Source organism: Anopheles coluzzii, chromosome X (genome assembly GCF_943734685.1).
Source record: "Anopheles coluzzii chromosome X, AcolN3, whole genome shotgun sequence".
In the NCBI taxonomy this organism is placed as follows: domain Eukaryota; kingdom Metazoa; phylum Arthropoda; class Insecta; order Diptera; family Culicidae; genus Anopheles; species Anopheles coluzzii.
In genome coordinates, this window is record NC_064669.1 from 13,674,285 (window position 1) to 13,952,882 (window position 278,598).

General features: G+C 46.5%; 28 protein-coding genes across 57 annotated transcripts in view; 13 read left to right on the forward strand and 15 right to left on the reverse strand.

The window, feature by feature from the left end:
• The first annotated feature begins 317 nt into the window (after positions 1-317).
• Positions 318-20,976, forward strand: LOC120958527 (mitogen-activated protein kinase kinase kinase 15). Of its 6 annotated transcripts, none has more exons than XM_040381400.2 (8): positions 319-548; positions 3,865-4,705; positions 11,929-14,602; positions 14,687-14,869; positions 17,225-17,359; positions 17,517-17,622; positions 17,705-19,077; positions 19,790-20,976. In XM_040381400.2, exons 2-8 carry the CDS (start codon positions 4,693-4,695, stop codon positions 19,938-19,940), a joined length of 4,635 nt encoding a protein of 1,544 aa, XP_040237334.2. In that variant the 5' UTR covers positions 319-548; positions 3,865-4,692; the 3' UTR covers positions 19,941-20,976. The 6 variants fall into 6 exon arrangements, with proteins under 6 accessions (XP_040237367.2, XP_040237334.2, XP_040237341.2 ...); XM_040381407.2 differs by lacking the exon at positions 319-548 and adding an exon at positions 575-803; XM_049607574.1 differs by lacking the exon at positions 319-548 and adding an exon at positions 575-748.
• Positions 20,703-54,466, reverse strand: LOC120958568 (muscle-specific protein 20-like). Of its 4 annotated transcripts, none has more exons than XM_040381473.2 (5): positions 54,338-54,466; positions 53,673-53,944; positions 29,538-29,749; positions 21,795-21,915; positions 20,703-21,691 (listed from the first exon to the last, which is right to left on the reverse strand). In XM_040381473.2, the coding sequence occupies exons 2-5, from the start codon at positions 53,694-53,696 to the stop codon at positions 21,500-21,502; spliced, it is 549 nt and encodes a 182-aa protein (XP_040237407.1). In that variant the 5' UTR covers positions 53,697-53,944; positions 54,338-54,466; the 3' UTR covers positions 20,703-21,499. The 4 variants fall into 4 exon arrangements, with proteins under 4 accessions (XP_040237407.1, XP_040237399.1, XP_040237416.1 ...); XM_040381465.2 differs by having other exon boundaries at positions 54,335-54,466; XM_040381482.2 differs by having other exon boundaries at positions 54,321-54,466.
• Positions 36,554-39,450, forward strand: LOC120958592 (myophilin). The gene is made up of 3 exons (XM_040381501.2): positions 36,554-36,829; positions 38,048-38,368; positions 38,442-39,450. Exons 1-3 carry the CDS (start codon positions 36,824-36,826, stop codon positions 38,622-38,624), a joined length of 510 nt encoding a protein of 169 aa, XP_040237435.1. The 5' UTR covers positions 36,554-36,823; the 3' UTR covers positions 38,625-39,450.
• Positions 43,558-46,283, forward strand: LOC120958557 (protein takeout-like). Of its 2 annotated transcripts, none has more exons than XM_040381452.2 (6): positions 43,558-43,780; positions 43,869-44,117; positions 44,218-44,310; positions 45,385-45,535; positions 45,614-45,747; positions 45,830-46,283. In XM_040381452.2, exons 2-6 carry the CDS (start codon positions 44,000-44,002, stop codon positions 46,150-46,152), a joined length of 819 nt encoding a protein of 272 aa, XP_040237386.1. In that variant the 5' UTR covers positions 43,558-43,780; positions 43,869-43,999; the 3' UTR covers positions 46,153-46,283. The 2 variants fall into 2 exon arrangements, with proteins under 2 accessions (XP_040237386.1, XP_040237380.1); XM_040381446.2 differs by having other exon boundaries at positions 43,560-43,780; positions 43,904-44,117.
• A 3,530-nt stretch (positions 54,467-57,996) lies between the features above and the next one.
• Positions 57,997-60,732, forward strand: LOC120958726 (mitotic spindle assembly checkpoint protein MAD2A). Its single transcript, XM_040381709.2, has 3 exons — positions 57,997-58,218; positions 58,311-58,457; positions 58,554-60,732. The coding sequence occupies exons 1-3, from the start codon at positions 58,152-58,154 to the stop codon at positions 58,970-58,972; spliced, it is 633 nt and encodes a 210-aa protein (XP_040237643.1). The 5' UTR covers positions 57,997-58,151; the 3' UTR covers positions 58,973-60,732.
• A 99-nt stretch (positions 60,733-60,831) lies between these two features.
• LOC120958716 (acyl-CoA-binding domain-containing protein 6) lies at positions 60,832-61,611 on the reverse strand. The gene has a single exon (XM_040381696.2). The coding sequence runs from the start codon at positions 61,609-61,611 to the stop codon at positions 60,850-60,852; it is 762 nt and encodes a 253-aa protein (XP_040237630.1). The 3' UTR covers positions 60,832-60,849.
• Positions 61,612-61,705: 94 nt separating this feature from the next.
• On the reverse strand, positions 61,706-62,242 carry LOC120958739 (SRA stem-loop-interacting RNA-binding protein, mitochondrial-like). Of its 2 annotated transcripts, none has more exons than XM_040381734.2 (2): positions 62,097-62,242; positions 61,706-62,003 (listed from the first exon to the last, which is right to left on the reverse strand). In XM_040381734.2, the coding sequence occupies exon 2, from the start codon at positions 61,984-61,986 to the stop codon at positions 61,723-61,725; it is 264 nt and encodes an 87-aa protein (XP_040237668.1). In that variant the 5' UTR covers positions 61,987-62,003; positions 62,097-62,242; the 3' UTR covers positions 61,706-61,722. The 2 variants fall into 2 exon arrangements, with proteins under 2 accessions (XP_040237668.1, XP_040237678.1); XM_040381744.2 differs by having other exon boundaries at positions 62,101-62,241.
• A 2,488-nt stretch (positions 62,243-64,730) lies between these two features.
• On the forward strand, positions 64,731-73,846 carry LOC120958689 (PHD finger protein 14). Its single transcript, XM_040381654.2, has 6 exons — positions 64,731-64,852; positions 64,985-68,284; positions 69,121-69,249; positions 72,723-72,958; positions 73,038-73,146; positions 73,227-73,846. Exons 2-6 carry the CDS (start codon positions 65,147-65,149, stop codon positions 73,239-73,241), a joined length of 3,627 nt encoding a protein of 1,208 aa, XP_040237588.2. The 5' UTR covers positions 64,731-64,852; positions 64,985-65,146; the 3' UTR covers positions 73,242-73,846.
• Positions 73,847-74,905: 1,059 nt separating this feature from the next.
• LOC120958733 (leupaxin) lies at positions 74,906-78,052 on the forward strand. Its single transcript, XM_040381721.2, has 4 exons — positions 74,906-75,088; positions 76,112-76,327; positions 76,916-77,149; positions 77,494-78,052. The coding sequence occupies exons 1-4, from the start codon at positions 75,086-75,088 to the stop codon at positions 77,575-77,577; spliced, it is 537 nt and encodes a 178-aa protein (XP_040237655.1). The 5' UTR covers positions 74,906-75,085; the 3' UTR covers positions 77,578-78,052.
• Positions 77,991-86,794, reverse strand: LOC120958697 (carboxypeptidase M). Of its 2 annotated transcripts, none has more exons than XM_040381665.2 (5): positions 86,300-86,793; positions 81,010-81,840; positions 80,819-80,848; positions 80,095-80,660; positions 77,991-78,618 (listed from the first exon to the last, which is right to left on the reverse strand). In XM_040381665.2, the coding sequence occupies exons 2-5, from the start codon at positions 81,791-81,793 to the stop codon at positions 78,454-78,456; spliced, it is 1,545 nt and encodes a 514-aa protein (XP_040237599.1). In that variant the 5' UTR covers positions 81,794-81,840; positions 86,300-86,793; the 3' UTR covers positions 77,991-78,453. The 2 variants fall into 2 exon arrangements, with proteins under 2 accessions (XP_040237599.1, XP_040237608.2); XM_040381674.2 differs by lacking the exon at positions 77,991-78,618 and adding an exon at positions 78,769-79,468 and having other exon boundaries at positions 86,300-86,794.
• Positions 86,795-90,531: 3,737 nt separating this feature from the next.
• Positions 90,532-93,768, forward strand: LOC120958707 (GDP-fucose protein O-fucosyltransferase 2). The gene is made up of 2 exons (XM_040381687.2): positions 90,532-91,410; positions 91,504-93,768. Exons 1-2 carry the CDS (start codon positions 91,368-91,370, stop codon positions 92,847-92,849), a joined length of 1,389 nt encoding a protein of 462 aa, XP_040237621.2. The 5' UTR covers positions 90,532-91,367; the 3' UTR covers positions 92,850-93,768.
• On the reverse strand, positions 92,974-95,866 carry LOC120956838 (protein spindle-F). The gene is made up of 2 exons (XM_040378613.2): positions 94,760-95,866; positions 92,974-94,673 (listed from the first exon to the last, which is right to left on the reverse strand). Exons 1-2 carry the CDS (start codon positions 95,505-95,507, stop codon positions 94,303-94,305), a joined length of 1,119 nt encoding a protein of 372 aa, XP_040234547.2. The 5' UTR covers positions 95,508-95,866; the 3' UTR covers positions 92,974-94,302.
• A 1,364-nt stretch (positions 95,867-97,230) lies between these two features.
• LOC120954299 (39S ribosomal protein L32, mitochondrial) lies at positions 97,231-98,295 on the forward strand. Its single transcript, XM_040374635.2, has 3 exons — positions 97,231-97,460; positions 97,538-97,789; positions 97,883-98,295. Exons 1-3 carry the CDS (start codon positions 97,379-97,381, stop codon positions 98,149-98,151), a joined length of 603 nt encoding a protein of 200 aa, XP_040230569.1. The 5' UTR covers positions 97,231-97,378; the 3' UTR covers positions 98,152-98,295.
• Positions 98,296-98,391: 96 nt separating this feature from the next.
• On the forward strand, positions 98,392-100,587 carry LOC120954253 (alpha-ketoglutarate-dependent dioxygenase alkB homolog 7, mitochondrial). Of its 4 annotated transcripts, none has more exons than XM_040374631.2 (4): positions 98,392-98,524; positions 98,600-99,094; positions 100,046-100,221; positions 100,283-100,587. In XM_040374631.2, exons 2-4 carry the CDS (start codon positions 98,612-98,614, stop codon positions 100,398-100,400), a joined length of 777 nt encoding a protein of 258 aa, XP_040230565.2. In that variant the 5' UTR covers positions 98,392-98,524; positions 98,600-98,611; the 3' UTR covers positions 100,401-100,587. The 4 variants fall into 4 exon arrangements, with proteins under 4 accessions (XP_040230565.2, XP_040230567.2, XP_040230568.2 ...); XM_040374633.2 differs by having other exon boundaries at positions 98,397-98,531; positions 98,605-99,094; XM_040374634.2 differs by having other exon boundaries at positions 98,397-98,524; positions 98,605-99,094.
• Positions 100,588-101,227: 640 nt separating this feature from the next.
• On the reverse strand, positions 101,228-104,056 carry LOC120956731 (glutathione S-transferase theta-1). Its single transcript, XM_040378445.2, has 3 exons — positions 103,862-104,056; positions 103,344-103,766; positions 101,228-103,266 (listed from the first exon to the last, which is right to left on the reverse strand). The coding sequence occupies exons 1-3, from the start codon at positions 103,977-103,979 to the stop codon at positions 103,118-103,120; spliced, it is 690 nt and encodes a 229-aa protein (XP_040234379.2). The 5' UTR covers positions 103,980-104,056; the 3' UTR covers positions 101,228-103,117.
• Positions 104,057-104,395: 339 nt separating this feature from the next.
• Positions 104,396-107,572, reverse strand: LOC120957411 (uncharacterized). Its single transcript, XM_040379617.2, has 4 exons — positions 107,105-107,572; positions 106,807-107,034; positions 106,525-106,720; positions 104,396-106,440 (listed from the first exon to the last, which is right to left on the reverse strand). Exons 1-4 carry the CDS (start codon positions 107,320-107,322, stop codon positions 105,391-105,393), a joined length of 1,692 nt encoding a protein of 563 aa, XP_040235551.2. The 5' UTR covers positions 107,323-107,572; the 3' UTR covers positions 104,396-105,390.
• A 2,987-nt stretch (positions 107,573-110,559) lies between these two features.
• On the forward strand, positions 110,560-118,324 carry LOC120950615 (activin receptor type-2A). The gene is made up of 7 exons (XM_040368801.2): positions 110,560-111,681; positions 111,780-111,956; positions 114,859-115,172; positions 115,252-115,437; positions 115,513-115,852; positions 115,939-116,237; positions 116,341-118,324. The coding sequence occupies exons 1-7, from the start codon at positions 111,645-111,647 to the stop codon at positions 116,521-116,523; spliced, it is 1,536 nt and encodes a 511-aa protein (XP_040224735.1). The 5' UTR covers positions 110,560-111,644; the 3' UTR covers positions 116,524-118,324.
• Positions 118,325-122,197: 3,873 nt separating this feature from the next.
• LOC120960026 (mucin-19) lies at positions 122,198-133,379 on the reverse strand. Of its 5 annotated transcripts, none has more exons than XM_040383909.2 (6): positions 132,880-133,379; positions 131,570-132,239; positions 130,603-131,208; positions 126,664-126,772; positions 126,429-126,575; positions 122,198-126,341 (listed from the first exon to the last, which is right to left on the reverse strand). In XM_040383909.2, the coding sequence occupies exons 2-6, from the start codon at positions 131,667-131,669 to the stop codon at positions 125,315-125,317; spliced, it is 1,989 nt and encodes a 662-aa protein (XP_040239843.2). In that variant the 5' UTR covers positions 131,670-132,239; positions 132,880-133,379; the 3' UTR covers positions 122,198-125,314. The 5 variants fall into 5 exon arrangements, with proteins under 5 accessions (XP_040239843.2, XP_040239871.2, XP_040239853.2 ...); XM_040383937.2 differs by lacking the exon at positions 132,880-133,379 and adding an exon at positions 132,706-132,854; XM_040383919.2 differs by lacking the exon at positions 132,880-133,379 and adding an exon at positions 132,648-132,854.
• Positions 133,380-139,855: 6,476 nt separating this feature from the next.
• Positions 139,856-145,854, reverse strand: LOC120960044 (membrane-associated progesterone receptor component 1-like). Its single transcript, XM_040383952.2, has 4 exons — positions 145,537-145,854; positions 144,050-144,500; positions 140,307-140,459; positions 139,856-140,195 (listed from the first exon to the last, which is right to left on the reverse strand). Exons 2-4 carry the CDS (start codon positions 144,378-144,380, stop codon positions 139,936-139,938), a joined length of 744 nt encoding a protein of 247 aa, XP_040239886.2. The 5' UTR covers positions 144,381-144,500; positions 145,537-145,854; the 3' UTR covers positions 139,856-139,935.
• Positions 145,855-151,746: 5,892 nt separating this feature from the next.
• LOC120961142 (septin-2) lies at positions 151,747-164,103 on the forward strand. Of its 5 annotated transcripts, none has more exons than XM_040384838.2 (6): positions 151,747-152,349; positions 158,874-159,620; positions 161,071-161,506; positions 161,576-161,892; positions 161,980-162,215; positions 162,296-164,103. In XM_040384838.2, the coding sequence occupies exons 2-6, from the start codon at positions 159,614-159,616 to the stop codon at positions 162,377-162,379; spliced, it is 1,080 nt and encodes a 359-aa protein (XP_040240772.1). In that variant the 5' UTR covers positions 151,747-152,349; positions 158,874-159,613; the 3' UTR covers positions 162,380-164,103. The 5 variants fall into 5 exon arrangements, with proteins under 5 accessions (XP_040240772.1, XP_040240759.1, XP_040240783.1 ...); XM_040384825.2 differs by having other exon boundaries at positions 151,747-152,319; XM_040384849.2 differs by lacking the exon at positions 151,747-152,349 and adding an exon at positions 152,357-152,647.
• A 2,423-nt stretch (positions 164,104-166,526) lies between these two features.
• LOC120961169 (transmembrane protein 41 homolog) lies at positions 166,527-173,823 on the reverse strand. Of its 3 annotated transcripts, none has more exons than XM_040384863.2 (4): positions 173,303-173,823; positions 168,948-169,513; positions 168,741-168,869; positions 166,527-168,552 (listed from the first exon to the last, which is right to left on the reverse strand). In XM_040384863.2, exons 2-4 carry the CDS (start codon positions 169,235-169,237, stop codon positions 168,045-168,047), a joined length of 927 nt encoding a protein of 308 aa, XP_040240797.1. In that variant the 5' UTR covers positions 169,238-169,513; positions 173,303-173,823; the 3' UTR covers positions 166,527-168,044. The 3 variants fall into 3 exon arrangements, with proteins under 3 accessions (XP_040240797.1, XP_040240791.1, XP_049466836.1); XM_040384857.2 differs by having other exon boundaries at positions 173,298-173,823; XM_049610879.1 differs by lacking the exon at positions 173,303-173,823 and adding an exon at positions 169,743-170,108.
• Positions 173,824-177,946: 4,123 nt separating this feature from the next.
• On the reverse strand, positions 177,947-180,937 carry LOC120954749 (protein VAC14 homolog). 2 transcript variants are annotated; one of them, XM_040374942.2, is made up of 6 exons: positions 180,685-180,937; positions 179,149-180,610; positions 178,948-179,066; positions 178,805-178,884; positions 178,551-178,716; positions 177,947-178,458 (listed from the first exon to the last, which is right to left on the reverse strand). In XM_040374942.2, the coding sequence occupies exons 1-6, from the start codon at positions 180,780-180,782 to the stop codon at positions 178,335-178,337; spliced, it is 2,049 nt and encodes a 682-aa protein (XP_040230876.1). In that variant the 5' UTR covers positions 180,783-180,937; the 3' UTR covers positions 177,947-178,334. The 2 variants fall into 2 exon arrangements, with proteins under 2 accessions (XP_040230876.1, XP_040230866.1); XM_040374932.2 differs by having other exon boundaries at positions 177,947-178,461; positions 180,685-180,936.
• A 783-nt stretch (positions 180,938-181,720) lies between these two features.
• Positions 181,721-183,278, reverse strand: LOC120957057 (vacuolar-sorting protein SNF8). Its single transcript, XM_040378998.2, has 3 exons — positions 182,837-183,278; positions 182,486-182,762; positions 181,721-182,403 (listed from the first exon to the last, which is right to left on the reverse strand). Exons 1-3 carry the CDS (start codon positions 183,174-183,176, stop codon positions 182,268-182,270), a joined length of 753 nt encoding a protein of 250 aa, XP_040234932.1. The 5' UTR covers positions 183,177-183,278; the 3' UTR covers positions 181,721-182,267.
• A 14,131-nt stretch (positions 183,279-197,409) lies between these two features.
• Positions 197,410-217,573, forward strand: LOC120957115 (protein single-minded-like). The gene is made up of 7 exons (XM_040379136.2): positions 197,410-198,504; positions 204,378-204,572; positions 208,062-208,888; positions 208,963-209,168; positions 209,638-209,744; positions 209,894-210,041; positions 210,129-217,573. The coding sequence occupies exons 2-7, from the start codon at positions 204,398-204,400 to the stop codon at positions 212,149-212,151; spliced, it is 3,486 nt and encodes a 1,161-aa protein (XP_040235070.2). The 5' UTR covers positions 197,410-198,504; positions 204,378-204,397; the 3' UTR covers positions 212,152-217,573.
• On the reverse strand, positions 216,891-238,342 carry LOC120960960 (PH and SEC7 domain-containing protein). 2 transcript variants are annotated; one of them, XM_040384465.2, is made up of 15 exons: positions 235,986-238,342; positions 235,714-235,780; positions 235,320-235,373; positions 234,945-235,183; positions 232,690-232,756; positions 232,541-232,594; positions 231,977-232,470; positions 230,258-231,412; positions 226,680-227,791; positions 226,399-226,592; positions 221,987-222,179; positions 221,593-221,849; positions 221,091-221,494; positions 220,166-220,303; positions 216,891-220,086 (listed from the first exon to the last, which is right to left on the reverse strand). In XM_040384465.2, exons 1-15 carry the CDS (start codon positions 236,121-236,123, stop codon positions 219,691-219,693), a joined length of 4,962 nt encoding a protein of 1,653 aa, XP_040240399.2. In that variant the 5' UTR covers positions 236,124-238,342; the 3' UTR covers positions 216,891-219,690. The 2 variants fall into 2 exon arrangements, with proteins under 2 accessions (XP_040240399.2, XP_040240409.2); XM_040384475.2 differs by having other exon boundaries at positions 221,091-221,464; positions 235,986-238,337.
• A 2,209-nt stretch (positions 238,343-240,551) lies between these two features.
• On the reverse strand, positions 240,552-264,775 carry LOC120961111 (myosin heavy chain 95F). 3 transcript variants are annotated; one of them, XM_040384821.2, is made up of 14 exons: positions 263,895-264,774; positions 253,730-253,834; positions 252,146-252,405; positions 251,937-252,066; positions 250,858-251,847; positions 250,603-250,767; positions 248,677-248,900; positions 247,934-248,573; positions 247,291-247,753; positions 246,579-246,669; positions 246,289-246,428; positions 244,417-244,464; positions 242,918-243,156; positions 240,552-242,823 (listed from the first exon to the last, which is right to left on the reverse strand). In XM_040384821.2, the coding sequence occupies exons 3-14, from the start codon at positions 252,401-252,403 to the stop codon at positions 242,432-242,434; spliced, it is 3,780 nt and encodes a 1,259-aa protein (XP_040240755.1). In that variant the 5' UTR covers positions 252,404-252,405; positions 253,730-253,834; positions 263,895-264,774; the 3' UTR covers positions 240,552-242,431. The 3 variants fall into 3 exon arrangements, with proteins under 3 accessions (XP_040240755.1, XP_040240814.1, XP_040240874.1); XM_040384880.2 differs by lacking the exon at positions 253,730-253,834 and having other exon boundaries at positions 263,895-264,775; XM_040384940.2 differs by lacking the exon at positions 244,417-244,464 and having other exon boundaries at positions 263,895-264,773.
• Positions 264,776-267,745: 2,970 nt separating this feature from the next.
• LOC120956175 (uncharacterized) lies at positions 267,746-271,445 on the forward strand. 2 transcript variants are annotated; one of them, XM_049610881.1, is made up of 3 exons: positions 267,746-267,874; positions 267,959-270,325; positions 270,436-271,445. In XM_049610881.1, exons 2-3 carry the CDS (start codon positions 270,307-270,309, stop codon positions 271,200-271,202), a joined length of 786 nt encoding a protein of 261 aa, XP_049466838.1. In that variant the 5' UTR covers positions 267,746-267,874; positions 267,959-270,306; the 3' UTR covers positions 271,203-271,445. The 2 variants fall into 2 exon arrangements, with proteins under 2 accessions (XP_049466838.1, XP_049466837.1); XM_049610880.1 differs by having other exon boundaries at positions 267,959-271,445.
• Positions 271,446-274,662: 3,217 nt separating this feature from the next.
• The window catches only part of LOC120948311 (transmembrane protein 181), a 7,033-nt gene continuing 3,097 nt past the window's right edge, over positions 274,663-278,598 (reverse strand). Inside the window, exons 1-5 of the mRNA XM_040364508.2 lie at positions 277,931-278,598; positions 276,505-276,782; positions 276,297-276,399; positions 275,996-276,220; positions 274,663-275,922 (exon numbers count right to left, since the gene is read on the reverse strand). The exon at positions 277,931-278,598 is cut by the window's right edge and continues 3,097 nt beyond it. Coding sequence (XP_040220442.1) covers positions 275,783-275,922; positions 275,996-276,220; positions 276,297-276,399; positions 276,505-276,782; positions 277,931-278,598 — 1,414 coding nt within the window. The 3' untranslated portion in view covers positions 274,663-275,782. The remainder of the gene's footprint in view (positions 275,923-275,995; positions 276,221-276,296; positions 276,400-276,504; positions 276,783-277,930) is intronic.

A 278,598-nucleotide genomic window follows, 5' to 3' on the forward strand; every position in this document is an offset into this window, starting at 1 on the left:
TCACGTGGGTCTAGAAACAGACATCCCCCTTTTAGGTGGTAAACATTCCAACCCACACAGTGTGCAAGCAAGAGACAGTTGCCGTATGCCACAATCGAGCGAGAAAGAGACGGAACCTTGGCACACGCGAAGCAAAATAGTGAAATACCTTCCCACCGCAGCCAGTGGACGGCACATTCAACCCTGCCGGAAGGTGTCTGGCATTTTAGTTTTCAATTAAAAAGGCACACATATTGCGTAAATGTGGGCGAAAAATTGCGGGTAAAATAGAAAAAAATATTGCAACGCAAAAAAAATTTAACCCACAACAGCACGTTACTCCACACTCCCCCGGTGCAAGGTTGTTGAGCCCTGCCCACCGAGCCGAGCTAATCTCGCACGCGGAACTAGAAAAAGAGGAAGCGGGAAAAGACGATGCGGCCTCTCGCGGTGTGTGTTGTGTCGCGCGCGCGTACCCTAAAGTTGTGTGTTTTAAATTGCGTTTAATACGAACTTCTACGCCGTTTGGTTTTGCGGGCACCAACCAAACCCGAGTGGACAATTGATTGGTAAGCTTGTGTTATTTTTTGTTGGTGTGTGCTGCATTTACCCGCCCACTCCACAAGTGTGTGTTTGCGTGTGTGTTTGTGTGTGGGGTTGCGCGTGTTTCGATTATGAAGTGAGGGAAGATCACGTCCAAGTAAGGTGCAGCGCGCTGGGACGGGCGACGCGCCGATTCTCTCCCACGACCAGATCTCGAGATCAATCTGTGTGTGCTGATCATTAGTTTTACACAAATCCAGCTCATGTGTGTGCCCTTGTTGGTATGTGTGTGTTTGTTTGGATGAGACTTTCAGTGTGTGTGTGGGGGGTTGTTGTGTGAAAATCTCTAGCAAAGTAATTAAAATCTAGTGCTGTGCTCCCTCACAAATCGCTCCCTCCGTTTCGAGGGAAGGGGGTCGTCATCTCAATTTCCGCTCCGCTCGCCACACACCGGAGACACGCTGTGAAACGGGCGACCTTGGGGCGCTACTTTACGTCACCGTAGCGGACGGCCACACACTGCAATCAAAATGAAGCAAATCGCCCTTCTTGAACTGCCCGTTCCCATCGTAACCGTTCGGTTCCGCCGCGCGTCATCGTCTGCCCTTCCCTAGCCTCACAGGGACACAGCAAACCCACCCAAACCCCCCCCCCCCCCCCCGAACGGGAGGTAGGGGTTGGCGATTTCATTCTTCCCCCTTTTGGTGCATCACGATCCGTGCGAAAGGGACGGCGAGCGCGCTAGAGATGATCCGTGTGACATAATGCAATGTTTTTGCGCCCCTTTCCTTAACCTTTTGCGGTGAAGCGTCTACCAGGCAGGGGCTGCCCAACTGTTTTACACGTGGAAATGAAAAAAAAATGTCTTGCAGCTGTTTCCAGTGTTTGTAAAGCGTGTATTATTTTTTTTTTTTGTTAATCTCTGCACACACAAATAAACCTTGCTAGGTGCCTGCGAATGTTTGTGTGTGTATGTGTGTATGTCAGTGCATGTTTGTAATTGCGCGCCATTCGTACCGTTTCGAGCCTGCCTCGTGGAGCACGAAACGAAATTTAAAAGTAAAAAAGCACACACATAAACATAGAAACAACAACACAAAAAGCGAAACAACTGCCCGCGTAGAGCTGACACACTAAACGCACGAGCGCGACAATGTGACGCCGTCTTTTTTTCATTCTGTTGTTGCTGCTGCTACGGTGGAACCACTAAAGGTCTCTGTGGTCTGCCTCACCCACGCCTGACGCCCCTCCCTCTCCCTCCCTCTCTGCCAGCCTGTTGGAAACGCGAATGCAACAAGTTCATCATATCCTGGCCGTTCGACTTGGACAAGCTCTGCCCCAGCTTGAAGTGTTTCTATATATTTTTTTCTTCTTATTTTTTATTTTTGGGTGGATGACGGAGAATATTAGCCTAAACAAACGTTTGCAATGGGATGGAAAGGGAACTCCATGCGAGACGTTTCTGAGCTTCAATGTTTTGGAATTGGAGCTCTAAACAAGGTTCGAAGTGTTTATGTCATGCCACATAAATTCTTTAGGTCGTATTGCTCTTTTTTTTGTTGTTGGGGTGTTTTGAGCTCCAATATCGTGAACGTGGTTGAGGACCATATTTTCCAAATGGGAAGATTAGACTTAACAAGGTTTTAGCTTTATTCGTCTCATGTACAATTCCTTTAGTCTCACTCCACTGAATGCATTCCAGAACTCCAATGTCTCGAATAGGGCATACGTTCTTCAACTATTTGGTGCGTGGTGATCAAATTTCGTTGCTTCCGTTTCTATTTCTCTTGTTTGTGCCTTCCCTCAAACTACTAGAATCCAATTGGATCGGTATTTGATGGTTCAAGCGAACTCCAAACGACGTTTGATGATCATTCCAATGGTTTTACATTTATTTATTTTTAAAAGTATCGAGCCTCCTTCGCCTACATACTCTACTACAGCTAAGCTCTTGTATTTTGTCTAACTCAGCAACCCGTATTAGTTTACAAGCTCTAATGACAGTATTAAACGTTTTAACACTTGGACCTTGAATTCTTGGACTTAAATAATAACGGCTCTCTAGGACAAAAAAAACAGTCACCAAAAGTTGACGGGATGTTAAGGGCTTAATAGGGACGTAAAAAATAACATTATTCATTTGTCAATTTTCATTCGTTTGTTTTGGCTTCAAGTTTTCAAGTTTTGGCTACAGTCTTTCCCCGAGAATAATGCGTTCCAGGAACATTGGCGTAACTCGGGATTTTCGCGCAAGTCGAATATTACGGTTTTCAGCCAAAATATGAATGATAAAAGGTTTGATAATATGAAGTGTCACTCCAATTCGTGTAACTCGAGTGTCGCTGCATGCGGCAAGAAAAACAATTTCTCAATTTTCTAGCCTGTTAAGGTATTATTATGACATTTTATTACTTCTTCTATAAAGATATATAAAAATTATATATCTTTATATTAATATCGGCAGATTCGCAGGTGCTGTCATTGACGTCAAATCCCATGCTAAAACCTTGCGGCAAAATCGCACGCAGCGAAGTTCTGATCGTTCCCTAACTCGGTGAAAGACTGCACTTCCTGGCGCTCCCGGGGAGGGGAATTCCAGGGGTATCCTTTGGAATTTGTTGAACTCATCTACAGTATCTTTCCGTAATCGCTCCTCTTGGATGCACTTTAGGACCTCAATTCCACCAAATCATCGGAGCACAACGTATATGCACCCAACCAACCAGTTGAATCCGGTCTGCTGGCAAGCATTGTTGCAAGATTATTCAATTTTATAAGTTACTTGGCTACGGGTTGAACATAGTTAGCACACCCCCTCCCACCCCCCCCCCCTCGCCCTGCATTCCCTTTTTTGTTTCATTCCTGTTTTTTTTTCTTCCTGCTGCTCAGTGACGTTAACCTCAAGAGCTTGTTCTACGATTTGCATTCCTCTCCGCCCCACCTCAACCTCCTTCTTCCTCTCTCTCTCTCTCTCTCGGACTATCACACAATAAAATACAAACTTGAGATGCCTAGGTTATTTTTGTTTATACCACAGCGTGCATGCGCCCTCTACCACACCGCGCTACCCTGGATCGAGGACGGTCGAACCGAGCAGGGCAGACCGGGCACAAAGTGTCCGTATACGTGTCGTTGCCGTTAGAGCACTCCCACACACACACACATACACAAACAAACGGGGTAGCGCGCGCACGCAACTGAAGGAACATATGCGCATGTACTTGGGGCGCTAGATTTGTTGCTTCGATTTTGCTCTCGCGCCTCTACGTGTTGCTTCTTACAGTGCTTTTCTTTTTACGTTTTGCTCTTTTTTTCTCTTTCTTTCCATCTGCCTGCCCGCAGGATGGGATTCTGCGACGTTGATCGGTACGCACACACGTACACCCACGACGACGACGACGACGACGACGGTTTCGCCTGTGTGCGGCGGTCGGGTTTCTGCTCTCCCGCCCGCACTAGACGCAGTTACGCAGCGACAGTCGGTGGTGGTGGCAGTAGTATTAGTAGTAGTAATAGCAGTAGAGCACGGCTAGCGGCTCCCTAATCTCATCGCTCGCCATCATCAACGCGGGCACACAAACCGGGCCCAGTACTACCATAGCCAGTGCGTGCGCGTGTCACGACCGACGACCACTGGCACCAGTCAGATCCACTGCAGCTACTCTTCCATCAAATCACGCAACTCACCCGGGTCCCGCTATCAGCTACGCTATCAAACACGCGTCGTGCCTGACGCCTGATCCCGGGGAAGGGCGCTCCAGAAATTACCGACTCCCACCAAGCACCCACCCGACCCGCACGTTCTCTACGATGGCGTCGAGGAATATTAGCGGCACCGTCGGCAGGACTGATCGTGCCCGCTGCATCGTCTAGTGCACGTGCAAGTGTATGTGTATGTGTGTGTGTGAAGGTGTGTGATGTTAGGGCAATTTTGCCTAGGCAGCTCTCTGACTCTCTAGCGCAGCATCTCAACCGCGCTCCCCCGGTGGGGGGAACACCACCCCAAAACACAGAACAGTACCACCTCCCCCCCCCCCCACTCCTCAACAACGCGCAATCCAACCTCGTTTTGGTCCGGAAGAGGAGCATTATCAATTAGCAACTAGTAAGAAACGAAGGAAAAGCAACAGAAAACCTGACGACGCTCTCAACACGCGCTGCCCGATCGACATGGAAGAAACAGGTGAGTGTTGCTTGGGTACGGTTTGTGATGTTTTTTTTTTTGGAGGGGGGGGGGAGAGCTTTGTTTTAGTTGGAATGCGTCGGAAGGGTTGGCTAATGTTTCGAGGTCCGATGGGCTTATCGAACTCACTACTGTCTTGAATTTGAGATGGTTTAGCTAAGCACATTTATTGCGTTGCTGGACTCTGAAGTGGCGATCGGTAGGCCTACGTCATCCCCGCACTCGAGCGCAAGCCGACCAAGCATGTTTAGGCACACTCGTAGCATGGAAAATTCGAAAATCCTAGAACAAGCACGTGCTGCTGTTTAATAGCATTTGTGTAATGTGATGTGCTTTTTTTTTGTCTGATATTATTACAACACCAGCTTAAACTTAGCAAGCGAGAGTTTAAGAGATGCATACGATTCTTGGTATATGGAAGAATTGATTTCATTCGCAGGCTATTTTTTTCTATTACAACAATGCAAATTCAATTTACATAATTCTACCTATCGTCTGTTTAGCCGTAATTCTGTTTATTGAATTGTTTTCAACTAATTTAATGTGATTGATGAAAAACCTCATACGTTTAGTGTCATTTTTCTGTGTATGCCTTTTAGTTCTGGTCTGATGAGTTCTTTCAATGAGGGACGGTTTACATCGTAGTTTCACAGCCTTGTTTTAAATTTACTGTGCTTATTACATACCCATCGGGAAGCCTTTTACGATCGCATAATCGTTAAAAATGCTTGAAAACTCAATAAAAGATCGCTGTGAAACTTTCCCCCTACGGTCGGAAAGAAAACGAAACTAAAATGTATGGAATAGGGAATAGCCGTGATGCACAACCTGCTATTCGGAACGCGCTTTCAATCGGAAACGTTTCCGACCAGCTCAAGGCTAGCGTAAAGTCACATCGAATGCAATTACAGGGCAATCCCTCATAACGAGTTTATTCCGTTCCAGTGACTATTCCGTATGAGAAAAACTGCGTTATGCGGGAGGCTCTTTCCCCTATAGTTTGCATGAAAAGAAACATATCTAGTTCTAGTCTAGCTGATAGAAAGTGCCTCACAAAATTATACGACACCTTTCCACCTGGCAATAGTATTATTTTAAACAATTACTTATGATCGAAGCTCTTATTGGTCAGAGCAATAAACATAATTATAGAAATATTCAATTCAACAGATCGATGAGAGGTATTTGTTGAGCCTTTAGATTGGACTTGGGCATTAAGATTCGGTTCATTTCCATGAATGTGAACTTACTTCGTGCATTTAGATGAACTGAACGGGAAAGGCAATTCGTTCATTCATTAAAATTGATGCACCACGACAATTATTTGGCAGATCAGGACCTTTTGAATTTCGACGAGCAGAACGTTCTTTTATGAACAACTAAGTACATTATGATTTATAAATAACCGATATACGTCTATTAGATGAACGCGTGTCGTTCTTTAGAATGAATTGAATTACGATTGGGACTCGGACGGTTTTGGTTATTGAGGCACACCTCTAATTTAGATCTGCTCGTTATGCGAAAAACTCGTATTAAGGGATACTCGTTATGAGTGGTATTCTCATTTCTATCGAATTTCTTGTGTGCATAGGTAAATTTATGTGTACAGAACTTCATAAAACACTATTTCGATGAACTCAAAAAAGCAAAAGATCAAATCCGAAAAAAATAAATATGGGGTAAAAGTAGAGGAAAAGCATTATAAGCATAGAACTGGACAACAGAGCTCCCAAAGAGCATTAATATCGTTCACATGGGACGAGCGGGCGATGTAGGCCCATATTGTGTCAGCAAGATGGAGCGTGGATGCGTCCTCCATTAAGACCGGAATAACAGATTGGCAGACAAAGGCACGAGACTGTGAGTGGTCGTCGGGTACTCCGCAGAGCAGGCCAAGACCGCAAAGCGGTTGTAGCGCCCAATAAATAAGCAAGTGGAAATACAATTGCTGTTTTAATAATTAAAGAGGTTTTGTACCTCTTGGGTCTCTGTCGCCTCTGTTAAGTTGTTTAGGTAACTTAAAACGTTCTACCACAGGTGCGTCAGACTATAATGGTTCGTCAAATCTGGCCTGTGGTGAGTTGTGCGGTAACTCGGCCCTTTTTATCAAGTGGTGTCAGACTATTCTAAAATAGTCGAATCTACAACATGATTATCTTAATTGATTATTATTATTAGGTTGTATACATGTTTTTTTTAAAAGGTTATTAGTTTTTTAAATTCTTTTTGGTTCTTGGATAGAATTTCATCAATATTAATGTTCAGATTACAGGATTCCCTTAACTTTTTGTATCCGTTGCACTCTGTTAGTATATGTCGGACTGAGATGTGTGTTCCTCAGTATTTGCAGAGTGCTGGGGATTCTTTTGAAATCCTGTGACTGTGAGTTAGTTTGCTTAGACCAATTCGCAGTCTTGATATTACTTGCTGATATTTATTGTTATGAAGATCTGGCCATGACTTGATGATTAATTTGATGGAACGTAATTTGTTAGATAATTCTTGTTGCCATGTTTTTTGCCAAGATTGTTCAATATCGTTTTTGCATTTTTTTTTCTTGTATCCTGTCTGGATATTATATCTATATTTTTTATCGTTTGTGCTTCTAGCATCGTTTGAAAGTTTATCAGCTTGTTCGTTTCCTGAGATTCCTATACGGCTTGGAATCCAGCATAATTCGTCATTGGACCTATTGCAGATTTCTTTTCTATTGAAATAATGTGTGGATCTTTTGTACGTCCATGTTCCAACGCTGCCAGAACGCTTGCACTACCAGTAGAGATTATGTTTGAATTCTATTCAGTACAGTCCTCTTCGGCTGCTATGCGTATTGCAATGGCTTCTGGTGAGAAAATGGAGGTGTGATCAGGAAGTTTTACAGCGCATTTTGTGTTTTTCTAGTATATCCAACAACCAGCATACTTGGAATCAATCGAGCCGTCAGTGAATATTTGGTTATAATTGGAGTAGTTTTGATTAATATGGTCTATTGCGAGTTGATATGCTTGTGTAGGGATTGCTCTCGAGTGTTTTTGAATGGTCCAGCCTATTTTTGGAGAGTTTTGGGTCCATGGAGGTGGAAATAAAAGATTCATGCCACTACTATTCTTCTTTTTGGCTTAATGACCTACGAGGTCATACCAGCCTATAAGGCTTCCGAGACGCGGTCATGTCCGTTGTGTACGGAATAGGGGTTTTGAAGTATTTCTTCGTTTCGTGGCTTTTGCGGTGTTACGATCGTAAACGTTTCCGATCGGAACGTTATAAGCACTTATGTTCAAGTGTTAAATTTATTACATGCATACAGCGCAAACTATGTGAAAACTGATTTATAATTACAGTCGGTGAAGCTAAATTTTTGCTCTAACTCACCTCTCTAACTTGTCTCCAAGGCACCAATTTTTGACAGTGCGCATCTTTTTTTTTGTCTGTCTCTAAGGCATCAATTTTTGACTGCAAGTCAAAAGAATTTATTGAACGTCTTTAGTTTTTCCTCTTGAGTTCTTCCTATGCCTTGAGAATTTATTGAATGTTATTAGTTTTTCCACTAACAAAAACAATGAAATTAGCAATACGCCCTTTTTGTACGGCCGTTCCTCCTGAATAAAAAAAAAAACAAACAAACAAAATATTATCAAATCGATAATCGGCACGGTTTTTGTTGTGTTGGCATAAATCTGCTAAAATACCTTGTATATTTATCATGATTCCTACGAGTGTCAAGCATTGTTCACTTACTTACAGACAAAAATAAGTGCGTTGAGTGAAAAACTGTTGCGCACTGTTAAAAGTTGATGCCTTAAGCCCGCGTTGAAAGCCCCAGTGAAAATGAACGTGAAATTTTGAGTTTTTCTGCTATATTTTAATCAATTTTTACCAGCATATGGCTTATTGTACACCAAAAGAAAGGATATTCAATTCCCCAACTATCTAGACTTTACAAAAATTTTAGTTAATAAATTAAATGCATTTCCCAGCAAGGCCCCAGTGATTCCCAGCATTGTTCACGGTGAAAAAAATAGTGGTTAGCGGGGAATTACAAGGACATTTATCCATAGGAAATAGTAATAGTATGTTTGTTCATAGTAAACCATATATTCCAGTAAATCATAACATTAATTTTGTTACTAATGCAATAACCACAGCAAATTGTACCGAATCTGACAATTATGCAATCGAAGATGACAATTGTGACAATTAAATTGGACAGAGTAGCTTCGAGGTGTATTAAAAAGATCCATAGGTGGTATTCTTAATCCACCTTGGATACCTTACACCATCTGACGTGTTATCAAGTGGTAGACAGTGGAGTCTAAAAAGACGATTGTTTTAAACAAGCGGAAAGTTGTTTATTGGACCTGCAAACTCTGTAACACGGACCTATCTGTTACAAGATATTAAGATTTAAAGTCAGTAATCCCTGGTTTCACCATGCGATAGATCTTGAAGAAGATGGCAGAATACAGAACACGACACGTACCATCTCTTCATTCACTTCAAAGCCGCATATGATAGCATAGCCAGGGTAAAACTCAACGACGCTATGAGCTCTTTTGGAATCCCGGTCAAATTGATAAGGCTATTTAGAATGACTATGACTTTCCAGGCGAAGGTGGATGGAAAACTCTCAGGGCTCAGGGTGGAGACTACGGGAACCATCTTTAATAGGTCAACCCAGATCCTGGCATATGCCGATGAAATTGACATCATTGGTCTGTGGCTCTCCTATGTAGCAGAAGCCTACCAAGGGATCGAGCAGGCGGCAGAGAGCCTCGGATTGTAGATAAACAAGACAAAGACCAAACTGAGGGTGGCAACATCAGCGGACCTACCAATAAATAATCAGAACCTACGTAGGCGTGACGTACAGACAGGAACTTTTAAAGATGTCCCAGAATTCACATGCTGGCTGCCAAGCGGTCATTCTACAGCCTGAGAAATGAGTTCACCTCAAAGAACCTGTCGCGACGGACGAAGCTGGGACTATATAGTACCTATATAGTACCGGTACTCACATACACCTCTGAGACACGGGCACTGTCCAAATCTGACGAAACTCTCTTTGTTGCGTTCGAGAGGAAGATGCTCAGAAAGATACTTGGCCCCGTATGTGTGGAAGGACAATGGAGGAGCCGTTATAACGACGAGTTATATGAGATGTACTGCGACCTGACTGTGGTGCTTCGTATCAAGCTCCCCAGGCTCCGGTGGGCTGGCCATGTTGTACGCATGGAAACGGACGACCCAGCCCTTTAAGTCTTTTAAGACCGTCAACAAGAACAGAGGAGGAGTGGTAGACCCAAATTGAGATTGGCAAGATGGCGTGGAGGCGTCAAATTCAGCAATCCCTGACTATCAGCATATTGATATTGAGGCATTGGCACTCAAGATGTTAATAATTGTTTGGGGAAGTTAGAACATTCATCATTACCTTACGGATTTATTTTGCTATCTGCTTTTCTCGTGATGAAATGTGTAAGATATGTTTTTTTCTTTGTTGTAATTAAAGCTACGGGAATTATTTGGGGACTGATGGAATATTCGGTACATTGTTTGTTTTGGGCAAAATGTTGGATGTCCCGCCTTGATCTGTAATCTTGCAAGGCCATGTAATGTTGTTCTTTGATGAATATTTGGTTTGATTATGAAGGGGAACTTTAAGTCCAGCCCTTTAGCTCCCATGAATTCATCTAACAGAGAAATGATACAGTTTGGTGGCTTTGCGCCTTCACTTTTGCTGCCAACTCCCGGTGTCAATGACATGGCTACAGCAAACACGACGTCCCCTGCACTCTAGAGGGTCAAGTGCATCCATTTCGAAATCGGCCTAATTAAATCGTAACCTCCCCAACACCGGAGATCATATGACCGTACCGGTAGTCCGTGCGGCACCTCCAACCTCGATTTAATTGCCTGTCAGTAATTAGACTAAATTAGAGGTGTCTCAGTAGTAGCCGTTCGGCAAGCAAGACGACCACAACAAGCGCAACGACAAACAAACATCACTCAAACACACGGCAAAGGGACATTATCATGGGGAGCTTTGATACATTACGAAGCACCTGTTTGTTCGGTTTATATCTAATGCTAATTACTTTCCACACACACGCACATACACTCCCCGGCTAGGCGTTCCGGAACTATCGCGGTGCATTTTCTCCCGATAAGATGTCCACTTTTGATTATGTATCTCGTGCTAAATGGGCAAGATAACGAGCCGGCCCGGGCTTGTAGACTGAGCCAAGCGCACTCACGAGAAGCGCCACAGTGTTCTGCGGGCCGTTTGTGCGATAGAAAGGTTCGTTTCTTGGAGCGTGATTCTCGTGAACCTCTGTGGTTTTTTTTCGGGTAAGCTCTTTGCAAAATAAAAACATCCGGTTTTGCCTGTGTCGGCAGGTGTCAGAAGGCACACCTCTCCCCGGGCCATTATCCTTCGATCTAACCTCCGCCAAGGCCCACCAGACCTGGGCCTGCGCTGATCTCTCCGCAGTGTGCACTGTACCGTCGCGTGGCCATAATGAGCCCCCTCTCGGCGCACATCGCTTATCGGCAACAGCATAAGAACAAGTCTTGATTGGGTGTTGGTCAGTGGGTCGATCTGTGCGCCATTGCATTGAGAGGCTTGAGGGTGTTTGATCGTTTGAAAGAAAATTGCACCCACAGGCGGTGGCGCATTCTAGCCGTGGCTTGCGCAACCGTTTACTGCCCTTGCGGATGGCCGCGTGCGAGTGTGTGTTGGTGTGTGTCATTTGTTGGCAGTTAGACAGGAAGCGAAGTTGCAAGATAAAGGGAGCCGTCTTTGCACCTTTTTGCTGCGGTCAGTGGCTACGTTATCTACTTCCTTGCTCCCACACACACAAATACGTAGACACGGACACACCATTACCTTGAGACGGAGACAACGGTTTCTTCATCCTGCCGCTGCTCAGCATTGATACGGCTGTCTCACTTGCGCGCCCAGTAAAGTGGTAATAATTGCGAATTACCTCGCCCCACCAGACACACCAGACAACGCACGGAGATCAGTGGTTCGATGTTTCTTCGCCACGGGACACTCAGACGCTCACAGACTCTCTCCCTGCAAACAGTTTGAAGTACAGCTTGGAAGCATTAGTGCTGAATGTCCGTAGAAGACCGAAACCGACGAGTACAATATTCAGATGTCCACTTTTACTAACGCTCTTCTCTCTCTCTCTCTCTCGCTCTTTCCTCCCACACAGAAACTCATGCAGTGGCAGCGGGCGTCAAGCACAGCGGCAGCATGTCCAACCTGAGCGACATATCGGGCAACACGGCGGTACCGGCCGGTGCGCATGCCGGGCCCGGCCGCCCCCGCATGGACATTGCGGCCGTGATTGACTGCGAGAAGAGCGCGTGCCTGAGCCACCGGAAGGCGGCCCTCGAGGAGGTGCAGCAGGCGTGCGCCGCGGTCGGTGCGAACCTGCAGCTGCTGCCGTTCGATGTGCTCGACTACCACAACGAGAACAACAACAAGCTCGAGTACTTCTACAACGCGGACGTGGTCGTGGTCGACCTGAGCGTCCAGACGCAGCAGAGCACGCTGTGCTACCTGCTCGGCGTGCGCGAAAGCTTCAAGATGAAGGAAAACATCGTCATCTACAACGACACGCAGACGGAGGCGACGCTGCGCATGAAGATCTCGTGCGGCAACTATCAGTTCCTCTCGTACCGGCTGCACGAGAATGGCGGCGCGATCGTCACCAGCCCGCTCAAGCTGGAGGAGACGGCAGGGACGGCGGCCGCCGCGTCCCAGCTCGCCCAGCAGCCGACGACGCTGGCGGTGGCCCTGCGCCGCCTCTTCCAGGACGTCGAGATCCAGTCGAAGACGCACCTGCGCGAAAAGTTCCTCGCCGATCTGCGCAGCCTGCGCGACCAGCACGCGGGCAACGTGGAGGAGCTGCAGCGCATGCTGCGCAACCTGCGCAAGCGGCTGGACGATCCGCAGGTCCTGTCCAAAGACATCCTGCAGACGTACATGCTCGCGCTGCGCGACGTGCAGGATTACGACGCGATGGTGCAGCTGGTGGACGATCTGCAAACGATACCGAACAAGCAGAGCTACATCAACACCGGCCACATGCACTACCTGTACGCGTTTGCGCTGAACCGGCGCAACCACGAGGGTGACCGGGAGCGGGCGCTGCGCACCTGCACCAAGGCGCTGGAGAAGAAGGAGAACCACTTCCCGGACATGCTGTGCCTGTACGGGCGCATCTACAAGGACATCTTCGTCGAGTCGAACCACACCGACCGGGAGAGCCTGAAAAACGCGATCATCTGGTACCGGAAGTCGTTCGAGGTGCAGCCGAACGAGTTCGCCGGCATCAATCTCGCCACGCTGCTCGTGATCGACGGGAAGGACTTTACCGACAGCGAGCTGCAGCACATCGGCATGAAGCTGAACAATCTGATCGGGAAGAAGGGTTCGCTCGCGCAGATCAAGGACTACTGGAACGTGGCGACGTACTTCGAGATCTCGGTGCTGGCGGAGAACTACGCGAAAGCGATCCAGGCGGCGGAGTGCATGTTCAAGCTGCGGCCGCCGAAATGGTACCTGAAGTCGACCATCGGCAACATCACGCTGATCGATCGGGCCCGTAAGCGCACGGAGGAGCCGGCGGGCATCAGCATCGAGCAGCAGATCTTCCAGTTCTGGATGGAGTTTTTCCTCGAGGCGACGGCGCGCGAACCGTCCAGCATGGTGCGCTTCCCGATACTGATCCTCGAGCCGCAGAAGATCTACATGCCGAGCTACGTGTCGATCCACATGGACGCGGAGCAGAAGTCGATCGACATCAGCAACGTTTGCCAGCAGCACGCGAAGGGCACCTGCCTGAAGCTGCACGATTTCAACTTTCTCGCGAGCCAAATCAAATCGGTCAGCCTGTACAAGCGGGACGAGCGGTGCGCCTACCTGTACGTGCACCACAACTCGGACGACTTCCAGATGTTCTTCCCGTCGGTCCAGTGCCGGCAGACGTTCTACGACCTGATCCTGCAGATGACCGCCGACCAGGGCTCGGGCTTTATCGATCTGTCCGCGGCCGAGACGACGGCGGACGAGCTGAAGTACGAGTACGACCTGGACGACGAGGGCCAGCGCATCCTGCTCGGCAAGGGCACGTACGGCGCGGTGTACGCGGCCCGCGACCTCACCACGCAGGTCAAGATTGCGGTGAAGGAGGTGTACGAGCGCAACACGCACGACGTCCAGCCGCTGCACGAGGAGATCAAGCTGCACTCGCAGCTGCGCCACCGGAACATCGTCCAGTACTGGGGCTCCAAGTCGGAGAACCAGTACTTCAAAATTTTCATGGAACAGGTGCCGGGCGGCTCGCTGTCCGCCCTGCTCAGCTCCAAGTGGGGCCCGCTCAAGGACAGCGAGACGACGATCGCGTTCTACTCGCGCCAGATACTGGAGGGGCTCAAGTACCTGCACGACCAGAAGATCGTGCACCGCGACATCAAGGGCGGCAACGTGCTGGTCAACACGTACAGCGGCGTGGTGAAGATATCCGACTTCGGCACGTCCAAGCGGCTGGCCGGCATCAACCCGGCGACGGAAACGTTCACCGGCACGCTCCAGTACATGGCGCCGGAGGTGATCGACCAGGGCGTGCGGGGGTACGGCCCGGCCGCCGACATCTGGTCGTTCGGGTGCACCGTGGTCGAGATGGCCACCGGCAAGCCGCCGTTTGTCGAGCTCGGCTGCCCGCAGGCGGCCATGTTTAAGGTCGGCTTCTACAAGACGCACCCGACCATCCCGGAGGAGCTGTCCAGCATGGCGAAAAACTTCATCCTGCGCTGCTTCGAGGTGAACGTGGACAAGCGGGCGACCGCCACCGAGCTACTGGAGGATCCGTTCCTCTGCGAGTGAGTGACCAGTGGCATAGAGGGGGGGTTTTCTATTATTATTATTATTTGAAATAACGTCACTGATGTGCTTTTCCCCAACAGGAAACACAAAAAGATGCGCCCCTCGTTCAGCAGCAGCAGCACGATCAGCGGACTGCCCCATCCGGGCGCTAGCGAGTTCTCCCGCAGCGTCAGCATGCCCGCCGACCGGCACAACTCGAAAACGCTCACCACGCAGGAAAGCTCGGCCAGCTGCAACACACCCACCTTCAGCTCCGAAACCGAGTAAGTGACGCAGACATTCGATTTTTTTTCTCTCTCTCTTTACCATCCCAGCAAGCTTGCTCCCCTTTTGCTTGTAGTAGTGTAGCGCTCCTTGCTTTCGTCTTTCTTTCTAAATTAGTTGTTTCATCTTGTTTTTTTCTGTTGTATCACTTTGCTTTCTGTTATTTACTATTCCATATTCTCTAGTTTTCCCATCGCTTTAAATTATTTGATTACTCTTTACTATGCCATTTCCCCCTTGCTTGGTTCATTTAGAAATGGGACACTTTGGCAATTTGTGGCGAATAAGAACATGAATTAGGATTTGTATAAGAAGGAATGCCTTAAGAAACGAATTTTGCCATTTATTAGGTCTCATGATGGTCCAATCATGTTTTGGCCTGATCTAGCAAGCTGCTATTACAGCAAAGACGTGCTGCAATGGAACAACGATACAGGGATTTCCAGGGGTTCTCATAGTTGTGAGACACTTTCTCGATTCTTTCTTATAGGAAGTGAACTTGATGTGTTGGGAATTGGACTCTATGGCACCCTCTTTGGACAGGCTTCTTGGAATTTGCTATTGGATTTGTCCAAAAAGGATGCTATAGAGTCTAATTCCTGTTACATTAACCTCATTTCACTTCAGAAAGAGTCAATAAAGTGTCCCACTGCTATGAGAACTCCTGGAAAACCCTGTAATGGTGTGAAATTCATATCAGAAAACCTGAATGAATCCACCCACAGATTGCCCACAGTTTCGCCAAACAGAGCGATATTGGGAAATAATGAAACAATTATTAGATAAAAAGGGAGCAGTAACTAAGGACGTCATACAAATGTAGAATTGGAGGAATTTACTGGCCAGATCTGTGACTGAAGCAGCAGTGCGCCGGTTGATAGGCGGTATCAATATAAAAGTTAGGGATTTTTTTTTAAAAAGGCAAGGAATATGTTTCATATATATATTTTTTTTAAATTTATTGCAACAAAAGCTATCATCAGTGCTGCTAAATGTCACGAGCAGCACGAGATATTCAAAAACGAAAGCAATGAACATATCCGTGGTAGCTTGATGCTCATTGCTGATACTCAATGAAAGTGCGTCATGACATGGCCAAACATTGTTTCAGCTACCAACACTTGGAACGAACGCTTGGACTGGAACGAAGCTCAAATCAGTTGACGTACACAACTAAGATGATCAGGGGTAAGACTCAAACAGTCAGAGGACCAATCACATGCTTAGTGACATTTTGTTTAGCACCCAACTCTTGATTACTCACTTGGTCACGACATTTTGTGTCGGTGATAATCACGGCATTCTTGGAATATACTTGGCGTGTGGTTCCAAGCAGTAAAATAAGCACCAGAGCGTGAAACCATGCTCATTTTGTTTCTTGGAACCACTCGCTTGCACCGCATATCTCCCATGACTATCGGGATGTTCACCGACTGGACATGCCGCGACAAAGTGCAGCTCATGACGCTGACATTTTTTTTTCAGCCGGAATTTGTCATGACACAGTAAAAAAAAAGTCATGACATAGTGACTGACCAAGCGTTGGTCGCTAAAATGTCACGAAGCATTCATTAATCACACCAATCGTGTTGATTATCACCTCTGTTTATCACAATTGAGTACGTGAAACTGACATGGGTGTTTTTTTTTCAGGTTTTTTATGACAGTGACAGTGACATTTTGCAACACTGCCTATGATTCATCCGAACCAACATTTTTCAGTTGGATCAATGCAAAGTGACCCATTTCTAAATGATATAAGCCTCAACTCACACCCGTTTGTGTGTTTGTATTTTACCTTTTTGTTCGTCCTTAATAATCTGTGCTTTTCTTGTTTTTTTTCTTTCTCTTTTTTTTTCTTTCATTCTCACGCGGCCTGTACACGTGTTTTTTTGTCTTCTTCTTCTTCGTGCTGTACTCTTATCAAATAATGTTTATTTACAAATTATACATTTACCACGCGATACTACTTTCGTGTTGATGTTGTTCCATGTTTAATTGGTTTAATTTTTGCTCATGCACACAACAACTACACATACAACAACAATTTCATTGTTTTCTTTGTTTTGCCTAAACATCGTTCCCTTTTCGTACAAATATTTACCGTTTCATGTATGTGTGTTTTTCCGCGTGTTTGGTATTTGCCTTTTGCTATTATTTTTCTCCCACCTTTTTGTATTTGTCGCTTGCTCAAAATTCATCCTACGGGGTTTAAAAAAACGCGTTCAATATCGAACATGGCCTTCCGCCTGGTCGCATAACAAAAAAAAATAAACAAATTTGTCGATAACGTGTTTCGAAAACGTGTTCTCGCGCGTGTTATCGGGCTCTCCCATGCGGGTGCACTTTGTCAGAGCGTCATCGATACCGCCGCTGAACGCTACGATCGGCGTCCAGACGGCAAGCCGGTCGGTGACCGAGCGGAAAAACAAACATTCGTTCCAGCTGACGCCGATCAAGATGCCCAAGCACGGCATCAGCAGCATCGGGTAAGTCGAGGAGGAGGGGGAGGGGGGCGGGAGTGGCGAGATCCCGGACCGCACGCGGACAAAGTTGGACTGACTCGTGGACATTTATTCGGTAGCTGTGTGGGTACGTCGTGGGCACTCATAAGCTAATCGTGTCGTTCGCCGTTTGCATTTGCAGAAATCTCGCGGAAACGCCCTCACTGGAGATGGATTCCGCCGAACAGACGTCGACCGTGTTTCAGCTCAATCGGCGCAGCTCCTCCGGAGGTTTGCTGTCACCGGAGGTGAGAGGCATTTTCCTCCTTTAGTTTGCTTTTTTTGTGATTTTTTTTTAAAAAATATATATATTAATTCCTAATTCACTAGATTGATATTACGACGTCGACCGCGAGCAAGCTGCCGCTGGCGGGCGACGCGAACGAGAGCGACGGCTTCTACCTGCTGAAGAAGGACTCGCAGCGGCGCCAAACGCTCGACAAGGTGCTGTGCCACGACGTCACCAAGATCTGCGAGCTGTGGCTGACCAAGATCGAGCCGGACGCGAACCAGGAGCTAGCGATCACGCGCGACCACCTCGTGATGCTGCTGAACGGGCTGCGCAAGTACATTGCGGAGCAACGCACCGACACGCTCGAGCAGGCGATCGCGCAGCTGAAGGAGCAGCCGAACTTCAACGACATCGCGATCGTGCAGCTGCATCTCGCGCTGTACGCGTTCCAGAACACGGTCATCACGGTGCTGCGCTCGCACAACATCAAGCCGCACTGGATGTTCGCGCTGGAGAATCTGGTGAAGAGTGCGGTGCACGCGGGCATCACCATCCTGTCGCCGAAGCTCGGCGCCAACCTGGCCGGCAACGCGCCGAACGACGACGAGTACGACGAGGAAAGCAACGAGCTGGGCGGACAGGCGGGCCCAGCGCCGCCGGCCGCCCGTGCGCCGCTGGTGAACGGGCGGTTTGCGCCAGCAGCGGCACGGGACGAGCGGGACGGCTCGGCGTACGACTGCGAGTACGATATGTACGATCTCATGGCGGAGGGCGGGGGCGCCGGCGACGAGGACCCAATGGACGAGCTGGACGATCCGCTCACCGGCACGTCCAGCGGGCACGGTACGCTGCGGGGCATGAAGCCGCGGGCCCGCAGCCACGGCACGGACGTCGGGCCGGGCACGCCGCTGCAGAAGAAAACGCGCTGGAAAACGTGGCGCGAACAGGTCGAGGCACTGAGGGCGGAAAATCAAAGACTGAAGGAGTACCTGCTGGAATCTCAACAATCCTACCACGGTGCGTTCCGCGCGGTGCTGCAGAGCGGGGCGTTCGCCCGCTGCCTTACCGACCAGCTGGTCGCACTGATGGAGCGCTGCCTGCACGAGCACGGCACCGGCCCCGAGCTTGGCGATGGGGAGGAGACGTTCGGGGATGGTGCTGCTGCTGCTGGTGGTGGTGGTAGGGTACGGCGTACGGTGCAACCCTGGAACCGGATGCCACCGGTCGGGCAGACGGCGACGGATCGACCGACACAGTGCGCATCGGACCGGGTCGTTGCAACGGAGGATGGCCAGCACGTGGAGGAGGCAGATGAGGACGAGGAGATGGGCGATCTGCGGCTGGCAGAGTGGCTGCAGGCGCAGGGCATCAAGCGCCCGGAGTGCCAGCGGCGGATACTGCGCGAGGGCTTCCTGTGCGACGACTTCCTCTACGATCTGGAGCGGGACGATCTGCGCCGGTTGGGACTGAAGTAAGTAACGGCAGGCTTAATCGATTTGTTTAGTCAACTGGAAAACAAAAATAGATTAAACTGAGCCTGAGTTCTCAGAGTTGTGGGACACCTCCTTGACTCTTTCTTATGGGACTCTATGCCACCCTTTTTGTACAGGCTCGCTGAAAATTCGTATTGGATTTGTCCAACAAGGATGCTATAGAGTCCAATTCCCAATAACATTAAGTTCATTTCTTGCAAGAAAGAGTCAATAAAGTGTCCCACAGCTATGAGAACTCCTGAAAAACTCTGTAAATGAACGTAAAATTTAACCGCTAATCAATCCGTGGTTTTAAAATTATGCGATTTTTGAGCCCTTTGACACTTAGTATTAAGTAATCGCTTGTGTTTTAGGAATGCATTAGGTTATATTGTAGAATTCTGTTCCGCCCAAGTTTGTTACCATGTCTCGAAATTGTTGAGCCTACTGGTATTGAACATTCACTAGCTTCACATTGACGATGGAGTTGAGATTACATTTAGTTCTGTTGTATGACTCGGGAGTCCTCATCATATGAGAAATAGTCAATTTCGAGGAGCAGAATATAAATTAGGAACATATTCCAAGCAGGCAGTTCGTTGCTTGTCGTGTCGATAGTGCCTTTAAACTTGTTTGAACGTGTGATATAATCCATAATATGTATGTCTTCCCATTTGCTAATGCAAGTCTTTGCTCGCCTTCCCATTGCAGGATCGGGGAAGAGCTACGAATCTGGAACGCGCTCAAGCGTCACCGCCGACTGCATCCACCAAAGCGACCGTCCGCCGACTGCGATTCGGTCCACAACATCAACAACAACTGCTTGAATGACCATCATACCGCCGGCCTCGATACGCGATAGACAAACGCGCGCACCGAATTTGCCTTTTGCACACACCCACACACACCTCCCTCCAACCGACGTGTGTGCAGCTCCGGCAGGAGCAAACTCAAGTGTCAAGTGTCCTTGAAAGTCGATCCACTCGGTCGCAGAGCAGGAGAGACCACTCCTCTTTACACCATGCAAACAACCTGTGATGCAAAACACGCTGCTCGAAACAATCACGCGATCGAACGCTGCTCCTAGCCAGCAGCAACAGCAGCAGCAGACGAATCCGTCGTGCCGAGTCGCAGCCATATCGATTTGGAAGCCATCGAAAGCCAACCGAAGCTTACAAAACAATCATAACACATTTATTAGAGAATAATCAGTCACAGCAAAGCAACCACTCAGTGGCGGTCCGTTTCGGGGGCCAATAAAATGCGCGCACAAAGAAGAAGAAGACGAAAACACACACACACAACTAACTCCCCTAGAAGCATTAATGCCAATAGCGCGCGGGGTTTTAGGGACATTGCGCATAAGGAATATCCGCCTGGTGTGTGTATTTGTATGTGTGTTGCAAAACACATTTTTCCCCTCCCCACAATGTTCTTTTCCCGCTTGGTGTGATAGTTCCGCACACGTGCGTATGTTGATTAAAGTAAAAAAAAAAAAAACACAAAGAAGAAATTGCTGATATTGTAAGTAACATTGATTCGATAAATAAAGGCACGAAAAAAAATCTGAAAATCGTTGTGTGATATAAGCGCATTCGGGGCAAGGAAAAAAGTCGTCACGTGCTTCTTTTTTTGAAAGGCAATATATTGTACTTTATTGTTTTGGTCAGAAAAAAAAATTAACAAGAAACAACATCGATAAAGCAAAAACCCCCATTTTGTCCAGATTTGTTTGAAAGTAGTCGAGAGTAAAGCATGTGGGGGAGTAGTAATACTTGTTCTGGCGTAAGATCAAAATAGATTAGATTTTTTTTTTCTAAAACTCACACACGCACATTACTTAGTTAGTGGTGTTAGTATAGTGTATAAATTGTGCCATGTTGGCGGTGTGTTCTTGATTTTTTGGAAATGTTCTACGCGCCGAAAGAAACCTACCCAAAATTTGTTTTGAACTTTGTCCCTGGTCCTCTCCATACACCTTTTTTGTGTTTTCTCTTATGCATTAATACTTGCGACATCCGCGGGGGTATTATTTATGTTATCGTGATCTTATAAAATGCCCAGAGCAAGAGCCAAACGCTTCTCTTTTCAATAAATAAGTTAATAATTTAAGTTGATGTTGTGTGATGCGATTGCTTGCTTACTCCCCATTGACGGACAAAAACAAAAACAAAGAAAAACGTACCGAAGGCTTGAGGGACAAATAGCATATTTGTAAATACAATACAGTTTTAGAATTTTAGTGTGCAGCATGAGCCGTGATAAAAGAAAAAAATGTCACGCCTTTCAGCAAGCGACGAACTGCTCGCGGCGGAAAAGTTAGCTATCCGGGGCAACTCCTCTTTTCATTGTTTGTTTGTTTGTTTGTTGCTATGTTTTTCCTCCCCCGTCTGCTCCGTCTGCTGCACCTTCGTCGTGGCCCTACTTGCCGAGCAGGATCTTCCTGGTGGCGCCAAAGTTGAGCCCGGCCTGGGTAGCGCCCTTGTTCGATCCGGCCTGCAGCCCGATCAGGCCCTCGCCGGCCCGCAGCTGCTCCTCGGTGAACTCGCGCCGATTCTCCTCGGCCGGCCGGGGTCCCAGGTAGGGGCCGCGGAACTCCGGATGCTTGTAGCACTGGCGATGGAACGAAAAGAAGAAGAAGAAGAAGAAGAAGAAGAAGAAGAAAAAAAGCAGAGCGTCATTCTAGTGTCTATACTAAGCGACGGTTAACACTTACCGCTCGGCCTACGGCAAAGATGGTCGTCGTGACGAGGGCAACGTTTTTGCGATCCCACAGATCGGTCGTCTGGAAGAGGTCGACGTCGGCCACACCGTACTTGATGCACGCCTTCTGGAACCTGCGAAGCAGCAGTAGACAGTTTTAGGGACATGATTGTTTTGTTGATGGGCTTAAATTAGTATGTCTACTGGTACATTTTTGCAAAGACCTTGAAATGTGTTTGCAATAGACAGCTAAGCCTGTCCGGAAGTGCAGGCGCAAGATGATTGGATTTAATGAAAGATTCATAAAAAGAAATGATCGAAGCAATTCAGTTCAAACACATTAATTTTGCACCTGCACAAACGTTCCGTAAATTGCGCCTTCAATAATAGTATACCATGAATCAACGGACACAATGTGACACCTCCATCAGTCGATCTTCAACCGTGATGGCCAAAAAAGTGAAGCCCGTTCCGGCATCTACAGCATCCTGGAGCTATTAGACAACAATCAGAGCATCGAAAGAAAACCTGATTCGGAATGACCGATGACCCTGAGCGACTTCAGGCTCCACAGTAAGCTGAAAATGAAGACCTACTGACAAGTACCTGTTGCAATATGAACAAACATATCAGGGAGCAGAAATCGCGTCCACTGGCTACGCAGTGTCAGGCAATGTCCGACATCCCCCAGTTGCGTCCTATGGCATTTTTTTTCTGGACCAACATGATGCAAAACCTATACTCGAACAATTTTGTCGCGAAAGTGAAAAGGAATTGCTAAAAATGTAAGTCAGATGTTCAAAACATGCCTGCACGTATGTCTTCATCCGACATGAATTTCGAATAACTGATGACAGGCAGCTCGTAAGGTCCTAGGTTTATTTTTGGACGTAAGTTTAAATAATTACCTTTAAAAGGATGGTAATGGAAATAAATTATCGCGCATAGTTTTTATTTTCTTCTACAGGCAAATGAAAAAAGTCATTTGTTTAATACAAACATTAATCCCCCTTAATGTATGCTATGTAACTTTTTGCAGAATTAGTTTGATGACGATAATTAAATCATTCGATTACAACCTAAAGTGAAAAAAACGAAAGCAAATACAAAATATTGATTCCATCAATGCCCCTCCCCCTCCTAGATCCGACCAAGACTTCACTAGCGCCACCTAAACGATGTAAAATCGATGTAAATCGTACCGCAAACGCAGCAAAAACCCGTTTTGTTTGCCTTTTTTGTTGCACACAGCAACCCCGGGAGGATCTCGCGCACGTTCTCGCCACAATCATCGGTGAGAGCAATCGATAAGCAATGGAACGGGAGCGCATGCACGCTTGTCGGGGGCTGCACATCTCTCAGCGCAAGGATTGGCGGCGATAACGGGGCGATCTCGGACACCGGTACACCCCTTGGGGAAGGGGGAGGGGTTGACATAAACACGGTACACACACATAAGGGAACCTGGGGCAAAATGGTTAGGTGGGGCGAAATGGTCACCTGCATTATTGGCAAATGAACACGTATACAATAACTTCTAATGATTGAAAAACATCAAATACAATTTTTAAATCTCACCATCAACCTAAGATCAACCCGAGAGCAACCATCAACCTGACCTTTCATAACCTAAGATTCCAAAATAAGTGCATAAAATAGCAAATGAACAAAACACTTAAATACTAAACTTAAATATCTACAGTTACAATTCTGCCAAGATGCAAGAGCTTAAACCAAGCCTAAAGTCCAATGTTGTGGTCCATTTTGCCCCTTTGTATTGGTTTGTTTTGACATTTCGTGTAAGATCATTCTGCCCCAAGGACTGTGTAGGAACGAAGTCAAGTGATATAGAACGATTGGACAAGTAGCCAAAAGTTCGTTACAGGCAGTTTTACATCTAAGAGCCCTTTCGATTCAAATTTGAATTTTGATAAAAATGATAAATCGGTCTGATAAATCACAGGAAAATTGTAAATTTGTTTTTGAATGTTTCACCAAATGTATTAATGTCTCTTTTAATAATAACGGTTTAAGAATTTGAGGAGTTTCCCAAGGCTTTCTGCTGTCAAATGGCATCCAAGATGACCAAACCGATTTTGGATAATATTTGACCTCGTTCCTACACTGTCCTTGATTTTGGCCTATAGCAAGACCATTTTACCCCGCACAATACACTTTCCCGACGTATGACGTTGACTTTTAATATTCATATTAAACAAATTGGGCCGGTCTGGTGGTACAGTCATCAACTCGTACGACGTAACAACATGCCCGTCATGGGTTCAAGTCCCGAATAGACCGCGCCCCCATACGTAGGACTGACTATCCTGCTATGGTAACAATAAGTCACTGAAAGCCAAGCTCACTTCACTAGTGGGTACTGGCAGGCCTTGACCGACAGCGGTTGTTGTGCCAAAGAAGAAGAAGAAGAAGAAGATTAAACAAATATATTTGTATTCTACGTATATATTTCTGATTGTTTTTCATGAATAAAACGTTGACATATCAATTGCCGTCAAAATAGCAGTGTAAAGTGGTTATCCAATAAGAACCCTTAACTGGTCAAGAAATCCTTAACTGGTCCATTTTGCCCCGCTTTCCCTACACACAAACACACGCACACCGAACAGCATCTTCTTGGTAGCGCGTGCGAGCAAACTCCAGAAAAGCGCATGCTTCATCGAAGAAATACTAACAACTAATTATTCGTAATAATTAACGAACAAATTAGGAACAAAAAACATGAAATCATGGACACATTAAATATGGGAAAGATGGCTTTTTTGCCATAAGCAATTTGCTATGTTTATGGGACAACAATAACTAAAGAAATCTCGTAAGGGAAGGCGGGGAAAAATGGACATGTTAAGCAGTTTAATGAATATGCATTCCAATTTTCTAGGAAACACAATTTGCTTACATGTATCTATGCATCTACGATTTGTATAAAGATAAATATTACCACATGGTCTTACGAACCGGAACCTGAACATGTTGAAAAACACCACGTGATACGCCAAAACACTAGGGAAATATGGACCAAAGCAACGACGCTTAGGCAATGGTCAAACTTGTGTGCACGCATCTTGAAATGTTTTCTCTTTCTATCTTTCGGTTGGCTGTTGAGGAAAGCCCTTCAAGTTAAAAAAAATATATTTCTAAAATCAAAACACCTTTTACACGTTTCAATCGACGAAAATGGAACTTATGAAGCTGTGTCCGTTAGATATATTGTGAGGGCAAATACAACACCATAACCTCATCCAATCGCCACTTGTCAAAAGAGGCCCATTTTGTCCCATATAGCGCGTGGCCACGGGGCTGAAAAAATGTTGAAAAATTTTTCAACTTTGTCAAAATTGCTTGTCAACTGCAAAAAAGAGCTTTTCTCGTGGCCGCACCAAAAACATACACAAGAACGACAAAAAGCTCCAACATCTGAATATCATCGATATTTTGTTTAAGAAGCACTAACTAGGTACATAAATCAATTAGAATCATGCATTTTAGCATTATTATCATAACAATGGGTCACAACTGCGCCAAATAGCTGTTTGTTTACGCTTTTTCACGAACGTCAAATTTTGTCAACTTTTGTCAACTTTTTTTCCTGGCTGCTCCAGGTCACAAAATTTTGACAAAAGCTCAAAAAAGTGACAAAAGCTCACATTTTGAAAAATTTGTCAGCATTTTGTCACTCCCGTGGCCTTTCGCTTATACGAAGCATTTTTTTGTTTTGTTGTTATAACAAAAATACACATTGAAATGTTCTGCTTTACTGAGACAAATTGTTTAAAATTGCATATCTTAAAAAAAACGAAAAATGCAAAAAAAAACGGGATAAACACTTACATGATGTTCTTAAAACACTCAAACGAGTTTATTTTGAGTTATGGAATCTTTCCTGTGAAAAGGGTGCTTGAATAAAGGGTACCCATTTTGCCCCGCTTTCCCGCTTTCTTTCCAGTTGCCCAAACGCGCAGTGGCGCTGCCTCGAATGCGACTAGCGCGAACAGCGGCCACCGCTCGCGCAGCATGCGCTCCTGGTACGGATGCTACTCAGCGCGACCTGTTTCAATTTCAACACCGAGGGGCGCACTTTCAAAAATAGTCGCATTTGACGTTGCGAACGGGCGAGCACCGCAAACTGGCAGGGTCCGGCCGGCTGCAGGAAGCGATTTCACTAAACCGAGCGTGTCTTTAAGTGCACGACTTTCCGCAACCCCAGTGCGCACTCGTGCAAAGGCGGTGTGAAAAGCTCACATTTGTAGCAAGTCGTGTAGGAAAACTGCAACCGGTTGGCATCGGTGGTGTTGTTACCGTCGCCTAACCAGAACGACGATGCTGCCGGACAGAGAGTGCTCGAGCGCGAACGCGCAAAGCGGCCGGGTAGAGCAGTCGCACTGCCGGCGTGCCTGCGCGCCCGGTACAAGTGGTACCTTATTCGGCTGAATTGTTGCAATCCGGACCCGGGTCGAGCGTCGAAACGGTTCCTGCACTGCCGGCCGGTACGCTTCCGGGTCGCATGCGGCCCGGGTGAAAATGGTACTCGTTTCGACCGGATTTCTCGAAACGCTCGCGCTGGTTGTTCCCGTGCGCTAAAGGGCCCGCACACCCCGGCACACACGGAGAGCACACAACTCGCGTGTGTGCTGCTGCCGAACCGGCCCGGGATCACCTCGCACTGCAGCAGCAGCCAGGAAAGTGTGTATTGTGGGCAACACCCGTCCACGTCGAGCGCTTTTTGGCGCACTGCCGACGCGCGTAGCAAGTTGTAGTTTTACCACGGTTTTTGCCAGGGCCGCAGCAGCGCCAGCAGTCAGCAACGGTTGGTCTAAACACACGCGCGCCCGGTTCGTCCAACGCAGACCGACGGTTCGCGCCCACGGCCAAACAACGACGCTGCTGTGTTTGTACCAAAAACCGGTTCTGTTGCGACACGTTTGAACAAGTTGTAGCACGCAATCGCTGAATTCTACCAAGAGCGCATGGGCGGCAGCGGGCTGCCCCAATGGGGGCGGAGCTACGGTGAAGCAAAGGCGACGGCAAACTGCTGGTACCAGGCGCACAGCGTACAGTGCGTGACAAAAAAAAACGGCGGCGGAAATGTACGAATATTTAAAAACTATAACTAAACTAAACACTATGGATGTGGAACTTTTTGGTGCGAGAAATTGTTCAAAATTCAATGCAACTCAATAAGATTTTGCGAGAAGAGATTTTTACCATTCTTGAGCCTAATTGTATAAAATTTAAAATAATATTTTTTAAATTTAGGTTAGAAACTGAAATTAAAGCCTATCAGTGAAAAAATATGCCTCATCCGGGTTATATTTGAAAATTAATAGAACTGTCAATTGGGTATGGCAAAGATATAAAATAGACTAAAATGGCTATAAAAATAAACGAGCATGTACACAAAACAAATAATAACGATAATATTAAAACCTTTCTCAGATAGGCCATCTGATACATCTAGGCTTGATTGTTTCTAGAAATTAGCAAATCACCAACCGTCTGCGGTAAAAAAAAACCAATGGTTGTCGATTATCATACATGCGTACTATTTGGCAAAAAAAAAGTCTATTGCAACCAAATTAACCAATTCATCCTTATCTGAGAAAGGAAATTAAAAAAGGATCACACATTCCACAGCAATTTGCAAACTTCTTTTTGACGTGCCCGCACGTTCTTCCTTGGGGGTGTAACCGATACACCAACGTTACGACCAGACGTAATGTCAACGTTACGACCAGAATGCATCAATGTTCTTCTCACCGTAGAACGTTAAGCCAATAGTATATAAACTATATTTGTAGATACGAATAAATATTTACAATTTTCAAGCGAACCAGTGCAGTCGAACCTCACGTTTTTATTTAAGCTTAACACATCCTTTGACACATGTTCGTGGAAGTTCCAGTGGAATTTGTTCTCATTATATCATTTAATTTTTTGTGCCAAACGAGATACAACTCTTTTAGATTAATTCAATGCTTTCTAGACGAAATATTTATACTTCAGCAAAATATATTAACCAAGAATGAGCAAATATGCGATTGTTTACATTTTTTTCAGACCAGTGCTGCAAAATGTCATGAGTATCTCGAGATTTTCACCAACGCAAACAATGAACATATCCGTGGTAGCTTGATGCTCATTGCTGATAGTCAGTAAAAGTGCGCCATGACATGCCGAACACGACATGTGAATTTTTGAGTCCAACACGATACTCTGACTGACAAACTTAGCTTAATGCCGGCGCAAGCATAATCTTGATTTTTTCTGGCTATGAACAGTGCTGTCAAATGCCACTGTTGCAGTCATCAACACTCATGCTGAAACGAAGCTCAAATCAGATCACGTACACAACAGAGATGATCAGCGACGATACTCAAACAGTTGGAAAATCAATCACATGCTTGGTGACATTTAGTTTAGCACCCAACTTTTGGTCACTCACTTGGTCACGACATTGTTGTCGGCGATAATCGCGACATTCTTGGAATATACTTGGCGCGTAGGCTCTAGCAACAAAATGAGCATGCTTTCTCCCTCTATCTGTTTTGATTATCTGTCGAGTCAAACAGAGCGAGAAAACATGCTCATTTTGTTTCTTGGAACCACTCGCACGCACCGTATATCTCCCGTGACCATTGCGATGATCACCGACTGAAAATGTCGCGACTAAGTGATTGACCAAGAGTTGGTTGCACACAATGTCACCAAGCATGTGATGGTCGCACCAACTGTTTGAGGCTCGCCTCTGATCTTCGCAGTAGAGCTCGTGACGCTGACATGATTTTTATTTCAGCCGTAATTTGTCATGACTATGTAAGTGACATTTTGCAAAATTGATCACAGTAAAAAAAGTCATGACATAGTGACTGACCAAGCGATGGTCGCAAAAATGTCACGAAACATGTATTGATCACACCAATCGTTTTGAATATCACCTTTGAGTATCACAATTGAGTACGTGACGTTGATATGGATGTTGTTTCAGTCAGATTTTTTATGACATTGATAGTGACATTTTGCGGCACTGGTTCAGACTGTAACAATATAGGCTGATATCTGAGTTTGGCGCGTGGTTTACTATGGAGCGTTGAGATAATTTGAGCCCCAACTGACAAACTCAATATACAAAATAAAACTACTTTCACAAAAGCTCCTATTTGAGAAGATAATCTGGAAATACGATAAATTTTTCCCTGCGTCCACAACTCGGTCACGCACTGTACCAGGCAACCCCGAGCCAGCCGTCCGCGGCGAGAGCAGCTCCCGCATCGCATGCTGCCCGCGTACAAATGCGCACCATGTCGGCTATTTCCTGTTTCCAGAGCCGGTTTGTTGTTGTTGTTTTTTTCGCACATGCGCCCCCGCCTCCTCCTTTCTTTGCATCGTTCGATGTAAAAACCGACCAGTTTCGCCGAACGCAGCCCGCCGCCACCTGTCAAACGCTCTTTTCAGCGGAAACGGACCGGCGGTGTTCTTCAAATATTCCCGCCATCGACGACGCCGCTGCTGGGCGAGGCGACAGCCTTCGCTCGGCATGCGCTCCCGGCACAAATGTTACCGCGATTCAACCGGATCCATGTAGCAAAATCACCCGCGGGTACCCAGAATTTACCGATTGGTGCAAAATGACAGCTGACAAGCGCGAGTCTGCGTGGTCACGCTGGGTTTGTTTTGTGTGACTTTTTTCCAACTGTCTACAGTAGGAAAGCACCGCATATAGGGAAACTCTACTCACTGATTAATGTTGTCCATCATCTTGTAGTCGCCCCCGGTGGTGTTGATTTTCGGCACAATGCCCGGCGACAGCCGGTTCATCAGCCGGCAGAGCAGGATGCCATCCCGCAGGCAGTCCTCGTAGACGTGGCCGGCCGGAAACTTTTCCCCGATCACCGTTTCGATCCAGTGCTGCGCTTCGCGCTCCTGGTCGCGATCCCGCTTGCCGGCGACCTGGGAAGGAAATATGCAGCAAATTCAAAAATTAGCGTGTGTCCGTTGGGAGGGCGCAGTAATTGGGAATTTGAAATGTCGGGTAAGAATAGAGAAATATAAATAATGAACAATATTTGTGCTATGGAAATATAAAGGATCGCAAATATGTTTGAGTAAGATTTGTTTCAAAGTAATCGGTGCTGTTGGCAACCAAATTAAGTAAACAATAATTGATTTAAAAGGGCATTCATTTTTGATGTTGTTTGTCGACAGCAGACAATTCGCAAAAAATATTATTTCTATAAATAAAGCATGCTTCAAACTTCAAACGTGGGAAATGAATAAAACTAATGCTATCTACTGTAGTGCTGACGTATAATAATAGTAGCAAATTTATGCAAAATTAATAACCCCATCTAAGTGCAATAATTCCCAATTAATTCCCTGCGCGCTACCTGCTCGCACGCCTGTTACCCGGGTTCCAAATGTACTCAGCTCAGGTTCGTGCCATGGAGACACGACGACGGCCATCACCGGTATTCTCGGTAAGCGCCGTTTACATTGTCCGCGTTGCACGAGAAACAACAGTGATATTTTTTTAAATAATTTAATAACTTTATACAATTTTACACCAAATTTCTACTGCCATGGATACAAACAATGCGACAAACAATGTTTTTATTTATTTACATTTTGTTGCAAAATGCATGTTTTTGTTTCTCAAAAGCCTGCCATCCCTGCCACTTCCTTAGTAGACCTGCTTGGAAGTGGGCCGAACATCGGTGCGCGCATGCGACCCTGGTTAAAATGCATCCAGCGTGATTGGCAATTGTTTGACTACACGCGGAACCGGTTCGTAGTTCGTAGAAATGTGTTGCGGTTTGCGGTTCACATCGAGATTCGTTGCTGGACCACCCGCTTCCCAATTTGCGCATTTACACACCAAAATGAATACAAAAAAAAATTAATTGATTTCTGTTTTTCTTTTAGCACAAAAATGCGCACAGTTTTGCGAAATAAAAAGAAATGCACGATAAATGCTGTGCCGCTTCATTTTCGTAGATCCGGGCCTTTAGCCGTTTCCCGTGTGGCACGTTTACACGTTTGGCCGAGCGGCTGTTGTGGTGAACATTGCACGACTTCCAACAGCCCAATCGTGCGATTGAGAGATTAATTGCGAGAAAGGAACTAACTAATATTCAAATTGCTGCAAAATGAAAATTGATTCCACCACAAATTACAGCAAGAACCCACATGCGCTACCGGCAGAGGCGTGCACTGTTTACACCACCGGCCGGCCAGCAGCGCCACTCGGGATTTATACCAGTGCTAGCTCTTCGTTTGCATGCCGTCCCGGTACAGCTGGTGGCGGCTTGGGACTGACACGCAGCTTTAGCAGTTTGACACTAGGGTCCCCCGGCGGCCGTCGACGATCGTTTTCAAAATTTGTGTGCGCCAAAATAAATCGTTAGCTTCGAATAATGTTCCGTTCTGTTGCGAGAAGAGGCATTTTTCTCCATTTTCTTTAACGAGCGGTAACTGTGTTTTTTTTTTGCTTCTGGAGAGCGGCAACCATGCGTGGTTTTTCCCGCACACGCTCTTGTGATGAGTTCAGCGGCCGCCCGCGGGTAGTGACCGGGGTTCGCTGGACCGCGGGGTTTTCGCGCTCATTTTCGTTAATTTCGCCCAAACGAACCGGGGTGGGAATGGGGCAGTGCAAAGTGTTTTCTATTAAATATGGGTTCCATTTGAATCCTTCCCAAAACTACAAAAAAAAAACACACACACACACACACACAAATACACCGTGTTGTGATCACTTTTGTAGTACGCCTTGAGTGTGTGTGTGTGCTTGTGTGAGAGGGAGTGGAAGAAAAATAGCACGTAAATAAATAATAATACAAAGCAGTTCGCTAGTACTACGCCCGAACACGTTCCATGTTCACGGTTCGTTATTTTAAGATCCATCACGGGCGGTGGTGTACGGTTCCAATCGTTTCCCAACCAGGCAACGCCCGTGCGGTTGGACAGCATAATGGGAGGCCGGGGGCAGAGGGTGGACGATGGGTTCCGTTTTGTTCTTCACATCCCACGCGCAACTTTCACCGCACACCCCCAGCCGGAGGTTATGCCCTTACGGCTTACAACCCACCACAATCCCCCCCCAGCAATACAGCACTAATCCTCTGAAGGCTAACGATCTTCCGACGGTTAACCGTTGCGTCTTTCGTGGCAGAAGGGAAATTAAGGTGACAGGCGTGGGACGCTCGGTTCAATCGATTTTATTTTCACGTCATCGTGCGTGGACGGCTTATTTGTAAAACTGTGCCTCATTTTTACGCTACTTGTCTGGGGCAAGAACACTCCTACGTAACCTAACGTGCGAAGACCTATCTGGGAAAACCTATATAAATAAAAATCAAATTATAGTTAACTATTTTCAAAAGAAAAACTTTCGACCGATACGACGTTCACCATTCTAAATATCCTTTTAAATATAATTGCTATGAGCTGAACACATGGGTCCCAAATAGCCAGAATTGCTTAAGCAGCTCATTTTGGCACGCTAAAGATCGCTGCTCTAATTCGCCTTTTGCAGTAGATAAACAGCATCAAAGTTCTATGTGGGTATTTCAAACAGCGCCTAAGCAGCTTCCTTATGCCACGATGCCAGGGATTATTTTTCTTTGTGTTTTATTTTCAAGCAAGCGTCATCGATGAAATAAACAACAAAATTTGTTTGGTTTAAACACATATGTATATTTTTAAATCTTTTGTATTGATAAATTACACAAATTTTTACACAATTTACTGATAATTCACAATCGCTTCACTCAATATTCATTCTTCAAGTAACGAATCTAACTTGTGCAGCAGCAATGAGATTATTGCCGGCGTCCGTCTTTGACACTTTGACAAGAGCCACCTTGAACCGATGTCATGCATTAAAAAGCTATAACCCAAATAGCCAGCTTGATTTGTTTTGTTTGTGTACATGTGTATATTTTTAAACCCTTAATATTCATAAATTACACGAAACGTATCACAATTTACTGTACAATCACAATCACTTCCTTCAAAATCCCTTCTTCAAAGAACTATTCTAACTTGTACAGCAGCAATGAGATGATTGGCGGCGTCTGTCTTTGACACTTTGACAAGACCCACCTTGTACCGATGTCATGCATTAAAAAGCTATGAAGTTCCACCAAGTTCAGTACCCTTTCTTAACAAGCCTTCAAGTTCCATCATGAACCCTACGCATAGTGCTAATCAGCCGCAAAGTTCCAAAGAGTACCATGTGCCTGTTAAAAAGCTCCATAGTTCCGCAAAGTACCGTCTATCTCTTAATCAGCCACAAAGTACGACATCGGAACGATTTTTCGTTAAACAGCCCTAAATCAGCTATAAAGTACGAGCTGGCTATTTGGGGTGTTTCTCCAAGGCAGAACCCAAATAGCCAGAATTGCTTAAGCAGCTCATTTTGGCACGCTAAAGATCGCTGCTCTAATTCGCCTTTTGCAGTATATAAACAGCATCAAAGTTCTATGTGGGTATTTCAAACAGCGCCTAAGCAGCTTCCTTATGCCACGATGCCAGGGATTATTTTTCTTTGTGTTTTATTTTCAAGCAAGCGTCATCGATGAAATAAACAACAAAATTTGTTTGGTTTAAACACATATGTATATTTTTAAATCTTTTGTATTGATGAATTACACAAATTTTTACACAATTTACTGATAATTCACAATCGCTTCACTCAATATTCATTCTTCAAGTAACGAATCTAACTTGTGCAGCAGCAATGAGATTATTGCCGGCGTCCGTCTTTGACACTTTGACAAGAGCCACCTTGAACCGATTCATGCATTAAAAAGCTCTAAAGTTCCACCAAGTTCAGTACCCTTTCTTAACAAGCCTTCAAGTTCCATCATGAACCCTACACATAGTGCTAATCAGCCGCAAAGTTCCAAAGAGTACCATGTGCCTGTTAAAAAGCTCCATAGTTCCGCAAAGTACCGTCTATCTCTTAATCAGCCACAAAGTACGACATCGGAACGATTTTTCGTTAAACAGCCCTAAATCAGCTATAAAGTACGAGCTGGCTATTTGGGAAGTATCTAGTTGGGAAACCATTCTAAACTTCCTTGCATGAACCTGCACATCCATGCCGTAGAACAGAGGTCTCCAAACTGTTCAGTTCGCGGGTCGTACTGATACACAAATACTTTTGTTGAGGGCCATTTTGACACTACCTTTAGAATGAATGAAAATTCAAATCTCATTCTGATGAGAAAATACTAACTGAACTATATCAAATTTCTACAGTTTTATTTTATATATCTTGATTTTGTCTTACAAAAGTAAAACATAAGTGTTAATCTATTTTCTAGCCTTTACAAAGTCATCGTGGGCCGCATTACAGGCTCTTGAGGACCGCATGCGGCCCGCGGGTCCTAGTTGTATTAAAGACCCCAGGTGGTGGAAAAGGGCCTCTATATGTGAGGGACCTTACGTAATTTTAAAACAGTTAACCATTGGTTTCCGCACACAAAACATTGACAATTCTTGGTTATTAAGTACATTTTTGAATGTTTATTGATGTAGGAATTGAAAAATGAGTCATATTGACGAAAGAGGTATTGACTTTTTTAGTCTGATACTCTAACTAACTTATTTTTAGATTTCTTCTTCCTGTTTAATCGCCCACGCGCCTCATAGCTATTGAAGAATTCATGTGAAACAAAGTTAAATAAAAAATCTAAATTGTTATCCTTAAACAAGACGAAAACACAATGAATTGTACAAGAAAAAACTCTTGAATAATCATGCAATATTTGAGCTCTATCTATGGATTAATGTTAAATAAGAACTCACAAAGCCCGAGATATGTTTGCTAAGTAATTTAACTGAAGAAATGTTATAGAGAAAATAGATGAACAAGTAGATGAACACCACCTGATATCTTTAATTCACCTTGCACGGGCCGTAGTTTGAAGAACCCTGCAGTAGACTACAAGGACGGTTCGTAGAATCAATGTTATGAAGGGGTGTATCTGCTCAACATCTGCAATCTAACTCATTTTTAGTTGGTGGGACTAACATTTCTGCCAACTAGAAGAAGTTTTACTATAGCCATTAAGAACACTAGCACTAGAAAATCTCTGAAACAATGTATATAAAAAATAAAATTCAATGTTTTAAATCGCAACGCTTGCGAAAAGACACCCCCCTTGGACAACGCAATGCTTCACAATGCTCCCAAAATTGTTTACTTATGCCAGTGTTGTTTTGCTGTTCTGCTTGCGCTCGAACAGCGTTACAGCGGGCGTAACATTGCTTCCAATTAATCAAAATTTCTAGAACATCCCGAAACCTCACGGTCCCCGCGCCAAGGGGACCTAGAGGAACCAGATTGATGCATTGATGTCACACCTCAGCATCCGTTGGAAGCATGCCTGGGAAACTGCTAGCATTGGCAAATGAACGGCCAACGGATATAAACAAATATGCAAGCTGGGAAATTAACTTGTTGCAACATCTCCGTCCCTGTCCTGAGTGGATAGGGGGCATGTTGCCGCCAATTCTGGATGATGTCATTGAGGATAATATCGTGCACACACACGAGCGTGACAGATAGTTCCGATTAGCGCCGAGATGGACCACCACCACACAGGATCTCGTGCGTGTGTGCTGACGATTAAATTTAGTATACGATCGCGGTTCATCATCATCATCCACATGCGGCCGGGTGGTAGCTCCAATAAGGTCAATCGTGCAGGTCCAGGCGTGTTGACGTCACTCGCTGAGTGATCGTTGGGAAAATCCGCTATCCATTTCCTTCCGTCTGCTTTAGTTGATTTTTTTTGTTGGTTTTGGAGATGTTTGGCAGTGTTCAGATTTTTACGAGCTCAGAACACATCAATGTCAGATCAATTTTTACGGGTTGTTGTTTTTTTTTGTTTTGAAGATTCAAATGCAAAGTGATCACGAGCGATCAAGTTGTTCCTTCAACACCAAGGGATTACAAAATATGAACTCATGTGAGCTCGTACGGAAAATCAAAATCCCTAAAACCAGTGCCGAACATCAGAAGTGTAATAAATTTGTGAAAAATTGTTTATATGGTTGGCTTTTGACTTTTGAAAATTTTTGGGCCTTTTTTCCCATTCCATCCAGTTTCCACGCACACCGCGAACGCATTCTCCGCAAGGCACTGCAATGGTTTCCAATTCCATCCACTCTACTGCTTTTCCCCACATCCGATCTCTGGGCCCCTTTCCGCTTTCCAGGTGGGTGTTGTTTTTCCGTTTTGGAATTATGGATGGTAGAAACAACTGTTCGCCGGGGAGATCGCGATCCATGCCCGCTTACCACCGAGGAAAACCACCTTGCGCAAGCGCGGCCGCGCGCGACGCATCCATGCTTTGCGAGAATAATCCGCGCGCGATCTCTTGCGATCTTGCTGTTTGCTGTTTTTTTATTGTTGTTTTTCCCCCTCCCATTTACTATACCGTATCTTCGCCTGTCCGTGTTCGAGTACTTCCAATACGCCACTCCCCAACGAAACCTCACAACCGTGAAGCCCGCACGATGGTGAATGTGTGTGTCTGTGGGGAAGATGGGGTGCGAGGATGCGCACAACAACATACTCGAACTGGCCTAAATGATCGTTTGGGCATGAGTCGCGCGCGACGAGGGTCCGGGTGTGTAAAAACACATCCCGAAACGACACGCGCCCTGGATCACACGCTCTCAACCTTCCCCACGGGGCCCACCCCGTCGATCCGGGCGCCGAAAATTCTGCCAGCCCGACACAAAATTCGCCCACCCTCGGACGATCCGGCACAGTCTAGCGCAGGTCGGCGTACGGCAAACATCTTGTTCGGACTAATTCGGTGCACAGTTTTCCACGAGTTTTTCGGCACGACTGTCTCTGTGTGTGCTTGTGTTAGTTTGCGCGTGTGTTGTTGGTAGTGCTTTGTTCGAGCAAAGCGCGATTTGTTTGCGTAGTCCGGTGTGTTTTCCGGTACCTAACATCTTTAGCTGCTTACCTGCGAGCAATCAACCGTATCAATCAAATCTTCAAAAATGGCGGTACGTGCACTGGGCGGTGTTTTGGAAGATATTGGGTGAAGATTTGAGATCCTCTCGCGGTTTTGTGATCTGTGGAAAAGATCATTGCTTTCTTCAACCACCTCCTAGAACCTCATGCCGAAGCCCTTAACACCCAATTCTCCAAAACTCTATGCCTTAGTCAACGCATTTTGTGAAGTCATCTCGGGATATCTAATTTTCTTGGAAGGAACAACATCAGAGAACGGTTGTCATGTGGTTTTCTGCAGACAGATGTATGTCTAAACAGACGACTAGTTTTTTGTAGATTTTTTTCTTCGCTTTTCAAGCGTAAGTTTTTCCGATGCCAAATCCCCTTCTCCAACGGCCAACAACTTTGAATGCCAATAGCTTGGTGCGCATGCGAATTTGCAATCCAAGTTTCAGCTAATGGCTTCTGTCGAAACAAATGCATTGGACAGGTTTGGCCCCACTCGTCCCACGCTTGCGGGAGGGATGTCACGTTTCCCTTTGCTGTCCCCATCAGGTAGTATCGGTCAATGGTCCGAGAAGGAATAAAATTAGCCGACCGAGGCTGTTTTTTTCGTTTTCAGCCCCGACGGAAGTCGTAGGCGTTCATTTGGTGTCCGCGCGTTGTTGCGCCTTTTGCAACAGCCGCTCGAGCAGGATTTTAATAACAATACGATGACGTCAGTGCGACCAGGCAAAGCGTACGCTGGCGATTTGCCGTTGGAAATCAATGTACCGTTGCGAGGATATCAAAATGGCGCTGGTTGTTGTAGCTGCCAGCGGTAATGCGTACCACTTTTAGAAATGATTTTTCACCCCCAAGAGCAACGTGGAAGGGGGGAGGGCAAAGCATTAAACCTTTCTCCAAACGCTCCAGGTCCGGAAAGAGCGATTTGCGACGAACCGCCATCACATAGATGCGGGCGAATTCTGAGGAAATCTCTCCGTTCCGTCCGGTAGTGCAAACACATCCGTTCCGCGAACGGTTGTGCGGTTCTATTTTTGGAAACCCGGCACGTCCAAAAACTCTTCGTGTGATGGAGAATAACATTGCCATCAAGCTGTTGGAAAATTCCCATTCTCCGATCGGAGGGTGGGCATACAAAAAAAAACACACAGACACACACTGCACTGCGGTTGGAAATTCGCGAATGGATTCGCGTGTTTATAGCATTCTGGGTTTTATGACCTTTTTTCGTCTGCTTTCTGTGCTCCTCCCGTACTTCACAGCCCCGCAACAAGGAACAGGAAGCCGAGGTGCTGCAGTGGATCAGCGACGTGCTCGGTGAGAAGCTGCCGCCCGGCCCGTACGAGGACGTCCTCAAGGACGGTGTTGTGCTGTGCAAGTTGATCAACAAGATGGCCCCCGGCTCGGTGAAGAAGATCCAGGAGCGTGGCACCAACTTCCAGCTGATGGAGAACATCCAGCGCTTCCAGGCGGCGATCAAGAAGTACGGCGTGCCGGAGGAGGAAATCTTCCAGACGGCGGATCTGTTCGAGCGGCGCAACATCCCGCAAGTGACGCTCTGCCTGTACTCGCTGGGACGAATCGTAAGTGTGCTTGTTGGTAACGTTCTGCAGGCGTTTCCCAGTTTGTACTGATCCTTCGCCTCCGCCCCAACAGACCCAGAAGCACCCAGAATACAACGGACCTACCCTTGGGCCGAAGATGGCGGACAAGAACGAGCGCAACTTCAGCGAGGAGCAGCTGCGTGCCCATCACGGCGAGCTGAACCTGCAGATGGGCTTCAACAAGGGTGCCTCCCAGGCCGGCCAGGGCTCGTTCGGCAACACCCGCCACATGTAAAGGCTGCCGCCCAGTTTCCAGGGCACGGTCCTTCATTGCCTATCTATTAGCTGTATTCCCGCGGGAAGTGTGTTTGGTGTTTTCTTTATGTACAAAAACAACTCGAACCAAAACAACAACAATACCCTCATCGTACTCTTCTATTTCCATCACTCATCGCTTCAAAGAGAGTCCATTTTTTTTTAAATATCGTTTTGCTCATCGGGCAATCTCCGACCCAACCACATCTTCGGAGGATCCGTCATCGTTTGTGCATCATTGGCTATTTTTAGGAGTTTACAGAAAACCGACAACCCTCACCATCACCCATACATACGTACGCCCTCGCCCTTCGCCCGTCGGTGTGTTGTTCCCGATTGCGGTGCGACCCCAGCCTACGACACCTACGCGGCCTACGCGAGAGCACCACAGAAACCTTCATCGCTAAGGACGCGGCCGCGGCGAGGATGTCTATCGCGGTCTTGGAGGGCGAATCCATTATTTATTCTTTACGAAAAACAAACGATCCCGCGGTCATATTTCATCGCGCCACTCACGCCCAACACTTCACTTCACTCCCGACGAAGCGGGCCATGCGAGAATGCATCGGTAGCCAGCTGAACGTGACTGATCGGCTGACGGTGACAGTACGTTGAAGATTCGTGGGAGATATTCGGTGAAGGGTTTGGGCGCGCGTGTGTTGTAAATGTGTTTTATCTTGTGCGCTTTCTTTTTTATGGTAAAGCATCTCGTACGTTCCCTTGCTTGCTGGTAGCTCTATTTTGCATTCGTATTATAAATGGACGTACGGACTATAAACAAATAAATTATACTCTGTGACAACTAAGTCACCGGTCTTGTTTCGCGTTGTATCACTCCTCCGGCATGATTCCGGCAGAGCTCAAATAGGAAGAAATCTTTTCAGCATCGGCAATAACATTGAGCAGTCTCAGGGTCCGGTTGCATCACCAGATGGTGGCTGAAGTTACCAGCATCATTAGTACTCCCACCTCCACGACCTGTGTTAACTGTACGCATCCGACGTAGATGGGTGTTGCCGCTGAACTCTTTACAAACTACCGTCACTTAATTATCAGTTATCAGTCCTAGCAGATAGTTAAACTCCCTTCTCGCGCCGCACTATTATCACCTGTCGTTCGCCAACCCGTGTGCCTGCATTGGAATTGCGCGAACTCATGACCTCCTCCCTTATGGAGGGGCAGAGTAGTTGCTTCCGCCAGCTCTCGGCTCTCCTCTGACCGCTCTCCTTTGCTAATCGTGGGTTCAGTTTTCTGATTGGAAAAAAAGTACTAATTGCAACTTGTGCGTGTGAGTGTGTGTCCATGCATGTGTGTACTTGACAATATAAAGCCTGATTACCGAACTGCCCGGTGGGAGCAGGGTGGAGTATTACGCACGTCGGAGTACAACGTATCAAGCGATAGAAATCTCTAGAAACCGATTCCGATTGGCGCACTGGTGGAGCCAGCCGGGGTAAGGTCACTCCAAACAAACAGATCTATAAATCCGGACGACCGAAACGATCATCGTGATGAGATATGTGTACAGCTGCCGATGTGTGATGTGCCGTATACTAGGCCGGGTGGTCCTACGGTTGCCCCGCTCTCCATGTCAAGGTTGAGCGTGCGGCCTTTCGGAAAGATAAACATAGCACGAACACATCCCGGGGTCCCGAATTTCTTCACCACCGTTGGCCAAGGTTGCTCGCCAAGGTTCGGGTTCGTACCGTGTCTGAGCCAGCTGCTTCGAATGCTTCATATTTTAATCGATAGCGGGTTAGCGCGTTGCGCTCCAATAAACGCGAGAATTATTATGGTGCGCGCGCTTCTTCAACCTGAATGGTGTGCCAATTAGCGCACCATGAAGCAGTATGGATACCTTTTAAAGGGCTCCATAGATCGAATTATCTATCATTTTGGGTTTTGGTTAATCGATTATAAAAAAAGCCCATACACTTTATAAGATTTAATTATTACAAAAGTTATAATAATAAACATCTATCTATTTACGGGATAGATAGGATAGTATTTTAGCCGGTCTCGAAGTACAGTTGTCAACTCGTACGACTTAACAACATGCTCGTCATGGGTTCAATCCCCAAATAGACCGCGCCGCCATACGTAGAACTGACTATCCTGCTATGGGGGGGAATCAATTAGTCACTGAAAGTCACTGAAAGCCGAGCCCACAAGTGGGTACAGGCAGTTGACCGACATCGGTTGTTGAGCCAAAGAAAAAGAAGAGATTTACAGGATGCGAGAGTGTGTTTCAAAATAATTTTCAAATAGGTTTAGCATCTAGGAAAGTAGTTCTAGCTGTTTAATATCCTCATAATGATCCTCAAAATGGCTCTAGAAACTAAACACACAAATTTTAATCAAAGCTCCTCGCATTTCCTCGGCTTTACCACACATGTGATGTTCATGCACAGGAATATTTCCCGAATGCGGTGTATATTATACTAATTTATTCTTAAAAATGTGATCAAATCGAATAAAAGACTTAATTAATCTTAAATCTTAAAATCTTGTTATACGTTTAACATTTCATGTTGTCGATGAGTCATTAGAGTCGATTAGACTTGTCACATGATTGTGGGTTTCTGCAATGTGACAGCCGTTCACCACAACCTTAGGAAATCAGTTGGACCTGAGGTATACGGAAATTGCATGCAGAACGTCTATTATCATGACAGGTGGTTCTAATTGTCGGATCAACAGGAGGATCCCTAACCGTCTCACAAAATAAACGCAGAGAAGATGTACTAATACCAAAAACTATTTCCAATGTTAATCGATACTAGTTCTCATTAAAAATTTCTTCAATGATAACGCTACATATGTCTTTATTTAACCTTTTTTTTGGGAAATTTATCTATATTTGTTTAAATATCTTTACTAAACTCGGGCACCTATCAACCTTTGAAATTAAAAATAGCTCAACTAAGTATTTAAACATTTACAACTTCTAAGAGTGTATCAAATTTCAGTACTCAGTGTGATGAAGTTGGTTTCTTGTACCAGATGATATTTGACCATACCTGAAATGTCTAGGTGTTTTATGTTTAATTTTCAGCATAAAACCCCATTATCGAGAAATTTTGTAATAGTTTTAAATGAAACATTCGCACGATAAAAAAAAATCATATCTTCTCGTTATAGTATGTTTGATTGTACGTAAGACAGAGTAAGAATGCTTAACAATTGTGTCTAGAACTTGGACTATTTTCCACAAAGTCAACAGCATGTTTGATGACTATGAAAATAACACATACATTTATGTGCTCTGGGATAGTTTTAGTTCATTGTTGTTGCAAGCGTAATCTTGCTGAGTCAGGTTGGCAAATTTTTGGTGGGAATTTGGATAGAATCTGGAAATGAACTCGAGAATGAATTGTGTTAAGATGAATTTCGGTAAGGATTGAAAGCTGTGAAATGATTTAGTTATAATTAAAGCAATACGGCAAAGCCCTGAATAAAAAAAAGAACTAGTTATAATAAGAGCTATCGAAACAATTGTTGTACATTCAAGATCAATAGTGATAAAAACATATGTTTGCAATTAAAAGCAAAAAAGCACTTGATTTTTTGTTTTCAAACCGTCTTATTGATACAGTTTTTTCGATTTTCCAAGAATATTTTGTGATGTATTTCCTTGTTCATTGGTGCATATTTCTTGTAGCGACCGTATTGATCTATTCTTAGATCAGTGTTTCTACGAAGATAGATAGATTAGAAAGAAGATGTTTAACTCTAAGGTTATCCAAAAGATGATTACCAATTATTTTATTCTAAATTAATGTCCCTTGCATGCCCGCATTGCTTCAAGTTTCCATATAACCAATTCTGAGACTAAAAGAAACAACATAAAATAGCCTTAGAGCAGCCAACACACAGCATCGGTTCTCAGCAGAACGAACCACTTGAACACACTGACCAACCCCACTTGTCACGCACTATTGATCGCCCCGTTAGCGATCTAATCCCCGCCAGGCAGCCGATGCCTGGCAACCCCTCGTGGCACGAAGCGCACCTAACCCTGGCGGCGACAGTAACAACAGCAACAAGCTCCCCAATATTGTCATAAGATGCGAACATCATGTGTTGCATAATTGTTTCGCGCATCACTACGAGTAATAACCTTCGCCGGTACGGTGCTACTCACCATGATCAGCAGTAGCCGAGCGGTTTGCCCGCTTTCCGCTGGCGCACCCCCTCGGTGGTGCATGATGAAATCAAAATTTAGCAAATCCCTGCCCCTTTGTGCCCGCCTTCTTCACTCCAACCAGCAGGCGGGTAGCAACGGAAATTGGAAACTTCTTGCAAGCCCACCTCCCTTCGGCCATCAATGACATCTCTATGCTGGTTGGAAGTTTGGCACCGGTACGAAAGCCGTTGACCTTTCGGGCCGGCATGCCGTCCGAGTCATACGATCCGGATGCCGAATGTGCAATCGATGGCTGCTGACCCCAAACCCCGAGCACTCCGGGGAGAAGCAGGAAAAAAACGCGGCCAATTAAACGCGGCAGGCATGATGATATGCGGATTAGCACCCCCGCCCTCTACCTCGGGACGGAGCGAGCTTGGGAGATCTGGGTGGGATATTTCACAAACATTGACACGGTTAAGATTACGCGCAAAACGCGACATCATCGTAGCATCCAACTTCCAGCAGCAGCGGTAAACGGTTCTAACGGATCGGAGTGGAGTGGCAACCGCTACCGTTGGTAACTAACCACACATGAGGCACAGCTCAGGTCGGACCGTCACCGCAAACACCAGCGCGAAGGGAAGGGATGGATTTCTAATGACGGGCAGGTTGTTCTGACCAGCCTGCCCGGTCGGTGGGATGGCGCGGGAAGGTGTGTGTTTATATGTGGAGACTTGCATGAGCAGTGCCGTTCGGGCCTGATTGCAGTGTTTCCACGCTCACACCGGATCGCTCACCCCAAGGTATATATATATGTGCACGCTTCTATAAATCGTGCCTCCAATGGTGCTGGGCTTTCAGACGTCGCTAGTGCCCGCGGTTTAGGTTGCTGCTCTAAGCTGTATCTAAGAAGACGTGCCTTCAGTGCAGTAGAACGATTCTGTGTGCGGTACACGACAGTGCACGTGCAGTGTCTTTAGGCTACAAAGTGAAACAGTGACTTCCTCGTAAGTGTTTTGACAAGAAATTTGTGATTTTTGCATTAAGTTCTAGTACGGTTACATGAGCTTTTGTATGTCTGTGTGTGTATGTGAGTTGCCCTATAATAAACGGGCATTGCGTCTTTGCAGCACCAACTACAACCCTCTCAACTCTCAACCGTGTGTGGAACCTACCCTGTATCAGAGATATTCTTCATCCCGAATTCGTCCTCAACCAACACACCGATGTCGGCTGCGTGCTGGAATGTCTGGAGCACCGTCCCGCAGTTGGTGCGCCTGTTCTGGGTGGTCAGCCTGCTCGCGCTCTCTCTACCAGCCGCCTCGGCCAGCTTCGAAACGAAACGTACTCATCGCTTGGTACCAAACCATCCGGCATTGCCATTTCTAACCGCGAACCATTGTTTTTTTTTTGTATTTCTTCTTCCTACGGTACCGATCCACAGCGGAGTTCATCAAGACATGCCGGTTCGATCAGCCAGACTTTGTCGACTGTTCCACCGAGTCCGTCCAGGGACTGTTTGACAAGCTCGTTACCGGTAAATGATTTACCTAGCATTATGCCTACCAACAGTGTTTGTACTTGCATGGGAGTGTGTGTGTGTGTGTGTGTGTGTGTGAGACAGTGTAATTAAATTAATTTCCCTCCACGAGTCGGTCGAGCTGGACAGCGCGTGTAACGCGGCAAACCAGTACTGAGAAATAGGGCCAGCGATTCTTTTCTCGACCTTCGAGCGCTATTTTCCCGCGGCCGAGATCGCGGCTCCATACGTGCGGCTCAATGCATTTGCGATGCGATTCAGTGCACACACAATGGAGGGGGTGGTGATGGTGAGACACGTTTTCCTTTGCTCCGGCAGGGCCTTGAACCAAAACTTTTGCCACTTTTAGCCGATCGTAGGAATTTCGCAAGCATCCATTTGCCGAACACCACCTGCAACCGATCCCGTTCGCTCGGGTCGTGTTCGACAACAGCAAACACACCCACCCGCTTACGCTCCCTCTTTTAATTTAAATTTAAATCTCACCACATGCGCGCAAAGGGTCAGATATGTTTTTTTCCAAAAGCCAAACACAAAAACCAACTACCCACACACGGGAATTGCATTGCGTGGCGTGAAACCGGTTGGCTTGCTGCCCAGCACGAACATCGAAAGACCGAATTTTCCTGTTCCACGGGCGTTGGAAGATAAAGTTTGACAGCACGTTAACTTATCGTCCGGTTAGCGTGACGGGCCGTAAAGCCGTTTCTGTGGAGTTCGCGAAAAACTGGTCGCGCCTGCAAGACGCCGCCATGATCGAGCGCCAAAGTAGTGCAAAACGGCTGTCCACCTGCGTTCGGAGCGTTGGCAGCCGTAATGGAGGTCAATGCAAAGGTGCACCCCACTTGGCCGGCTTGTTGAACGGTAGGGGTAAACGGTGCGCGTGACACGGTGACCACAACATACCGCACATGTACCGTATGCAGTGAAACTTGTGGTCCATGTTTGGGACTGTCGAACGAGCCCAAGAACCTCGGCCACTGACCCTATTCACAGTAACTACTTTAAGAGGCAAAAAGGCAATACGCTCAGGCCACACTAATCGCTCTAAACGCTTCTAACTCGCGCTAGGCATCGAAGGGCTCGAGCATGTCGGCACGATCGACCCGATGAAGATCAGCAAAATAAGGATCCTGCAAGGTGATGGACCGGTCAGTGTCAACGCGTCACTTTCCAAGGTGGTGGTCACCGGTTTCGCCAGCACCAAAGTCCTCCGCAATGTGTAAGATAGGCGATCACTGGCCTGATTTGCAATCCGTTTGTGCCAATGCTAACGAATCCCCTCCATTCTTGAGCACAGCGTCAGCAGTAAGAACTTTGGCTGGGAAACGCACATCCGTCTGCCGAAGATGCGGCTCGAGGGCAACTATCACATGCAGGGCCGCATACTGGTGATACCGCTGAACGGGCACGGCAAGTGCTGGTTTGAGCCGAGTAAGTACAGGGTACCAACGAACTTCACCAATGTGGCGAACACGCTCAATGTAAACATTTATTTTTTCCTCCTTTTCTTCAGGCGGCATGGACATCATTATGCGCACCAGCACCGACCTGTACCAGAAGAATGGGCACGTGTTCTACAACGTGACCGGCACGAAGGTGGACTACACCATCTCCGGCCTGCGCCTGCACATGGGCAACCTGTTCGAGGGCGTGAAGGTGCTGGAGGACAGCACCAACCAGTACCTGAACGACAACTGGCGCCCGGTTTCGGAAGCGCTCAAGCCGATCATCGCGAAAACGATCGAGGACATCCTGCTGGCGATCATGCAGAACATCTTCCACCAGCTGCCGGCCGACTACTTTGTGGCGGATCTGCCGCGAAGCGGCGGCTCGTAGGGGATCGGACGCGGCCCGGTTGCTACCGCCTGTACATACAGCAATGGTGACGCAGAAAATTGTACTTGTAGGCTTTTAGGGGCAGGATTGAACAAAATAGTTGTATTAAATGTTAGCTAAACGCGACCGTACGCCATCGTTTCGCTGGGTTTTGATCTTCATTCCGATAACTACAGCACAAGAAACAAAGAAGGTAGGTCAAAGAAGGTTGATTAGTCAACACTTGAATCGATACAGTTTAATGGAGCTGATTTCTTTCAACCACATATTGTCGTTGGTCTGCTTAGAGAAAGATAAGTATATTTACTATTATGTTAACTACGAAGCTATCGTAGTAATCTAATTTCGGTATCTCTCTTATTGGAAATCTGCTTGCTTCTGCTACCAAGAAAGAATTGTTCATGGAATGGAAGGAATAATTGACAAATGAGAAGCCATACAATCAGATAACATTTGGTACCAATATAGCTACTAATTGGCAACTAATATTCCCTTTGAAATCCTAGACTTTTCCAGTCCAGTCACCCGACTTGTTTTTATATAATAACGCCCTAGACTTGTAATTAATGGATGTGCCCACGGTAACAAAACCTTATCAATTTTTCTTTTCACTCGCAGTTGCAACAGTTGAAAATGCTTTCAAACGGTTTAAGGAGTCTCAAAGCATCGCCAGTTGCAACAGTTGAAGATGTTTTCAAAAGTTTTAAGGAGCGTCAAAGCATCGCCAGAAAGAAGAATGGAAGTTGCATTCTAATGGATCACAAAACGAACTCTAATGGATCACACCAACAAAACATGAATAACACACAGTTTCCTAGTCACAAATTGATTTTGTCCGCAGCAGGAGAAAATGAAAACAAAAAAGGATTAAAATTATTGTATATTTTTGCTGAGAACTTTACCCGCAAACTGATGAAAGGGTAAGCCATTTGCGGTAGTACCCAACACACCGGTTTTCATAACAAATCAAACTATGATAAAGAACATAGTTTGGAGAGGTACGTTATGCCTTTTTAACAATGATTATAATGAACTTGAGTAAAGTTCAGCAAAAAGTAACAGCACTACAGTCGAGTTGTTTCAAAATGATACAGCAATATTGAAGAAGATTTCAAGGGCAAGAATATGAACCCACATAACTATCTAGAATTCTCGAAGCTAGAACGAAATTTGGTTTAGTCCAATGTAGATTTCGTCTACAAGAACAATTCCACTGTAAAAGTGTGAAATGGTTGTTTATTGCGAAAGAAATACATAAAATAGATCTGAGAATGTCGTCACAGAACAACTTCTTCAACATAATCTGTTTTTTTTTTCAATTTACATGAAGAGATGTTTTATAGAACATTTCGTTCCATTTCAAATTCCTGTCATGCTATTACCATTTCCGAGCCTTTTATTTCTGTAGATTGATAACAAATTCCGGAATTATACCTATTATGTACTAAACGCTTTAGCGTAAAGAAAGCTTCTTAAAACGATACATCGGTTGTTGGAAAGCTGATGGCATAACCAAATCAAAAACAAAAACTCGTTCATACTTCAACATTTTGATTTGTTTCATATGTTTTATTGAAACAACATTAACATAATTTGCGTTTCTTGCTTAGATCATTTGTATACTTATACTTATAAAATTGGAAGTTGTATATTGAGTGTTGTTTGACTGGATTCTGAATGAACAGGACTTGTGCACAATTATTCGGTACTTCTTCTCGAGGCAATAGTGTTATATTAAACAAATTACTCATTTATCTGAGCGATACTCAGAATAAACAAATGTTAAGAGAGGTATTTGTTCAGTATTTAAATTTGTTGAAGGGGTACTCTATATTAGGTGGCTCCACTTTATTTTAGGACTGATTAACATGCTGTTCAAGAAACCGTTATAAATCTACCTTATTGATATATTATCTTAAGTGAGACAGAGCAGCCAGGCCAATTGCCAATTATCTTTATAGCGATATTTGAATAAATAAAAATCATAATAATGAAAAATTGTGTCGAACCAATTTTTTTTTTATTCGTTTTTCACTGCACGGTACGATTCAAGCGACCTGCTAGTACAGTATAAACATTCTGGGAGAACTTTCCGCACGCTAAGCAAATTGAGTGACTAAGCCGATTTTTCAAGCAACCAAGCGCTCGAAAGATTTCACGTTTGAAACGGCCGAAACCGTTTACGTCGACACGGGATGGATTCAAATGTTTATAATTGTTTCGTTACCTCATTTTTCACTTGTTGAATGGAATGATTTTAGACTGATTTGTAAGAAATCAAAACTCTGTTCAGTTTGTTGCGTACGGGTGTTTGCCATTTGCTCGCCACTAACGGAACCGAAGCTCGTCCCATTTAAACGCTTCTTCTCTGCCCGTAACGCTTCTTCGGTACGCATGCGATTCGATCGAAGCACCGATGCGATTGAGATCGATGCACGGGCATGTCGGATCTAGAGTTTTTCAGGTTGAATTTCAGGTTCCAGGAGAAATTGCTTCTTACTTCATATCCGCACCAGCGCATGCATTATCGATCGTGCAATCATTGCTATCATGCACCGCGGTGCATCACCGTGACCCATCGATCGAGTCTCCTCCCATCCCCTCCCCCCCCCCCCCCCACTATCTGCATGCGAATTGCCATCAAAGTGCCATCATTTTCGCATTTCCCTTCAGCAGCAGCCCCGCAAAACGGTATCGTTGTAATTATTCAGCGCAGATTGCACGATTGCTCTCGGCATTCAGTCGGTGGAAACGCCACCCAACCGAAACGACGCACCGGGGTTGGTACGGAGGGCGACAGGCAGGCAGGCAGGCAGAGAAATGATGTTTAGAGTGAAATTTATTTCTCACATCCGTTCCAAGGCAATGCGCTGCACGGTACGGGGTGCCGATTTTATGCGAAGCATATGTGCGCCGCGTACCTGTACGACGCGCCCTCGTCAAGCCGGTTAACGATCGAGCACATAACCATTTCTCACTCACGTAAGAAATATCCGGTAGACTTACAAGTACGCAGCATCCTTTCTCGATCATAAAAGCGAGTAACTGGGGTTACAGTTCTAAAAATAACGTCAATAGTTTCAACTCCCCCCCCCCCCCTTCAACGCCCAACACCTACAACACGACCGTGAGAAGGCAACCCTATTCGGGCGGGCGAGAGTAAACCAAAAATTTCACACCCATCGGCACCCCCGTTCCCCTGGTTGAAAAATGCTGGAAATCTTGGTTTGTCTGCGGTTAAATTTAGAACGGGCAAACAAGCGAGCACGCTTCCCTTACGAAAGCACGCACGCGAATTCAGTGCGCGCCAAGCTTGTGTGGGTGAGGACGAAGAAATTGGTTATCATTTGAAACCCATGCTCCATACGTTCGCACACCATCCAAGTCGAGCGTGTCACGGTGAATGGTTAGATTGTGAATAATTCATTCCATCTCTTCCCGTGCGTGCATCTTAATTAGCAAACGCTCGTCTTTTTTTTGCGCGGGCGCGTAAGTGTGCCTGCCGTGGGCAGCGACCGTTTGATGCGAGTTTGAACTGTTCTGGTGTGAACGAGGAATGGGAATGAGGGAACGATGCACGATGCCGCTCGTTACGCATCTGTAAGCTGCTCCTGTTTTGTCATTGTAAATGGAAAAAGAAATAATAGCACGAACGGCACGAATAATGACAGTAGCGGTACCACAGAGATGAGCGGAACGTGCATGAAATAAATTGATCATAGTGCCTGCAGGAAGTTTGGCTGGCTGGTGCCAACGTTTTGAAAAGTGTAAACAAAATATAAATGCATCTGAAATTGTGGTGTGTAAATTCTAATCTCACGCATGTTGCCTGCATTTCCTGCCAACGCAACAAGCTCAAGATGAAGTTTACACTGGAAGAAGAATAAACAGGGTAACTGTACCAGTTTTCGGCGGGTTACCATTTTTATAAAAAAAATCGTAAAAATACAAACATTGAATTTGCTCCTATTTTCGGCAGTTTGTTCCTATTTTCGGCAGGCTGTGTTCCTATTTTCGGCAACGCGAATTCGGGTCAGAAATTGTGTTTATTAATGTAAATAGGAAGAAAATAATGTTTATAACAGTTAAACGCTGTTACTATCCTAAGATTGGCGTTAAAAAGCACTTAAATTAACAATTTTATGTTGCACATTTGGTTATCGTGGTGCCCGTTTTGACAGCCTTTTTGATTTGACTACAAACAAAACAACCATTAAAGAAAAGTGATAGTTTGACGGATCTAGCTTACAGCGCCCTATTTATCGTATTCGATAGAAAAAATGTCGTAGTAAATGTCGACATACGCATTGTAGTATTCTGAGCAAGTTTTAAAGGAGTATTCAGCCAAATCCAAGGTATGTTGTTGCTACGAGTTTCATCAGGAACCCACAACATTGAACTGTCAAAAATGAACATTTACTGTGCACCTATTTTCGGCAGCATTTTAAGTGAAAAATAACTGGTTTGTCGTAATTTTAAAATTCCGAGCATGTAAGAATAAATCAACCAAGCATAACATTAATGTACACCACACCTTCATTGTTTTACTGTTCTAGTTCTCTTCATCACAAAACATACCTAAGTATTGACTGACAGCAAATCTGCCGAAAATTTTTGAGCTGGGTACAATTTATTTGATATTTTGAAAAATAACCAAGGAAATGGTGTGAAATTTCGTACAGGCGGTCCCCGAGATACACGGTTAATGGGGACCGAAAACGGCCGCAAAATACCGCGTATCTCGAATTTCCGCGTAAGTCGAATCTCGTGATTTCCAGCTAAAATTTCACTAATTTTCGTGTAATTTTGCAAGTAGGGGGCGGTTTTAGTCACTTTATGAGTTATTTGATATGATTCTGACTGAATATAACAGTTTTAAACTTTTTGAATAAGTTTTTAACATTCGATCGAAACGGAAATTATTTGGCAATATACAATTGATGTGTCAAATCAGTACAATTTGCTCAAAGAACTGTCAAATTTAGAAAACCGCGTATCTCCGAATCCGCGTTTAAGAGGTACCGTGTATCTCGGGGACCGCCTGTATATGAATAGCAAATGAGTGTACTTTCACTACAAAATTGTGTTTTGTGACATTTTTTTCTCGTTTTTAGTTACACTGCCGAAAATAGGTACACTGCCGAACACTGGTACAGTTACCCTAGGATCAAATTATGAACCTATGTGCATTTCTACCGAACTAGTCAATAAGATTTGATTCAAACAATTGGTTCGGTGCTGAACCTGGTTCTCTTGTAACATTCGTTCAAGCGACTGATGGATTAGCTCAGCGCGTAAGCCGACCGGTTGACACATCACTAATACAGCGTTCAGTTCCCAAACATACACATCGTAATGCCGCCCGCGCTTGGGCGAATACGTACATGTCTCTGCTCAATTAAGATATCTATTGCCATCTGATAGAAGAGCATTTTAAAACTAAAATGCGTTATTTAAACCCGGCAAACACCTATTTCCTTTGCGCCAGTGTAACGCAAATCAAAATCTCATTCGCTTGTATTCCTTTTTTTCCATTACATTGCTTGGAGCGTGCTTGCATGTATGCTTGTGTACACAGCAACTTTTCTTCCCTTTTCTCACTGAATGACTCATACGTGTTGCTACCGAACCTCTATCCTATCTCCTCCCACCTTCCGCTTAATGAATGAATGCAATCCTTCCAGCAGCCACTTTAAAACGAACCCAATGCTTTAATTATGATGTGCGCACGGATGATACTTTGCAACAAAAGAAGTATGTATGAATATGCACAACACCATCTTAAGTGCACCGTGACACACTCAACCACACATAAGGGTATGGAGGAAGCTTTCCCATTTGTCGCCCTCCATTGCACCGTTGCGTCTGTGCGCTTTTGCTTTTTTTTTTGCTTCCCCCATTATATGCAGATCCCCGTCATCTTATTCGATGATGCGCAAACAGGGATGCATTCGCGAGTGTGTGTGTGTGTGTTTGTAAGCCGGAAAACTAGCGAAAGGTGTGAGCTGCGATGATTGCCCCGAGGGCGCGTTTTACTTTTTGCCGAGTGAGTTTGCCGATAGTTTTTCACGTGTTAAAAATACACACACACACATGAGGCTGAGGGAGGGGGGGGGGAAGCAAGATATTCACACTCTTCATTTTGTTGCAGGTAAAGGCTCTGGGCTGGGGAAGAGTGGCAGAAAAGACGGATGTAATTGTTTTCAAAACAATCAGTGCATCCCAACTGAGAGCGATTTCCCAATGCGTTTCGTGTACGGCCGAGTGGAAACCCCCCTCTAGAGGGTTGGCAGTGGCCTAGGGGAGGGTAGGGGAAGGGCCCACGGCACAGCACGAAATCGTGCGGAACTGCGGGTGCGCTTTGCATAGGGCCGCGGGCATGCGAGCGAACCGGCGGGCAGTAAGCCGTAGTAAGACCATCTCCAGCCCGGGGTAGGTGTGAAAAACGATGTGAAATGAGATGCGTTGCGGGATGAGATGGAAAGGTCCGTTAGTTAAATGGCTATCAACTATTCTTTTCCCTCGCGTTTTCCCTCGCTTTGCCGTTTTGGCTGGTGCGTCTCTTTCTTCGAGCCGTATCTCGCATCCGATTTTCATCACGGGCGTGCAATAATTCATCAAAAAATTTGCCGACGCACGAAAGGTGGGGATCACGGCTTGGGAAACTGTTTGCATCGTTTAAATTTAGCAACCACGGCCAACAAGGGGATCGTTTGAAGGGGATGGGGAGGGTAGTTGGGAGCGCTAAAACATGTGCTTTGGCACTGCGGCATGACTCACGGCGGTGCGTCGATTTTTCCAAACCGCACCGGACTGAGCCGGATGGGTAAACGGCTGGCGGTTGGGCCGCAGCCATCATTCCACAAGCTCATCAGTTTTGCCACCGGCCATACGACCAGTGACGGCGACTAGGACACGGGCGGGACCGGTGGTTTTGAGAGGACGCATAAACAAAGCGGCTTGGCCAAAAGGGATCGGAGACGCTTGCGATGCTGATGAGTCAGCTCGGGGCGTGCTTGGAATGGCACAAGGCCAGAACGAGAGCGCGCGCGCGCAATCATTCGCACAGACACGTGGAGGAATGTGCGGGAGTGTTGACGTGGCCGAAGGTAACCAAATCGTTCAATTTTTAGGTCGAGCGAGCGTCCTAAGTATCCATTTCCCGACACGGTGGGGGGAGGTTTACCTTTCCGTGTATAAACCGAGACCTAAACTATTAATTACAGCTGACCCGAACTCGCTACGCGGGGATATTTTTAGCTTCCCAAGACCTTCACTACCTATCCTAGGGGTTAAAATAGCAGACTCCTTAAACCGTTCGCAGTGTCCAGCGTTTGGAGGTGTAAATGCTTCGGCGCCCCTCAATGTTAAACCAATTTAGCTCCCCCAGTCCACCGCTGACTAAAGCTGACTGCACTGTCACCTGCCTAACGGGTGACCAAATATGGTGAAACTAGCATCGGAGGGCGGAGTTTTAATCAGCACGCGTTCGATTGGACCAGTTTCGCTAGTGCACCTACCTGCCACAGTGGACGTCCAGGCATGATGGTGATTAGGCTGGTCGGTAGTAGTGTGAGTCTGCCGCAAAAGGGTGCGATGCGATTCTGCGTAACGCTTCAGACTCGGTGGCTGAGCTGTTTGCCGCACGGGTTGATTGATGGAGCAGCAGCGGCGCGCTACCTGGTTGGAGCTGGGGCTGGGAATTTGTGCCGCACGTGGTCGGCGTCTTCACACGATCACACAAATGCTTTGCTCGCTTTCACAGGCAACACTCTGGATAGGCACTACGACACTGTTGTGAGGGATGAAAATTGGGGAAGGTAAAGGGTAAGCAGGTGCGACGCGGTTTGATTTTTTTTTTTTTGTTTAAGCCAGATCGCCTTAAAAGGACTGGATCCGATTCTGATGCGTGCGTGACGGGATCTCGTACACTGTCCTTTCTGGATGTCTCTACGCACGGATCACGCACACCTGTAACGTCAAAATCACTGTACACACAACAGCGCAACTACGGACACACTCTTGCAAAAAAAATCTTATTGGAGCATTCACACAAACAGCGAAGATAAACAAAATGGTAGAAATTAGTACACCGTGGGTAGTGACGCCACTGGAGCACGCAGAGTAAAATACAAACAAAACTTCGGGAAATAAACAACAACAACAACCAAATGCGAATTACTACGGGCAGTGATTGCAGGCAGCGGCAAATACTGAGACTACTGAGTGTGTTTGTTGTTTACGGCCGGCGTGGTTTTGCGAACTGCTCAAGGCAACGGCTGAGAACTGAATACGCGCAAACGGTGGAACGCGTGCCGTGTTATATATATAGACAATCAGGCCGGCGCGCGGGGAACCATCCGAAGATCCGAAGCATCTGCCTGCAATCGCACCCGGAACGCACTCCACCGTCCACACCCCACCCATGCGTAGTTTATGGGTCATCTACGCTTCAACACGCCGCGGAGCAGGAGAGGATGGACGCGCTAACTATCCACTACCCGGCGGGATTTCACTAGGCAGCACCACACTCTCCTCAGCTGACGCTGGCTGCTTCCAGGCTGCACTAGCACGGTCTCGCACTCACTCTCGCATTTTTGGAGCACTTTGCGCAAGTAGCTGATAATGGGTATGCATCAGCAGCAACAGCAGCAGCAAGAGATTTTGAATTTGGATTCGATCCGGCCTGGGGCTATGCATAAACCTGTATGGTTCCGGCCGGGTAGGCGCGGAAGGGCGAGTGATGATAAAACGGATTGCACCGAAGGCATCCAATTCCTGCACGTATCTGGCTGAAGCGCTTGCAACATGATCCACGCATCGTACGCGGTTTGGTATTTATTAGTTTGTTGTTTTGTTTTTTTGCTTCCTCTCTCCCAATGTTTGCGTGGAGAAGCTCGCCACTCCGGGAGACTACGGGGTTGCACACTGAGATGGGATAGTACATATGGAGAGGTGCCAGAGGGGCAGTACAGAAATCAGAACGTTCGTTGCGGACACCTTTGTCATGCTAGGTCGGCTGGAATAAATGCTCCACAGCCCCCAGGATTGGGACATAAGCTGTACAGCTAAAGCCGTTTGGAACAGACATCTTGGAGTCTCTGCCACTGGGCTCTTCTGTGATCTAGGAAGCTCGCGGGAAGGCATGGTGCAGCGCGCTAATTGATTGCACACTTCAATGTCCTCCAACTTCTTACATTTGCGTGCTGGCTCAAGCGTTGTGGAATGAGAGTGTGGATTAGTAATATGTTTTTATGCACAACGGCCAATTTACCAACGAAAGCCTCTTGAGCAGCTAATCTGTTGTTGAAGGGGTAAAAAAACAATGCTCCCAAATTGAAAATTGATTGCAATTTTTATTCAACTCATACGAACAAAGTTATTACTGCACTATTGAAGGTACTCCTCTGCATGTTGGAATGCGCATCCGATTAATGGTGCAATGAACAGACTTAGCTACGAACAAAAAAAATCAAACCAGACAGAAAACAATACAATAAACTCCAATTGTAATGCTAAAATGCCATACTCAACATAAGCTCATAAGCTGGTTGATCAACTTATCAACATTGCGATTGCGGCTCCGATATCACGATCATTGAGAAATTAAGAAAGTAAAACTGCTGCCGCTGCTGCTGCTGCTGCTGCTGCTCCGCACGAACGGCCATCAATTTCATACGCACGATATCGCTATCAATCAACGGTGGCGCGTGAACAGCGTGTGCGTTACACGCGAGCGAGCGAGAAAAAGAGAGCGAGCAGGAGAGAAAAAAATTGACGATAGCGTTAATCGATGGTTTATAAAAATGAATAACGCACAAATCAAACCCGCTGGTGCATATCAGAAGTTCAATGTTATGCGTGTTGGGCGATAAAAAGGGGCATTTTGCTTTTGCCGGAGGCTTTACAGTGCCGGTCCAGTGCTGCTGGTTGTTGAGTACAATTTGTTCCTCGTCGTGCTTTTCTTGGGCACACTTACGGTCACAGCACATCGTGCTGAAAATATTAGTTTGTCAACCGTATATCTGGGTTTTTGGCTGAAGAGATGCAGCTCAGCAACGTGTTCGTCTTGCTAATGCTCTGTGAGTCAGAGACGACGCATTCGCCTGTTTGAAGTATCGATTGTGCAATCAAGCGCTTTTTTAGAAAACAAAATACTACTTTTCAGCTCCGACACTCAATTTAATAGCTCGATGTTCTAATATATACTTCTACCTTTCTGCATCATTTTTAATGCACATCGATCAATACTGATTGTAAACCATTCAGGGAAGTGAAACTGCTCTTAAATCTATTCAGATACTGGGACTTTTTCTGAGCCCATAGCGGTATTGGAACTTAGCTTGAACACATTCCAGTCCTGGATTTCAATTCCAACCCGTACCGTTACTAGAACTGGCTCGGAATCCATATTGGCCCAGGAACTAAGGCTATATTGGTTCTGGAAATGATTCAGCACCAGTATCGCTCCAGTAACTGATCCTGAACGCTTACTGATCTGAGAGCTGATCCTGAACCTATTTTTATCCCAGATCTAATCCCTAACCCACACTGACCCTAGAACTGATCGGGACCTTTCACTACGGGAACTGATACGTCCTCCTGTATCTTTATCGATCCTGCGATTGATCTCAAATCCATGCTGTCTTGGAACTAATGCAGTAACCATACCCTTCCTGGAAGTAATCCCTAACTCATACTTGCCCTAAAAATGGTATAGAACACATACCCATTATTGGAACTCATCCTGTCCGGAAAACGCTACCTTTTATTATTCCGAACAAATTAAAGTAGTTGTATCTGTCGCATACAGATACATCACGAATCCATGCCATACCAGGAACTGATACTATACAGTCTGCTCCCGAGTTACGCGGTTTGTGCGTTCCGGAGGAATCTGCGTAAGGGAACGGTCAGATGATATGATTGATATGATTTTAGACATTTGACATCTGAAATAAAATTGCATGCGCCGATTTGCCGCATCGCCGCATGCGGCAGATTCGCAAGTGCTGTCATTAACGTCAAATCCTATACAAAAGCTTACGGCAAAATGCGGCGAGGTTCTGACCGTTCCCTAACTCGAATATCAGCGTATGTCGAATTTCGCGTTTTTCATCTAAAATTAATTTGATTAATAGGTATTTTTGATGAAATTAGGTACTTTTAAACATTTTATTATTTATTTGATACGATTTGTACATAAAATACTCATATTTCTGGCTTTTAAACGGATTAAACTGTGATAAATTAAAATGCAATTTATACTGCATTGGACAAATCTTCAAGCAAATAGTACTGATTTGACATTTGATCAGCCAAATTTAGACAACCGCGTATCTTTGAATCCGCATAAGTCGAGAACCGCGTAACTCGGGAACAGACTGTACCTACTCCAATCCAGAGACTGATTCCAACGCCATACTAGTCCATGAACCATTAACACCAGTTTTTCGACAAATTGGCCGTAAACATTCAGTGTAAAAATGCAGCAATCAAAGAAGGTAGGAGTATCCAGATTATCGTGCATTACCCCATAACTATAAATTGTTTATGCTGCTAGTTTTATGTTAAATTTTGATTATTTATATGATGATGCGATACGATTTATTTTATTTTGTTTAATTAAATTTTGAATAAAGAAAACTTCTCAGCGGCTGTCATTTGATTGGCCGTTATTTCAATGTGTTTTAAATTGCAACGACCTTTTCAAACGAATTGTTACAAAATTTTCAGTTGTTGTCAAATAGTGAAATATTTCGACACTGCATTGTGAACGTTGACACTGAAATGTTTCCCATAGCACACGCACACACGCAACCATACATGCAAACACCATTTGACAGCACTTGAGCGCGTACAAAAATTCATCTTACCCAAACGGTCGGACGTTTCGAGCTGTGTACACAAAAGGCGGCACGGTTTTTTTGAGCCGAGAAAGTAGAACCGCTCTGTAATATTTACGTGTGAAAGCCCCGTCTGCAGCACAGCAAGTCAAAATGGCTACATCACAGGATCACTGCATTACGCTGCAAGGTTCCGCGGCCATCATCCACGAGTATCTGAGTAAGTTGCGTTAAGCCGGCGGATTTCGGCGCAGAATGTGAATGATCATCTGCCATATTTTTCCCTTCTCCCCCCTCACACACTCCGAGCAGAGTATAGCTCGCACTCGATCATCTTTCAGCGGGGCATCTATCCGGCCAGCGACTTCCAGCCGATAGATTACAACGGTGTGCCGATGATGGTTTCGCGCGACCCGCGCATCAAAGAGTACATCGACTTGATCATGGAGCAGGTCCACGGTAAGTCATCGTCGCTTTGTTTTGTTTGCTTTCGCTGGTTGCTCATTCCTACCTCTCCCCCCCCCCCCCCCCCCCCCGTAATGGGATCGTTTGCAGATTTGATCATGAAGCGGATGATTACCAAGGTGACGATGTGCATCGTGACGGTGGAGAGCAAGGAGGTGGTGGAGCGCTGGGACTTTAACATCCAGCCGACGTACGACGGGGAGCAGGGCGAGGAGCCGGCCGTACCGAAGGAACTGAAGAAGATCCAGTCGGAGATACGGGACGTGATGCGGCAGATCGTGGCCACGATCAGCTTTCTGCCCTGTCTCGACCAACGCTGCACCTTCGACATCATGCTGCACACGGTCGGCGAGGTGTTCGAGGCCAACCCGACCATGATCAAGCAGTTCCGTGAGGAAGATATGGCCAGCATCGAGATCGAGGGTGCGCAAACGATCGCGCTGAAGCAGTTCAGCACCGGGCTGCAGACGGTTGACACGAAGGTGGTGTACCGGGTGACCGATCCCTAGTGGACAGGCGACCAACCGACCTTTGGCCTTTGTTTTATTACCAGTTTAAGTATTTTTTTAATCTTTTTTGCATGCATAAATATTGACATAAAGTGGCTGTGATGGGTGGGAGACAGCGAGCATTTGTTAATAAGACGATGATATCGAGCTGAAAACGGAAGGGCTTTCTTTCATTCCATTGGTTAGCTCTCAGTGATTGGCAATGTACGTGTTGACGGTGGAACTCGGGCTAGTTCACGCGGAAAGGAAAGGTCTTCAGTGTCCTAAGTCCCAACCGAAAACGGGTTCATAGGATAAGATTCCATTCTGCCCGAAAAGAGGTATTGCAACAAATTGTGTATTATACTTTCCGCTAGCATTCTCGGTTCGTAGTAATCTATGCAGCGAAAGTGGCACAATTGATACCACAGCTTTTCGGATGTGGCAGAGTGACCCGGATGAGACCTTAAGCAAATCCTAGGAAAGGCCAAGACGTTCAAAAGAAAATCGTGACGTTCTCCGTTAAGGTACTGAATTAAATCTCACGTTTATTAAACAAAATCGGTTCTTATATATAGTGGAACCCCTCATAACGAGTTAAATCCGTTCCAATGACTCACTTGTTATGCAAAAAGCTCGTTCTGTGGGATGATGATGATGGTGAGTCCCACCTCTTACCCCGACAATGGATTGAGGGGAACGAATTTATCACTAGGATATTACATTTACAATACAATACAATACGGCCTGTTTGGACCGTTCCTCATACTTCTGTTCTGAATCTTCTGAAGTCGCGATAATTTAGTTTCAGAAGCCAGAAATCAATGTACGACCTTTTTTTTATTTCAGGCTTTGCATCTAATAGTATATTGGAAATAATCAACATTTTGGATTTACTCTTATTCAATTTTAATTTCTTGTACATCAGGCATCTACTGAAGAGGGAGTCTCTTTTTCCATAGAATTCGTATGAAAAGTGAAATAATTGGTTCCAGGTCAAGAAAAGTGCAGATATATAGGGATTAAATACATCACAACCATACGGAACACCTCCAAGTAGCAACAGTAATCCATTGACCAGTTCTTAGTATCGTCAAAATATTGTTAAAAAGGAAATTATGTAGCAATTAAGCTGAAGACACTACCTCACTTACTCCACCTGTCGATAAGCACAGCAAAAATGTCAGCTCGTAGTTATCAGTTATCTAGACGTAGAGTGAACGCGCCCACGGCCCGCTCCGATTTTTTTTTTTTAATTTTTGAATAACTTCGTGAGCACTGTATGACTTTTGAACTAGCAAGTGGGAGTTTATGTGTCACCTCCCCTACACTTTTCCTCCACACTCCTCCACACCTAGCTGCCTCTTTTGGAAATAGTTTGATTTTTAACGCTTCTTACTATTGAAACTCTCGAAACTCGTTATGCGTAAAATAATCGTTATAAGGGGTACTCGTTATGAGAGGTTCCGATATTTGATGGCGAGAAACTTGTGAAAATATTGTGCCTTTTTTCGGAACTCTATCTACTTCAGAGAAAATTCGGTCATTTTTGTGCTTTATCAATTTGGCATCGAGAATACTTCGAGAACACTTTTACATAATTGCACAGGCTCCTGCGGTAGCAAAGTTTACCTTCCACCGGAAGAGCAACAACGCAAATGATGTAGTGTGAATTTTGTGATATTTTTGCGTGAATGTGAACTGCTGAAGTAAAATTGTATTTTTCCTCCCATTGTTTGTCATAAATCGTTGCAACGATGACGTGTTGCTTGGGCGAATAATCAAAACTAAATATCTTATTTTCCAACGACTAAATTCCCTCGCCAAACCCAATCTCCATCTCTAGCGGAAATTAAAGAAACGCGTACACCAGCTTAGAATTACACCTTCCAAAAACCTCACGCGAGGCAAGCCTTTATTGCCTGATTGTAAGCAACGTCGCTACACGTTTCGCCCTCCTCATCCCTAATCGTGCGGTCCGCGCCGTGCTGCAGCAGCAGCTGCAGGCACTCCACATTGCCACAGCTGGACGCGTAATGCAGCGCGGTCTGGCCGTCCGCCCCGCGCAGATTGATATCGATCCCGTCGACGGCCAGCAGACGGGTCAGAATCTCTACGTTCCCCCGGTCCGCCGCCCAGTGTATGGCAGCCATGCCTTCGTCGTCCAGCCCGTTCACTAGCGCCGCCGGCTCGCCACTGTCCCCGAGCATGGCCCGCACACCGTCCAGGTCGTCCGCCTTGATCCTGTCGACCAGCGACCGGGCCGTCCCGTCATCCGGCAGGCTGCACTCCGACAGTCGCTTCGGCCGCGACACCGACACCCAGGCCGGTTCCGGTGCGCCGGGCGAGCCGTGGCGTTCGCACCAGCTCGGCGCCAGCTCGTCCAGCAGCCGCACGTACTGCTGCCTGGCGTCGGCCGGATCGAGCTGCCGCACCTTGTCCCAAGCGTACCACTTGGCCCGTGCCGCCATGCTGTAGATCGCCGGCTTCGGCGTGTTGCACGGCCCAACCGTCGCCTGCTTGTACAGACCGTAGAACTGTAGCAGCTGCTCCTGCTTGAACTGGTCCGTGCTGTGCTCGATGTATTTGGTCGCCCGGGCAAAGCTCTCCTCCAGCGGGCTGGCGGTCGTCTCCTCCAGCTCGTCACTCATGTCCGCCATCGCGAGCAAGTGGGCCGCCTCCCTTACCACATATCCTACAAAATGCTACCTAGCCCACTACCGCCGCCACTACTACTACTGCTACTATCTACTCCTACCGCGTCCGCCCCCCTAGTCCGTTTGCTGGAAGAAGATGGGCGTGTTGTCGAGCACGTGCTTCTGGTTGCGCTCCAGGTTCTCGATCGACGCCCGCTTCTGGAACGACACGAACCCGTACCCCTTGGACAGGCCCGTCTTACGGTCGAACACTACCTGGGCCCAGGAAACCTTGCCGAACTGGCTGAAGTAGTTGCGCAACTCCCGGTGCCCCACGGTCCAGGCGACGTTGCCGACGAAGATTTTCAGCGAGCGGGCAGCACTACCGGCCCCAGACATAACGCCGGAAGAAATGCCTGCCGGAAGAAGGGAAAAGGGCCGAACGTTATAGCAACGTGTCCTTTGCGGTATCGCACAGAGAAAAAAAAGTGGCGCTAATATTTATATACCGACGTAAAGAAGGTACGACTGGAGGAAAATGCTGCCTGGTGGGGAACAAAAAAAAGTATGCACACACGTTGGGCAATATCTCACTTTGATCGTGTGTTTTTTTACTGCTCTGCGAGAATGCGAGCCGTGTATATGTGTGTGTGTGCGTAGAGAAATTGTCAACTGTATGACAGCCGAAACAGCAATTGCGTTTAGGCGCACGAGTTTGTGGACTGTAAATATTGTTTTTGTTAAAAATGAAATGTTTTTATTCCAATCAAATGGTCATCAGACATGTCGTCAAAAAAAATGCAAAATGATTACATTTTTTGTACAATTGACCAACAACACAACATTCTAGAGGGGTGTAACCACCTCAATGCTGACGTTACAGGGGTTGCACACGTCTATTCCCAAATAGACAGAGCTCTTACTTAATAATAGCTGATTTGGGGCTGTTTAACGAAAAATCGTTCCCATGTCGTACTTTGTGTGGGTGATGAAGAGATACACGGTACTTTGCAGAACACTATGAGACTTGTTTGTTTAAACAAGCACTTGGTACTCACTGGAACCTTACAGCCGTTTATACATTTATAATATGATGTGTATATGGTTCACGATGGAAACTTGAAGGATTGTTATAAGAAGGTGGTACCGAACTTGATGGAACTTCATATCTTTTTAAAGCATGGCATCGGTACAAAGTGGCTCTTGTTAAATATATATCTATAAGCCTTCTAACTTTCCAGACAAATCTATGTATGATAGGTCGTGTGGTCACACGGGTATCAACACCATTGACCATTACTCTCACTTGCTTCAGTTTTCATAAGAGTTTAGTATTTTAACAATCGTATCGCCACTCTAGTTCTAGCGATGCATAACTTCAATGCAAATCCATACAACAGTACAGAATGAATGAGAACGCTCTCCAAGCGAGGAAGCTCCACTGGTGGTTGGGTATCCCACCAACAGATGGTGCCACCAGCTTTTTGCTATTTTTAGAATGCATGAGTCGTTTGCCGTCTGCTAAACGAAGTCTTTCTATATTCCGTTTAGGTTGAGAGCTTAAGTCGTTTAGAACCCGTTTAGTGGTCGTTTAGTGTGTAGCGACCAGAGCGCCATCTGGTGCGCACACCTAGAACTACCGACAGAAAATGTGTAACGGGCTAGTTAGGCAGGGACTGCACACAAAGCTAGAGCAGGACAAACAGTGGTAGCATGCTGCACCGCAGCTATAAAAACGGTGGCTTGCTCCATACACGTTCTCTCTCGTCCTAAACGTTTCAACACCGACACCCCAAGCGCCACAGATTAAGCTTAAACGACTGGAAAATTGAATATCCATAGAAAAAAAATTAAAGCTCCACTGCTTCATTGGTTTGATCAATAGATGGCGTATTAAAACTGATTATTATATTGCTATCCTTTTCTTGCAATGTGTTTCGACAAGTTTCATCTTATCATGACCTATATAGCCTTATAACTTTCTGAGCAAAAATCTATATGAATAGTCGTGTGGTCAGATACGTGGGTATCAACACCAACGACCATTATTCGAATCTCACTTGCTTCAGTGCTGGTGGCTTCCGTTGGAGTTTCGCCGTTGGAGGAAAGCTCTCCTCCAAGCGATGAAGCTCCACTGGTTGGGGTATCCCACCAACAGAGAGCGCCACCAGCTTTTTTGCTATTTTTAGAATGCATGAGTCGTTTGCCGTCTGCTAAACGAAGTCTTTCTATATTCCGTTTAGGTAGAGAACTTGAGTCGTTTAGAAGGCGTTTAGTGGTCGTTTAGTGGATTTGTAGCACTTGGGACGCGCATATCCGTCCGGCTTACCCAACACACACTTCTTCTCCGGCAACTCTAGAACGAACAACAATCAGCCGTACCGGCGAATTCGTTCGACGAGAAACATTCGTCGCTCATGAGTGGACAGGATTGTACCACTAGGTGGGCCAGTACAAAATCTATACGGTTTTCTGATTTTTGATCTAGAGGGCTATGAAATGAGTGAAAATGAGCGTCGCGGCGAACGTTCCCAGGAACGAACGAGTTCGCCGGTATGGCTGAATAATTTTCGCGTCTCTCCCGATCTCACCGTTCCGCGGCTTAAAAGAAAAAGGAATAAATCGAACTCTACCAAAACGTAGTTCGCAAAGCGTGTTGCGTATCCTTCTTTAAAAAATTAGGGACCACATTTGTGGCGCCCCTAAAAGTGGATTTGTTGCACTTGGAAATCTGGATTGAGTTTGACAGTTCTTTTTGATGTGTCGAAAATCATGTGTAAAAACTTATGTTTTATATTGAAGCAAATTCAACATTTGAAAGTGGTTGAAAAACATCTTGGAGGCGGTGAATAATTATGTGCACATTCGCAAGTGACTTGGCAAATCCTGTAACGAAGTCCAAATTTCTCTCCGTAACCCTGTAAATAGCTCAATCGTACCAGTGGAACATTCAATTGCATAAAACTATCATTTTTATTAAAATAAATAAACTGGTAGGACCTTAAAATATGTCTAAAATCAAAAATAAACTTACATAAAACGTTTTATTATTGTCTGCGCTTGTCTTCGCAGCAAATGGTCGAGTGTTGCAGCGAGTACTATATACACGCGCTCCTGCTTTAAGCTGCCATGCGCAATAGCGATGTGCAGGTGTGCGTGTGTCTGTGTGTGTATGCGAATCTGTGTATCGAGTGTGTGTCTACGGCTTTTCCATTAGTTTCGCAGGATCGGCGTCCGTTTGTGTAGGCACTGTGAAGATGTTCAGGTTTGTGCAGCATTTGTTGTGAATCGCTTTTACATGACTTTTCCTATTTTGTGACCCGCTCGCCGCGCTTGCGATTGTGACATTTTATTAATTGAAGTGGATGGGTATTCCTGTTTCCTCGTCCGATTCTAGGTAAGCGTGTCCCCCCGGCTACACGCAACTTCGAAGAGCCCCCCTTCTCCCCCGTAGTGCGTCGACAGATCAACACACACATTCGCACACACGTTCAGTCTCAAGAGCACACAAAGCACACACACAACAATCAAAAAGCATAACACGCCAGTCTGCCCGGAGATGAGAAACAATGTCAAGCGCCGGAGGGCGAGCAGCGGCGGCGGCGGCCTCACCACTCAAACACTGCTCGACTTTGATTTGGGCGAATCGTCGTCGGATTCGGACTTCCGGATCGAGGACCATGATGAGAGCGACGACTGTTCGCTCGGCTCGAAGGACGACGGCGACGACGACGGGGACGATGACGACGACGATGAGGATGAGGATGACGACGACGACGATGAGAGCGGCGACGACAGCGGTGACGACAGTGAGGATAATGGGGAGGCCGGCGCCGGCAGCAATCCACTGTTGCAGCTGCTGCACGGCGCCCAGAACGGTGGCGGCAACGAGGAGGAGGAGGACGAGAGCACGACCGAGGGCGGCGGCGGGCAGGCGAAGGGGCGACCCCCGGTCCCGGCAGCGAAGCAGACGAGCGAGCGGGACGCCGCGCTGCAGAAGCTACTGATGAAGTCGATCTGCTGCGCGTGCCTGGGCGACCGGAGCGACGACCAGAACGAGATCGTCGAGTGCGACGGGTGCGGCGTGACAGTGCACGAGGGCTGCTACGGGGTGAGCGAGTGCACGAGCGTGACCAGCACGATCTCCTCCTGCTCGACCGAGCCGTGGTTCTGCGACGCGTGCAAGGCGGGCGTGGAAAACCCGGACTGCGAGCTGTGCCCGAACAAGGGCGGCATCTTCAAGGAGACGGACGTCGGCCGGTGGGTGCACCTGGTGTGCGCGCTGTACGTGCCGGGCGTCGCGTTCGGCGAGGTCGATCAGCTGTCGTCGGTGACGCTGTTCGAGATGCCGTACAACAAGTGGGGCGCGAAGACGTGCTGCTTGTGCGAGGACGCGCAGCTCGCCCGGACCGGCGTCTGTATCGGGTGCGACGCGGGCATGTGCAAGACGTACTTCCACGTGACCTGCGCCCAGTACTACGGGCTGCTGTCCGAGGCGCACTCGGAGGAGGCGGACCAGGCCGACCCGTTCTACGCGCACTGCAAGATCCACTCGGACAAGTCGCTGATCAAGCACCGGAAGCGCAACTACAACACGATCCGGATGCGGGCGGTCCAGCGGCAGGTAGAGGAGGAGGGCCGCCGGCAGCAGAAACCGACCGCCGAGCAGGTGCGGATCGAGCGCAAGCTGACCAAGCACCGGCGCCGGTACGTCGCGAACAAGGAGACGAAGAACCCGCCCTGGGTGCCGACGCAGAAGATGCCCCGGCTGCTCATCACCAGTGCGACCGCGTGCAAGAAACTGCTCTACAAGGCGGAGCTGATGGGGCTGGACCGGGCGGCAATCGAGTTTCAGGAGGCGCAGGTGGCCTCGCTGGCGGACGTGCGCAAGAAGTGGCACATACCGCCCGCGTTCAGCGTCGAGTTCATCGGCTACTACCTGGACCGGGCGCTCCGGCTCGAGGACATGAAGAAAAACCTGCAGGAGCAGATGGCGCTCAACCAGCGGCTGCTCGGGAAGCAGCAGCACCTGCGCAACCGGTACGACCAGGCGGTGGCCCAGAGCCAGGCCGCGCAGAAAGCGAACGATGCGGTGCGGGCCAGCATCGCCCGGCTGTACGAGCACATTGGCGCCCTCTGCCCAAGCAAAGCGCTCGTGCCGGTGGAGCAGATTGGCAAACCGCCGGCGCCGGTGCCAGCAGCGATGACAGCACCATCGCCACCACCACCACCTCCACCAATAGCACAACCAGCACAACCACCAGCGCCTCCTCCTGAAGCAGCAACAGCAGCAGCATCGGCACCACCGGCACCACCGCCGCCGTACGTGAAGCCGCACCAAAGCGTGGTGATCAATACGGGGCCGCTCGGGGCGACGCCGCCCGCCCGCACCATGTCCGTGCCGACGGCGGCCGCCCTCAAGATGGGGGTCGGTTTCCCGCTCCAGAATCTCATGGTGCCGGGCAAGCGGGACGACACCGGGCGCATACTCAGCACGCAGTGCAAACAGAACAGCGAGGAGCTGCTGAACGAGTGCGGCATCTGCAAGCGGTGCCACGATCAGCACCTGCTCGCCAAGTGCGACACCTGCCACCTGCATTACCATCTCGGCTGTCTCAATCCGCCCCTGACGCGCCATCCGAAAAAGTCCAAGCTGTACGGCTGGCAGTGCTCGGAGTGTGACCAGTCGGACGACTCCAACCCGGAAAGCATCATCATACCGAAGGCGCCGCGCAAGTCGCGCACCCGCTACTCGAAGGACGGCACGATCGTGCCGTACGACTACGCCTTCTCGCCCGACACCCAGCCGCAGGCGGTCGAGGCGGTGGGGCGCCGTGCGAGCCGGGCCGGGCCGGTGGCCGTCGAGGTGAAGGATGAGCCGGTGGCGGAAAGTACAAACGAGGCGGTCGATCCGTTGCCGGTCAAGACGCCCGGCAAGCGGGGCCGGAAGAAAAAGTCACTCGAGGGCGTTGCGGTTGGCGAGACGACGACGGCGGCGGCGGCGGCGGCAATTACTGCGGCGACAAACCTGGCCACCGCTGTACAGTCCAAAGAGGTGAAGCAGCAGAAGAAGAAGAGCGATCCCAAGCTTCCGGATGGAAAGGACGCAGCGGACGAGGAGCTAGGGGAGGAAGAGGAGGAGGAGGCGCGACAAAGTGACGAGCACAGCGGTAAGCACTCGCTGCTCAACACGACCCCCTCCGAGCTGGACACGTCGGACGAGCAGCGAGCGTCGGAAGGCGGGAGCAGCAAGATGGCGAAGGTAGAGTCAACCACGCACCATCACCACCACCATCACCACCAGCACCACCATCCGGGGCCACCGCATGCACCGACGGCCGGCTCGTCCGAGGCAACGGCGGCGCACACAAACGCCCAACTGCCCGCCCCGGAAGGTTCCTCGGAAGCACTAGCAGCAGACGGAGGTGGCGATGGTGGTAGAGAGCCACCGGGAGCGATGGGAGGACTGCCGGCGTCGGTGGAGGACGGTGCCGCCACCAGTACGCACCATAAGCACAGCAAGCGGCGAAAGGAAAAGCACCGGAACCGGTCGCCGAACGCGGACCGCCCCATCTCGAAGGACCACAAGCGCAAGCGGAAGCGAAAGAACCACGACTACGAAACGGTCGACCAGACCGAGCTCGTCGAATATCCGCTGCCGGAGTACGGTGACAGTCGGCCGAGGATTAAAATTAAGGTACGCAAACTTAACTAGTAGTGGAAGCTTGGTATCAGAACCTAACCGAATATGATTCCGTGTTCGGAATCAATTCGGAACCGATTCCGATGCTCCAAATCAAATTCGATTCCGATTCCGAAGCCGATTCCAATCCCGGAACCGATTCCAGAGCCGATTCCGTTTCAACTCCGGATTCGGGTCCGGAAATATCTACGGAATCTGCTCCGGATTCAATTCCGGAATCGGCTCCGAATTCAACTCCGGTAACGGCTCCGGGGTCCACTCCGGAATCGGATCCGGAATCGGTGTCGTCTCCGGAATCGGAGTCGTCCTGGAAATTGCAATTTGATTCCGCTGGAAACGGAATCAGAATTGACTCCAGAATTGGAATTAGGTCAGGATCCCATTCCTCAGTTCTTCAGTTCTTGAATTGAAATAAGAAGTTTCAGAAGCGAATTCAGTCTGGGAAATCTCCAAGAAAAATGATCGTTTAGATTGGTGGCTATTAATACCTAGCATCATCGGACCCAAACGCCTATTCTTATGGAGATGCCTAAACTGACTACGATTTCGAAGCCGATTCCGATTTCGGAGCCAATTCTGATTCTTGAGTCGATTTTGATTCCGGAATCGATTCCAATTCCGGTACCGATTCCAATTCCGGAACTGTTCCAGAGCCGATTCCGGATCCGATTCCGAAATCGATCAACCTACTATCCTGAATCGATTCCATAAAACTTCGGAGTTAGCCGATTCCGAAGAAAACTTGTTCCCATCATTGCACCAACCTCGCGACTTACACTGGCAGTGTGCGTTTGGCCAACGTTTTATTATGTTTTTCGTGTTTGCTTCAGATCAAATCCGTGCTGGACGGTTCCAACACGCACACGACGCAGATATACTACGTGCGAACGGAACCGCAGGAGGAAGAACCGGCCGAGCCACAGCTTACGTCCGGTGCCGCCGACAGCTCATCGCAAGCGGTAAGACACGCATTTAATTAAGGTCGCTACCTAGACCTTGCGAAAAGAGAATGTGATTTTTTTTTGCTATATAAAATATAGCTAAATATTCATTAGAATATGGTTTGTCGTACACCAAAACAAAAGAAGTTCACCAAAACATATAGAAATAATACATTAAATGCGTTTCCTTCTGATTGCCCGCTGAGCATTATTTTTACACCGTGAACAAACAGGGGAATCACAAGGCAATGCATTTAATTTATTAATTTCATATATTTTATAGCCTAAATACTGGGGGAATGGAGTATTCTTTCTTTTGGCGTACGATAAGCCATAATTTGATTAATTAATTTATTTATTTATTTAATATTTTGTATGTAGTACAGTGAAATCTCTCTAAGGCGAATATCCAAGGGACCGTCAGCTTAAACGGAAAAGCATGGCATCCTTTGACTAACATTTTTGTGAACTCTAACCCAAAAATTCATCTTAGAGAATTTTGGACGGAAAATCACATATGCAGCTTGAAGGATATTCCCCTTAGAGAGACATTCATCTTGAAGAGTAAAAAAAATGTATGAAATCTGGCGGGACCGTCAAAATGTTAAAAGAAACAGGGTTTCACACTTTATCTCAAGACCGCGGGACCCCTTCCCGAATCTGTCTTAGCCAAAGCCAAGATTGCGGTATGATGCTTGAAATCGTTGATGATACCTGAAAACGTTGATGATACCTGAATTCATCGGATGCAATGCTGAATCTGCGGCACATTTCTCGAAACACACTGGTCCGCGCCGAGGCCATGCGGTCGAATATTTTTTTACACGGATAACCTTTGTGTACATCAGTCTCTTAGAAACACTCAATTATCCTTTTCGTTTTTTTACCAAAAAAAGACAATTTAATAAAATGAGTGAATGCATATTTGTTTAATTAAAATATTTACAAGTGTTAAGAAAGTAGTTTGAACTGTTTAAATAATCTTTTCTGGTAAAAACACGAAAAAATAATTCACTGTTTTCAGTACACTGGTGTACACAAAGGTTATCCGTGTAAAAAAATATTCGACCGTATGTCCTCGGCGCGGACCAGTGTGTTTCGAGAAATGTGCCGCAGATTCAGCATTGCATCCGATGAATTCAGGTATCATCAACGTTTTCAAGCATCATACCGCAGTCTTGGCTTTGGCTAAGACAGATTCGGGAAGGGATCCCGCGGTCTTGAGATAAAGTGTGAAACCCTGTATCTTAAAGAAACAATTCATCTTGAAGAGACTACATCTTAGAGAGATTTAGAGAGATTAGGGAGACGCAGATTGGAACATACGAAACTCATGCAGCTTTTAATCTTGACAGAAGGCGACTCCCATCATGTTTATCGGTTCAAAATCTTAAAGAAACAATTCATCTTGAAGAGACTACATCTTAGAGAGATTTAGAGAGATTAGGGAGACGCAGATTGGAACATACGAAACTCATGCAGCTTTTAATCTTGACAGAAGGCGACTCCCATCATGTTTATCGGTTCTGACTGACCGATAATGTGATGCGCGTATTATTTGATTTTGCCTGAAAGTTCTGAACGGAGCAAAGATATTTACAGCACGGAGTATGTTGGGCGCATTGGGACGTACGTCACCATGTCTCCATGGGAGGAGCCTTACGGCATAACGCGTTGCTTTCCTTTGAATAGCCTCAATACGCTGAATCCAACACGGAGCTGTAGGACACCAAACAATACTAGCGTATTCTAAACCTGACCGCACTATTCAACAAAAAATCCTTATAATGCTGGTTGGGTCACGAAATTCCCTAGCTACCCCGATAACAGTCCCTTTGTTCATATGGGGCCTGAGAAACTGGGAGTTTTGTCGAGCAGTATTCTTATATAATTTACACAATCGGTACGTTGCAGCACGTCATTGTTGATTTTATAGTTGAATTGACCTGCCATTTGTCAACTGATAGTGAGAGTAAGGTTCGATCACACCAGGAACTAAACACGTTCAGAACATGCATACAAAGGTAGACAGTCATGAAATATAGCAGAAAACCCCAAAATTTCACGTTCACTTCCGCTTCTTCTTGTTCACCAGGACCCGATGGTATTCTCTCCATTATCTTAAAAAAATGCAATCCCATCTTTGCACCTCTTCTGCAACGCCTCGATGTAAGAGCCTTTGACGCAATATACACTGATTTCAAAGCGGGTTTTGACAGTCTGTCTCACAGTTTGTTAATAGCAAAATTAGAAAAATTGGGATTTGGCAACCCATTATCATCCTGGTTGAGTTAACGATAGAATTTCGTTTCGTTGGCCTGTCGGCCGCTCCACAGGGCAGTGGACTTAGCTATTTATTTTATGTATAAATGAATGTACTAATATTTTACCACCTAATGGACAACTATTATTTGCTGACGATTTACAAAATATTTCTACCTGTGTCCTCACCAGCTGACTGCGAATCGCTACAATTTTACTTAAATCCATTTTCTACTTGGTACTCGTCTAATGGCTTGATGCTTTGTCACCCTAAATGTTGTGCCGTTTCTTTTGGTCGTCCGTCTAATCGAATTCTGTGTGATTACTGTTTAAAAGGTACCAAATTGGCTAAAGAATCCTCTAATAAAAGACCTGGCAGTTTGGCTTGACGATTGTTGCTCATTTTAAACCAAGATAGATCATGTAGTCTGCAAAGCGAATAAGCATTTGGGTCTCAGTTCTCGGATGGGCTCCGAGATTCGTGACCTGCTTTGTCTGAAGGCATTGTACTGTTGCTGGGTTCGCTCCATTCTGGATTATGCTAGTGCTGTATGGACTCTAGATGCAGGTACTGCTATGCAGCGATTAGAGAAGGTGCAGTGGAAATTTACGCGTATTGCAATCCGTAGATATCTTCTCGGTTTTAATACTACTGTGCCCTCCTATTCTCTCCGCTGCCGAATGCTGGGATTGATTGATATTAAAATCGCATGCGCAGTCTTACTTCATCGCCGGCGTCCTCTCTTCCGATATTAATGATCCCCCGCTCCTCAGTTCCATTCCATTGTACGCCTCATCCCGTCGTCTCCGTGACACACCTCCCATATACATCCCGATCGATCGGTTTCGATCGGTTTTTGGCCAGAATAATCCCTTCTTAAGAGCCCGCGCTTCATTTAATCGAGTCCACGAGTTGCTTGACTATCACGTTCCTTTGTCCCGCTTCCGGTCTAATCTTTCCGAAGCCTCCTCCCTATCTGCTTTCTCCCATCCTTATTTTCTTCTTCTTGCTTCCCTTGCTATGAATTATTATATATTGTATAACCAAGGGTGGCAGAAAATACAAATTTTCAAATATACAAATAAACTCGGACTGTATTCCGGGCTTTAGGACAAACGCATTACTCGCCTCCGGAATGCTTTCAAAAGCAAACACACCATAAAAATAGGAAGAAACCGGTTTTTTCAAAGCATTTATTTCGCTTCTTTTCCACCCCATCCATCCAAAGGGTCCGCTGATGAGCCATCCACTGCTGCCGCAGTTGCAACCGGCGGCCCAATTTAACGGCAGCACGGAGCAAACCATCACCATCACGCAGGGCCGGGCCCGGGTGAAGCGGGACGTCGGCAGCCGGCACAACGCGTCCAGCACCACCTCGATCGGTTCGTCCGTGGGCAGCAGCGGCAGCGACGAATGCATCTGCGACGTCTGCCAGGGTGTAGGCACGTCCGCCAACATTGTGCAGTAAGTATAGTTGGCGCCGGCGATCAACAAGAGCGCTAAAAAAAGTATTAAAACTCTCTCTCTCCTCTTTCTTCTTAAGGTGCGATGAGTGTCAGAAAAGCTATCACTTCGGCTGCCTGGAACCACCGCTGAAGAAGACGCCCAAACGGCGCGGCTACTCCTGGCACTGTGCCGATTGCGACCCAACGGTAAGGCTCGGAGCGTGAACGGCTCCATCCCGGTCGCTAATTGCTAATTGGCTCCCTGTTTGTTTCATTTCCGGTTCTAGGATGTGGAAAACTGAACGCCGCGCGTCGCCGCAGCTATAGTCTCGAGGCAGCTTGCACATTATCTATTCGGCGAGAGCGGCATGCCTGCGGCCTGGACTGCAAGGACGGTTTCTATTTTACGGGTCGTTTTAAACATGCCATCCATTGGTTCACTTCTTCGCATTAAGCCATTAACCGTCGGAAACGTAGCGTAGCGCGTTCTTTTTTTCTATTTCTTTTATTTTGTACGTGGCATACACAGCTGCTCACAGCATTGGAAGGAAACCCCTCCACTTTTACTTCTTCTTTTGATTAACCATGATCTCATTGAAAGTATGATGAACAACACGCTTAGACGCTTCAAACAAAACAAAAAAAGCATGCTCGTTAATTTGTTGCGCGGTGAAATCGAATTGCAGCGAAACTTTGGCAAAAAAAAAATTAATTCGAACGAACGCAGAAACACACATCGATGCGTTGAATGATACGATGCAATTCCCCTAATGGAAGCACGGCTGGCCTACATTGCGTGACAAACCACATCACGTCCCCTTATTTGCAGTATGGAATTTGATTTAAGAAGAATTGTAATATTAAAGCGTCTCATTGCCGAAATAAATGTCAGTCAGTTAAACTCAAAGTCATTCACCATCTTTTCACACAGCGAGAGAAATGTTGTGGTTGTTGTTGCCCACTGCAACGGTGTTATTCGGTGTTAATGAAACCGCCTTTGCCTCCCTTTGCTTTACGAGCTAGAATCGGTTGGAAGCAATTCGTTCACACTGTTTTCTTCTCAAAACCACACTAACAGCACGTGCCCCTCCTGCGTCTATTTTGAGATTTATTATCGACCCGCATTAGGTGGTAATTATAACGCGCGCCCTCCTCCATTTTTTCAACTCTTGGTCTCACTCGCTCTCTCACCATTTCCCTCTAGCGACTGGATGGACACGTATTTTGTCACACGTTTTTGTGTAAATCGAGTGTTCCCGGTGGCGGCAGGTGGGAGGCAAACACACTAGCGCACACACACACATTTCACAGTAAGGGTAACGATCCGGAACGTCACGGTGCCAGCACCGTGTCCTCGAGACGGAAAGAAATGAACACACAGCTGGCGGTTGCACGATTTGCACACGTATCAACCGCTGGGTGACACCCACGTACGACGACGGGACGGGTGGTGGGGATTTAAATACCCCACGCAATTAAAACTGCACCAGGCAAGGGTGAAGGACAAGCGAAGGGCATGCGATTACTATTAATATTTTCCTTCACTTCCTACATTCCAGGCAATTGGTGTCCAGCTCGACTAGTCCAGCAGAAAAAGGGTTCACGGTGGAACAGAAAGCAGAACCTGTCACTATCATGTCTCGGAACCCTCCTCCTCAGCTGCGTCATAAACTATGGCCGCACCGTGCAAGAGCGACTCGCTGCAGGTCGGAAAATTTCGGCACGTATGTGAGCAACGTTGCCCCCCGCTTTTTCCTACCATTGACCATCTGTGTCCCATACACCGCGCGGGGGCATTTTCCGAACCGAACCACCCACACTCACATCTACGCTACGTTCAAATAGGGGCGAGGAGTGGGGGGTTTGAGTGGATTTGCGCGCGCGAAACTGCGGCGCACGCTTACCTGATAGTGTCGTGTGCACGTGCGCTTTGTGTTTGTTTTTGCGCTGTGGCAGGCCCTATGCCGGCCCCCAAGTGGTCACAGACCAGTTGCAGTCAGATCTCCGTGCGAAGTGGGTTAAGATTTCAGTGCGAAGAAAGTTCGTCCCGAGCGCGTGGCTACCGAGGAATTATTTGCACCAGCGTGCTTGCCACTAACCCGTTCTACGCCAACTGTTGTAGCTTTCCACGAAAAGTATTAACAAAATGGTGCGTGTTTTTTTATTTGTTGGTGGTAAAGTTGTGTGAAGGACAGTAGAAGTTTGGATCTGTGAAATCGTTCTTTGAACCCATTCAAATTCAAATCAAAAGACCTCTGATCGGAACTGTATTCCTTTTTTTTATTTCAATACAACAATCAATTTTTGAGCTGTGTTTCAATCAAACCGTACCATCATGCAACAGTTCTGTGTTGTTATAGTTGCCTAACTTCCCCAAAGTCTAGTGTTTTTATTTCCGTTACTGTGTCTCCAATCATGCAAGAGTTTCTATCAATACTTACATTGTTCCTATATTTCATGTAACCATAGATTGTTGGTTTCAAAATTTGAAAACTTCATGTAACTAACGTCCCAAAATGCAAACAACATATTTTGAATCATTCAATTTGTTCAAAGACTAATGATACGTCGAAGATTTAAAATAACGATGAAGACCTTTTTTGGGAATATTTCTGAAGTTTTATATTGTTGTACTAGACACTTAAGGAGTATTTTGAATCTTTTTTTTTCAATGCCATATAGCAGTATAGGCTTAAGTGTGGCTTAAGGAACTAAAGATCCTGATGAATATGGAAATATAAATGGAATTGGTGGACATGCAACATACATCGATGCCGGAAGTTGGTCAGTAGTGATTCAAAACTCTGAAGTCTAATAGTTTTGGAGTTCCGGGCAATGTCAGTACACGATGTCCTCGACTTTGAATGCCAAGATCAGGGACCAAGATCTTTTAAAAGCACACCTTCTTATTGGCATGCCGGCCTATACAGGCTTTTAAGACTTATAGAGTATCTCACGACGAACATGTTGCTAAGTCGTGCGAGTTGACGAGTGTAGCACAGGACTGCAACTATTCGTTAAATCAAGCAACTATTGCATATCCTACACATCCAAATGCATCTTTACACTGAACTCTTTTCAAAGCACCCCGATAAGGTATCTAAACATCCCTGTAAGTTTCTAAACCTTCCTCTATCTTCCTCTCTTTCCCGCTTTCGTCACTCGTATCCAGGCCGCTGTCTGTTTCGGTTGCAAGGAGGAGATCAAGGACAAGATGCTGGAAGCGCTGGACAAGAGCTGGCACCCGGAGCACTTCGCCTGCAAGGAGTGCAAGAAGCGCATCGCGGAAAACAAGTTCCACGAAAGCGAGGGCCTCCCGGTGTGCTCCAAGTGCTTCGAGTCGAAGGTGCAGGCGATCTGTGCCGCCTGCCGCAAGCTGGTGACCGAGGTACGCATACACGTCTAAGGTTTTTTTTTTATCTGGACGGAGACGATCGTCCGGTGGCGTCATCGCGTCCCTGGAGGTTGCACACCGTGCGCTACTGTATCGAATCTAATAGGAAGCACAGTTGCACACGGTTACAATTTCCGACATCTCCCCTCTCTCTCTGGGACCATTTACCAAGAATCAGGGGCGGAAGGGGACGGAGGTTTATTTTTTGGAGATCATTCTCGGAGTAGCTATATTTAGCGCACCACAGAGCGTCAGAGGAGTCAAAGGTAAACAAAGATCACACGCGCCTGACCTAGGCGCGGAGCAAATCGGAAATAGACCCTGGAATGGTTCAGGGCGGGGCAGGAATAATAACCATTTTTGTGGCAATGCATGTGCCATCGCAATGGCATGTGGATGGATTCTAACAGTTGGAATCGATTAAGAAAACACGCGCACGACCTCCCCTGCTTTGCAGCTGACGCATCTTTACTAGCAAACCGCACAAGACGTTCTCTGGTCTGGAAATAGGTTCATTCTGACAATGTTTTCTTTTGCCTTCCGTACCGTATCGTTCCCCCCGGCCATCTTGACCGAGTCCAGAAGGTGGTAAAGGCAATGGGCAAGACATGGCATCTGGAGCACTTCATCTGCGGCGGACCCTGCAAGCAGCAGCTGTCCGGCAAGACGTTCTTCGAGCGCAACGGCAAGCCGTACTGCACCGCCGACTACGAGCGGCTGTACGCACCGAAATGTGGCGGCTGCAAGAAACCGATTGCCGAGAAGGCACTGTCCGCGCTGGAGAGCAAATGGCACAAGGAGTGCTTCAAGTGCAAGGTAAGTTGTCCAATGATATGTACCACGCCGTCCCTCAACATCCTACCGGACAGCGGGGAATGCGAGCGTTTCGGGTTTCAGGCACCGGACCGTTTTGCGGCCGACCTGTTCGGTTGGCTGTGCGTTATTAAATTCTATTCATAGCTTCCGTGCAAGATTTATGTCACATGATGCTTTATAAATAGGACACCACCAATTTGGGAGTGAGTGTGGAAGCGAATGTCGGCCGCGCTTCTCCAATAGCGCTGCTAACGAGCGTCCCAAGAGCTATGCCACGCGTTCCGCGTCTTCCAAACATTAATCTCGACCGTTCCATCTTCCCACTCTCGCTTGCCTCGTTCCAGCTCTGCAAGGAACCGATCGGAGCGGATGCCAAATTCCGGGCCGACAAGGAGAAGCAACCGATCTGCGAAAAGTGTGGCGTGTGAAGATACCCCGTGCAGCGCCCCCGCTCGCAACCAAAACCACCCGGGAGCGTCCATCTGTTTTGCAGTTGACTTGAGAGCTTCAGGCCTGCTTGTTCGATGTTAAATGTTTAATGTATCGCGTGTACCCCGTTCGTTTGTTTGGGAGATGACTTCCAGCCGCGCCTAGATGCGCATATTGATGGCGCAGGAGGTTTAGGTTTAGAAGTTGGCTAAGTATTGGTGAAGTGCTCCCTGTTTGCTGTATGAGTGAGATTGCTAGTATTTTGTATCGTCCTACCAACAACCTACCCTTTCCCAGTCCATGTACATACGGAAACTAACTCCCATTAAAATTCACTCGCCATGGCACATTGAGATCCTGAGTACGTTCTGAAGTTCAAACACCAGTTATCACACACACACAAACACAACTCTTGTTTTTTGCTATTAAATAAATAGATAATTTATTGTTGCATCTTGCAGACAGAACATTGTACCATTTGTTTGACATTGTTTTCCGTTTCTTTCTCCCGTTGTTGGTTCGACGTACGCTCGATTTTCCAACTATTTCCCACCTCTACTATGTCCTGCTCCCTTCCTCCCTCCCTGCTCTCCTCCTCCTCCTCCGCAGGTGAAGGGCAGCTGTTTGCAGGTCTCTTCCTTCCCGCGTGGTTTTGAATATGTTGTGTGCAGCTAAAAACGACAAACGGGCAAGAAGCCTAAATAGATAAAACTACCGGGAAGCAGGGATGGAAGACCACAGTCTGGAGTGTTTGTTTAGCTACTGCTTTCTGTTTACTGTTTCTTCTTGGGAGTTAGGAAATCCGCTCTCCATTTCCGCTCTCCATTTCCGCTCTTCTTTCCGCTCTTTCTATCACACAAACCGATAAACGGGTCTTAGCCGAAAATGTTATTCACTAAGCTGTTGAAGCCGCTGCTCAGCGTCGACAGGATGCCCTCGTCGGAGCCGGAACCTTGGGCCGAGCCCGGCGGTAGCTGCTGCTGCGGGCGGTACTGGGTCGAGGCCGCAGCCGGTCGATAGTGCTGTGACCCATCGTTGCGCTGTGCGTGTGTGCGTTTTGTGCAATGGGAAGGGAAGATACTGGGATGTATTACTAGGATCGAGAGCATGTGTATATGATGCGAGGAGCAACGAACAACAATACTCCCATTAGTTCTATATAAAAAAGCAAACAAACAAACCAAAAACCCTCTCCGAAGTGTTGAACAGTTTATGGGAAGTAGAGAAAGTGCGGTTAGGTCATCCCGGAACACCTCCATAGATACATATACGCCATATTCCTCTTATCGTAACCGTATGTACATGTTCACGCTTCACGACACGACGAGCTGTCCCGACACGATCACTCGCCACGTGGCTGAAGAACCGTTGAGCAGCTTTGCAAACTTCAACAGGAACGAACGAGTGTGGTTTTAGTGTCGCAGATTTAACCAGTAAGTGGAAAGTGAAGAAAACACCAGACGTTAAATTCATTAAAGGATGAAAAAAAAAAACAAGAAAGATAAAAGTATTGCACAAGCCTTCACACTTATCCCCAATCGGTGAGGGGTTTAAGTAGCCACCGCCTTCCGTCAGAGCACGCGTGCCCATTAGCAGTTAGCCTGATCTGGACTGGCCGCCATCTTGAACCGTCGTTTGACTGCCTTTTGCGTAACTGCCTCCATACGACTAACTTAGATTAGATTGGCGGAGGATGGTAAGCGGAGGAAACTTCTATTCTATGTACAAAACAAATCGCTTCGCGTGCTGCGCTCAGGAGGTAAAAATGAGCCGATCCTGGTTTGCCGCATTCGGTCGGGCAGGCTCACGGTTGACAATGGGTGTGGTTGGCGTTAGCGGCCGGTCGTAAGACGCACCGGGCAGCTGACTGGCGCTGTATTCCGCGGCTTCCTTTACGGTGGAAGAGAAAGAGCCAGTAGTAGTGCCAGCGGTAGTAGTAGTGGTACCAACAGTAGGGCTAATGTTAGTAGTGGTAGGTGAAGCGGTGGTAGCAGTGTTAGTAGTAGTAGCAGTAGGGATAATAGTAGTGGTGGCGGTGGTCATCGCCACCTTAGTACGCGCATTATTCATTCGAGGTCGTTTGTTAGTGTTGGCAGCGCGTTGCTTGGCAAGGGCAAGGTGCACTGTACGCTGTTACAGGTAAGATAGAGGTTAGGTTATGGTTAGTGATGGAGGTCCATTTTGTACACGATGTTAGCGTTAGATTTTTGTTATGTAAGCCAAAACAGGGTTGATAGAATGTTCTTTTACACAAATTTACAAAATTTAGACTGACTTATCTGCCAACTATGAGTTACTCTTACGCAAGCCATTTTGCGACTCTTACGCGAGTCACTCTTAACCGTCTTCATAAGTACACATCGAAAACAACATGATCCACGAGTAAGTCATAGCAGGCAGATTAGCCGGACGATCTTCGCAAATATGCCCTGCCCGAATGAACTGATATGCTGCTTGAGGCACACGCTGCGCATGCCTCTCTACGACTCCCACAGGAAGCTACTCGATATACGCACCTTGGCCGGCTGTAGCGTCACGTTCAGCAGCGTCGGATGCTGCTCGACGATCATGAAGTCCACATCTTTCGGCACGAACCCGTCCGCGTACACCTCCAGCTTGTAGACGCCGGGCAGCAGGATGCGCCAGAACTCGCCGTACTTGGTGGTGGTGAAGCCGATGTCGCGCCCCTTAATCTTGAGCTGCGCCCGCTCGACCGGATTGCCGGTCGGGTCCATGATGAAGCCCTGGACGCCCCGGTGCGCCTCCGCCAGGAACTTGATCATCGACATCTGGTTGTCGTCCCAGTACTTGCGCAGCTCGTACGCGGGCGGAAACTTGCAGCAGGACACCTCGAGCGTCACCTCCATGCAGCCGTGCCAGACGTAGTTGAAGTCCTGCATGCCGCCGGTCAGCGGGTACCAGGCCGCCCCGTTCGTGATGCCGTTCTCGAACGAGGGTGACGCAGTTTTGCAGGCGACACCGCGCGACATCTTACCGTGGTTGTTCGCGTATATTAGCGACAGATGCTTGAACACGTCGTCGTCCGGTGTCAACGACGGTTGCGACAGGTAGCTGTGGAAGACTGAGCTTAACGGGAGTCATGTAGATGAAAGAGGCAGAGAGGAAAATTAGAATATTTGCTGTTTTTGCTGTGTATGTGTGTGAAAGGTAAGATTATAGAGACGGCTAAAGTAACCTCAAACAAATCCCCTGTCCCATCATCTACGAGTATTATCTCACCGGCACAGGTTGATGATGACCGACAGATTTCTGATGTTAGTAGTTGGTTAGTATGTGCCGAAGATATCCAAAAGATTTGGCAAAAAAAATGAAACGTATTTGTTAGCATATTAGCATATTAAGTAAGATCAAGGTTTACACAGGCTGGTGAGCCGATGGAAAGATTCAAAAGACTCAGCAAGGATACCTACTAGCATTCGGCGTGTTGTCGTACGGGTAGCTCACCACCAGTGCGCCACCGTGCAGCGACCCGCTCAGCACGAACTGTATCTTCGAGATCCAGTCCTTGACCGCTTCCGTTTCCGGCTGGGACCGCTTGTTGTTCTGCTTGAAGTAGTCCGGGAAGTTGCGGTTCAGATCGAAGCCGCGCGAATTGTACCGCCCCTGGCCACCGTCGCAGGTGCCCTCCTTCGATGCCGCGTACCCGTCCGGGTTGAGCGAGGGCAGTATGTGGATGCGCGTGTTGTCCAGCAGCCACTTGATGTACGGATCGGACCCGTAGCTCGACACCAGGTACTGGATCAGATGCAGGAGCAGCTCCCGTCCGACCGCCTCGTTACCGTGGATGTTGCCAATGTACTTGACGTCCGGCTTGCCGAGCATGTGCTCGTACGGGGAGGCCGACACGACCAGCACCCACAGGTCCCGGCCCTGGGCCGATTTGCCGATCGAGTACAGGGCGGTCAGGTTCGGGTAGCGCGCGGTCGTCGCCCGCAGGTAGCGCGTCATCTCCTCATGGTTGTGGTACACGAAGTCGAGCGCACCGACGTCCGGGCGGTAGGCGCGCGGGTCCTGCGCGACCGACAGGTTGTCGAACGTGTACAGGCCACCGTCGCCGGCACCACGGTCGAACGCGAACAGGGCCGGATCGGTGCTCGGCTCAAAGTTGCGCTGCTCGGGCTGGACGTCGGCGATGGCAGGCACGGCGTGGCACCACACCGCCACCAGCAGTACTGCCAGACCTGCAGGCTGCATTCTGACGCGCGCGGGTAAAACGATCGCAACGTTACAAAGCTAATTTGCTGTTGTTATTGGCCGATTGATCGAGCATGAAATTGGAAAGCAAAACAAAAATGATGATTAAACTTTGGCCGAAATAGCTCCCAAAAATGATTTGCAGAGTGTGGAGGTTGTTTATGGGAATTGGAAATGCCGTTAACTCCACCACATAGCTCTAAACTGAACATTACGACAAATCGAAAATTCATATCATTTCGATATCAAAAGCATCCAATAGTTTATAAAATTTTGTTTAAAGCTGCCAGATCAAAAATACAAACATTTGTACCAAATCTTATTGTTTTACGGGGATAAGAGGGCTTCCACAAATTACGTAACAATCCAGTATGATTATAACTTCCCGACTGATATCTTCCAGCATGATTGTATGGTAACATTGGGGAAAACGCTACTTTTATATTTTTGAGGTACGTAACATATGGATGTCTGCTTCCGAGTTGCGTGGTTTGTGCGTTCTCGAGAAATCCGCGAAACTCGAATATCAGCGTAAGTCGAATTTCGCGATTTCGCGGCCAAAATACAATTGAGAACCCGGTAATTTTAATTTAATTTAGTACTTTTATATACTTTATCACACATTTGATACGTTTCGTGCCGAACGTGAACGTTTAAAGTGGATTAAATTTATTAACAAAAATTCAAGTTATACTGCATTGGACAGTTCTTGAAGTAAATTATATTGATTTGACGTTTGATCTGTCAAATTAAGAAAACCGCGTATCTCCGAATCAACGTAAGTCGAGAACCACGTAACTCGGGAACAGACTGTACCGCAGGGTTTGTATGATGAAAAAGGCAGTCGAAATCGCATCAACTTTTGGGTAAATTATCAAGCAAACCCATGGCAATAAAATAAGATCGTCTCCGGAATTCCCATATAGTAAAAGGATGAAGAATTAACCAAGGTCCGAGAGCACTGGGAAAGATCGAGAAGGTCAATGGTAAACAAGAAACCCGTTTGTTTTTGCATAAAATTGAGGCTATTGACAAAAACTGAGTCCATTACGAAAACCCAAAACATTGAGCTGCGTATTGGACATGCCTCATCAACGACAGCCAATCCGAATGGCGCCGAGATTATGCTGCAATGTACTGAGCGGTGCTAACACTTAACGATCGTAGCGAAGTCGTTTACTGACGATATTTAGGTGCGTTTGAGCCGAGCATTATGAATAGCAGCAAGGGAAGGGAACAGTTGATGTTAAAAGGTATGAATAAGTAATGATTCAATAGCGACAAACGTTGACTTCACAAAAAAGGGTCATCAAACATTTTTATGCTCCTAATAATAATTGGACGCCCACTTTTTTCCGTGAAACTCACAATTGGAGTAACCACCGAGGGCACAAGTTTGGGGTAGGATTCAAATCACACCCAAAGCACACAAGCGCTAGAAAACACGTTACGGTAGAGCAAACCGATTGATATGCCTGACATGGTGCTGGGCGCCCTGCAGGTTCGCTACCGTGCGCGTGTTGGCGAGTGAGAAAAGCGAAGAGAAAGAAAAAGGAAATTGCGTACTCCAGTGTAATAACAGAGTGTCTGATCAGCAAAAGGCATTGGCAACAGCTCAGACAAAACCGTCCGTACAGTTTCGTCCTCATTTTAGCGGCCACTGGCCACTGCCGCTAAAGGATAAAGGAGGACGCCTTGGGCAGCCGTGGCACGCACTGCGGCAAGATTACTGTTACCTGAAGAGTGGTGAACCCGTTCAAGCAACCTCATCAACTATACCCACAACAACACACAGACAAACGACAAACTTCTCCCTTGTCCCGCAACCGCCCCAGACACTCCCGGGGAAAGGAAGATGGCGGCTAAAGATTGCAGCCCGGGTAACGGTTTGCACCTTCCTTCCTTTATCTTTCTACCAGAACCAAACCGCCTTTCCTCTAGCCGACGAGGGTGCGATCAGAAGACAAGATCAAAGAAGCAAACAAGAAACGCATTCCCATTCCACCATCCTCTCCCCACCTCTCGTCGCTTTCCATTCAACCTTTCCCAATGAACCGTCCAGTGTGAGGGTAGAAGCGGCGAAGTTGAGTTGGAAGTTGAAGGAGGAAGTTAGCCACTGTGTGTATAACTGTTGTTTGCTGAAGGCACACCACTGGTTTTTCTTCTTCTGCTTCCATTTGTTGTGGTGTTGTTCTTGTTGTTGCCTTTCGTTCCATCGAACCCAACGCGGGGGGTTTGGGGTGGGCGCAAAGGGCACCACCCCTGGGGTGGCAATTTGGCACGCATTTCATTCAACCAGAAAATCCCACCATACCGATGGGGCTCTGTGAATCACACCACGTAGTAAACAGGTCGCGGCCAGACCAGACCAGTGTGTTTTGTTTGTGTGCCAGTATGCTTTGTTTCAGCTGAAAGCACGCAATGCTTAGCGTTGTTGGAATGTATCTATACCAGGGACGAGCAACCTTGCGAACGCCATGAGGGATATTGAATAATCTTGGTATAGTTCACACTACGACCTGATACAATTTTTTATGCATTTGTTTAGCATTAGAAAGCGTCTGGATGTATGTTAGGCTCCACAAACCACAGAAGAATTTCTTTACACGACAAACTGGATCCAGCTTCAGAGTTCCTCAACGCGCGACATCAAACCCTGTCCAAGTTTGAAGAAATGCTCCTAGCGATAATCACGAGGGTTGGAGAAGTAGTCAAATCCCAATCGTTACAATTACTGCTACTTAGGGCTACTACTTGCGTCCATTACTTGTAATTGGCTTATTCTGTACTGTGGTTTGCTCGAAGGACCTTTCATCTTGTATGATTACGTTGTATAATGTATTAGGGAATCGGACTGTCTTCAATATGAACTTAAAAGATGCCTCACTATTGTGCAGTATAGGTCCAGACTATCCAGCCCATCGAGTTCGTTCAAAATACCAACTTGGCCCGTGGTCAGATGTCTAGTTACCTACAAGGCTACATCTTACCAGGTATGTTTGGAATAGTTAAGATTTCAAAACTGTCTCTAACACTGGAACTGACTCATAACTGACAATAAGCTTCATCAAGTAGAATCCACCAGCGAAGTTCACAGCCATGTTCCCATAACTTTCATACCAGACATTAAACACCTGTCTTGAAGAATACGATTACGAATGCGTGATAGAGCCAGCCACTTTCTTGGACCACTCTAATCTAGTAACTCAAAATTACCCTACAACCGCGGAAGAACACAAGAAGCTCCCCTGTACCTAGCCTACTGAACGACCGGAGTTGAATTTCCAGTATGGACTACAAACCTGTCACAACCCAAACTAATAGAATAGGATGATAGGATCCAACCAGTAATAGAGGGCACAAAGCAGAATCTCGCCAAAAAGGAATCGTACCAAGCATGCACATGCTAGGCCCCACAGGTTGCTCATCCCTGCATTCCACACCTTGAGAATGGGAACGATGGGTAGGGAGGATGTTACCGGTTTCTCCCTTCGAGAACTGGCACGTTTGAACACGGTTGAACCCTGGCACGACTTTCTGGCACATGTGTGTGCGTATGTTTGTGTGTTTATGTTGATTGAAGAAGTATCATCTGGCTTCGTGTCGCAACGCGGTCTGGGGTGGTTTGGGGATTTTGTGGGTTTTTTCGCCTTTGAAACACGTTACGCGGGAACCAGTTTCGTTGCTACCAAGATCATCCAACGCCTCGGACACCGCACCGATGGCAACCTGTTTGCTTTCTTTCGCTACGAAGGAGTTGCCTCAGAATTTGTCTGAAATGTCTCCGCGGCATCCGCTAAGGTCTCGGTTAAGGTCGGCGCAGTGGTCGGTGTACCTTCGCGGTAAAGGTCGCGCTAAGTAAAGGTCAGGGGGAACGGTTTGTGTACAGTGGCACAACGAAGCGTCAAGGGCGAGAAACCACTGCCGACCGTTGGGCCACTGGGCCACTTTAGCATCTGGGTCCCGCGGAATTCAAATTGGCGCGAATGTCTGGTGGGGTGACCAGAAGAGAAATTGCACCATCAACTTTCCATTGCGCCTTTTTGTATGTTTGCCTATGTGTTTTGTCAGTTAAAGTCCAGTGATGCTGTCGGGAAGTTTAACGGCCAATACACATACACACACACACACACACACACACACACATACACACACACACAAACATTGGCCAAAGGTGGGGTGGAGGTCTACCGCACAATCAGTGCCCGTGTCTGATAAGCGCTTTTTTCAAAACGCACTTGTGGATTGTGAGCACGCAGCATCGCGCACCGGAACCACTAGATTTGCAACAAAACCAACGAACCAACCAACAAAAAAAATCATCACAAAAACGGCAACCTTCCACTGGTGTCTGGGGCCTGGGGCCGTTTACATTAGCAATTCTCACCGGGGAGACCTAGATACACTTTCACACTGTATCTGGTAAGCGGTGGGATGGGATGGGTGAAGGTGGAGTCCATAATGGGGTGTTTTGGGTTTTTTTGTGGTGGGCTTGGGAAAACTCACGCTTAAAGGCCTGGGATGGGGGGCTCTCACACACACGCTCACTTTTCACGCGCGAGATTTTTATGGTTTTTTGTTGCTTAGTTTAGATACTCTGCTCTCCACATGTACACACACACACACATGCAATCGCTGCACTCCGCAAGAGACACTGCGAGGCTTTGCGTCCACTCGGGCGAACCGATCGTACCACACTGAACGCTTGATTATGTATTTTTATATGTTTATAACCTACGCTCAGGGAAAGAGAGGGGACGGGAGAGGGGGGGGAGGGGGTTGGTTCTTCGTTTTTGCTCAGCCACCAACCCTCCTTCTGATTCTTCCCGCTTGCTGCCGCACCCTTTCACTCGCTCACTTTCCAGGGCTCTGTCCACATTTCTTCGCGGGCTGGTTACGGAAAAGCGCGCGTATCCAACTCCAGCAGAAGGGCGCCACAAAGCCACAAAGGGCCACAGGGAAGGCGGTGGCGTGTGTCTTGATGACGACACTACGAAACCGGATCAGCCGCGTACGATAGCCTCCCGCGGGAGACCGGAGAGCAATTCAGAAACTTGGCCGAGTAGAGATGGGAAGCTTTGGGAGGCCGGAGGGAGAACAAAAGTAACGTGTAGCTTGTAACCGTAGTTGCCGTCGGAGCGGTACGACGTGGAAGTACAACTGTTCGTGGTGCCTTTCGGTACAATATCGTCTGAACACAAAAATACTGTGAAGCCAGGATAAGAGAGACTTCTGTATGTGAAAACACTCGATTAGGTAGGATTTTAGTCCGGATATGAAGATTGAAGATTAAATCTAATCATCACAACAAAGCCAACCATTTTATTTTAGGTATCTTCAACAAAAATATCAATTTACATCGTAGACAAATTATTTAGTAGCAGTAGTAGTAGTAGAAGTATTTTTAGTAGTTTTACAAGCCTTTTTAGATTTTCGTTTAAGTGTGGCTTAACATTTTACTCAGAAAAAAATTACGTGGATGTAGTTATGTGGGTTCTGAGCCTTGATTAGAAGGCGAAACGCACTCCACTAGATTTCTTCTTCTTCTTTGGCTCAACAACCGATGTCGGTCAAGGCCTGCCTGTACCCACTTGTGGGATTGGCTTTTAGTGACTAATTGATTCCCCCCCATAGTAGGATAGTCAGTCTTACCTATGGCGGTGCGGTCTATTTGGGGATTGAACCCATGACGGGCATGCTGTTAAGTCGTACGAGTTGACGACTGTACTACGAGACCGGCTCCACTAGACACAAATATGTTAACATTTTGAGTTCTTTGTTCCATTTGTAGTGAAACATCGTGTTTTGTGTCTACAACTGCTAAGAAAATTTTTCATTAACCCATTTATCTACACAACAGTATCATGAGCAAAAGGAATCATATGTAATATTTTTATTCGCTCATATAAGCAGAAGTGTGCAGGATGTGTACAAAGAATAATCTGTATCGGCTGTCCCGTGGGAGAAGCGGCGTATTATTATGAAAATAAGCGGAAAATACCAGAGTATATTCTCGTTAACGAATGAAAGATATGTTGAAATATTGAATATAACAAAAGAGTTGACTGTTCATAATGTTGCAGCGTTTTTTTTTTTTCATCCAGTAATCAATTATTATACGTCTCATACCAATTCTATGGTAAGGAACATTCCGCAAAACAAGTTTTTCATATGACGAGAGAGCCACTGGAATGGATTAAATTCGTTATGCAAGAATACACTGTACATTCAATGTCCGTTAGCATGTGATGTTTGTGTTTTAGAAGCTGCTGTTAGCTTTCGTCAAAAGCCAGATACAAATGTGGTGTATTTCAGGCTAATTCTATTCTTACCATCAAGTTGTCTCGACATCCACTTTAAACTTGTTAAGGAAACAAGGGTTTACATTGCAATTGAAGTACTTCGCTTCAAAAAGTAGTTTCGTCACATAATATGCAACTAATAGCTTTTCATGAATAAAATCTATTACAGTAGGTGACGGCTAACTGAGAGGTAAACAAGCTCCAGTTAACGAACAATGTTCGCTAACAGGAGTGACGTTTCTATGGATTGATTGTTTTGATTGGCGTTGACTGGAATAAACATACCAAACTTGTTTTCATTTATGTTGCTATGGAGTATAGTAATTCGTGTAATAACATAAATTAATAGCAAACGTAGGCAAGAGACCCTAAATTTGTTTGAAAAATGCACATTTGCGACAAATTTCTCTTCATGAGATTCCGGATGTTTCATGTTTTGACGTTTAAGTGTTCGTTAACTGAGAATCACTCCAGTTAGTGAACCTCCAGTTAAAAAGCACTCCAGTTAAAACACATCCAGTTAGCGGTCACCTACTGTAATTGGTGCAATCATCTACGTTTCTTGTCGAGTCGAAAATCGTTTGAAGACAGTTGTTCTTGACTTCAATCAGGCAATGAATCGTTTTAGACCAGTTTTAGAAGACCAACAAAAAAAATATAGAAATAAAAAAAATGGGGTTTTGTCTATCTCCTGCTAGGTAATATCTTATCGGTTTAACTTACGATACAATGTTGTGAGCGTATTTGTGCAATTGTCTGTGTGCAATTTGTGCAGTTTTGACTGCCCGTCTCGATAGATTTACTCCACTATACTTTCTCTACTCAACTCGAATCGTGTTTACTATTTGAAAAATCCTGATAGAGCACTTTGCTAGCCCTTTGAATCCTGTTTCAATATGGTTTTAATATGTTATTAATTAAATTCCTTTTTGAGTAATTATATTCCATATGCTATCATATTATTACGAACTTTTCTCAAGCACAAAAAAAAAAACGTAAATGCAAATTGGCTTCGCTGCCTTGGGTGCGACTAATCACGGATTTGCCAAATAGAGAGCAACTACTAGTGGTGTGGCTAATCAAACCTCCCGAAAGCAAAGCGAATGTCCGAAAGAGTCGGCACAGCAAAGAATGTGCAAAAACATCCCGTAGGTCCAACGAACCTACTGAAGGTTTAAATAATAGTTTCAAACGAGTTCAATTGGTCCATAGAAGAATCCAGTTGGTTGAGCAAAGCATAACAGACATTAAAGGGTTTGCCAAGTTACTTTGGAAAGTAAACCTTTTTTTGTCGCCGCGTGCAAGAAGTTATTCCACATCATTCTGATACTTCATTTTCATCATTATAATTTTTAATTTCTTTAGCATGATTTTCAACACTTCACCTGTTAACGGATGATGAGATCCGGCTTCAAAGCCCAGTGAAAAAACGATGGCAACAGATCGTTGTAGTGTTGAAAATCTTGCTGTAGATACAGGGTTTCCCAAGTCACTTTCAAATGTGATCATAATTATTTACAACCTCCAAGATGTTTTTCAACAGCTGTCAAATGGTGCATTTGTTTAAAAATAAAATTTGAGTTTTTACACATGATTTTCAACGCATAACAAGGAACTGTCAAACTCCATTCAGCTTGAGGCGTGTTGAAAATCATGCTGAAGAAATTAAAAATTATGATGATGGAAATGATACATCAGATTGATGTGGATAAACATTTAGCAAGCGGTGAAGAACAACGTTTACATTTGAAACTGACTTGGAAACCCCTGTAAAAAGGTTCCGTAGGTGCAAAAACAACAGGTACAACAGGTTCAGCGAAGGGGGAGACCGTGGATAACGTGACTTGCAGATGCAACGAGCTCCTGCAGTTGGGGTCGGATTCGTCCATTCTTTACTGTACTCGTACCATCTCCGACACGTTGATTGATTGCCATAGACCCGAGCCCCCGTCTTCGTGTCGATCCCGTTGACCGTTCCCAGCTACTTTAGACCAGTTACAGCAAAACACATGCACATCTCTACAGCCCAAACTCCCCCACTCCGTGCCCCTTCCGAAGGCTCGTAGGTGGGGGTGGTGGGGTGAGCGGGGGGGGGGGGGGGTGAAGAATGCTTCGGATTACACTGGTGGCGCGCGATCTTTTAATTGACGGGGAGGTTTTTCTTTCTCTTTTTCCCTTGTGGCGTTGCGTTCCGGTGTTAGGGTGGAGTGAAAGTTCGACCCCGACTGAAAGCTATCTCATGAAGGTAAGGCGAGGGACTGAGGGAGGGAGGAGGCATTGGAGGAAGCAGAAGGGCAGATGATTTCTTGGAAAGGATGCTGCGCCCGGAGATTCTGTCCAACACTCCGGTTGCGCTGGGCAGATGGGAATTAAAATTAATTCGCGACGATGTCTACTTTTAGAGGTCACGGGAACCATTAGGTATCTCTCACTTACCTGTCCCGATGGCGATGGTTTTCGAAGGGGATTTTTTTTTAGGTATTTGGGAAATTGTCCAAGCACGTTCACCAGATACGTTTTAACAGCAACCAAGGAAACACTTTGCACACTGCGAAACACTGCACCTTAGTTCTGCACACCGAAAGGCACTGGGAGAGGAAGACAAACCTAAACAGCTGGTTTCCTAAATATATGCAGAGTTCATTTTGTTTTTTGTGGATTTGAGTAGGCTTCTAGGATGCTGCTGGAAGTGTCCTGTGCGGGGTGTTGGCATGGCACCACCGTTTGATAATTCACTCGTGCCACTGCACAAGGGCTGTACTTTATGCTGCAACCGTTCTTAAAACGAGACGAATCTTACACAACGTCCGATAAGGGGGCAACCTCAGTAGCCCACCAGCATCATGCCACAGCTGGAGCGCTGCTCTTGAAGTGTTTTCAAGAACTCCAACAAATTCTACTACGACTGTGTGCGTGTTTGTATGTGGGTATTAGTCGTTGTGGCATGATTGTGTGTGTGTGTGTGTGTGTGTGTGTGTGGTCAGAAGTGTCAAATGCTGAAGTTTGGGGAAATAAATAAACTTTCGGCGAAAAAAATAAATAAAAATGACAGGAAGTAAGCGCGCATGCAGGCCGTGGGTGTGAGGATTTGTTATCAATCCTGGCGCGCTACGTTTCTCTCACTCTCCTGCATGCCTGCTGTCTGCATCTAACAGCACGCGCTTTCTCCCCTTCTCTCTCGCTGTCGCTGTCGCTCTCGGTCTCATCTGCGGAGGACGAAATTATTGATTCTAGTCGAAAACCGTGTGCCGAACCAAACGGGACCGCTTGAAATGCAACGCCCGCATAGTTTTAAGCTAATTCTAATGAACCGCAGTAAGTACAGCCGTCCTGGCCTGTGTGTGTGTGTGTGTGATTGTGTTTAGTGGAAAAAAGCGGTCTAAAATTCCTTTCCCCCATGCTCTCCAGCGGTCTACTCGCTCCTGCTGCTGGCGTTCTCGCAGATCGTCCACACCACCAGCGCCCATCTGCGGGAGCTGTGCGAAAAGCGGGACATCTTCTTCGAGCCGTACCGGTGCCAGCTAGTCGACCTAGACCTGCTGGACGACCCCGTCCTCTACCTGCTGTACGACGTCAACCCAAGCGAGGGGTTCAACCTGCGCCGGGACGTGTACATCCGGCTGGCGGTATTTGTCCAGTTTCTCCGGACGCAGCGCGGCTACCGGCGCACCCGGCTGGTGCTGCCGCCCTGGTCCAGCCTGGTGCACTGGCGCAGCGGCAACATCGACCAGCAGCAGCTGCTGTGGGGCAACTTTTTCGACCTGCCCAGCATGCGCCTGTACACGGACGTGCTCGATATGGACGAGTTTTTCGCCGAGTACGGGCGGCTGCACGGCCCTGGCGCGACCACCGTTGTGCTGGACGAGGTGTACAAGCTGAAGCACTTCGAGCAGATGTTCGAGAACGGCGTGTTCGTGGACAAGTTCGAGGAGCACGTCTGCCCGAAAGGTCACGACGGCGCGCTGGCGTACTTCGGGTACGGCAACTTCACGACGGACGCGTTCACCTGTCTGCACTTCCAGGGCAGCGCGATGCTGCTGCACCGGCTGCTCGAGCGGTACCGGCCGGGGCGCCCGCGCGTCACCCGCTACGTGCACGTGCTGAACGCGGAAATCGTGCTGCACGATCTGTGGGGCAACGTGGACTACTGGGAGGCGCGGCGCTCGATGCGGTTCGCGCCGCCGCTGGTCGACGTGGCGACCCGGTTCCGGGCCGAGTACCTCAACTCGTCGGACCGGGCTGATCGGACGGTGCGCCCCGCCCGCTGGACGGACGAGCGGAGCCGGCCGCGGAAGGCGCGCGGCGGCGAGTACCTGTGCGCACACCTCCGCCGGGCCGACTTCCTGTACGGGCGGGACAAAACGACGCCCACGGTCCAATCGGCCGCACTGCAGATCCGGGCCAAGCTGCTCGAGCTCGGCTTGAAGACGGTCTTCGTCGCGTCCGATTGCACGCGGATGGAGTTTTACAACCTCAAGAACTACCTGAAGCGCTTCCGGGTGGTGCGGTTCGTGCCGGAAAGCTACGAGCAGCGGGCCGAGCTGAAGGACGGCGGCGTCGCGATCGTCGACCAGATCGTGTGCTCCCACGCCCGCTACTTCATCGGCACGTACGAGTCGACGTTCACCTACCGGATCTACGAGGAGCGGGAAATCATCGGCTTCCCGAAGGATCTGACCTTCAACACGTTCTGCAAGAGCGAGAAAGATATGAACTGCGAGAAGAACACGGTCTGGCCGATCGTGTACCATTAAGGCGGGGGAAGGAAGGGGAGGCTTCTAGTCTGGGCTCGAATAAAGCGATGAGCGAGGTGATTTGTAACAACACTTCGTCCTTTTTGTTGATGCAAAAGCCACAATTCAATACGCACAAGAGGGCTACAAAGATGTAACAAGATCTTTATTCTGATTAATATCGTAGTTAGGAAAAAAAATTACTTAGGTAAAGACGCCTTGCACCTTCCTTAAACCTGATTACCCTTTACAAGCCCGACAGGTGTGCAAGAACGGTGAGGTAGCACACACACACACACACACACTGTTTGCCTTGGTTTTTGTTCTGATGTGTTTGCATTGCTCACTACTACTTAGTGCTGCAAAATGTCATGACCATCACGTGACGATCACCACCGAAAACAATGAAAATATCCGTGGCAGCTTGATGCTCATTACTGACACTCAATGAAAGTGCGTCATGACATGCCGAACACGATATGCGAGTGCTTGAGTCAAGCCCGATACTCTGACTGAAATACTGAGCTTAATGCCGTCACAAGCATAATCAAGACTTTTTTTTAAGGCAGTGAACAGTGCTGCCTAATGCCACCGTTTCAGTCACCAACACTCATGACTGAAACGAAGTTCAAGTCAGCTCACGTACACAACTGTAATGATCAGCGGTGATTTTTTGGAACACTCAACGATTGGTCACTCACTTGGTCAAGACATTTTCTCTCAATGATAATCACGACATTCTTGGAATATACTTGGCGTGTGGTCCTAAGCAACAAAATAATCCTTCTTTCTCGCTATGTCGCGTCAAACAGAACGAGAAAACATGCTCATTTTGTATCTTGGAACCACTGGCACACTCCGCACATCTCCCATGACTGTCGTGATGATCACCGACAGAAAATGTCGCGACCAAGGGCTGGTAGCACACAATGTCACCAAGCATGTGATGGTCACACCTGTTTGAGTCTCACCTCTGATCATCACGGTAGAGCTCATGACGCTGACATTATTTTGTTTCACCCAGAATTTGTCATGTATATGACAGTGAAATCTTGCAGAACTGCTCACAGTAAAAAAAAGTCATGACCTAGTGACTGGCCAAGCGGTGGTCGCAAAAATGTCACGAAATGTCACGCATTGATCACACCAATCGTTTTGAGTATCACCTCTGATTATCACAAATGACTACGTAACGCTGACATGGATTTTGTTTCAGTCAAATTTGTTTTTATGACATTCAGACAGTGTCATTTTGCAGCACTGCTACTACTAAATACAGGAGTTGCGGACATCAAAGTAAACTTCAGCAAAAAGCGCACGACAGCGGAGGAAGATGCGGCACTGCCAGCGTTTTAGCACACCCACCTCACCCGCCTGGTAGGAACAAAAGGGGTGGAGTAGGGGGGGGTAGGGGCGGCTAGAGTTCGCTGGAGAAAAAGATCCGGCTGCGGGCCGGGCCCGGGCCCGGCGACGGTCAGAAGTCTCCCACCGGCTGTGACGCGTTATACTCGTTGTACCGATCCAGGCTGAGCTCCTCCATCGCTGTTTCGCCCTCAGTCAGGAAGTGCGCCTCGACGTGCGCCTGAAAGTCGTCGAACGCCGTCTCGGGCCCGTACAGCGCGCCGCACATCGGGCAGGTCCGCTTCATCCCGCCCGCCCGCAGCTTCTCCTGCAGCAGCAGGCTCATGCCGACCTTGCCGAACATTAGCGCGGACGGACTGGCCTCGTCCCTAGCGGGCTGGGCGGGCACCTTCGCCTTCCGGGGCGGCAGCTCACACTCCACCACCTCCACCATCACGTCCTTCATCAGCTTTTCCGCTTCTGTGTGGGCACGGCTGTTTAGCTCTGCATGGGAGAAAAGGTTGTCAGAAAAAAGGAAAGGCAATTTGTGGTAAGCGCAAAGCTTAATCTACTCATCCACACACTACTACCTTGCGCAAACTGTTGATATAGGTCACGCATGAGCATTTGCTGGCGGGCGAGCTCGCGCTTAATGTCCAGCAGTCCGTCGGTGCAGCGGCTCAGGTCCGGGTTGGCCTCGAGGGCGGCCCGCAGCAGCTCCCCGTCGTCGTCCAGGCCGGCGTCCACGCCCGAGCTCTCCAGAAAGCCGCACGTGTTGAGCAGCGAAATGTCCTCCAGATTGAGCGGCTCCTCGTCGGTGGAGCCGTCTCGGTGGGCCCGCTCCCGCAGCTTCGGATTCGGCGCGTGCTTGGTGAACGTGCGCGAGCGGATCAGATTCTGGGAAGGTTGCGTGGTTGATGTCCGCTGGTGCTGCTGCTGCTGCTGCTGCAGGGGCTGATTGACCGTGACTGTGAGTGTGGTGGAGGGACCGACGGTCACTTCGCCGAGATCCTTCACGATCAGCGAGAGCCGACGCCAGAGCTGCCGGTTCTCCGTGTCGACCATCGCGATCTGTTCCGCCAGCTGCATCTTTTGGTGCGTCAGCTCGGCCACACTTTCGCGCAGCTGGCGCAGCTCGGTCTGGTTGGCCGGCCGGCTACTGTCGAGCTGCAGCTGCTCCGCCACGGTCGCTCTGGTTTGCAGCGACCGGAGCGAATCGTTCTCCTCCTCCAGCAGGGCAATTCGGCGCTGGAACGTTTGACACCGCTCCTTCAGTGTTTGCAGGGCCGCCTGGAGGGCCTGCTGGGAGGTCGGCGCGTTCGGCTCCGCTGTGCTCATGGCTTGCTAGCTCCGCTGCTGGTCTAATTCGACATTCGACCAGCTTGGGTGGCCTTCGGGTTGAATGGTGGCTGGGTGCGTTGAATGTGTTGGATGTTTTCGTGATTCTGTTCGTGCGTCAGAAAGCAATAAGGACGGACGAATGGAGAAGATTGCAAAGGGCAGGTACGATTAAACCATGCAGGCACTGTGGGTGAGGTGACGATTTCCAATAAAGACACACTTGGAATTAGTTGCCACCGATGGTGGATTTTCTTTTGTTTTCGCACTGATTTGTTGCTGCAAACACTTTCACCCAGGGCGAGAATAGAGCACAACAAAACCTTTCCCACAGTCAGCTGCCGTGACGTTTGCAAACGTCAAACAGTATCTTTGTTTACATAGGGGTTATATGTGTAAATTGTGTTTTCTTTTTTGTACAAAATCGTACAAACTTACTGAACTTATTGTTGAAAATAAAATAAAAAACATTTTTTTATTCTAGAGGTATCATTTGATATATTTTATTTATAAACACGAAAAGGTAAATGTGAGGACAGACCCTTTACGTTACATTGGAGAAGCGTTACATGCCTTATAATATTCCCAAGCAACAGTGTTATTGTAGCTTAGTCGTGCACGCAACCAATTCGTTTAGATTGTTTGTATAAAAAAAAGCTGTAACACTGCTTCTAGGCGACCAACTTTAGTCGACCAACCGCGACAAATTTTCTACAAGCTCTTTGTGCTAATTAAACATCACGACTTTAAAACAAAATCAAGAGCATTGTCGCCGGTTTGTGAAATTTTCACAGAAATGCAGCGCTCGCGTATCGCGATGAAACAATCGAAGTTAGCCATACTTTCGTTTCAAGTGCCACAGATTAAGCTTAAACGACTGGAAAATCGAATATCCATAGAAAAAACACGAAAGCTCCACAGCTTCATTGGTTTGATCAATAGATGGCGTATTAAAACTGATTATTATATTGCTATCCTTTTCTTGCAATGTGTTTCGACAAGTTTCATCTTATCATGACCTATATATCCTTCTAACTTTCTGATCAAAAGTCTATATAAATGGTCGTGTGGTTAGATACGTGGGTATCAATACCAACGACCATTACTCAAATCTCACTTGCTTCAGTGCTGGTGGTTTCCATTGGAGTTTAGTATTTAAACAATCGTATCGCCGTTCTAGTTCTAGCGATGCATAACTTAAATGCGAAACCATACAACAGTACAGAGGAAATGAGAAAGTTCTCCTCCAAGCGATGAAGCTCAACTGGTTGGGGTATCCCACCAACAGATAGCGCCATCAGCTGTTTTGCTATTTTTAGAATGCATGAGTCGTTTTCCGTCTGCTAAACGAAGTCTTTCTATATTCTGTTTAGGTAGAGTGCTTGAGTCTTTTAGAAGCCGTTTAGTGGTCGTTTAGTGGATTTGTGGATCTTGGGTTGGGAGTTCAAGTTCGCTGTGCTCCACTGCGCCTTATGCCGAACTGGGGATCGCTGTCGAACACCTTTCAACTGTTTAAATACTCTTTTTGATTTGCCCATCCACGACGATTAAATCAGGCGTTCAACAATAATGCTGCTTGGGTTGAGATAAACAGGCGTTACGCGTAACGCTAACGTATCGTAGAAGGCTGAACCTACCTGCGAAAAAACATGTTCAATCATTGTCACACTAATCCATCCAGTGGGTGACTTTTTTTCACCGGGCCAACCATGCGACCGTGCAGTTGTCAACGGGCTAACGGAAAAAGGTAAACAAATCGGGCTCGTATTCTAAACAGTGCGGTCGGCACGGTTGTGCATGGTTTAGTAGCGGAATCCTTTCGGAATCGGAACGCGGCACAACTCCACCCGGCTCCCCGGTTCGGCGGCACCATGTCTCGGCTAATCAATCGACTGGCAAACACGCTGCGGACGCTCGAAAGCTACCTTTTTGGTGGCAATGGATTTCCGCCAGGTATGCGCATCGCTCCGTTTCGCACGCCCGTCCTTTACGTAACCCCAACCGCCGGGTTGTTTTCTTCCCGTTTGCAGGCGCCCTAGCACTGGTGCACGTTCACGACGGCTCACCACAGCCAGCCGCACCACGGGCAGCACCGTTCTCGCTGCGCGACCTGCTCGGCGATGGCATGCTGTGGGCGGTGCCGAAGCATCGCCGCACGGTCGAGAAGCGCCTCAAGCGCAAGTACGGTTCGCCCGAGTACAAGCTGAAGATACTGACGCCAAAGGTGCACCTGCGGACGTGCGCGACCTGCGGCAGCGACCAGGAAGTGGGCGTCCTGTGCCGTAAGTGGAACCATTCTCCATTTCCATTCCATTCAATTTGCAAGGTAACCGGCCCTCCTCTAACGTTTGCTTCCACTTCGCTCTCCATCGCAGCCACGTGCTACAAGAAGGTGCGCACGGAAACGGAGCTGATGCAGGAGAAAATACAGTCCGAGCTCGGGCTCGAACCGGTCGACCGGGATGTGGTGGTGCTGTACGATCGCGAGCGGGACGAGCAGCCGGCCGAGTTTTGGCAGGGCAAGCGGATCGTCGAGATGGAGAAGCCGCGCCCGTCCTGGTTTAGCAAAAATTTGCTCCAGAAGTCGACGCAGCAGCAGTCCGAACCGGACGAGCTGAAACCGGGCCATGAAAAGCTGGGCTGAACTGAACGGGCCCCGGGCCAACCCTTGTGTTTAGCGGATTAAGGTTTTTGAATTAGCATTTGTTTGTTTTCGTTCTGGAAAAGAAAAAAAAACGAAACCTAGCCTAAACGAATAAAAGAACAGAATATGTTTCATTTCCCGGCATGAGGACCTGTTGTGTGGGGTTTGTTGAGCTACTTCGTATGCCGGTTTTGACAAATCGTTATCGGGGCAGCTGTCAAAGTGTGTGCGGTGGATTTTCGCAAAGGGGAAGAAAGGTTGCTTTCATAACACAAGCGAAGGGTGCATTGTTTCGCATACCCACACAAATATAATGGTTGCAGGTGCCGGCCAGAACAACCGTGGCCGTGAGTTGTTGATTTGAAAAGAAAAGGTAAAAGGTACGCAAAGGTAAAGCAAATATACCCAAACGGCACGCAATCAGTTTTTTTGTTTACATCTCTTACAGCGCAGCAGCAGCATGTTCGCCGGCTACAGTTGCGCCCGTTCGGCACGGTGGACACTGCGAGCGTTGCTGCCGTTGGAGCTGCTCCCTTCGGCCCGGTCCCTGCACCGAACCGCACCGCAGCGACACGAAAACGCCAACGAGGCGGCGACGGCGCAGCCGGCCTGCGTCACATTCTTCGGCCACTGGCCGGCAGCGGAACGGGCGACCTTTCTCGCCGATATGCGCGTGCTGGAGCGGTTCGTCGACGAGCCGGAGGAGCAGTCCCTGCTGGCCGAGATCGAACCGTACCTGAAACGGCTGCGCTACGAGTTCGACCACTGGGACGACGCGATCCACGGGTACCGGGAGACGGAGCGCAAACACTGGTACCCGGCGAACCGGGCCATCCTCGACCGGGTGGTGGCCGTTGCCTTCGACGGTGCCGCCATGCCGTACGTGCACGTGCTCGATCTGGCGGAGGAGGGCGTCATCAAGCCACACGTCGACAGTGTGCGGGTAGGAAGTGGGACAGTGGGGAAGGGGCATTTGGACTAGTGATGATAAAGTGAAAGATGAAGATTTCGTCGGAATCGATTCCGGCAAGCGCCGAAGTTTTCTGGAATCAATTCCGGATAGTAGGTTCGGAATCAGTTTCCGGAACCGATTCAAGAATCGGAGTCGGCTCCGGAATCGGTTCCGAAATCGAAATCGGCTCGGGAATCAGAATTGGCTCCGGAATTGGAATCGGAGTCGACTACGGAATTGGCTCCGGAATTGGAATCGGTTCCGGCATCGAAATCAGCTCGGGAATCGGATTTTGGCTCCAGAATCGGTACGGGGTCCGGAATCAGATTCGGATTCGGAATCGGTATCGGGTCCGGAATCAGAATCGGTTTCGGAATCGGAATTGGAATCGATTCCAGCATCGGAATCGATTTCAGCATCTGAAATGGCTCCGGACTTGATTCCGAACACGGAATCGGCTCCGGAATTGATTCCGAACACGGAATCGGAATCGGGTAGGTCCGATTCCGAGCGCCCACCACTGGACCATTCCAACCAGTACAGGCGGTCCCCGAGATACACGGTACCTCTTATACGCGGATTCGGAGATACGCGGTTTTCTAAAATTGACAATTCTTTGAGCAAATTGTACTGATTTGACACATCAATTGCAAATTGCCAAATAATTTCCGTTTTCATCGAATGTAAAAAACTATTTCAAAAGGTTTAAAACAGTTATATTCAGTCAGAATCATATCAAATAATTCATAAAGTGACTAAAACCGCCCCCTACTTGCAAAATTACACGAAAATTTGTGATATTTTAGCTGGAAATCACGAGATTCGACTTACGCGGAAATTCGAGATACGCGGTATTTTGCGGCCGTTTTCGGTCCCCATTAACCGTGTATCTCGGGGACCGCCTGTAATCAAATTCCGTCCTTCCTTTTCACCCCCCACCAGTACTGTGGCAACACGATCGCCGGCATCAGTCTGTTGTCTGACTCGGTCATGCGGCTGGTGCGCACCAACGACGAGGAGCAAACGAACGCAGAGTATAGGCAAATTTTCTCCCAGGAGCGGCACAACAAGTACTGGGCCGACATACTGCTGCCCCGCCGCTCGCTTTACGTGATGAGGTAAGAATGGACAAAAAGTAAACGGTGGTTTGTTATGGGTGTGTTTCCTTTGCCGTTGCAGACACACCGCCCGGTATAAGTTTACGCACGAGATTCTGCCCCGCAAGGAGTCGCTGTTTCGCGATGCGCTGATCCACAAGACGCGACGAATATCGATCATCTGTCGGAACGATCCGTAAGCCCCGCGGGTCGAATGTGTCGAATCCTAGCGTGCACCACGGTCGTGTGGTGTGGTGTTGTACATTCAAATTCAATTTTCAGTTCGTGAAGCGCGCTTAAGTTTGGTTTAATAGCGATTGAACTTGCTTAGTAGTTAGGTGCGACCTGTATATTATGTAGGAAGAATATAGAAAATTTAAAATCACACGAGCAGACTTTGTAGAACGTTCCGATGATGTATGGATATCACTTGAAAACGTGGCAAATGAGTCAATTTTATAAAGAACATTCCGAGTCGATATTAGGCATACAGGCCTATTCTGTTCATCCAATCGAGATGTCTCGAAGTCGAGTTCAATGTCAAGTAAGCGAGTTTTAACCATGAAGGCTCCTACGTGTTCTTTAGATTCCAGAGTAGATTCAAGCCAGTCGATATCAAAAACCTTGCGCGAAATGGATCGAAACCGATGTTTTGGCAGTTTTGAAGTATAATATTCCAGTTCCTTACTATAAAAATTTAGTACTGTTGTATGTTAGAGATAATTATCGAAAATTATTCAAACGCCATTAAAATGAAATGTAATGGACCAAAAGGCACAAAAAGGGATAGTTCATTGAAATTACATTCGAATTCTGTTCACGTATTTTGAATGCATCTCCTGACGATGCCACGCCTACTGCGATTTCGGATGCCTGTCTCGATGGATTTTCCCTAACAAAAAAGAATAGACATTAGAGTAAGACATAGAAGAGAGAAGACATAAGAATAGAGTAAGACATTTTCAACGGCATTTCTCAGATCGTTTCAGAAATTTCTCATATTACAGAACTTTTAACTCATTTCAACCAATTTTGGCAACATTCCGTAAAAGGTGTATATTTGTAAGCAGTTTGTGCAGTTTGTGCTTTGTGTCTGTACTAGTGGTGAGAGCTCGGAATCGGACCTACCCGATTCCGATTCCGTGTTCGAAATCAATTCCGGAGCTGATTTCGGAATCGGAATCGACATGGGAATCGCAATTTACTCCGGAAACGGAATGAAAATTGACTACAGTAATGGAATTAGCTATGGAATGAGAATCAGTTCTTGAATTGAAATCTGAAGTTTCAGAAGCGAAATCAGTCCGGGAATCTCCATGAAAATTGATCGTTAAATTTTATCGGATTCTTTACTTGATCGTTACCTAACAGGTTGGCTGATAAGTCCCCGGTCTGACACATAGATGACGCCGCTAGTATTAAATGCATATTATTTTTACATAGCACCAACCTTCAAATGATTCGTGTCAAAATTTGACGTCTGTATGTCAATTAGTTTGTGAGACAGAGCGTCTTTTGTCAAGCAACTTTTGTTATTGTGAAAAAAATGGAAAAAAAGGAATTTCGTGTTTTGATAAAATACTGTTTTCTGAAGGGAAAAAATACAGTGGAAGCAAAAATTTGGCTTGATAATGAGTTTCCGGACTCTGCCCCAGGGAAATCAACAATAATTGATTGGTATGCAAAATTCAAGCGTGGTGAAATGAGCACGGAGGACGGTGAACGCAGTGGACGCCCGAAAGAGGTAGTTACCGACGAAAACATCAAAAAAATCCACAAAATGATTTTGAATGACCGTAAAATGAAGTTGATCGAGATAGCAGAGGCCTTAAAGATATCAAAAGAACGTGTTGGTCATATCATTCATCAATATTTAGATATGCGGAAGCTCTGTGCAAAATGGGTCTCGCGCGAGCTCACATTTGACCAAAAACACCAACGTGTTGATGATTCGGAGCGGTGTTTGCAGCTGTTAACTCGTAATACACCCGAGTTTTTGCGTCGATATGTGACAATGGGTGAAACATGGCTCCATCACTACACTCCTGAGTCTAATCAACAGTCGGCTCAGTGGACAGCGACCGGTGAACCGGCTCCGAAGCGTGGAAAGACTCAAAAGTCCGCTGGCAAAGTAATGGCCTCTGTTTTTTGGGATGCGCATGGAATAATTTTTATCGATTATCTTGAGAAGGGAAAAACCATCAACAGTGACTATTATATGGCGTTATTGGAGCGTTTGAAGGTCGAAATCGCGGCAAAACGGCCCCATATGAAGAAGAAAAAAGTGTTGTTCCACCAAGACAACGCAACGTGCCACAAGTCATTGATAACGATGGCAAAAATTCATGAATTGGGCTTCGAATTGCTTCCCCACCCACCGTATTCTCCAGATCTAGCCCCCAGCGACTTTTTCTTGTTCTCAGATCTCAAAAGGATGTTCGCAGGGAAAAAATTTGGCTGCAATGAAGAGGTGGTCGCCGAAACTGAGGCCTATTTTGAGGCAAAACCGAAGGAGTACTACCAAAATGGTATCAAAAAATTGGAAGGTCGTTATAATCGTTGTATCGCTCTTGAAGGGAACTTTGTTGAATAATAAAAACGAATTTTTACAAAAAAATGTGTTTTTCTTTGTTAGACCGGGGACTTATCAGCCAACCTGTTAGCATCATTGGACCCAAACGCCTATTCTTATGGAGATGCCAAAACCAAATTGCCAAATGATTTGAAGCTGATTCTGTATTCGGGGCCGACTCCGATACTGGAGCCGATTCCGGTGCCAATTACGATTCCAGAGCCTACTTCGGAATTGATTACGGAAGCTACATCCGGACCTACTATCCGGAATCGATTCCAGAACACTTCATTTTTCCCATCACTAGTCTGTACGTCTCCTGCAACAATCCTCTTTGTTGTATGGCTACAGCTTAGCTTTGCTAGCCGTGTCCTGGGCAAATTTGTTCACTAACTTATGCGCCTGGTCGTAGTATGGATTGGTCGATTCGCGGACTCGTGCCATCCACTGGGTTAGGTTTGGGCGGCCCTCGCACGGATCATAGCCAGCCATTCCTTGAAAAAAATATAGAAAATAAGAAATAAAATTACAAAAGAAAAAAACAGGAAATTCTTTATCGCTCGGTTCTTACTCGGCTGCTCGATTTCGCAGGCCGCAAGCAGATCGGCCACGGTAATTTCGTCCCCCGCGATGAACCGGGCGCCCGACCCGAGATACTCGCGCTCGATAAAGTCCAGCGTGCCCTCCATCTGCCCCCGGTACTTTTCCGCCTGCTTCGGGTCGACCTTGGTGCCGAACATGCGCGGCCGCAGCCAGACGTACTGGAAGTAGATCGCGCAGGTCGCGCGCGTATTGTGGTGCTGCCACTCGAGGTACTCGTCCACCAGGGCCTGGCGGCGCGAGTCGGCCGGATACCAGTGGTCCGGCACCTGGTACTCCCGGCACAGGTACCGGAAGATGGCCACACTTTCCGCCAGCTTGATCTGGCTGTCCGTAATGCAGGGCACCTTTTGAAAGCGATTGATCGCCTTAAACTCCTCGGTCAGATGCTCTCCTTGGGTGGGTTTGGGAAAAGAAAACAAGGGAAAAGGTAAGCAATTGAATGTGCCAGTGTGTCACACCCGACATTGGCCCTGTGCCCAGCCATACCTTTGCCCAGATTGATCAAACACTTTTCGTAGGGCAGTTTGGTTTTCTCCAGAAAAATCCAAAGCGCCCTCGAAGGCTGCGACATTAGGTCGTAGTAGTATTTTAGATTTTTCGACATGTTTGTGTTCTGCTGACGACGGCGACAACAGCGACAGCTCAAAGTCAAAACACAGACTGGCCCTTATGTTGGCTCGTACAAGAAATACAAACTCATTGATCAAAGTTCATCTACCTAGCGGGCGCAGGGATAGGTGGTGGGGGTTTGTTTACGTGTGTATAAGTGTTATCGCACAGCATGCAGCAATAATTTGCGAGATAAACCCGCCGCCGAGAAAAACACTGCCGGGAGGAGTGGATTCTTGCATACACGCACATGCCGTTTTAGTATAAAACTAGGACTAGGAAAGAGGGTATTCTACAAAAAAGTGGTACTAATCCTCACATTGGAAAGCATGGTTGTACTTGCCCTCTTGTAAGATAGGTATTTCAGTTTTTTTTTTAATATAATAATAATAACTTTTTTTTAATATTATCGAAGACACATGGGAAATGAAACGCTTTTACCAACTAATCCCCAATTAAAACCATCAACCCATTCAATTCTGTACAACCGTTTCGGGATTAGTGATGGGAATAATGAAGTTTTCGTCGGAATCGATTTGGGCTAGCTCCGAAGTATTCTGGAATCGATTCCGGATAGTAGGTTCGGATTATTTTTCCGGAATAGATTCCGGAATTGGTTCTGCAATCGGCTCCGGAATCGGAATTGGCTCCGGAATCGTAATCGGCTCCGGAATCCGAATCGGTTCCGGAATTGGTTCCGGAATCGGATCCGGATATGGTTCTGGAATCGGCTCCGGAATCGGAATCGGCTACGGTATCAGAATTGGTTTCGGAATTGGAATTGGCTCCGGTATCGGAATCGGCTCCGGTGGTTGGTTGGTGCCAGAATCAAAATTGGCTCGTGAATCAGAATTGGCTCCGAAATCAGAATCGGTTTCGAAATCGGAGTCAGTTTCGGCATCTCCATTAAAATTTGCGTTTGGGTCCAATGATGCTACGTATTGATAGCCGCAAAGAATCAAAACTTTTTTGTAAACGATCAATTCTCATGGAGATTCCCGGACTGATTTCGCTTCTGAAACTTCCTATTTCAATTCAAGAACTGATTCCCTTTCCTGAACCAATTCCATTTCTGGAGTCAATTCTGAATCCGTCATCGGAGCAAATCGCGATTCCTAGATCGATTCCGAGAGGGGAGTAGAATCTGATTCAGGAATCGGCTCCGGATTCAACTCTGGAATCGGCTCCGGAATTGATTTCGTGCACGGAATCGGAATCGGGTAGGTCCAACTCCGAGCTCCTACCACTATTCGGGATGTATGTTCTAAACTAGAGCCACAAGCATAATGTTCATTAAAAAGCGATTTTAATGGCGGCTTAATATCTTTCGATCACGATTGCCCAACAATAAATAACTAAGCCTACATACCTCCCTCCCTCTCCCCCCCCCCCTCCCCCCGTAACCGTTACTCCAAGATGCTTTCCTCCATCTGGACACCCGTCGGCAGCGTGACCGCCAGCAAACTGAACTGGGGCTTGCTTGCGAGAAAATCACGATCCTCATCGTACCGGGTCTGGGTCCTGCGCTTGAGCCGGAACGTGTCCGCAGAACCGTCACTGTCCGCCGACTCGTCGTCCGTTTCACCGTTCGCGAAGGCTTTTCTCATGCTCTCCTCCAGTCCGGGCGGGCCCATCTCATCGGCCTCGGGCAGCACGATGCCCTTCCGCTTCATAGCCGCCCGTTCGCGCTCCCTAAACGACTGCTCGACCGGTACGAGCCGTTCGCGCAGCTGGCGCAGTATCGGCTGAAACTGCTTGCGCATCAGCCGCTTCGCGACCAGCTCGTCCTCCGCCTGCAGCTGATCCAGCGTTGTGCCGGCCGCGCCTTCTTTCAACTCTTCGTCCCCCTCCGCACCGGTGTTGACGAAAAATTCATCCTGCCAGTCGAGCGCTGAGTTTGGCGCCAAGGCAAGCGGTTCGCCGAGCGTGTCCGGAAGGGGCACCGCGTCCAGCTCCTCCTCGTCCAACGCACCAGTCGCCTGCTCCTCGGGCGCGTTGTTGAGCAGCTTTTTGGCCGTAATTAGCAACCGTTCGCATTCGTCGGTGCGGGTGAGAAGGTAGGATTGCATCGTGGCCAGCTGGGAGGCAGCCTCCTCGAGCTGCTGCCGATCGGATGTCGAGGTGGTGCTGGCAACCGACTGCACTGCCTTGTCCAACGCCAGCATGTGGTTCACGTTCGCCGCCAGCTTGACCGTCAGCTCGAGCGATTGGTGCTTCAGTGCCGCCAGCTCCTTGGCGGTCGGTTCCTTTACCTTGCCCAGCTGCCGGAAGCAATCAGCTTGCGATACACTGTTTAGCCTGAGCTGTCGCGTAAGATCCTCCGCTCGGCGTGCAAGGCAGCCGGTGAGACGATTGCATTCCGGGCGTATTTCCGCCACCGCCGTACCGCTCGCCATTGCCAGCGACAGTCGCAACAGGCAGTGTGACTGCATGTACAAAAAAATATTGTACAATTGCTAAAAAAGAAAAAAGGTAATTGGCAACCATGTGCCGATTAGCAACGTTTGCTCTCAAACAATCGCACAGTAAATCTGCACTACCTTAGCATTGCTATGATTGATGGCCGTTTGCTTAAATATTTCACAGTCTTCAAACGACTCCAGTGGGTCATACGCATCGCCGTACTCTTCCCGCAGCTCGGTTCGCTCTTCCAACACTTTCACGCTGTCGTACAGCTCGTAGATCGCTTTGGTGCAACTTTCCATGCACGCCTCCAGCAGTTCATTTTCGGTGGTACTGCAACAAAAAAAAAGCGAAAAAATGGGATTTTCCTTTAAATTTTCCTTTTCATTCTTCTACTGCCCTGCTTAGAAGATGCTTACCCGCGCCTTACCGAGTTGATCCGTTCGTTGCCGTAGATTACCTCGTTTATGAATATAAGCATTCGCTTTGCGGCCGTATCATACTGTTCGATCGCCCGTAGCAGGTTGGTAATCGTGCCGAGGTCACGATAGTAATGCAGCTTCTCGTACGCCACTGCACCGAGCAGCAGGACGGTGCCGCTCACAACGGAGGCTGCCACAATCGGCCTTACATGGGAACGGGCGTATCTGTAAACAAAACACAGCTCATTGTCCGTCCGTCCCCGTGGCTAGGGCTTTGCATTGATTCAATAATTACCGCGTGGAAGCCGCTACGGCCGCAATGCATCCCGCACAAACCGCTTTGAAGGGCACTCGGATGGTGGTGGTGGTGGTGGTGGTGCTCCGGTCGGCATTCGGGGCAAGGCGAAAGCACACCTCGGCCACCTCCAGATGATCCACCAGCAGCCGCTTCGAGGTGAGAATCTCCAGTATGCATCTCGTCTCGTTGCCGGACCGTTTGGGAAGCCAGTTCATTGCCGTGGAAAGGACGAGAAAAACGCTCCAAAATTGGTATCCGCTACCAGGTATGCCGGCAGTTTGGGTTTGTTTACATCGGTGCTATGCAAACACTCCGAGTGACCAGAAATACCAATTTATCTGCATTCCTATCGATTTTTTATTTGCCCACCGATTCAGGTTAGAACCTCGCCGCATGCGGCAAGAAATGAGTTTTCTCAATTTTCTAGCTTTTCAAGGTCCCTCACAGATGAGCGCCCTCAAACTAACGATTCTTAATTTTTCCTACCGAAAATCACAGATTTTTTTTTTAAATTCTGAACAAGAAATCATAAAACCATTTCTGCAATCATTTTAGGCATTAAGGGATTTAACAGATAAAATCGATGTTATTTTTTATTATAATTGTATAGGGTTTGTATGAGGAATCTTCCCAAGTAGCCTTAAGAAACTCTATTTGATTATTAACAGTTTCTTAAAGCCGTTAAAAATCAAATAGAGTTTCTTAAGGGAATATGACATTTGCTTGCGTTACAGCATAACGACATGTTCCGTTACCTTGTTATTTTTGACTCAGACCAATATAACTGACAGTGTTATTCAAATTTTGTCAACACTATGTAGTTTCTATGTAGTTTAAGCAGGGTTTAAAAACCATTTTATTTTTAATATTTATTTAATTAAGCACTCTGATTTTAATTGCAAAACATTTCATTATTTTAATCACATGTTTAATATTTGATTTCAGTTTATCTTCATTTGATATGACAATTAAAAAGAAAATAAAAAAAATATTTTGTTTAATTTTGATGGAGATTTTCGACGTATTAACACATCGCATACCATTTTCCAAACTAAAAATATATTATATTTAAAATCATTAAATTATTTGATTTAATTAATTTTCTCTTGATGAAGATACTTTTTGAGACATACTGTATGTGCTGCGCCGCCATTCATAATGTCAAAAAGTTCGTCAAGCTTCGTGTGTGATGAAAGGCGACAAGAAAAGCAAGCAGCCGCAAATTTTACAGCTTCTAATTTGTATATTATCAAGCTTGTACAACAGGTTAGTGTATCTTTATCACCATTATCATCGCATTAACTATATTTTTAATATTTCTCGCAGCATTTAAACTCGGTGGTAGAGTTCCGCCCGCTCCATCAAATACAGAGAATGACGCCGTCCAATATTGTTCCTGCCTCGCGGTCGTGCACTACCGTCAGCACTGCACTAGCCGCAACAAAACATGCACCCCTTGTCCCACATTTCCATAATCTCGACGGTGGTCAACAGCTGTACGACGGCCGCCTACAGCCACCGGGATAGCCTCGCTCTCTAGTGCGATACTGATGAACCTGCGGCGCAAGAGCACGCAAGCGTTTGGTGGCGGCGGCTGTGGAATGATGGTGCACCTCTGTAAATATGGTGCACGAGAAGAATTCTTCCCGCAAAAGGCATCCGCTTGGGCACTGAAATCGAACGACGCCTACGGAGACAGTAACAACAACAACCATCCGGACAGGAGACGGATCTCAGTCGGTTGTATGAAAACAGCAAGGTGCACTAGATCGTGAAACACTGGCCGTCCAGTACGACACAGGCCTTATCAGCAGATAGCATGGAAATGCCGCGTACAATGAGGCCGCACCGTGACGCCCCGCGCTGTAGCCCTCGTTTACGCACCGAAGTTAAGCAGTTCCATCGGGATGTCTTCACCGCGCCGGATCATTTGCGGGACGATAGCGACAAATGTCCCGCCGTAGGATCCAACCAATATGGTGGATAATTAATATAAAAAATACAAATTACATTAATTTAATTCATAAAAAAATGAAAACGATGGCTCAACGAAGAAATAGATACATGATGACTAAAACGGAAAGAAACATATTGCCATCCTTGTCGATTTTTTCGTTAATTTTGATCCTTTTCGTTAAAAATACCGGTTAAATTTTAAATTTTAACGAAACATTGACGAAGCCAGGAGAGCGTTACGCAGTGTTTTAAGCCCTGGAATTACTGCTGTATGGAAAGCTAAAAGTAATACTTTTAGGCATACTTTTAACGGTTTCTTAACAAGATTGTGCTACTTGGGTTAAATGTATGTTTTATTATCATAATCGCAATATCAATCGAAATAGCTCTAGTGGAGTACGTCCGATAACATCGCATCCCATGGAACACTGCCACCGCCTGAAGCGGCCGTGGGGAACTCCGAGAACCGTTTCAAATCCTTCATACAATTTCCTGATCGACACTTCCGAAAGGCCTACATTTGTGTGATTGGTAATGCGAGAATTACAGCTCGCGTGAAATGGAACGGGCAATTTTGAGTTTTTCTTTTTTTTTATATTTCGTTAAATATTAATTAGAATATATATTTCATATATGACTTATCGTACAGCAAAGGAAAAGATATTCAATGAAAAATGTTAAAATAAACATGTTTAATGAAATATAGCAAAAAAAGAAACAAAATTTCAATGGATCTTTTTGACTCGAGCTGTAACCCAGGCATTAGATCTTAATCTTATTCGTCTCCTTGAAATACTTAAATGATGCACTTTTCTGTGATGTGATGAACCTTCGTTTTGCATACAACCATTTTCACACCTATTCCCCCAACCCCCCTGCATTTAACGCTTCTTTTAAAATTAGTAGTAAAATTTGAAAACTACCGAAAAATGTTAAAGCTCCTACCGAAAATTACCGATTCAATTTTGGTGATCCTTCCGATAACCGCCAAAATCATCTGGCCACACTGCCTGAGTTGTGACAGAGTTGTGTCAACGTGACAAATGGTTGTGTGCTGCCATAAAATCGTACAGTACTGTAGCATCAATGTGCACTGTAAATAAAGAAAAGTTTTTTTTTGTAAATCTAATTGAACAAAATAAAGAACGTTATTTCTTTCGGAGAGAAATTAGTACGAGAAATAAAGACCAAATTCATTCGTTTCACACGAGATTGTGTTGATGTGTGCACCAAAAACATTGCTTCACATTTATGGGGCCGATTTAAACTGACCGTTGCGCACAATTGCTTAGCTCCGTTTCAAATCCATTTAAAAATTTTAAATCTATTTTTTACGATAGTTGAGGTATAGTAATTACCAAACATACCAGGAAACTACATTGGCAAGAGAATATGAAAAATGTTTAATTTTGCACAAAGAAGCAAATGAAAAACAAACGCAACTCCATTTTATAGCACAGCCCGCTGTCATAACACACTGACAGCTCCGCTTGATGGATCCACTCCTGTGGAGCCATCTCGACAGCAGAAGCAACAGCAGCAGTAGCAGCAGACAGCAAGCGAAGAAAAATAATAAAGCGAACTGGCTGTGTAGGTCGTGTCTGGCAATAAGGAAGCTTCCAAAACTGCCAAGGGTGAGAAAAAGCGAGACAGATACAGGGGGCGCGCGCGTTGCAGCACACACTTCCGAGGACACATAACACACACGCAGAGAGAGAGAGGTGCAACAGAGGTGATCTTTGTAGGGCTGTAGTGTTTTTTTTTGGTTGCTGTTGTTGTTGGTGTTGTGGTTTGTTGTTGCCTTTCTCCCAGCGCCGCGTTACAAAATCTGTCGCCGTCCGCGAGTTTGGGTGTCGAGTCTGGCGTTGCTCTGCCCCGTGTTGTTTACCCCGCAGCCGCAGCCCCCAACAAAACGGTGCAGTGTGCAGTGCGTGCGTGCCAGTGTGTGTGTGTGTGTGCTCTTGTGTCTGTGCGTGCAGCGGAGAGGTTGTGCGGCCTGTGATCCAGCAATTTAACCTCGTTTTATGCGCATCGAGTGAAACAACATAAAAAAGCGGTCCGTCTGGCTTGCTGGCTCACCAAGCGATGCCATTGGTGTCTGGTGGGCGGTGGGCGGAAGCTGGTGGGAAGCAACGCGAAGCTTGAAACGCGACTCCGCGACTGCACCGGACGCCCTGGACGCCCCGCTACCGATCATCTCGGCGTAATGCTGCTGCAGCTGCTGCTCGCGACAGGATTAGAAACGCATTAGAACCCCTCCCTCCATCCGAAGAGGAGTCTTCCAGGAGAGGGAAGGAAGGTCCGAGTGGTGGCACTTTGGAAGCAAAGGGGCAGCCCAACAGTGCACCCGTGACGAAGGATGCAGCAATAATCTAATACACACAGTATTTTTGCGCGTGTACCAGGCTGCACAAAACACTTCCATCGACACAAACGTTGACACACACACACACACGCACACAAACACACACCCAGAAGTACGCAGCAGGTGTAATTTAGAAAAAAAAAGCAAAGGGGAAGCAGGGAAACCAGCGGTACCACCGGAGGGCTTTCGTCGCGGCATCAAAAACAAAACAACAAAATGCGCCGTTTAATGCACTTTTTGTTTTACTTCTCCCGTAAGTATGCCTGCCTTCGATTTTGTACACCACCGACGGTTCACAGTATTACTAATGCTTTCCTTTTTCCGTCTTTCCTCGGGCGCCACCATTTGCAGTGCTGATCGTAATAAAAGGTTCGCTCAGCCGGGCCCGGTTGGCCGAGAGCAGCCTGAAGTGCGTCTCGTACCAGTGCAAGGACGGCGAGTGCAAGGAGGGCATCGATGTGTGCGAGGAGGCCGAGCCCGACCGGCCCGTGGGCTGCTTCGTCGTCTGGACGACGAACAACGTTACCAGTAAGTTTTGCGCAAGACTTAACGCCACGCGTGGGACAGCGTGCGCCCTACCCAACCATTCGGTGGCTTAGCTGTGAGGTTTCGTACCGTTTGGTCAGCAGAAAAGCATGTAGAAAGCACCCGGAGGAGCTTAATCTCGGTGATGCTACGTTTGTTTTAGTACATACACCAATTTGTACATTGAACGCACACGAAATAGCTAAAGGATTAGCGTGAAACGGCGTGGCCCTACGCTAAACTACACTAAATGCAAGGGGCTATATGGGCAGTGCTCGATTCTCATATTCAGGCTCAGTCTACTCTTGCAACTGCATTCAGTCTCCACATCGAGATTAGTGTTGCTAGGGAAATCAGATTACAACTAAACTATCCCGCTTCTAATTGCGTATTTCGAGCATTCCATAGAAATGTGCCAAGTAGACGATTTGAAAGCGTCTACGTCCAGAGATGTCAAACTGATGGCCCGCGAGGTCTTTTGGTTTGGCCTGCGACCGCTTGAGCCAACATTTATATGTAGAAGCATTTCTGGTTCTACAGTGCATGTCAGTCAATTCCGGACTCCTGAAATATGAAGAGATCTTGTCGGTTTTTTCCTACCTTCTCTCTATGCATGTATGCATAAATAAGATAAAAAAGTGCAAAAACTGTTGTAGTCATAGAAGGAAAATCAAACATTGTTATTTTAATGAAACTGAGCTTCCAATTCTGCGCAATAGCCTTTCCGATGATTAAATTTGTTGAGCAACAAATATTTGATGAACAATTACTTACAAAAAAAAACTCACGGTTTAGTTTCAACCTCATGCAAAATCTTGAATGTCTTACTCATATTTATGTAGTTTAGGGAACATTACTTTTTTTTTTTAATTGTTAAGCCATCAAACAAGGCATTTGACGACCAATTAAGCAATTTTTTGGCTTCCGTTTAAATTTTGTTGAGCGTATTCTAAAGTCATCTGCGAAAGCTGGTCTGATTCGATCCGACGCCTACTGCAACTTCAGCTGCCCGTCTCGATTGATTTTCCCTACCAGATCTCTAAAACAACAAGCATCAAAGCGCAGTCGAGTGACATTTCTCAACTCGTCTCGAATTGAGTAAAAGAATCCCTCTAACAGGCCACCAAAACACATCGCTCCGAAAATTGACCACCCAAGAAAAAAAAAACATTACAAACAGAAACAAATACGATAAAGCAGCCGGATAAGAATTTAACAACTCACAAACAGTCCTTTTCAAACCAGCATCAACCTTAGTATCCCATCCATCAATGACAACAACAAAAACGAAGACGCAAAAGTATTACGACAACACAAGAATCTAGAATCGGAGTATATGTAGAACTAAACCCTATAGAAAAAAGAACTATAGCAAGGAAAATTAAACACCCTGTATCCATCTGCACCACGGAAATGTACGCCATTGACGCCAGCATTACAAACAGCAATCAGTAAAAACCAAAAAAAGACCAAAAAAGAGAAGTAAAGGTGACCCTAGTCGTGTAGAGATACACGGGTATGAAATAGCCGACAAACTAGCCAAGGAGGGAACAAAACATCAGTCTGTGATAGAGAACAAAATTAGAGTAAGTGATGTCCTATCGATACTTCAACAAAAAGTCCAAACCGAAGTTAATCATTGGCACACAGAAATGAGCCAAACAAAAGGGGAAAAAATCGGCATAGCTGATTCCAAACCACATTGGACAAAAAAACAGTAGCACCACAAACTAAAAATCCCACCAGGAAGTATATAAAAATGTTGAACCGACTAATCGCTGGGCACCATTATAGTAATTTCTGGCTACATAAAATGAAGATAATGGACTGACACCTGGGGCACACAGAGTTTTTACCTGCCAGAAAGATTCCGCAGAAAGAAGAAAACAAACAGAAACAAACGAACCAAAGTTCATCAGATCATAGAAAGGAAAGGAGATAAAACTCTAATGATAGTTATCAAACTATAAAAGAAAATATAATCTCTTTCTAAAACGATAAATCAAGCCAGCCTAACAACAAGAAAACCAACACGAAATAGTAAACAGCACAAACTCAACACAAACAAACAAAAAAGCTAATACAAACAGGTTTTGTAAAATGAAAAGTATCAAAACAACTACAAATGGACAAATCAGCATTAACTAAAAATAGGGACATACGGCCTAAGTTGCCGGTCCTAAACCAATTGAGGTTGGAAGGGCCACATTCCAAGAACGGAATAGTAAGGAGAAGGCCTTGGAAACTGGTTTCCCATACCGAACCGTTATATAGCCTCTCACATCAAAGAAGAAGAAGAGTAAAACAATAGAATATGCCTCACTGCAATCAAATCATTTTGCATAGCTGTTATCTTCTAGAAAAAGAGATACCTTCCACTAAAACAGCAAAAATTATGTTCATTATTTACCTTTAAGCTGTTTTAATCTATTGCCAAAATAATGAGGGATTGCCATAAAAAATTAGAAGCAAAAAAGAGAAACAAAACCATGAATTGAGACAGCTGTGGGACAAATTGTGATCATATAGAGTTTGTTAAATTGGTAGAATTTCATACAAATGAACCTAAAGATGATTATCATTTGAAGTTCGTGGCAGTTTTGCACAAAAAACAAGGTCAAAGAGAACGCTTAGTTTTATCTTTCTTGCACCTTAAAGATATCGAAATTCTAAATTTAAAATTGCCATATATTCAACCCACACAATTTACAGTCAGAGGGAAAGAGTGGAATTTTTGCCAGCTTCTCCAAACGCTTGGATAAGGTAGAAGTGCTTAGGGGTGTATCGAAAGGTTCCTTCTTCAAAGAAGACTCCTGTATACGAGGCCGTTCGTTTTGAGTACTCTTTGCTCTTCCAAATGCAACCGCCGCAACCAAATAATCCCCGCGTTTCGTACCCTTTCCAGACGAGGTAAACGTAACGCTGAAAGGATGCTTCACGAACCCGACCGAATGCAACAACACCGAGTGCATCGACACGACGACGTACGCGAAGAAAAACCTCAACTACTGTTGCTGCCGGGGCAGCATGTGCAACCGGGAGCACAAGTGGATCCCGGAGGCGACCAAAGCACCCGAGATGATGCACACGGTCGACCACGAGTCGAGCTTCTGGCTGATCTTTATCATCGGGGTCGGGTCCTCGCTTGTCGCGATGGTTGCCATCACGGTCGTGTACGTGACGCACAAGAAGCAGGCAATGTTTAACGAAATACCAACGGTGTGTGCCTGTTTTCCTGCTGCGTCTTCTTGCGATCACGTGATCAAATGTTGATTTATTTTTTTTTTTGTTTCTCCAGGTCGAGCCCGATATTTCCAACTCGTCCACCAACATATCGCACCGTCCGATCGATCTGAAGGACATTAAGGCGCGCGGCCGGTTCGGTGTGGTGTGGAGGGCGCAGCTCGGCAACCAGGAGGTGGCCGTGAAGATCTTCCCCATGCAGGAGCGCCAATCGTGGATCACGGAGCAGGACATTTTCAAGGTAGGAGGAGCGGGCAGATGATGCACCGCGCTAACCGCAACACAATGCTAACGGTGTACGATAATCCCACTGTAGCTGCCCCGGATGAACCATCCCAACATACTGGAGTTTATCGGGTGCGAGAAGCGAAGCGATATGGCCAGCACCGACTTCTGGCTGATCACGGCGTACTGCGAGAACGGCTCGCTGTGCGACTTCCTCAAGGCGCACACGGTCAGCTGGACCGAGCTGTGCAAGATCGCGACGACGATGGCGCGCGGCCTGACGCACCTGCACGAGGAGATCCAGAGCAGCCGCACCGACGGGCTGAAGCCGTCGATCGCCCACCGCGACTTCAAGAGCAAGAACGTCCTGCTGAAGGCGGACCTGACCGCCTGCATCGCCGACTTTGGGCTAGCGCTTGTCTTTACGCCCGGTAAGCTAACCGCAACACCGCAACACCGGCAGGCGCGAAAGCCGTCCACTAACTTGGTCCCATTCTCTCCCCCTTTGCACGCACAGGAAAGTCTTGCGGTGATACGCACGGGCAGGTCGGTACGCGCCGCTACATGGCACCGGAGGTGCTGGAGGGTGCGATCAACTTCACGCGCGACGCCTTCCTGCGCATCGACGTGTACGCGTGCGGGCTGGTGCTGTGGGAGCTGGTGTCCCGCTGCACCGTGCACGGCGGCCCGGTCGACGAGTACCGGCTACCGTTCGAGGCGGAGCTCGGTCCCCATCCGACGCTGGAAGAGATGCAGGACAATGTGGTGACGAAAAAGTTGCGCCCGCGCATCTTCGACCCGTGGCGCCATCATCCGGTAGGAGCTTCGACCCCCGCAAGTGTGGTGTTTCATTTCATAATTGTGTGTTTTTGTTACTTTTTTTTCGTTTCATTCGCGCTACTCACGCCAACTCACGCAGGGGCTGGTTGCAATCTGCGAAACGATGGAAGACTGCTGGGATCACGATGCCGAGGCGCGGCTATCGTCTTCCTGTGTGCTCGAGCGGCTGTCCCAGTACGCCCGGTTTCCCACCCGGCAGTACTTCGTCGCCACCAACACCACGAACGAGCTGCCGGCCAAACTGGCAACCGAAAGCCTTTAACACGAGGCGTGCGCCCGCGGCTGGCATACGAGCGCGATCGAAATTGCGCCCAAAAAACTATAATAAGCGATAAAGAGAGGCGCGCGTTGTATTACACATTTATCAACTCTTCAGCTGCTACGTGGTGGACTGTGTGGGGGCGCCTGTAAGGGAATGCTTTGAGACAAATATGCACACACCCACACACAAACACACAAACACACAGCGACTAAAGAGAATTTCTGAGAGTATAGGGACAGAGGACGATTGTTTTTTTAGCCTTAATGATGTATGTGTGTGTGTGCGTGTGTGTGTGTGTAGCGGTACATTTGATGTGAACAGTGAGGGGAGGGAAATGATGACGACCACGTGTGCACCGCATGATAGCGCATATCAGATTATGTTAATGTTTACCTTAAAAATGCAACCTTTTATAAACACACATACACACGCATACATCCATACATCCAAACGACGTAATAATGGTGGTACAATTGTAGCAAACGGATATTTAAGCGAAGCTTCCTGACAGTTCTTGTATTTTTTTTTTTACAAACATTAAAAGTATAACCATCCTAGCATACGCGGGAGGAAAATCTTTCGCCGTTTGCAAAATCTGTTTTTTTGTTTTGTTTTTAGCCCTCCCCGCTTGAAGGCGTGATCCAGAGCACATCTTTTCAACAAGTACCTCTGTGTTTGCCACAGCACACAGCTTTTCTGCTGCAAGTCACGCCATTACGCTCATTATGTTAACAAACTATTAACAACACTGTAACAATACTTTTTTGGGGTGGTTTTAGTCTAAACTGGCTAAAACACGTGTTAGGGAGAGGCAGCAGAGAAGAGAAAAGAAACCCGACTGGTGGCCAATTGGCTGCTAATGCACGTGTCTTTGTGTTTGTCTGGTACGTTTAGTACGAAACGCGCACCCTTTTGAAACACACGATGTGTGTATATGTGTATGATTTGTATGATTTTGTTTAGTGCTTATGGATAGATCCCCTCCCACATCCCCTCATTTTTTATTTTGGTTCACTTCTGAGCTTTAATCCACCGATAACACATTGATTCGATTGTCAAAACAAGTTCAAACTATTATTATTATTACTACTATTACTACTACTACTACTACTACTACTACTACTGCTACTATTATATTATTATTTTATAAGAGAACCAGCTCGTTAGGAGGGCCCCCATCACAACACTAGCTAGCGGACTAGGGAGGAAACATGTGATGGGGACGGTAGGGAACGGGAGGGGGGTAACGCCCGGATGGTGTACCCTGCTGCAGTTGTCGAACAAGAAATTAACGTCCACACGAAAGTGAGTCGCGCGAGTGAGGTTTAGCGGTAAGACTGTGCAGGCATGCTAGGAGAGCGGCAGGCGCCATAATAAAGTTTGTCCCTTGGGAAGGGAGAGGAGGGTGTTGTATCGTGTGAGGAATTTTTTTCATCTTTTTTCTGTGTTTGTTTTTGGTTTGGTACGAATGTGTGTTTCTTTTATAATTTGTTTTACAACGAGCTTTTGAGCAAGTTCAGTAATTTTTTATGTAAACTTTTTTTTCTTGGTACAAATCTGTTTCTTTCATTTGCCAACATCAACCCCAGAAATGATTGTTACATTCATGACTTTTTGTTTTTTGTTTATTTTTTTTTTTTAATCATAAGGTCTCGGAGAGGTCTCTTTTAAATCTCTTGCCTAGCGAACTGAAAACACAGCACTGAACAAGACTAAGAAAAAAGAAGGATAAAATCTGAAACATTGTAAACTGCCCGATTTTGTAATAATACAAAATATATAATGTATTGCAAATACAGAACAGCGAGTTTTTTTTCTTTCTTAATAATTTGTGCAAGCAACGAAAATGAACGCTGGAAAGCAGCATGTATCAGGTGACGGTAGGCGAAGTCTACGAAGGTACTAAAGCTGGAAAATCTGTAACGATGCTAGATCAAATACTAGAAAACACGGACTGGACGGGCTACTGAACGGAATTTAATGGTTGTTTGTTTTTTAATGGTTTGCTTTTAAACTGACTAACACTTGAGTGAACTAGTGGTAGGAGCTTGGAATCGGACCTATCCGAATCTGATTCCGTGTTCGGAATCAATTCCGGAGCTGATTCCGATGCTGGAATCAGAATTGGAATCGACCTGGGAATCGCAATTTGCTCCGGAAAGGGAATCAGAATTGACACCAGTATTGGAATTAGGTCAGGAATGGGAATCAGCTCTTGAATTGAAATAGGAAGTTTCAGAAGCGAAATCTGTCTCCATGGGATCTCCATGAGAATGGATCGTTTACAAATAAATTTGGATTCTTTGCGGCCTTTAATACATCATTAGACGCAAACGTATATTCTTATGGAGCTGCCGAAACTGACTCCGATTTCGAATCAGATTCTGATTTCTGAACCTATTAGGATTCCAGAGTCGATTTCGATTCAGGACCCAATTTGAAATCCAATTCTGATTTCGAAACCGAAACTGATTCTTATTGCGGATCGATTTCCATTCCGGAGCCGATTTCGATTCCGGACCCGTTTCCGATAATGAAACCAATTCTGATTCCGGAGCCAATTCCTGAGTCGATTCCTGAGCTGATTTCGGAGCCGATTCCGGAGCCGATTCCGAAGCCGATTCCGAAGCCGATTCCGGATCCAATTCCGAAACCGATTGCGGAAACGCTTCCGAACGTACTATCTGGGATCGATACCAAAAAACTTTGGAGCTATCCGGAAACGATTCCAACGAAAACTTCATTTTTCCCTTCAATAGAGTGAACGTGTTATGTGAAGGGTCATGAGCATGATCATTAGTTCGAGGAGTTTCTCATGGCTATATATTTCGTATATATGGTGTACAAGTGTGTTGTAGGCAGGGGTCTGAGGCAAGGTGACGGATTCTCCTGTGTGCTTTTTAAAATTGCCCTGGAAGGTGTCATTCGAAGCGCGGGGTTAGACAACGACATCTGTGGCACGATTCTCTTAGGGGTTTCTACGATTTCTGGGTTTCGCGTATGATTTCGACATCATCAGCGGAATAACAGCGAAACTGTGTGAGGCGTACACCCGCCTCAAACGCGAAGCAGCAAGAATTGGATTGAGAATCAGTGTGACGAAGACGAAGTTACTGCTTGCCGGAGACTCAGATCATCTGTGAAGCAGTGTATTAGTTGACGGCGACAATCTCGAGGTTCTGCTAGAAGATAGAAATGTTATGCTATCTTGGAAGGTCGATACTTTGGACAACGGCACCAGGAATCGTGCATACTATGGCCTTCACTGTCTGCTGAGATCCAGCACGAAATCTGAAATATATCGCACATTTATTTGCCGGGTGGTCCTCTATGGACACCAGTCTTGGACTATTCGAACGGAGGATGCAAACACTCTGAGCGTGTTTGAGCGACGCAGCATCCGGGCCATCTTTGGCGGTGTGTTCGAGCATGTACAGCGAACCGAGCATCCTGACGGTGACAAAGGCTGGCAGGATACAATGGCTGGGACATGTTATGAGGATGCCGGACTCATGCCCCACCAAGATGGTGTTTGACAGCGATCCGCAGTTCAGCATAAGGCGCAGGGGAGCACATCGAACTCGATGGCTGGATCAGCTGAAGCAATAGGGTAGATCGGGTGTCTACATGGGTGGGAGGATGGAAGAGAGAGAGAGAGAGAGAGAGAGAGAGAGAGAGAGAGAGAGAGAGAGAGAGAGAGAGAGAGAGAGAGAGAGAGAGAGAGAGAGAGAGAGAGAGAGAGAGAGAGAGTATTGTAGGTTTGGTTTGGCAATTAATTAATTGAAATCTTTAATAACCTTATACGTTATATGTGCTACAGAGTATTTACCATTACAAATTTTCAATTGCGAAATTGGACAACAAAAAATAATTTAGCAGGTTGCATCTAAAAGCAGAAAAAACCCGACAAAAATCGATTGAAAGCGTGTTTTTTTTAAGGAAAAGACGAAAACAATCGACCACAAAATAGAAATAGTGAACAGCAAATATCTTCCCAATTATTAGTATTATAATGCCATTATTCCGCTTTTCAGGTGCGTATATACCCTTTTTAGCAGCACGTTTGCGGCTCTGGAACCAATTACTTTACTTTTCGTACAAATTACATGGAAAAGCGACTCCCGTATTACGAGTTTGTTTGTATCCAGAGTAATCCGTTCCAGCGACTCAATCTCGCGTTGCGTGGTGTTGCCACCAGTTCTTTTTATTCAAATGTTTGCTAGACAGCAGGTGTGGAAAATAAAATACGTCTCCACATTTCGTTCACATTTTTAAAGTGTTTTTATTTGACTAATCATATAGATTTTACAACAGGCTGAGCGCGCGCGCGGACATTTTCGTGTGCACAAGTATCGTTTTTTTTTTGCTATCGACAAAGATAAATGCGCCCTAAATTCCACGTGTTTTTTTCCTTCTTCTTCTGCTTCTTGCTGTTGTATTTCTGCTTCATCTTTACCTAGATATAATAATAATAATTATAATAATATTAATTAAAAAACATAAATATTATACTTAAAAATTTTGACTAGCTATAGACAAATAAGTGGTATGAGTGTGATTATGCTCTTACTTAGTTAAATGTAGTTGTGTGTGTGTGTTTTTTTGTTTGTTTGTTTGTTGTTTGTATTGTTGTGCCCCGTCGTTTATTGCACACTGCACACAATCTGCACTATTCCCCCGCTCTACCGCTCCCCTTCGATTGTTTCCACCCCTCTTTGATTTATTGTATGTGTTGTTGTATGTTTTTTTTTTCTTCCTCTCTTCGCTTTTCTTCACTTTAAATATATCTAAGTAATGTGCTCACAACACACGCTAGTGACTGGTTTTAGTTTTTATATGTTCAGCCCGGGGACACACACAAGCGAACTTCGCACACACCTAATCAAGACAGCAGAAATCGAATTGGAATTTGTCGCCCTTTAAACCCGAAAAATTACGCGCACGTACGATTTTAATTCACAATCCCTTTCATCTATTGGTTGGTTTTACAATGGCTATGGGGGTATGGGGCAGCGCATGTCACGTTGTACATGTGTGTTGATCGTTTTCGAAATTTTGTTTCCTTGCATCCTCTCTTTAGTTTGATTAATACCCAGTTTAGTTATTAGAGCTGCCTGTGTGTGGTTATCACAAAACGTAATAAAAGCATCTGTGCGATGGCGGGGGTAGAATTAGCAGGGAGCTTTACCGATCAGCTGCACATAAAATTGTACAACGCTGTATGTGTGTGTGTGTGTAATTTTGTTTAAATAAGCGCTTAACCGTTTCGGAACTCTGCATTGTATACTGATTGTGGTTTTGGTTTTTTTTTCCTTCTGCTTCTGTTCGACAGGATCACGTTTTTCCTAATGCTCCGTTGACTTTTTTTTTTCTATCGCCATCGCCGCACATACAAAAAAAAGAAGAAAACAGGAAAAGGAGTACCACACCTTGCGCGCAATGCATATCTGTTAGTATGGGTGTTGTTAAAAGCAACTCGTGCAAACGCCCTTTAGCATACTTAGCATACTATTTTCACAATCTAACGAACGGTGTATGTGTCTATGTATCTCTGTGTGTGTGTATATGCCGATGTGTGGTGTTTTCTATTACTATACACACGCACTACACACGATGCGTGTGTCCTTAATCCGATGCACTAGCCTCACACGGTGGAGTTTTTTTCTTCTTCCTTTTTTGTTTTTTTTTTTAATGATTTAATTCTACATTACGGCAGGGTACAAGGAACAGAGGGAAGAGTGGCGAATGGGGATGGGAGGGGAGCTTTATATAATTTACCTACAAACTAATAATGTTTCCCGGTTCGTTGGATAGTAAAACAAAAAAAAAACATCAACAAAAAAATAAACAAAACCAAAATACCGTACGCCTCTAGAAGCCTACTAAACGCGCGCCCATTATTACACAATCATCTTTTTCCGCCTCTCGGCTTCCACCAACACTCACTATTAACGTTAAATGGGGGATTTTGTTTACGATTAATTATGGCTTTGATTCTTTCCTTCATCATTTCTTTTCATTTTTTCTTGTATATATGTGTGTGTGTATTTGTGTCTTTGTGTATGTGTGTTGAAATCGAAAAGAAGAAAAAACGGGATATAGGTTCTTTGAATGTTGGTACAAAACTACAGTTGAGATGTTAGTTGCCATGCTTGTAAACGCTCGCAATCTAAAAAACCAGGCAGAAAAGTGGTTAAATAAAATCAGAACAAAAAAAAAGAAGAAAACACGGTGAATGGGAAATGCATTGTAAACTAAATAAAAAAACTACATCCTACGTTTGTATATTGAACGAATAAAGGAACGATAATGATGTTTGGATGAGATGAATGAACAAAAACAAAACAAAACAAAATAGACTAAAAAACAATGGGAAGGAAAAAGAAATCACAGCAAATGTAAGCCACTAGTCAATAGTCTCATGTATGTGTGTATGTGTGTATATATTGTGTATGCGCGCGTGTGTGTGTATGTGCGTGTAGAATCTGTTGCTTACTAATTATTAATGATAACAGGAACAATATAGGTGTGCATGCAGTTTGGATGCAGTTGAATGAGACGCGTGATCCTTGCGTTGAATTATTTTGCAGCTGCTGTGGTTTGCTTTCAAACTAATTAGAGCGTACTGTTGCGTATTATGATAATGTTTATACTTCTCGCCCACGACTCTCTTCTCTCGATTTTGCTTACGCTTTAGCTCTCCTTTGCCCTATCATTACACTATCGATAAGATGAGTTTTGGTTGTTTTTGGAAAGTGACATACGTTCAAAAGATTTAAAACAAATCATTCTGAGATCCTCGTTTAGCGCGTACATATGCTCCCCTTCCCGCCCTATCCTTTTCATATTGGCCTTCGCTCTTCTCTCTCCTCATATTCACATTCTTTTACTACTATTACTACTACTATTACACTACTACAACAGAAACACACACACACACATTACTGTGCGACGGATGGAGGGGTTGTAAAACACCGTCAAAGCACCCCACCGCAGTGGGGTGGAACCATCCCGTGCGCGTTATATGGATCGGGGCGCGGTAAATTGATTTAATTTAATTTAATAGCTTCCCTTTCAGCGAACGCGACTGCCCCATCCTCTTATCGACAACTCTCATCTTCAGTGCGGTCGAATGCCGATACTAGTAGCGCTACTACACACTTCACATCCTTCTCTCGCTCTCTCCGGCTGTCTCTCTAACTCTCTTTCCTTCCTTCACTATTATCTCGCTAGAGTCGTCCAATCATCAACAATATAATCGCGTAAATAAACTTCATACGCTAAAGCATACGTGAAGTAAAGGAAGTAAAGCAGCACAATCGCGTATAAGGAAACGGTGCGGGTAGTAAATTTAAAAAAAATAAAAATATACATAAAAAAAGAAATAAATGTGTTTGGTTAGAAACCGATTGGAGAGGGGGGGGGGGGGGGACATGTCACAGATTATTGTTATTGCACACTGCATGTTACGTGTTACGTGTTTAGGCTTAAATCAAAATATAAAGAAGCAGAAACTCCCACTCCACAACTCCAAAAGAGGAGTAGCGAGAAGCAGCCGGGATGGAAGGGAAAAATGGGGGCAAAAGGGGACCCCCAAAATAACGCAAGACAAGCAAGGTTGTACAATTAATAAATATTATCCTTTGTTAAAATAAATAGTGCTTTAAAGTTAGTGAAATGAAACTATACACAAAAAGCGAAGTTTTGTTTTCAACAAACGCACGGCCCCTACTGATGATGTGTTGACTCCGTTTTCGCTAAAGCCTACTAAAAGGCCAGCTACCCTTCCCTCACGCTTTGAAGAAATTGGTATTCGGTTTGGTGGTATTGGCGCGCGCTTCCCTACCAAGACGGACACGATTCCGCACGCTCACAGGTTAGCAAGCAACAAGCAATGCTAATTCATGACTAAAATGATTTAAAATGGGATCAAACACCACACACACACACACACATACACATCCACATACATCCACACACCACTGACTAAACCACTGATAACTAAAATTGGTTTGATTAATTTCAGTACGTGCCTACTTTCCTCCCCGCAATACCTTGCTCTAGCAGTACCTTTCCTAATTTCCTTTCGCTTGAGGGAAATTCATGCTGCTGCTGCTGGTCAGCTTTTTTTTTTTGTCGCCCTCCCCCTAACGGGGTCGGGAAGCAGCTATAGGATTAAATTTGTTTAAAAGCCTTTCTTGAATCGCGATCGCGCGAGGGGAAGGAACATAGCAAACACAAAATTAAATAATAGTATGCTAACTCACGCTGCAAAACAAACTTAACCGCTCCTCCATGTGTGTTGTATACAATTATTGATAATTTATGCTAACGTATTTTTTTTTTGTTTTCGATAACCCTCCAGCTTGCTTTATATGTTTTTTTTCCTTTTAATTTGAAATCGAGTGGATATTCCAGTGTGTGTGTGTGTGTGTGTGTGTGTGTGTGTGTGTGTGTGTGTGTGTGTGTGTGTGTGTGTGTGTGTGTGTGTGTGTGTGTATCTGTGTGTGCGCGCGCGCGTGTCTATGTGGTTTGCCCTTTGGGACGCGCAGTCGTCTTATCGTCTGACTTGCTTTGAAGATAACACAATGACGGTGTGCGGGATTATTTTTAGGGAGGAAACAGGGCCACAGCAAGACTGCAAGCTGCGCAGTGGGAGGGAAAGCGGCGTGGTGCGTTATGGTTGCCGCCTTCCGTCCGCAGAAACGAAACGGTGGTTAAAAACTAGTCGAACAGGTACCCTTTCTCTAGCCAGTCAATACTTGCGCAGCAGTAAATTCTTAAGTATCGGCTACGTCTCTTCGGCGAACAGCTGGCCGGCCGTGACCGACGCCGAGAGGACTGCGCTTTTGACGGTGGGGCCGGTCCCGCCACCGCCACCGGTCAGCAGCTTGGCCTCGCTGCCATTGGCGACGGTCGCGGACGAGGCCGACACGACTAGTGCGATCGTGCCAACGTTCCCATTGCCGACCAGTTCGCCGTTGACGGTCGCGGCGGTACCGCTACCCTTCAGCGAGATGCCACCGAGCACGGTGGTGGTGTTGTTGCTGCCGGCCGGCATCGTTGCCGTCGTAACCACCGTCGGTGGTGGGGGCGGCGGCGCCGGTTGCGGCTGGTTGCCACCACCCTCCTGGCCGCAGAGGCTGGCCGCGATCAGCTTCGGCGAGGTGGCCGGTGTCAGGATGCCGAGATTGTCGTACTTAATGCTTACCGGCGATACGCCCGCCGACGTGATGGTGGTAGGCGACACGGGAAACCCGACCGCCGGCGGGGACGCACCGCTTACCACCGGCAGCGCGTTGGGGCTGTTGCCGACCGTGACGGTGGTGCCGGTGCTGCCGGCAACCGCGCTCCCCGTGCCGGTACCATTCGCGGCCAGCACGAGCGCCCGCGGCACCTTGTGGGTGGTCACCTGCGTGATCGTAAGCGTGGATGGACTAGTGGTGCACGTCGCGCTGGTGTTGGTGGTGGTTGCGTTTGTACCGATTTGACTAGATGCGATGGCGGCGGCGGCCGCTGTCACAATACTGCTACCGCTGCTGGGGAGGGTGGCGTTCGGGCCGGCCGCGCTCTGGCCGCCGTTCGTCAGCGAGGGAGATTTGATCGGCGGTGAGATCAGCGCGGCCGGCGAGGAAAGGCCACCGCCGCCGCCGGCCGGCGAAGCGAGCGGCACGGTGGTGACCGGCACGCTCGGCCCATCGATCGGGGAGCCACCGTTCTGGCCGCCGGCCGCGTGCACCACTACGTTGTGGTTCTTCAGCCGCTGGGCCGTCTTGTAGCTCTTGCCGCAGTAGCATTTGAACGCTTTGCGGACCCGGCTGCGGCGCGAGAGAGAGGGAAAGAAAATTAATGCCAAAAAGGAAGGTTTGAATGGAGACAAAGCAAGGCACAGATCCGCTACATACTTTCCGTCCTTTTTGTGCCCGTTCTTCGAATGGTACTTGATGCCGTTCACGTTTTTGTAGCGCTTCTTGCAACCTGGCACCGGGCAGGCGAACGGTTTCTCGTTCGTCGAGTTGATACCGCTGCCGCCGCCGGATGCCGAATGGCGCCTGTTGCGGATCGAAACAATTACAATCGACGGGTTAGTGAGAGAGCGAGAGAGAGGGAAAGCTGTACAGTAGCAGCAGCAACACTTACCTGCTGCCATAGCGCATGATAAACTCGGAGCTGAACTCCTCCGTCGTCCACGAGTCGTTGCTGTCCTCCGACTCGGACACCATCATCTCGTCGTCATCCATTTCGCTTCCTGCAAACGAAACACCAAGAGACAGTGCATGAGAACATTTGATCTATACGGTGCGAAGCGAGAAGATGCTGCTAAATCATGGATTTGGGATTGAAGATACGCAATACGCAATACCTGAAGTGTGCACGTGCGTTACGCTTTCTTGATAGGGAAGCGCTGCGCTTACGATTAGTTTGTTTCTGTTTTTTTTCGAATTGCTGTGTTATGTGCGTTTTCTATTTGCATCGCGTTCATGATCATTGATTCAATTCAGTATTGTTTAAAGAAAGATAATTAAAAGTAGACAACGAAGGATAATATTGTGCAGCAGCGTTTCAAAAAGGCTTAAATTCTGATATGCTTCATCTTTCGAGTTGGTCCGCTTCTTCTTTTTCTGGCTAAAAGAGATAAAATGCAAATTGAAATGATACGATACGTAGAAAATAGAAACAGTCTTGCAAAATGTCATCAGCTTCACGAGATGTTCACCACCGAAAACAATGCACATATCCGTGGTGGCTTGATGCTCATTGCTGATACTCAATGAAAGTGCGTCATGACATGCCGAACGCGACATGCGAGTGCTTGAGTTCAACGCGATACTCTGACTGAAAAACTGAGGCGAATGCCAGCGCAAGTATAATCATGATTTTGCTCAATCATGATCATGAGTGCTGTCAAATACCACTGTTTCAGTGATCGACACTCATGAAATGAAGTTCAAGTCACTGCGATGATCAGAAGTGAGACTCAGTGCACAGTACAAAACTGTGATGATCAGAAGTGAGACTCAAACAGTTGGTGGACCAATCACATGATTGGTGACATTTTTTGAAGCACCCAACTCTTGGTCACTCACTTGATCATAACTTTTTCTACCTTGCTAATCAGTGGCGCATACTTGGCGAGTGGTCCCAAACAACAAAATGAGCGTGCTGTCTCGCTCTGTGTGCTTTGATGGTCTGTTGGGTAGAATGATAAAGCATTTGAGTAAAAAAGCATGCTTATTTTGTTTCTTGGAACCACTCGCACGCATCGCATATCTTCCCATGACTATCGTGATGAACACCGACAGAAAATGTTGCGACTAAGTGACTGACCAAAAGTTGGTTGCACACAATGTCACCAAGCAGGTGATGGTCGCACCAACTGTTAGAGGCGAGACATCACAGTAGAGCTCGTGACGCTGACATTATTTTGTTTCAGTCAGAATTTGTCATGACTATATCAATGACATTTTGCAGAATTGATCACAGTTAAAAAAAAATCATGAGTTAGTGACTGACCAAGCGATGGTCGGAAAAAAAATATCACGAAGCATGAATTGGTCACACCAATCAATTTGAGTATCACCTCTGGTTATCACGTGAAACTGACATGGATTTTGTTTTAGTCAGAAGTTTTTATGACATTGATACAGTGACATGTTGCAGCACTGATTAGAATGTTCTCGCGAATTGAAAACCCAAGATAACAAGTTTAATCCACTCCACCAGTGCCTTACTTGTTATGCGGGAATCTTTTTTTCCATAAAATTTGTATGAACAGTGAAATAATTGGTTCCAGGACTATAAATGTACCGGTATACAACAAAATTTCTTCATACTACTAATGTTTGGGAAGATATTAGTATTTTTTTGTTTCTTTATCATTATTTTTAATCAAATTTCTTGAAAATTTTATCGATTCTATCAGTATTTTTCTGAATGTTTGGTCCAAAATGGACAGATTCCATTGCTTTGTTCACGTGATTTATGTGTAAAGCCAAAGTTCCGTCAGCATAATGCTTGTGGAAGTATGAGGAAACATTCTAAATTCACCCCTTGCATTCCTCTCCAATAATAATGATAAACCAACAATAATGTTCAGCTGTTAGAATTTTCCTGCTAGATATATTCGTTTTCAAGAGGCAGCAATTGGCAGCTTATGCCGTAATCAAATATTAACATCGAAACGCAGGACACACTTATCAATGTACCACAAATTATACGTCATTTCTCCTCCTGGCAATAGTTTAATATTAAAGAATTCTTCGTTCGATACATTGCCTGAGCGCTAATCAAAATTAATGAAATGCTTAAACCGATTGTGAGCATGATTTCACCTCGGTAGCACAAAATGTACCGAATGATATTGCACAAATTCACGGCCAGGCCGTAATACTAAATCAAATAAATAAATAAATAAATATTGCACAAATAAAATTGCTCGCTGTGTAAGATTTTTGGCGATAAGAGAGGTAGATGTGTACAGCATTTAGATTTGCTCGGTATGCGAAAAACACGCTTAGTACCCAATAGGCAGCAATATGGATGATTGTTACCCGTGAAAAATAATTTAAAAAAAGAAGGAAATAAAAAATAAACAGCCAATTGAAACGGTTTGCTTAAATCATCAAACGTTCTCACTATCGTTCCAGCTGCAAGGGCAGAGCTGCACGGGCAAAAGAGTCATTGAAATGCGCAGAAAACATAAACAAACACGCTGGATGTGTTATTCTTCTTCTATTTTGCGAGAGGAAATGTATCCTCCTATGTCGATTAAACGTTTGTATGATACAGCATATTCAGCGGCTTACTCTCCCTCTTTTAGACTTCGACTGTCTACAGCCATACGATGTGTTTATCTCTTGCTTGCTTAGTCTAGCAGCCGACTTTGCCAATATGTTTTATGCTACGAAACTAGTGTTGGGTACATCTGAATCAGATTCATGAATCTGAATGAATCTGAATCTCGATAGGAAAGATTCGTGAATTTCGAGAGATTCATTAATCACAAAACACTCGTTTTCGCAATTTCGAGAGATTCATTAATCACAAAAGATTAATGTACCTAGATAGATTCACGAATCTAAAGGATCCATAAATCTCCAAAGATTCTTATGAATATTCTTCTTACCGTAACAAGCTACGTGATCATTGCAGCCTATACAGGCTTTCTAGACTTCCTAGCAATTAGGACGTAGCCGGATAGTTTTGTTTTGTTACGGAGAGACGGTCCACGCGAGGCTTGAACCCACGACAGGCATGTTTGTCATGTCGTGCGTGTTAACCACGTTACCATGTGATTGCACAAATTCAATAATTTGAAAATCATACATGTCTTAAGACTCATGAATCCTTCAAAATTCGCGAAACCTTGGAGAGTTGTGAATCTTTAGAGATTCATGAATACTTGATGATTCAAGAATCTTTAAAGATTCGAAATATCTTTAAAGGTTCATAAATCTTTAGATATTCGATTCCTGATTCGAATCACCCATCGCTGAAGATTCATATGAATGAATCTGTACGAAAGATTCATGAAACCCAACACTATACGAAACTACGCTTAGAAGCTTAGTCATGTTTATGTATTCTTTAATATAAACACATTCGCAAACAGGACCGCTTTTTAGGGCCCAAAATCGGCAACAAAACAAATCTTATTCATTCGCCGTGTTTTGGTTGGTTTGCTTTGTTCATAACACGTGTGGGGCAATTTTGTGCCTTTTTTTCGCGACATTAAAATGAAATACAACCCACACACGGTAATCGGAGGAGATGACACAAGCCCTTGGCATCGGCACCGTACCCATTCGGCTGCGTTAAAATGGGCATTAATTTTTGAAGCACTTGCCCCAACTGTCGCCATGTGACAGCAAGGTGGGTGAAGGGTCGTTACGTTATTAATGCTAATGCTACATCCTTCCCCCCACCGAAAGATAAGCTTTTCTAAACGATAATCCTACCTTTAAGCACATTCTAACTCCCAAGCCCAACCCCCCTCCCCCCCTCCCCTCCCCTCGAAGGCCCTTGGTGCAGTAGCGGAGCCGGTTACGTAACCGCTTGCCTGCTGCCCGATGTACTGACCTGTTGGCGTTATGCTGCGGTTCGCCGCCGATATGCTGTAGCTGTGATGTTTGATGGCAATCTTGCGCTTGAGATCGGTTGTGCCAACCGTTTGCTGGTTGAGGTGGGCCGGCTTGCCCGGCTCCAGCCCGCCGGCCCCGGCTGCTACGGCGCCACCGAGCCCGTTCTGCTGCTGCTGGTCGGCGATACCGTTCGGCGTGGCACCGCCCCCACCATTGGCCGGTGCGCTGCTGCCGCTCGTGCCATTCGTGCCAACGGCACCGAGATGGTTTGTGGCCGCGATGCCGTGCAGGTTGGCGGCGGCGCCGCCGTTTGTGCCGGCGGTGCCGTGATGGTCCGACGCCGCACTTTTTTGGTTGATCGAGGACGGTGGTGGCAGCGTCTGCTGGCCCGAACCGGACAGCCGCAGCCCATTGCCCCCGGCAACGGCGGCCGGTTGCGCCTTGTCCGGGCTGTTGGTCGAGGTGGCGGCAGCGGCAGCGGCCATCGGCGACGCCACACCGCCGCCATCCCGGCGGCTCTCGTCGGTGACGAAGCGCAGCACGTAGCTGAGCGGCAGACAGGTGGGCTGCGTCTTTTCCGTCACATCCGGCGCCTGTGAGTCATCTGCAAAAAAAAAAACGTCATAAAAACAACAACGTCAAAGAAAGGTTTCGATTAAGATATGTACGTGCACGTGTGAGTATGTAAAGAAGAGAGATGAATGGGTCGGCGGGGAGAGTGCGGGCCGAGGCAACAATATTGTGAGCGTTTCCGGTCCGGTCGCCCGCGAGACTGCTCAAAAACAAAAGCAATTGCATCATTCACAGCCCAAATGGTGACCGGCCACTCCCAATACCACCCACCCGCCCACCCACTTTTCTAATCGCTGCGAACGAGCGCTTGCACAACACGGTTCGCGATGCACCACTGCACCACCGCCACTCTCTTTCACTTCTTCTTCTTCTTCTTCCTCCCCCTCTCTTACCTATATGGGTGTTCTCGATGTGGTGTATTAAATCGCGCAAGCTGGGAAAAATCCGCTCACAACCGTTGAACTTGCATATATTAATTAGAAACACAGCCATATTATGAACGTGCAACGGTGTCGGCAGCCAGGTGAGCAGGAAGGAGCAGAATAGGAAGGAGGGGGGGGGGGATCAGACCTCTGTAGGGAAGGCGGAAGGGTCGGGTGTGTGTTTTTCTTTTCTTTTGTTTTTTTTTGTTTTTGTTTTGCTTTTTTTTGGTTCGAGGAAGGTGTCACGCGCTCGGCCCGCTGCAGCAGCACCCAGAGCTCGGTCGGCCCCTTCTAAACACTGGCAAGCCCAAAATCCAAGATGGTGGGTAACTGAAGAAGATACGACACTGCGCGCTGTGTGTGGTGGCTCCGGTCGCCGTCGCGCTGTGTCTATCTCGCTCTCGCACCTCGCTCCGCTCCGCTCGTATCGCGGGCGCGCTGCTCGGTTCGCGCACGTCTATCCCACCGAGGAGATGGAGCGGCGGAGGGGAAGGGTGGCAAGAGCAGGGGAGCGCGCACGCACGGGGGGTGGGGGTGGGGGGCACTGTTTGTGTGGATGTCTCTGTCACTCGTTCGCGTCGTGTGGCCTACTGCCTTCCTGTGTGGCCTGCTGCGTTCCGGCTCCGGCTGCAGCGCTGATCTGTTTATAAAAAGAAATTATGCAATCGGTCAAGATTATCTGAACGCGCTACTCCCAACATCTTTGTGTGTGTATGTGTGTATGTGTATGTGTGTGTGTGTGTGTCTCGTGAGTGTTTTTTGGGGGTGGTGAGGGGTTGTAATCCTTCCACCCCGCAGCTGTGTGCTGTAACTGCTGTTACGAACGTAATCACACACACACGCAAACACACACATACGCTTGAGGAGACACAGTAGCAATCACACAATCACACACACACACAATTATGGCCATCGATAAAATAGGGAAGCTGCGGCTAATTGGCCTTGCCCGGATGCAAGGAAAACACACAAACGTTCAATCCCCAGGCGAAGGAACCGGGGCCCACCGAGCACAACACCACCCACACACACACACATACATACATACACAAGCACACGAACCGAAGCAGGGGCAGCCGCAGCAGTGGCCGTAAACTCTGCATTACCTCTCCTATGTGTACCTAGCATACACACATACACATCCCCATGCACACATACACGCTCACACACACACACACACACACACTCCTTGGGCCTCCACCGGGGCCCACCACACACACACAAGTCCACACGGCCGAGAATGCTCACTGAACACGGGGAAGGGGTGGGTGGCGCCTTACCCTTTGCCGAAGGCGGTGGGTGGGCAGGGCTGCAATTTTCACATAATTCAGGCGCTCGTCTCCATTTCGCCCGCCCGTTTCGGAGCAAAACAACACCACCGAAAGACACACACGGGCTACTTCCGTCCGCAGTGGCGTGATTATTCTGAATCAAGCTCCTTCTCCGTGCACACGCACCCACACACACACACATACACACACTGGCTCTTGCACACGCGCGTGCACACAAACAAACACCCACACACATACACACGCGCATCTACGCTAAACACTGCACCGCACTGTACGATACGTGCGGGATGGAAAGGTTTCGTTGCGGGCGCGTTTACACCCGTCGGGTTGTGTGCTTGATGTGTGTTTTTTTACCGTTGTGTTGCGCAGAATTGCGATCTGTTTTACTGTTGTGGCCATTTTTAACACCTAGCCTTTGGTTTGCATGATTTCAGTCAGTGGCGTGGTAGAATTGTTTGTGCAATCGTGACGATAATGTGGCGAACCGTGCCTCTGTATGTACAGCCAGTGTGCACCGTGCAGAGACGGGAATCTGTCACATTTGATTTGTCAGTTGGGCTGTCAAGCTGGGAAAGGAAATTACAAAAAAGAAAGAAAAAATAATGCCCGATTGCGGCAATTGTTGTTCTTTTCGAAAATTATCTCTGATTTTCGTTATAGGTTTAAAATATCGAGAAAAAATAAGAAGCATTGCTGCATTTAAATTGACGCTTTAAATTTGACCGACAAACTGTGATGCTTTAAAATGACGGTTTCGTTTGGTTCGTTGTAAACTCTGGCACATATTATTTACAAACTCAATATTTTCTTTTAAGTTTAGGACAAACTTATTTGATTGCAGATTTTTTAAAAATATAAATTAGGTGATGCTCGATTAAGGAGGGAGCAATTTTCGCTGTAAACTTCACATTTATTAATCAAGTAAAGTTTATTTTTGTTGGATCTTAGGTTCACACATTATAATCATAAACATTATCAAATCATAACTATTGCCAGAATATCAGAATATATGTTTATTAGTATTTTTCTTTTAAGTTCATGAATACATTTGCTTTGCGAGATTTATCGTAACGTCAGCTTTTCACCGCTGTGGAGGATTATGCCAGGAGGCAGTTGGATTTTGATTTTAAAAGGACGGTATAAGGCCTACATCCTTTTGGTTACGCTAAATTAACCTAACCTAACATTAAGCTAACTTGTCTACTTTACACTATTAGAGTAAGAGAAAAAAGAAGAAGAAATTAAAAAGTAAAGAAAGAAAGAAAGAGAAAGAAAAGAAAGAAAGAAGGATAAAGAAAAGAAAAAAAGCGCAAGCAATTCAAAAAGTGCCCTTAGAAGGGGAGAACCTGATTTCATTAGGGGATACAGTTTTTTAAGTAGAACATTGAGTTCACGGGTGTGGTATATCAGCTTGTTGTACATGGTTAGACCCAGATACTTAACTCTTGTCAACCAAAGGATTGTTGTTCTTCCCACAGTCAGTTGGTGGCCAAACGGGTTTAGTAGTTGATAACTTAGCCGATGTGAGACAATCATAGCTTGGGTCTTCGCGTGATTGATGCGGATTTTACATTCAGCAGCATATCCCTGTACTATGGCCCAAGCATCGTTGAGCGCCGCGTCTGAGTTCTGCTGGTGTTCTACCCTTCGTAGCGATCGCCGCGTTGTCTGCGAACATAAAACAAGTGGGCACCGCTAGAAAGAGCAGAAAGGACTGCCGTGAACCAGCAGATACAGAAGCGGACCCAGGACGCTGCCCTAGGGTACGCCCGCCGGAACATGCTGCACATCCGAAATATATGGGCCGATGACAACACCGAAGGTGCGCTGCTGCAGGTAGTTCTTGATTAGCTTGACCAAGAATAACGGGAGCTTGAACTGATGCAGTTTATGGACAAGCCCATCATGCCACACATTATCAAATGGTTTTTCTACGTCAAGATCATAACTCTTAGTCGATCATAGTTCACATTGTAGCATTCTGGACTATAAAAGCAGATAATGCAAAAAAATAGCCTGAATAAACCTCTCAAATAAAACACACCGTAGACTGGTATTTCAATGCACAACAATTGGCGACGAGGATATTTAACTTTAGAAGCAAGCAGGATGCCCCAAGAAGGCCAGAACATTAAAATATCCATTCTGAGGGATCTGCAAAAGCTCTCTGGAACTACAGCATCGGGAACCAATAATACGGAACAATGCGTGGCCATGAACATGATCGAATTTACCTTCGATCCAGAAAACGGAGGAACGCGTCGAAAATGTTTTAGACCGTACGAGAAGATTTGTTTGAATCGGATGTGAAGGATCTCGAAGATGTCGCTAAGGTTTGGCTTTTGCTGAGGAAGTTGGATGCTCAAGCACACAACAAGTACACCAACTACATCTTCCCACAACTTCCGAAGGAGCTAACATGCAAGAAAACTGTGGAAACAAGAATTAACATTTTCGGATCGCAGAGTTCACTATTCAGCAGACGATACTGTTGTCTTATTCAGCTAGGCAATACCGAAGCAGATGATATTATAAGTTACGCGGCGCAAGTGAACCGAGCTTGTGAGCATTCCAAGTCCCACAACATGAAGACTGATCATTTCAAGTATTTGATATTTATTTGTGGATTAACAGGTCAAACCTACGCAGACATACGAGCCAGGCTACTCTCACGCATAGATACCGTAACTGCAGCTGCACCCGTTACGCTGCACAATTTGGTTGACGAATACCAAAGACTCGTCTATTTGAAAGCCGATACCTCCATCATTGAGAAACAGCCAAGCAAACGGAACATCATCATCACGAAAAGTATCGACAGCGGTATCAAGGGTCACAATACCATCCGATCAATCTCGCAGACCACGCTGGCAGTGCGGCCAAATGCACTTTGTTCGAGATTGCCAATACTCAACACACCCGAATGGATGTTATTTTAGCTATCAGGAATGTTTCTCGAAACGAAAAACCATCGAAGGAGAAGATGACAAATACGAAGTTATTAACACAACAACTCATCATCAAGTGAACAAGGAAAATTGCATTCCAGAGGTGTCTACATTGTGAATCACATCACTCAACACTAAAAAAGCAAGCGAAAATGTATTCCTATCAATTTAACTAACATCAAATATCAATTTGAAAAGGCCGAAAGAAGAGTTTGTGATTGCCGTACTCAGCATAGAACAGAATTGTTCGAACTAAGAAGAGCATCTATCCGATACTATAAAAAAGGTTTAAAAAATTTGAAGATACCCTAAATATCTTCCCTCAAGTATTTCGAACAACACCATCTGGCCATTTGGACGAAAAAGCTCATGCAGAAGGTATGCTGTAAAGCCCGTTTCGAACTGTTTCGTCGCTTCTCAGCCCAAGCAAGCAAGAAATGGAATAAATCTCGCATGAATAGTACGCTCAAAGCTGTGTTTTTTTTTTAATTAAATGTGTACTGGTCAACATTAAAGTGGTTATATGGACCTTCGTTTTAACATCTTCTGTGTTGGATATAGGAAATGTTACAATTTTCAAATTTTCTTTCGAACGAGTGGAAACGAACACCACAGTGAACTTCGAGGCCGAGACCAATGTGAGCGGGTTTCCTTGTAAAATGACAATCTAGCAATCTGGTGGAACGAGGAAATTATAAAAGGATTAGATTACCACAAGAAAGGCAACATTCGAAAGCCAAAAATGAACGCAGCATGTTAAAATAAATGTACAACATTTTCCGTTTGGTTGTTTGATACCGACACCCATCATTCATATCACGTTCTTGTGTATTACATGTATTACTCTACTTGAAACAACAGTCCGCCAAATACTTAAAATTTCGAGCTATAATAATCTTGTGTGTTTGTTTATTTCCTCCCCTCAACACGTGTTTGTCTCGCCCATCAAGCGACCGCACGCACCGGGACAGGCCGGCGGATAGGGGCCAAGGGTTGATCGTTCCTTACGCACCTCGATCGACTGGTACGGCACACTGTTTCCCGAGCCTGAGGTGAGTTGTTGTTGTAATCGCACTTGCACAACAAATTCGGAAAACTCCAATCTCCACCACCACCAATCTCTCTCCTTTAGATAACGCCACCTTTAGGTAAATGGTGGTGGTGAGGAGATCGGTTCGGGCTTTTCGCTTACCCGTGTTACTTGTTCCATGAGTAACGCTTTTAGATAACATTATTCGAATCATTTTTTTTTGTTTTTTTCTCTCCATTTAATTTCTTATTTCAATTTTACCTTGTCTCTCTCTTTCTCTCTCTCTCTCTCTCTCTCTCTCTCTTTCATTCTCTTTCTTTTTTCTTCCTTTGTATGCACATTGTGTAGACATAGATTTTGTTTTTCTTCTTGTTTTACTGATTAGCGAAACACATTTTGTGTAGAAGCATCTTTTACTGTGTTTTACAGAAAGTACATGCACACTAAAAAAATATTTATATGCAACAACTGTGTGACTTTTCTTGCTCCCCCCCCCTCCCCCTCCTTTCTACGTTTTCTCCCTATATATCTGTTCAACGTTAAATTACATTTTCACTGTGGTCGAGTGTTCTTTACAATGATCCCTTTTACTAACACCCCTATGATGATACCCTTCCACCACCCACTGCTAATAATCGCATTTCTCTCTCTCTCTCTCTCTCTCTCTCTCTCTCTCTCTCTCACTCTCTACTCTTTAGCTCGTTTTATGTGTCGCCGCATAAAAGGCCAAGCAGATCCTGTCCCTGGCCGCGCGTGCCCTGTGCTTTTGCTACATGCATTACCATGGTAAGATAGAAATAGTTGCAATAAAAAAAACGAACAAATCACATCATTTGTGCCGACCACACACACCAGCGAATATCTGTTTTCATCCCTCATCCCTCCACCAGAAGTACACGGTGCATGTGCGTGTATGTACGTACAGCAGCTGCCTAATGGAACGGACATTACTGGAAACATTGAGACATGTTTTTGGAATTACGCTAAGGCAGAGCCTCCTATCGAAATGGTTTAAACTAAAAAAAACTCGCGGCTAATTGCGACACAACCCCGACCTGCACTAACCAACAGGACGCCCCTCCCTTTTTGCTCTGGCGGTTCACCCTTTCCCGGTTAACCGGGTAAGTACAACTCTCTGGCTTTTGTTTTAGCTTGCTGTCCGAAGATGAAGAGGATCATAAAAAATGTTCCGAAAATCCGGTTTAAATCATTTAAAAACAATAAATAAACGCCAAGAACAGAGTGCAATAAAAGAAACAGAAAAAAAAACACACACACACGAACGGCAAGCATAAATATGTTTAAAATAATTAAGCATGATAGCAACAGCAACGTAAAGTGGTTGTGGCTCACGCGCCAAGCAAAACTCTCATTGCACCGTAACCACGTTTCTCATCTTTTTTATAGCTGCAAGGCGGTGTTGTGTGTGTGTGTGTGTTTTTTGTTGTTGTTGTTGTATAAACCCCCCACCCCTAATGTGTACAAATGTACAATCATATATTTTGCTATACTTCTCGGTTAATCGAGTACCACCCACACAAACACGGTCACGCCAAGATGCTTGTTAGAGAAACAAAACGAAAACGAAAACAAAACAAAAGTTGGAACAAAACAAACAAAACACACTTGCACACAAACGTGCATTAAGATTACTGGGCAGAGCGTTAAGACAAATAGATAAAATATGTTGCTACCCTGCGCGTTGCGAAAACATTAACCCATCTGGGCGCAAAATGAGGGTGAAGCAACAAAAGAACAGAAAAAACACACTCTGCACATCCTTAAAATACGCAGTTAGCGATTGCCACACAAAATAAATGGGCCATTTGGGGGTTTGACGAAACAGGAACAAGAGAAACATAGTAATACGCGCTAAAACACTTACTACTAGGGTCCTGTGCTTCTTCATCTTCTGTGGCTCTGCAAGCCTGGAACTGGTGGTGTAAGTGACCCTTTTCTGCCCTTTCCGTCGCATTGAATCTCCCTCCCTCTTTACCTCCTCACTTTCCTCTGCTCGTCTATTGCACACAGCTTGCTTTGCGCAGTGCCTCTGGGGCGGGTGGTAGTGGTGATGGTGGTGAATGTGTGTTGTATATATATATATATATATATATATATATATATATATATATATATATATATATATATATATATATATATATATATATATATATATATATATATATATATATATATATATATATATATATATATATATATATATATATATATATATATATATATATATATATATGTGTGTGTGTGTATAAGAATAAATCCCTCGGAAGGGAATTGAAGATGAAGTTACGTGGAATATACCACCTCTGAGCCTGTTGTGTCCCTTTGAAGAAAGGACGGATGCGGACTCCACCACTATCGCCTACGCGGTGCATGTTGACAGGGTTGGGCAGGTGGTAGCGCATTAGCAGCTAAGCTTCAGAACCCAAACATGTCGCAGATCGAATGCTGATCGTAGCGCAACCGTTCGCCAATCGACATGTTGTTGTTGTTGTGGTAAGGCCGTTCGGTCTCGGTTGCTCCCTGACTACTACTGCTGCCGCTGCCGTTGCACGGGTCGTCTGGTTTGTGCCCCGCCGCCTCGGTACTGCTTCTACTACCACCACTACTACTACCTTGCCTGTCCTGTCCCTCCCCTTCGACCCATTGCTGCCGGGAGCGGTGGCGTATTGACGACCCGTGCGCGCTCACCTCGTGCCCGCCGGCATGGTGGTAGTGTGAGGCTTCCTCCCTCCGCTCAACTACTGTACTGGGGCTACCACCACTGCTGCTGCTGCTGCTGTTATTATTACTACTGCTACTACTGCTGCTGCTGGCACTGGCGCCCGCAGCAAGCTCTTGGTCCGGCTCGTGCTGGTGATTTCTTACTAGCTGTTGTGGATGATTCTGCTGCTGCTGCTGCTGCTGCTGTGGTTGGTGATGATGATGATGCGGATGATATTGCGGCTGCTGCTGTTCCATCTGGCTGCTGACTTTCATGCGGTTGGCAAGCATATCGTCAATCAGTGCGTCGGGCTGCAACGGCTGACATTTGGCGGGCAGGGACCGTCACTCGCTCTTCGCCTTGTCGGCCTCGGCCGCATCACCTTGGCTCTCGGGGGCGGTGGCGCCGGTGCTGCTGCTGCTGGTCGATCCGGACGTTGCTGCTTCTGTCCGTGCCGGTTCGTCCGCCGATTTCGCGGCGGTAGCAGCAGCGGCTGCCCGCTTCCGCACGTCCGAACCGTCGGTCGGTGTGTCCTCGTCCTCGTCCGAGTAGTTGGTCGGCTTCTCGCCCGGCTTCAGCAGCCGCCCAACGAGATAGTACTTTTCTGCAACACGCAATCACGTAAACAAAAATACAATACAAGACAAGGTTATTGTAGAGTTTGGTTTACCGAATACAATTTGAGCATGGTGGCGGCGGCGGCGGCGGTACTTACCCTTGAACTGCATCTCCCACTCGCGCATCGATTCCATCTCGTGCGAGTTGAGATCGCTCAGGTCGTCATACTCGTCGCTGACCGAGCTGGTGATTTGGAATGTGGCCAGCCCGCGGGATGCATCCCGCCCGCCGAACGCTGCGTACGTACCACCTGCGTGAAAATGGAGAGATTGCGGGGCTATTTTATATGTTCTTTTTAACGTTTGCTTTCCACACTACTGCATCGTACTCCGAACTGAATCCAGTTTCCAGCTGCGTGTTTATTGATTGGTTGTAAGTGTGGCGCCAGGCTACGACTACGCCCCTGCATCGAAGCTCTTTCTCGCTGCACCGCGAGCGTAAAGTTAATTCGATGCATACATTTAATATCTCCTCCAATTTCCGTTTTATGTGTGATATGTGATCAACAAAACAGAAATGCATACACACACACAATTCGCATGCGGTCGAGAAGACGGCGAGGATGAAGAATTGTTTTCTGTTCTTCCTTCAGGTGTACTTTTCTTTTCCCCTCCAATGCAAAAATCAATCCGCAGCCAAAGGGGGTGCACATTTGGGGACACCCGCCAGTCAAATTGAATCTTTCCTCGGTACGAAATTGGTCGACCAGGCGGGCCAGGAGGGCTAGCGCAAAACCACGTCACGATTGCGCGTGCTGCGAGCATGACGGAGCAAAAACCGAGCACCAGTGAAACCGAAAACTCTGGTCCCGAAATTGAAAATTACGCCCGACTGCCGACCGACACCGTGTGCGTGCACTGGCGGGGCATTTAGATCGAATAAATCTTATCATTGTTTTTGCCTATCGCCATTGGACCGCCGACTGTCTGAATGTCTGAGTGCGATCGTCGCCATTCGAAGGCACGCAAATGCTTTTAAGTTGCCAATGTCACGGCCATCATCATCATCGTTCGTTGGGAGGTCGGACTTCAATGATCTTGCACTATGACCCCACCCCTACAAGGGTTTTTTTTTTGTTTTGTCAACGAAGACAGGGGTTCTTTGGTTCAAAAGCAAACTGGAACAAGACCCTCACACTGTACGGTTTGTTTAAAGAAAAAAAAGAGTAGAGGTGATATCTGTGCTCGCTCAAACACTTCATCTTGTTGTCTCGATAAACCGACCGGCATGATAAATCGGCCGACAATCAGTGACTTCGCTTTTAGATAACAGCTCCCAACAAGACGTTAGAATATTGCACCAGCCAGTGGGTTCGTTTTCTCCGGTTTTATGTATGTGTGTGTGTGTGTGTGTGTAAGTGTTGCTGCGATTATTTTCCCCCGCTTTTTGCACGCTTTTCTAGGCACAAAACAGTTCTGTGCTAAAATTAATAAACAAAATAAGTATTGGCAAATGTTAGCTGAGCCCGTGTGTGTGTGTGAAGCGAATGGGTGCCACACTTGCATAACCAATCGTCGACACGCAAGGTTCTTCTGACCACACTACCGCACCCCCCTTCGTACAGCGTGTCTTGGTGGTACACATCATCCCGCAGGGTTTTCTTTGCTGATAATAAAAAATATTGCCCCGGCCAACCCTCACCACACCTTCCCTGCTGGAAGTGGTTGGGGCTGCGGTGGTGCAGGTGTTTCTCAGACCGGTGATGTAAAGTTGGTGGGCCCGATGTGGCGGGTGAGTTGACAAAACGGACAAACTTCTGTCGCTCCACCGGTGGCTGTTGTGTAGTGGTGGTGTCGAATGCCTTGAGTTGCGATATAATGCGCATTACAATGCATTTTTTTTTATTTACACTGTTGCGGTGGTTTATATGCGATTGTCATTCTTGTCCTGGGATGCAAATTGATTATTAATACCAGAATTTTGGAAAGAATTAATTGGATGAAGGAGAATACAACGCTGAACTGAAGAGGAATATCAACGATCACACACGGCCAGCGGCTGTCGATCATTGAGCCTCGCCACTGTCCTCGTCAATGGTTTAAAAGTACTTTACGAGTTGAATAGTCCACCTGGTATGTTTCGTATGACGCAGGGACTTTAAAAGCGAATCGTAATTATGTTTCACACAATGAACATTGGAGCCTCATGATTCCTTGGTTGCAATTTGGACCCTTCAGATCCCTTGTTTCAATTGCTAGCATCAAATTATTATCAAATCTCGAATCCAACCACACACACAACAGTTAATAATTGCAATTACATATGTGAGCACTAGTGTAGTGTGGGGTTTCATTAATCTTTCGTTGATTCTTACGAATCTTCAGGATTGAATGATCTCGAATCGAATCTCCAACGATTCATGAATTTCTAAAGATTCGTAAATCTCTCATTCATGATTCTCTCTCTCCAAGGATTCATGAATTTCGTAAGATTAATGAATCTTCAAAGATTCATGTATCTCCAGGGATTTATGAATCTTTAGAGATGTATGATTTTCAAAATATTGAATTTGCCCAATCCCACCTAAAACTTGCCCGTTGTGGGTTGAAGCCTCGCATGGACCGTGTCACCGTAGCAAAACAAACTATCCGGCTGCGTGGTACTTTCCAAGAAGTCTCGAAAGCATGCATAAACTGGCATTGTAAATTGTTACGCCAAGAAGAATAATTATAAAAAGCTCATGCTTTTTGATTTTCTAGACATTTATGAATCCCTAGAGGTTCGTTAATCTTTCGTGATATAAGAATCTTTTGAGATTTATGAATCATTTGAGATTTAAGAATCTTTGAAGATTCATTAATTTTTGAGATACATGTATCTTTCCAACTGGGATTAAGATTCATGGAATCATTACAAAGATTCGATCAGATTCATGAATCTGATCAGGTTTACCCAACACTACAATAGTGTTGAATTTTATGAATCCTTCATTGAGATTCATTCATATGCGTCTTCAGGGATGAGTGATCCGAATCTCGAACCGAATCTCCAAAGATTAATGAATTTCTAAAGATTCGTGAATCTCCAAAGATTCATGATTCTCTCTCTCCCAGGATTCATGAATCTTTCAAGATTGATGTATCCATTAAGCTTTATGAATCTCCAGGGAAGTGTTAGAGATGTATAAGTTAAAAAAATGAATTTACTCTACCCCATATAGTGGCACAGTGGTTAATTCGCATTAATTAACAACATGCTCGTTGTGGGTTCAAACCTTGCATGAACCGTTTCCCCGAAGCAAAACAAACTATCCGGCTGTGTTGTACATGCCAAGAAGTCTAGAAAGCCTGTGCAGGGCTGGCATGACCACGTAGGTTGTTACGCCTAGCAGAAGAATAATTAGAACCTCAAGCTCTATTGATCTTTCCAATAGAGATTCTCAGATGCATTGCATCATTTCAAAGATAATTTCTAATTCGTGAATCTGAGTCATATTTTTCCAACACTAGTCAAGCACGACTTCTGCTAATCCCTCTGCTACTAATCCTTGTGTCCAACAAACCAACAATAGCAACAACAAAAAGCTCTCCTTGATGTTAACCAACATGAACACCGAAGAAGCATTTTGAAAAAAAAGAAACGCGACCTTGGCTGTGGCTCACGTTAGCCCTCTACTCCCTCCCTTTGCTGTCCTTCGTTTGCACGGACCTTCTATAAAAAAAAAGAAGACCCAACACATTCTGCTCCAACATTCATGAGCTGCCGAACACACCGAGTGTCGTCGCGACGGGCGCGCACAAATGCGATGCAAATGTGGCACCGGTGCCGACTCGGAAATCGGACCCTCCCCCCCCCCCCCCCCCCCGCTCCCTGTCCCTGCCCCTGCTGCTGCTCACTTACCTGGCCCGTAGAAAGCCTTGCCCTTCGTCACGTCGTACACGTTGCCGTTGACGGCGGTCAGCACCCGGCCGTCCGGCTGGGTGCCGTCGTACTGCTTCAGCTCGGCCAGCGTAAAGTCGCGCCGGAGCCGGGGCAGCTCGGGCGGCGGCGGCGGCAGCGTGGCCGGCGGCTGGCGTGTCTTGCTGATCTTGTACAGCAGAAACGAGATGATGCAGACCAGGGCGAGGTTCACCGGGCTGCTGACGATCTCGTACACAATGTCGGACAGCAGAGACCCGCCCACCGTCGCTCCCTCGCCTCCGTCCTGCTGCTGCTGCTGCTCGTCCTGCATGGTGGTGTCGGGGCGGCGGCTGTGGCGAAGCAACAGTTACTGCGGTTACTGCCGGCTGGTGGGTTGATCGGAATGCGTTGCGGGGGAAGCTGGCTGCTGCTGGTGGCCACCGCTCTCGGGCTGCAGGCACAGAGAAGAGGGAGAGAGAGAGAGAGTGACAGAGATAGAGCGATGTTGATTGGTGTGTTTCGGCGTTCGGTGGGGCTGGGTGGCCTTAAGGGGTCAACTGGAAATTTTCACTCGAGCTCTCGCGACCGTCTACTGGACCGTACTGACTCGCGGTGGCTGTTTAGACGGACCGCGCACCGGTTGGGCGATTGTGGCGATTCACGCACCACTGAACACTCAGCACACATACATACACACTCACACACACTTGAGCAATTGTGTGGCGATTTGATAGCGACCCAAAAGGGCACTCGAAGCCGCGCAACTGTCCGCGGGCGCGTGTGTTTGTGTGGTTCGGTGCGTACGCAAGCGGGCGCGCAAGCGAGACAGGGACAGTGTGACGGTTGCATGCGTTTTGAGTGTCGTTGTCCTTCTCCGTTTGTGCCGCTGCGCTCTCGCTCACTCACACACGCCCGCAAAAGCGTGCCGCCCCGTTTTGATGCCCGAGCTTGTGCCGTTACGTCAAAACGCGAAAACTCGAAGCGGCGCAAGGAAATGACACATCGCGAGACGCAAATAAAAGGGTGTGAAGGTGTGGAGAGGGGAGGGGGGGGGAGAGGAACAAATTCAACAACGCAACAGACACAACAACAACACCGTTGCGTTCCCTTGTGCGGAAATATTGCTGCTGCAGGAGAAAATCGCCACAGCGTGCCGCGATGCAACCGGCGGCCGTTTGCGCCCAGGGGAACGAAGGGAGCAATAAAAAAAAAGACGGGCCAACTCTCCGGGCACGGAATCCGAGCTGCACTCCCGGAATGTGCCCCGTATGCTGGTTTTTGTTGATGGTGTTTGTCTTTTTTTGATTCTCTCTACACCGCCGTACAGGCAGAGAGAGACACACGCGCGCAAGCAGTGTGTGTGCCGGAAGTGTTTTCGAGTGCTGCCTTCCTTACCCCGTACACCGTATTTTAGTGCATATGTATATATGTATGTGTGTATGATTGTATGTGGCTGTACGTGGTACGTAATATGTTTTCTGGCTCACTCTTTCGCTTCCTGCTTGGCTGAGCCCACGAGCCCCTTCCTTGCGGGAGGGTATCTTCCGGGGTCGGGATAAAACAGTGTAAAAGCTGTTGCCGCTGCTAGTTCCTGCTGGAAAATTACGCGTCAGATTCGCGTACGCACTGCACCCGCTTCTACAACACACGCACACACACGCACACACCACACCTATCAACTTTGGGGAATGACACACGCGGATCGTAGTATACACACGCACACGCCTTGATGGTAGCACGGACGGGAAGCAATTGTTGGCCGCTCGCTGTGCAGTCTGTACACACGACTCGTTGCGCCTCGCTGCCGTAAGCGTATACAAACGCACACACACTCACACAACTAGCGACTCGCCACGGTGGTCGCTCTGTTCGGTCGCCCGGAAACCGACGTTAGGCGATTGTTTCGATCGAAGTGCGCGAAGATCGAGTTTGGCAGGAGTAGCAATTGCGGTGGATATATTTCAAACTATTTCCGACAAATATTTTGTGGTCCAATAGAAGCAGTGTGACCCAAAATAGCTATTTCATCAAGAGCTTAGTGAAAGATCGGCCTGTCTCGCTGTGCAAGTTTGCACAGCGGGAATCGAATTCACCATCGAAAGCTCTAAAGCTTTCCCAGTAAAGCTAGTCCACGATTGCCCACCAGATGGCAGTGCAGCGCGGGGAGAACAGTTTCAACTTAAGCCCGGGTTACAGCTCGAGTTAAATTGAACGTGAAATTTGGTGTTTTTTGCTATAGGGAATGACTGAGCCAAATGAGCACCCTTAATTTAACACTTTGAGTGCCAGACTATTTTTGTTAGTGTTTCCCTGGGTGCTCAAGCACTTTTTGTTTACATCTTTGATGACTATCATATATGATAGCCATAATCCTCAGGGAAGTGTTACTGATAAAACAAACTAAAAGATGATGAAAATAATGATTTCTAATACAGGCGGTCCCCGAGATACACGGTTAATGGGGACCGAAAACGGCCGCAAAATACCGCGTATCTCGAATTTCCGCGTAAGTCGAATCTCGTGATTTCCAGCTAAAATATCACAAATTTTCGTGTAATTTTGCAAGTAGGGGGCGGTTTTAGTCACTTTATGAATTATTTGATATGATTCTGACTGAATATAACTGTTTTAAACCTTTTGAAATAGTTTTGAACATTCGATCAAAACGGAAATTATTTGGCAATTTGAAATTGATGTGTCAAATCAGTACAATTTGCTCAAAGAATTGTCAAATTTAGAAAACCGCGTATCTCCGAATCCGCGTATAAGAGATACCGTGTATCTCGGGGACCGCCTGTACAGTGTTGGTTGATTTCTTGTTGTATTTTCATTCTTTTACTTTGTTTTGAACATTGAATCGGGAAAACAACAGTTTAAAGTTTTATCTAGATTTGTTTTCAACAAGATGCTTCGTTGAAAAGCGATCACGTAAACAACGTATGTTGACATTTAGATTATATTTTAACTAATATCTGCTGTACGTAGACGGTTTGAAAACTCATATTGTAACTAAAATATATGAGGCTGCACTATAATGATCGAAGTAACGGGTATTTTGCATTAATATTCTCGATTTTCGACCATTTCTGGGTAAAAATTATTATTTTCAATATTATTAAATATTATATTAATTATTAAATCAATAATTATTAACCCAATGAATTATTCTATAAAAAGAGTCCCACAATTCACCTATCTCGGGTGCCGGTACTCACATACACTTCTGAGACATGGACACTATCCAAATTTGACGAAACCCTCTTAGCCGCGTTCGAGACAAAGATGCTCAGAAGGATCCTTGGCCGCGTATGTGTGGAAGAACAATGGACCGTTATAACGACGAGCTATATGAGATGAACGGCAACCTCACTGTCGCGCAGCGTAAAAATCTCGCCAGGCTCCGGTGTAGTGATGTGCTGTATGGAGCGCACCCACGGCTCCGATCCGACTCCGACTATTGTTAGTTCGATTCCAACTCCGGCAAAATGGAACCACTAGATCCGCCCGGAGTCGGAGTCGTTTGGAGTCGTCCGAAGTCGACCGGAGTCGTCCGGAGTCGACGACTCCGAACGACTCCGAACGACTCCGACTCCGAACAACTCCGGACGACTCCGGACGACTCCTAACGACTCCGAACGACTCCGAACGACTCCGAACGACTCCGACTCCGGGCGACTCCGGACGACTCCGACTCGGAGCGACTCCGGACGACTCCGAACGCCTCCGACGACTCCGAACGACTCCGAACGACTCCGGACGACTCCGACTCCGGGCGACTCCGGACGACTCCGACGACTCCGAACGACTCCGAACGACTCCGAACGACTTCGAACGACTCCGACTCCGATTGACTCCGGACGACTCCGGACGACTCCGAACGACTCCGAACGACTCCGAACGACTCCGAACGACTCCGAACGACTCCGAACGACTCCGGATGACTCCGACTCTGGGCGACTCCCGGCGACTCCGAACGACTCCGGGCGACTCCGTACGACTCCGGACGATTCCGAACGACTCCGCATATTGCAGCGCGGACCTACCTTCCGGAGTCGATTCCGAATTTATCGGAGTCGGATCGGAGTCGACTCCGGATTTTTGCCAACTTTACCCATCACTACTCCGGTGGGGTGGCCATATTGAACGCATGGAAACGGACGACCCAGCCCGTACAGTCTTTTTGGCCGTTCACAAGTACAGGCATGGTAGGTTCAAACTGAGGTGGCAAGATGGCGTGGAGGAGTCCGCCATTAACCTTCGTTTCTATGACCAAAAATACACCCTCATCTTTATGACCACCTACCCGGGTAGGTAATACATTATATAAGGGAATTTGTATTTTTATTAGTCAAAAAATGTCTTATTTAACTTATTCTATGCAGCTATAATAACAATACTTCTTTTTAGTTTATAAATTTATGAAGTATGGCTTTTAGTTACATAAATTGAATGCATAGCAATTAGTTCAACTGACACTAATACACCGCCATGTCTTCCCGACTGTCGGGGCAATCATTTCAATCTATGTGACTTTTGAAGAATATTAAGAGCTAGAAAACTTTTTGAATAGATTCTATAAATATAACTACATGCATTGCTATACATATCATTACAAAATTAGCGACTAATCGAAACCAAAATCCTTTATTGTATGTGTTACCTACCCGGGTAGGTGGTTATAGAAGTAAGGTGTAAAAGTTGATTTTATTTTTTAAAGCACATTTTAAAAAATTGAAAAATTCTGAATTTTTTACCACTTTTGTAAAACATGTTTCTCTAGGCATTCTAATTTTTTTGCATCGATTCGATAATCCAATAAAAAGTTATCATAAAAAGAATAAGCAAAACATACCCGGGTAGGTGGTTATAGAAATGAAGGTTAAGGCCGGGATAAGGGATCGGAACACTGGCGTACTCGAGCACTGATCGGATGACGCTTCAATAAAAAGCTTTCAGATACATAGGGTCCTTGAGCTCTTAAGCATTCGGAGTACAGTGTCCATGTTTCAGAGGCGTGTTTAGGCAATGGTACTAATAAGGTACGATATAGTCCCAGCAAATTTGAGGCACGTAAATTTCTTATTCCATAATTAATTATCATGTCATGTCCCGAAAAGACCGTGCCCCCATATGTAGGACTGACTATCCTGCTATGGTAACAATAAGTCACTGAAAGCCAAGCTCACTTCACCAAGTAGGTACAGGTAGGCCTTGACCGACAGGGGTTGTTGTGCCAAAGAAGAAGAAGAAGAATTTATTGTATTCGCTGGGTTCTGTACTAGTGATGGGTAAATTCAACAAAAATCAGGAATCGCTTCCGGATGACTCCGCCAAAATTGGAAGCGATTCCGGAAGGTAGGTGCGAAACTCCGACCTCGGAGCCGTCCGGAGCCGTCCGGAGCCGTCCGGAGCCGCTAGTCGGCAGCCGGAGCCGGTCGGAGCCGTCGGAGCCGTCGGAGCCGTCGGAGCCGTCCGGAGCCGTCGGAGCCGTCCGGAGCCGTCGGAGCCGTCCGGAGCCGTCGGAGCCGTCCGGAGCCGTCCGGAGCCGTCCGGAGCCGTCCGGAGCCGCTAGTCGGCAGCCGGAGCCGTCGGAGCCGTCCGGAGCCGTCGGAGCCGTTGGAGCCGTTGGAGCCGTTGGAGCCGTTGGAGCCGTCGGAGCCGTCCGGAGCCAGCCGGAGCCGTCCGGAACCGGCGGAGCCGTCGGAGCCGTTGGAGCCGTTGTAGCCGTCCGGAGCCGTCGGAGCCGTCGGAGTAGTTGTAATAGTCGGAAGCATTCTGAAGCGCATTAATTTCCCGATATTAGTGATAATTTTATTGTAAAAAACAGCTAACGAGTAAAAAAAGAGTCTTCTTCATTTATTGATCTGAAGTTTTTTTTGTGTGTTTTTTTTTTTCAAAAATAAAGCCAAAAATAATTGTTTGCTCCGTATATATACATAGGAAAAAAAATGAATCAAATTAGGAGGTCAAGGAGCAATAGAACTATGACGGGAGGTGGGTTTGATAAAATACGAACGAGGCAGACGAGTGTAATTATGGCAGTTTTGCACGGTTGTTTACATCGACTAACGTGTATGGTTTAGGCCGCACTTGTTTTTTTACCGAATAACATGATGGCACATGGACAAGACAAAGAATATAACTATCAATCATCCGTCCATCTTTTATGAAAATAAAGATCAATAATAGTTTGATTCATAGTTTTTCCCTATATATACGGAGCAAACAATTGTTTTTGACTTTATTGTTTAAAAAAAATCCAAAAAAAACTTCAGAGCAATAAATGAAGCAGACTATTTTTTTACTCGTAAGCTGTTTTTTAAAATGAAATCATCGCTGATATCGGGAAATTAATGCGCTTCAGAAGATTTCCGACTATTACAACGACTCCGACGGCTCGAACTGGCTCTGTCGGCTTCGACGGCCCCGACGGTCCCAACGTCTCCAACCGGTTCCGTTGGCTCCAACGACTACGACGGCTCCGTCGGCTCCGGACGGCTCCGACGGCTCCAACGATTCCGGACAGCTCCAACGGCTCCAACGGCTCCAACGGCCCCGAGGGCTCCGGACGGCTCCGACGGCTCCAGCTGCCGACTAGCGGCTCCGGACGGCTCCGACGGCTCCAACGATTCCGGACAGCTCCAACGGCTCCAACGGCTCCAACGGCCCCGACGGCTCCGGACGGCTCCGACGGCTCCGACGGCTCCAGCTGCCGACTAGCGGCTCCGGACGGCTCCGACGGCTCCGGACGGCTCCGACGGCTCCGACGGCTCCAGCTGCCGACTAGCGGCTCCGGACGGCTCCGACGGCTCCGGACGGCTCCGGACGGCTCCGACGGCTCCGGACGGCTCCGACGGCTCCGGACGGCTCCGACGGCTCCGACGGCTCCGGACGGCTCCGACGGCTCCGACGGCTCCGACGGCTCCGGCTGCCGACTAGCGGCTCCGGACGGCTCCGGACGGCTCCGGACGGCTCCGACGGCTCCGGACGGCTCCGACGGCTCCGGACGGCTCCGACGGCTCCGGGCGGAATCGACGGTTTGAATTTTTCGGAATCGGAGCCGGAGTAGCAATGCTCGGAAGCGATTCCGAGCCGTGGGTGCGATTCCGGCTACCCATCACTATTCTGTACAATAGCTTACATCGGGTAATAGTTATATTAATGCCGCGAAGGGATCGTGAATTAGTGATGGGTTCTCGTAATTTCGATAACGACTAAATCAAATCCGCCGTTACGCCCATAGCCATTGGGAGCCATCCGCATCTTCGGTGTCGTCACCATGAGCTGTCTGTAGCCGTGTGGAGCAGCTACTCAACAGTTCCCGACGGTTCCGAGCTAGTAATATTACACGTAGCTTCTGAAGTTGATTTAGATATTACAATTTATTAGCGATTCTAGTTTTGGTTTTTGGTCGAATTTACACATCACTTCCGCATAGCTGAAATATCAGAATAATAGCTGAAATATGGTTTTAATCATAAAATGAAATAAATATTAGGTTTAAAACGTAACGGAGTTGTTCGGAACCGTTTGGAGCCGTTTTGAATCGACTGGAGCCGTTTTGAATAGTCTGGAGCCGTCCGCATTCGTACGGAGTTTTCCGGAGTCGCCCGGAGTCACTCGGAGTCGAGTCCTCCGGAGTCGCTGTTGTCAACTCCTGCCGACTCAGAACGACTCGACGCGACGCTGGACGACTAAGAATGACTCCGAACGACTCCGAATCCGGGCAGAACTAGTGGTTCCCATATAACCGGAGTCAGAAGCTGGAGTTGGATCGGAATCGTGGGTGCGCTCCAGAGCGCACATCACAAGTTCACACTGCCTCTAATCACCGCTTTACCGATGAGAGCGCGACAGGCGGAAGATGACTCTCGAGTGCGCGCGCGCGCGATAGAGAGTGTTAGGCGAGCTGCACCTTTGCTGGACGTTAAAAGAGGAGAGACAGCGCCCGGCCACAGTTGGAGTGAGCGTGAGAAGGTGAAAACAAAACTCGGAGATTGCGAGCGAACCACCCCAGTGGTTCGTTCCTGTGTGTACGTTTGCTCGCGTGTATGTGTGCGCGCAGCTGTGCGTGTGCGAGTGTGTGTAGACCGTTAGTTTTTCGTCTTTCCCTTCGCTGCGAACGCTCAATTTGCTGCGAATTGATTTCATTGAAGGTCCAGCTCGAAACCAGGCACGGTGTTGGGCGGTTAACGTGCTCCCGTGCGTGAGAGGGCGTTTTGTTGTCGTCCCGCGACGGTTGACCGTTTTCGAAGATAGCCGAACGGCAGGTACTGTGGAGAGCGTGAAGCAAAAAAAAGGTTATTACTGCTCGAGTGGAATTTAAATAGTTGCTGTTGTGCCCTAATCGTGTCGCGATCTAATCAGCACGGTTTTTTTTATTGTCGTTGTTGTATCACCACTGGTTCGTTCGTGTTAGATTCGTTAGGTTCGAGCGTGTGTCTGTGTGTACTTGTGTATAGTTGCGGCAGTGGAAGTGAATGATTAGCCGTGGACGAAAATTGTCTCATCTCTACTTCCGTGCGTGCGCAATCAAACCGTGTGGGACGAGACCCCGAGCCACGGGGTCACTGTTTGCTGCTGATTTTGTAGCCCAAGGTGACGCTGGGATGCATCCAAAGTGAAGGGTGCTCGATGCACCTGCCGCTCGCTACGTCATTCGGTCGACACCGGTAACAGTCATCCGATAGCCCGCCCGTCATCTCCGGACACAAACATTTCAAGGTGTTAGAGCGATGTACACGATGTCCCTCGCCCGCCCCCAAGCATTGCAATCAACCCCTAACCCCACGACGCCTGCCAAGTGCAGCAGAGTACGATGAGCAATACACGCTACAACGACGGGGGTTGCACTGCGTGCACACTCACAGGAATTATGGTTTAGCACTGGAAGCAGTGGCGCTGCTGTGAGCAACCCATTCGGGAAGCAGGAATAGGCCCTAAGGTACCATATGCGAAAGTTGCTAGAGCAGGCAATTTGAGGATGTTCCATTAGGGAGCACTTGGGAGGATTATTCGTATCTTGCTGCCCATGCTAGCCAATTTTTGGAATTTGGAGAGCAGCAATTGAACATCTTTGGAGCATTAATGACCATCAAAGGCAGCATCTTCATGAAGGGGGGCTATTTCTTCAGCTTAGCTTGCTGTAGCTTTCAAAGCAGGTTGTTTGGGCATTGTTTGGCAAGCGAGCCGTATCTTCCGTATGCGAATATGGAAGGTACATGAAGAATGCAAAGAAATTCAATGCTAGGAGTTGAACCTTTCGGGAAGAGGAGCAATTTGAAAATATTCCGCCGACACAGAGGCGTATCAGGTGAAGACGGGATGATCTTCGACGTGAGCTCGGGACTTATTGCACCTGTTTCTGTACTCCAATCAAACTCGCACTTCAAAATCCTGCCCGCCCCACTGGAGCCAGCTGGGGGGCGAGGAATTTGAGCTCCCACGATTTTGTTCCTTTTTTTTCTTTTTGCTTTGTTTTTTTTTTTTTTTGGAGGGGATACAGAGGAGGAACGGGGGAATATTTTGGCGTTCCGCTTTTTCTTACTCTTGCTTCGGGCGCCCAAACCGACCCGGCTGGAGCGTACGTGTTTGGAAAACACGTGCAAACAAAGGCGAAAATCAATGCTCCCGAAAGCCGTTTCTATCTTCCTTCTGCCTTTCTGTGCTTATCGTGGATGGGCTGGGTGGGGGGGAGGAGAGTGGGCGGCATCGGTGCCCGGGGTGCGGCTCTCTAGCGCATAGAAATCGTTTCTATTAAGGGGGGGGGGGGGGTGAACCCGTTTTTGTTGAAGCTACTGATCGACGAAGGGAAGTACGGCGCGGAGCGTGTTTGGGTGTAGAGGAAGCCAAAATGTAAAATAATAGAAAAAGCACACACACACACACAAACACATGCACACGCACAATACATGGGAAGCTATATTTATCAGCCCCAAACATGGTGGGTGTGTGTGTGTGTGTGATGAGGAACTGGGTAGTAAACGGGCGGGAATCTATTGGTTCGCCGACCGCCGAGAGGGGCGGGCCGCCATGCTGGGAAGCCCTCCCGAATATGAAAAAACGGGGTAACACAATACGCGCAACAGGTTGGAGTTCCAAATCGAACCGATTGGGTTGTACAATGGCCCTCCACCCCTCTGCCAGGTATGTTGGTATCAAAAGAAAATCAAGAGAGAAAAAAAAACACACACACACACACACAACACAAGGTTTGGTCAGGTGGCAAAAAAACAAAAAAAAAAACAAGCCAAGGCAAAACGGGAACCCGCACGACCCGTTAGCGGAAAAGTGTGCGGCCCGTGCCGGCCTGTTCCGGAGCCGTTGGGCTTGGACACCGTCTTTAAAGGGGCCACCGCTCCCTGCAAGCGGGTTTGGAATTTGGAACGGTTTTGGGTATGCGTTCAAAATAATGCGTCCCTCGCTAGTGCGTTGAGGGGTTTTTTCTAGGTCGCCTTGTTTTATTGGGACAAGGTACGCCGAAACCAAGATAGTTTTGTTTTAAATATTGTTTTCGCGTTCACTAGCAAATCGAATTTCTTTGAGTTGCATCAATGGTATGCGACAAATACTGTCATCTAGCTATTTTTTTCCTTTTTCTAAGACTCTGAACAAAACCGACAAAGCACTAACACACATAGGGCCTGACTGACTCGCCAATGATTCATCTAGGTGAATAACGGCAACGGTGGATGCTGGCAACAATGGGCACGAAAGGGTGCGCCGGCAGATCACGCCCCCGTTAGGTAACACGGCATGGGAAAAGTCAAGGGTGGTCAAGGGCTTCCAGTTCCGGTTTCTGTACAAGATAGCTCTCGCTATTGTCAGCGCGGCCATGGTGCGATACTGCGTTACTGCCGCAAGTGTCACAAGAACGTGAGACACACGGGCGTCTTCCATCCCTAATCAGGAACACGGCGTGGGGCTAGGGGAAGTGTCTGTCGCAGTAAAAAAAAAACTATCATCTTGCGGGAGCCAGCCGGTGATAATAATGGCTGGCACGAGCTGTCCGCCGACCAGTTAGGTGTTACGCCATTGTCATTAGCGGTTCGCTTGATTACGGACGATTTCGTTCGGTCTGTTCGACCTCCAAACATCAATTCCGGTCCCAGCAATCGATAGCATGCACAGCCCCGGTATCGCACGGTTCCGATTTGCTGTTTCCTTTTCCCCTTTGGTTGTTGTTTTCTTATTTTTGTTTTTGCAAATGTAAATTAAAACACGACACTTTCCGTTGGGCTCGATGGTACGTGTTCCACCCACAGCACAATACAGCCAGGAACAAAAAATGGCTGGAAAAGCACTCAACAACTGATATGCAAGCACTGCATGACAAGGAGGAGGGTGGCACAGCGTAAAGGGTTTGGGGTTAGGTAGGGAAGGATGGAGGTTTTACGGTATGGGTGGGAAATGGAAGCAAAACCTGAGCTAAAAGTAGAGGAAATAAATTTTCCTCAAATGCATGTTCCCCCCTCCCCCTCCTTTCTTCACTCCCCTACCTACCTTCGGGTGAGTAGCAAACGTTTTTGCTTCTTCTGCCACCGGTTCGAAGCCGCGGCCAATCACCATCATCATCACCACCGCCAACATCACCGGGCGGTTAACGATGGGCGGCCAGCTGACGGATCATTCTTCGTGTAGTTTTCTTGCTTTCCCAAGCCGTTTGTCCCCCCCCCCCCCCACCCAATGAACCTTTCACCCTCTCATTCTATCCCATTAGCAACCGCTTAAGGTGGATTGTATCGGGCGGGAGTGTGTTTTTTGTTGTTGTCTTTCTTTCTTTCTTTCTCCACTGAATGTGTGCGCTGGGTTTATTGCCTTTCTTCCTGTGGTGTATTTTGTTCCTTCATCCGTGGGGGTGGGAGGTGTTTTTTTTTTTAAGAAAAACTTTTCCCACTGTTGGCTTTGGTGCCAAGAGGGTATTTTGCTTTCGCCCGATGAACCCCATGAAATCCATACCGGCACACATTATTAAGCTGTCAAGCAAACTAAGTGTGAGACAAAAACATTAATCAGATAATGGCATCACTTTCATTGGCATCATAATTAGTCAAGCCATGTCATACTTCTATCGAATCGTACGTCTGCTGCTAGCTGGTAGCTTGTTTGCCAGAGCGCACTATGGTTCGTCTTAAACGCTCTGCGATCGGTTCGGCTTCGTGTTGCAGTGGTAACGCGGTCGGCCTCCTGCACCGCACGTCGTGGGTGCAAATCTCGGTCATATCGCGTTTAAAAACAGCTGCCGCCGCCTTGTTTTCCTGATCCTCAATTTAGTAGCAGGGAAGAGCGTTTAGAAAATAAGGAACATTATTATCTCCTCTATTTTTGAGAGCACTGAAGCGAATGGCGCAAGGGGATGCACTTTAAATCCACCGAAAAAAAAAGAATTGGACCAAGAATAGATATGGGGCCAGTATGTTGTGTGTTGAGGTTGGCGGGGGGGAATGGGGAAGTAAGACACGCACGCAGGCTGGAACAAAAATAGCGAAAATAGGCGGCAAAAGGTCTCTTTTAAAAGCCGGTCTTTAAAAGAGGATCATCCAACATGAGAGATCGCTGCTGCTGCCCTTCCACCATCTCCCTCTGCAGCGCAGCTCTGCCCAGTGCCGATGCTTGATGAAGCTGATTTAATTGTCCGTGTACCCATTTCCCCACATGCCGAACCGCAGCACTCCAGGGTTCGTCATCAAGCACGTTATAGCAAAATGGTATATATTTAGGTGCCCCGGCGATATATTGTTTTCATGGTGGCGTGGAGGACCGTTCCACTTCTAGCCCGATGATGGAGGTACCTTGCACAACGCTCCACAAGAGGTTTGGATCGGATTGGGGGTTTTTTTTGTTTCTCCCAGGGAAACTTTTTGGATGATGGATTCACGAGATAAACTTTGCTTGTGTGTGAGTGTGTGTAGTTTTTTGTTCATTCATCTTTTAATTTCCATGGGGTGAAAGTGGAGAAATGAATCGATTGTGAAAATTAAAAACCATTCAGCAACACACATTTATGTTGCGATTGATGGTGATTGTTTGCTACTCCACTGCCTTCACTTCCTTTACTGCCTGTTGTTGTTGCTGCCTTTTTTTGGAAATGTTGTAATGATTTCTCTCGGTCGGAATAAACTGACACGGTTCCAACGCCAACTCGAAACGATACGAAGCCCTTCGGCCCTTAAGGTTGAATGGAGTTGATGCGTTTTCCCTGCTGCAGACCAACTGCGTCAATAAATACGTACGAAAGTGAATTGAATTAGTTCGGTTCCGGTACGAGAAAAACAAACCAGCCTACGAAAGGGCAAAGTGAAATTCAATTATAGCGAATCATGTTTAAGAAGTAGTCCATTTTTTGTTTTGCTCCATCTAGAAACGATCAGCAGTTTTCAAATCAAACCGAAGGAGGCTCTAAAATGTATCAAGTTCTTTAAAATCTTAAAGTGCACTTCTTCATGTGGATGGATGTTTAGAACCTTCATTCTAAAGTCTAGCCATACATTGGTGTGTCATGCTCTCTCAAGCTGTAAGCGAAGAAATTTCTCGTGTTCTAGCTTTTTCAACTCATCGTGGCAGGTTCTAAAGTGCATTGACTTTACAACTGCAAGTTTCATTTTCTGGATGTCGGAAGGATGTTTTGAAATGTCTATAGGTCAATAACTATCTTTTTCATGTCGAACGGCTTTTATTTCCGACATTGGACATGTCAGGCACAATCACTCAGACACTTGCACCATAGATGTCTGCTATTCCGAGAATAAACCAGAACTTGGTTCGCTTGGTCAGATGTACGCTTCAAGTGCAAAAGTTGCTGGTGTAGTTCGAATATCTACGCGTAAGCTGGGAGACATCATATTCTCAAGATTCTTTCAAATGTGCCGGTAGAAAGCAATTCTATTGGACAGGTGCCTTAGTTCATAGACTTTCAGGTTGTTGGAATCCTGGTATCGATGCTTTTATACGTCTCTGTTGAGAATGGGGAAGATAAGGCTACAGGCAATACATTTCATAGCGACAGCTCTCAGATATGCTTTGAAGATACTGGAAACAGTACCTCAGAAGTAACTTCCTCATGTCCGCAATCATCGCAGGCTCCTGGAGTAGAGCGAATTTCCAATAGTGCTAATCCAATGTCTACAATCTCTAGTAACATGTGTACGGCAAGCGCACTTAACGTTCAAGATTGCTTCAAAACCAAAGATATGCAAACTATCCAACACGCACGCCACGGTGAACTTTTTCTCTCCCTCGTCTACTGCTGGTGCCGTTTGGACGCGTGCAAGGCTCGTTGTTTGTAAATATTTTCCAGCTCCCACACAGCAAACCGCTCGGTCTCACCCAGCCCGCTAGCAACTACGGTTCATCAAACTCCCTACCGTACCGAGGATATCGCAAGGCGCCGAGGGCCCGAAAAAAAGGGATAATGCCACCGTTGTTGTGCGTTGACGTTCGGCTGTGTAAGGGTGTGCGTGATGGGCGGTGGAAAATTGCGCACGCGCTAGGGCTAGCAATACGAGCGAGCAACACACAAACCCCACAGGATGTGTGGTGCCGTTCGCATCCGTCTTTGCCGTCATCGCTCTCGCGAGCTGCTCTTGCGCGCGCTCTCGTATCCGTTGCTTTTGTGCAGCTTGTAAAAAGGGAGTGTTATCGCGGGTGTGCGTGTTTGTGTACGTGTTTTCCCTCTGCAAGAGCGGCGAGGGCTTTACCTACCAGCAACCAACCTAACCAGCGGCAGGATAATTGTCACTCAGAGCGAACCGAGCGAGCAGTGTACGTGCAGTGTGAGAGCAGTGCTTGCCCTGCTAATGTTTTCTTTCTTCTCCCACCGATGCAGTTTTCAAACCCACCAGGATTTCCACCACCCAAGCGAAACGTGGCCGTGAGTGAAAAAGGAAAACGGTAGCCAGCAGCAGCAGCAGCAGTAACAACAACAAAACCACATAAGTCGGTCACGAAAAACTCTGTTGTGCTTCAAAGGTTTGGGATTTTATTTGTGTGGCCTAATGCCTCCCTGGGACGCGCCTAGGTGGTGCAGTGTGAATGTGCGCGTGTGACCAGTGTGTGGTGCGAACGCTAGTGATGATTTAGACGCGCCATCGAACCGCCCTGCAGAGTCGCCTAGTGCAGTGACGCGAATGGGACGGCGAGTCCAGCGCGCCACCAACGCCGCGCCCCGGTTGCGAACGTCCCGGGCCCCTTTCGAGCCGATTCCGCCCTGCCGGAATTGCGGTACGAGCGCCTCGCCCCGGACGAAACCACTTCAACCAAACAAACTCAAACGACAGCGTGCAGAAACGGCCATCAAACAGCAGTAGCAGCTGCAGCACCAGTAGAAGACCTGGGACAATCAACGGAACAGTGGGAACGCGTTGGGACGGGTTGGTCCGAAACTGAAAAGCAACACGTACGCGCCTAGTCTGCGTGTCCCCCAGTGCAGAACGGTGTGTGTGTGTGTGTGGGAGTGTAAGAGAGAGAGAGAGGTAGAGGAGGGCGGGGGTAAAGTAAAGGAAACCAGACACCAGAGGCTCTCAACACCACGTCCACGGAATACGGAAGCGAACGACGGACAGCGCAATGGCAGGTAAGTTTGTGTGTGACGTGACGGGTGGATGAGTAACGGGATGGGGATGTCCATACCTGGGCACGGTGCTTACGGGGTGGAGGGTGGGTGTGCTTTCCAGACATTCCAGGGGAGTGGTACATCCGGAGCTTGACCGCTGGCTCGAGCTATGAATACGAGCTCTTCCGTCAGGTTCAAGCTTGTTTGGGAAGATGCTCCAGGAAGTCTAGCCAACTCCCCGGAAGTTCTACCGTTCCCTAGAGCTTTTCGTTTTGTTTTGCATTCATGGCCAAATGTTTACAGGTTTCGCTGACGATGGCACACATTTCCGTAAGAGGGTTACTCCAACGATAGTAACAACTTCAAGAAGGGGAGCTGGATGTGTGTAAATAGGGACAGTACTAGTGTTGGGTAAATCTGATTCAGATATGTAAAACTGAATGAATCTTTGAAATGATACAATGAATCCGAATCTCGGTTGGAAAGATTCATGAATATAGAAAAAATCTTGAATTTAAAAGATTCTAGAGTTTCGAAAGATTCATGAATCTAAAAAATTCTAGAATCTCGAAAGATTCATCAATGTCGAAAGATTCATGAATCTCAAATGTTTCATATATCTCGAAAGATTCATAGAGCTTGAGCATCTTCTTATTCTACTTCTTGGCGTAACAACCTACGTGGTCAGGTCAGCCTGTACAGACATTCGAAACTTCTTGATCGCATTCGAGAAATTGGTTCTTGCAGCCGGTTAGTCTGTTTTGATACGAGGAGACGGTCTACTCCAGACATAAACCGTAGATGGGCATGTCGTTCGAGATAACCACACCTACCATGGGATCGCGCAAATTCAATATTTTGATAATTATACATGTAATCTACACGGATTCATGAATCTTTAGAGATTCGTTTCGATATGAGTGAATCTCAACGAACACTAGACAGTACACTCCCCACCTGTTGTCAGGCTGGTGCAGTGCTTTGGGAGTATGAGGAAGACTGTCGGAGGTAGGCTGAAGTGTGCGGTCCATGCTGTAATATGTTGCGGTCGGACGCTACTAAATCTCAGTAGCTACTGCAGTCTGCTTTGTTGTCTTTGTTTTTTTGTTGTTGTTTTGCTGAGAAAAAAAAGGTTAAACCAGGTCCCTCACCATCCATCTCCTGTCCCGTGTGTCTTCAACTCCAAAAAGGTCTAGATTTACGCGGTCGGGCATCTGTCGTGACGTTCGCCGTGTCGTACCAAACACTAATAGGGCTTTAGGTTTCCCGCTGGTCCCGCTCGCCCACCACTAGCGAACCTTGGAATATGGCGGGGATCGAATTCAAACGGGTGTCTGACATTATAAAACAAACAGTGTGACTTGAAGCGATCCCTCCACTCCGCCCGATCCGCTCGGGGTAACTGATCTCGTACCCCCGGCCGCAACTTCGAAATATATTTAGATAAATATATTTATTTTGCCATTTCCAGAGCGTGATTACATCGGGTTCGCCACGCTGGCGGAGCAGGTGCACCGCAAATCGGTGAAGCGTGGCTTCGAGTTCACGCTGATGGTGTGCGGCGAAACCGGCCTCGGCAAGTCGACGCTCATCAACACGCTCTTCCTGACCGAGCTGTACGCCCAGCGGTCGGTGCCGCCGGTCGAGCAGCGGATCGAGAAGACGACCCGCATCGAGAAGAAGACGCTCGACATCGAGGAGCGGGGGGTGAAGCTGCGGCTGACGATCGTCGACACGCCCGGCTTCGGCGACGCGGTCAACTGCGAGGACAGCTGGCGCGTCTGCACGCAGTACATCGACGAGCAGTTCCGCCAGTACTTTACCGACGAGAGCGGGCTGAACCGGCGCAACATACAGGACAACCGGGTGCACTGCCTGCTGTACTTCGTGCCACCGTACGGGCACAGGTAGGGTGTTGATTGGGGCGGTCACAGCGAAATTTTGCCTAATGCGCCCTTACCCCGACTGCGTTACAGCTTGCGCCAGCTCGACATCGATCTGCTGCGGCGGATGCACAAGAAGGTGAACATCATACTGGTGATCGGGAAGGCGGACACGCTCACGCCGAAGGAGGTGAAGGCGCTGAAGGGCCGCATCCTGGACGACATCGAGACGCACGGCATCCAGATCTACCGCTTCCCGGACTGCGACTCGGACGAGGACGAGGAGTTCAAGCAGCAGGACCGCGACCTGAAGGCCAGCCTGCCGTTCGCGGTCGTCGGCAGCAACCAGGTGATGGAGGTGGCCGGCCGCAAGATCCGGTGCCGCCAGTACCCCTGGGGCGTGGTGGATGGTAAGCAAGCAGAGCAATGCAGCGGCAGCTCACCCACATTGGCTCTACAGTGGCAATGGTTTCGTTTTTTTTTTTTTTTTTTTGCAGTGGAAAACCCCGAACACAGCGACGTGGTGAAGCTGCGCACGATGCTCATCTCGACGCACATGCAGGACCTGAAGGATACGACGCGCGACGTACACTACGAAAACTATCGCGCCCAGTGCATCTCGCAGATCTCGCAGCACGCGCTGCGCGAGCGCAACAAGCTGAAGCGCGAATCGACCGCCTCGAACCACGAGTTCTCCGACACGGACCGGTTGCTGCTGCAGAAGGATGAGGAGGTAGGGCGTAGATCCGCGTGTGTGTGTGTGTGTGGGTGCTGATAGACAGATTTTCAATCCGAATTTTCCTCCCGTTCTAGATCCGCCGCATGCAAGACATGCTGGCGCAGATGCAGGAAAAGCTAAACTCTACCAGCGTCAACGATTCGGTCATCGATGTTTAGTGCGTGGCAGCAGTGGACGTGGATGCGCTGCCGGACTAGATTGCAAATCCCCACTCATCCACCACCCATTAATACCCGCCGGTCTCTTGGTTAACGTGGCATTTTCCCTCGCCAAAGTAAAAAAAACCACAACCTCCATACGCAACGACCAAAAAAAAAAAAGGCCAGCAGACAGGAAGATCTTTTTTGTTTTTTTTTTTCCTGGGAGGGAAAAAGGGCCACGTGTTCGTGTTCCACCCGACAAACGGAGACGTTAGAAACGTTGCGATAGAGAAAAAGAAAGAGAGATAGAATGAGAGGAATAAAAGTGTGTAGACTCGTAGACTTCCGCCTAGTGGCCGGGAAAAGCGCTCCGCCATTCGTAGGATCCGCTGTCGTAGCAAGCGTGTAGCAGCGTTACAGCACACCACAAGTAATACAAATTTAGTCGATTTAACTGGGTAAAAGTATTCGAAGCAAAACGTTAACATTCGTACCCGCAGTGACAGGCGTGCTGGACCGGAGTTGATCATTATTTAGTTGTACCGGGTTTCGGGTGGTTCGCACTGTTGCGCTGGGAAGTTTCCTGGGCTTCGCTCAACGACAAAGAAGTAGGGTTGCGACTACTACGAAAACTATTCATTCCCTTACGAAAAAAAACGCGTTGCAACCTTGGTCCGGCTTACGCGTGAAGCAAATTCGACCAAAGAGAGGAACCACGTGGCCAGGACACAGGACCATCAAGCACCACGTGTGTGCCCGATATAGTAAACTTTGTTGGATTGCTTGCTTCACCACACCACCGCCGTTCCGTTTTTGGGTCAGTTTGGAAGTCCAGCCTCCAGTCCAGTGGGCATGCGACCGCCCACATTGTAAGGGAAGGGCATTTGAGCGCTTGTGTGTGTGTGTGTGGGGGGGCGTTCTTCTCGGAGCGTTATTTTTCCCTTTTTTGTTTGTTTGTTTTGTAATGTAATTGTAGGCTTAGATATTTGTATACACGACGGTAGAGTTAATGCAATTATTTATATGGAAATCGGTAGGCGCGGAAGAGTGGACAACTAGGTCCGGGTGTTGCGTACGGTAAGAGGCTCCCGCCCCCTGACCCACCTCAGTGTAAGGGCCCGGAAAGCGTTTGCAATCAACCAAAATCCAAGTGTAAGACAACTCAGTTACCACCACCAAAAGGGGAAGAAACACAATTAGTGTGTATGCATGTGTGTGTGTTAGTGGGTTCGAAGAACCTCACCGGACAAAACAAAGAAGAAGAAAAATAGAAACATAAAAGCGCCGCGCGAGACGATTCAGCAGGGCAGTTGACGTAAAGGTCGCGCCGTAAAGCAATCAAAAGTCAAAGAAAGAAGAAAAAATGTCACGCGCGCGCCGCCGTTCACGCAAAACTGTTACGGATATTATAGGTTTCGTGCTTTTTTTTCCTGTTTTCCTTTCGGTTCGTTTCAATTTTTAACACGTGTGTACCACCCACAGTATTTCAAGGAAGGGCGCGCGCGCGCGCTCATAGACAGGAGCAGTTCGAATGTAGTCGACAAATTTTCAAAGATACGCTAATTTGTAACCAGTGAACGGGGGTGGGAGATGGGGCACGGGCGCACAGCACGTGCTGTCTGCTGGGCCCAAGTTTTGCTCTCTAAGCTGCCGTGTGTGTAGTTTTTGAAGGAACGGCCGGAAACAAAACCCGTAGATTCTCTCTACCAGCAAGCTAAGAAATAAAACACATTCAATACATACACCAGGGCTGCGTTTGGCTGGTGGCGAAAGAAAAAGGCGTTTCGGGGTTAGCGAAAAGAGAAAGTTACTACACCAACGTTGCCGCGATGCCCCTCGCAGACCGCTGGTGTATGGTGGAATGAGCCATCAGCACTGCAGCCGAGCTAACGATTGGCCGCTTACGACGTAGAGAGAAAAAGGAATGCTTCGACGAAGAGGGCAGACGAGCACTGTCCGAGAAGAATGCAGCGCGCGCCCGCATGCTACGGCATGAAACCCGCCAGAACGTGGTGAACTACAGACTAGTGATGGATGAAGCTGGCAAAAATTTGGAATCGATTCCAATCTGATTCCGATAATTTCGGAACCGACTCCTGAAGGTAGGTCCGCCCAGCATCGTCCAGAGTCGGTTCAGAAGTCATCCAGAATCGCCCGGGTTCGTCCGACGTCGTACGTAGTTGCCCGGAATCGGAGTTGTTCAGAGTCATCCGAAGTCGGCCTGTATACGAAGTGCACGGGCAAAGTGAAAAACAAAAAACACAACGAAATGAAATGCCTAATAATAAGCTTATTGTACCAGACGGCTCTAGTTGATTCCGACCGACTTCGATCGACTTCGGACGAACCCGAATGACTCTGGACGATCCCGGCTGACATTCGACGATTCCGGGAGACACTGGATGATTCCGGATGACTCCAGACGAATGCGACTACGGGCGGAACTAGTGGTTCCCATTTTGCCGAAGTCGGAATCGGACTAACAATAGTCGGAGTTGGAATGGAGTCGAGAATGCGCATCATTACTTCCAGGCCAAGCAGCGCCGTTTTGAAGAGTCAGACGAACAGTTGTTGGAGCACCCGCTTGTTTTATAGGAGATTGAAGGAGGCACGGAGCGGGTTTGCTCCTAAAACCGCAATGTGCCGGGATGCGGAAGGAAGTCTCTTGACAGACGAGTAAGTGATCGAAAGGTGGAAGTGCTACTTTGAAGGACACCTGAAGGGAGCAGAGGCAGGAGAGCCTGGCGCAAGTGCCAGAACAAGGCAACCACGGTGAGAGGTGTCGATCTTGATGTTGGAATCTTTCAAATCTCACAGGGGTCGGTGGCAAGGTGACGGACTATCCTTTCTACTATTCAAAATCGCTCTGGAAGGTGTCATTCGACGCACGGGGCTAGACAACGACATCCGTGGTACGATCCTCAACCGGTCTCTCCAAATTCTTGGCCTCGCGGATGACATCGACATCATCGGCAGGACAACAGCGAAGGTGTGTGGGGCGTACACCAGACTCAAACGCGAAGCAGCAAGAATTGAATTGAGAATCAATGCGACGAAGACGAAGTACCTGATTGCTGGAGACTCAGATCATCTATGAAGCAGTGTATTAGTTAGCGGCCACAACCTTGAGGTAGTAAAGAAGTTCTGCTATCTCAGAACGGTCGTTACTTCGGACAACGACATCAGCAGCGAAATCCGGAAGCGCATTGTGCAGAGGAATACTATGGGCTTCACCGTCTACGGAGATTCAGAAGACTTCGAAATTAGTGTTGGGAAAAATAAAGTTTTTGTCGGAATTGATTCCGGTTAGCTCCGAAGTTTTCTGAAATCGATTCCAGATAGTAAGTCCGGAATCAGTTTCCGGAATCGGAGTCAGTTTCGGCATCTCCATAAGAATAGGTGTTTGGGTCCAATGATGCTACGTATTGATAGCAGCAAAGAATCAAATTTTTCCTTGTAAACGATCAATTCTCGTGGAGATTCCTTAATTGATTACACTTCTGAATCTTCTTATTTAAATTCAATAACTGATTCCCATTCCGGAGCTAATTCCAATTTAAGAGTCAATTCTGATTCCGTTTCTACAGCATATTGTAATCCCCTGGACTATTCCGATTCTGGAGCCGATTTCGAAATCGGAGTCGGATTCGGAGTCGACTCGAGAATCGGCTCCAAAATCGGAATCGATTACAGCATCGGAAGCAGGTAGGTCCTATTCCGAGCTCCCACCACTATTCGAAATCGCACGAAATGTTAGATATATTGCCTCTATGGCGATGATCCTCTATGGAGACGAATCTTGGACCATTCGGATGGGTGACGCGTCCGGACCATCTTTGGCGGTGTGTTTGAGCATGGAGCGTGGAGGAGAGGGATGAACCACGAGCTTGCTGAGCTGTACTGCGCGAACTGGGCATCCTGATGAAGGCTGGCAGGATACGATGGCTGGGGTATGTTATGAGGATGCCGAATTCATGCCTCACTAAGAAGGTTACAGCGTGCCTCAGTTCGGCACGAGGTGCAGGAGAGCACATCGAACTCGTTGGTTCCATCAGCTGAAGCAAGACATGTCGAAGATGCATGGGAGGCTGCAGCCAGGGACCGCGCATCGTGGAGTGTGATCTTGAGCAGGTCAACTAGAGAGAGAGAGACTACACTAAGGCGGTTGGCTTTTAGCGTTCTCTGCCTGCTTGGTCCGGGGTTGCTCATTTATTGCGCCGATCGCGTACATGTTACAGGGAAAAGCAATACCACACATAATACCGTTGAAATATACCCTTCGATGCCCGCTAGTCACAATTTGCCAGGATGCGCAATTTGCAAGCGCGTTGCTATTTTTGTCTTCCTTTTGTTGCTGCAATAAATTATCATTTTGTCGCCTTCCCGGTCCCGGAAGCGTTTGCCTATCGATGATGACTATGAAAGCTTCCCCAATAGACGTGTGCACGCTTTCTTCCTTTCTACTAGCTCTATCCCTCTTTCCACACAAACACACACACACTGACTATGCACTTATGTAGCTCCAATTTATCTTACTCTGACGCACTTGATTTGATGCATAATTAGCTATTCTGTTTGCGTATTGTTTTTTTTTTTCGCGCAGCTCATTCTACACAAAACACGTACCGTACCACGAAAATAAAACCTTTCCCTTTTCCTTGCTTTGCGTGCGCACCATTACACCCCTTTTTGGCGTATCTTAACCATAATCCCTATCTTTCTTATCCTCGCTAACATTCGCGCTTAATACACAATTCTTCAATTTTAGGATAAGTGCTCGCGCGCGCGCGCCCGTCTGTGTGTGTAGCTACCCTTTCCCCCTATTTTTTATCATTAGGATAATGCTTACATCACAATATAAAACAAATCAAAATTACACATACACACAAAACACATACAAACGTACCTACACGTACACATTGATAAATCAGTTACACAATTTTGGGAGTTGATTTGTTGGGACAAAGAGTTTTAGTTGCAGTACGATCGTCTTCGGTTCGGGTTGCTCCCCCTTTTTACAAACAATTTTAACAACATTAATAATTTACCACGCTTCGAGACACGATGATGGCCTTTTTCCGTTTTCTTCTGCGTGTGGTTTGTAACCCTATTGCTGCCTTGGCCGGTGTAAAAAAAAAAAACATAAAAAAAACAAACCCAAAAACTGTCTTCAGGGAGATGGGCCTTATGGTTTGCTCGCCCAGTGGCAAGTAAGACTCCTGCCTTGCCAAATGGCTAAGCGCTTTTCGTTTGGTTTGTATGTTTTTATGTAGCTGTGTCAAACTCTTCTAACTACTCTCCCACTCGCCCGTACAGCCGCGCACTGCCTACTGTGTCGCTGTTTTTTTGTGTGTTCCTCCATACCGATCCTCTCTTCCCGAGCTCCTTTCCCGGATCAAGAAGATCGGTGTGCGATGTAATTTGCGACAGTGTTGTTGTTGTTGTTGTTTCTTCTTCCTTGTCCTCCCTAATTACTTTAATAGGAATATTCATCTCAGTTGCGGTTTTACGTCTAACTTATTTCCTTTGTATGTGTGTGTGTGTATTTCCCTCCTCTCGCTTGCTTGATTTACTCTTTGGCTAGATTATTTAAGCTATCGGCTAAATTATACGCGCTTTCGCACACACCCAGACTACACATCGGGCAAGAATTTAGTATGTATGCGTGTGTGTGTGTGCCGATTTAGTCGATCTTGGCCTTAAAGTAGCGCTTGAAGATCACTGGCACGAGCGCGACGACGGAGAAGGCGGCCAGCATCGCGATCGAGCCCCAGCTGAACGCGTCGCTCGAGCTGGTCATCTTGTACAGCGTCTTGCCCGCCTGGATCGCGATGAACGAGGGCGGCGCAACGCCGAGGAAGGTGCCGAGCGCGAACGGGTAGAGCGGAACGCCGATGACCGGCGCGACTAGGTTGATGAACCAGTTCGGCAGGAACGGCGTCATGCGCAGGAACAGCATGTAGCTGAGCAGATCGTCCCGGTGCCGGTCGACCTGCTTCGCCCAGTGGTGGGCCCGCTCGGGAAAGTAGTATTTGACCAGCCGGCGGCCCACCAGCTGCGAGAGCAGGTAGCACAGCGTGGCGCCCAGCGCGGAACAGAAGCAGACGAGCGTGAGGGCGACCGGGAAGCTGTACAGGAAGCCGCTCAGTATCGAGAGGAACAGCGAGCCGGGAATGGCAAACGTTTGCAGACTGCGTAGGCATAGGAAGCGAACGTGAGAGAGAGAGATAGAGAGAGAGAGATAGAGAAAGAAATAGAGATTAGAATTTAAAATGCAATAAAAGTAGACCAACAGCCACAGAAGCCAGGCGCAGACAAGCGTGTGCATCGTAAAGCGCAACTTGCGGTGGAAGGTGCAAAGGGGTGCCGGCATACTTACAATATGTACACCAGTATGATGCCGAACATCACCTCCAGATTGTACAGGTCTTTGTAGCGGTCGAGCACCCGGCCGAGCTGCTTCGCGTCCTCGATATCGAACGGCACCTTCAGATATTGCTTTTCCGACCTGCGAACGAGGGAAAAAGGGGCGCACGTGGTTAGCACAGGGGGTGGGGAAACCCGGGAAGGGGGGAGGGACACTTACTCTTCCAGCTGGGGAAACATCGCGTACACGTACACCATCGCGAACAGGCTGGTGAAGAAGATGGCCGCGAGAATGATGAGCGATTGCCGGGCGGACCGATCCTCGTCCGCCGGCGGCGATGATGCCTTGCTGTGCTGCTGGGGCTGGGGCGGCCCACCGTTGGCCGCCTTGGCGGACCCGTTCATCGTGGCGGATGGACGCTGCTGCACCAGCTTCTGCTCGTGATGGTGGTGGTGGTTGTTGTTGTTGCTGCTGCCGTACAGTGCCGTCCCGTTCGCATCCGGTGCCATTGCTGCCCCTCGGTATCGACCTTTTCGGATGTCGTCCCTCTGTTTGCTTTGTTTTTCCTCTACTGACGCGACCAGTGGAGCATCTGCTGAACCGTCGCTGTCTGGCTGCGTATCTGCGCCGAACGCGGCTCGCGCTTGATGATGGATGAATAAAGCCCGTCCGGCTGGTGCACGACACTATCACACCCAAGCGCAGATACGGTACGGTCCAATCGTACGATATGTGTGCAGCAGCAACCGCAGCCGCGCGTGTGTGTGCCGATGATTAATATATACCTACAAAGAGAGAACGTGAGTAGAAGGGTAGGACACATGTAGGACGCGGGCGGGCGTGTGAGATGACGATGGCGAGAAATGAATGTACATCTACCGGAAGCTAACACTAACAATGTCACACAACCGTAACAGAAAGTGTCAGTCCGACGTGTGTATGGTAGCGAGCCGAGCAGCGCCTACCGCAATGCGACACGTGGTTTGGCCGGCTGAATAAATAGAAAATACGAACGATTCTGGGGAGGGTTGTCAAGCCGCACATTTGGGGGAGGTTTTCTATTCACGCTATTTATACATCGCGAGCGAATTTAAATTTGAATTCCTATGCGCCTTGGTACACAACGCAACTAGAGGCGCACCTTCCCGGCGCGGTGTCTTTCTCACGGTGTCTAAATAAATCAATTAGAAATTGACATACATATAAACACAGGAAGCAGATAAGTAACCCTCGTCTGTTTCGTTATCAACCGTAAAATAGGTCATAAAGGCAAGCCGCATCTCGCTCAACCTCGCCATGCATGGATGAGCGACTTGCTCAAGAATATTTATGCAGGGTTTGCCAGGTGTGTGTTACAGTACATTAAAAAAGCAGATTTGTGGGTGTGTGTGTGCAAGCGAACGAGATCCGAATGAAACATTTTAAAGCCATTTTCCTTTTTTCTAAAAAAATCACGGAAAAAAACCCCGAACTTATCGACTCCGAATCCGGATCAGTCCGGATCATTTCGGATGATTCCAGAAGCGTCTGGATGAGTTCGAACGAGAGATGTAAGATCATATCCGGATTCAGCCTCAGCTTCTGATGCACGAACAACAGCTAATACACAGTAGTGGTGGGAGCTCGGAATCAGACCTACCCGATTCCGTTTCCGTGCTCGGAATCAATTCCGATTCAAGTCTACTCCGGAGTCGATTCCGGAGCCAATTCAAGGGCCGATTCTAGAGTTGACTCCATAGCCGATTCTGGAGCGAAGGATCGGAATCAGCTCCGAAATCAGAATCGACCTAAGAATCGCAATTTGCTCCGATAACGGAATTAGGATTGCCTCCAGAAATAGATTTTTCTCCGGAATGAGATTCAGTTCTCGAATTGAAACACGATGTTTCAAAAGCGAAATCAGTCCGGCAATCTCCATAATAATGGATTTGCGTTTACAAATAAATTTTGATTCTTTGCGGCTTTAAATACGTTGTATAATTGAACCCAAACGCCTATTCGTATGGAGGTGTCGAAACCGGTTCCGTTTTGAAGCCGATTCTGATTTCGGAACCAATTTGGATTCCGAAAGATAGTGGCGAATATTTGACATAAAAAAGAAAGATAAATTTGACATGCAATTCTGTTCCGCAATTCCGAGCGTGCTGTTACATTAGCCAAGCGGGTTTTGCTGTCAAATTTGGCCAAGGACAGATGAATTCCAGAATTATTCTTGTAATGTAATAGGGCCTTAATGGACAGTCATTTTGGGAATCAGCAATTGCAACCCCAACCTTAACTACTCGCCTGGACTCTAAAGGACTCGTTCGGACTCATCCAGACTAGTCTACAGACTTATGTGGTCTAGTGTTGGGTTTCATGAATCATTCGTTGAGATTCATATGAATCTTCAGTGATGAGTGATTCGAATCTCCAGGCGAATCTTTACAGATTAATGAATCTCAAAATATTCTTGAATCTCCAAGGATTCATAAATCTCTAAAAAATCATGAATCCCGAACGATTCATGTATCTTTAGAGATTCATTAGTCTATACGATTAATAATTCCATAAAAATTCATAGATTTTCAAGGATTCGTGAATCTTTAGAGATTAATGATTTTCAAAAAATTTGAATTTGCGCAATCCCAACTACAACATGCCCATTGTGGGTTCAAGCCTCCCATAGCCGTCTCTCCGTAGCAAAACAAACTATCCGGCTGTGTGGTACTTGCCAAGAAGTCTCGAAAGCCTGTATAGGCTGGCATGACCACGTAGATTGTTACGCCAAGAAGAAGAATAATAAAACTCAAGCTCTATGATTTTTTAGAGATACATGAATCCCTTGAGATTCATGAATCTTTCGAGATAAATGAGATTTCGAGATTCATTAATCTTTCCAATCGAGATTCAGATTTATTGAATCATTACAAAGATTCATTCGGTCATATGAATCTGAATCAGATTTACTCTGATTTACAGATATTTACAGATTTAACACTAAACCAGACCCATCCGGACTGATTCGAAATGATTCGAACTGATCCGGACCGATCTAGACACCTTCGGAGTCGAGTCCAGCTATGATCCGGAGTCGAATTTGGATATTTTGCGCACCGGAGTCGGAGTTGATCCACGACTCCACTCCGGATTAGCCATCACTACGCCCGAAGCGCAGAGGTTTGGCACAATTCAAACGAGGGGAGAACGTGTCCGTGAACGGTTCAAGCGAATTCCCCCACACAGCAGTGAACATTTTTTTTCTGTACACTTTTTACAATTCCAGTTCGTGCTTTCGCGTTGCCATTTTACCCAAAGGCGTACAGTTTGCGCAAAAAAAAACGCAGTTGCGCGACCAGAATAGGGTAGGGATTGTAGCAGACGTTGCCGACGAGGCAAACGAAAAAGAACCGGAGGCAGTAGAACGGAATTGGAATGTAATGAAAGTGAAACTCCCTTTCGCCCGCGCAAACCAACCAAAGCAACACCACCACACGGCTTTTCCTTTTGGGCGGGTGGTGGATGTTTTGTTTTGTTTCGTTTTTGTTGTTGTTGCAATCGCATGCTTCTTTCCGCGTGTTTCTTATTGCGCGTTTGCGAGCCGCGCTCGTTCTGTAGCCAGCTGATGGGTGGATTATGCCCCCGCCGATCGGCGCATGCTGATCATACGATTCTTTGCGTGTGTGTGTGTGTGTGTGTGTGTGAACCGATAGAAATGGAAGGGGCATTGGGTGCTGAGCTTGTTTTGTCTCGCCGTGGGGTTTCCTTTGAGCTCAGCATGTGACTTCCTTATCATCCACGCCATCCCCATAGTGTCACCGGAACGGCTCATGTCGGGTGCGTGCAGAGGGGGGGGGGGGGGACGATGAAAACAGATTCCATCCCTACAGCTCCCTCCCCGCCACCCTTTCACAACAAAGACGTATCGCCTGATGTTTTGCTGCCTTGTTATCCACCGTTGCGCAGGCTTATTTTTATCTCGTTTTCGCACTCGCCAGCGCCCCACCGTTGATGCGTGGTGGTCCGACCTTGTGTCGTAATTATCCCCCCACTTCCCACTACTAACACTACACTACTACAGCACTACTACGCGCGCGCCCGTTACTGTTTAACTCGAGTGTTGTTTTTTTTACTCTTCTCTCTGCTGTTGCTGTATGGCGTGTTGTTTAAGCGCGCCGTTGTGGGCTGAGGGTGACGAAGGTGGGCTGACTGTTACGTACTCCCAAATGGCTCAAGGCTCTTCGCAGCACCGTTTCTCGCACGAAACGAGTTTGCCGCAGCAGCGGTCGCTTCGCCGCCGAAGACAATGGCAAACCACACCACACTGGAAGGTGGTGGAACATTTTGTCTTTTTTTTTTGTTTGTACGTGCTCGCGCACTCTTCGGAGCCGTTGTCCTTGCACGGTCCAAATAAAGCCACCCGCTGCTCGCCCGCAAGGGAAATGGCGTGCACCTCTTCCTTCCGGTTTTGCATAGAAAACCCTTTTCCAGGGGCAACAGACACACACACGCACAGACGGACACGTTTTCGGCAGGGATCGATAGCGATAGTTGGCTGCAAATGGACATTGTTGTGTAAAATCGTCATACTTTACCGATTGCCCTTCGGCTACTATCGTGCTTGGCGCTGGTTGTGTTGGCCGTGCAACTCTCCTTCCCGAGCTGCTGCTGCCGCTGTTTGCAAGCGCGTTGCTGGTCACGCGTTCCGGAATGGGGCAAGACACCACACGATTTTTCGGCTTGTTTGGTACGCTGCGCTGCCCTGCCGAGAAGGGATGATGCGTGTGCGCGCGCGTACGTTTCGCTGTTGATAGTTGGCTGCCGCGCCAGGCAGAAAGAAAGGATAAACTGCAACGCACCACCAGCGAACTGCCACCACCACTTGCGGGCTGATTGGAGAGAGCGACTGTTTTACGCCACCGCGGTGATGATAAAGGGAACGATAAACGTTCTTTTCTACCCTCCGCAAATACACACAACACACAACACACGGAGAAAATTTTAAGCAAAGGCGAGGTGTAGAAAATATAAAGAAATTGCGGGGAAACAAAATGCACCAAAGGAACGGCAGACGATCCGACCGAGCGATGGCACACGAATGAAGCCGTGGCCAGATGCGGCTACCGCACGACACTGACGGCGGTTTGACAGCTGCTCGCCAGCTGCTCGACTGCTCGAAGGGGTTTAAATTTAAAAGACCTTTGGTTGGCCCTTCGAGCCGTTGAATGATGTTGATTCTAGCGAATTGTTGTTAATTCGGTTTATTACACTTTTATTTTTATTTTATCTCCTGACGGAGGAGTGTGAGGTGATCGAAAGATGGCAGTACTACTTCGAAGGACATCTGCATGGAGCAGAGGCAGGAGAGAATGGCGCAAGTGGCAGAACAAGGCAACTACGACAGCATTGGTGCAGACGACGAGGTGCTCATCTCATCTCATTTCTGGAAGAGATTGACAACGCCATCAGGCAGGAGAGAATGGCGCAAGTGGCAGAACAAGGCAACTACGACAGCATTGGTGCAGACGACGAGGTGCTCATCTCATCTCATTTCTGGATGAGATTGACAACGCCATCAAGCAGTTTAAGAACTTATCTGCTAGAAGTTATCTTCAGATGAGTTTAAGTTTGCTGGCAGCGATGGGCTGGCGGCCGAGCTCTTCAAGATGGGGTCGAAGAGGTTTACCGTCGAAATTCATCAGCTTATCGTGAAAACCTGGGAGCAGGAGGAGGAGGAGCGGAAGCTGCGTGTCATTCATCCAGTCTACAAAAGGGGCGACAGGTTGCAATTCTCGAATTTTCGAGCCATCACAGTCTTCAATGCCGTCTACAAGATACTGTCCCAGATCCTGTTTTGCAGACTTGTGACCCTTGCTACAAATTTCGTCGGCAGCTACTAAGATTGGTTTGTTGTAAGCAAATCCTTTACTGACCAAATTTCTACTCAGCGGCAGATCCTCCAGAAGTGACGAGAGTACTAGATCCCCTACGCACCACCTGTTCATCGACTTTTAGGCGGCCTACGACACCATAGACCGGAATGAACTATGGAACATCATGCAGCCGCACCACTTCCCAGAAAAGTTGATCAGGATGTTACAGGCCACCATGAATGCAGTGCCAGATGAGAGTATCGAACTTGTCTCGGAACCGTTCGAATCTCACAGGGGCCTGAGGCAAGGTGACGGACTCTTTAGTCTTCTCTTCAACATTGCCCTGGAAGGTGTCATTCGAGGCGTGGGGCTAGACAACGACATTCGTGGTACCCTCCTCTACCGGTCTCTCCAATTTCTTGGCTTCGCGGATGACATCGACATCACCGGCAGGACAACAGCGAAAGCGTGAGGCGTAAACCTTCTGGTATTTCGGCCTGGTCGTTACTTCGGACAACAACATCTGCAGCGAAATCCGGAGACGCATTGTGCAAGAGAATCGTGCATAATATGGGCTTCACCGACTGCTGAGATCCAGAAGACTTCGAGCTCGCACGAAATCTGATTTTCGAAAAGTTGCTGTTGGGAGATTGAACAGTAAATTTGAAATGCCGTCGGGGCCCCCTTCGATCATCAGTCGCAAACTCGTCTATTTTTGCTAACGGGGGGGGGGGGGGGGGTGCAAATGATTCAGCGGGGCCCCCTTCGATCATCAGTCGCAAACTCTAAAATGTTTGCTGACGGGGGGGGGGGGTGCAAATGATTCGCCAACCTCGGGGCCCCATCGGCCATCCTTCCGGGGGCCCTTGTCGCTTGTACTCTGTCCATACGGCATACTATAGAATGGCGATCTACGGGGCCCCTAAATCGGCGGGGCCCCTGGCGACCGCCTAGTCCGCCTACCGTTAGATCCGCCGCTGACTATGCTGAATGATATGTCCGAACTACTTCGGACTATTGTGTATAATAGTTTAGTTAAATAGGTTTTAGTTTAAAGTGATTTTTTGAAAGTCTTTTTACCAGTGAGTGAGTGATGAGCTATCGAGCTGCTTTTATACTCAAACAATGGTTTGTATGCTTTACCATCCCTTCCATTATTACTGTGGTAACTGGAATTAAACACTGAAATGCTCCATTTCAGCTCTTAGTGGAAGCAATGTGGAGCTACGTACTGTCAGGAAATGGAGTCCGGTTTATCATTTTTTAAGTTGCCATTTTACAGGAAAAAAATATTACAGGCATCCGGCTACACGGGTAGCAAAATCGATTTTGATTGGTTATTTCTCTAATTTTGAGAATTTTGACTTGCAATTTTGAATGTGTGCGCAAACCACAGCCATCTTTCTCCGAAAATTTTCGTAGAATTTTTTGAGTATAATAAACCTGTTTCGAAGACAGCTTTGTGTCTAACAACATTCATCTCAACGCTGCCCCATGCACTCATTAACACACTTATCAATGCCGGCTGTCCTACATGTCCCGTCGTCACTGAATCTATGGTTTTAAAAGCAATCGACTGCCTGCTCTCTGGAAGGTATCGTGGCTAACACCTATGCATAAAAAGGGATGCAAAAACGAAGCAAACAAGTTTTGCGGGATTACACCCTTAAGTGCATACGCCAAAGTTTTTGAGCTTTTTAATTATGGACCTCTCTTAGCATCGGCCTGCAACTAAATCAGCATTAATCAACACGGCTTTGTACTTAAAAGATCCACTACAACAAACCTAGTCCAATTTGTGAGCACTTGCCATAGATCCATTGATAACGGCTTAAAGGTGGACACCATCTTTACGGATATTAAGACGGCCTTTGACTGTGTTTCCCACAGTATCCTTCTTGCTAAGCTTGACAGACTCGGTTTGACACCGTCCCTGGTATTGTGGTTTAAATCTTATCTCGCCGATCGATGCTACGCGGTCAGACTTGGTCAACATCTGTCCAGACATTTCCGTGCTTCTTCCGGTGTACCACAGGGCAGTAACCTGGGCCTCCTACCGTTCCTGCTTTACATTAACGACGTGACCTCGGTACTGACTGACTCCAACTGCCTTTTATATGCAGATGATACAAAAATCTACCGTGAAATCCGGAATCCCGAAGACCATCAGCGACTTCAAGCACCCTTAATTGAGTTCGACTTCTGGTGCAAGCGGAACGCTTTAACTGTCAGCATCGAGAAGTGTGCTGCTTTCACATTCAGTAGATCGCGTACGCCTGCACATTACACCTATATGCTAAAGTACAAAGTCTTGAAAGAGTGTTTTGTGCCAAAGACCTCGGCGTCTATCTAGACCAGGGGTCTCCAAACTACGGCCCGCAAGAGTCTTTAATGAGGCCCGCGATGACTGGGTAAAGGTTAAATTAAATAGCTTTCTTTTCTAACTAATTGATGAAAAAAAAAAAATTTGTTTTACTTCTGAAAGACGAAAATCAAGATTCAATAAAATAAAGCTGCAGAAATTTGATATATTTTGTTAGTATTTTCTTATTAAAACGAGATTTGAACTTTCACTCATTCTAAAGGTAGCGGCAAAATGGCCCTCAACAACGTTGATTGTGAAGCAATGCGGCCTGCAAACTGAAAAGTTTGGAGACCCCTGATCTAGACGCTAGACTCTCCTTCGATGCACAGCTCGAGGACGTTGTAGCCAGGGGCAGTCGTATGCTAGGACTAATTGGTAACATGACGCGTGTTCTCCGCGACCCACTGTGCTCTTGTTCGACCGTTGCTGGAATACGCAGGCAGTATGTGGTGGCCTTCATCTACTCAGGCTATGGCGTGGCTATAGTCAATTCAGCGCAGGGCAACACGCCTTGCCCTTCGTGACTGGCACCGACGGTTCGACTATGATACAAGATGCCTGCTACTGGGGCTTCCTTAGCTCGCAGATCGTATTCAGCATGCCAGGTTGGCATTCATCACCGGGCTTCTTAACGGAAGTATTGGTTGTCCTGTGCTGCTCTCGTGGGTTCAGCTATATGTGCCAGCCAGATCACTTCGTGTCCGCTCAATGCTGACTATTGCGACACCCCGGACTTCTTTTGGTGCCTGCGACCCCATGATCTATTAGCTACATTTACGAGCCCGGTACCACAGTCATGGAATTATCAACCCGTATCCGTACAACAAATCACTAACTTGCGTGTCCTGTATTTATAAGTATATGTATGCGTAGAAGAGCAGTTTCGAGTGGGCTATGCAGTCCCTTGACAATACAATAAACATTAAACATAACGAACGTCCATGTAGTTATGGTACCATCTGCTGCGTTCCTCCTAAGAGTATTAAAAATGCAAGAGTCTATACATTTGGCAATGTATGTGCCTTTTTGTTTACTGTATATTTTGTTTATAAGCTACCGTATGCGATAGTCGTGATTATTAACCCCCGTTGACAGCAGTCTACATGGAATGTAGAATATTAAATCGAAAACACGGATCGGCTTCTTTATTGTTGCCTGTTTTCATTTACGCACAGCACGAACCACTCGTCGTCGGCACAACGCATCGATCGGGAGACTGATTGGAGATGACTTTAAAATGTTCCACCAAGGGGGGCGCGAAAGGGAACTTATATCGAACGGTAGAGGCTGATTTTTGGCTTACAATTTATAACAAAATATCGATTGATCCGTTCTAAGCGTCCACAGGGAGGATGGGAAGAGGAGGGGATAGTAGAGTAGGGGAATGGTTTAAAATTGATTTTTCTTTCGCTTTTCGACGCGCTTCTGGTGATGCAGATCCTGCACGTACTTGAAGTAGGTGAACAGCTCGTCAAACTTGATGTTGCACTGGCTTTCGTTGGTAGACTTGGAGCTGCTGTGTGGTGCGAAGGAAAAGGCAAAGGAGTACAGTCGTGAGTAAAGTGGCGCATTTCATTTATATTGCTTAATAAAACAACTACTTACATCTTGTTCGGTTGGCTCCAGTAGTTAGGCACACACTTCAACCGATTGTTCAGCAGATGGAACGCTTCGGTCTGGGGTAGCAGCATCAGTATACCGTACAGTGCACGTGAGAGATGCTGTGCGTCGGCATTATCGTTCGAGTGCGATATCAACGCGAGCCGTAATGCTACAGGCGGGAGAGATGGAAAGATGAAAACTGCATTACTATACAAAAGAAATGACACGAACAGCGGGATTTACTGAAAGAGCCTTACATGCAAAGATCGGAGATTCAATCAGCTGCACCATCTTGTCGATTTCCACCAGAAAGTCGACCGTTATTTCGATATCGGCACTAGAAGTAGAAAGAGATGGTGCATTGCAGGCGTTGTTGGCGATCGTATTGATAGGGACTTACAATAGCGTGACTATCTCGGACACGTGCTGGTAGCATTGCGCTAGCAGGCAGAGCGAAAGCGTCGAGACGGGACAATGCGCCCAGCATTTGTAAAGGCACTCGAACAGTGAGGCAGATTTCTGTAGAAACAAAAAGAAAAAGAAAATGAAGTGTATAAGCACTCTCCTTCCACCAGGCCGGCACCAAATCGAGACGCCTCACCTCGTTCCGTATGTCATGCAGCATGTTGCGCAGATCGAACAGGTCCGAGGTCGTCAGCAGGATCATGTTGAGCGTCCGCACCATGGTGGAGGCAATCTTCAGGTTGATGCGCTCCTCGAGCAAAATCTCCGCGAACGTCCGGTAGATGTACTCCGCGTTCAGCAGCCGGCACAGCTGCCGTATGATGAGCGTGCCCCGCTTCTCCAGGAACGTGTTGTTCTCGCTGAACAGGTTGAGCAGCTCGACCAGAAACTGCCGGTACTGCGTCTGGTCGAAGTCGTTCCCCTTCACCGTGGCCGAGTTGACGATCTCCGCCAGCACAACGATCGCCTGCAGCACCACCTCGTCCGAGCTGTCCGACAGGCAGTCGCGCAGCAGCACCGGGAACAGCTTGTTCGCGTGCTCCGACATCTCGTCGTGCACCTCGGTGAACAGATGGTGCACCCACTTGAGCACCGCTATCTTGGTCGGCACCGGGCTGTGCACCAGATACTGGCGCAGCACCTCCATCACCGAGTTGAGGTCGAGGTAGCTGAGATTCTTCTGCTTGTCCTCGCCGCTCGAGATCAGCTCGAGCAGGTGCAGGTTGACCGCGTTCGCGCAGTCCTTGATGTTCTTCTTCGCGTCGCTCTCGAACGCCAGGCAGGGCAGGATGGCGGTGAAGATGCCGCTCGCGAAACACAGTATCTCGCCCCCGGACAGCTGCACGAACTCCTTGATCCAGGTGATGGCGTAAAACTGGATCAGCGGATTGCTCGACTGGGCCTGCACGATCAGCACGTTCGTCATCGTCGGGATGTCGGCCGCGCTCGGGTCCAGCTTGATGATCTTCAGGAACTGGGCGAGCAGCGACTCGCACATGCGCTGGATTTCCGGCAGCGGATCCTCCAGTATCTGGAACAGGCCGTGCAGTATCTCCGGCAGAAAGACGACCATGTTGATCTCCGGCACCGCGTTCAGCACCGAGATCCACGAGATGATGAACTGGCGCGCGAACGAACTCTTCACCATGATGCGCTCCCGCACGAGCGGTATGAACGCGTCCAGGTCGAACGTCTGCGACGACTCGATCACAATGTCCTTCAGCAGCCGGTCCAGTATCTCGCTGCCGTTCTTGATCGTCTGGTCCGGATCGGTCACCAGCCGGCTGAGCGCGTTAAAGACGCTCGGGAAGAAGGGCAGCACGGCGCCGCGCGCCACCTTCACCACGTTGTAGAGCGACTCGCTCGCGAAAAAGCGCACCCGGTTGTCGTTGTCAATCAGGCAGTTCATGATCGGGTTGACGATGTCCTCGATGAACTTTTCCGTATCCTTGCCGAGCGCGATGCTGGTGGCGGCCAGCGCGATCAGCCCGCCCTTCTTCTTGTTCGCGTCGTTCGACCGCACAAAGTCCCGGCTCAGCACGTCGATGATGCGCTTGATCTGCGTCATGTTCTTTTTCATCTTGAAATCGGTCACCATCCTGCAACAGGACAGAGCTAGAGTTAGTGGTCGGGCGAAAAAAAAAGAAATTTCCCACCGCTGCACTTTACTTACTTTTCGATCTCGAGGGCGGCCACCTTGCGCTTGTCGTACGTTTTGTCGCTGAGCGCCTTAACGCACGCCTCGCTAATCGGTGCAAAGGCATTTTCCATCTTGTCCTCTGCCTCCAGAAAGTGACTAATCGAACGGCTCTTATCTGCTGCGGTGCTGGTGCGAATATGGGGCGGTTTGTTTATGCCTTCCCTCCCACCCAATGCAACGCACAACAGACCACTGACGCAGCAGCGAATGACGGCACTGACAGCGGCTTTGTTTACATCCACTGTGAATGTGAATTTGAGCGAACGATCATTGTAGGTGTAGAAACGTACAGGGTGGTTCGAGAAGCAAAACGTTTCAGTCTAACCGTTCAAATAGACATAGAGCGATAACGAAGCGCTCATAATTTCACTCCGCGTAGATCAAAGTAGCTCTTTAGGCCCAGTCAATCTACATGCTTTTTGTTTAAAAACATAAAAATGACTTAAAATGTGTTCCAATCTATTTTTTTGCGTTTGGCATTAATTTGGCTCGTCAAAAAAACTAGATAATTCGATTATTGCGGATGAAGCAGCGATTTTGTTCAAAAAAATAAGTTATCGGAGCGGGGGGGGGGGGAGGGGGTAAATTTAAAACGTATTTTTTATGAAGAGGCGGTCGAAAAATTGCAATTTTTGCGTTACGTAATTAATGGATGACGCCAAAGTACCATATAGGCTCAGACACACGACGAAGGCCAGTTCTACAACGAATTCGGAACTTGTGGTGAGAGCTCGGAATCGTACCTACCCGATATCGATTTCGATGCTGGAATTGGATCCGGAGTTCGGTGCCGATTTCGATTCCGAGGACTGGTGCCGATTCCGAAGTCGATTCCGGATCCGATTCCGATGTCGATCCCGGATCCGATTCCGGAGATGATTGCGGACTCCGGAATCGGAATCAACTAGAAAATCGCAATTTGCTCCGGTGACGGAATCAGGATTTAGTCCAGAGAATCAGTTCTATAATTGAAATAAGAAGTTTCAAAAATGAAATCAGTTCGGGAATCTCGATGAGAACGGATCGTTTACAAGTAAATTTTATTTCTTTGCGGCTATCAATACGTAGCTTCATTGGACCCAAACGCCTATTCTTTATGGATATGCCAAAACCGACTCCGATTTAGGAGCCAATTCAGATTCGCGAACCAATTCCAGAGCAAATTTCGGAGTCGATTCTGGAACTAATTCCGGTGCCTACTATCCAGAAAACTTCAGAGCTAGCCGGAATCGATTCCGACAAAAAAGAAAAACATTTTCCCATCACAATTCGGAACCGATTTCAACATCAGAATCAATTTGGCTCTGCAACAAGGCAACGACTACAAGGGTAGCAGTACATTCGGTTTGCTTCCTACGCTTTCGGTTAGTGTGGTATTTTCAATTCAATGGCAGAATCTCCTTCAAACACTGAAATAAAGCATAAATTGTAGCCCTAGATTTGTTCAATATAATCTATTATGGTTACTGATGGCAACGCACCGGCACCTAGTTTTGAATTAACCTATACAAAAATTAATCACCCTTTTGCGTACAGATATTACGGCCCATAACGCGTCAAACTTTGGCTGTTAGTCGTCCCGGGAATAGACTCGGGAACCAGTACGACTTCTCCTCCCCTTGCGTATCGATCCATGCCATCCCTTCGCCGAGCATTTTCTCCACCGCCTGTTCTGCACGCGCCTGCGTCCATCTGGAAAGAAGAATTAGGCAGTGTGTTAAAAAACAAACCAAAAGGCCACGACAGCTACCTCTTGTTTATTCCAACATCTTACCCAAGATCGCTCATGAGCGAGGCGACCGTCACGAACCCTTGTCCCTGGTTCGAGGCCGCACTCAGCACCGTCGTCTCCTGCAGGCTGAGCTCGCCCGGGATGGACTGCACCATGTGCCGGTTCTTCCCGACCGAGTACACGGTGAAGCCGTTGCCGAATATTTTCAGCTTCTTCGTCGCCATCAGTATGTCCTCGGTCGTGATTTCCTGGTGAGTTTGGCTCTTGCCACGGGCCGCCACCAGTCTATTGCGTAGCTCGTCCAGATCCATCAGACCACCTGTGCGGGAGGCAATGAAACACGGTATTTAAAATGTGCATCGCGCCATTGCCCGCGCACACTATTTGCCTTACCTGTTATGTGGTTGTGGGCCAAACAAACCTCCACTACCTGCACGCTCAGCTCGTAGAAGAAATCGCCCATCCCGAGCACGCTCCAGAAGCCTTTGGCCGACGCGAGCGGATCCACCCCGATTGCGGCACACATCTCCTGGAACTGGCGCCGGAACTGGGGGTTCTTCTTGATCTCGCTCCGGTGCTTGGACGCGAACTCTTCCAGGTTCTCCTTCAGCGCTTCCATCTGCTTCACCATCTGCTCGAACTGGGACTCCTGCAGCTCGGTACCCTTGTCCTTGTACTTCTCCGCCTCGAGGCGCTGCTTCTGGATCGCACCAACTCCGGCCCGTCGTCGCATTTTTTGCACACTTCTTTGCACCAAATATTACAAAATTTCGGTCACTACGGTCGGCAGCGCACGGTTTGTTTACGAAGCCAGCGGCAAGCAAACGGGCTGTCAGCAGCTGATTTTGACAAGTTGCGTTTACGTTTGACAGTAGCCAGTGCGAACTGGATGTAAACAATGGTCAAAGAGAAGCGTTTTCAAGCACAAACATATCGAGATAATTCAAATTATTAACCAAAAAAAAGTGTTCATTACTTAGGGGTAAATATTTGTATGAGTGGAAATACAACTCAGTGAAGCAAATCGCGAACTAGACAGGTCGGTCGCTTCGTTTCAGTTTCGTGTTGGCAGCGTTAGACATACAAAATCAACAGTAGTATGCATAAATATATGATAGCTTTGCAAAAATATTTTTTTTTTTACAGAAAATTTAAATCAGCATGAGAATTGTGTTTACTCATTAACTAAATAAGTCTTGCATTTGTATGTTTAAAAACTATAAAAAAGAAAATGTCTTTTCATACTTCCTTTTATAGATAAACCAAGGACTATGCTAGATACTTTTTGCTTCGAATTACGGACACTAAAGGTATTTTTGGTGAGTGATATTTTCTTACTAATTCAAATTGAATTGATCTTACCTCTGCTTAATACAATTACAGTGAACCCTCTCTTATTTGAGAGGCGACGGGACTGTCGAATAAGAGGGGTTTTCAAATTACAGAGGTTGAAAGTGAATGAAAGGTCAATACAAACAAGAAAGAGACAGTATGCAGCCTTAACTGTTGCTATAGGAAACTGTGCATACGATTGCCAATTTCAGCATACATCATTCAATAACCATGACAACACCATACACAAATTAGAGGGACACAGATTTCAGAGGTTTTCCAAATTAGAGGAACAAAAAAGTACTGGAAATCAAGGGACTGTGCAAAATGTTCAAATAAGAGAGGTTTTTCAAATTGGAGAGGTGTCAAATAAGAGAGGGTTCACTGTATTAGAGAAAAAAAAGATTTACAATGATTTACAGAAAACATTGCAAAAAATCATGAAATAGCAACGATATTTTGATTCACATTCCCGACATTGTCGAGCTCATGTTTCAAATTACGGACGATTTGATTCGAATTGTAGACAGCTTCAAAATTTCACTGCTAATCTTCATATTCACTGTTTTGAATAAAGTGTAAAAGTTAAAAGCATTAGACCGCAAATACACGACGCTAGTTCCGCGCCCGCGGAAACGCGTATAGCAATGCAGCCATAGAAATGAAATCATTCGAACGCGCTACCGAGGAAACGCAGAGATGCTCATGTTGGATATCTCTGTGGAACCTGTAAGGCCTTATTAGACGGAGGAAAATACTGTCATTTCTCGATGTGCATTTATCTGTCAAACTAAGACGCGCGTCGTGTATTTGCGGCCTAACACTTATAACAGCACATAACAAATAAACATAATCGACACAAACAATAAAAACTTAAAAGGTACAAGTACGGGACGCGTACCAGCTGCGCCGAGCTCCCTTGTTGAGAGCTCCTTTTTGATAGGATGTTCTAGTGATGGGAGAAATGAAGTTTACATTGGAATCGATTCCGGTTAGCTCCGAAGTTTTCTGGAATCGATTCCAGATAGTAGGTCCGGAAACAGTTTCCGGAATAGATTCCGGTATTGGCTTTGGAATCGGCTCCGAAATTGGTATTGGATTGGGCTCCAGAATCGGAATCGGCTCTGAAATCAAAATCGGCCTCGGAATAGGAATTGGTTCCGAAATCAGAATCGGCTTCGACTTCGGAATCGGTATTGGCATCTCCGTGTGAAAAGACGTTTGGGTCCAATAAAAGCCACGTATTAATAGCCGCGAAGGATCAAAATTTACTTGTAAACCATTCATTCATTTCCGGACTGATTTTGTTTCTGAATCTTCTTATTTGAATTCAAGAAGGGATTCTCATTCCGGATCAATTTCTAATTCTGATTATGATTCCGTCACCGGAGCAAATTGTGATTTGTCGTGTCCGATTCCGAAGCCGATTCTGATCCCGGAGCCGATTCTGATCCCGGAGCCGATTCCGAAATTTATTCCGAACACAGAATCGGAATCGGGTAGGTCCGATTCCGAGTTCTCACCACTAGGTTGTTCGACACACTCTGCCATAAGCTCTAGTGTGTGCGCCTCAGCCTAGACGCTTAGTGTGTGCGACAGTGTGCATGTAGCACTCCTGAACGATGACTGGTGGCAACGCAACTGCCACGGTAAGTCCAGAGGTCGCCACAACTTTCACTCACACACACTACGCATTGTTAATTTTTAACTTCTTTTAAGATCCTAACACCCAGTTCTGAGGGTCCTCCTGGCGATGTACTCCTGGATCGACAGGACGACGTATTTAAAACAATACAGTTTAGGCGCTGTTTTTTTCTTGTAATCGTAGATGCATCGAACCAAAGTACTGCTGCACAAGCATTTTTAATTTTAATTCCGGACAGAATTAAATTAGTCTTTTTGTACAAATTTCTGTACAATATGATAAAACACTGATGTTTTTACTGTTTGATAACTACCTCTACCTCTATGGATTTCGATGTACTTCATGTAATGCAATAGACAAGATTAATAGGAATACTCGAAGAAATTACATTGGTGTTGGTTTGAACCGAAACTGGTAAGAATTCCTCAGGTGGTGAACTTAACGACAGAAAATATTTAGTTTTCGTGACATCAGGGACTACTAAGGGAGTGACACATTTTTAATTGATTCTAGTACACCATGGCAATAGTGTAAATTAAAAATCGGCACAGCAAAGGCATGACTAGATATGACTAGATATGAAGAAATTAAAAAAAAACCTGATGAATGTTCGGAGTCCGAAGCTGTACGTAATTTGAATCAACACCACTTTTCTGGGTCCCATGGTTCATCGACGTTTCCCCTTTTCAAATATGGATTCCATCAACCATTCCATCAACCATCAACCATAAAAGCCTACAGGATGTGAACACTGGGGCATGTAAAGAGGATATTGGATTATTACATCGCCAAGAATCTTCTTCTTTTTCTTCTTATTGGTGTAATGACTTATTTGGTCATAGCCCTAAAGGGATTTTTATTGATTTATTTACTTGTTTATTTATTTATTTATTTATTTATTTATACAAACTCCAACGGACCGCTAAGTCTAATCGGATAACTTACTATAGTTAATGTACAAATAACATAATACATGACACGCACACATTACACATAAGGCAAGTGCAACCTTGCTTTAAACACAGTTGTAGACATACACTAATCGAAGATTTCTAACTCTTCAAGGGACATACGTTACATAGGTAGGAGTTAGCACGTTGTCTGTTCGGTAGCCAATAAAACGATTCAAATAAAATAATTTAAATTAATTCAACAATTAAGATGATCTTAGCCAATGCTCTAACTGTCAAACATATTGTTGTGTAAAGGACCATGGGATATCATTTATTAAATTATAATTAAAATTAAACTACAATCGCATGAAATTGTGCACCAATACCATGAACGCTGGGAACCAACACTCAATATCTCTCTCTCCCTCCTATTGTTTGCTCGCACAATCCCTTCACGCCATCAGGTATGTTATGCTGCACAATGCACAGCGTTCTTTTCCCGCCCCACGGTTTGCCGAATGCTGCACCCCGATTGGTTGCTATAAAACTCGAAACATAATTGCTCTGCTGGGTGGCTTCACCACCCTGCACCGTATAATGTTGCTATACTGCAAAGGGGCGTACCCGGCAAGCAGCATAAACTCACGTACCGTTATGCTAGCGAATGCAATCGACTGAGAGGTAACGCGGGGGCCTGCCTATGCTTTAAAATCAGTTTCCAAGCTGTAATCTGTTCATAGCAAACCCTTTCCACGTGCTTGCGATACAAATAAAACGGAAAACGAGTTCGCCTTGCCCAGTGTATTGGAAGGAAAGGAATTGTTTTCACTGGAACCGGGCGTACAGCAGTTTGCCCAAGAATTGTCGAACTGATGCAACATAAATTTAGATTGTTTATATTTTCTTACGAGCTGCGTGCGTGCGAATGCGGCGAAAAGTTCGAACCCCGTTCGATGCTACCCGGGCTTGTCACGTTTTCTAGGGAAGGGCTTTCTAGCCAAGGGCTATAAAAACGTGAGTAAAATCACGTGAAGCTTGTTTGGATGGGCGATGATATTGTACAACACTGTTAGCATAGGACACTGCCAGCATGAAATGCAAATGGCTAGACAGTTTTAGGTATTACAACTGTATATAGGCGCTTTTGTAGTATTTTAATTGGGATTTTTGTAACATTGTTAGGCAGTTTGTGTGTAGGAGATAATAACTCCTATGGTAGTCTTAAAAGAAATAAATTCCAAATATGTAAAACAAAAGTAGCGCGAGTGAGGCACTCGTTTGCGAGCGTAAAGATATCTTTTAATGTAATACAAATCACTAATAAAGCCGGAAACTAGTTTGGAGCATGGACCTTATCTAGGAGTAATCAGTAGATCGTGGGCGCACAACGAGATAAATGGAAGCAGAACTCATTGCGGCAAGTAAAATATTAAAATTTATTAACCTATTTCAATATCAGTTAAAAAGCATGCCCGCAGCATTTTTGTCCGCTCTACGATTGTCACACCTACATAGATGTTAAAGATTAAGTGCCTGCGCTTAGCATACGGCAATGACTCCATGACATCCATCCATCTCCCCCAGGTTGGTTGTGGTGTAAGGTACTGCACACAAAACATAAAACGGTGCCATAATCGAACGTGTGGTTGAATTATTTACATCGCCTAATAGAAATACCGCACGTTCCTGCACCGTTGCTTCCATCTGCCGGTAGGCCAAACCACTTCGAGCCAATCCTTGCGACCCGCCGCACTCCATCACGATCTCGCTGCATTGTCCCGCACACGTACAGGACGTGGCGACCGGAATAGGCGACTGTCTCACGTACTGGGCCGGTGCTAGGTAGGGAACCAACTCGGATTAAAGATTGCGTCCTATCGGTTCGCTCGTACACACGCAGCAATAGGGCTCGCACCTTTGCCCAGCGCTGGCCGTGTTGCTGATTCCTTGCATAATGAGACACTCGACGGAAGAGTATCCGGACGGCAATGGAGCATCGCACGCTGGAAAAGGTAACGGCAGCAGTTTGTATGCGGGACCAGTGCAGCATCATGTGAAGGTGAACCAGTGAAAAATAAACCACCGAACACCAGAGTTGGCAAGAAAATAGGCTAAAAAAGGAAATAAACCGCCAAGCGTAACATACAATGACAAATATATTTATCCTTCTCGTGGACTAACACTGATTATACCAAGATTTCGGCTAAAACTCCGTTTGGGAAAACGATAGAATCGCCATTAATAACTACGAAATATTGATTGTTTGATGAAATACAGTGCTTTTTTTAGTAAATTAATTTGTAGTCTAACTTGTTGCCCCACTTTACTCTCATTATACCAGGAATCGGTAATCTCTTCAAGAAAAGGGCTAGATTGACCGAATTCTTCAGAAAACGGATTACGTTAAGGGTTTCACTTGTTTAGATACGATTTAATTATGTTCAGAAAGGCATCAAAATTTCAGTTGGCTGTCAAATGTTTACTTATTGTTGTACAATTCAAATTCAAAAGCACCTTAACATTATTAACTTGAGCTCGAAAACGGTGTAATATTTTTTTTATTTTTAGCCTTGGAAGCTCATACACAGAAAACATAATCAACATAGGTCTAATCAGGTAGATTTCTGAACACTCACCCACTAAACTATGTCCCTGATTCGCTGATAACGGTGCAACGTAGCTATATTTTGAACTGAAATGGTAAACAGTTGTAGTAGTCGTTAAGAAGTGAAGTGCTAAAGTGGTTTATATTGGATATATGAAATTAAACTTAAATCGAATGTTGAAATCTGAGGTCTGATAAACGCATTTTCTTTACGTCATAACCAAATTGTTAATATTGTACAATTTGAAAAACAAAAAAAAAATAAAATAGTTCATGGAATGTTGATTTACTGGTTCTCATACAAGGTAAGTCGACATTAAGTTTTAACGATAATAGACATCCTGGGAACTATAAAATAAGGAAGTATTATAATTTAATTTTGTATCTTGAGAACATTTTAAGATGGTTTAATGTCAAATATACATGCTTAAAATCTGTCAGGAGCTGTTTAGTAGTTAATATTTACTTTTTTCTTCTGGAAAGTACATATTGCATTTCTCCACAGACGTGTTAACTATTCAATCTATTTTAGAGTGCTGTCAGTACATGCAAACATTGGCAACAACTTATTTCACGCTGCTCATTTAATTTCCATGCATGTAATCAATTTTAACAATTCGTTTTTTGCTCTGTATAAGTCCAACTGTTGTAGATCCATGCAAATGAATTAGCAAAATATCGTCGCGGACAGGATGAATTTAGTTCGCGGGAGTAACCGAACCCTGAGCCAACACGATTGTGTTGAGCGCGTTACGTCAGCAAGGACCAAGACGGATTCCCCATAGCGAGAGTGGCATCGCCGAATCTCATTATACAAAACAATACCAGTTAAAAAATGAAAATTGAAGACAAGGTGACAAAATTATGATCGTTGCTATATATATAGTTATGAGTATGGAACCACTGCTTTTATTCAAAATGATTATTGCGTGCATGTCGCTTCGATGCTGATACCGATCTGACGCGACGGGATCGGCTCCTATCGTATCGGCATGGGTGCGAGGCTGTTGTAGTGATATCGCACCTGTATTTGTGTTCCACGCATATAACTACATATTTTTAAATTTTCAAAATAATTCACCTTTCCGTGTACGGCACGTGCCAAGTTTTGCTGACTTCATGACCTTCTTGCAATTGTGCCCATTGTGTGTGGTGGTTTTTCTTTTACGCCCTCTCCCCTCCCTTCCTTATCCTGCACTAATGACTTTGAACTTCCCTGTCATAGCCCGCACTGCTCGTCAAAAACCTGCTGCGTTTTCACAAATGTACCTCTCGCACCGACGGGATACGATTTAACGAGTGCCCCCGGCAGGAGGCTGGGAAGCTGAGCGATTTTGGAACCGAACCAGGATGCCGATTGACTTTTTGGTTGTGTGAACGTGTGGGAACTGGCTTCGGTTGAAATGTTTGAGCAAAGCTATAAAAGGCACGGTTTGATCTACACCTTCTGGGGGAATTTTAACGTGTCCGTTGCCCGGTAGCAGAATATACTCATTATTTTAGTGTTTTTGCGAAGTTTTTTCTGAAGACACGTGTCACTCGGCAGGGGAATTGTTTAGTCCGGGGATATTTGGCTTGTTATTTAAAAGGGCACGATTAAGCGCAATTGCATCAGAAACTGTTTAATCGGAACACGGAAAAAAGAAGGTCGATGCAAAAATCGTTCAACTCCATCTATACTTAGACTCGTTTTGCAATACAAAACAACTACCAAAATAGACATGCTCTCTTATAATAGCGTATATCAACTGTCTGTATAAGGTAGGACAATCTCATTTTGATTGCTAAAACAATAAATAAATAAACATAAAGGTCATTCGTACTTGTATCAGGATCGCATGCCTAGTATTTCCATAGATCTCGTCATTTTCCATAGATTTCGGCTGTCTTTTACGCAAAGTTGGCAAATAAACTATAAATGGCTGTAGTCAGTGGAAGGATTCCATGGTACTATGGTTGTTGCAAAAGTATGTACCAATTGGTATCTTTTATAGTCTTTGTGACAATTAACGAGGTAATAATGTTTTATTTATTTTATTTGGAACCGGTCTGGTGGTACAGTCGTCAACTAGTACCACTTAACAACATGCGCGTCATGGGTTCAAGCCCCGAATGGACCATGCCTTCGTACGTAGGTAGGACTGACTATCCTGCTATGCTATATAAGTGAGTGTTCAGAAATCTACCTGATTAGACCTATGTTGACAATAAGTCACTGAGAGCCAAGCTCACTTCACTAGTGCGTACAGAGGCAGGCCTTGACCGACAATGGTTGTTGTGCCAAAGAAGAAGAAGAAGGTAGTCCAAAAAGTTGTACAGGTTATTATAATAATCATTAACCTCGTTAAACCGTTGATCGGTAAACTCATGATCATTTTAATTTTAAGATGTGTGTATATAAATTGTGTACTGTACAAAAAATCTATATTTTATAAATGCACCCAAATAAAATTGTTGCATTTAAACCGATAGTAGAAGAAAGAGAAAAATATAAAAAGTTAATAAATGAACAAACAACAAACAAATAAATAAATAAACAAATCTGAAATAGAATAGGAAAGGATCATTATGACAATTTATTGTATGACGTGCTTCAACAGCTAACGGATAAAGACAACGGAGACAGCGGGAAGACACATATACACAAATAGAGGCAAGCAAATTGGGAGCATCGATAGCGGATGTGAGTAGCCCGCCAATAAAACAAACTAGAATTAGATGGCGCCGATGACTTAAGGTTTGTATGGACTACCTAATGTTATTCAATTTAGTTAGATTAGTTGATCGCTCTAAAAATGCTTTAATTTAATCCCAATTTCACATTTTTTTTCTATACGCCTGTCCATTAAAAAATCTTGTTACGACGTCTGGCATTAAATTTCCCAAATGTTATGAAATTATGAATATATTTTAATTCTTTAATAATACCACATTTTTCTCACCTGGACTTAGATCCTACACTGTAAACAGGTGCAACTCTCCGGTATGGCGAGAGATGCGGAAGTCGAGGAAAAACAAGGACTAGGATAGCATGCGTCAAGGAGTAACGCTTGTTTTGGACCTTCCCGCACGAAACCGTCGCTGTGGTAGTGTATTGTATATACCTTTTTTGTTTTGGATGAGTATTCAAGATATCGTAATAAGTGTTTTTGTCTGGCAGAAGGTGACTGTGCTAATGTTCTCCACACAGGCTCATGTGTTCTTTTTTTATATTTAAAATGTGAAGCTCAAATTCTTTCTTAAATCTCCGACGGTCCAGCTTCAGCGTGTGCAAAAATGCAAACTCAACGTAATTGTATGCACAGCAGGACCAACACAGCCAAACATACACATGAAAAAAAAACAACACTTCAACAGGAACGTGCCAGCCAGCGACAGTGGCACTGATCTCCTACCGTGTGCCGTGAACTCGTACGCAATTATCTTCTGCTTCCAATTAAAACAAACAAGCTTCCGCAGTCCTCCAGCACCGTACACAGAACCGGCAGCAAAAGGGGCCAGGAAGCAGTTCCGGGTGTGAATATATGCTTCTTCCCTTACTAGCTAATGTTTCAGTCTGCATTTCTCATCCTCTTCCACAAGCACAGCAACGCGGTTGGGGAAGGAAGGTGCGGACGCTCACCCACAAGCCGTCGCTGTCATCGTCCTCATCATCCACATCGTCGTGCGTCTCCTCGATTGCTGGCGGATGGGGGAAGATTTTCCGCTCCGTTACCAGAAATTTCCCCCTGTTTTCGTTGAAGAACGCCGGTAGAACAATAGCGTGCGGAAACAGCGATTTAACCCTCACCAGCTCGTCCGACGGTGGAGGACAAATCGGGAGCAGCAATAATAATAATCACACCGATGACAACTACCTAACGCAAACAACTCGCCGAGCTACCACGCGGGTTGCGTGATAGGCGCTGGTAGGTGCAGTAGTTTTGGAGGAGATTATTGGGCTTTAAAACAATAATATCCCGGAGAGGCGTGCTCTGCTTAAGGGTGCTAGGGGTACACGTGAGAACTTCCGAACAGTGGACTGTCAATTTGTAAGGAGTAATCGAATGTGTTGATAGTTTGTTTATTTGTTTGGAAGTGTTTTTTTGAATTATTTTGCATTGTGCTGGGGCGTTGCTGAGTGTATGTAGATTTATGTTGAAGATTGAATCTTAAAAGAAACATAACGCAATGTTTTGTTGAAGTGCAATCAACAGATTGTTTTTTTTTTAATTATTATTTAAAATAATTTATGTCTGATTCTGTACCCACGTCGTAGTTAACATGTTTGTTATGAGAATGATAGGCCATCAAGTTATTAGTTCATCTTCTTCTTCTTCTTTGGCTCAACAACCGATGTCGGTCAAGGCCTGCCTGTGCCCACTTGTGGGCTTGGCTTTCAGTGACAAATTGATTCCCCCCCCCCATAGCAGGATAGTCAGTCCTACACGTATGGCGGCGCGGTCTATTTGGGGATTGAACCCATGACGGGCATGTTGTTAAGTCGTACGAGTTGACGACTGTACTACGAGACCGGCTATATTAGTTCATCAGTAGGTCACAAATCTGGTACCCTAATGAGTACTAGAAAAAATAGTAAAATAATTCAAATGTTGTCAGTTATCTAACGGGTTAGTTGTATCTAGTACCATGTCATGCGAACCAAGTGCTAAATCCCAGCTAAGTTAGCAGCTCATTTTGTCGGAATCCATTCATTGAGATTTTCCAGCCTTATTACATTCAAATCTTGATCAACTACTTCTTGATACGATATGATCGCTATAGTTTGATAAATTCCAGGTATCCAATGTAACAAAGCAAGATCTTTTTTTAATCAGACCGTTGGAAACATACTACACACATAGAGAGACCGGCATATTATAGTGCGCACTTTAAGAGGCGAATGAGGTCAACTGGCTCAAAGTCTCTGTAATAATTGAAAAATAATAATAATAATAATAGTAATAATAAATAAAATAGCGCAACGTTAGAAGTTGGGTTATTTTACTACTTTTTTTACATATTTCAACAACCATTTATTTTTATTCCAGTTTTATTCCATGACCATCCTTTGAAAGGTAATTATTTTAGCATACTTGCAAAAATAAATCTACGACAGGCAGCTTTGTCGAATAAAGAATTTTCATCATGTCGGACAAAAACAGGCGTGTAGGTCCACCTTCGATTTTCCATCAATTTCTTTATATCTCCTTTATATTCATATTATCCTTATTTCCTGTTTTAATCGATTCCAATCAAGGTTGCACAACAAAATTGTTGAAATAGAGTAGTATTCTATCTATAGTATTCTATCACATAAAAAATATGATGGGATACAGTTGGGTGATGTTGGACCAGTTCGTGGACTAGGGTCCTAGGGCTAGGACATATCGAAATCCCTGCGAAATTCACCTAAAATTCATGTTTGGCGTCATTGTTCGCCGCTGCGAAGCGAAAACTTCTTGAATCGTTACTTAAGAGGTTTTAATCGCCGGATAAGCTCCTTATCGTACCTGTAAAAAAAACGAATAGCTATTGTTTGAATGAACGCCACGTGGTGTTTACAGAAATCGAACGACCAACTCTGAGTTTTATAACAACAAAAAATGTTATCTTACGAAGGTTTAAGTGGCGAAAGAACTCCGCAGGAGCCAAAGCCTCATAGGACGAAGTTGGTGAAAAAAAGAACACTTAGTAAAAAAGGATGCATCGGATATTTATTAAATAGTATTGAGAATACATTTGCCTTACTTTTAAATTTAACTTCGAAACCAGCATTTGCTTAAATTACCAACTTTATGCAATAAATAGAGAAAGTTGTAAATTTCCTAAGGAAAAATTTCATTCAACTTTCTCATTCAACGTCAATATGTTATTTAACCACTATTATTATTTGTATCGACCTAAAGACGCGAAGTAATTTTCGTGCAGATGCTATTGATTCTCGAATCATGAACCATTCATTTAGACTGTACTTCTAGCAGAATACGTACTATGTTCAACGATGTTAATGAAATTTCGGCACTCAAGCGACTTGTTTGCCATTTCTCTACTTGTTCACGTGCACCCAACGATCGGAAATTGTAACAATGTTTTATTTTAGTCCTTAATTTTCTTATCAATAATGTATATTACGCCTATTGGACAAATAAAGCTTTTTACTCAAACTTGTTTGGTTAATTTTTTGAGTTACTTACGATAATTTTTTGTTTCTGAAAAAGAAACGGGACGGATCGGTAATGCTCATAGATAAGACGGTACATAAATCCCGTCCCGTTAAATACGGTACGTCTGGTCAGTCTATCAAATCAATAAGACTCCAATTTTGAATATTTTGTATTACTATACCCTTTCATAAAGTATTATGGTTTATTGCAATCATAAAATAAGCATCTGCCACAACACATTTCGTGGAATAGCACTTTGTTGTTACCATTATTTATCAGAAAAATAACTGTTTTAAAAGAATCAAAATAATTTGCTTAAAACATCTGTTTCCAACACAAACTTGAAAGATTTAGGTAAAACGCAAAAATTGTCCAAACTTAGCGCAGTGAAAATCGTTACCATCAGACACAAAAACACACCCAGCAAAACCGCTTCCCATTTCTCACGCACGCCTGCTTCCGCTCGGGTTCCATCGTTCGTTCTGCTCGATTAAATCCGAGAAGCCGTTCAAATTTCACTCGAAGCTCTCGGAAAGGACCGCGAAGGAAGTCGTCCTGGGGCTGGTCCTGGCTGGTGGTGGTGGTAGGGCTGTATTTGTTTAGCAATTTGCCGCCGTGTCTTATCTCGGTCGGTTACACCGCAGAAGTGGTACGTGCACGGGTGCGTTGTTCCTGTTTGGTAGGGACCGAAACAAAATAAATCCTCAAATGCTTCGATGTTCACGAGGCTCCAGCTGACTGAGAGAGAGAGGGAGAGGAAAAACAAAAAGGGAATTGCTTCCGAATGGGGTTACAAAAAAAAAAATGCGATGTCTGGTGGAAGGGAAAGAAAAACTGAACACTAAATGCTTGCCAAGTGAGGGTGTAATCGTTTGTTTATGGATAAATTGAGGGCACGATTTTATAGCACGCTTTTATAGCACGCTCGAATAAGGGGTGGAGCTACACGTGCGCAGCAGCGTGGTTTTGCGCAGGTACGCAGTCGAGCGGCACACGAATGGCAGACGCGAAACATGTTCTGAAAAATGGGGCAAATTATGTTTTCTCCCCATCATATCCCCCCCCCCCATCAAATTGTACTTTCTCCTTCTCGCTCACTACCATCATAATCTGCCTAATAAACCATTCGGCTCCATTTGGAGAAGGATCGGGTAACGTGCTACTAAAAATTCTAAACACGAACGATTAATATCCCTTTGATTTGGATTTGATTTAATTCCACCGAGACGAGCTGTTGCATACAGATGGTCCCAGGACCGGGATTTCCATTTTTATTTCTATTGAAAAGAGAGATCAAAACCTTGAATTACTGCTCAGTAATCCATAAATCCGAAAGGGGTGAACACTTTGTTGTACCGTGTAACGGTGCCAATGCCCGCGGGGTCCAATTTGTTGCATCTTATTCTTGGTACATCCGTTGCTCCAAATAATCATAAACATACACCACCCCCTATTCTCACACACACACACATACTCATACGGTAGTGGCTCGTGGCCGTGCGTGTCAAATTACCGATCGGTTCTCGAGTTCGTCATAACGTTCCGTTCATTTCCCGCCATTCCCGTGTGGCCGTGCGGGCTGCTCGCTCCATCATACATCCGCCGGACACCAAAATCGACCACTTCGGCACGTACGAGAAGGTTATTAAAATATTTGTGCTGTTGCTATTATTTGCCACACGGAAATTGATTCAGCACACACTGCTGGTACGCTGGCAGTTGGTTACATTAAACCCGCGAAGGGCACATTAAACCCGAGAATAATCTCGGGTAACTTCAAGCACCGTGTCCTTGCGGTGCTGGAGATGAATGGAGCGAAGCGGGAAGATGTTTGCGCTTTTTGAAACAATGTGTGGCATATTGGTTTAAGCGATTGACGTACAATTATCTTTGGAAAAGAACGTACGGAGGAGTACAATTTCAACTCAAAATGCATTATTCTTCAACTGCAGGACCTCGATCACTTATGGCGTTGGAAATAATTTTTTATGGCAAGTGTTACCTAGATGTCCTATGTTACTTATTTCCATCTTAAAGGAGTTAGGCTTGAAACAGTAGATGAAATGATCAAATCTTAGGTCTTAGTTAGCATTTGAGGATTGAGAATTACAGGGTTTCCCACGATTTATTGGATGGTTCCCATTAATTTTTGAATGGTTTTCATATTTTTTGGTGCGTTCTCACGATTTTTTGGCCGTTTCCCAGAATTTTTTGGTCCAATTGTATTGATATCCAATCCAATATCCAATACCAATAAATTATGGGAACGAATCGAAAATCTATGGGTTACGATAAATAAATCGTGAGACGAGCCCACAAAATTATGGGAACTGACCAATAAATCGTGGGAAACCCTGTATGGGGATCCTTGTCAATCAAACTTTAGAGCACTCTTAATGTGGTGGGAATAATTTAAAAACAACTGTAAGATTAACTTACTCACATTGAACCGTCGCTAATGCACTCTTTACGATCGTCGGCAGCGCTTGGGCCCAACTTCGGTACAGACCATAAAAACGTATAGCAACGACTGCTCGCGTTATAAAACGCAATGAGGGAGCCGACTGGGCGCAACCTTGGAAACCTTGGAAAACTTCCATGGAAAACTCCCTCCGCTTTCAGGGCATTATTTCACACGCCCAATTCGCTTCGTCCTGCTCGGCCGGTCGCTGGTTCGTCTGCTCTCGCTCTGCTCCACGCTCGAATCACGTCCTTTGCACCGTGCTATGCTGGCTTTGTTGTTGCCACACCAGCATCCCTCTCTATTTGTTCGCACTGCTTGCTTTCGCCTCCCAACATGCCCACAACGTTGCCAGTGCGCGCGAAAGAGAGTGGCATAGTTTATGCGGCACGCACGGTTGCGCCGGTTTCACACTGGCAATCCGGAAGTGGCATTGATCCTGGCGGCTGTGTGGCGGTGTGTATGTGTGTGTTTAGCGAACTGCCAAGCAGCGAAAAACTGAACCGTTCCCAGACTCCGGTCACACACAGTCGGTGGACGGGTTTTTAGACGATCACGAACGTTCCGCCGGTGCGTGTTTCCGACGCTGGTAAGAAATTTTCCGACCAAAACGTGCACACACATTTCGTGCAGGCGAGGTTTGTGTCTTGCGTTAGAACTTTTAGTGATTTTGTGGTTGCGGCTGTTGATGCAATTTTGCTAGTTAAACACAAGTGTAGAGTGTGTGAAGTGTTTTTTTTTTATATCTAATGTTGTGTTCCGAATGAAACGCCTCAAGGTGAGCGTGATCTTGATCTTGTGACGAGAAGTGATGCCACAAAGGCGACGGTTTGGTGCAGTAGAAATGGCTTAAATAGACAACCGCATCAACGAGAACAGGAGCCACGATCAACCACGGTTTGTCGGCGGGTCAACTAAATCGAGAGCACGATCTGTTGAGGAGGCGACTATCGGACTCGTTCGGCCAAGGAGTTTAGAGGTAAAACGAGAAAAATGGCACACATTAAATTTTCAAGCTAAATATGTTGAAAATTTAACGAAGCTTCATCTTCGGCGAGTGAAAAGGGCAATTAATGGGTTGAAGTGAATATTTCCCTTAAAAAATCCAGTCACGATTATGACATATTATGGCATATTTGGAGCATTAATAAACAATGAAATAGACATAAAACAATTCAATTGAAAAGCTAATCTTTGCTGGAGGACAAACCTCGAGAGGACAATCGAACCACCTCCGATCAACACATGACCCACCGAATTTACCATACGACCAAATGGATGCTCCTTAAAGTTTATTCCAGCAGCTTCCAGTTTCAATTCAATCAATGCAATTAGCAGATAGCAAGCCTAATTCTTAATAATTTAACCACACTTAAGTTATAAAGCTTTGGAAATAAATTCAACTTTTTTTCAAAGCCTAATAAAAGACTTGCAAAATAAGGGAAAAAATTGCACGGTGTGCAGTTTACTAAGCTTTTCTATTTAAAAAAAAAATCACTTCTGTTCACGCCACGGACCACAGGTTGGAGATCACTGCCACATCGGGCCTGGAATATATCTTGACTGAAACTGCTCCAAAAATCATACCGGTCAATGCCAAGGATTCCGAACCCTTTCCAGAACTTACACTGAACCCGTAATGGTCCTGGAACTGATCTTGACCCCGTGCAGATTCTGTTACATATACCTACGAGTACTGGAACTGATATCAAAACCATACTTCTTCCTTATATAATACGGGACCTGAATAGATTCTCCATCGGTCTCAGATGTCTCAGAAAAGAAGGTCATTTGTTTCAGTTACATTTTGTTGAAAAGTTGCCGCAACATTTTCATGTATCTGGACCTACAGTAGCGGCCACCTAAAGTAGGACACAGATATTCTGATTTTGAGACTTCCTGGGCAGTTCCTCGGACCACTTACTGGAAAACCTTCCTCACACGTCGTTGATGACATTATTTAGCTATGTTTGAGCCAAAAATTAGGCCAACATATTGACAAATCTCGAAAAACCCCAAAGCCCCAAACCCCAAATGGGGAATAACTATAGAATTCTGACTGTAACTTGTATCGTTCTTCCCTTACTTAAACTTGTATCGTGCGTCCCTTATCGTACTCGAAACACTTAAAACCAAGTCGGTGTTGTGATTGAAACCCTAAGACTCCAAATAAAATTCTAATAATAGTGAGGAAATCAGCAATCGAATAAACACTTCGTTTGAGATCAATAAATTAACTACTATGTTTATGAGCCCATGCTCGTTTATGTTTAGCATGTTGTTGCTTGTTTGATTTGAACCAAAGCATAACGTTCAATTGCTCTTGTTTATTACTTCGCCAAGTGTTTCATATTACGGGGCGAAAAGCAATAACAACTGAGCCGGCTACAAGCTCGCTGGCTATCAAAAAACAGTGTTGCGTTGGTGCTTTGTTCATTGGCAAACAGAGATCCCAGAGATCATAAAAATAAGTTGCTTCAAACTTTGTTTCCTTTCGCTCGAACAAAAAAAATAATAACCCCGTGTCAAATAACTTATCGAATGCGAAGCGACCGAGTACGTGACAAAAGAAGGGTTTTGCCGATGGTTTGTTGCCGTCGCACAGTGGAGCTGCTTTTGTGCCCAACGCAAGCCCGCAGGCATTGTGCTTCTACACAAATGTGTGCCTGTCGCTTTCTTCGATTCATGAACATCGGTCCGATTAGATCATCGTAAGAGCATCGCTGTATAGTATGGAAATACAATTTCTAACACGCCTAATTATTCTACCCGCCCTCAAACATGTTCCGAGTCCATGAATGCTCCTGATGTGTTAGTGAGTGTGCCGGGGCGGTCAACCGGAACGGGTGCTGCACCCGCCCGGGCCCGGGCAGCATCCTCTGGCAGCATCGGGGACAAACAACCCGAATTCCGGTCGATGTCCTTTCGGGCCAGAGCCAGAAGCCAAGGCATAGGCCCGTGCCGCCAGCCGTAATTTGACCCGCCCGGGTGTCGGATGGCCAGCTCGCGCGGTTTTGTGCAAGGCTCAGCTGCTGGCACTGTCAAACAACCGAAAACAAAGGCAATTTGTGTTGCGCAGAACATAGAACGGCGGGCGACCGGTTTCCGTTGCAGCGCGGGACGTTTTGCTACTGAAGCTGAAATGTGTCATACAGACGGATTGGTGGAGCTGCAAGCTGCGCTTACATTTGTGGAGCTGGAGGAAGTTGATTGTTTTGTGAAAATCTACAGAGAAGCACGCTCGAGTCGTAAAAGACTATCGACCGTTGCGAAGCCTCCAGAGCAGCTAGCAGAACCTCCCCAGGCCATGTATCCATTTTCTTGGGACGTCGACTTCCAACATCGACATTGCGAGATACCGTGCCACGGACGGAAGAAAGTTCTCCAGCAACTTTGAAATCGTTCTGCTGGGTGAATCTTCCCGAGCGGCGAAGGTTACGACGAGGTACGCGTTGTGAGGCACGGATGTTTACATTATGTATTTCAAACCATATTTTGTGACTTGATTCATCTATACGCTAAAGACGTTCTCTGAGACACAGACCGTGCTTAATCGGGTTTAATTTGGGATATAATTTGGCGTGCGATTTCTTTGGAACACAATTTAGGGTCCGCTCCATAATTCAACTGCACATTAGTGACGGTATGCCACCGCACATGCACTTCTTAACGCCTCCACAGAACTCTCGTTTTGTGTACATAAATCTCACACTAAACTGTTTCCTGCTCTCGCTTCCCCGCATCTGTTGGCCTGCAAAGATACTTAATTTTGCAAAAAAAAAAACAACACTGCAACAACGCCGCAAGCCGTACCGGGCGATAATAGAGGTTGAATTTTTACGACCACTTAAAAATCGAACGCTAACAACCCGCCCAGGTACACCCAGGAGGTGAAGGTGAGAGTTTTGCTCATCTTTCAGTTTCCCGTACACTCAGAAAGGTGGTGCAGTGACGTGTGTGGTTTAATTTTATCAACTCGACAAAACTGTTGTGTGCATCTTCTAATGCGGTCCTGCACCACCATTCCTGTGTTCCAGCAGTTAATGAAAACAGCTTCAAACTTTGCTCAGGAAAAAGGGGTTCCGGGGTCTTGCGCATTGTCTTGCGACGGTGCGGTTTTGAGCAAGGCTATATCTGCTGGCGTACCTCGACGAAAAGGAAGCCCGCATGGCAGGGTCGTTTGGAATTGGAGCTGCCCAAAAAAAAAACAAAACAAAAAAAAAAACAGTGGGCTCATTGTGTGATCTTCTCACCTTGTCGTGATTTGCATGTCATCGATTGTGCGGGAAAATACGATCACCGAATGTCTGATCGGGTACGCATTTGACCCGCATCCCATCCCGCGCGCTGCCAAACAAAACGAGCAAGAATGTGTACCATTTACCCGATATCATGATTCTGCCGGATACGCGTCCCGTCACAGCTATCGGCACATTGGGCAAGATAAAAAAATATTTCCCTTTTTGTCGCAATTTTACGCACTAACAGCACAACTGGCGGCACAACCCATAACATAAAAAAAACAGAAAAAACTAAATAAATTGTGTGTGTGTGAGTGTTCCGTCGGCGCCCTTCGAAAAACAAAGCTCAGTAAGCGCCGTGCACCAGCGGCGGAGGACGCAAGTTCCCGTGGCCCCGGTTGAGCCCACGGTTTGTTTATCGTCGCCGAGTTGAGGCCCCCAGACCCAAAACATTTCCCCCCTTTTTTGCATACCCTTCCCCGGTTGCCCCTCTGCCCCGTGTCGGACAGGGGCTTTTTCCAAGCAGTGGGGGGTGTGTGTGTGTGTGTTTGTGTGTGGTAATGACACTGAACGGGGAGTGATTCGTTTGAAGGCAAATTACAAAGGTAAACATATGCTCCAGTAGGCACACGTGCATTGGGAAAAGAAAGAGAGAGGAGGGATGGTAAGAAGAGATGTACTCCAAGGAAAGGTTCTTGAAGCTGACCGTCGTCTGCGATGGGAAAAGAGCGTTAATTCGAGCTATTACGAGCAGTTGGAGAAGTTGAAGCGAAGAATTCTGGAACTTTTCATGGAACATACAGTCTCCAATGGTTGTCTTTATCAAAGATCGCAGCAACCTCTGCGGGAAATGTAGACAATACACCAGATTTGTAAGTGTGACACACTCGTAACCTGATCACCACGGCACACTTGTCTAAGGCTGGAAATAGACGAATCGAGATCGTCGCGGTACCGCGAAAATCGCTTATGACTTGAGCTGTCAATTCTGTTATAAAATCTGACAGATAGGCGAGATAATCGCGGTTCGTGTATGGAACCATCCGAGGTCTGGTGACGATTGAATGTGCCAAGAAGAAATAATGTTTATCAATTTTCGAATCAAATTGGTTATTTCACATAGTTTATGCGAAATAAAATACAAAACACTTTTCCCTACACGTTTTTTCAAACGAATTCACCAGAAAAAGTGAAAACAATCGGTTCGCGCTACCGCGAAAATCGCAGGAATACCGAAGTTGGGTATCTCTGCGAAACAGCAGGCGCGATCGGAGGCGCGGAAGATTTGACAGCCCAACTGTTCTACAACTTATAAACAAGGCGCGAATTTCGCGGTACCGCGACGATCTCGGTTCGTCTAATATGGCAAAAACACACACACATACGCATACACAAACAGCGCGAAGGAACTAGCGCCTAGCGGAACCGTGTGGCGGTAGGTAAAACATTCTACCATAACTTCACCGATACTAGATGGAGGTGAAAGGGGAATAGGGTGGGGAGTTTTTGCAACAGAAGAAACTGTACGTGGTGTAGCCCTACGAGGGCAACGATTCGTCACAGTGTACGAGCTACATCGCTAGTGTCCCAACGTGCTCGCGAATAGACCAGAGCTCTACGGGCACCCTTTGCGGTGTGACACTTGCGCGCGCTTTGTTGCCGTTTGGCGCAAGTGGGTTCTTCGCAGTGCTGGCAACGCTGGCGGCACACCATCGCGCAACGGGCAGTGCAAAATAGCCGATCAGTACCGTGTTGTCGCGAATCTTCCCATTTTGCCGTTAGCAGTGATAGAGTGTGAAGGGTTTGCTACGAGCTTTGCAGTGCCTAAAGATGCCTAAAAGTGAGTGTTCCGTGTAATTGTAGGAAATTGTTCGGTCGGGTATCCGGCTGTGTGTGGCTTTTTGTTGTTGATTTGTTTGTGAACAAAATGGTTAAGAATTTGGTGGTGAACAAATGGTTGAGATGTTATTGTTTATATTTAACCACAAAGTGGCGAGCAAGATGTTGACAAGTACATAATAGCGGAAAAGTGTCCATTGATTAATGTGCCCACAAAATAGGCACATATTTGTAGCGGGAATTATCTTGACATGCTTGTACGTAGAAGGTCCGCGGCTTCTTAACGCTCCTACGCCCTGGCCATTTCAAAACGGTTCCTCTCTCTCGCACGCGCGCTAATATCGCGGCAGCTGTTTTCCTTTCCTTACCCTGCTTAATGCGACATAAGCCATAAATTATGTTGCTAATTTTATGGCTTTATTTCGAACTGTGAGTGTGAGGGCGAACTTGTGAGGCCTGGACGGTTTAGTGATGCACTATTGCAAAGTAATTGTTGCGCATGAACCATCAGGGGGAGGAGAAAAAAGTCTAGACACTGTTGAACACGGCGTACTTGCACACTGAGGTCATGGTTGCGCTTTGTTCTCTGCGGGTTTTACTCTCTGCCCTGTCCTGCTGCTAGTTGTACGCATAATCGGGAACACATGTTACGGCTAGAGCATTAGAGAGAGAACCACTTCGTCCATTCGTCTGCTGATCAAATGATATCAACTTTCAACTGTTTTTATTTTGTTGTTGTTTCACTACGATCGCCTTCCAACGAACGCGCCAGGTCCAACGACACGGTCCGCGATGAAGGAGAAGAGCAAAAATGCCGCCCGGTCCAGGCGGGAAAAGGAGAACGCCGAGTTCCTGGAGCTGGCGAAGCTGCTGCCACTGCCGAGCGCGATCACGTCACAGCTGGACAAGGCGTCGATCATACGGCTGACGACGTCGTACCTGAAGATGCGCGCCGTATTCCCGGAAGGTAGGTTATCGGGTGGGTGGGTGCTTGACTCTAGTGCTAGTGTGGTGTAGTGATGGCAATAACCGCTCATTAGTGTGAGTTAGCTCAGAAATGGTGAGTTAAATCTTTGTACAAATGTACAAATTACACCAGATCTTCATGATGAATATCACCTCATCTAAGTTTAACGCAACTTCGTTTAATAACAGATTCGAGAGTTAAATCAGTATGTGTGTTTTACAGGGTTTTCCAAGCCACTTCAATGTTGAAACTGAAAATTTCAATCACGTTAAATGTATGCTGGAAGCTGCACGGGTGAATTCAAGTCTGAAAAGCCAGTTCAACACAAAAAGTTTTTTTTTCAAAATCGTTAAACTATTTTTCAATATCGGTATAAGCCATTTCGATCTGTCAGTTTGGCGGGCTCTCGCCAATATGGGATAGAAAGAAATTTAATACGTCAAAATGTTCAGTGAGTGAGGTTTTCTGCATCATCCCAACGAATACAGTATATAAACCATCAAATGAACAAAACTAAAATAGTTAAATTGTTTTAATTTGTTTTAATGAATTTAATAAATGTTGTTTGCACGTTAAAACACGTTTTCAATGCTAAAATAAAACAAACCATCAATCATTGAACATTTGGACGTATTGCATTTCCTTCTATCCCATAGTGGCGAGAGCCCGCCAAACTGACAGATCGAAATGGCTTATACCGATATTGAAAAATAGTTTAACGATTTTGAAAACAAAACTTTTTGTATTGAACTGGCTTTTCAGACTTGAATTCACCCGTGCAGGATTCAGCATACATTTAACGTGATTGAAATTTTCAGTTTCAACATTGAAGTGGCTTGGAAAACCCTGTAAATCATTGCGGCGATTAGCGTGTCATTTAGTGATGGAAAAAAGTTTACCTCGGAATCGATTCCGACTAGCTCCAAAGTTTTCTAGAATCTGTCCGGAATCGAATCGAGTCGGAATTGGCTGCAGAATCGACTTCGGAATCAGAATTAGCTCCGGAATGGGAATTAACTCCGGAACTCCAAAAGTAAATATTGGCATTTCTATGAGAATAGGTGTTTAGGTCCTATGCTGCTACGATTGTATTGATAGCCTCAAATAATCCAAATTTAATAGTAAACGACTCATTCTCATGGAGATCTCGCTTCTGAACCTTTAGAACTGATTCCGGACCCAATTCAGATTCCGATTCTGGAAATGATTCCAGCATTGATTCCGATTCCAGCTCCGGAATTGATTCCGAACACGGTGATTCGAAATTTTATAGGTCCGATTCCGAGCTCGCGCCACTAGTGTCATTCATAGTGAGAAAATTTTATTTATTTATACTCTCGCACAGTGAGTTCATTCTAAGATGATTTTTAACGCTCTGAATGCTAGACCACTTTTGTTTACCTGGGCCATAATGGGCCTAGGCATTTTATGTTTACATTCTTAATGGCTATGATATATGATAGCTATTACCCCCAGGGAAGTGTTTGAATTGAATGAAAACAATGCATATTAATACTCGATTGGTTATTGCCTTGTTTATTACTCGTTTTATATTTTGTTTAGATAATCAATATCGAGAATACGACAGTTTTATGTCGTGTATGTAATTTACTTCAGTAAGATGATTCATTGATGAAATGAAAATAGTGATCAAGTAAACAACGTAGTGGATAACTTGTGGATATCTTAAGTAATATTTGCTATCTATTAGTTGGTTTGAAATTGCACAGTAGAGCTGTAGTCACAATATATTAATCAAAGAATTATTTTCGATTATTTCCAATGTTATTTTCGATTTAAATCTTCGATTTTTGATAGTTTATGAGTATCATGAATTATTCAATAAAGGCACTTATAAAAAGGGCATATATGATAGCCATGCTAGTAAAATTGTTAACAAATAAAGAATAGGGGATTGCCATGTTATGAGATGGTAAACGAAGCGGTCCCGTGGTACAGTTGTAAACTCGCACGACTTAACAACATGCCCGTCGTTTGTTCAAACCTCATATGCTGACAAAATCCGTCTGCGAGATATTGAATAAGTCTCGAAGTACACGCTGGCTTGTCCACGTTGGACGTTACATCAAGAAGAAGAAGAAGAATAAGAATAAGAATAAGAATAAGAATAAGAATAAGAATAAGAAGAATAAGAAGAAGAAGAAGAAGAAGAAGAAGAAGAAGAAGAAGAAAAAGAAGAAGAAGAGATGGCGTTAACGTTAATTTTACCATACACAATCGATCGGACCACAGGGTTCCGTAGAACAGCACATCATTAGTGTGGTGTGGGTTGGGTAGGAATTTACAAAGAGGTTTTTTAAAGAGCCTTTGGCTACAATGTCTTGCTTAGCAGGCCTGCGGCTAGTAGCCGTGCCAAATGAAAATTTATTTATGGCAGATGTCATCAGTTCCTCTATTTTAAGGCTGACTATACAATTATTAGTACAGTACCTTATTTTATTGTGTATAACGACACTCTTGATTTAACATTCAACAGTTTTTTCATAACGTAAAATTATTGTTCTAATTAAGGATTAACCATACAAATAATAAAATAGCTCCATTTCGTATTCATTGCTGTTTTCAAACAAAATATGAATTATAGCATCAGTTTTGCCCTTAAAGAGTGTCATTATACACGCCGAAATACGGTACATGGGAAATCAAGGTTACAAACATTATTATTTGTCTATGATATTTATCATAGAATTGTGTCTGAAAGATGTAATGATGCCTAATGACGATCACCACTCGCTTCATTGAATATTATCTGAATGATATTGTCCTTTGGTTGTTTGCTTCTATCTTGGAATGTATAATCTTCTGGTGCTTTAACAAAACGATACAACTATACTCTCTAAGCAGACGGGAAGATGGCCAGATATTTTTATTAAATACCTCCACCATTATAGGACGATAATGCTATCAGAATTAGTGATGAAAAATGTGTTGGAGCTTTCCAGAATCGCTCGGAGTCGTCCGGAGTCACCTGGAGTCGTTTGAAGTCGTTCGGAGTCGGAGTCATCCGGAACCGGAGTTCTCCGGAATTAGTCTGATTCTTTGGAAATAAATGCCTGTATACGAAGTGCACGCGCAAAGTAAAAGACAAAAAAAAACGACCACTCTGATCGACCCCGGATGATTCCGACGCCGGACAATTCCGGACGACTCTGACGACTCCGACGACTCCGAACCAGATGACTACAACTCCGACCCAGACGACTACGACTCCGGGCGGAACTAGTGGTTCCCATTTTGCCAGAGTCGGAATAGAACTAACAATAGTCGGAGTTGGATTGGAGTCGTTGGTGCGCTTCATGGTACATTTGATACTGATAACAGTGTCTAGGAGGCTTTACCAACATTGGAATACCGAATTTCGCCCCAAAACTTATCCAAGTTTGGGTGCTAGATAGCTAGCACCCTGCCGTAAAACTGTTACCATTTTTTTACCAACTCCAAACTCTCCGGCTTCCCAACAAACCACAGGTCTCGGCGATGCGTGGGGCACTCAGCACATCCCGAACAATCCTCGCGATCTCGCAATCAAGGAGCTCGGATCGCACCTGCTGCAAACACTGGACGGGTTCATCTTTGTCGTCGCACCGGACGGCAAGATCATGTACATCTCCGAGACGGCCTCGGTCCATCTCGGGCTCAGCCAGGTCGAGCTGACCGGCAACTCGATCTACGAGTACATCCACAACTACGACCAGGACGAGATGACGTCCGTGCTGTCGCTACAGCCGAACATGTACGTCGGGCCGCCGGCCGGTGGCAACGGTACGGAACCGTCCCCCGGTACCGGTCCGCTCCTCGCCTCGACACCCTCGCACTCCTCGCTAGCAGCGGATGCGGGCGGACCGACGGGCACCACCGATTCACCCATCTCGCCGTTTGCCAGCCTGCTGCACCACCAACACCACCATCACCATCCGGGCGGTGGCGAATCACCCCCGCAAAGTCTCACTTCGTCCGGTGGCTCGATCGGTACCACGCTCGGCGGACCGCTCGGTCAGTCGCCCAACGATATGCAAGCGGGAATGCACCACCAGCAGCAGCAGCAGCAGCAGCATATGGGCGGCAACGGTGGACATTCGCCGCTCGGAGCGGTGTACGGGAGTGGTCCGGGCGGGTACGGCGGTATGCCGCAGCCGCCGCACCACCACCACAATCACCACCACGGCCACTATCACCATCATCACCATCACAGCTACGGTCAGCACCAGACGATCGAGATCGAGCGGACGTTCTTCCTCCGGATGAAGTGTGTGCTGGCGAAGCGAAATGCAGGCCTCACGACCAGCGGCTACAAGGTCAGTGCTGAATCCGGTGACGCAATCTAGCGTTCAGAATCGGACGAAAAAATCCAATGTCCCACACTCCGCAGGTAATACACTGTTCCGGCTATCTGAAGGCCCGCATCTACCCAGGGGACGCGACGTACGGCGAAGGGCACAGCTGCATCCAGAACCTGGGCCTGGTCGCGGTCGGCCACTCGCTACCCCCGTCCGCCATCACCGAGATCAAGCTCTACCAGAACATGTTTATGTTTCGCGCCAGCATGGATCTGAAGCTGATTTTCCTGGACGCCAAGTAAGTTTGCACTGTCCCCGTTACACCGGGAGGAGCTTTGAGGGAAATTGTAATCGGGCACTTTTATGACGTACCAGTGCCGCTCAACTTCTCCCTCACTCGCCAACGACTCATCGCGTAACGCACCCTAGCGGGACGAGTTTGTTTGCCAAGCAGCGGAAATCCCTGCAACGTGTCGAATCTCGTTTCTCACTTGCAGCATTACTCCTACCACTCGCTTATTGCCACTTATTGTTGGAATACCAAAAAAAACAAAACAGGCAACCACTTTGCACTTGTTTTACTAGAGCCTCCGTCAGCACACTCGTTATTGGAGGGGGAACTACATCAAGGGATTCTTTTCTCGCTCTCTAAAAAAAATCAATCAATAAACACGATACATAGGGTGCGGCGTCCTCCTCTTGTGGTGCCTAGAGTAGTGACGGTAATTGCTGAATCTTGGCCGTTCGCCTTTTCTTTCTCTCCACAGAGTGGCCCAGCTGACGGGCTACGAGCCGCAGGATTTGATCGAGAAAACGCTCTACCAGTACGTCCACGCAGCGGACATACTTCACATGCGCTACTCCCATCAAGTGTGTAAGTGTGCGGCGGAGTGTCCTAACGGTCGTAATAGGACGTAATCGATACGTCGGCAGGCTTTCAGTCTCACTATAGCTAACCGAATTTGTTTTGTGGCTTTCTTTTTTATGTTTTTAACTTCTTTTGGGTGCGCACTTCCAACACAGTGATGTACAAGGGCCAAGTGACGACCAAGTACTATCGCTTTCTGACGAAGGGCGGTGGCTGGGCGTGGGTGCAATCGTACGCCACGGTCGTGCACAACACGCGCTCCTCCCGTCCGCACTGCATCGTCAGCGTGAACTATGTGCTGAGGTTAGTGGATGTTTCGATTTTATATTTTTCCCCAATACTTGGAGTGTGATTTCAATGTTTTAATATTGCTCTGCTTTATCCCCGCAGCGACCAGGAGGCGCAGGATCTGCTGCTGAATGAGGTGCAGCAGCCGCAGCACAGTGCGCCCACCCAGCACCAACCGTCGCCGAGCGTCAAGCCGGAAGCTGGTGGTGGTGGGGGCGGCGGTGTTGCCGCCAGCAACAAGGAGCGTAGTCTGAGCGAACCGGCTACGGCGCTGGCCGCCACTATGACGCCCGTTTCCGGGCTAGCGTCCGGTGTGCCCGCCCACATGTCCCCGATCGGTGGTACCGTGGTGGTGGGCGGCAACAATGGTACGGCGCGGCGCGGTGCCTCAGTGCAGCCACCGCATCAGGCCAGCATGTCGTATGGGTTGCTAGGGAAGGAACTGCAGCACCAGGACCATCTACAGCAGCAGCAGCAGCAGCAGCAGCAGCAACATCAGCACAACACCTTCCTTCAGCTCGCCAACCTGGACGATGATGCAAGTCTCGGACCGATACCGGGTGCCCCGTCCGCCTGTCTGGTGACGCATCCCGGGTCCACGGGTCTGCCCCCGTCCACCGGGCAGGACGAGTACGAGCTGCAGATGCAGTACGGGCCCGGCACGACCCACCAGCAGGAGCCGAACACGGGCAGCACCGGGTACTGCATGAACGCGGCCCCAACCGGCGGCCTGCTGGAGGGCCACGGAGCTGGTCCACATCCGGGGACGGACGGGAGCGACGCGTTTCTGGAGCCGTACTACGACCAGTTCTACGGAGGGTACGACTCCCGGCAGGATCCCATCTCGATGCGACCGTATTCGGCCAGCTCGAACAGCTGCAGCAGCTCGGAGGCGGAGGGTGTGCTCGGACATCAGCAGCAGCATCATCAGCAACATCATCACCAGCAGCAGCAGCAACATCACCAGCAGCATCCGCTCCAGCAGCAGCCTCCGCCGCCCAGCTACGGCAGCATGAGCATGGCTGGGGCTGGCGTGTTGCGGCAGCACGTCACCACCGGCGACCTCGGAAACACTTACGGTGACCACCATCAGCTCGACTTTGTACCGAGCAATGGCCATCAGCAGCAGCAGCATCACCACCACCAACTCCAACAGCTCGACCAGCACACAGGACACACGAACGGCGGCAACTCCAGCTTTTTGTACGACGCGTCGCCGGCAACGATGGACGGCAGCACCAGCTCGGCCTCCCCGTTCGATGGCATCGCGCAACCGTTCGAGCTGCACCATCTCCCGACCACCCACGGGCACTTCCGGCAGCAGCAACATGCCGACCTGCAGCAGCAGCTCGGCGAGTCGCCGCTGGTATCGTCGACGTCTTCGTCGTCGTCGTCCGCCCTGCTCGGTGGGTCGCCCGCACGCCGTCCAGCGCCCGATCGCGACGAGTCGGTCGTCAGCGGGGCGGAACCGGGCGCCTCCAAGCAGCCGAAGCTGGCCAACCACCACCAGCATCAGCACCAGCTGGCGAACGGCACAGTCAGCAGCAACGGGACGACCACCGGGAGTGCCACTGCGCTGCAGGCGACAAACGGTGCTGCCAGCAGTAACCACCTGAGGGGCGCTGGTAATGGCAGTATCATTATCAGCACCACCGACACCAACCAGGGCGCCGATACGAATGGCGTCGTCACGGTCAGCATTAATCTGAACCATCTGCACAGCAGCACCGGCGGCGTTAGCAGTAGCAGTGGCAGCACCAGCGGAGGTCCATCATCTATCAGCAACAGCCATCTACTTAGCACCAGCGCTAATGATCATAATGGTGCCATTAACAACAACAACAATAACAACAACAACAACAACAACAACACTAACAGTAATAATAATAATCTGCACAGTTTGGAGAAGAAGGGCGGCCCGGTGCCTAACCGCAACTCGCAGCCGGTGCGAAGTCAGCCGCCGCACTACACTGCCGACTCGCACTACGATCTGCCGCACTACACGAGCGTCATCGTCGAGTCGACGGCGAACGGGTCGACGGCCGCGCCCAACAATGGCGCGAACAGTGTCACCGGCAAGCTCTCGTCCAACGAGTACATCTCGCAGCAGCAGCCGTGCACGTAAGCAAGGCCATTGACAGAGAAGGGATTATTGTAATAATAAGCCAATGCAGCCACCACACAAACCGATCAAAGCGCGCGGTACAATTCCATTTTCCCGAGGCCACTTTAATCAAATTATAAGTCGGTTGGGCGAAGCCGAAAAAAAAAGAACAGGAGATTACTACCGCTAAGGGTAATTTATGCGCGTGTGCTACTAACCTTTTTGGCGTGTATATTTGCTGTCGGTTTTTTCGGCACATTGAAAGTAGGGCCCTACTCCTTCGTAGAGCAGCTATAACTAAGGCACATATGGTGCCTTTTTATTGCCACTCGCAGCTTCATATTGCGTGGCTAGAACTTTTATCCCCCCGGTTCTGTCAGTGCGATAGGCAAGTGTTTCGATTAGGATATTGAGCGTTGCACATCAGGGGCTAGTGTTGGGTAAAGCTGAATTCAAGATTCATGGATCTCAATGAATCTGTGAAATTAGGTTGTTTAATCACTTTTACTATCTCTTTGATTTCGACTCTTCTCTCAACTCTTTCCGTAACCGTATTTTTTCTTCTAATTCTCTTTAATTATTCTTCTAAGTTTCATTAAGTTTTGATAGTCTCTACGCTCTACCTATGTTTTTTTTCTTTAATTTTTTTGCTAGGTCAAGACTAGTTTAGTTAGGCTTAGTTTTTCATGAATTATTTTGTTTATTTCTTAGGGTTTATTTAGTTTTAAGTCTGCTTTATTTAGCCTTGATGGCAGATATGGAATTCATAAATGAAATGAAATGAAATGAAATGAAATGATTCAATGCATCTGAAGCTCTGCTTGTTAAGATTCCTGATTCTCGAAAGATCATCTTGTTGCTCTTCTTCTTGGCGTAACAACCTACGTGGTGAGACCAGCGTACACAAGCATGCAAGACTTCAAGAACCAAGATGTCACGCAGCCGGATAGTCTGGTTTGCAACGGCGAGACCGACTGAAACCCGTGAATTTGTACCTTGGGATCGCGCAAATTCAATATTTTTGAAATTTTGTGCATGTCTAGAGATTCATCAATCCCTGCAGATTTATAAACATTAATGGATTTATGAATCTTATGGTTTCATGAATCATTGGAGATCCTTCCATCTTTAGAGAATCATGCATCCTTGAAGACTCTTGAATCTTTAGATTTTCTATGGAGGTTCGAATGATTCATGAAACCCAACACTAACCAGGACACCAACCGCATTTCCTCAGCGCAGCTAATTAATCGAGAGCACACACTCCCTCTGCCGAAGCCAAAAACACATCGTGGGAACCGACATGGAGTAGGACATCGTGGAGCTGCTGCTGTTCGTTACTTTACTATTTAACTTTATTTATTGTATGTCTTCTTTCACATTTCCTCAAGTTTTTCATTCATTTTCCCATCCACCGGGTTTGTAATGCGTGTGTAACAGGGGATGGAGGAGAGGGGAGGAGAGGTAAAAGGGGTGTCTGTTGTCTTTTTTCATAAGTTGACGCTCTCTCACACACTCTCTTCCCAGGGATTATTTTTCCTATGTCCGTGGGTTTTTATGTTTCGGGGACGTGTGTGTGTGTGTGTTTGTGTATATGTGTGTGTCCGTTACGATTCCAAAGGAAAGTTTTTTGGAAGTTTGAGCAGAATTTGTGGCGTAACACACATATACCCACATGCACACACACGCACCGCGAACAGGATTAGTGAACATCACAGTTAATCAATTCAATACAATCAATGATACTTGTGAGGAGAGAAAATGGGAGGGAGTGGATGAGGAAGGGGTAGGCTACTTTCATGTTAAACATTACACATGTTACTTTAAGAACTATTATTAGTATTACTTATGCACTCTACCAATGGCTCCTAACATCGTTATTAAGTGAGGCGTGATTTCTTCCACTCCTGCCGCACCACCAGAGGTTTTTTTTTTGTATATGAGGGTGTTGTCTAGATTTTGTTTCTGTTTTATTATTATGATTACTTCCGTTTTCTGGTAACTTGTGGTAAGTTGTGTGCTGTGTGCATGTACGCCCCCATCTTCAATTCTTTCGTCCGTGCTGCTGGAAGATGATAAAATGCGCCAATCTATTCATGTCTCGTGGATATTGTTCTGCTTTTTTTGGGCTTTTTCGACCAGTTGTCAAACCAGTCGGACGCCAGAAAGGAGTTACATGAGCCTTAGAATATCATCAACCGAAGGAAATGCTGCTGTATCTATATTAGTATACTTCTAGCTAAACCATATTGGGATGTTTGTGAAATCATTTCATATTTCCTTTGTTTTTTTTTGCAAAAGTGTATGTGGTATATAAAAAAGAAAACCCGGTCGCTCTATTCTTCTAATAATTGAATAATCTCCTCGTTTCCTACACAGCAATTTCGGCTCGGTGTGTGCGTGTGTGTGTGTGTGTTAGTGGTGATTTACGAATATCCAATGATTTATAGGCCGCGAAAAATCATTCAGAGTTTCTGGATCGCTGTGCAAATCCCAATGTCTAATTAAGGCTATTGTGCTCGTTCACGCGTTTGTTGTTCTTTGGGGGCGCCGAAACAGCGTTAAACGAAGTTTCTACAACATCCAATGGAACAACTTCCAACTTCTAATCCAATGTGCGAGGAAGACTTGGAAGAGATTAATCTCCGCTTAACAAGACTGAGAGAAAGACTAAGATACATGAGAGTGCGGGAGATGTCGTGGTACACTATTTTCAATGTTTCTGTTCCTGTGTTGCCTCTCGTCCATAACTCACACACACACATTGATTATCAGGTTTCATATTTCTTCCAATCTCGAACTTCAATAACTTAATACAAACATTACACCGATAAAACAAGCGCTAGTGTGCAGACTCCCAGTTCAAGATTGGCCTCCCTATCTTTTTAGCGTATTTATATACACACACACACACACTCACATTGAAGCATCATTTAAAGTTGGGTTTTGCCGTGGTTTGCACATTATGAGTAGTTCCTTCCCGTCATCCCATCCCGGATTGGTAATCGATCGACCCCCGGTCTCGCTGCCTTCACTCCGTGACTGTTTCGCTGCACGTGGCAGCAGCGAAGAAAGTTCACAACAGCTACAAGATCAGCTTCAGTTAACGTGCGTTTCTTAGAAAAATAACAACGGCACACACAAACAAACCCTATCCGACACACACACACACTTTGCCAATCCGTTCCAATAAGTAGTAGTTTATGCGGCTCAAGAGTTGTCTACTAGTACACGTGTGCTTTTATTTTTGTGTTTTTAGTCCCTCCTTTTCTTCACTTTCCCATTTCTACTATGATTGATTTGGCAACAATTTGGTGAGGGGGGGGGGGGGGGAGGGGAGAATGCTACAAAGAGATATCCATAGTGCAGAGCACACCGGTCACGTGTGGCGTGAAAGGGGAAGGAAGGGCTTGCTTATCTAGAATTATCGCGCCAATAAGCATTTATATATTTATTTTTTTTCAATTTCATAAAGCTTTTATATGTATATTTGTGCCGTGTGCTTTCTGACTTTCTTCCGCTTTTCTTTGCATGTTTGCAGCTCCGTCCCGCCCGTTCTCCCCAGTAATTGATCGTTGTGCACTTTGCGTTTTTTTTGTTTCTTCTTCATATAAACCGTATTATTGTTTGAAGTTTTCTTTTTTGTACAAACCAATAACCGGAAGCTACATCGTGGGAGAGGAGACATTATAATCGTTCTAAGTTTGTAGAAACACGTTCCAAACAAAATTTAAACAAGTTTAAATAAGAAAGCGAATGACGTGTCATATCTAGCGACGTTGACAAACGCAAAACCATGTATAAGAAGAAAAAAACAAAGAAACATAGTTAAAATTAAGGCATATCTTCGTAAGAAAAGAAAGAGAAAGAGCGAGTGAGAGCGGTCCTTAGAAGAAAAAAAAAAACGACCACAGTAGGTACGTGTACGAAGAACCTGCGCAATGTTAATGTTGAATGATGAAAACAAGCAATAAAATAAATCAATGTACAGACATGAAGTGTGGTTTTGTATAATTGTATTCTTTGCGAGAAAAACAAAATGAAGAAAAAAATCAATACATTCTCTTGTGTATATAAACAAAAAAAAAAAACAAAAACGTTCGGATGTTAAACTGTGCGGGTATGTGGGATGGCATCCGAAGGAAAACACTTACAGCGAGGGGGAGGGAGGGGTAAAGCTAAATGCAAATTAATTGTAACCTTTTTTTCATTCCCTCTTCCAGTCACAGTACGTGCTTTCCCCACGGCAACGCCAGTGTGTGAGTGTGTGTGTGTGTGTAATGAGTTAAACATAAAACTAAAAATGCCTTCCTATCAGCCCTCCCCCAGCAAACTGTATTGTTCTACACACAGGCACACACACAGACCCACGGGCGCAAACTGCAATTAAGCAAGTAATCAGCTGCAACGAATCGTTAGGTTAGGTTTGTTTTTTTTTTCAAGATATAAATTATATTCTTCGCTTACGTGCTAGTGAAATGAACGTTCAACAGTGATTATAATTGTTTTGTTGACACACACAGTGATGCCACTGATTTTACCACTATCGCTCGTCGGTTGCAAGGAAGGGAGGGAGATGGATGAAAGAGGGAAAGAAAGGAAGGGAGGGGGGGGGGCTCGTAGCACCGACCAAATGTATATGTTGCCGGGGGAAGGGGGGGGGGGGGGGGAGAGGAATACACTATGTAATATGTAATAAGTATTTAGGAATATAACACGAAATCGATCGGCTCTTCTCTCTTTTTTGCTGCTGCAAACGAAACGGGGGGAGGGGGGGGGGCAGGTAAAGCCGTCCACCTTCTTCCCGCCGCCATGCTGGAGACGCCGAAACCGAACTCAGGCACGCACGCTCCTCTCGCTTACCCTATCCTACCCCTGCTCCCTGCTAGCGCACCGTCCTACGCTTCGCTATCTTCCGCTTCTATATGGATTGTTTTTTCAATCGACGTTTTGCTTCACACTAAATACTTTCGCGCCTTACAATTGCTCGGTCGCGTAACACAACCCTTTTCTAAAAAAAAAGATGTAAGTCCAAGTCCAACACAAACCAGGAGCAGTCACGATCATCACACACCATCGCTCGCCTGTTTGCCACCCCTGTGTCCGATTGGTGGAAGAATGTAAAACTACACACAGTCTCATTGGGGCGAAACAGCAAAACAAAAAAATCAAACAACTAGCCTAGGATGCGTTTCTTTTCCCCTTGTTCTCTTCCCATTTTTTTCGTCCTTCAGTGTCCCCGTTTTTTTCTTCCTCGGCACTACTGTAACCGTGTGTCTTCTCGTTCTCAAATCAGCCTTTCGTTTTCGCATCAGTTATTTTTTTGTTTGTTGTTGTTGTATGCCATGAACTAGGTTCCAATATAAATAAGGTAGCAAATTACACTCGGAAGCGTTAGCAAGATAAAGAGATAGAGAGAGAAAGAGAGAGTTATTTGGGGGGGGGGGGGGGGGGCGTAATTAAAAAAAAAAACAATCAAATAAACAAAAAAGCAAATCTAAACTGCAAATACTGCATACACTGCAAACAACAACCAGCATTCTTCTCCCTTCCCCTACCCCATCCCACGGACCAGGCCGAATAATGGAATCGTTCTATGATTTCGTTTTTTTTCTTCTTCTTTTTTAAAGCGTTCATACACAGTAAATGCAAGGGTACTGCGCGGTTCAGCTTTCATCATCTTGATTACGATGTTTTAACTTTTCTGTTAAAAAAAACCCTAAACTCCTCTTCCAATAATATGTTGCAAATAAGTTCAAACAAACAAATAAAAAAAAAACAAAAAACAAATACAAAAAATGTAAACAATTCTATGCGCGCGTGTTGAAGCCTACCGAACTAGTGTACACAATAAACGCTATCCGTTACGTATGTGAGGAGCAACAAAACCGGTAGTAGGAAATTGTGGGAAAATTCAGCGGGGCGAGGAAAAACATAATCCTGACTACAATCCTATCAAAGTGTTTGCGTGCTTAGGTATAAATCGTATAGCAGTAGAATGTAATAATGAACGCGTAATTGCCCCGGTATGGTCGATCGCAGCCGGCGAGAGTAGACTTGCTCTCTAAAACACGGCTCGGAATCATAAACCCTATCATCAAGCCTATATAAAGTGATGACAACACAGCGTCCCTTCCGTCCCTGCCTTCCTGACCCCTGCCCACCCTGCTTAGTGCGTGAAAAACGGGAAAACGACTGCACTTCGCTACTGAAACGCGTTCCTATCGCGTTGCTTCCTCCGCGGTACAACCTCCGGTGGCGTACCTCACTATTTGGCTGTACGACAATCTCATGATCCCGACAGATTATGATGGGCAACGAGGGGGTTCGTGCTTCCCTCCCTCCCCTCTCCCCCCCTCCTCTCCACCGGTCGAACATGCGTAATTGAAACGTAATTTTGGCACGTCGCGTGATTCAACGTCTCATTTGCCAGTTCGCGAACGGGTTAGTGTACCATCCCTCCACTCCGCCCTAAAGCTGTGCTTTGATCGCTCCGTTGGCCGGATGATTGTGGGTATGGTAAGCACCTCAAACTGCTGCTACTAATGTGTGTGTGTGTTGACTACAATCTGACTACGACCACCGGAAATAGTGCACTCCGCTACGATTGCCCTAACTGTGTGTTTTGTTCGGCTGGTTTTTGGTTGCAGGAGGAGAATAAAAACTATATCTGCCAGTGACTATTATTTCGCTTACAACAAGCACATCAAGCCCGAGTGCCTTTTGCCTGCGTATCGATAATAAGTTCATCCAAAATAAATAGAAAGCAAGCGCGGCCCGGTTGCTGCAAGCGGCCGGGGTACCCTTCTTTTGCTCTAAGTAGTAAACCGTCACGCAAAAGCAAAAGCAGTCGGGTGGCGAGGGGGAGGGGGGGGCACTCTTCTTTAGCAAATGGTTACACATTACATATAACAGACTGTGTGTGTGTATATATATATAATAAGCTTTAAATAAATGCTAACGATCACTGCAGTGGGTGGCGCCTTTTTGCTGTTGACTGTCGGCGCGGGGAGCCGGCAATGCTTCCGGCGCATGTTTAAGTAGGAAACGTCAGACAGTGGGGAGAGGGTGTAGGGGGGTGAGGGGAGGTCAGGTAGTATGAAGCAGGAAGGGAACGTTAGAGGAGCGCTACTTCCATAAATGCGATTAATGCTTTACCTTTGTATTACTTTTTCTTCCCTTCGTTTTTCTTTTTTTTTTTTTTGTTGTTGCTAATTTAACTTTCCAGGCGGATGACAGGCAGATGATGCCACACGTTGTCAATTTTGGAATGCAAGACAAGCATCCGCGCGCGTCTGTGAATACTAGTGCGAAATACTTCTATCGGATTTGTCTGACCGCGTCACCTACCAGTAATGTTTATAGTATATATATATCTCTCTAAATATATATATGCACACAAATGTTTCGTTTCGGGTTTCCCAGCGTGTTTCGGTTTAATTTCCACCCCGTCCCTTCACTGCGCTACCGACCGCTCGCTACTGTCTGCCCACGTTTGGTTACCCGGAGGCGCTAAGGGGGCGGGGTGAAGAATGGGCCGAACCAGCCGGTCTCACACGCCTACAGGCTGTTGGTGGATTCGGTCGCGACGCGGGGCAGCTGCCCGAGCGCTGTCGTATCCGGCGGCGACAGCCCCGACCGGCCGGTTGCGTTCAGCCCGGGCCCGCCACCTTGGCCCTGGTGCTGCTGGATAAAGTTTGGCATTAGGTTACCGGCATTGGTCGCCGTCCGCTGCTGGCCCGGTCCCGGATGACTGTTAGCACCGTACTCGTAGCCGCCTCCGCCGCCGCCACCACCACCACCGAGCGGTAGCATCGTGCTGCACGTGGAGTCGTCCCGCCGCTCGCCAGTATCGTTCAGGGCGGCCGCACTGACCTGATGCTGGTTGGTGAAATCTTGCGGCTCCATCGTTAACCGCGAGCTGAGCAGGTTGTAGTAGGTTTTGTATCGCTTCAGCTGTGCGGGCAACAAGCAAACCGTGTGAGCCAAATTGCAAATGTGAGTGCGGTTGGGTGCGCCTCATACTCATACTCACCTCATACTGCAGATACACCTCCTTTTCCTTGTAGTTCTGCAGGGCCAGCCCCTTCGGTGGCGCGGTTGACATCTTGTGCTCCTCGAGCATGGTCATTATCTTGTTAATTTGTCGCTCGTGCGATGACAATTGATCGCGCTGTAATTGAAGAACGGAAAGTTAGATCCAGCACCAACTTCAATATTCTCTCAAAACTGTCCGATACGGTTGACACACTTTCTCGAGAGTCAATGCATTGTGCGGGAAACAAAATAATAAAAAAGCAGTGATGGGAAAAATAAAGTTTTCCTCGGAATCGATTCCGGATAGTAGGTACGGATTCAGTTTCCGGAATCGATTCCGGATTTGGCTCCGGATTTGGCTCCGGATCGGCTCCGGAATCGGAATGGGCTCCGGAATCAGCTCCGGAATCATGATCGGTTCAGGAATCAGATTTGGTTCCAAAATCAGCATCGGCTTCGGAATCGGAGTCAGTTTTGATATCTCCATAAGAATGTGCGTTTGGATACAATGATGCTACGTATTGATAGCCGCAAAGAATCCAAACCTACTTGTAAACGATTAATTCTCATGGAGACTCCCGGACTGATTTCACTTCTGAAACATCTTATTTCAATTGAAGAACTAATTCTCATTCCTGTGCTAATTCCAAGCCTGGAGCAAATTCTGATTCCGTTTTCGGAACAATTTGCGATTCCCAGGTCGATTCCGATTTTGGAGTCGATTCTGATTCCGGAGCCGATTATGATTCCGGAACTTATTCTGATTCCGGAATCGATTACGAACTCAACTCCGGAATCGGCTCCAAAATCAATCGAAATCGATTCCAGCATCGGGATCGGCCCCGGAATTGACTCCTAATACGGAATCGGAATCGGGTAGGTCCGATTCCGAGCTTCCACCACTAAAGCAAAAGGAAACCTACCAACAGCAGGCGACTGTGGGTGCACGGTAGCAACGGTCGCTGAAATCTCTTCTGGCTGCCGACACCGCCCTCGAGCGGCGGGGCAGAAAACGAGGCGCACACAAAGTTGATCGTGTCGATCCACGACTGCAGCTCCTTCGAGTCGCTCGTCTGGAACAGAAACTCCGACTGGTCGGCCGTCTGTAGCCGGAACACGTGCTGCTTCTTGGTGTAGTCGCTCGCGCGCGTCGCCAGCGCATGGTGGATGCGGATCGCGTTGTGCACGTTGTCCGACATCTGGTTCTTCCGGAAGCCGTGCTCGTCCTTGTGCAGGTACAGCACCAGGTCACGCAACGTGCAGAAGAACATCTTCCACGACCGCCGGCCGAACGGTGCTGCAAGCGAACAAACAAACCCGCAGCATGCTGCATCAATCAATAACGGGGTGCGTTCGGGTGGTCCGGGCGGTGTCGGCCCGGTCCCCGTCCCGACCTAGCTGGTAGCCCTGCGCCCACACACTTACTCTTCTTGTAGTTCGTGTCGTAGCAGCACTTGCGCATCACGTAGCCCTTCTTGTACTCGACCGCCGCAAACATGGGCGGCGCCTCGAGGAACGGGTTCGGCCCGACCGGTGGCCCCTGCAGGCTGCCACCGGTCGGTCCACCGTCCCCACCGCCGCCACCGTTGCCGCCGAGGCTGCCGCCGAGCCCGTTGCCATTGCCACCGTTGCCGTTGCCGTCGCCGTTGCGGTTGCCCGACTTTGGATCCGTTTCGTCGTCGCTGGAGAAACCGCGGCACGAGAACGAGCGACAAACAGAGAGTGTGTTAGAGAGGGAGAAAGAGAGAAAGAGAGATAAAGATAAAGTCGAAGGGCAGGGGAAGGGGTATCGAAAAAGAAGTGCAAAGATAACACATACAGTGCCCACTCGAGTTGCTTCTCCTTGATGGAATAGTAGAGCTGCTTCAGCACATTCTTGGGGAAGTTTTCGCCGTCGTTCAGGTCGCTCAGATTGTCAATAAACTCGGCGCACGTCATCTTGGAGCCAATGTTCTGTCCGTGCAGGTCCGTATTTAGCAGCATAATAGCACAGGTCAACGTATGCACAGCATCTAAGCGAAGGGTGTAGAAAGATACATTAATTTAAGCACGTACGTAATTTTTTGTTTCGATTGACTGTTTTCTTGTGCTTGAGTTGCGTTTAGGAAATAGTTCTTAGCATAGTGTTACTCAATACAGTTGAACTCCAAATAACGAGTTAAAAGCGTTTTAGTAACTTGCTCGTTTTACGAAAAAGCTGTTATGCAGGAAAATTTTTCAAAATAATTTTTATTACAAGTGAAATAATTGGTTCCAACCAAGTAAATTTGTAGTTTAATAGTTTCTTGTCATTATTATTTCCCATTTTCATGAAAAAGTGGTCGAGTATTTATTTTAATATTTCCAAAAATTGGAAAATTCCATTGTTTTGTGCACATGATTCGCTTGTAGATCCACAGTTTCGGCCGAATAATGCTTACGGAAATAAAAGGAAATAAATTCAAATCACTCACAAATTAATTCAATCACAGCACAAACCAAATAACAATATCAAACGATCTTTGATCGGCTTGTGCCTGGGAAGAGCTTGTTGTTTAAGCCCAGCTCCAGTGAAATTGAACGTGCAATTTTGGCGTTTTCTGCTATATTACATTAAATATTAATCACAATATGGCTTCTTATAGTACATCTTCTTCTTCTATTTGACGAGTGAGGATGTATCCTGCTTTATTGTTAAATCGTTTGTCTGAAACAGTATATTTAGAGGCTTACTCTCTCTCTCTTTCATAGACTTCGCCTGTCAAGAGTCAAATGTCTAATAAAACGGATGTTTCTGGCTTATCGTACATCAACTGAAAGGAAATTTAATTCCCCAACTATTTAGCCTGCAAATAAAATGTATTTCATTGCAAATCCCCGCTTTGTTCACCGTGAATAAATAATGTTCACCGGGGAATCAAAAGGATTCTTTCTATTCATCATGTTACCATGTTTTATACTCTAAACAGTTGGGGAATTGCATTTCATTTTCTGTTGGTGTACGACAATCCATATTCTTATGCAAAATCGGTCTAACCCAGCAGCAGTAAAAAGTCCTTAAACACTCCGGATCATCAAATTCATCGTGTACACGAGACACTATACCGAAAGTTTGCCTAGCCTTTCTAATAGTAGTATTGATATGTTCTTTAAATACTAATGATTCATCCATCCATACGACAAGATCTTTCACTACATGCACTCGTTGAACAGGAATATCACTGAAAGTGTAGGCGGTTGCAATCCTGTTACAAGGGCGACCAAAAGTGATAACGCAGCGTTTATCAATACAGCGTTCTACCCCGCTTGACGTACACCAGGATGAAAAATTATTAAGATGATCTTGAAGAGTGGCAGCATCGTTAAGACTGGAGATAGGTAAGAAGATCTTTATCTCCTCTGCGTAGAGAAGATAACCGTCAGATGGAAGAATACTAATACAGTAATTTACAAATGATACAAAAAGGAGTGGACTACCACTACCTTGAGGCACCCCAGAAGGGTTCGTAAAAGCATTTGAAAAATGTGCTCTAAAAATGTGCTGAAAAATGTGACCTTCAAAGATTTACTCAATGAAAAGGACGTTATCCAGGATAGAACCGAACCACTGAGCCTAGTACCGGATGTTGAGCTGGGTAGAGAAACCCAGAGTTATGGTTGCTATACGGTTTTCGTTGATAATCATTTCCCCATTTTTGTTTTATAATCCATTGACACTCATAAATGGTCAGAAGTCGAGAATATAAATCGAAAATACACATGTTCTCACTTTCCTCTGTTATCCGGTTGCTATGGATCGCAGTTAGGCTTGGGCAATTCGGTTCATTTCCATGAAAGTGAACGTACTAGTTCCTGCATTCAGATGAACTGAACATGAATCGCGATTCATTCGCTCAATTCAATTTAAGAAAATATGGTGAATTGTTTTATGTTGCAAGAAGAACACAATTAGTGTATTGCATCTTGAAAATTATTAGGCAGACCAGGAATATTCTTATTACGATTGGTAGGACGATCTTTTCGTGAACGTCCTGGTATTACGGTTCATGTTCATATTTGTATGGCGGGAATGAACGACCTAGCGTACTAGGACATTCTTTATTTCGACGGATAGGTAGTTTTTTTCGTGAATGTCCTGGTCATACGATTCTCGTACATATTTGTATGGGGAAAATGAACGACCTGGCGTATTAGGACGTTCTTCATTTCGACGGGTAGGACGTTCACATGAATTACATTTATAATTTATAAAGAATCGATGAACGTTGATTAGGTGAACGTAGGTCGTTCGTTCTTTAGGATGAATTGAATGAATCGTACAGTTCTGGTACTTGAGGCACAACTGTAATCGCAATCCATGATAATGGATCGCAATTCCCTACGTCTGAATCGTTTTCAGCTACGTTTGGATCGTTTTCAACTACGTTTGGATCGCTCTCAGCTACCTTTGGATTTTGCGGTAGCTCGCGCAAATTTCATTGCAACGCAACGTTTATTCAGTGACCGCGCGACGCATTAAGCTTATGAAAAGAAAATCAAGTAACTAAGGCATTCATTTTCAAAGTCCAATAGCAATTTTAACGTTTTATTCTTTATGTATTTACATATACTATGTGAAGCTTACTTCACCATTTATACATTTTTGAATATTTGACAACATGTGGCGGACGAATCCCTCACAGTCATCTCTGGAAATTAAAGATGATCCGTTGCTAATTGCATCCTTTAAGTCATCTTCATTCAATGGCTTCGATCGTTTAACTAAGCTTTTCCACTTACAAAACATATTCTCTATTGTATTAAAAAATGGAGAATATAGCGGCAAAGCATCAATTTATGGCCGATGTCTTCAATAACGCTTTTTACATCGCGATTACGATGAAACGGCATATTGTCCATCACCATGACACATCTTTTCAACTCTTCTTTGAGCTTCCTTGTATTTGGGTTAGCTGTAACAGTATCACTAGCTTTCACAGTGTCTCTATTTTTTTCAATTACACTATGAACTGTGGAATGCTTCATATTCAACATATTTGCTATTTCTTTCATGTTGGTTCCATTCAGACCAACAGACATTCATTAACCGTTCGCGGTCTTCCTTAGAAGTAAGCTTGTTTTTGCGAGTTTCCATATTGCTATAAGCAAAAGATACAGTTAAAGATAGAAAAATAACGAATTCTAATTCACTATTTGAAAGATTACGAATGTAGATCAAACTTTTTCGAATTCTTAAGATTCTTACAACGATGCTTTCGGGAGGAACCTTACTAATTGAAAATTGGGGCAAATATTAAATTTATACTTGAAGAACGTTTGTTACGTAAGGAATACCACTACGGGGAACGCCTAGCGGTCACTATGTGCTGCAATGAAATTAGCGCGAGCTACCGTAAAATCCAAAGGTAGCTGAGAGCGATCCAAAGGTAGCTGAGAACGAACCAAACGTAGCTGAAAACGATTCAGACGTAGGGAATTGCGATCCATCCTCATGGATTGCGATCTATAGCAACTGGATAACGATTCAGAGGAAGGTGAGAACAGGTGTAATAATTATTTCGTGAATGTTTTGTACCAACATATTGTGTAGTTATATTATGCATTTCTGAACCATTCAATAAATAGCAAATATTACTTTTAATATCCACTAAACATTCAACCTAGCCGGTCTCATGGTACAGTCGTCAACTCGTACGATTTAACGACATGCTCGTCATGGTTTCAAACCCCAAATAGACCGTGCCGCGCCATACGTAGGACTGACTATTCTGCTATGGGAAGTACTCCAAAAAAGTCACTGAAAGCCAACCCCACAAGTGGGTGCAGGCAGGCCTTGACCGACAACGGTTGTTGAGCCAAAAAGAAGAACAAGAAGAAGAAATATTCAACCTACGCTAAGTTCAGTATTTCCATTTAATTAATGATACATTTTGTGGAAATTAAGTTATTAAGTTTAAAATATTAGTACTTGATCAATTTAAATAGTAAATTTGATACAATCGAAACATAAAACGAGGAAACAATAAGAAAACGTTCCAAAAAGGGATTAACATGCATTATGTTCACCATTCAAGAATGTAAATAAAAAGTGCTTGACCTCCTGGAAAATATAAGCAAAAAATGGATTGGCACTCAAAGTGTTGAGCGATACTTGAACATAGGATCATTTTTAGCGAGCGTTCGGAAAAAGGGCTACTAATTTCTTCGCTGCATTGCAAAACGGAATGGAAAAATGTGCTCTCTCTCTCTCACCTTGGGAATTGAACGAGCGTGGATTGCAGTCCAGGTATCGCTTGGAGAAGTGTACCAGCACACGCTCCCGCTCCTGCGTTTCGCCGGTCAGTGAAAACTGCTTCAGAAACAGGCGCAGCGCCTTGTCCAGCGTGAGACACTCGAAGAAAAAGAACTTTAGATACTCCTCGGCGACGGCGCGGCTGAAATCGTTGCTGGAAAACCAAAGAGAAACGAAAACAAAAAACAAAGAACATTAAATTTGACTTCATCAACGAATGGGGACGGCAAGCGGAACGTACTTTTTGCAGAGATGTCGCGAAACGTCGCTTTTCTTGAAGCCCTCCAGGTAGTAGAGCCGCTTGGCCAGCCGCTCGGCCGACGGTAGATCGACCGCCTTCGGCGAGTAGTGGAACGAGTGCAGCGAGTCAACGTCGCTACCATCGTCGGACACGGGCGGGGATGATTCGCGCGTCACGCTGCCCCCGTACGCGAGCATGCCGTCGCCCGCGTGGCCCGCCGGCACCAGCCCACTGTTGGGGCCCGGCATCTGCAGCATCATGCCGTCGCAGTCCATCGCGTCGAAGCTGTCCAGCTCGGACCGTTCCGCCTCCTTGAGCAGCGCGAGACAGCGGGCCCCGTCGTAGTCTTCCTCCGCGTCGGTGAGGTGGCGCCCGCAGTCGGCAGCACCGCCCAGCTCGCCCGACTTCACCTGAATCACCAGCTTGTGGTCGCGGTCCGAGTGGCTCAGCGGCAGGTCGCACCGGTGCGTGTTCTCCGAGATGAGGATGGTCGAGTCGGAGTCGCTCGGATCGCTGATCGCCATCGCCATCAGGTCCTTGGTGCTGAGCAGATCGTGCTCGTCCTGGTAGTCGGGGCTGGAGATGTTCGAGACCGCCTCCGAGACGCTGTGATCGCGGCCGCCGCCTCCACCGTACCCGGGCTGCTGCTGCTGGCCAACACCGGAGGAGTGCTGCTGCTGATGGTGATGGTGCTGCTGCTGCTGCTGCTGCTGTTGCTGGTTGTTGTGGTGGTGGTGGTGCTGTGAGTGATGCTGATGGTGCGAGTGCTGCTGCTGCTGGTGGTAGTGATTGCCTCCCGGCAGATTGTTAGCGATCGAGGAACTGTTCGTTCCGCCCGCATGCCCGTTGTGCGAGTGCTCGCGCGACCCGCCAGAGGAAGACATGACCGAGCTCGAGACGGAGGTAGGTGAAGCCGGACTATCGCTGGCCGAGCGCTGGGGCGACGAGCTGACCGAGCTGGAGTAGGACTGGGGCGAGACCACGCTGGCAGCACCACCCGGTTCGCTGGCGTGACCGGTCGCGCCCTCGGTCCCGCCACCGCCCCCGGCTGCCGTCGTCTTTGGAGCTGGCTGCGCGTTGTACGACCAGAGAAACCGTTCGCGTTCCGATATCTGTCCCGCGGAAGAAGCGGAAGAAAATTGAAAGAAATAAGATTATTTTCACAGAACATCCAATTGGCAATGAAAAATGACTCCTTTCGAGGTCCTCGAATCCATTTTATTCACTCCTCCTATCTACCCTGCATCTTCTTCTTGTTTTGGCTCAACAACCGTTGTCGGTCAGGTCAGCCTGTATCTCTTGTGGGCTTGGCTTTCAATGGCTTTTGGATTACCCCCCATAGCAGAATATTCAGTCCTACGTATATAGCGCGGCACGGTCTAGTTGGGGCTTGAACCCATGACGGGCATGTTGTTAAGTTGTACGTAATTCCTACTCTGCATAGTTAACCATCTCCTCTTCAAAATGGGGTTCCTCCCCAAACGTTCCACGTCCACCAATCTTATGTGTATCCTCTCATTCGCTCTTAAAAACATGGTGTCTGGTCGTCAAACCGATACTATTTATATGGATTTTAAAGCAGCTCTCGATAGCTTGCCTTTTGACCTGCTAAACTGTGGCTAAACTCGATCGTCTTGGCGTCGGAGGTAGATTACTAGCATGGTTTAAATCCTATTTAACTGGAAGAAAGTATAGCGTCAGGATACAGACTGATTTGTCCGATTCCTTTGTTGGTTGTACCGAGGTATCTCAAGGAAGTGTTTTAAGTCCCCTCCTCTTCATTCTCTTCCTAAATCAGCGATGTCAAACTCATTAGATCCCGCGGGCCAAAATGCAACTGAAAATAGTAACACGGGCCGCAGCCTAGTTTTTACATGATATATAATATGATATGATATGATGTTATGAAACAAAATCAGATCATTAGCCGCTCTTTTCATTCTGAGACGATAGTTACGTTACAAAAATTTAATCTTCGATGTAAAAAAGGGTTAAAAAATAGCTGTAGCAGATTATTTTCATTTGGTCATAGGCCTCTAGCGAATTCTTATTTTTGATGCTGTCTAAAGTCCATAAATTACAACAGGTCGTTTAGTCCAGTTCAGATCTTTACAGAGGAGTGGAAGATGTCATACAAGTCTTTAGTACCCGTTATTCCCTTCCTGCCAATCTCCATAGAAATCTTTATTCATTATGGCGACCAAAATCAGAGTCATAAGCCCATCTGTAGTTTATCTAATCACATTGGTCTTGGATGCCTGATGGAAGCCTGATAGAGATCGTTTGGAACATTCTATCAAAAGTAACACGTGTTTGTGCTTGCGTTTTTAATTTCTGTTGACTGGGTGATTTTGTTAGTCTTTTTCATACAAGTTTTTACAAGTTTTTTTTTCATATAGAAATTGCTTAACTGGTCGCCAAGTGCCTTGATTGGCTTTACAATAAAAAAGTAATGTTCCCTAAACTACATACATATGAGTAAGACATTCACGATTTTGTATGAGGTTGAAACTAAACCGTGAGTTGTTTCTTTTAAGAATTGGTCATAAAATATTTGTTTTGCTAGCAAATTTAATCAGCGGAAAGGGTATAACATAATTTTAATTGATTTTTTAAACCATTTTATTAAAATTGTGCGGAATTGAAAGCTCAGTTTCGTCAAAATAACCATGTATGATTTTCCTTCTATGACTACAACAGTTTTTGCAATTCTTATCTTTTTTATGTATACATGCATACAGAGAAAGCAGGGGGAAAAACCGACAAGGTTTTATGATGATGCATGATCTGACAATTCATAGAGATACCTACGAAGTTGAAAATCTCTTCATATTTCAGGAGTCCGGAATTGACTGACATGTACTGGAGAAGCAGAAATGCTTCTACAAACAATATTTGGCTCAAGCGGTCGCGGGCCACATTTGGCTCGCGGGCCATCAGTTTGACATCTCTGTCCTAAATGATTGTGTCCCCTCCCTCCTGATTGTTTTCTGTTATATGCAGATGACGTCAAAATCTTGTTCCCTGTATCCTCATTTTCCGATTGTTGTGTTGTCCAAAATGCCCTTGACACGTTTTCTGCATGGTGCCGTTGTAACGGTCTTCAATTCTGCCCCGATAAATGTTGTGTTATTTCTTTTGGCAGATATAACAAGATCGTCCAAAATTACACACTGAGTGTGGCTAGACGAGACGCTGTCTTTCAATGTTCATATTGAACGCGTCCTTAAAAAAGCAAACAAATCGCTGGATCTAATTGTTAGATTGTCGTTTGAGATCAGGGATCCATCTTGTCTTAAGGCTCTGTTCTGCTGCTGGGTTTGGTGCACCCTTGACTATGCCGCCGTTGTCTGGACTGACTGGACTGATAATCTAGACTGAAAAATGCAGGCTAGTTTTGTGTGTGGTTTTGTATGGAGTGTTTACATGATTTCAGTTTCTAACTGTCAAAGTCCATACAAAAAGCTGACTAGAATCGTGAAGGGCCCCTATGTTTGTTAATCCCATGAGGAAGACAATAGTAAGTTATAATAAATAAATAAATAAATAAAACAAAATTTGCGCAGAACAACACCTACCGCGTACTCCTGCGAATCGTGGCGCGTGTCGAGCAGCGTGTTGAGCGAGCTGTTCACGTCCTCGTCGATGTCGATCGAAACCACCGCCCCGATGCCGCCGTCCCGCTGCGTCTGCTGCAGATGATCCTCCGAGCGGCTAGTGCGGAAGCCGGCCGCGTCACACTTGCGTACCATGCCGCTGACCGGGCCCGACCCGGAGCTCATGTTCGTGTTGGCCGTCAGCTCGCCGCTGCTCATGTCGCCCGTGCCGCCACTGCCACCACCACCACCACAGCCACCGTTCGAGGAGTGTTCGGTCACCGAGCCGGCCCCGTACCGGAACACCTGCTGACCACCTCCTCCTCCTACGCCCCCGCCTCCTCCTGCTGCGCCCCCATACTCCGGGCTCGTCGGTAGCGAGTTGATGCCCATCTCGTTGTTATTGCGATACTGCTCACCACCGCCCGACGACAGCAGATGATGATGGTGATGATGGTGATGATGATACTCGCTGCCCCCACCGGGACCACCGCCACCACCACCACCACCGCCTCCACCGCCACCCCCCACACTGTACGTGGTGGGGGACGTTGGCACCGAGTAGCTAATCTCGCTCGGATCGCCCCGCGAGCGCGACCCCGCCCCTGTATGGCGCTGCCGGGCGGCGGCCTCACTGTTCGTCCGCGTGCCCCCACCACCACCACCACCGCCGCCGCCGGCCGAACTATCACAGTCTTTCGCCCATGCAACGCCCTCCCGACCGGCGGCCGCATCATCGCCTGCTGTCGTCGCGTTGCCGCTGTATGCGTTTTGGTTTCCACTCGCACCACCGTCAGTGCCGCTCTCACCGTTGCTGCGGTTCGCCGGCTTGCCCGGTTCCGGCAGATTGTTGTTACCGTTCGAGCCGTGGTTGGCGTTCAGCTTACCGCCATTATTGTCGCTGGCCGCTGCCGCCGCCGTCGCATCCGTTGGCGAGAGGGGGGAGGCGGGCGAGGGCGGCTGCGTCGGGTCGTTGTTTGCGTTGTCCTCCATCAGGCAGCTGCTGTTGCTGTTCTCGTCCGACCGGCTGGTGGAGGAGGAAAGCGTATCGTAGTTGACCAGCGGTGCGTTCTTGCGCTTGCCGCCGACGCCACCAAATCGCTGATTGGTCGGCGAGTCCCGGACGCTTTCCGGTGGCTGAAAGTAGCAGAACGAAAATCACACACTCGATTCCAAACTAGTGTCTAGGGACTAGGGTCAATCTGATTCAGATTCATGAATGATTCAATGAATCTGAATATCGATTGGAAAGATTCATGAATCTCAAAATATTTGTAAATCTCCAAAGGTTCATGAATCTCAAAAGATTCTTATATCTCGAAAGATTAATGAATCTCAAGGATCAAGAATTCATACAGATGCATCAATCCCTGGATATATATGAATTTTAATGGATTTATGAAACTTTTAGATTCAAGAATCTTGAAAGATTTATGATTTTTTCGCGATTCATGAATCCTCGAAGATTCATGAATAATTAGAGATTCATGAATCTTTGAAGATTCGTGAATCTTTGAAGATATACGAATCTTTAGATATTCATGTTTCTTTGAAGATTCGTGAATCTTTAGAGATACATGAATCTTTGAAAATTCGACTCGAGATTCGAATCACTCATCACTGAAGATTCATATGAATGAATCTCAAGGAAAGATTCATGAAACCTAACACTATCCAAAGCTGCACACGAATCGGGCGTACCTCCTTAATGACCGCGGGCGTCGTCGTTGTCGTCGTGGTGTCGTAGTAGCGCGACTCGAACTGGGACTCGCCGGTCATGACGAACCGCTGGTGCTTGAGCAGATCCGACCGGGCCGTCGGTATCTGGGAGGCGCGCGGCGGCTTCCGCCCCCGCGACGGCGACTGCGGGGCGCTCCAGTTGCTGTGCGCGATCGCCTGCGGTATGCGGGACGGCCGGCACGCCGACTCGGACAGACACTCGCGCACCGCGTACGGGTTGCCGTTGCCGGGCGTCCGGGCGGCATTCGGCGAGTTTAGGTTCGGCTCCGAGTCGAGCGACAGCAGCTTGGAGCGTTTCGGCTGCGCTAGGCGCGACGCCGGCAGCGACGGCGAGGAACCGTTCGTGTTGTCGCTCCGCACCTTGTAAGATTGCGACTCGATCGAGTCGTCGCTCAGCACGAGCTGCTGCTCCTCGTGCTGGTACTGCTCGCGCAGGTATTTCTTTATCCACGGATCTGGAAAGCGTGCGGGGGGAAAGAAAAGGTTACTGAAGTTACAAATGATATCTTCTTTCACTGCACCTACCTCGCTTCATGCGCAGCGTGATCGGTTCCGTAGCAAGTCCTAAACATTTTAATACTGAAAATGAAACGACAAAAAAAAAGAAGAAATTGTGTTGGAGTTAGAGAAGTAGCGCGTTATGGTGAATTTGGAGATAAGCCCAAATCTCTTACCATCACGTGGGGAATATTGTTGCGCATCCGTGTCATTTATTTTTAAGAAAACATCGCCGACCTCCACCTACAGGGATAGGAAGATGTAAAGAAAATAATATTAAAATAAGAGCTAGACAAACTATCCTACAAGATATTCGTTGTCTTCAAAGAAACCAGATGTAATCGAATAAAAGCAAATGAATAAATCAACAAAAAAGTCCCATAAAACCGAATTAAATCTCATTAAAATTATTTGAGTTTCTGCGATATTTCATTAAATATTAATCAGAATATAGCTTATCGTACACTAAAAGAAAGGACCCAAATACTTCGACTATAAAACTCTTCTTCTTTCTTCTTTGGCTCAACAACCGATGTCGGTCAAGGCCTGCCTGTACCCACTTGTGGGCTTGGCTTTCAGTGATTAATTGATTCCCCCCCATAGCAGGATAGTCAATCCTACGTATGGCGGCGCGGTCTATTTGGGGATTGCACCCATGACGGGCATGTTGTTAAGTCGTACGAGTTGACGACTGTACTACGAGACCGGCAAACATAAAAAAACTATACTATAACTATACTCGACTATAAAACATGTTGAATTAAAAACTAAAATGCATTTCCTTATGATTCCTCACTTTGTTTACGGTGAAAAAGGAAATACATTTAATTCATTTTATGTCAATATGTTTTACGGTCTTAAATAGTTGGAGAATCGAATATCCTATCTGTTGGTGTACAATAAGCCATATTCTGTCAAAAAAAAGAAATACATCAATAAAAAAAAACAACAACAATTCCCTTAACCGCTTGAGCTTTTCCATTGAATGCCTCAAAACCCTGTAAGACTATCGTTCTTGAAATCAGAACTCTAATGGGAAATTGATCGAGAACAATGATTTGATGGTTTGAAATAAATTTAAAATAAGTTCTTCTGTAGTGCAAACCAAAATTCGATTGTACAACAGCTAAACAAATTCTATTACATTCGATTAATTAACACAGATGATCCTCACTGTTTAGCGTAAGAATAAGTAGTGGATTCAATTGCGCATTCGCATTCAATAGTTGGGTTATTTGAAACACTTTTAACATGATTGATTAAAGAATATTGAACGATTTAATTTGATAAAATTTGCGTCACTAGGTTTAATTAATCCAAAAAACTAAGCTTAATTAATCCCTTTATAACAGCCATGCTCATAAAACACAACTACCAACAGTGTCCACAAGTGAGTATCCTCACTGTTGCTCGGTATTCTATCTGTCTGACAGTCCAACCAATGTTAGAATTAAGGTCGAATAGGAAAGTCCTTCCGTAAATTAATAAATGATCCAACCAGTAATAAAAACAAACGGTGTAATTAACATTTAAAATTAAGAAAACGTATTTGAAAATTATCAGCGATAGTCGACCGATTTGAGTTCTATTTGAATTTCAACTACCATTCTGGACTGATTTTCTCTACACTACTGTATTAACTTGAAAAACAAAAATGCAAGCTTCAAAGAGTAATCGAACCAAACATTGTTTTTCACCGCGTGCAAGAAGTTACTCCACATCACTCTGATATTTCATTATACAGGGTTTCCCGAGTCAATTTCCAATGTCTACAGCATTTTTCATTCCTTGCGAGATGTTTTTCAACAGCTGTCAAATGTTGTATTTGCATCACAATAATGTGTCAGTTCTTCCACACGATTTTCAACACATCTCAAGCTGGATTGAGTTTGACAATTCTTCATGATGTGCTGAAAATCATGTGTAAGAACTGATCTTTGGCCCAAATGACCCAAATACACCATTTGACAGGTGTTGAAAAACATCTTGGAGATGGTGAATAACAATGTGCACATTCGAATGTGATTTGGAAAACCCTGTAATAACTTTGAATTTCTTCAGCATGATTTTCCACACTTCACCTGTCACGGGTGATGCCTAGCATACTGAAGAAATTAAAAATTATGATGATGGAAATGAAATCGATATGATTTCATGAAATCGATATGTTTCAGATCGATATGGAATAACATTTTGCACGCGGTAAATAACAATGTTTACATTCGAAACTGACTTGGTAAACCCTACAATCCTACAGCCGTATCTTTACATTTGTTGCTATCTCGAGCGGATCAAAATCGTCTTGAGTCAGTCAGTTCCGGTAACAAAAATCTAATAACAAACGCTCTTTAAGCATGTGTTTGGCGTAAAGAATCGGTCCGGGTCCGGCCCTCTGTCACCCGCAGCTGCGCAAGCAGCGCATCAACCTCACCTTTCCGCAGAGGGCGGCGGGCGAATCTTGCCGTATCTCGACGATCACGTGATCGAGCAGGTCGGTCGCGCGCACCACAAAGCCGAGCCGCGTGTCCTCCTGCTTGCGCCGCAGCACCACGGTAAACTCTTCCGGGCCCTGGGCCGGGGGCGTCTGCTGCTGGTGCAGCTGATGGTGCAGCACCCGTTCCGGCGAGGTCGACTTAATCATCTCGTACACGCGGCTCTTCACCTGCGGATCTGGGCGGGGAGGATGCAACATAAATAGAGAGAGAAAGGGAGAGAGAGATGGACAGTGAGTGCAAAGAAAAAAGAAGACAAAGCGCCGCGTAAGTAGCGTAACTACTAGCGCAGGCATTGGAATGGTCCCGCGTACCTTTTCGGAGCTGCAGCGTCATCGGGTTCGGTGAAACCCGCACACATTTCACCACTAGAAATAGACGACGGCAACGGCAACACGTTACACACAAAAAAACGAGCAAAAGAAAATGAGAGAGAGAGAAAAACACATGTGGTTGATGAGTCAGATGGCGATCAGAGCGGTTACGGAGGAACGGATTCGGCATGGGTGGGTCGCTGTGGGTCGCGTGAAAACATGCGGGAAAACAGGGTTGTGGAAAATTGGAAAAGGGATGCCCCCTGAAGGGGTAAGGGTGTGTTCGCAGGGAGAAAGCTGGTGGACGGGGGAATGCAGGGCGGTAGTAGATAGGTGGTGGTGGTATGTGTCGTTTGGTAGGTGTATGTGTGCAAGCTAAAACAAAAAAATATACCATCTTTGGTTGCCAATCCAGTAACATCCACGCCGTTTATCTTCATCACGATATCACCGATTTCGACCTACAAAAACAGATTGAAACAATATCATTAGCGACGGACAGTGTGAGTGTGCGGCCTGCAAGTGTATTAGTCTTTTTTTTTCTTTTTTTTTTTTGGTGAGTATTTCCCTGTATGGTGCGGCCATACTTGGGCAGGGTGGTTGTGGTGATGGTGCAGTTAAGCAGACCGTACCGAGTGCCCGACCGCGGATGCACCCTCCGCTTACCTTGGCACACATGTCGGCAGGTGTGTTTTCGATGATCTTGTAAATCACATGCTCGCCGATGTCGATCTGGCGCAGCAGAAAGCCGAACGTCGTCCCATCCTTGCTCATCCGCAGCACGGCCGTCACTTCCTCAGCCATAATGGCCGGCCGGGGGATACGGTCATCCGTATCCGGGACGCACACTGCACACGCACACACGCACACCGAGCCGGGTCCGGTATGTCCCTCGCCGGAGGTGTGGCGGATGCGTTTAAAGGTTGCCTGCGGTGTGCGGTGTGACGGCGCCACCAGATGATGGCGGGCACGCGGGGCACCGATGCGTGTACTCGCACACACACACACACACGCGCGCGCGCGTCCAGCTGTTTTTCCCCCCTTCTTCTTGTTATCGCCCAATTTTCGGGCGTGTTTTAGGGCGGGGGGTTGCGATTTTTCTTTCGCTGGTTGCGTTTCGCTGCTGCTGCTGCTACTAGCGGACCCGTGCTGCTTTCATACGGTACTTCGGGCTGTAGTGGGGAGGGATGTTCCCGGTCAGTGTACCCTTCGCTGCCACTCCCCGCTGCTGCTGCTGCTCCTTTTGCGGGACAGCGAAAAGTTCATCCGGCTGATTGCGTTTCGCGAGGCGCGCGAAGTAGTTTTTTTTCGTTTTTTTTGGGGGGAAAACGGTGCGTTGATGATTGTGAGTAGTTTCTGTTGCTGCTTTTGAGGGGCAAACCGAGTTTGCCGAGTTGATTGTTGCTGAGTTTTGTTGCTGAGGCAGCGCTGATGGGTGATGATGATGAGGATGAAGACACACACTGACACACAGACACACACACGCGCGCGCGGGTTAGAACGTGTCGCCGTATCGCGCGGGGCGGCGGCGGCGACGGCGGTGCGGTTTTATTTTATTTAATTTCCGATTTGCCCCCGCGCGCTCGCCCTGGCGGGCGCAATTGTTGCAAACTGTACCTAGTGAATGGGGCAGCGGTGCTGGCGCTGCAGGAAGGCGGGGGAAATGGGAAGAATCGGTGTTCGATGGATACGTGCGATGGACGGTGGGCGAGGCCCGCCGCCGCTAACCTTTCTGCTGCCTTCTTTTCTTGTTCGCGGACAGGTGCTGGACCGTCCGGGAATTGGTCGGGAGTGACGCTCTCGCGACCAGAAAGAGCGCACCTCCTCTTCGCCACTGCGAGTGTCTCTATTTGTGTGTGTATTCTTTTCCCCCTTTTCTTCCTTGTTTGATTGATGGCCAACCGTGTGGGTGTTTGTACCGCCGCCGCCGCTGCTTCTTCTGTTTCTTTTGCGTCCTCTCCAGCCAGTGACCCTTTCGTTTGCCCCGGTTTGCACAACGATTTGGGGCTTTTCGATCCCAAACCGTGGGACAGACTGACCGACCACCTGGCCAAATGCACTACCGTGTTGTTGTTGTTGTTGCTGGTGGTGGTTGTGGTGGTGCGTCACCACCAAAAAAAAGCTCCGTACTGACCCAGCGGCAGCGGTCGGTTGTCGGTTTGTTGCCCTGCTGTTGATGCTGCTGCTGCTTCACGCGAGGGAAAGTTCACGCACTTTTCACGCACACGGAACGCGCGTACATACACACGCACGCACACACATACACACACGCACCAGACCCGTTTTGCCAGGTCAGGTCAGTACACCGCGCGCGCACACACACCGCACCCAAAATCCCGATCGCACCAAAAACACCCGTTAGCCCGAACGGGTGTCCGCACACGCACACACACTGCACACAGCGCCACGCACAGGCACGCACGATTCGACAGAACACACACACACAAACACGCACACAGCCAGCGGGACACGCACGCAAAGGCAGGCACGCGATTGTCCGAGCAACTACGCACACCTTTCCCCGGACGCAATCACGCACTTCCCTCGCTCACCCACTCACTCTCTCGCTCTCTCTTTCGCACCCTTGGCGCGGGTGTGTGCGTGTAATATTTTCACTATTTTCAACTTTCTCCCTGGTGCGGCTGGTTGTGTTTCCTCGCTGCTGGCTGCGCTGCCATAGCTGGCTGCTGCTGTCACTGCCCTGTTCCCAGCGGTGTGACTGTGTGCGTTCCCGTGCGCAGTCTTGCCCTCTCGCTCGTTCGCTCAGTTCGCTGGAGAACTTCGTTTTTTTCCTGTAACTTCGCCGATTGCGGCTACGCGTGTGTGTGTGTGCGTGTGTGTTTTTTGTCCGCGGCTATGAAGCGGTGGACACATGAAGCTGTCAGCAATGACAGCACTGCTTGACATTTCGAAACCCAGGCGGACCAATTTGAAAACGTGACAGCCGAAACCGTTGAAGGGACGCATTTTGGATGTTGAAACGCACCGGTCGAATACAACCGTTGTGCGAGTTTGTTTTTTAATTGTTTCTCTATCCAAGATTCCATGAATTTTTGGAGATGTGCGATTGAATTTCTTCGATTCCATACAGGGACAGTGGTTATCTCGCACGACTTAACAACATGCTCGTTGTGGGTTCAAATCTTGCATGAACTGTCTCCCCGTAGCAAAGCAAACTATATCCAGCTGTGTTGTACACGCCAAGAAGTCCAGAAAGACTGTGTAGGCTGGCATGACCATTTAAGATGTTTCACGTAGAAGAAGAATATTAAGAATCTTGAGCTCTATGAATCCTTGGAGATTTATGAATCCAATGAAGGGGCCACTATAATGACGAGCTATACGAGCTGTACGGCGACCATACTGTCGTATAGCGTATCAAGCTCGCCAGGCTCCGGTGAGCTAGCCATGTTGTACGCATGGAAACGGACGACCCAGCCTGTAAAGTTTTTTTTAGACCGTCCACAAGGACAGAGGAGGCGTGGTAGGCCCAAATTTAGGTGGCAAGCTGGCGTGAAGGCGTCCGCTACGGTTGTAGCGCCGAATAAGTAAGTAAGAAAGAGATTCGTAAAGCTTTAGAGACATATGAAAGGTATGAGATTCATGAATCTTTCAAGATTCATGAGTCTTTCGAGATTCATCAATTTTTCGAGATACATGAATCTTTTGATATTCGAGAACCTTTGAGATACGTGAATCTTTAGAGATTCATGAATTTCCAACAGATTCATCGAATCATTTCAAAGATTAAGTCACATTCATGAGTCTGAATCAGATTATCCCAACACTAGTCCATAGAGGACCACCGGGCGAATCAATGTGCGATATATCTCACATTTCGTACGGTCTCGAAGTCTTCTGGATCTCAGCGATGGCCATAGTATGCACAATTCTCCTGCTCAATGCGTCTCCGGATTTCGCTGCTGATGTCATTGTCCGAAGTAACGACCATCGCAAGATAACAGAACTCCTATACCTTTTTTATTGTGTTATTATTTCCAACACATATCTAGTTCTATAGACACATACAGTGAAATCTATTTATGATGAATCTTCAAGGGACCGTTAGCTTAGAGAGATGTTTATGTTAGAGAAAACCTGCTTTGAATTAAAGTGCTATGAAGTATCCAAAAAATCACGAGAAAAACCGATCGACAGTTAACATAATTTCTGCTGCCAATTCGAAAATTCACATTAGGGAGATATTAATATTGAAGAGACATAGCATGTATGGAATATAACGAGACCGTAAAAATGTTTGTATTGCATGCTTAGATCATGCTTATCTCGGGAAAAGACTGTAACCAGTGGCGGATTTGGCGGGGGGTGTGGGGGGCCCTAAGCGTTAAAAGGAGCGGAGGCCCCCCGGTTGGTGTCGAGCCGTGAGGAGGGGGGGTTGCATATTGTTGCATTAGGTTTTGAATCAAACACACTTAAATGGTTTGTTGGCGGGGGGGGGGGGGGGGGGGTGCTTAGAATCCCTGTACTGGGCCCCTATAGTTTATGAGTCCCTTCATCCATGGGGCCCCTAACTAGCACAGAAGCTCTTGCTGACACTATTGTACACATTGTTCTATATGCTGGAATTTCCTTACTCGGGGCCCTACATTGACGGGGCCCCCCGCGGCCGCTCAGTTCGTTAAATCCGCCACTGACTGTAACTGATATTGAAATACTATGAAATTGGTGTTCGCAATCGTGCTGGGTACAGAGTAAAACCTTTGACAGTTGCAACTGCGCACGTTTTAAACGCAGCTATTTTCGTTTTTTAAAATATTACCTCAAAACACGAAACAATTCTTTGCTAACAGTGATGCGTAGGAAAATGTTATGTTATCTGTCCCAATTTATGTACAAACTTGTGAGCGGCTCCGTGGCAAAGTCGTCAACTAGCACGACTTAACGAAATTCCCATCGTAAGTTCAAGCCCCCTATGAACCGAGAGCCTCTCCTCCCCCTCCCACGTATCGGTACTGACTGTCCTATAATGAATTAGTCCAATAAGGACCAATAAATTAAGATAGATAGTAAGCCCATCTGTAATATATAGGCAGGCTTACATAGACTAAGGGTGTTGCAGCAAAGAAAAATAAATACAAGCTACCATAAATTTAAATTTCGTTAAATTTTTTACAAGAAAATTATATTAACAATCAAGTATCATCAGCAATCAGTAGGGCAATAATAATTTTGGTGTAAACAATATTAAAAACAGAAAAGCAAATCATGTGGTTATTCTTATTTGCGAGCTCTTCAATGCCACTGTTCGTCGGCTTTATTATGGTTCTGAATTACATGTTGAAATAGATTAGTGTATAACCGTTTTAGAACACAGACAGACCATTAAAATAAATAAGACTTCACATTAGCTTCACTCAAATGCACAAGAACTAAAAAAACCATTTCACAATGCTTCTTTAACTAAAATAAAACTGCACACACATTCACACCACACACAAAACCAAACAAAAAAAAAAAACAAATAAAACCCCCACCGCCGGAAGGTTTGGAAATCACTTTCGCACACTCCTTCTCGCGCTCTAAATCGGTATTGTTTAGTGTTGGTTCGTTTATTTGTTTTTTAGAGTTCCGTATCTTAGACTTTGTCGGCAAGCGCCTTTCGCACGGCCGTTTTGCGTTTTGCCTCTCCCGTGTTAAATATAGGCATTCAAAATAAATTCTCCTATTACATTCTGGTTCACATCTGCATCTTCTTCTCCCTTCGCCAAGTAAATATATGTATAGATTAATAATATAATAAAGGGTTCACATCAGCGCCTGGCAGCAACAGCAGTAGTAGTAAAAACCAGTCTCGATGGAAACGTTTGACGTTATTGGTTATAGTTTTTGTTATTGTTGTTGTTGTTTCTCTTAGTTGCTTCATTTCAATTCTCCTGCATTAACGATTTTGTTTCTACTCTACCCTTTTGCCCTACTGCAGTTCCTAGTCTTCTGTTTTGATTATCCTCACAAAACGCCAAAGTTTATGCGCGCTTTCGGTCCAGACAGAAAAAAAAACAACAACACCGCATTGCACCCTACCCACGTGTTTGGGACTGTCCGTTTGGTATTGCCTGGTATTCCGGTGGTGTGCTACAGGGGTGTATGCAAATATACTGTTTAATCTCTTCGCTGCATTCTCAGCTGCCAATAGCCAATAACGTTAACTAACTGTATGGGTGTTATAATTATCGTTTACTGATTTTTTTTTTAAAAGGCACCAAAACCAACACACACACACACTCCGCACGCACCTACCCGGGGATTGAACCGGGTGATGGGTGAAGAAGAGCACCTAAAGCTATCCCCCCCACACACACACACACACACAAGTAGTAAATAGGCACGCTGGCACTGGAGCGTTTATTGCGCAATTTTCGAAATGATGCCAAAATTACGATTGGCAAAAAGTGTGTCGCGCTTCAACGGGTTTTGCGTGGAAACCGCTACTAAGGTACTCTTCTTCTCCTTGTAACACACACTTTGTCCCTGGAGGGAAACGGATTGGGGATTTTTTTTCTTTTATCCAGTAGCACCATTTGGTTTGGCGTTGTTAGGACCTTGGAATGAGACAAAATGCATACAGGCAATAACATATTTATGTATAATATGCGTATAAATATATGCCGGGGGCCCGGGAAAATACGTTTTGTTTTTAAACGCTCTAGCACCGCCTAAGGGCCAGAATGTTGCACATCATTTACACAGCTTGGTCTGGGGGGGAAAACTGATATTCTGCCTGGGCAGCGCGCCAAGTAGCCGTGGTGTAATAGTAACTATAATATTAATAATACTCCATTCTTTCGTAGTAAAAGTTAGTGAATGCTGGCGGAATGGAATAAAGGAATAAAGGATACTGATTAAGAATATTTAGAAGTCAACCTAGGCGCAACGTGTCTGCGACCGGGTCGGCGGATTATCATATTATTAGTCAGCCCGTGTGCCCGTGCAGCAACTTTGTTGTTTCTGCAAACTCCACCTGTGTAGGGGTTGACTTAAATTTAGCTAAAACAAAAAAAAAGAACCTCGCAAGATGGGGTTGGCGGCGCCCTGGGGGGGCAGGGGAACCGGAATCGCCCACCGGGCCAGTCCATCGAACGCCCGCCCGTCGACTACTTCCTAGCGCTCAGTCGGTTGTACGGTTTGCCGCCGTGCTGCTCCCACTCGCGGTTAAACTCGTGCTCCAGGATTTCGGCCCCGCGCTTCCGCGTCAGCGCCGTCTCCTCCAGGCTGAGCTCGCACATCTGCATGTCGTCCTTGCCGGCCACCAGCAGTATCGGTGGCTTGTCCGTGTGCAGCTCCATCTGGCGGGCCACGTACTGGCCGTCGAAGTGGGCGAACCACCAGCTGCGCTTGCTGTCGTCCGCGTTGGCCGCCGCCGTGCCGATCTCGGCCGGGCCGCCACCATTGCTCGGCCGCACGAACGGTATGCGGAAGTAGCGATGCACGCTGCCCGTCGGCACGATTTCCTGCTTCGGCGTTAGTCTCGGCGGCGAGCGGGCCGCTAGAAGAAGACAACAACACCAACGGAGAAAAAAAAACCACCCCCGTTAATGGTTGCTGGTGGGAAGAGCTCCACAGCGTCTCAATCCACTTACCGGCCTCCATGACGCTGCGCGGTGCCCGCTCGTTCTCGTCCATCGTCGTGCGCTTGCGGTTCTTTGCCTTCCAGGCGTGGTACACCTTCAGCCGGCGGTGGAACTCGTGGCGGCACGCCTCGAGCAGCTCGATGTCGCAGCTAGTGTTGATCGCGTCCCGCAGCTCCGAGTACTTCCACTTGGACAGGTCGTGCTTCTGCTTCTCAACCAGCTGCTGTTGTGCACGGATCGCTTCGGATCTAGCGTAAAATCATTGGCATGGAATAGGGGGGGAGAGGAGTGAAAAAGAAAGATATTAGTGACAATTGTTCACTACTTTGTTGCCGACAGATTGTATGGTCAGAAACAATACGGCACCCTTTTTTAATTTTGCAATAAATTAGACAAAAAAAAAAGAGATGCCGTAGTGTTTTGGGAGTGACAAAAAAAGTAAGAGATAGTGAGAGAGCGAGAAAAATGAAAGGAGATGGATTTAAAAAAAGATGAATGAATTAGATTAGGGTATGTACGTAAAAATATATCTTAAATAAATCATTTTCAAAAAGGAGCTGTATGAAAAGGAAATAAAAGAAAAACAAAAAATCAACTTACAGGGTTTCCCACGATTTATTGGTTGGTTCCCACGATTTATTGGTGCGTTCCCACGATTTTTTGGTCATTTCCCATAATTTTTTGGTAGCAACCCACGATTTATTGGTCGGTTCCCAAATATTATTGGTCGGTTCCCAAATATTATTGGTCGTTTCCCAAATATTATTGGTCGGTTCCCAAATATAATATAATATAATACCGACCAATAATATTTGGGAAACGACCAATAATATTTGGGAACCGACCAATAATATTTGGGAACCGACCAATAAATCGTGGGTTGCTACCAAAAAATTATGGGAAATGACCAAAAAATCGTGGGAACGCACCAATAAATCGTGGGAACCAACCAATAAATCGTGGGAAACCCTGTATCAAACAAAAAACACTCGCTTTTTCATATTTTTTTGTATGTACAGTCTTGTTTTTGTACAGGAAACACATTTGCAAAGGAAACGGAAAAGATTTAAGCGCTCCTGCACTTAAAAATATTAATTTCGTACAACTGTGCAACAAAGCATCTCCAAATGGGATAGGAGACACAAAGCGTTTTATGTTTTCTTCAATCGAATGTACACAATTAAATTTCAATAAAATCAAAACAAAACCATATCGTACATTGTAAACCCTTAATAAGTAAAACAAAGTGGAAAAAATAACACAAGAATATAGAAAAATTACAAAAAATAGATAAACAATGGAACTTAAATGATACAAAAACTGTATGAAAAATATTTCTGCACAAAACAAAAACAGAGACAGTGGAAAAAATAAGAAAGACAGGAAGGAAAACACGGGACAGAGGAAAACGGGAACGATAGGTGCACATGTGTGTGTGTGTGTGTTTTGGTGAGATAGAGAGAGAGAGAGAGAGTGTGTGTGTGTAATGTAGTATTTTACAAATGTACCTTATCAATCGGTTTGCGTTGCCCAATGGCGTGACCTCTGGCGTACCGCTGGAGAAAATGGGAGTTGAAACAAACGCATTGAAACAAAACGGAGTTAAAATAGAAATTCGGGTGATTGTGTTTTTTTTGTACTGGCGGGGTCGGTGCGAAGAGCTATAAATGTGTAGGAGTCGGTGTGTGTGTGTGTGTGCGTGTGTCTGAGTTAAACTATTGCGTACAGCTAGGAGAGCATACGATACGACCCAGATGGCAGGAGCGGCGCCGAGTAGTGGAGTTAGAAACAGTATGCAGTCGTTAGGCGTCATCCAACAATTATGTAACGCTGATATGCGGGGGGAGGTGTCGTCAAACGTTACGATTTGTTACATGAGGGAGAGGGGGAGGGGGAGGTTTATCTTTTGTTACGTAACGCAAAATAAAATGTATGATGTTGTTTCGAATAACAAATGAGTAATAAACGAGGAATCTTCTTCGTGCCTTTACAACCTTCGCGGTTATGTCGGCCTCAAAAAGATCTCGCTACTTTTTATGTACTACGCAGCCGAACAGTCCGTCATTTGGACGGAACAACTTCAAATGAACTTGAACTTGAAACAAATTGTTTCAAACAAATTGGAGAGGGAGTTGATGCAGTCAGGCGCTTTTTTCGTCAGAGTTTATGACTGGTCGTAATTTTATAAATACATCGAAAATGAAGCCGATTCTCTTACAAACATTACCGATTTCGATCGTAGTTTATATATGATGATACAACATCTAAAGCCAAAGAAACATTTCTGGAAAGATGGACATATATAACGAGGACCAGGAAGATGGCTGGGTGAAAAACGCTTCTAATGATTGTGAGGCAAGAACAATGCAAACCCCTCAGCACGGTTATCAGAATCCGATTATCAGAACCCTTTTTAATTTGATTGCTGCATGGGACAACTTTACTTTATATAAAATATAGTGCAATTTGTTTTTGCTTCATTTAAAACATTGTGAATATACCAGAAAAAAGTTTTAAAAAACCTGATTTTGTTCAATAAACTAAGCTATTGGAGAGGGATAGGGTCAAGCAGTTACGTAATTAGGGGGAAGGTGGGTTTCTCCAACGTTACAGTTTGTTACACCAGAGGGGGAGGGTGTCGAAAATTTGCAATTTTGCGTTACATAATTGATGGATAACGCCTTAGAGGAAACGAAACGTTGGTTAGGAGAGTGGAGCGGCTCTGCATACTCCCAAATACTAACCGGTAAACTATTGCAGATGCAAAGAGGTCTGACGGGGATTGTGAGATGGTGTGTTATTGTAACGAATAGTGGTTGGGTTAAGAGCGACAAAGGTACGGTGGTAATTACACGGCGGTTAGTGAAGAGAAGGGAGGCAGAGATAGCGGAGCAGGCAATTTAGAGTTCCTCCTAGAGCTACGCAAACGCTACATACAAGTTATCCATGGGAAGGTGGACACCAAACTCTCCAAAATCTACTACCGAATGATACGCCGTGATGGGAACCTACGTTACATACAAATGGAGCACACATTTACCCAACCAACAGACCCGAAATACCGCAACGTCAGCTACCCCACACCAATAAAATGTACAAAAAGCGGAGCTAGGCGGAAGCAATACGACCCAGGGAACAACACGCAACACGCCGAAGCAGCCGTTGTTAGAGCGAAGCGAATGTTAGAACGAACTAAACGAACAATCGATTGATGCGCAAGATGGACCACCCCACCCACACCAAAATGGTTAGTGCTTTAGCGCTAAAGACACACAGACACACACACGCACGCGCAAACACGCACACACGGTGGATGGACCCGGTTCCAACCCAGCGTGGTGGTGTGGCGGCGGCGGCGGCGGCGATCGCGGTTTGCATACTTTCTCAGTGCGGGCGGGCTGTCCTCGACCTGCCCGTTCGATTCCTGCGCCAGACGGAGGGCCAGCTCGTGGTCGCGACGCTCCTGCTCCAGCTGCTGCCGGTACTGTATGTCCTCCTGCGCTTCCTTTTCCAGCTGTGCCTGAGTAGGTGGTAGAACAGAGTGCCGATTAGCGTACGGTGGTGGTTCGGTGCGGTTCGTGCCGGTCAGTTGCCGTGCGCGCTCCTCCTGGTCGAGCAGCGACCGGAGCTCTTTGGCCGCCATATTGAACGCGAGGGCGGATGACAGTACCTGCAGTGCGAGGGCGGCCTTCCTGTCCTCACCCTCCTGGCGGAGGCGCTTCGCTTCCTCTTCCTTGCGGCGGGCCTCGATCTCCGTTTTGCTGTGCGGCGAAAGTGGAATAAAAAAAAATGAATATTTTTTTCTACATTTATACTAAGAATCTTTAACATACAGGGGTTCCAAGTCAGTTTCGAATTCGAACATCATTATTCACCACAAGCTGATGATTTTCATGATACAAATACTAATAACAATTTACAGGATTTTTCCAAGTCAGTTTCGAATATAACCGTTGTTATTCACCGCATGCAAGATGTTAATCCACATCAATCCTATAAGTCATTTTCATCATTATAATTTTTAATTTCCTCAGCATGATTTTCAACACGTCTCACGCTGGATTGAGTTTGACAGTTCTTTGTGATGTGTTGAAAATCATTTGTAAATTATGAAATTTCATTATGAAGCAAAAACACCATTTGACAGTTGTTGAAAAACATCTTGGAGGCGGTGAATAATTATGTGCACATTCGAAAGTGACTTGGAAAACTCTGTAATAACAATACTAATAACAATGCAAATACTAATTGTCAAAACCGTTTGACAGCTGTTGACAAACAATTCGCAAAGAATGAAAAATGCTGTAGACATTGGAAATTGTCTCGGCAAACCCTGTAAACCACATGCCAAAAGCAGTGACAGGCGGCTAGATTTCGCTTACCGTTTCCTGTTTTCTTCCTCCTCCCTGAGGCGCCGCTCTTCCTCCTCCTTCGCACGGCGCTCTGCCTCGAGCGCGAGCTTGATCTTGTTCAGCCGCTCCTGCTCCTCGGCATTGCGCTGCTCCTGCAGGCGGGCATTGATCAGCTTCATGTTGGTGTCGATGCTGCGCATAATGTCCGCGTACTGCTGGTCGATGGCGGCCGCCCCGATCGACGGGTTCGCCCGTATCTTTGCGACGGCAGCGGTCAGCGACGCCTGCACGTCCCGTATGTTGGCCTGCATCTTGTCCCGGTCCGCCTTCAGCTGCTCGGCGATCGCGTGCATCTTGCGCAGGTTGTCCTCGACCGCCTTGATCTTGGCGATGCCCCGATAGCGGGGCTGGTGCTTCTTGCGCACCAGGTAGCCGCGGATCGTTTTCTGCAGCAGCACGACAGATTTGTTCCGGAAGATGATGCGATTTTTCACTGCACAGTGGTGGGGAAATGGGGGCAAACAAAAAATGCAATGTGTTAAGTGTTAGGGTTCGTACGCACGCGGTGAATGAACCGGTAGGAAAATAAAAGCACAAAAGTAAGAGCAAAAAGTAGAGATAGAAAAAATAATAATAAACAAATCATATGCTGATGGGATGGAAGGCTGCCTACGTTTGATGACGCAGATCGCTGCGAACGCCGACTTGATCCAGCGGGAGCGGATCAGCCACTTCTTCACCTTCGCCACAATCGCCTGCAGGTTCTCCGGGTCCGAGCGCATGATGCGATCGAACTCGACGAACTTGCCGGGGCGGAAGAACACCTTCGTGATGCCGAACTTGAACTCGTTCGAGTTGAGCTTGAGCGACATCAGCATCGCCTCGCAGAAGGTGCGGGGCGCCAGCCGCGCCAGCTCCGGCGGCAGGTAGCTCTTATACATGTTGTACAGCTCGTTGAACGGCACGCGGGACGGGTAGCCGTACTCCATCAGCTCCAGCACCGAGTTGGTGCCGGAGTACTTCAGCTGGGCCAGCGCCAGGCTGCCCTCGAACTCGTGATCGATCATGCGGCTGTTCGGCTTGATGCAGCGGATGAAGTTGGTACCGTTGTTGCGCAGCTTCTCCAGCAGCTCGCCCAGCTGCGACCGGAACTTCGACCCGACCGAGATGAACGACAGCTTGCCCACGTTCATGGGCGATTTGCCGGCGCCGCCCCCGCTGAACAGTGCGTTGAGCAGCGCGTTTTCCGACTCCTGCACCAGCCCCTCAAGGGACGCGTGCAGCGCATCGTTGTTCTTTTCGATGAATTGATTCTGGAGATGGTAGGTAGGCAAAATAGGCGAAATATAAATGGGGTTGTGGCCATCAGAGAAAGGGGCAGAAAAGAGTGGTTTAAAAAAATATCACAATTCTTACCGTATTGTAGCACACGGCACCGGCAAAATGGCGCACCAGAAATCCTTCATCGTCGCGCAGCGACCGGTGCGCCTTCAGCCGGGACGCTCTCGGGAACGAGAGGCGGTAGTGGCCGTTCCAGGCCGAGTGTACCTCGTTCGTAAAGTGTGCGTACGACGGTCTCGGCAGCTTCGACTCTTCGTCCAGCAGCGTAAAGATGCCGTTCGACTTAGATTCAATCAGCTCTGTGAAGGTGGTGGAAAAGCGATATGCGACATCAAACCGTTGCTCTGCTTTCAATTTTAATTTTGTATTATTTATTTGCTTCAAAAATCCACATCCACATTGCTTATAGTCACATTTACATAGTCACATTTACATAGTTACATTTACATTTACAGTAAATTTGTAATTGCAGCATAACATTTACATTTAAAATAATCGACTCCAGTGTTATATTTACAGTTACAGTGTTACATGATACAGTCGTTAATCATGTAGAGGAATTGAAACATTACTGTGATGAAAATACAATATTTGACAGCTTTTGAAAATATCTCGCAAGCAATGCAAAATATTGTTGACATTCTAAATTGACTCCGAAAACACTGTATTACTAATGCCAGGTAATTAATTAATGAATAAATGTGTATTGATCTATATTGACGAGTGCTGTAGACTTTATGCTAATGAATTCATCGTAGTCTTTGAAATTTAAGTCGTGCTTAAGCATATTTACACACATGTTTCAACTGTTAATGACTAACTGAGATAAAAAATCTAGCGGAAATGTCTAAATGAGCTGTTGCTCTCTTGAGCTCTTGCGTTTAAATGAGCTCTTCCTTGACACAAATTGATAAAATATCGTTTAACATTGTAATTGTTCTTCAATGCTAGTGGTAACTTGAAACTGTTTCCTTTTATTTCCGCAAGCATCATCTTCCCAACAATAACTATTATGAAGACATTGTTCATGTTTTCGGTTACATGTACGCCCTTGATATCAGCAGATTTGCGTGGGTAGACTAGTGTTGGTTAATTCAGATTCAGATTCATGAATCTGAATGAATCTTTGGAATGATTCAATGAATCTGAATCCCCATTGGAAAGATTCATGAATCTGCAAAGATTGATTGACGAATCTCGAAGGATTCATTAATCTCGAAAGATTCATGAATCTCGAAAGATTCATTATTCTCAAAAGATTTATGAATCTCAAAAGTTTCTTCTAGAAAGATTTACGAATCTCTAGGGATTTATGATACTCCAAGGAATCGTAAGTTTCTAAATTTGTGAAGTTTGAGCTTTTTATTATTCTTCTTTTTTGCGTAACAACCTACGTGGTCATGCCAGCCTATACAGGCTTTTGGCACTTCTTGAAAAACACCACGCCGTTGAACGGGGAAGTTGTAGGTGGGATTGGGCAAATTCAATATTTTGCAGATCATAGATCATGAATCCCAAGAGAAATATGAATTTTATTGGGTTTATGAATAAGTAGATTCATGAATCTTAACAGATTCTAGAATCTTTGGAGATTTTTGAATATTTAAAAAATCATGAATCTTTGAAGATTCGTGAATCTTTACAGATTCATGAATCTTTGAAAATTCAACTCGAGATTCGAATCACTTATCACTGAAGATTCATATGAATGAATCTCAACGAAAGATTCATGAAACCCAACACTAGGATGGACCCATAAGTTCACTTTTCATACAAATTATATGACAAAAAGCCTCCCACATAGCGAGTGAGTCACTGGAATGGATAAACACGTTATGTATGGTTCTACGGTATTTGCAATGTTCCGAGTTAAAAGATTGGAAATCCTCATTTTCTCGAGTAATGTGGAATATTTAGAGAGGTATTAACAATTTAATTTACATTAGTTAAATCATATCCATGACAATCATCGCGCCCTCAACCATCGTCCCCAGTACGTACCTATGATGTCCTGATTGTCGGTGTACTTAATTTCCGGCACGTTGAGACCTTCGCGTGCGTACAGCACCTGTTCGGCCGCCAGAATGTTGTCGTCGAAGAACTTCTGCAGCTTCTCGTTACAGTAGTTGATGCAGAACTGCTCGAACGAGTTGACCGTGAAATATTCTGTTGGAAGGAAAGAAAAAGAAAAACCCCGGGAAAATCATTTAAACTGCAAAGAAAACAAAAACACGGACAGGCGGGTTCAGGCCGTACCGAAGCCGGCAATATCGAGCACGCCGATGTAGTAGCTGGACGCCTGGAACGGGATGTTCTGGTTGATCAGCGACACGATGTGGTCGAACAGCTTCGAGTAGAGCGCTTTCGCGAGCGCGTCCCGCGCATTGTTCGCCTCGTACACCTTCAGCATCACCATGATGACCGTGCCCTTGATGCCGCCGCCCTTGCTCTTCATCACGCGCGACATCAGCGCCTGCCGCAGCTCGGACGGGTCGACCCCGATCAGCCGGGCGGTCACGTTCAGCGACGGTTGCGATTCCTGCGTGATGCGGCAGCCCCCGTTCGAGTCTTCCGGGTTTTCCTCGAACCGGATGTTGCCGAGGTGCAGGACGGCCGCCACCAGCGAGTAGATCTGCGTCCGCTCCGCCTCGCTCAGCCCGAGCCGGCCCAGTGCCTCGTCAAGCTGCCGGAAGTCCTCGTAGTCGTCCAGGATCGGGTCCTTCAGCGGGCCCTTGGCCGCGTGCACGCGCGACTTGTGCCCGGCCGGTATGCGCGACTCGGTGTGCGGGTGCGTAAAGTACTGCGTGCACCCGCACAGATACCGGTAGTCGTCCGGTTTGGTGAGGGCCAGCCGCTCGCGCAGGGCGGGCGGGGCGCCGGCACACAGCAGATAGAACACATGGTAGTTCCGCTCGTCCGGGCTCTGCGTGCAGATGCGGCTCTTCTCCAGCAGGTAGTGGGAGATGTGGCCGCCCACCACCTGGCACCGCTTGTCGTAGTGCACCTCGATGAACTTGCCGAACCGCGAGCTGTTGTTGTTGCGCGTCGTCTTCGCGTTGCCGAACGCCTCCAGGATCGGGTTCGCGTCCAGTATCTTCTGCTCGATCGGGCCGGCCGCCGCGACCGAGTCGCACAGGAACTTGAGCAGATACTTGGTGCTTTCCGTCTTGCCCGCGCCCGACTCGCCGGACACGATGATCGACTGCGACATCTTCAGCACGCGCATATCGCGAATCGCTTTGTCGGCTGGGCAAAAGCAAAAAAAAAAGAAACGAAACAAACGAAGCGTGAGTGCGGACAGGCCAATGTGAACAGCGAAAGACACACGCCCTTACCGATTGCGTACACGTGCGGCGGCAGTTCACCGATCGATTTGCCGCTGTAACGCTTCAGCGTGGCCGTCGAGTACAGGTCCGGTATTTCCTTGTACGGATTGACCGCGATCAGAATGTTCGCCACATAGGTCTGTACGGAAGTTAAACGAGAAGAAAAAAAACAATATTAATCTCTGTTGCAAGTAAGAAGTAAGCATCAGCGCACTTACATAGATCTTGTCCTTGTAGTAGCGGTTCCGGATGTTGTCCAGCAGTGTGGCCTCGTTCAGAAACATCAGCTCGCAGTTGTCATCGTTGTCCGAGGGCCGCTCGCACGAAGGAAAGATGTCCTCCGGGATGCAGCTTCGCTTCGGCAGCTTGCTGTCGACCGGCTGCACGTCGTACTCGGACGCACCGATCTCGGTGATGCGCCCCTGTATGTAGCCATCCTGTATGTCGCGGGCCCACACCAGCTGTGAGTCCAGCATCTCTGGAAAAGGCAACCAAACCATTTTAGAAAATTACGTATTCTACTACTTTTTCTTTCTCTTTTTTTGGGGTTTACAAATGTTAAAACTACTTCAAAAGCATCCTAGTTTAACAATATAATAGCCATTTATGTTTTATAAAGAATTTGAAATGTAACTCTTTGCTCGTTTAAGCTTACGGGGTTTTCCAAGTCAGTTTCGAATGTAAACCTTTTTCACTGCATGCAAGATGTTAATCCATATAAATCTGACAATTCATTTCCATCATCATAATTTTTAATTTTTTCAGCATGATTTTCACCACACGTCTCAAGCTGGAGTTTTGTGATGTTTTGAAATCATGTGTAAGAACTGAAACTTTACAGGGTTTTGCAAGTCACTTTCGAATGTGCACATAATTATTCACCGCCTCCTCTTCTTCTGTTTTTTTTCTTTTTCCTCTTCTTCTTCTGTTAAGTTGTCTGTTAACCATTTTGAGTAATACTGTTGCTCAGTCTCTTTCGTAGGTGTCTAGATACTATACGTTTATGTTATTCACCGCTCCCAAGATGTTTTTCAACGGCTGTCAAATGGTGTATTTGCTGGGCAATGAAATTAAAGTTTTTACACATGATTTTCAACACATCACAAAGCACTGTCAAACTCAATCCAGCTTGAGATGTGTTGAAAATCATACTGAAGAAAATAAAAATTATAATGATGGATATGAAATGTCAGACTCATGTGGAATAACATTTTGCACGCGGTGAATAACAATGTTTACAGTCGAAAGTGAATTGGAAAACCCTGTATTGATGTGCATATTCGAATATTACTGGGAAAACCCTGTAATAATTTTTAATTTCTTCAGCATGATTTTCAACGGTTCAACTGTTTGTTGCCATCGTTTTTTTTTCACCAGATCTCATCACCAATTGAACGTTAAAGTGTTGAAAATCATGCTGAAGAAATTAAAAATTATGATGATGGAAATGAAATATCAGAATGATGTGGATTAACATCTGGCACGTGGTGAATGAAAACGTTTACATTCGAACCTGACTTGGAAACCCCTGTATGTCTTCTGTCACGTTTTGTTTTTTTTTTACATTGGTTTGTTCTATTAATGTGCTTTGCTCATTTCATTTACCAAATAATCTACTTCTATTATTATGGAAAGCTCTCTATTTTTTTTCAAATATTTTTTTTATAATTATTAGTTCAGCTTTAAAGATACGACCTGACCATCAATTTTCAATTTCTAATTGGAATGTTTGTGATTTTCTGTTGCTGTATGTAGCCAGCTACTGCAAGCAAGACTCGCAGTAAAGGTCACACACTACTTACTTGCAACTGCACGCTTGTTGGGCGGACCAGTTGGGCAGCTGCCTGTTTAGTCACTGTTGAACTGTAGCTACTATCTCCCCGGTCGCTTTTGGGGGGCGGTGGGCACTACAAATGCGGATGAGGACGACGGCGACGACGACGGCGACGACCCGGTACACGGCGGACAGGGAGGAAAAAAGAGAAATCACACATTTGAAATTAAAACTTGATTCAAACGGTGGCGGAAAACTGGAACATACAGTTTCCCCACATGCACCCCCGCCTCCTCTCCCTTTCACAAGCGATACCCCCAATCATCCCCCTCGGTCGCTCCCGAGAGGTCGTTTGCTTGCTTTGTTGCGGGTTTTGCGGAAGTGAAAACACGTTTACACAAAAAAAAAGTCCACAGCCCGCCTCCACCACACTCCCCCCAAACCACAACAACAAAAAAGCTTACCACAAACAAACTTTAAGCTCACACACATATACACGGAAGCATTCGCTTTTAAGGGAAATGAGCATACTTTTCCGATATTGGTTACGCTTCTTTCCTCATTTTCTCTTTCAAACCGTACAACCCCCCCTACCCCTATAACATCTCACCCAACAAGCCTGTAGATTGTGCTCCACACTGCCACAAATAGCGGGAGGGGTGGGAGGGTGTGCAACCCTTGCACACCTGTGAATGGGGCAAATATTCATGCGCGTTTGGTCGCTCGCGCTTGCATCGCGCTGGACTGGGCGAGGGATTGCGCGCTCGATCTATTATCACACGCGGCGCACCAACACACACACACAAACACACACGTATGCAATTTAATAGAAAGAGAAGGGGGCCAAAAGGCAACACCAAAAATATGAAAAAAATATGTCGAAAATATAAAGAGAAAATTTCTCTCCCCTCGCTCAATGTGTGATGAAGGTGATGGTTAGGATTGATGATAAGGCACTGAAGTGAGGGAAAAAAAAGTAAAGACTGCTTTATGCTCCAAAAATTGCTCCTTCATCGATCAAGCATTTCTAGAAGCATCCAAAGGTTACAGTGAATAAGCAGGGAAGAGGGGACCAGAGAGAGAGAGAGAGTTAGAGACCGTAAGGTATGGTGGCGGAAGAGGAGCAATGGTAAGTCTAACCTGATTAGGGCATAATGCCACAAACCGCACCACAAAAAAACATCGTAGCCCGGAACGGAACAGCGACTCTCTTCGACCGGTTTTGCACAATTAGCCCTCTGCATATAACCCCTTACATTTCTCCAGCCACACATACACACACACACACATTCATGACTCATAATGATCTTCGGGGAAGCGTGTCAGCTCAGATCGTGTGAGTGAGGGCTTAATTCTATAAATTGAATGCCGTAAACTAACCCATTTTCCTATTGCGCATGCAAGCAAAAGTAATAGCGCGCTGTTCTGGCCGGGCCATGCTCGGGAGGGATCTTTTTAGCGGAGCATGATGCTGTGGACCGCAAACAAATGGGCGGTGAATCATCGCCATCATCATCATCATCGTCATCATCATTACCATTACCGGTGCTGTCGGGAAGGTGTTACAATATGGATACGGCTGCAATGCAACACTGCCAAACGGCGAGAACCAGTGAAGCAGTAGCTCTGTCACCAGTGGTTCGCAACGTTGTGGCGCAATCAGGTGGCAAATTGTGATGGTAAATAACATGTAATTTGTTTCGCAAATAATTTTAACAATGTTGTGTTCGATTTTGAAAAATACAGTTCGTCTGTATTCCGTATAAGTCATACGCTTTTTTTTGGGTATACAGACTCAACTGTTTGAGGTGAGTCATTTGGAACCAGTTAGCGACGGCGGACCCTAAATCAGCTTTCGTTTTTTTTGAAACTCTTATTCATAATAATACGGAATAGAAAATACCCTACGTGCTGCCGTTCTTACGTAATTGTCATTGATCGTCCATCAATAGGATAAAAAAGGCGGAAAAAACTAAACAATATCCTTCCAAATACCACTTAGAATCAACAAATCAGTAAGATATTATGAAAATATAGGTGATCCCGAGATACGACTGTATTTGGGACCAACACAATGTGTCTAAGCAAGGTGTAAGTCGAATCAAAATCAATGTCCAATATCCATCAATATATAGATTATAACGTATGCTTATAACCTAATCTATGATTTCGTGTATTTGAACTAAAACAATGTTCGACAATGTATTCATTTTATTCCAAAAGTCGTTCACACGATATAAATATTCATGTTTGGGTAGTTGAAGAATCTTCATAAATGTGTATTTCTGACAGGTTATATGAGTTTGGTAAAGTTTGGCTGATTATTGGAATCTTGATTTATCTTGGCTTGCTTGTTGCCTTAAGACCCAGAAAAGAGCAAATAACAATAATAAAAAAGTAGTTACACACGGCTTGATGTACTATATAGAGCCTATAATTGTACTGCCACATTCTATGTGAAATGCAAAACAAATTCTTTTTTGGTCGATTAAAAAAAGTTAAGGTACTGTATTATAATCTTCAGTTGCAATAAGATCTATTAACTAAACTAGTGGCCTACTGCAATGAAGGGCTCGGTCCATCATACTAGTAATGGGAGCTCGGAATCGGAACTACCCGATTTCGATTTCGTCTCCGAAAATGATTTCTATTTCAGTACTGAAATCCGTTTTGGTTCCGGTACCAGAATCGGCTCTGGAATCCAAATTGGTTCCGGAATACAAATCGGTTCCGTAATCAGAATCAGCTCCGGAATCGGAATAGATTCTGGAATCAGAATCGGTTCCGGAATCGAAATAGGTCCCGGAATCAGTGTTAAGGCCGGGGTACATTGGCCGTACTCGCTAGTGTATTTTCGATTTTCACTAGCGCATCTGGCGGCTGCTGACCGAAGCTTTTTGTAGTCATCGAGGAAATGGTCGTGCCGGATCTCAAATTTAAGTAGTTGTTTCACCGTTTTTATGCGAAAACGGCTGAGATACGTGCACAACATATATACAGTGAAATCTCTCTGAGACGAATCTTTAAGGGACCGTCAGCTTAGAGAGATATTCATACTGAAGAAAACTAAATAAGGTGTTGCTATGAAGTATTCCATAAACCGCGGGAAAAACATGGCATCCTTTGACCAATATTTTTATGAACTGTCATCCAAACATTCATCTTAGAGAATTTCGGCTACAAAATCGTATATGCAGCTTGAAGAACATTTGCCTTAGGGAGACATTCATCTTGAAGAGACACAAAATATATGTAATATGACGGGATCTTCAAAATGTTCATCTTATAGAAACAATTAATCTTGAAGAGACTGCATCTTAGAGAGATATTTTACTTCTTCTATTTGGCGTAACGTCCTACGAGGACATGCCTGCCTATACAGGCTTTCGAGACTTAAATCATTACCACGCAGCCGGATAGTCAATCCTTGCTACGGGGGGACGGTCGATTCTAGGTTTGAACCCATGACGGACGTGTTATTGAGTCGTTCGAGTTGACGACTGTACAATGGGACCGCCAAAAGATTTCACTGTATCTATCAATTACAAGGCTTTTTCACCCCAGTTTAACTAAAAAACATGTGAAAATAAAATATATTTTCTGAAACAGCTCCAAATTGTTTAGCAGAATGCTTCCACCAGCCGCCGCCGGATGCGCTAGTGAAAATCAAAATTACACTAGCGAGTACGGCCAATGTACCCCGGCCTTAACACTTTTATTAAACTTAAAAAAAGTCGAACAAAACAATTTTTAACCTTTCTTGATACAATATTTATCCTTCAGCTAAAAAAAAAAAAAACAATCCTTCATGATCTCACCCGATCGCGCCCGCGACGGAATTGGTGTTTGTTTACATATTTTTCAGGCTAAAATACTCAGGGTAGTTTTGCGTTTGGTTTTGTACGGAGTGTTGATATGATTTCAGTCGCGAACTGTCAAACTCCGTACCAAACAGCAGGCTGATAACGTAAAAGCCCCCATAATTGGAAGCTTAGGTATAAGTAGGATAGGTTTGGCAGGTTAATTTGATTTAGCAGCCGCCAAAACAATTCGGTCTAGCTTCAAACTAGCTTTTTTTTTTAACGGTCAATTCTTGCGCGTGTGCTCCCACGTGCTGGCGGGTAGTTGCTCACCACTGCCATTTCGGGGCGTAAGGTATAATGGCGTTAAAGTTCAGTCGCAACCAGCAGCGGCAACATCCCTCCGTGGCGAGGGACGCACGTATGCTTCCCACCTTCCTTGCCACGCTGCCCCCGCTCCCAATCGCTCATCGACCAACGCGTCGTCCGGCCGTTGCAACCGTCGGCTGCTGTTATTGCATCGCGTTTATGCCACCCGACCCCGACACGGTTGGATGGGTTTGCTGGAGCGCGGGCGCGCGCGCGGCCAAGCACAGCCATTGGAGGGGGGGGGGGGGGGGTCGAGGCAAATTGAATGCGAGTGTGCGAGGAGCGAAAAAAAGAAAGAAAAAAATAACATACCCACACACACACACACCGGTTAGGAGGGCACAATATAGGATAATAAACAATTGGCAGGCCCGGAGGAGTGCGCGTACCGGATTTGGATGTGCATTTGTATGGGCCCGAGCCACACACACACACACACGCACGCGGACAAGACACCCATGTAAGTACATTTGGGGGTTGTGTGTGTGTGTGTGCGTATGGTTTTTTTTTTCTCTTTTGTTGCTCTCCAGAGAGCTCATGATTGCCCCATTTTATGTAAAAAAAAGGTTTCACTGTGTCGTTCTTACACCGCCCTCCTTCCTTCACTTTGGTGTTTGAAACCACAATATCGCCACCGCCACCGTTTCCCGCCCATTCCCCACCCGCAGCCCTGTTGTTTTATGATTGCGCTGCACCTGGTTTCGCATGTTGTTCGGGACAGCCCGCACAAAACAAAGCCGAAACTCCCACGTGAACACACCCCGGGCAAGCTAGTGGAGCCGGTGGGCCCCGCCAGTCGCCGCGATGAACAATTAGTGTAAGCAATGGCTGTGTGTCCGCGCCCGACCTGGTGTGTACGTGGTTTCCTGCCTATCGCTGTTCGGCTTCTTTCTCTTTCCCTCGCTCTCTGCCCTTTCTTCCAGCGCAGACTAGGCGCATGACGTCGATTCGGCAAAAGATAAAGGGTTACAATCATGTTACAGGAATCTCGTTTCTTTGAAATTGTGTGCCTTGTACCACGCGCCCTTCTTGTGGGGTGGTGTGTTTTGCCGTTATTTGGTTTCGTTGGTAATGCGTGAAAGAAAAATTGACAGGCAAGAGATATGCTACCAGCGCCGCCAACTGTATCTTGATCACATGTTCGCAGCCGCGAGCCTGTTGGCGGCCTGCCCTGCCTTATCAACAAAGGCTGACCACCACTCGGGCTGAAAAGGAACCGGAAGCGACCGAAAAACGCAGCTCCGCTAGGCGTTTCAGTTTCTGCACCCCCCCCCCCCCCCACACACACTTTCGCATTCTGAGCCAGCCACACTGGAATGGGGAAGAGAGCGGTATGGGGCGATCATCATCATCTCGGGGAGGAGCCCCAGCATTCTTCAACTTCTCGTCCGGCCGGTATATGGAGAGCCCCGTTTAAAACGGGCTTCCCTAAAAGCAAAAAGCAGAAAAAACTGGGTAAAATAATAACAAAAAAAAAAGATAGAAAAGAAAGTACTGAACCGGCCTGTGCGCGGTACAAAAAACACCGCTAGGTTTTCTTGCCGTTTTCACCCCCCCCCCCCCCCCCCTCAAACTCTACCGAATTTTCAGGAGGGAAATGGGCACATGGAGCAGGTTTTTGCTTTTTTTTTTTGTTTGGCGGCCAATTCGGCACCCGAGCGCGTTCAGTCGATGGGGCGGAAACGATGGCACGGACGGTGGCCCAAAGTGTTTCGATTTTTCCCGATGTTGCCCTGGGCTTTTGGAAGTTGTCGATAGCGCAACGCCGCCGAACAGTGCGAGAGATAGGAAGTAATCATTTGATGGTGCGTTTTTGTTGTTTTTTGTTTTCTTCATTTTGTTAATGTGACACGTTGGGCAACGCGGTTGGCCGAAGCAGTGGGTCCCGGGCGACTTCGGCACCCCGTACCTTTACAGGGAATTTAACACAAATAGTAATAATATTTTGCACTTCAAGCAAACATTGTTTCGGCTTGATGGGTGTTTTGAACAAAGTAAATAATAACGTACAGGTCGGCTGAAAAAGTAACCGATCTCCACATATCGCCCGACCTCAAAACGAGACTTTTTTTTGGCGAGGTTTACTAACATACAAACACAAGAAAGAAAGAAAGAAACAAATAAATAAAGCTGCTTTTTGGTTTGGACAATATAAATTCAAGCAGACAGTTTTGATAACATAGATGAGTGTGTGTTGGGTAAGTCTCATCAGAAAGGGTTGACTTGCAAATGAAAAAGGTGTACAGAAATAGCAAAGTGAACCAGTTTTGCTTCTAACTGTATCCGATATTAGGGCTGATTCTATTCTTTTACTGGATTCGCGTCCAGTCGAGCAATTTGAATCGATTGCTTTTTTTTAATATGCTTATCGTGTAAGAAGTCTGGTAGATAAAATCAATCAAGACATGAAAGTCGCCTAAATTTCCAGAACACTCGGAGGTACGAAAATATGCTGAAAGAATTGAACCGTAAGCCAAAAATAAGCATTTTTAAATGGACAATCCAAACAAATAATCTATTCTAATCAAATTCAATCGAGCTATCGCTTTTATTTTCGTGTTTAAAATATCGCGTTTATGCCTTTAAATCTTTGTCTTCTTTATAGTTGTGAATACTACACGTTGGTCACTGTCAATGTCATAATTCTGACTGAAACAAAATATTTGTCACGTACTGAATTGTGATGATCAGAGGTGATACTCAAAACCAATTGGTGTGACCAATACATGTTTATGTTACCAATACGTGTACTTCGATCAACGCTTGGTCAGTCACTTTGTCATGACTTTTTTTAAATTGTGCTCAGTTCTTCAAAATATCATATATTCTTTTTGGCTCAAATGCTTTATCATTCAACTCAACAGATCATCGAAGCACACAGAGCGATACAGCACGCTCATTTTGTTGTTTGGGACCTCTCGCCAAGTATGCGCCACTGATTATCAAGGGAGAAAACGTCATGACCAAGTGAGTGAACAGGAGTTGAGTGCTACAACAAATGTCACCAAGCATGTGATTGGTCCACCAACAGTTTGAGTCTCACCCCTGATCGTCTCAGTTGTGTGCGTGAGCCGATTTGAGCTTCGCTTCACTTATGAGTGTTGGTCAGTGAAACGGTGGCATTTGGCAGCACTGTTCATAGCGATGGCAAAGTCATGATTAAGCTTGCAGACGGCATTAAGCTCAGCTTGTCAGTCAGGGTATCGCGTTGGTCTCAAGCACTCGCTTGCCGTACGTTCACTGAGGATCAGCAATGACCATAAAGCTACCACGGATATGTTCACTGTTTTCGTTGGTGATCGTCACGTGATGCTCATGTCCTTATGCAGCACTGACTACCAATCTGTTTGAGATCAAATTTGTTTACCTTTGCTGCCGTTTCTAGTACAAGTACAAAGGGTTCAGTTCAGTTTACCTTCAAGTTCTTTTGGTATTTTCTGAGCAAGTTTAGTGTTTGAATGTTTGAGGCTTAAGTGGTTTTTTTATGAATTTGAATCACCAATTCAAAGAACGTTTCTTTGTTTGAGCGATGAATTGTTTCCTCAGTTACCAAACTACTTTTCTTTTCTTATGCATTTCCTTCGCTTTTTGCAGAATTATCTTTGTAGATACTCATACACCAAACTATTTTTGTATAGTATCAAAGAATGCTATATATATTAATTTCTCAGATGTAATAGAGAAATTATTACTCGTGTTTAACGACCCGCTTAACCTGATTTTGGTCATTTTGGACCTCAAACGGGGTCGTTGTACACCCATAAAATACAGTAGTTTAATTACGAGGTAAACCTTTCTTCCATAGCAACGTTCAACTCAGCGTCGAGACAAGTCTGAACTGTGGTTTGATCAAATAAAAATCAGTGTTAGCCTATACAGGCCGATACAAGCTTCGGGTTTTTGCTAAAAATATTTCCCAACAGTTTACGTGGATTTTGTGACAATGAGCTCGGGAGCATTAGTCTTGCCGGACGTCTAGATTTCATGCGCCCCGTATGCCTATTTATGTGGGAGCAACTGAACATAAAAACGTCTCGCGAAAGTGCTAAAACTCCCGACAATGTACCAGACAATTTGGCTTGAAATGTAACAATTTGCTTTGAACAGCAATAATTTGCGGTCGTAAAAACTCCCCATCGCAAGACCATCGCCGGGTGCTTCTTCCCGGTTCTCCAGTTCTTCACCTTCGTCGCTCTGAGTCGCTCTCTTTTAGCGCTTATCTATCAAGGCGGGCAGGTGTGTAAGGGCCCCTCCTTGAGTCCGTTTGTCCTTATCAACCGTCCCACCCTTCCTTTCCCGCCGACCGATCGTTCGGTAGTATTTCGCGATTCCGCGATAAGGAAGCGCACACGGTACAATCTGTATGACGAACGTGGTGGTGATGATGATGATGATGATGATGTGATGTTGGCCAGTCCGCAGAAGTGTCAACCCCAGTCGGCTGTTTCCTACTCCTTTCACCCCTGCTGCCCACCAGCGGCGCGGTGGGTGGGCAGGTGGTTTGGGAAGCGATCGTACGTACCACTTTGCCACTTGACTTTCCGATTACCGGGAGTTGGTGTGTGTGTGTGTATGAGGACTTTGGTGTGGGATATAGTGGTGGGAGCTCGGAATCGGACCTACATGGTTCCGATTCCGTGTTTGGAATCAATTCCGGAGCCGATTATGATGCTGGAATCGATTCGGATTCCGAATCTGATTCCGGGATTTACTCCGAAGCTGATTCCGGAGATGACTGTGGAACCGATTACGAGTTCCGGAGTTAGCTCCGGAATCGATTCCAGTCCGGAATCGACCTGGGAATCGAAATTTGCTTCGGTAACGGAATCAGAATTGACTCCAAAATTGGAATTAACTCCGAAATGAAAATTAGTCCATCAGTCTGAAGAAGTTTCAGAAGCGAAATCAGTCCAGGAATCTCCATGAGACTGGATCGTTCTCAAATATCATTAATTATCATTGGATCCAATCGTCTGTTCTTACATTGTTTTCCGGCTAAGTTTATAATGCGAACGGCATCATTCAACAATAGCGCGAGGTTTTGTTCACAAATAATGACAGCTGTTGAATTACATCTTACAAGTTTTGAATAATGCTGTTCGCATTGACAACTGAGCCGGAAAACAGTGTATGAGGATGCCCAAACCGAGCCGGAGCCAGTGTCGAAGTTAATTCCGGAGACGATCCCGGAACCAATTCCGGAGTCAATTCCGGAATCAACTTCGGAAACTGATTCCGGACCTACCGTCCGGAATAGATTCCAGAAAACTTCGGAGCTGGCCGGAATCGATTCCGACGAGAACTTCATTGTTCCCATCACTAGTGTGGATGAAGTGCCTCTATAGTGTCCCACTTCAATTTACGGGAACCACACACACACACACATATGCACCATCGACGACTCTAGAACATTACCCGCCGGGCCCGCCGTCGAAGGAAATCGACCGTCTTTCTTTGAAGGGTTGCCGTTCCCCCCCCCCCCCCCCCCTCAGGTGTCTCAGGTCTCCATGCGGCCGAAGAAGGGGCGCCACTCGAAAAGGGTTTCTTCAATCCGCCTACCACCTCCACCCTTCCGCTTCAACAACCACCCACCCATCCGGAGAGTTGGGTGTGGGGAACGGAATGGGAGATAATGCATCTCTCGTTTGCACTGCTGCTTCTTCCAACCGCTTTCCCCCTCCCCGGTTGTCTCTTCAGCAATGGTGCGATACGATGGGCATATATGTGTGTGTTTGTGTGTGTGTAGTGGTTTTAAAAAGATGAAAACTGAAATGAATGAAAAGTCAGACAATCAAAAGCTACCCCAATCCCGGGGGAATAGGGGGAACACTCATACAAAAGCATATATACACACACACACACACACACACACACACACACATACGCATACAGCAAACCCTGTCATGGAGAGCATAAAAACGGTTGTAAAGAGCGGGATGGGTTGATGGCGGGCGGATTTCGGGAAAATAGGGCATTACTTTTATGATCATATGTGCTACTTGACACGGCAATTGCTTCGCTTACCTTCTTATCGGGACGAATCGGCCGGTTTCCCGTTCCACTATCGGTTCCAGTACACACACACACACACACTTGCAGCCGTACCGTTCTCTCGCCGAAGCCAGTTTAGTCATGCAGCGCAGCACCCGGGCGGATGTGGGGGGAGGCCCTGCCTGGGCCCGGTGGAAATGCAACCAGCCCTGTGTGGGCCCGGCTGTGCGTGTGTGCGTGGTGCTCGCTGTATAGCTGTGTACGTGTTGTGTGTTGGCGGTTGATTGATGGAAAATGGCTCGAAGTGGGGTGGTGTGCAGTGGACAGACACAGAATGCGGGGTCGATGGCAGCCCGGCCTTCGAGGTGGGAAGCCCTACGAGGCTGGCGCAGTTTTCGGAAAAACTCGAACCACGGCAGGAATCGGTACCGGCAGGGGCAGCAGGAAGAACACCCCTGGAAGCCGGAACGCGTCACACGACACCACCTACTTGCCCACTACCACACACACACACACACGCAAGCAACAAAAAAAAAACCCAAAACACAACAGAACGGCACAGAAATCACTCCGTTTTCTTGTTTTCCTTCGCGGTTCTTCTTCTCCCTCCCCGCCGCCCTCCGGTGCACCAAAAACCGGACAGATGAAAGCAAAATACAGCAGCTGTTTCGCTCCGTGCTCCGTATATGTGTTTGTGTGTCGGGGCTGCTACTTCACATACTTCACGGACGATGGAAGCCGTGTTTTCCACCAACAAATAAGAAAGGGGCACAATTATATGGCCAGCACCAGCACCACAGTTGCCGCTGCGGGAGACACCGCGATGAGGAGACACGCACGCGTCCAACCTCCGGAAGACGAAACGTACGAATGAACGGGACGGCGAGTAAGCCAGTGAAAACTTTCCACGAAGGCATTCCCCCTCCCAGCCCTTTCTAACGTGCCAAGTGACAGCTGGGTGACAGCGCCGTCAGCACCGGCAGGCTGGGCCAGCCGCGTACCTGCTGACAGCTCTAGCAGGCGCGGCCATTTTCTTGATTCATGTTTTGAAAATCTTAACGGTTGTCGGTGATGTTTGATTTTTTTAACGTGCGCTGTTGTATTTTAATATAAGGCCGAAAATACACGGACCAGAATTTCGCGGCCGCGGAATTCCGCTTGCTGAAAAATGTATGGATATGACAGTTCGGGAAAGTTGCCGTTGACATTTTGTATATGGGTTTGACAGCAGGCGGAATTCCGCGGCCGCGAAATTCCGGTCCGTGTATTTTCGGCCTAAGGCTGGAAATAGACGAACCGAGACCATCGCGGTACCGCGAAAATCGCGTATGACTTGAGCTGTCAATTATGTTATAAAATCTGACAGATAGGCGAGATAATCGCGGTTCGTGTATGGAACCATCCGAGGGCTGGTGACGATTGAATGTGCCAAGAAGAAATATTTTTCTATCAATTTGCGAATCAAATTATTTATTTCACATAGTGTATGCAAAATAAAATACAAAACTCATTTCTCGACACGAGTTTTCACATAAATCCGCCAGAAAAAGTAAAAATAATCGGTTCGCGCTACCGCGAAAATCTCAGCAATACCGAAGTTGGGTATCTCTGCGAAACAGCAGGCGCGATTGGAGGCGCGGATGATTTGACAGCTCTACTGTTATACAACTGTTATAAACAAGGCGCGAATTTCGCGGTACCGCGACGATCTCGGTTCGTCTATTTCCAGCCTAATAATGATTGAAATATGAATGCATACTAGCTGCTGTATCACCTTAAGATAACTTAAGCTAAAATTTAATCCTGTCATTGGCTACCAAAATAATATCAGGCCGAAAATACACGGACCGGAATTTCGCAGCCGCGGAATTCCGCCTGCTGAAAAATGTATGGATATGACAGTTCGGAAAAGTAGCCGTTGACCAAGGACCGTAAAGATATCAGGTCAAGTTATAAGCCCGTTTTGACAGCTAGGTGGAAGAAGAATCGACGAAGAAAACTGACAGTTAGTTTTCCGCTTTTGGCGAACGCTTCAAGTTCTCGAAGAAAAAAATCCTTTTTAAATTACGGGCTGTGTTCTAATAAACTAAAATATTCACCCAAATTGATCTCCACCAAATATTGACCATGCAAAACGTAAACAATCCATCAATACATATACAAGCGGAAAACCATCTGTCAAAATCGGAGCCCAGGGGGGGGGGGGGGGGATCGCCAAAAGCGCTATAACTACCCAAGCGCCACAGATTAAGCTTAAACGACTGGAAAATTGAATATCCATAGAAAAAAAATAAAAGCTCCACAGCTTCATTGGTTTGATCAATAGATGGCGTATTAAAACTGATTATTATATTGCTATCCTTTTCTTGCAATGTGTTTCGGCAAGTTTCATCTTATCATGACCTATATAGCCTTCTAACTTTCCGAGCAAAAATCTATATGAATGGTCGTGTGGTCAAATACGTGGGTATCAACACCAACGACCATTACTCAAATCTCACTTGCTTCAGTGCTGGTGGTTTCCATTGGAGTTTAGTATTTAAACAATCTTATCGCCGTTCTAGTTCTAGCGATGCATAACTTCAATGCGAAACCATACAACAGTACAGAGGAAATGAGAAAGCTCTCCTCCAAGCGATGAAGCTCAACTGGTTGGGGTATCCTACCAACAGATGGCGCCACCAGCTTTTTTGCTATTTTTAGAATGCATGAGTCGTTTGCCGTCTGCTAAACGAAGTCTTTCTATATTCCGTTTAGGTAGAGTGCTTGAGTCGTTTAGAAGCCGTTTAGTGGTCGTTTAGTGGATTTGTGGCACTTGGGTACACCTCATTATACATTCCACCTTGCTTTTACCCTTTTTTTTCAATTTGTTTCCTCAGCACGCAATGTCATCTTTGTCTTGAGCTGTCATTTCTCAATAGCACGGATAATCGGACAGCCGGATAAACGGCCCGGGGAATGATTTTTTTGCTACTTTGACCAGTCATTACTAATAAAATTGAATTGATAGAGTTATAATATTACTGATTTTTCTTAACTTACTACTAAAGTTGGTAATACAAAAATATTTTTTATATTTCAAAATATATTTTTTTTAATTCCAACCGTGCTTGCCCCGCTGTGCAGTGGAAAACATGACGCCGCTGTCAAACAAATAAAACGTAAATAAAAACATAGCCTCCGATGGCGTCATATATCGCGCGCCTGGTGTTTAAATAGTTAAATAGAAATAAATAAAAACAGTAAAATAAAACTTCGATTTGTAGCTAATTTTACCAGGCCAGTGGACTTAAAAATTCTGGAAAAGGGTAGCATTTCCCAGGGGGAAAAGGCTTTCCTTTCGGGTCCGACTTGCCAACGGGCCAACAGTGCGACCGAGAACCGGGGAAGGGGTGGGCGAGAGTATGGCAACAAACCGGGGCGGTAGCACGGTGTACCTCGAAATGGACGGCCGGCGGGAGCAGCACGCCCTGCCGGAACAGGACGGCGAAAATGACGCCGATAGTGGTGAAGGCAAGCGAACCGACCGGTTATAGCAGCTGGGCCGCGTGTGGACACGTTTGTATAACACGGGTTTTTTTTTTGCATGTTCTCCTCCACCAACTTGCCGCAAGCCAACGACCAACCAGCTGACGTTTCTGCTGGAGGACAAGGAGGTGGACCACGATCTGAAGCTGATCTCGCGCAGCAAGCCGATCTCGGCGAGCCGGGCGGCAGCAGCGGCGGCGGCAGCTGCGGCCGCCGCCGCAGCCTCCTCCACCGCCGCCGCCGCTCAACATTCCGTCAACGATGGGGCGAGCGGTAGCACCGGCGGCACGGGTGGAGGAACGCAAACGGGTGGTGGCGGAGGAGGAGGAGGAGGAGGAGGAGGAGGAGGAGGAGGAGGAGGAGGAGGAGGAGGAGGAGGAGGAGGAGGGGGCGGCGGCGGCGGAGGAGCGAATGCTGCCGACCAGAACGGTGGATCTCAGCCGGCGGAGGGCTACGGTGGCAGTGGGGCAGCACCCACGGGAACGGTAAGTGTAGCTAGCGGATGTGTGTATGTGTGTGTGTGTGTGGTTTTGATTCAATTTCGGCTCGCGACGCGTTTTTTTTTGCAGGGGTGACAATCGAACGCGCAACCGTCGACGGAAACGCGCATCGAGGATGGGAAGCTGTGGTACGAGCGGCGCTGGTTCCACCGCGGCCAGCCGGTGCACGTCGAGGGCCGGGACATACCGCGCTTTCCGGCCAACATCTCCGCGATCGGGACCGAGGCGATCTGCGTGAAGAAAACGTCCGACGGGCAGAAGGTGCGCATCTTTCTGTCGCATCTGCGCCGCGGCAAGGTGTCGATCAAGCGGCGGGCCAACTAAACTATGCGGACAATGGGGGGGAGGGAGGGAAAGAAGGGCTTTTTCGGTAGAGAGGCATGTTGGGCGTTTTTGCCGCCCGACGAGAACGAGAAGCGTTGTTTTGTGGTTTCCGAGCGCCACTGGACAAATTTGTTTGGTTAGAGATTTATAATAATTGCGTGCGTTTTTTTGTATAAGGAGATATGTGCGCTATTTGTGAGATAGGAAAAGGGCAGGGGCTGGGTGAAATAGCCAAAAACCGTACGACACTTACCCACGGGCCAAAGTCGATCTCGGATTACAGTTGAGCAATACACACACGCGCGCACACTAACAAAACCGCGGACTGCTACGAGCTAACACGATAAAACTAAGAATTCGAGCTCGCGCTCGCTCACTCTTACCCCACGAAATACACACACGCACGCAAACACACACCAAGAGAGAAGTGTCGCCTGACTTCCTGACTGAAAAGATGTAAAAGTGCTTGAAGCCAACGGCCGGAAGTGTATAGAACCAGCGCGCGGAATTCGCAAGAAATTTCACATCCTTTGTTGTGCTCTAACGGTCTGTCGCACTACCACCAACACCATCGACACCACCACCAGCACCTCTAGCTCCACCCCCTTCGCAAATGAGATCGCACCAGCGACTAGTGATGGGCAAAACGGCTCCGACCGGCTCCAGACAATTTCGGAGCCGGCTCCGGAGCCGGCTCCGCTCCAACGGCTCCGGAGCCGGCTCCGCTCCGACGGCTCCGGAGCCGGCTCCGCACCAACGGCTCCGAAGCCGGTTTTAACACAAAGGACCAAAATAACTTTTTCAATGAAGTTTCAATCGAGAAACTCCGTAAACAGCGGAGTAGGTCATGTTTCAAAGAATTTACAGGGTTTACCTAGCCAATCCGGCATCGTCAAAGCGTTATCGGTCGTCGTAAATACTTTTTCGGGCGACGTAAACCCTCAATTGGGCACTGTCATCTCTATTCGAGCCTTGTGAAGTATGAATCGGGCATAGTACAGAATGAAAGCGTCCTACTCTTGAAGGTGTCATATCGGTCGCTCCGGTGTCCGCATTGATCCATCAAGTTGTTTAAAAATACGTATTTTGCATGTTGTTTAACTTATTATGTATTATTTTAAAATGTTTACCTAATTAAATCATCAAACATATTATATTATTAAAAAAATATAAAACTAAATTGCATTGTAAGGGTTTAAATTAAAAATTTTAAAAAAGGAATTTGAATATTTTTTGATGTAATTAAACTTAAAAATAGTGATTTTTCTTACATATCAGTTCAACTACTAGCAAAAAAGTATTGTTTTACAGCTAGAAAGCAACAAAATATAAAGTAGGCCCAATTCGTTCTGTACTTTGCCCGATTCATACTTCACAAGGCCCGAATAGAAATGACAGTGCTCAATTGAGGGTTTACGTCGCCCGAAAAAGTATTTACGACGACCGATAACGCTTTGAAAATGCCGGATTGGCTAGGTAAACCCTGTATCAAAGAAGATATATTCGTTTGTTTTATTACGCTATCATACAATGATGTCTCTATTGAACCGTTAGTTCGGAGCCGTTGATCTGGAGCCGTTGATTCGTCGCCGGCCCCGGAACGGTGGGCCTGTAGCTGGCTCCGCAGCCGTTGGAGCGGAGCCGTGAGTGCAGAGCCGTTATTCCGGAGCCGACTACGGAGCCGTTGGTGTGAAGCCGGCTCCGGAGCCGTCGGAGCAGAGCCGGCTCCGGAGCCATGGGTGCGGAGCCGGCTCCGGAGCCGTCGGAGCGGAGCCGGCTCCGGGAAAAAGTCGGAGCCGGCTCCGGAGCCGTTAGTCCGGAGCCGGCTCCGGAGCCGTTAGTCCGGAGCCGGCTCCGGACCCGTTGGTGCGCTCCGAAACGCCCATCACTACCAGCGACTGTTGCCGGGAGCCGTTGGAGACGACGAAGGAGTTGAGCTTCCATTTCTGCACAGCTTCTCGAGGCGAGCGGACGTGTTTCTCCAAGCCCGTACGTGCTTTCAAGAACAAGTTCGCCAGTGTCAAGAACAAGTTGGTGTTGGTGCGATTGAAAAAAAATTCTTTTGATAGCGTCGCACATCTCTGTGTCCAATTATGGATCTAGGCAACAAAGGTAGGCAAAAAAGTGCACAATTTGGAAGAGTTTTCCCGCAATGATTTCCCTGCCCGGGTGGTGCGCGGTCCACTTTCCCGTCCATTTTCTAACCACACAAATTCACACAGACGCCACCGGCTCGGATTCGTCGAACGATGATTTGGCGTCGCCGAGCTTTTTTGATTTGTCATCGCCGATCTCGTCAATCTCGCCGATGGAAACGGAGGACGGGCCGGCGGCTTCGGCCTCACCCATTCCGCCGATGTCGGCGTCCCCGGAGCAGCAGCCGATGGATTTGGCGGTGGGCGGCGGGCAACCGGCGCGTCCACCGACGCGCCGACCGACGCGCAGAACGGCGATGACGACCGGGGCAGGGCCGGTGGACGCATCAGCGTCCTTTACGCGCCCGGTAGTGCTGCAGGACGAAGTGAGGTTGCGTTTGATAGAGCGTCACTACAGTGCGGTCAACTCGCGGCCCGACACGATTTTGGTGATCGTACACCCCCCGCCGATGGGTGCCGCGGGCCGCAGCGCGACACCGGCGCCCCCGCCAATGGGTGCCGCGGGCCGCAGCGCAACATCGTCGCGGCAGGCGGGGGATGGTTCGGGCGCGATCCGGCATCGTCGGCACAGTACGGTCGGCACATCGACGGCGGCAGGCGGGCAGCTGCGGCGATCCAGGCGCACGGGGCGCGAGACGGTGATGCCCCAGCTGGACGACATGGCGGCGGTGGAGTGGGAAGACACGCGCAGCGGTTTGTTCTCGCCGCGCCCGGTACGCTCGACGCCACTGCCGGCCGCTGCCGACCAGCAGGCAGAGGCGGCTAGCGACGACGAAATCATTGCGCGCAAGCAGCGCCAAGCGGACTCGGAGAAGGAGAACAAGCGCGAGTGAGCGCTTGTGTTCCGGAGGACGTTTTTTTTACTTAATGCGTTGATGAACTGTTTTCTTGCATAGAAATGAACTACAAAAAAATCGTTAATTTGAATTCACGCCTCAATCGACACACAACCATTGTAAGATGCGAAGCGAGCCCGTTTGTGAGACACCCGATGTGCCATGACGAACAATGTGAATTACCAATAAAGATGAGTTCAACTACAAAGGTGTGTCGCTTGTGGGGCACCTGAAAAGCAACTGTTGTTTGATGATTTTTATTTAACTTTTTGTATTCTTTGCATCCCCGATCACATTCGAACGCAACATTAGGGAAATAACTATCATGTTAAATAGTCGCTCATTTTTTAGCTTTTTCTTAAATCTCAACGGTAATAGGCACAAAGCACACAGGAGATACGATGTGGGATTAAAATGATTTTGTTTAAATTAAGTTTTCTCAAACAAAAGCTAAATCTTCTGAAAGCATGTTGCTGCTCCATCCATCTCACATAATAAAGCTTAAAATATGAAATCTGCATGTACACGGTACTCTCCACACGCATGCCTTACCTTCGGGTCGTGATGAAAAGCAATTGGATAAGGTGTGTAACGGTTTATTTGAAATCCTATAGGTGATCCACGTGTTTTATCTCACCTGTCGAAAGCATGAGCACAAGACACGCTGAACAATGGCGCAAAGTAAGAACGGTGCCAACAGAGATACACACCTGTGGTAGTGACGATGAGAGGAGACTGAAATTGTATCGGAGACATACCCGCACCAGGTCCGAATGCCGTTCCGAATCCGGAACAGTTCCTGGTACTGTTCCAGAAAATAAATGTAACCGAGAGCTATTTCTGGATCTCTGGATCTGTGTGGATCTGTGGTTCATGATCGATTCCAGGATCGGTATGGGTTCAGAATCAGTTCCAGGTCTTTTATAGGTTTACTTTCAGTTCCAGGACCGGTATAGGACCAGTGTCAGTTCCAAATCCGATATGGATTCAGTATCAGTGTCAGGTCCGGTATAAGTTCATGATAGGTTCCAGGACCGGTATGGGTTCATGATAGGTTCCGGGACCGGTATGGGTTCATGATAGGTTCCGGAACCGGTATGAGTTCATAATCGAATCCAGGACCAGTATGGATTCATGATAAGTTCTCGGACCGGTATGGGTTCATCATCGAATCCAGGACCAGTATGGGTTGATGATAGGTTCCAAGACCAGTATGGGTTAATGATAGGTTCCAGGGCATGAATGGGTTCAGTTTCAGTTCCAGGACCAATATGGGTTGATGAAAGGTTCCAGGACCAGTATTGGTTCATGATAGGTTCTAGGGCAGGTATGGTTTCATGATAGGTTCCACGACCGGTATGAGTTCATGATAGGTTCCAGGGCAGGTATGGATTCATGATAGGTTCCAGAGCAGGTATGGATTCATGATAGGTTCCAGGGCAAGTTTGGGTTGATGATAAGTTTTTCAAGCCACTTCAATGTTGAAACTGAAAATTTCAATCACGTTAAATGTATGCTGAAGGCTGCACGGGTGAATTCAAGTCTGAAAAGCCAGTTCAATACAAAAAGTTTTGTTTTCAAAATCGTTAAACTATTTTTCAATTTCGGTATAAGCCAAGGACCGTAAAGATATCAGTTCAAGTTATAAGCCCGTTTTGACAGCTAGGTGGAAGAAGAATCGACGAAGAAAACTGACAGTTAGTTTTCCGCTTTTGGCGAACGCTTCAAGTTCTCGAAGGAAAAATTCCATTTTAAATCACGGACTGTGTTGTAGTACACTAAAATATTCACCCAAATTGATCTCCACCAAATATTGACCATGCAAAACGTAAACAATCCATCAATACATATACAAGCGGAAAACCATCTGTCAAAATCGGAGCCCTGGGGGGGGGGGGGATCACCAAAAGCGCTATAACTACACCTCATTATACATTCCACCTTGCCGTTGACAGTTTGTACATGGGTTTGACAGCATGCAGAATTCCGCGGCCGCGAAACTCCGGTCCTTATATTTTCGGCCTCATATTTGAAGCAGGGGCGCTACCCGTGTAGCCAGCGACTCAACCCTAATAGCCAAAACTGCTTAAGCAGCCAATTTTGGGATGCTAAAGATCGCTGCTTGAATTCGCCTTTTGCAGTAGATGCCCAAATAGCCAGCTCGTACTTTATAGCTGATTTGGAGCTGTTTAACAAAAAAATATAAAAAAAATAATTTAAAAAATTAACAAAAAAATGTCGTACTTTGTGGGTGGTTAAGAGATAAACGGTACTTTGCGGAACTATGGAGCTTTAGGCCGAACAGGCACTCGGTACTCTCAGGAATAGGAATAGGATCAGCCTTGTGGCTGATTAGCCTAGTGTGTATGGTTCACGATGGAACATGAAGGCTTTTTCAGAAGGTGTGGAGAATTGACGGCCAGTCTTTGACACTTTGACAAGAGCCACCTCGTACCGATGTCATGCATTAAAAAGCTATGTAGTTCCACCAAGTTCGGTACGCTTTCTTAACAAGCCTTCAAGTTCCATCATGAACCATACACATCAGGCTAAACAGCCGCAAGATTCAAAAGAGTACCGAGTGCTTGTTAAAAAGCTTTATGGTTCCACCAAGTACCGTTTCATCTCTTAGACCCGTGTCTGTGCTCCATCGGATGCGATTTTATCGGAAGGCCTGTCAAAATTTTATATGGGATTTGACAGATAACGTCGGACGTGCGATTTCGTCGTACGACAGAATCAAAAAATTTTGGTTTCGTCGGACGCCGCATCCGATTTTATCTGTCAAACTAAATGTTTGGTGTTTTGTAGGAACAATCTCAACTTAATTTTTCATAATCGTTATATTATTAAAATCATCCAAATAATCGCAATATTATACGAAAAAGCGTTTGACAGCACGTGCGATAAAATCGCATGCGATGGACATAGACACGGGCCTTAATCACTCACAAAGTACGACATCGGAATGATTTTTCGTTAAACAGCCCCAAATCAGCTATGGAGTCCGAGCTGGCTATTTGGGCAGTTTCTTGGAGTAGGGTTATCTATCCTGGCGCTCTAGCAGCAATCGAACACGACATCGAACATGAAAAATGTATGGGATTTGAAATGTTCGATTTGTTGGTTAGCAATGTTTTTCATTTTCGATGTCGTGTTCGATTGCTGCTAGAGCGCTGCGTAAGTTGCAAATGACTTGAAGCAACGTTCTGCAGGGAATCAGCATAAACCATATGAATTCGGTGAGATACAAATGAACTTCCATCCACCACTTAGATTAGTCGTTATTTTATTTCATACATTATCTAATTGATGATTACATCGCAACCGTGAACCAGATATTTCTATATTACTGGACCTTGGTACGTGAGTCGGAATAATTCACATACCAGAAGTTTAATTGTTCTATTTTCCTATTTTCACTTTCTCTTTCTCTCTCTTGCTCTCTCTCTCTCTCCTTTCTCTCTCTCGCGATCTCTCTCTCTCTCTCTCTCTCTCTCTTTCTCTCTCTCTCTCTGTATCTTTCTCTCTTACTCCTTTTCTCGCTCTCTTTCTTGACTCTCTGCAAACAATTATTATCTTAGTTTCGCTAACGAACTTCATGTATTCATGCCAACCCGTGCGTACTTGAATGTTTATTCTTGCCTTAAAATTTTGGGAATGGGAGTAACCGGGTGGTTAACGTTTACTAGGCAAAAAGAAACTCAGACTCACACGCACACTCACACACGCACACGCACACACACGTACATTTACATAGTTTGTAACAACTAGACCTGCACACGCATATATCTGGCTGCAATTGGTTTAAAGATTGATTAGAATCGTTCTAGCAATGTCGAGGGAGCAAAGGGAGGAAAATGCCTGTTTTGCCAAAATTGTCGTCCGTTGGGTACACCGCTGCAAGCCGGCTGTCATTCGATGGCGCGTGACCGTATTAATACACGATGCGCAATCTCAGATTGCGCATATATTCGTTTTATCAAAACATAAGTCATTTCGCGTAGCCAACCCTGAGCTATAAACGTCATTTCCATACATTTTCAGATTGCGCCAAGATTGCGCATAAATTTTCAAGATTATATGTCCGAGATATATATATATTTTTTGACAGATAAATATATCAAACCGACCCGTTTGACAGATAAATATATGCGCAATCTGAGATTGCGCATCGTCTATTGCTACGGTGAGAAACGCACCCGGGTTAAGGTAAACGGGCGCGTGCACGCCTCCGCCACGAAAACCAGCTGTCACAGAACGTAAACAAAGCGGGCTGTCCCTGTAAACAACCGCGTATCGTGGGTTGCACCAAAGCCGGAAAATGCATAAAAACGAGTGTGGTTGAAACTAATTGACGCGTTCACAACGTATTCTCTGTGGTGTCAACCTAATTAATTACCCTGCTTGAAAATGTCCTACCCTGGGTGGCACCTACGCTGGCAGCGCATCAACCCGGACCGACAACGACACGAACCAAATGAACTGGGCGGCACGGACTCTTTTGCCGCCGGGTAAAGGAAGAGATGGGAATAGTAAGTTGCGCGTAATCTGCGCCAGTGGTGTCGCCAGTCGCCTTAATCGCTATCGTAATCGTTTCCCTTTCGGCAGGCGGAGTTCAGCGGCCGGCGGCTTTCCTCGTCCGAACCGTACATCACCTCCTCGTCCGAGTCGTTGATCATCGAGAACGTTGGATTATCCTTCGCTATGATCGGTTCTGTAAGGGCACCATGTGGAAAATAGAGAGAGGCGTGCTATTTTGCGTGTGAGCAAAGAGCCGACAAGCTTACCGTGCACGGCCGGACCGCTCGGCGAGTAGACGTAGGCCATCGCGTACAGATAGAAGTTCAGCAAACCGTAGAAGCACATAAACTGGGCCGAGCTTTTGTAGCTCGTGTACAGCTGCGCAATGAAGTTGTCCTCGAGCGTGTCGAAGCCGAAATGTTGCATCGTGACGATCAGCGAAATTGACAGCACGATCAGCATCAGCAGGGTGAGGATTTTTAGTCGCATATCTGCATTTGAAACAAAAAAACGAACGCGGTGAACAGTTTTGAAAATGCAGGATGAACCCCCTTCCCCCTTCTTTACCGAAATATGGCATCGATCGGAGCTCGGAGTACGCCTTCAGCATCAGCAGTCCCAGATAGAGTAAGTACATGGCGCCCGCAATCGATACGAACACCTTTAAACCCTGCGAAGCCGCCAAAGCGAGGAGAAACAGTGTTTGAAAGGCAAAATTAGTAACGTTTTTTCTCTTCTCTTGCTTTAAGGTCGGTTTCCGCTCCCGCCGACGTACGTTATAGTTTTCCGAGTCCTCGAAATGGCTGTACGTTGGGTCGTTCAGCTCATCGCACTTCTCCCAGATGCCGAGCACCACGGCGCACAGCCAGATCGGCAGCACGACGATCAGCTTCGGCAGGTAGAAGGTAAGCAGCTTGCGCTCGTTCTGCCGCAGCCCGTGGTACACGCACAGCCAGAACATGAGAATGCCGCAGAGGAAGGTGGTCTGGAGCAGGGCGTCGATCATGCCCGGCAGCCAGCTGTTCGCGATGAAGATGAGCGGAAACAGCGGATCTGTAACGGGAAAGGGAGTTTGAATGTGAATGGTAGCATCGCCGCCACCTTTTGATGCTTTTCAGTGGTTCATTTCAATAGCAAGCATGACTGCTACTACGTCCAGTTTCTTTTTAGCTACTTTTAAAACATGTAAAACATGCTATCAGGCTACTAAAAGCGCAACCAATGCTGCAAAATTTCACTGTTAATGTCATAATACTGACTGAAACAAAATCTATTTTAGCGTCACGTACTCAATTGTGATAATCAGAGATAATGCTCAACAAGTTGTTGTGTTCAATACATTCTTCATGACATATTTGCGACCAACGCTTGGTCAGTCACTGTGTGATGACTTTTTTTTTTACTGTGATCAGTTCTGCAAAATCTCACTGACATAGTCATGACTAATTCCGACTGAAACAAAATCATGTCAGCGTCACGAGGATCACACACTAGGATGTCATCATAGGAGAGGATCAAAGGTGAGACCATCACATGCTTGGTGACATTTTGTGCTCATTCAATTGGTCGCGACATTTTCTGTCGGTGTACATCACAATAGTCATGGATATGCGATGCGTGCGAGTGATTTTAAGAAACAAAATGAGCATGGTTTCTCGCTCTGTTTGACTCGACAGTCCACCAGACAGAGACAACCAGACAGAGCGAGAAAGCAAGCATTTTGCTGTGTGGGACCGAGCGCCAAGTATATTCCAAGCTTGTCGTGATTATCATTGGGAGAAAATGTCATGACCAAGTGAGGGACCAAGAGTTAATTGCTATAAAAAATGTCACCAAGCATGTGATTGGTTCACCAGCTGTTTGAGTCTCGCCACTGATCATCACAGTTGTGTACGTGAGCTGATTTGATCTTCGTTTCAGGCATGAGAGTTGGTGATTGAAGCAGTGGCATGTGACAGCACTGTTCACAGCCATAAAAAAGTAATGATTATGCTTGCGCCGGCATAGTCAGTCAGAGTATCGCGTTGGACACAAGCATTCGCATTTAGCGCTCGGCATGTCATGACGCACTTTCATGGAGTTTCGGCAATGAACATCAAGTTACCACATCAAGCTGATGGTCGTGACATTTTGCAGCAATGAGTACAACCAAGGTTACCCGAAGCAACGCACATAATCGAGACGAAAAAAAGTGTACGTACTGTTAAACAGCAGCAGCAGCGGCAACAGTATCGAGAGCCACTTCTGCTCGATCGACCAGTCGCCCATCGGGTACTTCCGCAGCGTGTGAGCAAACCAGCACGTGATGATGAACGTGAACAGCACGAAGATGAACCGGAACCAGATCTCGATCTGCGTGAACGCGGGATTGTACGACTTGAAGTAGAACTGCACGGTCCGGATGTTGTACCGCTGGTGGAACGCCTCCAGCCCGTAGAACTGCACCGTCACGATGTAGTGCGCGTAGTCGAGGAAGCCGATGTGCAGCACGGTAAACTCGTCGCACTCCTCGTAGCTGCAGGACAGGTGGCGGGTGCGGTTCCGCACGTCCGTGCCGCCATTGTGCGCGCCGCCGTACACCGGCATCGGCTTGTGGTCGACTGTCAGCCCCTCGATCTGCACGCTCAGGTGGAACTTTTTGTCCACCATCTCGTCGTCCGTGTTGTCGGTCGTCAGCTTGGCAATGATCCACAGCTGCTGCGAGTAGGTGGTCAGCAGCGGGGTGCGCATCACAAACGGGCCGCGGGCCAGGTAGGCGCCCGGTGCCCCGTCGCCGGCCGCCGCCGCCACCGTGCCGTTCGGCTGCAGCGAGCCGCCGCTCACCTTGCTCATCACCGTGATGGGCGGGCCGGCCAGCCCAATGAAGATG

Coding starts and splice junctions, on each gene's coding strand:
- LOC120958527 (XM_040381400.2), top strand. Junction 17,360..17,516: donor CACGGCATCAGCAGCATCGG/GTAAGTCGAGGA, acceptor TTGCATTTGCAG/AAATCTCGCGGAAACGCCCT. Junction 17,623..17,704: donor GAGGTTTGCTGTCACCGGAG/GTGAGAGGCATT, acceptor CTAATTCACTAG/ATTGATATTACGACGTCGAC.
- LOC120958592 (XM_040381501.2), top strand. Junction 38,369..38,441: donor TGTACTCGCTGGGACGAATC/GTAAGTGTGCTT, acceptor CCGCCCCAACAG/ACCCAGAAGCACCCAGAATA.
- LOC120958557 (XM_040381452.2), top strand. CDS start 44,000: ATGTCGGCTGCGTGCTGGAATGTCTGGAGCACCGTCCCGCAGTTGGTG. Junction 44,118..44,217: donor GGCCAGCTTCGAAACGAAAC/GTACTCATCGCT, acceptor ACCGATCCACAG/CGGAGTTCATCAAGACATGC. Junction 45,748..45,829: donor CAAGTGCTGGTTTGAGCCGA/GTAAGTACAGGG, acceptor CCTTTTCTTCAG/GCGGCATGGACATCATTATG.
- LOC120958568 (XM_040381473.2), bottom strand. CDS start 53,696: ATGCCTGGACGTCCACTGTGGCAG. Junction 21,916..29,537: donor ATGATGGACAACATTAATCA/GTGAGTAGAGTT, acceptor GCTGCTTCGCAG/GTTCCAGAAGGCGTGCATCA. Junction 21,692..21,794: donor TCTTTGCCGTAGGCCGAGCG/GTAAGTGTTAAC, acceptor TTCCATCGCCAG/TGCTACAAGCATCCGGAGTT.
- LOC120958726 (XM_040381709.2), top strand. CDS start 58,152: ATGGCTACATCACAGGATCACTGCATTACGCTGCAAGGTTCCGCGGCC. Junction 58,219..58,310: donor CATCATCCACGAGTATCTGA/GTAAGTTGCGTT, acceptor CACTCCGAGCAG/AGTATAGCTCGCACTCGATC. Junction 58,458..58,553: donor GATCATGGAGCAGGTCCACG/GTAAGTCATCGT, acceptor GATCGTTTGCAG/ATTTGATCATGAAGCGGATG.
- LOC120958716 (XM_040381696.2), bottom strand. CDS start 61,611: ATGGCGGACATGAGTGACGAGCTGGAGGAGACGACCGCCAGCCCGCTG.
- LOC120958739 (XM_040381734.2), bottom strand. CDS start 61,986: ATGTCTGGGGCCGGTAGTGCTGCCCGCTCGCTGAAAATCTTCGTCGGC.
- LOC120958689 (XM_040381654.2), top strand. CDS start 65,147: ATGAGAAACAATGTCAAGCGCCGGAGGGCGAGCAGCGGCGGCGGCGGC. Junction 68,285..69,120: donor GGCCGAGGATTAAAATTAAG/GTACGCAAACTT, acceptor TGTTTGCTTCAG/ATCAAATCCGTGCTGGACGG. Junction 72,959..73,037: donor ACGTCCGCCAACATTGTGCA/GTAAGTATAGTT, acceptor TTTCTTCTTAAG/GTGCGATGAGTGTCAGAAAA.
- LOC120958733 (XM_040381721.2), top strand. Junction 76,328..76,915: donor GCCGCAAGCTGGTGACCGAG/GTACGCATACAC, acceptor GACCGAGTCCAG/AAGGTGGTAAAGGCAATGGG. Junction 77,150..77,493: donor AGGAGTGCTTCAAGTGCAAG/GTAAGTTGTCCA, acceptor GCCTCGTTCCAG/CTCTGCAAGGAACCGATCGG.
- LOC120958697 (XM_040381665.2), bottom strand. CDS start 81,793: ATGCAGCCTGCAGGTCTGGCAGTACTGCTGGTGGCGGTGTGGTGCCAC. Junction 80,661..80,818: donor GTCATCATCAACCTGTGCCG/GTGAGATAATAC, acceptor CGTTAAGCTCAG/TCTTCCACAGCTACCTGTCG. Junction 78,619..80,094: donor TGACGCTACAGCCGGCCAAG/GTGCGTATATCG, acceptor ACACACGCACAG/CGCAACGATGGGTCACAGCA.
- LOC120958707 (XM_040381687.2), top strand. CDS start 91,368: ATGCAACGCCCGCATAGTTTTAAGCTAATTCTAATGAACCGCA. Junction 91,411..91,503: donor GCTAATTCTAATGAACCGCA/GTAAGTACAGCC, acceptor CATGCTCTCCAG/CGGTCTACTCGCTCCTGCTG.
- LOC120956838 (XM_040378613.2), bottom strand. CDS start 95,507: ATGAGCACAGCGGAGCCGAACGCGCCGACCTCCCAGCAGGCCCTCCAG. Junction 94,674..94,759: donor ATATCAACAGTTTGCGCAAG/GTAGTAGTGTGT, acceptor TCTCCCATGCAG/AGCTAAACAGCCGTGCCCAC.
- LOC120954299 (XM_040374635.2), top strand. CDS start 97,379: ATGTCTCGGCTAATCAATCGACTGGCAAACACGCTGCGGACGCTCGAA. Junction 97,461..97,537: donor TGGCAATGGATTTCCGCCAG/GTATGCGCATCG, acceptor TCCCGTTTGCAG/GCGCCCTAGCACTGGTGCAC. Junction 97,790..97,882: donor GGAAGTGGGCGTCCTGTGCC/GTAAGTGGAACC, acceptor TCTCCATCGCAG/CCACGTGCTACAAGAAGGTG.
- LOC120954253 (XM_040374631.2), top strand. CDS start 98,612: ATGTTCGCCGGCTACAGTTGCGCCCGTTCGGCACGGTGGACACTGCGA. Junction 99,095..100,045: donor CACACGTCGACAGTGTGCGG/GTAGGAAGTGGG, acceptor ACCCCCCACCAG/TACTGTGGCAACACGATCGC. Junction 100,222..100,282: donor CGCTCGCTTTACGTGATGAG/GTAAGAATGGAC, acceptor TTGCCGTTGCAG/ACACACCGCCCGGTATAAGT.
- LOC120956731 (XM_040378445.2), bottom strand. CDS start 103,979: ATGTCGAAAAATCTAAAATACTACTACGACCTAATGTCGCAGCCTTCG. Junction 103,767..103,861: donor TTTGATCAATCTGGGCAAAG/GTATGGCTGGGC, acceptor AACCCACCCAAG/GAGAGCATCTGACCGAGGAG. Junction 103,267..103,343: donor CTGCGAAATCGAGCAGCCGA/GTAAGAACCGAG, acceptor ATTTTTTTCAAG/GAATGGCTGGCTATGATCCG.
- LOC120957411 (XM_040379617.2), bottom strand. CDS start 107,322: ATGAACTGGCTTCCCAAACGGTCCGGCAACGAGACGAGATGCATACTG. Junction 107,035..107,104: donor GCCGTAGCGGCTTCCACGCG/GTAATTATTGAA, acceptor TTTTGTTTACAG/ATACGCCCGTTCCCATGTAA. Junction 106,441..106,524: donor TCAATCATAGCAATGCTAAG/GTAGTGCAGATT, acceptor TTTCTTTTTTAG/CAATTGTACAATATTTTTTT.
- LOC120950615 (XM_040368801.2), top strand. CDS start 111,645: ATGCGCCGTTTAATGCACTTTTTGTTTTACTTCTCCC. Junction 111,682..111,779: donor CTTTTTGTTTTACTTCTCCC/GTAAGTATGCCT, acceptor CACCATTTGCAG/TGCTGATCGTAATAAAAGGT. Junction 116,238..116,340: donor ACCCGTGGCGCCATCATCCG/GTAGGAGCTTCG, acceptor CAACTCACGCAG/GGGCTGGTTGCAATCTGCGA.
- LOC120960026 (XM_040383899.2), bottom strand. CDS start 131,405: ATGATGCAATTGCTTTTGTTTTTGAGCAGTCTCGCGGGCGACCGGACC. Junction 131,209..131,272: donor TTACATACTCACACGTGCAC/GTACATATCTTA, acceptor TTTTTTTTGCAG/ATGACTCACAGGCGCCGGAT. Junction 126,342..126,428: donor GGGCACAAAAAGGACGGAAA/GTATGTAGCGGA, acceptor CTCGCGCCGCAG/CCGGGTCCGCAAAGCGTTCA.
- LOC120960044 (XM_040383952.2), bottom strand. CDS start 144,380: ATGCAGGACGAGCAGCAGCAGCAGCAGGACGGAGGCGAGGGAGCGACG. Junction 140,460..144,049: donor CAAGGCTTTCTACGGGCCAG/GTAAGTGAGCAG, acceptor ATTTTCACGCAG/GTGGTACGTACGCAGCGTTC. Junction 140,196..140,306: donor GTGGGAGATGCAGTTCAAGG/GTAAGTACCGCC, acceptor TGCGTGTTGCAG/AAAAGTACTATCTCGTTGGG.
- LOC120961142 (XM_040384838.2), top strand. Junction 161,893..161,979: donor CCCCTGGGGCGTGGTGGATG/GTAAGCAAGCAG, acceptor TTTTTTTTGCAG/TGGAAAACCCCGAACACAGC. Junction 162,216..162,295: donor TGCTGCAGAAGGATGAGGAG/GTAGGGCGTAGA, acceptor CTCCCGTTCTAG/ATCCGCCGCATGCAAGACAT.
- LOC120961169 (XM_040384863.2), bottom strand. CDS start 169,237: ATGGCACCGGATGCGAACGGGACGGCACTGTACGGCAGCAGCAACAAC. Junction 168,870..168,947: donor ATGTTTCCCCAGCTGGAAGA/GTAAGTGTCCCT, acceptor CCTCGTTCGCAG/GTCGGAAAAGCAATATCTGA. Junction 168,553..168,740: donor ATCATACTGGTGTACATATT/GTAAGTATGCCG, acceptor ATGCCTACGCAG/TCTGCAAACGTTTGCCATTC.
- LOC120954749 (XM_040374932.2), bottom strand. CDS start 180,782: ATGGAAAATGCCTTTGCACCGATTAGCGAGGCGTGCGTTAAGGCGCTC. Junction 179,067..179,148: donor TGCATGACATACGGAACGAG/GTGAGGCGTCTC, acceptor TTGTTTCTACAG/AAATCTGCCTCACTGTTCGA. Junction 178,885..178,947: donor TCCGAGATAGTCACGCTATT/GTAAGTCCCTAT, acceptor TTCTACTTCTAG/TGCCGATATCGAAATAACGG.
- LOC120957057 (XM_040378998.2), bottom strand. CDS start 183,176: ATGCGACGACGGGCCGGAGTTGGTGCGATCCAGAAGCAGCGCCTCGAG. Junction 182,763..182,836: donor GGCCCACAACCACATAACAG/GTAAGGCAAATA, acceptor CCTCCCGCACAG/GTGGTCTGATGGATCTGGAC. Junction 182,404..182,485: donor TCGCTCATGAGCGATCTTGG/GTAAGATGTTGG, acceptor TCTTCTTTCCAG/ATGGACGCAGGCGCGTGCAG.
- LOC120957115 (XM_040379136.2), top strand. CDS start 204,398: ATGAAGGAGAAGAGCAAAAATGCCGCCCGGTCCAGGCGGGAAAAGGAG. Junction 208,889..208,962: donor TCACGACCAGCGGCTACAAG/GTCAGTGCTGAA, acceptor CACACTCCGCAG/GTAATACACTGTTCCGGCTA. Junction 210,042..210,128: donor AGCGTGAACTATGTGCTGAG/GTTAGTGGATGT, acceptor TTATCCCCGCAG/CGACCAGGAGGCGCAGGATC.
- LOC120960960 (XM_040384465.2), bottom strand. CDS start 236,123: ATGGCTGAGGAAGTGACGGCCGTGCTGCGGATGAGCAAGGATGGGACG. Junction 235,184..235,319: donor GACGCTGCAGCTCCGAAAAG/GTACGCGGGACC, acceptor CTCCCCGCCCAG/ATCCGCAGGTGAAGAGCCGC. Junction 222,180..226,398: donor ACGCTCGTTCAATTCCCAAG/GTGAGAGAGAGA, acceptor CCCTTCGCTTAG/ATGCTGTGCATACGTTGACC.
- LOC120961111 (XM_040384880.2), bottom strand. CDS start 252,403: ATGCTGGACTCACAGCTGGTGTGGGCCCGCGACATACAGGATGGCTAC. Junction 243,157..244,416: donor AACGCAAACCGATTGATAAG/GTACATTTGTAA, acceptor ATTTTACGCTAG/ATCCGAAGCGATCCGTGCAC. Junction 242,824..242,917: donor GCGCAGCGTCATGGAGGCCG/GTAAGTGGATTG, acceptor GTCTTCTTCTAG/CGGCCCGCTCGCCGCCGAGA.
- LOC120956175 (XM_049610880.1), top strand. CDS start 270,366: ATGATTTCCCTGCCCGGGTGGTGCGCGGTCCACTTTCCCGTCCATTTT.